Below are 288,358 nucleotides of genomic sequence, written 5' to 3' on the forward strand. Positions count from 1 at the left end.
GCCCTGGACAAAGATGATACTCCCTGTCTAAGTATTCATCAACTGTCTGTCGTTCCTTTTCCTGGGTCCTGGTTCTTGTGAGCCATTCCATCATCCTTGCTAGAATTTTGACCAATTTGATCAGGTGCACATCTTGGACAAGTAACCACAACTGCTGTAGTTTCTTGGAGAAATTTCCAGGTCTTATTCAGAAGACAATGTTTGCAGCATTCCTAGATATCTTTAGGCTATTATATGTTTCTCATTCTTTTTTCTGTGATGTTCCTTGAAGCTTGGGGTTTCAGGGAGTAGTTGATATTAGATATACTATTAAGACAGCAGCCATTTAGTTTCAGCACTTTGATCAATTAGGAGTCTTTGCATTAATCAGGTCTCACTGTGAAAAGAAGATTCTCTGACCAAGCTTGAGAACATCACAAATACATTGCTATAACATAAATGTTTAGGAGGCAGTTTGACAACATGATCATTTAGCAAAGCACTACTAGTAGCTGCTTCTCCTTCCCCTATTGTATATGACCTCCCCAGTCAGAGACTTTTAATCAGTTTCATATTAACACATATTTTAAGAAGCATGGATTCTCTCTTATGAACTAGATCTCAAGTTAAATCAGAAAGCATTTGGTTACCCCAGAAAGTTATACCAGTATTGCACCAGTGGGAATATCATACCTGGCAGATTTGTATTGTAGCTTGCAGAGTCGAGTATTTGGCAATACAGGGGATATCTTTCTTTCCCTCAACAGCCCACCTAGAACCTTGTGACACTATGAAAAAGTCAACAAGTGTGATGTTTTTAGCAACATGGTCTTATTGTCTAGTTCTTGTGAGAAACCAAGAGCAATGAAATTATCCTCTGTTGTTCTGGTAGTCTTATAGGGCCTCTTTGACCAAAATATTGCAAGGAGGTATTTCTTATCTGGCATTGAAATTTTCATGTAATAGCCCATGTCTTCTGGGAGAAGCATTGTTTAATTATTCTGAGAATTACTGGTCAAATAACTTTATATTAAAATGATTGTATTTTGAAATTTATTTACAACCTTGTAGTTTTCCATAGTTTTTTTTTTTCAAAAATCTATAGCTTTGGTTAGCTAACTGGCTTTCTACCTCCCACTGCCCTCACCATAATCACCACTTAAACCTTTAACTTCTAATATATGCCCCATTTTATCATATCACATGGCTCTTTTATATACCATTCATTTTGGCTGGATTCAAATCACCCCATTCAGTGTAAGGTTTTCGACTTCTATCCACTTGCCTGTGAGCTTTATGAATTCACTTTTTCCTTTCGGCCAAATAAAATTTATTGTATATACATATTAGTTTTTCTTATCAATTCATCAGTTAATGAATATCTAGGTTGATTTTATTTTCTAGCTATTATGAATGGATTGGCAATAAACATGGATAAGCAAGTGTCTATGTTAGAGAATATAATGTCCTTTGGGTATATGCCCAGGATACTTAGATATATGCTAGTTCTATTTATAGTTTATTTTTTTTTTTAAGAAAAAAAAGCAGATTGATTTCCAAAAGTGCTGCTCAAGATTACACTTCCACCAACACTGGGTAAGAGTTCTCCTCCCACCATATCTATGCCAGCATTTGGTTAGTATCATTTGTTTTCCTGATGACGGCCATTCTGACTAGAAGTTCTAATATATTTTTAATCTGCATTTCCTTGATGGCTAAGGATGTTGAACACTTTTTAATGTGTTCACTAGCCATTTGTATTTCTTATTTTGATAACTTTCTGTTCAATTCCATAGCCCATTTTATTTATTTTTTTTTTTTTTGCCCTCTTAGTGTTTAGGTTTTGGAGCTCTTTTTATATTGTAGGCACTAATTCTCTATCAGATATGTAGCTGGAAAATATTTTCTCACGTCTATGATCTGCCTTTTTATTCAGTTGACAATAACACTTGTGATGAAGCGTTTTAGTTTCCTATGATCCCATGTGCCTATTGTTGGTCTTATTTCTTGTGCTAGCCAGGACCTATACAGGACATCTTTATATATGCTTATAAGTTGAAGCAAATTTCCTATTTTCTCCAGCAGTTTTAAGATATCAGTTCTTACGTGAGGTCCTAAATCCCTTTGGAATTTTATGCGAGCACCCTTACCTACTGAGCCACCATTAATTTTTTTCAGATTTATTTATTTATTTGTTTGTTTGTTTGTTTGTTTGTTTAATATGTATAGGTGTTTATTTAATATGTATAGATGTCTGTGTACCACATTTGTGCCTAATCATTAGAACTGGAGTACAGACCATTGTAAGCTTCTGTCCTGTGTGTGAACTGAAACCATGAGAGATAAGGATATAGTGTCATTTGTCTGCATGTAGAGATCCAGTTTCCTTAACACCATCTGCTGGAGATGTCATGTTTTCTCCATTGTATGTTTTTGACATCTTCATCAAGAGCCAGATAATTGTAGTTATGTGGACTCATACCTGGATCCTTGGTTCTATTCCATTGATCTATGTATGTTTTTATGTCAGTATCATGCTGTTTTTCATACTCTGTGTGAATTCAGGTATGGTGGAACCTGCATAAGTACTCCTTTAGTTCAAGATTGCTTTAGCTACCCTGTTCTTTTGTACTTCCATATTACTTTGCAATTTTTTTCTATGTCTGTGAAGAATGTCCCTGGAATCTTGATTCAGATTATATGGAATATATAGATTGTTTTTGGTAGGAAAAAGTTACCACAGAATTAACTCTTCTGGTCCATTAGCATGTGAAGTTTGTCTATATTCTACTGTTTTTCTCACTTTCTTACTTCAATATCTTAAAGTTTCCATTGCTGTGGTCCTTTCTTTCTATGGTTACATTTCTTTCTAGGCAAATTTTGTGCTTATTGTGAATGTGTTTTTCCCTTCTTTATTTTTCCAATATATTTGCCATTAGTAGATAGCACAGACATTAGGAATACTTGCTTAACAAACATGATGACCAAAATGTAGATCCAAACACCCATGTAATGCCTGTAATTCCAGCTCTGGGGTATTTTCTCTGTGTGGGCACAGTCTCATGTACCTACACACTCACACACGTGTGCATAAACTCAGACATACACACAGAGACAACTAAATAAACTTAAATATGTCTTAAGCATTAAAAAGTTAGCTATTTCATTTCTAATATACTTGAACATGATTCTGTAGATGTGAGAAATCATACAACGATTTTAGGCCTCCCAACTAGTTTCTTCCAGTGACAGCATCATATAAGTCTTTGCTCAACATCACAACCACCATGCTAGTATTGATACAGTAAAGAAACAGAATACTTCCATCATTGTAATGATCTACTTGTTCTCCTTTAAAAGCCAGAGCCACTTTCTCCCATGCTTACACACTCATTAACCCAAATCTACAGTTCTCCATGTCCAAATCTACATTTGCTGTTCTTATACAGAGCATGGCACTGTGCTACTGACTTTTCACTCATCATCATTCTCTGGAGGATCTTGCAGTTTGTTGAATGTGCCACTGGTTTGTGCTGTTTGTTGTATAACAACACCCATGGTTGGGGTGTTAAACAGCTGATTCAATCATTCACTCACTGAAGGACTGTTAGGTTGCGTCCAGATTTGAGTAATCAAGAATAAATTCGTGACAAGCATTCATGTTCAGGAATTGTGTAAAATTTTTTATTTCTGGAATAAAAGTCTAGGAGTGAAATTTTTGAATCACATGGTACTTGTGATTTCAGTTTTCAAAGAAGTTTAAGAATTATGTAGTAATTATTCCAATAATGATAAAGAATGTAGAAACTGTCATAAACTTTCTCAAATCTTGTGAATTTGCACTGCATTGCATAAGAAGGTCTGCTTAATCTTAATTTTTGTACTATTTTTTCCAACACATTCTTAAGTTTAGACAATTATCAAAACAATAAATCATGCCCTGACTTATGCAATTTTCATGGCACAAACACTTCCCATGTCCTATCTCAACTTACCAATTTGATGTAAATGGAAAGGAATTGGAAGTGATGCCTAGTACTATACTATGATCTGTTAACATTCATTCTAATACAACAGACATGATCTCAGGAACAAAGATAGTAATGAAACTTGAAAGTGGTGATTTTGAGTTTTTAACAATAGGATTGCAATAATTTAGTTTTTAATGAAAGCTATACTCTGCACCTGACTCAAAAGCAATCAGTCCTTAAAGACTGGTGAGAATTAGCTTCAGAAAAAAAATTCATGTTTCTCTAATTTTAAGGTTTTCAAATTTCTCCTATAATTTTCTATACTTTCATACAATTGTGTAGATACACTACACGTATGTATCCATCAACTAAACATTTAAAACAGCCTATTTATCTTCCTTGCACAAATATTTAATTGGAAACAACTTTTCAAAACAAAATTGCAAACTTTGCCTCTTCTTGATTTTGTTATTAGTACTGACACACCATAAATAATGTGTAAATATGAGGAGGGAGGATCCTAGAGATCAAAAATAGGATTATAAGCCCTATTCTAAAGTTCATCAGCATTTTATTTATGTTTTGCCTTATCTACAGAGAGTTAAATAATAATTTCATGTTTGATTATTTCTTTCTCAACCTCCAGTAGTACACACTTTAGTCCCACCCCTGTGTGTGTGTGCCTGTGCATCTTGTTTGATTTCTCACAAAGGCAGATATTTATACTTCCCATATACTTCTTTCTAACAGCATCATTGAAGTGAAATTTGCAGCTGCAACCTGTTTATCTCCAAGTGCTGTCATACCTAGACTCTTTTCTCCATTTAAACTGGGGATGACCAAGGGACCACATTAGATCAGAATAAACAGTGTAGGGAATGAGATGTTTCCAAACTGAAAAGGTTCTTGTTTGTCTGTTTTTCCTGATAAAACTTGGTAGCTATATAAATAAGCCCAAATTCTATATCTTCTTTTCTTAAGCTTGGGTGTCTGGAGTTGCCTCAGACAGCTGGTGAGGATGGGGTGACAGTGGCTGGGATGAAGTTTAAGAATTGATGATCTTGGGGTTTCCAGCTGATGAGTCAACATCAGGTCTTCCAACCCCCTTATTTTTTTTAAGAGAGAAAACAAAATCTTATATGTTTAACTCACTGTGAGTCATGTATGTCTTTCTGATCCAGCTACTTCCCTGGTGGCTTGTTTTTGCTGCTACAGTCTGAATTCAAGTTGCACTGAGTAAGTTCCCATTGAACTTCCAAGACTACTTACACAGTGCTCCTGAGTAGAACATTTTCCCCTTTACTATCTAGCTTTCAGCATGAGGCAAATGTGGTTTTCTATGTCACAATGTTGATTCTTCACTTAATCTTTTGTCTCTATAAGGTTGAACTTGCTTTCTTTCTGATTTTATATGTAGTGTGTATGTGTGTGTGTGTGTGTGTGTGTGTGTGTGTGTGTGTGTGTGTGTGTGTATGTGCATAGTGCCTGCAGTACTCAAATTTGCTTCTATCTGGGTCCTCCAAGCTTTCTTTAGCACACGTAGTATTTCCTAATCTTTCATTTTACTGTTCTTCCCTTAAAGCATTTTTATAGTTTATCACCCATCAATTTCCATCTTTTCCCTTATACATTTTAATATCATATATACCTTCTATCTGTTTATGTACCATACTCACATCTATATTTTACATATAAAAATATAATTTTTCACACTCAGAAGTTCTAACTTTTGCCCACATTGGGCTGTATTACCCCTGTTGAGAATGCATGCTATGTCAATGTTTTTATTTAATAGATGTCTGGTGAATTAATAAAATAATTTTCATTCTAAACACTTGACAACAAAGCTCAATCTTCATGGGAGAAACTATTGACAGCATCAGGCCATTTCCATTACTTATTCTTAAAGAACATTCCAAGCTTGCCCTGTTTCTTTCGACCATGTAAGTCTTTGTCCTGGCTAGGATCCTTTGTGTTAAAAATCATAGAGTTAGTTTCTACAAGTCTAAAGCCAAAATAATATTAATGGTTCAATTGATGGGAAATATATTGGGATGTTTTGACCTTAGTTATAGCTTGATCCAGTAACTCTAAAAGCACTACCCTAATTTTATAATATATTCACCCCATCCCTGTGTGTGTGTGTGTGTGTGTGTGTGTGTGTGTGTGTGTGTGTGTGTGTTTCTGCTTTCCTTTTCAGCTTGACTTATTCTCAGACTCACATTTCCTGCTTTTAAAACTATCTCTCCACTGACCCCTGGGTTATATCCTTGCAGATGTCTCTTCCACAAATAGAAACATAAAGTATTGCCCTCCCAAGGGAAGGAAATTACACTGCATGTCATCCTATGGCTTGGGACACTTCCTAATCTTTGGACTCAGCCCTGTAGACTGGGGACACAGAGCTACATTGCTTCATCCCATGACTTGGGTTGGGTTAAGAACTGGGGAGGAGGACTACTGAACGATAAAGGCAGGCTATGAGTAAGAGTTAGAATTCACAGCCCCATTGAACTTTAAAAGAAAAAAAAATGTAGCCAAATTGGAGTTATTTTACCTGAGTGGTACTGTGAGATGGGTTTTGTTCCCTTAAACTCATATGCTGGATCTCAAAACCCTGGGGCCTTAGATTGTGATAATAGGTGGGGATAAGTTCTTTAAAGAGCTAACATAGTCAGAGGAGATCATTTCACACCAGTATGATTGCTGCCACAAGAAGAGGCACTTAGGACACAGACACCACAAAACTGAAGAACAGCTCAGGTGAGACATAAGGAGAAGCCAGAGGAGAGTCACGGGGACAGGCTTTGTAGGGAATCAACTCTGCTGATACCTTGATCTTAGACATCTGGCCTCCACCGTCATGAGAAAATCGATTGCTGTTGTTTAAGCCACCTGGTGTGCAGCACTTCGTGATGGCAGTCCAACCCAACTAGCAACAGTTTTGCAGAGGAAAGGCGGCACACTTGCTGACTGTAGAATTAATTTTTCTCTGTAGTGTCTGTGAAATGAGGAGACATTAACGGTGGTTTGGTGGCGAAGGAGGTTATTGCACTGGGATATGTTCTCTCATTTTTTGCTCCAAGGTACTTTCGCTGCAAAGATAAATTGACATTTAAGGCCCTTTCTGAGGTGAATTGTTATGATGAATTTTGACACTTCAATCCACTTAAATTGGGTCCCTTAATGCAGTTAGAGAAGTGGAGATTAGTTTTGGTCAGCTCTCCTTTTATAATCCCTTAAAGGTTGAACCGAGTGCTTTGAAGAGTAGGTACAACTGGCAGGTTTAAGGGCAAGGCCAATAGACCTATAGCTAAGAAGGATGAAGGGATTCTCTCCTCTATAAAGCGTGTAGCACACGGAGAATACAGAGCCTATTCTGGATGTAGAAACTCTTCCATGAAGACTTTGTTTATTGCACATTTTTCAGTTGAAATCTGCATGTTTAAGCTTCTCAGAATGTCTGCTCTAGGGAATATGGCTGTTCATAAAGGTACTGCCTTGGCCTGAGAAAGAAGCTGGCTTATGACCTCTCTTGGCATTGCTCAGTTGTTCATTTAGTCAACTAATCTGTTTAAGCACTGCATTCCTCTTTATTCATCTGTAAAATTGAGATCCTAATATGGATCACCTCACAGAACTTCCCTGAGGATTAAATTTGATAATGCTCTCAAAATATTCAGTGTGATTCTTGGTTTATCAGAAGAGTATACTATTCTCGGAGGCTGTGTTATCATTAAACAGCAGTTAAACCAGCATAAAATTTCACAGACCATTCTGAGTATGTGGTGACAGACATGGCTAGTTAATTTAGCAAGCTCCATTCAAGGGGGACCAGGGAGAAGGATGCTCATCAGGCATCATTTACTGCTAGAAGTATGTCTAATTGCCTTAAGTGTGAAACAGTCAACTGTTGCCATTTCAAAGACTGCAGAATGATGTTAAAACAGCCCTGCACTTGACATATTCTTGGCTGGTTTTGGTGTGTTTGCTTGTTTGATTTGTCATTGCCTTTAAAAAAATCCAGTTTCTTAATTACTTCCCTTGAATTTCAGGAGGGATTCCTTCCAGGCACTCTAACTGCCCACCATCCCCCCCCCGCCCCCCCCCCCCCCGACACATCTTATTTCAAAGGTCTCAGCATTTTTCCAGTACTGAGGCCTAAAATGATTTTCTGTTATATTTTCCAGGTATTTTCTTTCTTTCCATTGTTTACAAGGAACCAAAGTTTTAATGTTAGTCTTTGGGCCTTAGATATTTTTAAAAAAAATCACAGGATAAAAAAATAAAACAAGGAATTATATTTTATCTCATAAAAATGATCTTGGTACTAAAGAATAAAAGGGTGATCATGTCTGAACAGTTAGTAACACTTCAGAGAATGTATTAAAAATTATCCTCTTGGTCAATTTTTTCTATAATCTTACATCAGTATAAATATTTTGTGTTGGGTATTTCATTTAGATTTCTGACATATCAATTTTATATGAGAATTTTAAATAGAGGAATCACCCATTATGACACAGATTTCTACAGAGTGCCATATTTATTAATTTTATTTTATATAGATACCAAAAATCTCTCTATTTGTATTATATATAAACTTATAAATTAAATATTTATAAATTTTATATATTTATATCTAAATTAATATAATACAAGTGAAAATTTATATTATATACTTACAGTTATATTTGTAAGTGTTTATAATTTATATATCAATATGTAATATATATATGTATATTTGTATATATATGTACCAAATACTCAGCAAGTTCTCAACAGAGGTTTAGTAAATGTGATATACATTATGTGTTCTTACCTTTGTGTGGCAGGAGGTTCTTACCTTTGTGTGGCAGGAGGTTAATAGGTTTTGAATGATAGATTATAAGAACTTAAAGAGAATTTGTCCAGTACCGATAGTTCTAATGAAGAGTAATCTTGATAATAGAGAGTCAAAAGGTGGCTATAGTAGAATGGAAATGACAGTGAGTTGGGAGTCTATTTCTGGGCTTCATGGCATTGAATTAGAAATACAATGATAATAAATTACTCATATAATTCATTTTATAAATCAGTTTGAATATTTGATGTGAAACTGAGGTGAGAGATTATAAAAGATACCATGCTGTCCATACCATGAGTAATGACTGACATTCTACATATAGAAATGTGAGTCTGGGATGGTATGGAGAAATGATCCTCTGTTAAATGAATAGAAATGAATTTGTGAAGTATTCATTTCTAGATTATAACCTCCTTGTCTATATTAGCTATGGTAGTTTGAAAGTAATACATAATCTCATAAGGAGTGGCATTATTAGGAGCGGTAGCTTTGTTGGAGTGAGTATGGCCTTATTGGAGGAAGTGTGTCACTGTGGAGGTGGGCTTTGAGGTTTCATATGCTCCAGATACCACTATTGTTTCAGTCAACTTCCTGTTGCTTTCAAGATGTAGACTCTATGTCTGCCTGCACGCCATCATGCTCCCTGCCATCATCAAAATGGACTGAAACTCTGAAACTGTGAGCGAGCCACCCCAATTAAATGTTTTCATTTATAAGAGTTGTTGTGGTCATGTTGCTGTCTCCTCAGAGCAATAAATACCCTAACTAAGATGCCAGCTAAACCTGGGAACAGAAGTCTTTTGTGTCATTGTGATGGATCTAATACTATAGTGCTCAATGACTCTGTCTGCATATTATGACATCTGCAAGGACAGTTAATGGGAACTTTGAGGCAGAAAGGATGGAGCAGACAAAGGAGGCCTTGTGTTTAGATGTGTGAGGCAATTGTTACACAGGAAGCCCAGAGTACTGTAATGGTCTTGCATAACTGGGTCTGAATCTTAAGTTCCCAAATTCAAAGGAATCACCTGATTTCTTCAGTTTCACTTTTTTACCTCAGAGTAGCTTTCATGATCATGACATCCATCTCCCCAGAGTTGAGTCTACTTAGGTACAAGATAAACATGTACAATCCCTAAGATAGTCTGGAAGGCATAACTAGAAATATAACCAACTATGTAATTAACTTCATGGTATTTTTCCAGCCACTATATGGATCCTAGCAACATTTTCCCTGAGGGAGATGAAGGATGTAGACTTATACCTTCCATCACTCTCTTTTTTTTTTTTTTGGTGGGGGCGGGGATACAACACTTCTGATAGATTCCATTCCATTTGGCCTTATGAACTTCTATGAAACATGTTATTCAATATTATCTGCTTTCCTATTAAAGTACAGAAGTTCAGGTATATTCCTTATTCATCCAATTTTCATAAAACTATGGATACCTCTGTGTAAATAAAGATGCCCCCAAAACATCCAATGACTAATGCATTTACCTGATAAAAATCGGGTAAAGCATGAATGAATCCCTGCTTACTCATGTATTCTTAAACCAGATTAAGAATAGCTTGTTTCCCATTTGTATTTCCGCAGTGTCAAACATTAATGAAGTCTTAAGTGGAATTTTTCATTTTTTGCATTCCACGTAATAAACATGATGGTTTCAAGCTTCTGGTTTCTACACAGAAATTTTCAAAGTATTCTAATAATAAATCCTGTGAAAGGTTTTGACCATAATGGCTTTTCACAGCTTCCACACAAAGAAACTCAGTTAAGACCAGGCCATAAATAAGACCTCAGTGCTAAGGCAGGGGAAGGCCCTGTATATCTAAGCCTATTAAATGCATCATTTATTTTGCTACTCATCTGTCATGTTCTGAAGGTCACAAAACAATGCCTATTTCTTACGGCCCATCGGCAAACTGTAGAATCAGAGGCTGAAGCAAGTCCTTGAGTCAAATACTTGAGGTAGGTAATTGTATTTCCAGCATTAATTCCTGCAGTTCTGTTCACTGAATACAATCGAATCCTGTGCCCTGGGAAGGCACAGCATGCCTATGGGGGCAAGAAAAGGATTTCTGCACATCCCATGCAGCTTCTGAATTGAATGATTATATCATATTGAAATATTTCTGGAACATGTTGGATATTTTTTGTCTCCCCAATTACAGTACAGGAGGTTTATCTATCTATCTCTTTGTTCATTTAATAAGTTGAGAAGCCATGCATAATACTGAGGAAAGGATGTATCTGTGAGGCAAATGAATTTGAGTTTGAAATTCCACTTGATTACTTATATTTTGTCATTAGAATGAAACATCTCTGAATTTCCTTTTCCTTGTCTGTAGATAAAGCCCAGTGACAGCTCTTGTGAAAGGCCAAGATGTAGATGTCATGATTTAACACATGTGAAGCAGTTTCTTCGGTGTCTAATACAGAGTAGATACTTAGTGTGTGTTTAATATTCACCTCCCCACTTCTTTGGAGTCATAGAGACTCATTATTCTTTGTATTCCATTTTATGAGCATATTCTTCTACTGCAGGGTAGTTAGAATCTTTCATCTATGCAGAAGAGGCTCTGGAAATTCAGGTGAGACCCACCTGAATTTATTCTTTTACAGTTTGTTCAACAGTAATTTATTAAATTATAAGTTACATGCAGTAAAATGAATAAATCATGTATGTATAGCTCAATGAAGTTTATCATATACATACATATGGAATATTCCCAAACTCTTGGAGGTTCCCATGTGACTGTTCCTGTCTCTTACACACCCAGAACCACTGGCATAATTTTTAGGTAGTGGTAAAAATGAAGACATTGACTCTTGTTTAAATGATATTAAGAATCACATGACAGAGCAGAGCTTTTAGGCAAGCACAGAGATTTTGTGAGTGTCTACCCACCATGAAGCCTACTCTGATTATATTTCCATACCACTGGAGCTAGCTACTAGTTCAATTTCTTTCGGCATCTACTATTCTTGTTCTGCGTATTCCATTCGAAGTGTGTGTGTGTGTGTGTGTGTGTGTGTGTGTGTGTGTGTGTGTGTAAATATATATTATCTATCTTTCTATGACATATATATATATATATATATATATAATTTCATTGGACATATGCTATATTTCTCTTGGATATATGTTTTACAATGGAAATAATGAGTCAGGGACAAAAATTCTTTTTAAAAATTATTTATTTATTTATTTACCATTTATTTCTAAAAAGTTATTTTTTTTCATTTTACATACCAATCCTGGGTCCCCCTCTATAGCAGGAATCTTAACAAGTGTTATTAATAAAAACAAACCTGGAGCCAGGTATTGGGGTGAATGCTGAAAGATCAGAGAAGCAGAACAAGACACAGCTTCCTCACCTCACCAATTCCTCAGCTGATCCTGTTTCCTCAGACTGGAACTCTCTGAGTCCCCATCCAAATGGATCTCAGCTGAACTGCTGCTCAAAAGCCTAAAAGCTTAACCAGGCTTCCTGGTTTTCACACCTTATATACCTTTCTGCTTTCTGCCATCACTTCCTGGGATTAAAGGCTCACTTCGTGGGATTAAAGGTATGAGTCACCATGCCTGGCTGTTTCCAGTGTGGCTTTAAACTCACAGAGATCCAGATGGATCTCTGCCTCCCAAGTGATAGGATTAAAGGCGTGTGCACCACCATTTTCTGACCTCTATATCTAGTGGCCGTTCTGTTCTCTGACCCCAGATATATTTATTAGGGTACACAATATTTTAGGGAACACAATACCACTACCCCCCCTCTTCTACTTCCTCCTATCCCACCTCCCACCCACTCCTCAGAGAGGGCAATGCCTTCTTTAGGAAATCAACAAAGTCTGACATACTAAGTTGAGGCAGAATCCAGCCCCTCCCCTCTGTGTCAAGACTGAGCAAGGTATCCCATCTTAGGGAATGTGTTCAACTGAAGTCTAGGAGCTCAGCCCAGTGCTTGGTCATGCATCACTGCATTTGCTTCCAGGAGTTACTGGATGTAGGTTCTATGATGACAACTAGGGTAGTCAAGAAGTTCAGGAAAATATTCTATTATGCACTTCATATAAATTGTTTACTCACTGGGGAATTTAAACTAAAATCATAATGAGATCTCTATGGCTCAAAGTAAAGGCATATGATTCCATATATTGGTATGGCGTGAAAGAATAGCACCTCTCTCACACACAGGAAAAGTGAAATTTTGGTTCTGCTGTGTTCAGTATATGCCTACTTTTGAAGAACCATACGAAAGAAGCATCTAACATATATCTGAACCTGATTCTTGATTGGCTGACATACTACCTTGGCTATTTGCAATAAGAATCAAGAATCAGCCTTGGAGGAGGTGGGAATGGGGGGGTCGATTGGGGAGGGGAACCTGGGAGGTTGGAGGAGGGAGGACAGGGGAATCTGTGGCTGATATGTAAAATTTAATTATAAAATAAAAATATTAAAATCAATATTAAAAAAAATCAAGAATCATACCTAAGTTTCTGTTTGGATTGTTCAGCTTTCTGTCATTAAAACAGACCATGAAGGGTTGGGGATTTAACCCAGTGGTAGAGAACTTTCGATCCTCAGCTTCAAAACACACACACACACACACACACACACACACACACACACACACACACACACACACCAAACAAACAAACAAAAAAACATGAGATAATCAACTTATATGTAGAAAAGGTGATGTTAGTCTACAATTTTACAAATTTCAGTCCAGTATACGTTGGTCCCCAGTTTTGGACCTGTTGGCATCAGATCATGAAAGAATCAGACCAAAAAACTGCTTATTTCATGGTCAAGGAGCAAAGAAGAAAGAAGTAAAAGGATAGGGTGGACCAGATCCTCCAGTGTCACAGGACTGATGACTGGAATATCCTCTATTAACTTCCATATACTACCTAGTCCTACTGCCTCCTAATAGTGGCATGCTAGGAATAGACTTTGAACACGTGGATACAAACTTCACTACCAGAGATGGTAGCTAGGTACTAGCACTCCAGGCTACCTCCTTACAAGCTCCTGCTACATACTGTTGTTCTGCTTGTAGGCCAGAGATGAGTGGAGATAACAGAGGCTTGATGAACTGGAAACGAGCAAGAGTTCTCTTTCACATCCCATTTTCTTCTGGCTTCTTATAAAAGTCAGGGATCCCCTTTGTTTGGGGGTATTTCTCTGAAGGTTCTCTGGGCCTTCTCCTGTCACTCCATCCATGACAGCTCTTTTCTCACTCTTACATAAAGCTCTCTTGCCTAATGAAACTCCTTTCCAGGATTTTAAAGGAACCCTCTCCTTCCCCTTAAGGCCCCATTTATATTATCACTTGATGTTATGGTACTCTACCTTTATAATGCTTTCCCTCTCATGGCTCTCAGGGTCTTGAAACCTTTCTCCTAATAAACATTCCTGAAGGGTGATTATATGCCAGCTCCTTTCCCAACCAACATGCTGTGCTTCTCCTTTGTTTGTTTAAAATTAAGTACTCTTAGGGTTGATTTCACTACTGTTCCAGCTAGAGTATCAGCCACGACTTAGGCTTTTTTTTTTTTTTTTTTTTTTTTTTTTAGCACAATCTTTTTGTTTGATAGATCTTTCTTGAATACTAAACAACCAAACTCTTAAGCTAATCACAATGACCTTGGCCTTCCTCTCATGCTTTTGTTAGAACCTACTTCTGGATCTGGGCCAGGTAACAATTAAGAATGTGTTCTGAGTGTTTACTTCAAGACAGTCTCTTCACATGTATGTAATTGCATTTAACCCTTAGAATAACATTTATGAGCTTGATTCTTCAATTATATATATATATATATATATATATATACATACATACATACATATATATATATATATATATATATATATTAAAAGTAAAAAAGCAAAGACTTAGAATAGTTATGTGGTCTGTGTAAATAAAATTTTGATAAATAGTGAATATGCTGGTCCTGGTGGATGGTGGTAATGTCAACTACAGCCTAGGCTAGCATGAGATCTGATCTTAAAAGTAATAGGAGCTATAACATTGATACATACTTTTAGCCTAGGAAAAGTGTGTTAGGGAATACTAGGGAGTAACCAGGATTTGAACTTAAGTCACTTTCTCTTGGTAATGGCTACGGTTCATTCCCAAGCTCTTTTCCCTCATTCTCCAAACACAATGCCTAAGAAGTATACTTTGGTAGAAAGTGGCTTTTATTTTTCATGAGCTAGATGACTTGACTTGACTTGAGAATTTTATGATGCAAATGAAAATCTTTGCTCCCTGCTACAGAGCAGAGCTGCCTGTCACTAGGCATGTAGAAGCACAGTGTGTCACAGTGAGGCTGCAGGGTGTACATAGATTGCTTTCTCCTTAGATATGTTTTCCTGATGCTCACAACTGGTTGACCTAAATAAATATATAATTGCTCAGACTGTTACTAACCAACCAATCCATTTGGTGATCCCTTTATTAAATGGAAGAGTTCCTTATTCCTTCTCTCGATCTGCCTGTTAATAGAATAATCTCAAAGCTATTAGCATTTAAAGAGGAATTAAACAAAGATGTCCTGAATTGTCCCTTCTCTTGGCTCTTGGTGCTTATGGGACCCCAGATTCAGCTAATTAGCCTGAAATGAATATTAAATGCACTGATCTCTATCAACCACACCATGAGAAGAGTGCTTTTGTGAAAGTCATTTTGTTTGTAAACTTTGGTTTCCAATGTATCCAACCTTTTTTTTTAAATAATCAGAAAGGTACTGAAAATTTTTTCGAAATTAAAATACATACAGAAGTGGCATGAGAAGAGTTCTTAGTTTCTTAAAATATGCCTGCTTAAATACCAGATTTCTGTGGGTTAGCTATATTTCCATGGGAACCAACCAGAGAAAAACAAAACATCTCTTTCCTTCCCAGTGTGTCCAAATAATTTGCAATCCCCTAGGTACATGGTGTAGCAAGCACTGGGAAGAAGTACCTTCTCTGGAAACACAACCTTGCTCAAATTTGAAGACTTTGATGAATGATAAGGAGGTTAGATGAAGGCATCAGATCCACCAGAACTGGAGTTTCAGTCAGTTGTTACCTACCATGTCAGTGCTGGGAATTTAACCTGCATTATCTGGAAGAGTGACCAGTGATTTTAATCACTAAGACATCTTTCTAGACCTGCATTTAGTTAGTATCAATGAATATTTAGCATATCCCTTATGTTAGAGGGCACAAATAACATAGTAAAATAATTCAACAAAATTTGTTTATTATTAATAATGAATACTGGCACAAGAACTATGAAATATGGCATTTAAAAGACATATTTCTTTCTTGTCAATTAAGTGCCAAATTACAGGAAGTAGAAAGAAACTGTTTTGAGGTTGTGGTAGTTTGAATGAAAATGGTTCATAGGTTCCACTGGTTCATAGGTAGTGACACTATTAGGGGGTATGGCCTTGCTGGAGTAAGTGTGGCCTTGTTGGAGTGTGTCACTGGATGTGGGCTTTGGGGTTTCAGGTGCTCAAGCTAGGCCCCATGTCACTCTCTCTTCCTGCTGCCTGTAGATCCAGATGTAGAACTCTCAGCTACCTCTCCAGAATCATGCCTGCCTGCATGCAAGCATGCTTCCAGTCATGATGATAATGAACTAAACATCTGAACTCTAAGTCAGCCACAATTAAATGTTTTTCTTCATAAGAGTTGCCATGGTCATGGAGTCTTTTCATAGCAATAAAACCCTAAGACAAAGGTACTTTTTATTTTTGTTTTTCTTTAAGAGACAGCAAAAAGCAGCATACAGTAGGAAAAAAAACTTGGTTTTGTGATAATGAAACATGAATTTGAATTCATATTCTATCTCAGATTTAGGATGTGTTCCTTAAGCTCTTTGGAGTTCAATACTTTCCTCTTCTATTACCTGTTTACCTATCATGTTTATATATTTTCTATTATCTATGTATCATCCACATAATTTTCTTCTATTAGTCATCTACATAGGTATCATCTGCCTATGATCTCTATACTAGCAAACAGTCATCTATTCTATAATTTATCTCTAGTCTATGATATATCTATGTCCCCATTCCTTCTCATCATCATCCATCTTCAATCTAAAGGAGATGGCCACATTTACCTCTAAGTACTGTCTTGATTTGATGAGATGAGAAAAAGGTTTCAAATGAACAGTAATGGTTTTCGGTATTTCATGATTCATTCAGTTTCCTTTCTTTCTTTTTCTTTTTTTTCTCCCTTCCTTCCTTCCTTCCTTCCTTCCTTCCTTCCTTCCTTCCTTCCTTCCTTCCTTCCTTCCTTCCTGTTTGTCTTTCTTTCTTGTTCTTTCGGTTTTTTTTTTCTGTACCAAATATTAATGACCTGACAAAATGGGGGAAAGAAGTAATAATGTGATGAAGGAAGCAAACAGGAAGCCTTGTGTTAGACAGCCTAGTAAAGCTATGTTTTACTTCACAATTCTTCTTTATCTTCCTCTGACATTGCAATGAGAAGTACTACTTAGATAACTCTTCCATACTCAGGAAGCTCTAAACTACTTCTCGGGGAGAGTCATCTTTCACACACTCCAAAACATGGATACCATTTGGAGTCTTTCTCTAATTCTTTGCAGTTCACATGAATTCAAGGAGTAAGCCTCCCTGAATTCCTTTCAGACTTTGAACCCATATGTAGTCTTTCCTGCAAATTGAAAAAAGTTTGCAGTAGAATAAGAACGAGATTGGATATACACATACTTTTCTGAGGTTGAGGAGATTTTTTTTTTCTAATCACCAATGACAAATTTGAGCTAGGCACCTACATGCAGTCTCTTTAAGCTTCCCACCGGGCAAACCAACATGCGGTCTCTCTCTAGACATTCTGACTCAGATTCCTGTACTTCCCAGACCCTCTCAATTCTCTGAACACTGCTTAGGGCACTGCAGGATCCAGAGCCCTCCTGCTGGCTCTGCAGAGTCAGCTGCAGGTCCTCTTTAATTCCCCTCATCATTAGAGTCACACATGTCTCAGTCACAATAAGGTACCTGTAACAACAGTGCCCTTGTCACCATGACAACCAGCACATGCTGGGGACTAGGCAGGCTGCACAGAAGGAGGTCCATGCTTCCACTTTCCTGCTGGTGGTGCTGCTCACATAGTTCTTCCTGTGGGTACAGCAGCTGCTTTGGTGGCCTTTCAGCTCCATTCCAGGGGTGGAAGTGCAGCTGGTGCTAAAACTAAATTTCAAGAGGAGAACCTCAGATATTCCAGGGAAAGTTTCGGGACACTTCAGGGAACCTGAGGGTAGCATTTCTTTTTCCTTTTAGCACTGTCTGAGCTGTAGACTTTTAACACCCAAGATGTGTTCTTTCTGAGCAAGTAAAGGAAAGAAATTGAATCAGTTGCTTAATTGATGCTTCCTGATGTTTAACAGGCACCAATCTCATGGAGCCTCCACTCCCGACCCCCTGTCAGTACTATCAAATGAACACACTTGAGTAGCTGAGTACAGAGCAGAATGCAGGACTTCTGGAATAACAGACAGACTCAAATCCAAGCTTAGCTCTTCCACAAGTTCTGCCAATGGATGAATTCTCTGACAGGTTTTTGAATTAGACACTGGTTACTGATCAACAGACTCACCACTGATTTGCCGTGAAGATGAAAAGATGAAAACAAGTGTAAAATGTCACTAATGCATTACCAGATAACGAATGTGATACAATTATCAGTGACCTGGATAGACATTTCAGCTTTTTATTATATTACCATGGACACAGAAATACCAGTAAGTCAAGATTTACCTGTGAACATCTTTGATGGGGAAGCAGTGAGAACTGAAAGAAAATATTTTATTAAGATTTGGAAAGAGCTAGGATTCTTAGCACTCTGATTGTCATTGTCTTAAATTTTGCTACTGGGACACAGTATGGGCTTGCCTAGGAGTTTCCTGAAAATATAAATTACTTGACCCCAGGTAAGATTTACTGACTCAAACGTTAGAGATTGAGGCCAGGTATCTATGTGTGTTGTTATCTTTTAATTTATCCTCATTTATTTACTTATTTATTTACTTGGATCTCCCATCTATGTCAAATACCTACACAAAAGCTCCAGAAAATACATTTTCCCACTTGATTTAACACATCACATTACCACAGTACTCCTTATCTCTAAATCCATCTCTAATTTTTCCATATGTGTTCATCAACTTCTAACAGACCATATATTCATGTTTTTGTTTATGTTATCTTTTCCTTTAGGAATGAATGCTTTACAAAGCTATCAGTTAAAATTACCTTGTTTTTGCAACTTTGTTTCAATTCACTAGACTACCTGAAACATGGTAGACATTCAATATATGTTGAGTGAGTGAGTGAGAAAATAAATGAATGAATGATGCACAGGGTAAGAATTCAATGGATTTCATCTAGATATATTTTTTGGAATGCTGTCAAAAGTTAGTTTATACAAGTCTGTATATAGTTTTAGGGGAAAAATCCTTTTTTGGAGATATATCGCTCAGATCTAGGGCAAAGGTAGGATTCCAGCTCTAAAAATGTCATGTAGTTGCTATCAGTTGTCATTAGCTAGGTTAGGATTCTTTTTGTGAGTTCATATTCACATCTGAAAATTCCTAGTTAGTTTCTTCTAGAATCAACCAGGTATACTTCCAGATGCTTTCATGTGAGCTGAAACAAGATATTAATGATGTGCCCGTTCCTTTCTAACATATGGAGTATAACTATATGCTTAATACAGACTATAAAATATTCCTATCTCTCCCGAACTAAACTTGGAATTTCAAGAAATACCAAAGCAGAAGCATCCACAAAATGAGGAAAGAATGTAAAAGATCATAACTAGAGCAACACAGACATCACATGTCCCCAAAACATGACTGACCACTTGACCAAGACCAAGCTTCTTAACATTGTTCCCCTTCCCCTCTGTTATTGAAAATTTGGGCAAGTCACAGAAAAGTTGCTACATGTTTTTGGGAAAATAGAGACATCTCCTTGGGGTTCTTAGTATTGTTAATAAAAGAATTTATGAACAGACCCAAAAGAATCTGGAGGGTAATATTATTTGCATGAAAAAAGCCCAGAGCAGCAAGCTGTGAATCTTTGCAGCTGCATTAAAGAGGAAGGTGGAGAAAAGAGAGAGAACAACCCATGCCATTTTAGTGAAGCTGGCATGGAGGTGAGACACATGATGAACAAGATGCCACATGGTAGGAAGGGAAGCTTCTCTCAAAGTGCCAGAGGAGGCGTAGTTAGGTTCTAGCCAACATCTGAAAGAGAAAGACAGAAGAGAAGGGAGATTTTTCCTAATCAAGACTCAGCAGAGTCCAAGAACCCTACAGAAACTCATCAAAGCCCTGGACTGATTGGCTTAGGGGGAGAATTCTGATAGTAAAAGTACATTATCTTAGTTAAGAGATAATTATTTCTCCTGTCTTGTTAGCTTCACTTCCCGGAAGTGTTGTCCACTAGCAGGTGACTGACCTTCCCAACTGAATTAAATCTAAAGAGAGGAGAAAATAGCCAGTAGATTCCATTCTTCACTGTGACACTTATATCTATACACCCTGATACCTAGAGATGAGATATAAAACAAATTTTAAGATGTTACACTGCTGTCCTTTCAGAGTGATGCCTCCCTGAATACAGTACAACCTAAGTTTTCAATTGTTATTCCTCTGCCCACTGGGATATATAAGGAGCAAGCAGCAGTGAATTCCCATTTTAGCTATGTCTTAGAGGTCCTTAAGAGGATGGATGTATGTTCTGCCTCATATGAGACTTAGTTTTTTGATGATATAATGAAATATCTGAGGACATGTAATTGATAATGACAACAGATATGTTGAGCTAGGGTTTTGATAACTGAAAGTCCAAATGTCATAGCCCCAACTCATAAGGTCCTCACATAAGTTGTAGGAAGGCATGTCAAAGTGATCACATGATGACACAGGAGACTAGAGAGACTCATTCTTTTGGAACAATTAATTCTCATGTTAACTAACCAAGGTCTCATGACAGCAATCTCTTCAAATGGCAGCAACCCTCCATCACTTACCACTCAATACTCAGCCCTACCTAAAGAATGCCTTTTTCAACACGGTCACCCCAAGGATCAAGCCTCCAGTGATTGAAACCTTGTTCTTCAACTTTGGGACCTGGGAGAAAAAACATAACCAAGACATTCAACTTTCCCATTCTAGCCAGGCTTGGAGAAAGCGACTATTATTTCTTGCTTTATTGACCAATATACACTTAAAATATAAAGAGATCATGACATGATTTTAGTGAGTATAGAGATCTAAGCCTTAATATATGGACTCTGATCATTGTCATAAATATCACTTTCTTCATTGTCATTAATACTAACACTACCACTATAATAATCATCATCAATATTATTATATTCAGCATCATCATTACCATAATCTTTTCATCTGATGTCTGTGGTTGATATATTGTACACCCCAATAAACTTATCTGGGGGTCAGAAAACAGAACAGCCACTATATTAAACATTGAGGTTAGGAAGTGGTAGCACACACCTTTCATCCTAGCATTCCTGAGGCAGAGATCCATCCAGATCTCTGAGTTCAAGGCCACACTGGAAACAGCCGGGCATGGTGACACACACCTTTAATCCCAGGAAGTGATGGCAGGAAGCAGAAAGGTATATAAAGTGTGAAAACCAGGGCTTTTAGGCTTTTTAAGCTTTTAGGCTTTTGAGCAGTAGTTCAGCTGAGATTCATTTGGATGAGGACTCAGAGGCTTTCAGTCTTAGGAAATAGGATCAGCTGAGAAGTTGGTGAGGTGAGATTAGCTGTGACTTGTTCTGCTTCTCTGATATTTCAGCATTTACTCCAGTATCTGGCTTTGGGGTTTTTTATTAATAAGACCTTTAAGCAATTTGTGCTACAAATGTCAGCATCATACTTACAAAACAAAGTAAAATTTCTTGTAGTAGTACATATCAGTACAAGGTATCTGTTGGCCAACAATACTTTAGGATAACAAACTGAAAGAAATACAAGTGGGAAAATTAACAGACCCTTTATATGCCACCTTGAATTAGGGTTTTGTGACCCAGATGTCATTTTCTTTTTTTTTTTTCAGATGTCATTTTCAATAAAACACAACATGCCTGAATCTCCCATCTATGTCAAATACAGATTCAAAAACTCAAGTTTAGAGTATACATTTTCTCACTTTATTTAACACATCACATTACTATAATACTTCCTTATCTCTAGTACCAGCTCTAATTTTTCCACATATATTCATCAACTTCTAACAGATCATACATTTATATTTTTGTTTGTGTTATCTTTTCCTTTAGGAATGGATACTTTACAAAGCTATCAGTTAATATTACCTTGTTTGTGCAATCTTGTTTGAATTCACTAGATTACCTGCAACATGGTAGACATTCAATATAAGTTGAGTGAATGAGTGAGAAAATGAATGAATGATGCACATAGTAAGAATTCAGTGGATTTCATCTACATATATATTTGGAATGCTGTCAGTAATTAGTTCATACAAGTTTATAAATAGTTTTAGGGAAAAAATCCTTCTTTTTCAAAAGAAACTACAGTGGCTCCTCTCATATGGAGACTTTCTGAGATGTGAATACTGAGGACTTTGGGTCCTTGGATAAAAAAAAATCCTTCAGATCTAGGGCAAAGGTGGAATTCCAGCTTTGAAAACGTCATGTAGTTGCTATCAGTAGTCACTGGCTAGAGTAGAATTCTTCATGTGAGTTCATATTCATATCTGAAAATTCCTGCAGACCTTCACTGGGATTTGGGTGGAAATTTGTCCATAAAATTTATCGAATAAAGAAATTCCCTAAAGAGCTGCTAGCTGGAGACCACAAAATCTCATTAAGCTACTCTATATGCAATATGTTTCTTAACTGCTTGGGTCAAGTGGCCACTGAGGGACATCATGAAGGGAAAAAAATGAATATCAGCTTTTTCATTTCTGTCTCACCCGAGGTCTTTAGTTAGAAAGATTGTCTTCCATACAACACTGATCCAGATGGGCAGAGAGGCAATGATGGGATGTTCAAAAGAAACTACAGTGGCTCCTCTCATATGGAGACTTTCTGAGATGTGAATACTGAGGACTTTGGGTCCTTGGATAAAGGAACTGAATTCCTTTCAAGTATGGTTATATTGAAAAGAGGAACAACATCGAGGAGCTATTGTTATGCCCTCCTAGACCAAATGTGCACACCTTTCAAGTTAAAACTCTATATTTGAGAATCTAAAGGCTGTCTCTGTGGATCTTTGTATTAGATACCCTCTATAGACCATGGAGCAGCAGGAAGCTTTGGATCTTGTGTGGACTCACACACATGAAATAGGCCAGACCCCACCAGGGGAAAACTGAAGAGTAAACTGCTCTGTATTTGATGGAGCTAGGTAAGGATGGGGAGAAGAAGGGTTAACACTTTCAGAAGACAATGTCTGAATGCAAACATGGGGATAGAAGACAGCAAGTGATAAAGAGATCATTTGTAAGATGTTTTGTCTTCTAGAAATGCCTGCTTGACGTAATTTTTCAGTGTTACTTTTTCAGATATAAACACAGTTTGGCATCTAATTTTATAAATGCATTTGTGTTGCAACACCTTGCTGTGTTGCAAAATGCAAAGCTCCTGGAGTAGATGTAAAAACAAAATTGGACTCACAAATATATGTTATCTCGGTAAAGCCTCAGGTGGAAACATTTTCATCAGATATATGCTTCACAGCTTTTGTCTTTGCTTTTCACTTTTTATTTAGGCATTCTGACATTAAAAACACATTCTATGTAGTGTTTTTGTGACCTAAAGTTACTGCTGCCAAAATATGGGAGAAAAAATAGATTTTTTTCTTAAACACTTACTGTGTGTCAGAAGCTTTGCTAAGTGATAAAGACTTTATTTCATGAACTCTCCACACTTATTGAAAGGATTATGTCAATATTTTACAAGAGGAAACTAATATAACAAGCATAACATTATTTGCTCACATGCACCATGAAGGTAGCAGCCATGAATTCAACTCCTTACCTTTGACATACACAAGCTCTCCATTGAGAAAATAAATTTCTGGCAAACAGCTCTGCTAACTAGAAAAGTAGGAAAAAATAAAATTAAACATATTCTTGACTTTATCTATAATCCATGTTTACAACTAAGAGAGGAACAATGAAAATTATGTCAAGTAGGCTTTTTCAGTAATAACTAAAATGTCTGAATACATGGCATGACACAATTCTTTCTCCTCTCAATTACCTTTCATCTTATGTCTGATGATTGAACTTTGAATTCATCTTTTGTAAAAGTTCATCTTTCCTGTTTGCTTGCAATGTTGAACAAATGTTGTGGAATATTAGCTTAAGATGTGTTACATTTGTTTATGCTGTGAAATATTTGCTTAACGATGCAAAGATGTGTTACATTCTTTGATGTTGCATTTGTTTAACTCTGTAAAGCTGTGTTACTTTGCCTATCTAAAATACCTGATTGGTCTAACAAAGATCTGAAAAGCCAATAGCTAGACAGGAGAGAGAAATAGGCAGAGCTGGTAGGCAGAGAGAATAAACAGAAGAAGAGGGATGAATGAGAAAAGGAGAAGGAGAGAGGACGCTAGGGGCCAGATATCCAGCCACACAACCAATCACAGAGTAAGAAGGAAAGAAAAGTATATAAAATTGAGAAAGGTAAAAGCCCAGAGGCAAAAGGTAGATGGGATAATTTAAGTTGAGAAAAGCTTACTAGAAATAAGCAAAGCTAAGGCTGGGCATTCAAAGGTAAGACTAAATCTCTGTCTATTTATTTGAGAGCTAGGTCGTGGGTCCCCAAAGTGCAAAGAGTAAAAACAAAAAACAAAAAACAAAAACAAAACCATTTACAGGCAATTGTATTTTCTTTCAGGTGTTTTCCATAGGAATGTGAGGTTTTATAATCTGATTTTTAAATAATAGTGTTCCATATTTATTTACGCAGAATTGCAACATTTAAAATTTTTATTGTGTGTGTGCATGTGTGTGCGTGCGTGCCTGTGTGTGTGTGTGTGTGTGTGTGTGTGTGTGTGTGTGTGTGTGTGTTTGTGTATGAGATACCCATGTGCCATGGAACATGTGGTCAGAGAACAACTTTCAGTAGTTGGTTCTCTCCTGGCATATGGGTTCCTGGGATCTCAGGTCACCAGTCTTGGTGGAAAGCCACGATAAATGATGATCCACCTCTTTGGTCCTTGTTACAACATAAAAAAAAAAAAACCCAAAAACCAAAAAACAAAAAACAAAAACAAAACAAAACAAAAAACAAAAAAAAACAAACAAAAACCTTCTTATTTTCTCTTTTTTTCTTCTTATTTTCAACACTCTGTGTTCTGTTAGTGCTGCCAATGTGTTCAATCAACCACTGGGTCATGAGCAACTACCAGTGACAACTCCCCGAAGATAAAGTGACTTTCCTTTCTCCAGGAGCCAGAAAGTTTTAGCCTATCTATACCAATGAGCAGTCTTATCACAATGTGTCATTCCTGTTCTGTTAGTATAGCTAAATGCTTGAGTTTAGACAAAGAAAAGAGTCCTATATAGTTCATGATTTTAGAAGTAAAAATTCCAAACACAAGAGGACTGCCTCTGTCAAGGGTCCCCATGGCTCTGCTGTGGGATGTCTTTCTGTACACTGTGAATATGTGTTGCTCTGATTGGCTGATAAATAAAGCTGTATTGACCTGTGTCAGGGCAGGATAGTTTAGGTGGGACATTAGAACTGAACAGACAGGAGAAGAAAGGAGAGTGAGGGGAGATGCCAGGTTGCTGCCCAAGGAGCAAGAAGATGCCTGTAGACCAATAATGCCACGGCCATTAAGAGATAGCTAGAGACAAGTCTGAGCCATTAGGCCATACAGTTTGTAAATAATAAAAGTCTTTGTTTGTTTACTTGGAACTAAGAGGCTGCAGGATGTGAATGGGAGAGATTTGTCCTGACTGCAGGGCTGGGCAGGACCAGAGAAACTTCTGGCTACATTTCTCAGTCAGTAGAGCATGAGACTCTTAATCTTTGGGTTGTGGCTTTGTGCCCCACATTGGGTGCCAAAATGTAGCCATATGTTTCTCAGTTCCATCCAGCACTGGGGTCCCAGAGCCAATTATAAAATAATCACTCAGAGGCTTAATATTAATTGCAAATTATATGGCCTATGGGTCAGGCTTCTTGTTAGCTAGCTTTTATAACAACTTGACCCATTTCTATTAATCTATATGTTGTCACATGGCCGTGGCATTACTGGTCTGCAGGCATCTTGTTGCTCCTTGTGCCTGGGACTGGCATCTCCTCTCACTCTTCTTTCTTCTCCTGTCTGTTCAGTTCTAATGTCCCACCTAACCTATCCTATCCTGACATAGGCCAATACAGCTTTATTTATCACCCAATCAGAGCAACACATATTCACAACATACAGAGAGATATCCCACAGCATGACTCAGTCACTTCCAGATTGAAGACTGATAGATAGTGGCAATATCTATAAGATGAAGAGATTATGGAAGACAGGAAACAGATGATTAGGAGAAGTTCACTGGTTACAAGGTAGTCTCACAGGAACTAATTCAAGATCTCCTGAAAAGCACCATATTCCCATAATCTTAAGGACCCAGCCATCTCTTTGTTTTTAATTGTTTCTTTTATTTTTGAAAGTATAATATAATAATATTAATTCCCCCCTTCTTTTCCTTCCTCCAAACACTTCCATAGATCTCTCCTGCTCTCTTTCAATTTCATGGCCTCTTTTTTCATTGTTATACACACACACACACACACACACACACACAATATATGTATGTATATACTTGCATATTCCTAAATACACAAAAATAACCTGCTCAGTCTACACAAAGAACTACAATTAGCTAAGGAATGCTGAGAGTGAGAGAACTGTCTTCCCCAGGGAAGAGCACACTGGCTGGTTGTCTAATACCAAATGGTCAAAACATACATGCAAGTAACATTCTGCCATCTTTTAACATGGTCACACCAAGGGCTATGCTTCTAAAATAGGAACCTTTAAGAACACACTAAAACTGCATCAAACAATAACACATGTTGAACATTTTAGTAATTTTGCAACTTTAGTCATTATATTTAAGAATGTAATCAGTGTTTTAATTGAAAGAAAAATAGGAGTCGGAGCAAATGTCTTCTTTCAGAGGCTGGCTTAGTGAACTCTCTGTACTTCTCTACTACATTGATCTCTTGCTTTTAAAATGGATCAGTCTAAACTGGAATCACACCAGACACTCCTTTCATAAGTTGCACTGGTACCTCATTGGCATTGGCAACTATGATTTATTCTTAAAACAGTTTTTCTGTGTGATAGCAATGGAATGTAACCTCATTGTTTTAATTTGCATCTATTTGATTATTTGCAAGACTGAACAATTCCCCATGTATTCATTTAGAACTTTCATTTTCTCTTTTACCATGCAAATAAGCAGTATTGCTTAAACAAACTTTTTTAAAAATCATTTCTAGTATTCACAAAGGGTATATGCAGATATTTACATATGCCTAATTTACTCCTATTTATATACACATATACACATATTTTCAAATGTGTGTGTATGTTTCATTTTCATGGCACATACAAATTTAAATGTTTGTTCTTTTTCCCCCAGAAAGGATACTGAAAAGCATAATATACAAGGGAGAACTCTAATTTTTGCATTCATATAAATAAGACGCCCTATCTACCTGCTTCCTTAAACTCTTGAACATACAAGAATTAAATGGAACAGTCATTCTAGTCTACTTTCAAGGATTTGTAATTAGAATTCTGCTGTCTTCAGGTTGCTGATTTTCTTAGACACAAAGCATGTGGTTCTAGAACACAAATGCCAGATGTTGCATCTCGTTTACCCAAAGTGCCATTGCCTTGCACCATGCTTCAGGCCCTGAAAGATAAAGCTAGGATCAAATTCAAAATTTTAGTGCTGACTTTTGGCCCAACCCATAACATGTAGAATAAATTCTCAGGTACTAGGAAAATTGCTCAGTGGGTAAGAGTACACACTGTTTTTTCAATGTGTACTACAGTTTGGTTTCCAGAACCCATATTGGGTAGATCACAACCACCTGCAACTCCAGCTCCAAGTGACAAAAACAAAAACAAAAACAAAAACAAAAACAAAACAAAACAAAAACAAAGCAAAACAAAAACAAAACAAACCCCCCCCCCCAAAAAAAAAACTCTTATGGTATCCACAGGCAACTGCACTCATGTGGACATGCCCTGTGACAGACACACAAACATTAAAAATTAAAATGAAAACTTAAAAGGTAATAAATTTCAACTCTGACAGCAACTGTCATCGATTTAGCTATAGTCATTTAAAAGATTTATACATTTATATGAAAGTGTGGGCAGAGAAAGAATTTATACTTATAAACTGACCTTTGGAACAAAAATGACATTTTATTTGTTTTAGTGTTTTGGACATAGAAAACAGAATGGGTAACACCAAAACGAGCCTGTAGTAACACCGACTGAACTCAGCTGCTTAAGGTACATGGTTCCTCAGGAGTGGTGGCACTTAAGAGACTTCTTGACTCTGATGTTGGCAATTGTGTTTGATGAAGTACAGAGATTGAGGAAGTACTGAGAACATGTGGTTCATGTGTATCATTTTATCCCCATGGTTAAACACTGACATTAATCAGAATTCTTTACTACCACCTATGTGGCACTACATCTCTCCCTAGAAGTTAGAAAGTTTTAGAACTGGTATCATTCATTTAGAAAATAATAATTAGTGTGCTAAATTACTGGAGAAAATGTACAAAGAAAGCAGGTTGGAGATAAATAGAAATGGGTGATGTCATGGCAAGAGGCTAGTTTAGGAAACTGGAGAATTCTTATCTTTGAATATAAGTTGAATAAAGACATTACTTAAATGTGATCTATTTATGTGATGATAAATCCCAGTGGGCTGAAGAAAAAAATTCTTACATAATCATTGTGATTGCTTTATAAGTTTGGTGTACAATGGGAACATATTGTAAGAGGACTTAGTTTAACCTGGTATGTTAGAAGGTGGTTCTCTAAAGATACAATTTCTGCTAAAATCAGAAAGATCCTAAGTTGAAACAAAAGCACACACAAGTCCAAGCAGGAAGAAGAATGGTGTATTTGAGCAAGAAGGGAGCAAGACAGGAACAAGAATGAGGCCTGGGGTTTAGAGAAGTGGGCAGTCTTCTGCAGAGCTTCACAGGTCTGGGAAGTGTTCGGCTTTTTCCTAAGATTGATGGGAAGAAATGTTTGGTTTTAACATGATTCGAAGTTTTATATGAGATTATCTGATGAGATGAGAAATAACTGAATAATGTCTTTAGTGACACAGCCGTTACTTTTTTTTTTGTCAAGGTGCAATTCCTTCTAAGTTGGGTTATTCTATTATTACCATACTTCATTAAGTTCAAAATAACCTCTGTGGAGGGGTTTCCATGAAGGGTGTGTGTCAAACCTTTAAGGATAGTGAAGCCATCACGTTTAAGGGGCTCAGACTTAGATGGGTGTTTGCCTGTCAGATACGTTCTTTCCATTAGTAGGTGTGACTGTGTGCCATCTTTCCAAGAAATATGTTTATAATAAGCCAGCAATGTGTACTGTGAAGCTAGAGACAGAGCTATGAAGAAATGAAAGACAAAAGAAAGGTCTTGTTCTACCTTAAAGGTGCTCCTCCTCTTTTGTTCTTCAGAATGTGGAGCCTTTCGCTGTTTGTGAAGTTCCTGTCTGTACTGATAGGCTTTCGTTTGTATTTTTATTTATTTATCCAATTTGTTGGACTTGTTTGATGGATCTGTGAAAGCAGAGACGAAAGAAGGCGGAGACTGAGACCTGAGGTTTTTCTGCTGGGTTTGGACCTGACTTTGCCACTTAGTAACACTTTTCCACTAAATATTTGATATAGCTCCTTTTTAATTAAACAACAATGACAAAAACACTGACTCATTGGAAAGATGAGGCATAACCAAATGCCTGTGGAAGGAAAGTTCACATTTAACAGACTAATACTTGCTTAAATGCTAAGTCCTTTAAACTTAGAATGTCAGTATTCTCAAGTTTCTCTCTCTTCTCTCTCTCTCTTTCTCTCTCTCTCTCTCTCTCATACACACACACACACACACACACACACACACCACAAAGATACGCACACACCACACACAGACACACAGACACACACAGACACACCACATACACACACAGACACACACACAGACACACACACAGACACACACACAGACACACACACACACATACACACACACCACAGATATGCACACACCACACACAGACACACAGACACACACAGACACACCACAGACACACACAGACACAGACACACAGACACAGACACACACAGAGACATACACACACACAAACAGACACACACAGACACACACACACACCACACAGATATGCACACACCACAGACACACACAGACACAGACACACACAGAGACATACACACACACAAACACACACACACACACACACACACACACACACACACACACACCACACAGATATGCACACACCACACACAGACACACAGACACACACAGACACACCATGGACACACACAGACACACACAGACACAGCCACACACAGACAGACACACAGACAGACACACACAGACACACAGACACACAGACACACAGACACACACACACACACACACACACACCAGTCACATGAAAACTCTTTCAGAGCTGTATGAGATTTTGAACGTAGCCTGTGCTATTAAAGGTCAAGGAGGCAGCAGCCCCCCCCCCCCCCCCCCCCCCCCCCGCCAGGTCACACAGCCAGCTTTCAAAGAGGAGACACAGTAACTGACAGAGGTCAGTAACTTTCGTAAGTAATTATCAAAACTGCTTTCCTTTTTCCTGACTCAGAAATTCTGCAAACCTCTAGAGATGGGGCAACTGCTCGGCCTCCAAATACTTTACCTTATTGAAATCCAGCAAAGGCTCCTGTTGAAAGAGTTGTCTGGCCAGAGAAAACATTTTCTCTTGTTTCTTAATGGAAAAGCAAGCCTGCTGATTAAAACCCAGTAATAGATTCCAAAGCTTCCTCTTGACAGAACATTTGCTTTCTCATTTCCTAATGAATTACTCCCCAAAGAAATTGATTGGATTTCAAGGCACAAGGCTCCCTAGAGACCTCCCCACCTCCATCATTCCCTTCCTAAAGTGTTCATCATTTTGATGCCTATCGGCCTTGCCAAATGCTCTAAGCTGATCCCTTGGAATCCTTCACTCACCAACAATTCCTTGTTCTCTGTGATGATCAAGGGCAGCTTTGCTGCAGAGGAATAGAGAGGAAAGCCTTCCATTCCCTACAGATAAGGAACACTTTGCTGATGAAACAGAAAGATACAATACTTCTTATTATACTATCATTGTTATTGCTATTTTAATTATCGTTTACTTTGAGGCCATGACTTACTGGATTATAAACACAAAAAGTTTTATTCTTCCTGCTAAGAAAAATAGTATACAATTGATTTCTTTTTCCTTCAGGGGAGCTGGCTCCTTTCATAATAACTCCATCTCCACAGCACTTCTTAATCTCTTCAGGTTATGGTAATTGTTTTATTTTAACTTTTAAGGCTTGGCCTTTTAACTTGAAAACCTCAAATGTCTATCTGAAATAAATTGAGAGATTTATTTCCTTTCCCTCTCTATCCCATAGTAGCTTCACCACCCTTTTACCAGTCACACGATTCTGATACACTTTACACATCCCTCCTTCACTGCTGTTAAGATGAAAGTATCTGGGTGAAAGGAAAGAGCAACAAGAATACATAAGATTTTCAACTCCTGGGCTGGCCTGGGTCTGCTTGCTTACCTTGCTGATTATAGGTTTGATAGAGACTGGTAGTTATCTTTTATTAAATGGTCTCCAATCAACCCTAATAGACAATGTGTGCCGTGTGAGTCCCAACCTTTTAATCTTTCTGATGGTGTTACGGCATTTTCCTCTGCTATATTTCAGAGTCTTCTGGAAGCCTACAGTTTCAGGCTCACACATCCCCATGGACTCACTCCTGGTAACTGGGGAATGGCAGGAACCATGTTCTCTATCTATCTATTCTCCTGTGTTCTCTATCTATCTATTCTCCAAGGCTTTTCTCTCTGCTCTAGGAAAAAGTCATGCAGACTAGCCAGATGTGTAGCTTCCTAGGATAGATATGAGTGTCCCTGGGCTGTCCTCACAAAGTGATGTGCACGTGGCAGTTTAAGAGCAACTTCTCTCACAGTTCCCAAAGGTATATGTTCATAGTCCAGGTCTTGATAGGGCAGTCCTCTCTCTCCCTGACACTTCTTTCTCTGTCCATTCTTAGATTCTGATGGTGGCTATTGATCTTTGGCACTCCCCAGGAGCTGCAAATCTTCAGTCCCTGTTTGCTCTTCTCCATGCATGTCTCTCTCTGTCTTGTAAGGGCATACTATACTCAGCCCATCTGGCTTTGGCATCACCTACTATACCCACTACAGCAATGGCTCTCATTACTGAATATTATCACATTCTCAGGTTCTAGAGGATGGGATATTAGCAAATATTTTAGATGAAACATCTAACTTTCTTTTGAGGTACTCCCACACTTGATAATTGGGTCCAGTGGCTTTCAGAAGTAGAACTAGTTACATAATTCCATTCTCCTCCAAATGGAATATATGGAGAAATAGAATTTCTTTATAAGTATTTGATTATCAAACGTGATGCTTTTTAAATCTCTCAGTTCATCTAATATTTATTTATTTATTTAATTTGTATATATCTGAATAATATGTCTGTGTTTGTACGTTTGCTTAAATGTAGGTGTATATGTATGGTAGGCACATGTGTGTGGAGGCCTGATGCTTACATATAGCATCTTTCTGTCTCTCCCCACCTTATTCATTGAGGAAGGATCTCTCAGTTGAACTCAGATTTCCCTGACACAGCTATTTTAGCCAGCTTAATCCAGAGATTTGCTGTCTCTGCCTTTTGAGTGCTGGAATTATAGGTGGACTACCATGTCTCCCCAGCCAGAAGATGGTGTCAGATCCCCAGATGCTGTAGTTATAGCAGTTATCAGCCTTTGAACCTGGATTCTAGGTACAGAATTTTGGTTCTGTGGAAGAACAGCAGTTGCTCATAGCCACTGAGCTATCTTTCAAACCATGCTAATTTTAAAATAGATTTATATTTAGTTTAAAAGTTCTACTTTGGGGATAGAGATATGGCTTAGTGGGTAGCCTTTGTAAGCCTACTATGGGAGGGGAGAAACAAATCTTGAAAGTTGTCCTCTGATTTACAGAGGGTTTCCATGGCACACATACACTAGCCACTCCCAGTTAATGGTAGGATGACAAAATAATTAAAAAGGGTGCTGTTTTTATGTTTTAACAATGGTCAAGGCGATTCTTGCTGTTTTTGTTCTATCTTGGGAGAAAATATGAGAGGGATTTAAAAGAAAGGGTTACTGTTTCTGTTTCCTCCAAGCTAGACTTTTGAAACCCTGAATGTGGGCTAATCTGAGTGCAGATGTATATGAAGGTAATCATAACCTTTCCAGGACTGAGCCTTGGAGTTCATATTCCAGTTTAACAAGTGGGAAACTGAAATGTTGAAAAGAAAAAAGAAGAAATTGATAGTTAGAGAATACATGAGTTGAAAGAAATATGTAGTTAGCTATCCAGACAGATACATTTTTGTGATATTTACCAGAGCTGAGGAAATGATAGTTTTTCCTGTTTCCCTTGACTAAACAGAAGCAGATTAAATAGGAACTGAGGGAGGGAGGTGGGGAGGAGAGAGGCCGGAAGGGAGAGAAAGAGAGACAGAGACAGAGAGAGACACAGAGAGAGAGATCCCTTGTTCTTCTGTCTCTACATGCTCTAATGAATTTGTAGACTGCCAGTGTGTTGCTGACACTCTTAGTCCTACACATTACAATAAAAGGATCAAACACTAGGTGGTTTAAACAACATAATTTTGTTCTTCACAGTCCAAGCTATTGATGCAAATGATATCTGAAGAGATACTGCTTACTGGGCTGTATATATGAGTGAAATAGTAGATAAGACCTGCCCCCCACACTGGAGGAGACATATATCCCATCAGTAGCTAGCTAATCAGATAGGATAATTTGCAGTGAGATAAAAGAGAAAGGGGACAGTGAAGCTGATAACAAGTTTGTCAAAGAGTCTGAATAGTCACCATGAAGACCAGATATTGTTGATATTGTCTACCCTGGGAGGGTTCAAATGTTCAAGGCTATCTCCTGCCTTTTCTAACATCCCACCCACCACTGGCAAGACTTTCTAGAAGTTTGGCAATGGACAGTTGGTTGACATGTGGTTAATAACAACAAGAATAACAATAACAACAGAAAAAAAAAAAACAAAATCCACAGCTGACTGAATAGCTACCCCAAGTGAGACTACTTTAAGAAAAAAAGGGAAAGGTTTGAGGGTGCCATTGGTTGAAAGATTGGCATATGATTAGTTGCTTCTTTCTCCTCTTATCTGCCCAGATAATTTGCACAGAGTGAAAGTATATATAAATATATATACATAGTTATAATCAAAATTGAAAGTTATTATGGCAATTATATTTCAACTGTTCATTTCTTATGATGAAGATTGAAATCCTGTCAACAGAGAATCTTTGGATCTTTGATTGTAGAAGTGACTGAAGGTTGTTCTGTCATCACATGCTTCCTGTGAAAGATGAAAAATTTTTATGACAATAGAAAAAAATAAATAAAAATAATTACATTTATGTCAAATAGTAATGATTTGATAAGAATGAATTATGTTCCACAATCACCTCTTAAATTCTGAGTTTAGGGAGGCCACTTGCAGACTCCTGTTAGACTCTCTTTTCTGTTTTAGCCCATCTGATTCTAACTGCTAAGTGAACTGTTGAAAAAGCCTCAACACAGCCACTCGGCAGCAGCACATGCACGCCTTTAATCCCAGCACTCAGGAGGCAGAGCCAGACAAATCTCTGTGAGTTCAAGGCCAGCCTGGTCTACAGAGTGAGTTCCAGGACAAGCATCAAAACTACACAGAGAAACCCTGTCTCAAAAAACCAAAAAAAAAAAAAAAAAAAAAAAAAAAAAAAAGGGAGGAAATGTAAGTTAAATAATAATAGATACAGGTAAAGGTGTATTTTTAGCATCCCTCCCCCACCAAAAAAAGAAAAAAAAAACCTTAAAAACAGTAGATAGAGTCTGTGAGCTCCCATGAGCTCAAGTCAGCTGTGAATGTGGGTCCCTCCCCCACATTGGCCCTCTGCATGTGTGTGACTGCTGGGTAGCTTAGTCTCTTTGTAAGGTTCCTAGCAATGAGTTCAGGACCTGTCCCTAGCGCTGCTGGATTACCTTGCCTAGCCTTGATGCTGGTGAGGGGGGCGAGCTTGGTCCTGGTTCAACTTGATATGCCATGCTTTGTACAAGTCCATAGATCTGCCCCTTTCTAAATGGAGACAGAGGAGGAGTGGATGGGAAGTGGGTAGGGAGGGGGAACCAGGAGAAGAGGAGAGAGAAGAAACTGTGGTCAGTATGTAAAATAAATTGAAAAAAAATGTTATTTAAATAAAATTTTTAAAAATGAATTGATTTACTGATCAGTTTAATCAACCTATTTAATCAACCCAGCAAGAAATAATGTCTGTATTACCAGACTGTTGCTCTAACTCATACTAAAACCAGCTTTCCTATTTGTATTGGGCATTTTAATTTGATGGTATAAGGTCCTTAAACCTCTTTGTTATGATAATACATGTTTATGGTGTGTGTGTGTGTGTGTGTGTGTGTGTGTGTGTGTGTGTGTGTGTGTGTTTACTATATGTTAAATACTGTCTGAGAATGTTTGGTGTGTTGCACTGTTTTAATGTCCACATTGACTCTATGAGGCAGGCATAATTACTTTTCAGCCATAATGAAGAGCTATTGAGATGTAGGAGAATTAAATAATTCGCTAATCCTGTCTTATCTCCAAGAGGTTAAGCAGTAGGGAAGAAATTCAACTTCAGACCATTATTTGATTATTCACTTAAACTGGTTGTGTGTGTGTGTGTGTGTGTGTGTGTGTGTGTGTGTGTGTGTGAGATCTGCCCTCGTGTTTCCAGGAGGAGGCATTTGTAAATCATCCAATTTGGGTGTGATAACTGATTGTTTATAAAACAAACTTGGATATTTGCTCTTACTTTCCTAATTTATACACACACGCACACACACACACACACACACACACACACACACACTTCTCTTACACACACAGTTATGCAGCTGCACAATTGTCTTCTAACTTTAAATTTTCAATTTTTTTTTGAGAATTTCATACATGAGTACACTACAATTAATTTACACATGATTTTTACTCCTGTAAATCCTCATGTCTCTTCCCCACTTCTTCTCAAACTTCTTTTTAGTTATTAGTGCTGTGAACATGTGCATATACATGTATTACCTATTGAATCCATTTAGTCTTGCTCATATATACATGTGTTTAGGACTGACTACTTGAAATAAGCTAATATCAGGGGCTTGTTCCTAGAAAAACAAATATTTTCCCACATCAGCAGTCATTGAATAAACCTGACCAAAGAGGTGAAAAACCTCTACAGTGCAAACTTCAAATCTCTGAAGAGGAAATTGAAGAAGACATCAGAACATGGAAAGATCTTCTAAGCTCCTGGATTTGTAAAATTAATATATTGAAAATCACTACCCTCCCAATTGCAATTTGCAAATTCAGTGTGATCTCAATGAAAATTTGCATGGCACTGTATACAGAAATAGTTAAGGCAATCTTGAATGAAGAGATTAATGCTGGCTTGATTGCCAGACCAGGTTTCAATCTATATTACAGAGCTATAATAATTAAAACAGCATGGAACTGACATAAAAGCAGATACAGAGGTCAATGAAACAAAGAAATCTCTAGCATGAATGCACATAATAACATTCATCTGATATTGACAAAGATGACAAAATTATCAATTGTAATAAAAAATGTCTTCATCAAACGATGCTGGGAAAACTAAATGTCCACATGTAGAAGAATGAAATTAGACCCATATCTTTCACCTTGTAAAAAGAACCAGCTCCAGATTGATGAAAAACATCAATATAAAAGCTGAGGTGTGGAAACTGCAGAGATAAACATAGATAGTACCCTATGAGACACAGGTGTAGTGAAGGGCTTTCTCAACAGGGGTCCATTCCCTCAGGAATTAAGGCCAACAATTTACAAATGTGACCTTATAAAACCACAATTTGGACTATAAAGGAAATAATTGAGTAAAGAGGAAGCTCATGTAGTGGGGGAGGTTCTTTGCCAGCTATATTCAGATAGAAAAATGATATCCAGAATATCAAAACTCAAAACACAATCAAGAAAATAAGTGGCCCGATAAACCTATGTCTGTAGCCAGAATGTTTCTCTGGTCCAGTAGCCACTTATAAAATAATCACTCAGAGGCTTATATTAATTACAAACTGTATAGCCATTAGCTCAGGCTTATTACTGACTAACTCTTACACTTAAATTAACCCATAATTCTTATCTGTGTTTAGCCACATGGCTTGGTATCTTTTCCCAGTTCTCCCTTGTCATCTTGCTTCCTCTGTATCTGGCTGGTGACTTCTGATTCTGCCCTTCCTCTTCCGATCTCTCTGCCTGGATTTTCCACCTCTCTCTAAGCTACCTTGCCATAGACCAATGCAGCTTTCTTTGTCAACCAATCAGAACAACATATATTCACAGCATACAGAAAGACACCTCCCAGCATATGTCTTTTGTCATTTTGAAGATATTAATATTTAAAATTACTATTGAAAGGCATATGTTGATAGCTGCCATTTTGATGCATTTTTGCCCTTTGCACTTTTGCTTATATTCTGTATTTCAGTAATGATAGATTCATGTATTTTCTTTCCATACTCTTTTGAGTCTGGTTATCTCTCTTTTTAGTCTGATATATCCTTTCCAGTGTTTCTTGTAGGGCTGGTTTAATGGACATGAATTATTTTAACTTAATTTGTATCATGAAAAGTTTTCTTTCAACTAAGGCAGATAGTTTTGCTGGGTAAAGAAGTCCCAGTTGTCATCTTCAGTCTTTAGAGGTTGGATTACAATGCTTCAGACTCTTCTGGCCTTAAATATTTTTATTAAAAACTCGGCTTTTGTAATTAAGGAGTACTGAGAATGGAAGAAAATAATCTTTCCCAGGGAAGAGCTTCCTATTTGTTATTCAATATCAAGTGCTCAGCCCTGAAATCGTATACATACAAGTAACATTTTATATATATATATATATATATATATATATATATATATATAGTATGCATGTATGTGTCTATCAACCTATCTATCATCTATATATCTAGATATATAGCAACAATTTTTAAGAAAAGAAGCCAGAGGGAATGAATTTGTGAGTAAGTAAATGGGAAGGTGCATGGAAGGGTTGCAGAGAGGAAAGGAGAAAATGATGTAACTATGTTTCGATTTCAAAATAAAATAAAAAATAAATTAATAATTTAAAAAAGAAATTAGCTATTATTCTAATGGGTTTTCCTTTAGATGTGAGGACAGTGAGGTTAGGGGTTTTGGGAAACTTACTCAGGTAGTATGTGTTCAGCAGGACTCGAGCTGGGCCTGGGTGTGTGATGGTGACAACATTTTTTTTTTAATTTTGGAAAGATAAACCACACATGTGAGCAATAAATTATATATCTCTGGGCTTGTTTTATCCTTTGGAACAGAACGGCTTAAAGGTTCTGGTTGTCATTCATCTAGGAGCACAGGAGTGGGGATTCTACTCAAGGCCACCATTTATTAACTCTGTGTGTCCTTGGTTGAGTCTCCTAAAGTTCCTGCACTTCAATTACATTTTTCTTATGGAAAATTAATTCTACTCACTGAAAGTCATTGAAGAGACTCAGTTGTCTGTGAGTGCTGAGGATCTTTGCAAAGGAATGGTCCTGCTGATAGAGAATTTGTCTTCAGTTCTGTACATCATCTCTTCATCTCCCCTTGAAAAATGAGTGTTCCCTTGGTCTCCCTTCCCTGCCAATACTCTAGAATTTAAGAAAATAAACTAAGTTTCTCACAAAGCAACTTCATCAAAGCAGGAAGAAATATGTATTTGAAAGAGGAGAAAAATGAGGCCAAGGATTTGCACAGGGGAATCAGAGCTCTGAGCAGTTCCACCTCATAGTCTAAATCCATTTTCTTTAGATTAGAGGGTCACTCTATCTTTCCTCTGTGTTCTCCCCTTCATTTCATTACTATAGCATTTTCACTTCAATACAAGGCTATAGAAGGAAAAAAAAGGAAAACAAAAACTAATTTAAATCTCAATTCAAACAGGCCTTTTCCCATCAGTTTTCAAGTTCCTTGTTCTATGTTTATATAAGAAGATTACAAATTGACAAAAGAATAAGCTTCTGTTGGTCTCTGTTGTTTTCAAACACATGATGTTCACTATTCAATATAATTTAAGGTAGGTCAAGTAGATGAGTCATTTCTCTTTTACAGATAAGGAAATGGGCTGGGAAAAAAAGCCTTTGAATGATAAACCACTGGTTTAAGGTTTGAAGCTGCTTAAGGGAGTGGGAGAGTGAAAAAGCTGTCTTGACGATACTTCAGAATGCAGTTTCTTTTTCCTTGTCAAAAATCACTGATCAGAACTATTCAATAGCTTCCAAACTTCAACTAGGAACATGACAGCACACGAAGCTCATCTGTCTTTTTCTCACAGCAGAATGCATCATACTCATTTTGTACACTGTTGAGGATGTCATGGCCAATTTGGAATATTTTCTACTCGGTAGGTGTTAGGTGTGAGTCCTAAACACTTGCTGAAAATGGCCCCAGAAAAGAAGAAATGCTGTAGAAATCGGGATGTTTTCAGGACTTCCACTTTGTGATAAGTAACCTTCACCCATGCATTTGAATACTTTCATGTATTATGCTTATAAATACCATACACAACTGCTATTGATACTAATTGTTTTTTTCATTTGCTCTGTGTCTTTTTTTCAGTGTGCACTATAATGACAATGCATCTGGTTTTTGATTGATCCAGGGAGACTGATTTATAGTGAAAAAACTCACACGAAAGTAAAATATGTACAAAAGAATGAAAACAATTATTTTTTTAATAAATAAGACTTGGTCTTATCCCTCTATTGGAAAATAACCCAAGTATGGCTGGTGAGTATTGATTTATAGTAATGTACACAGAATTAAAACATTTAATGTTAAAACCATTTTGTATGATGTGCTTTTTTGATGGATAGAATATAAATTAATATGGGACTCTTATAAAATCACAGGTCAAATATGTATTTTGTACACATGACCATCATGTAGCTGTTTCCTCCAGGCTGCAACATTCCCTTTGCAGGGAAGACAGAAATTTCTAAAACTCAGAAAGGTACCACTCCCAAGGTTCAGGAAGTCCAGTAAACTTACAAAATTCACAAGCTGCTTCCACAAAGTCATAGGAGCAGGAAGTAATCTCTGGGTAGGAGACTTTGTGGGACTGCCAGCAATTTGTTCTTATAACTCATGCAGGAGTGGGATTTAAAATCATATACTTTTCTTTGGGTCATTAATTCTCCACAAAATAACCCCTCAAATCAACCATGTTCCTGTAAGTAACTTCAGTAACCTTATTGGTTTACCAGGCTGAACATGAATGAGAGTATTCTTTGATCTGTAATGGACAGCCTGTCTAAGTGATTAGACATTTGTTTATATCTACCCAGGAAAAGTTACAGAACAAAAGTTATAAAATAATAATCTAAATCTCATACTTCTTGGATGCTTAGCCCCTTTAATTTTTTTTTCTTTTTTTTTTTTTTTTTCTTTTTTTTTTTTTTTTTTTTTTTTTTTTGGTTTTTCGAGACAGGGTTTCTCTGTGTAGCTTTGCGCCTTTCCTGGAACTCGCTTTGGAGACCAGGCTGGCCTCGAACTCACAGAGATCCGCCTGGCTCTGCCTCCCGAGTGCTGGGATTAAAGGCGTGCGCCACCACCGCCCGGCTCTAATTTTTTTTTCAAGACAGGGTTTCTCTGTGTAGTTTTGGTGCTTGTCCTGGATCTCGCTCTGTAGACCAGGCTGGCCTCTAACTCATAGAGATCTGCCTGGCTCTGCCTCCTGAGTGTTGGGATTAAAGGTGTATGCCACCACTGCCCTGATTTAAAATTTTATTTAACATTATTGCTTGACTTGGTCTGGAAAATTATCTTTCCACTTAAGTTATATCACTGCTATGATGTAACTTGGATTGATTTTATAGTCATTTTTTGCTAAATTGTATTTCTTTCCATTTGAAAACCAAACATTGTAGAGACATCTCATTCTTTCTGTGCAAAAAAAAAATATAAAGAGCTGGAATCAGTAGAAGTAGCCGATAAATTAGGACCATTTCCAGTTTCTCAACAACTCTAATTGTAGCTCTAGAGGCAGAAAAGAGCACTTATGGTAATGATGAAGAATTTAAAGAGACTGGCTTAACCTGAGCCAGTATAAACAAGTGTTGGGAAGTTCCACTGGATAGATATGCTAGATGATGAATTGAGGGTACATGGTTGCATATACATTGGAATAAAACACTACCATGAGATTCAATCTGGAAAACAGAGGCTGTGAACAAAGGTAACAATAAGGAAGTGTTATGTCTTTCAGGGGAAACATACTATTTTTAGTTTCCTTCCAGCTACTAGGGTAATGAATTAGATTATAAAAAAAAAAAGGTTCTTTTCATATAGTCTAGAAGGGAAGAAGGACATCAAACAGTAACACACTCTGACACATACACATACATGAAAATGCATGCATGAATGTGCTTGTTTGCATGTGTACACACACACACACACACACACACACACACACACACACACACACACACACACTGGGGCACTGAGTTTGCTCAGCAGGTACAGGCACTTGCTGACAAGCCTTAAAACCTCAGTTCAGTCTCTCATCCCCACATGATGGAAAGGGAGAACTGACTCCTGCAAACTGTTCACTGATCTCCATATACTATACCCACTTGACCAAACTGACATGAAATATTCATCTAGTAATCACAAGATTTAAAACACTATAAAATAGAAATTCAGGATTCCATAGGAAAGTCTTATAGTAGAATCTTATGGTATATAGGAGATTGGATTAAGAAAGTCCTTTCTGGATCAATAAAATGATAGTTTCATTAGTTTATAATTATGAATCTTCAATGATCAGCAGGGAAAATGAAAATACCTAAAATACCCTATTGCTTAATGTGTACACAAAGGATCTGAGACACCACCTTCTTGTTTTATGTTTTAATAACAGTAGCATAAACTGATTTCTTGGGCAAACATTTCTGATACTCACTGAATGTTCAGAGTGATAAGGGGTCTTTCTGGGATTCCAAATTTATGTAATTTTTAGTGCATTTACTCAATGACCCTGTGCATGTGATAAATTCCAATATTTTTACCCAGATAGATTTCTCTACTTTTAGGTGCAGGTATGTGCCCTAGACAGGAATATGAGAGACTGAATACTAGTGAATTATATTCAGAAATAGTAAAGTCAAAGAAAACCATACATCAGGATTGGCTCTCATTCATTTATTCTGCAAATTGTCCTTCAAAAATGTACAGCTAGTTTTAAAGTGGGATTCTTGGGAGAGTGATAAAAAACAATGTCCTCTCTCTTTCCTCCTGGGAAAATGTTACTTGGTGCATAATAGAGGTCTTTAATGTATATTCAGGTGTATGATTTTTTCTGTTATCATCATTATTATCATTATTCACATCTTATTAGCTCTTCACCTTGAGCTAATGTGACATTTCAGTGCTATAGAAAATCAATGAGGCGGAAGTTTCCCATGTGACCACAAACAATTCCTGTTGATTTAAGTACAAAGGATAAACACCACGTGGACAGTATAGATAAAGAGATGAAAATGCACACACATACATACCATTCATTGTTGAGAATCTTTTAAGTGGTTTTGAAAATTAGTGTTTTCTGCTGGGAAGAAAAGATTCCCTTATTGAATGACCATAACCTGAACTGAAGCTTGCTTTCTGCGTAATTAGCTATGTCCTCACTTCTGATAATGATCCCAAACTTTGGATTTAATTAGACTCTAATTGCTGTTTTAAATTGTCTCCTGACTCAGACTTTGCTTGCTTTGCCATCTCATTCTATTTTTTTCCCCATTTTCTATTTTCATTCTGGTATTGAGACCATAATACCTAACAAGTTAGTTACAAAACTTTTTAACAAACACTGTGGTCCTAACAAGAAAACATGTTTTCCAGGAGGTTACTTTTAACACTAACTTAATGGTCTACAGAATGGCTATTTTCAAGCACATTTGCAGTTTCTTCTGTGAAAAAAAATACCCATGATTCCTTGTAGTTAGGTATAGCAATGTGACTGAGTCCTAAACAGTGGAATTATGGGTAGAAGTGTTGTTAAACCATAAAACCTCTCCCATAATCCTCTACCTTTGTTCTTGACTTTCTGATGCTTGAATGTCATTGTCCAAGTAATTTCAAAAGTCATCTAATTTGTCAGTCTTCTGTGAAGCTGCATCTATTCCTCATGCCCTTACTTAAAAGATTCCCATATTTGAGTGATCCAAATCTCCTAGCAGATTGAGCTGCAGAGATTCAAGTTTAATTTATCATAAAATCTGGTGTTATCTCACCCCACATGCTTGGCAATATCTTCCATGAATATTTGCATGTGTTGTACCCATGTTTTTCAGGAAAGAGTTGTAAGTTCCATTAGTGTGTGTGTGTGTGTGTGTGTGTGTGTGTGTGTGTGTGTGTGTGTGTGTGTGTGTATGTGTGTGGAGAGAGAGAGAGAGAGAGAGAGAGAGAGAGAGAGAGAGAGAGAGAGAGAGAGAGAAAGAAAGAAAGAGGGAGGAAAGAGAGGGAGGGATGGAGGGAGGAGAACAGGGAAAGAGAAGGAAGAAAGGAAGGAGGGAGGGAAAGAAGAAAGGAGGGAAGGAAGGAAGGAGAGAGGGAAGGAAGGGGGAAGGAAGGAAGAAGGAGGAAGGAAGAACACAATCCTGTCTGCAGTACAGGCTGGAGATTCATGAATATTGTGAGATCTCAGTTTTGACAGAACTTCCCTTCAAGTTCCTCCTCAAAGAACTGGCTTTCTTCTGTAATCAGATTGGTAACTACCCTAATTGTCATCAGAGATACTCTATCCAGTAACTGATGGAAGCAGATGCAGAGATCCACAGTCAAGCACTGGCCTGAGCTCTGGGCGTCTTACTGAAGAAAAGGAGGAGGGATTGTAGGAGCCAGGGGAGTCATGACAGGGGAACCCACAGAAACATCTGACCTGAGCTCCTGGGAGTTCATGGTCTCTGGACTGACAGCTGGGAGCTTGCATGGGGCTGACCTAGGCCCTCTGCTTTTGTGTGACAATTGTGTAGCTTGGTTTCTAGTGTAGCTGATCTCTCCTAGCAGTGAGATCAGGACCTGTCCCTTGTTCTTAGTTGGCTTTTGGGAACCTGTTCCCCATGATGGATTATCTTGGTCAGCCTTGATGCAGAGGGAGGAGCTGGGTCCTGCCTCAACTTGATGTGCTATGCTTTGTTCAAGCCCATGGGATGCCTACCCCTTTCTGATGAAGACAGAGGAGGAGTGGAAGGGGAAGAGGGGAGAAGGGAATTGAGGGGGGTGAAAGGAGGAGAGGAGGGAAGACAAACTGTGTTTGGTATGTAAAATAAATGAAAGAAGTGTTATTTAAATAAAATAAATTTTTAAAAAGTTCTGAATATTAGCATGTTTTAATTTGTTCCCAAAGTATTTACTACTATAATCTAGAAGTTCTACTCGAACTGGAGGCTCAGGAGATCTAAAAAAGCCATTGTTTTGGAAACAATGAAAACATGGAAAGTAGAAGTCAGAGGTTGTTCTCCATATTCAAACTGGTTTTTGTTGGAGTAAAATGCAGTGTGGGGCCTTGGTAAATGAGGAGCTGGATTTTCCACCGTCTGACTCGCATTGTTAACAGATGACAGTGCATTCACAATAAGTAAGCTAAGCAATCGGCTCTTGGAACTAGGTCAGAAGCTTTCTAGAACCTGAAATATGAAGAAATCATAAAGCATTTTGGACTTCAGACTCCATTTGTAAGTTGAAAGGCTGGGTTTCCTGATTTCTAAAGTGGGATCATATTATAATCTGATCATTTACTTTCAACACTTCTTGATTCTATGATGTATGTTTACTGGGGACTGGGTGGAGGTGTACCATCCTACTGTCTTCTTACTTACTGTAAAGTGTTTAAGATTCCTTTGGCGTTTAGTCATCCCTTAATCATAAACTGGGAATGGTAACAGCTTCTGCTGTTACAAGCAGGAGCCACCTAAGTGCTTGGCAATTTACATTCAATTTCACACTGTCAACACCATAACCCAATCAGACCTGGAATATTAAACCCAAGATGCCGTGTTACACTAATTTTTGATGTTCTACAATTAAAATGAGGCAGTGACAGCATTGACAGCCAGGTGTCGTGACACTGGGACACTGATGCTGTCCCAAGTGTCTTGTCAGCTTTTACCCTTGGAACCATGTGCAGCACAGTGACTTCAACTTTTATCTATCCATCACAGCTCCCTGTTTGGCTATGCCCACCCCAGCTCCACTTGTCTCATTATTTCACTGCCCATCCCCATGCACATATCTCATCAGTTTTTGTCATCCCTTAATAATGACAGCTGAAATGCTTCCCTTGGCAAATCGCCTTTCACTTTGGCCTCTTCTCAATGGCCAGTGTGAAGCTTAACATTTGTAATATCAGCAAAAGGGGCAGCACACGGGCACAAGCTATTCTCCCCTTTCCGGAGACTTTGTAATTGGTTAGGCAATTTAGAGAACAGAAGAGGAGTTGAAATGAAACATGTGAAACACAGTAAAATAGAGAAGCAGAGAGATTGCTTCTGAAGGGTGGTTAAATTGCCTGGGTCAGTGTCCTCCATGGAAAAGCTAATGACATCTTCCCTGAGAAAGGCTGCTTCTTTCTTTGCAATAAAAAAAGCTCTCTCAGGACCATAAACAAGCCTCTTCTGCCCCACCAGAGTCATCCTTCCTGTGGCCTAGCCTCACCCACTGTAAGATGCTTTCTCTACTAGGGCTCATATACCTGCCATGCTACACAGATGGAATGATGCTCTCATTAACTTCCTGTTAGCAAATGTTCTCACAAATGGACTTCTCAGGCAAGTTCTTTATTACTGCTAAGCCTCTCTACCTCAGAAATCTAGTGCTTTTTCTACTGCAAACTTTTGTTTGCTTTGTGATTTCAGATATAAAAGATTATAAATAAAAGCCAAACTTAGGGTTTTCACAAGCTTTTATGGAAATTCCCATTTTCCACAAAGTCAGACTAATCTGAGCCTACAGATCACTTCATTGCAAGCCATTAGCTATTTTTACCTTTATAGGCAAACACCTCTAAGCATTCCAGAGCATGTCTTTTTGTTGCAGAGATCTGTCCTGACTATCACCATCCACCTAGGCCTAGGTGCATCTCACTAAGACTTCTTGTTATGGTTTCAATAGCAAATGTCACTTGTAGGTTTACATACTGAAAACTTAGTTCCCATCGGTGGTGCTATCTTTGAGTGTGGGTTTGGGGTAAGGAAGTATCTCACCAGAGGAATAACTTTGAAGGCTCCATACCTACTTTCTGGTCCTTTTTTCTCTACTTATTGTTAGTGATAGTTAGTCTCTCTTCTGACACATACTCCCACCACCACCATGTGTACTTTCAACACAGACCCAGAATTAATGGAGCTAAGGAATCTAGACTGAAATGATTAAAATCATAAGAAGACTAACTAACTAAGTACATGTTATTAATTAAGCCCTTCCTCTCCCTTAAGTTCCTATTATTAGATATTTTTTCACAGAAATGCAAAAATAACTAGTGTAAAAATGTTGGTGCCAGAAGTGGGGACATTATAATAACAACTTAATCATGTGGCTTCTAAATTGTTTGACTAGTTTGCAGAAGCAATTGGAAAATACTGGAGAGGTGGCCTAGAGAATGCTTCAGACATGTATATATTAAAGGTCAAAGTCATAGAATTTCAGATGGGATCAACTACTCCACTGGTAATTATACTAAAATACATGTATGTTAAACATTTAAAAATCTCATTCATTTCTTAAGTCTGTGGGAGGATGGTTTTAATGAAATGGTCTAATATTTTTATAGAGGAATTTTCAAGGGAGCACATCACTTAGACATGGATCCATTTAGCATGGATTTTTATGGCTAATTTTAGAAAAGTTTAGTGAGATTTGTGATCAAACAGAAAAACATAAAGTTTAGAAAAGGAAATGAAACGTAGTTTGGCTAGAAAAGATTACAGTTTAACGTTGTAGAAAAAGAATATGTGGCTACTGAAGAGGTTAGTACCTTACAAAGAATTGACAGTTAATGGTGGCTGGGGCATGGAGGTCCCTTTTTTTTCAATGCTAGAGTCACTGATAAGTTCCCCATGTTCTAGTAAGTGACTTCACACCCAAGTTCATGCAACAATCATGATTAAACTCAGCAAGTCTCTTTGTCCTTCTATCTGTTTGTTTCTTTGTCTCTGTCTGTCTTTCTGTCTGTGTGTCTGTGGGTCTGTGTGTCTGTCTGTCTGTCTGTCTGTCTGTCTCTCTCTCATTCTCTCTCTCTCTCACACACACACACACACACAAACAGAGAGAGACGTAAAAGTAGGAGGGGAACGCTTTGGGAAGAGGAAATGTTTCTGTGGGATAAGGGTGTTGAAAGAAGGTTTCTTGAGGTAAAATTGATTAAAATGTGTCACATATGTATATGAAACCATCCAAGAACTGAAAAAGACAAATGTCATTAATACGAACAAAAGGAATGAGGTGCTGTACATTGGGATAATAGGAAAGATGCCTCGGATCATCTCAGTAAATGAACAGATCTTACTGTCACAGGAGGGCTAAAGGGTCTGAATGAGTAAATTCATTAAAAAACAAACAAACAAAACAAAAAAAAAAAACTCTTGAGAACACTTCTGAGGCACACTGCTTTCACACAGGCTTGCCTAGAAAGCTGTTCCCCACGATTTATTTCATCATGCTCAACTACCTAGACAGTTAAAGGGGGACTTGTTTGCTGCTTAAATGGGCAACAGACTTTGCATCATCCATGAAATGATGGCTTTGTAGGTATACAGAATGCAAGAGTTATTCAGTCACTGAAGCTACTATCCAGAAAGTAAAGCAATATGTAGCAAGTCAGTATAATGACACTTGTTCCTGTATCTCAAGTTAGTCCTTGAGAGAGCAATGTGTTAGAGTGTGAGGATAAAAACTAAGGTAGAGGAGAGACCCCAGGATGTTCACCATGCCAAGAGAATAGAATATCTGCTGAAGAAAGCCACAGGAAACGAATGGAGCCAGCCCAGGTGTGTGGGCTTATTGCTACAAACAAGGAGACAATAAAGTCAGGATTTTGTAAGCACATTAGATGTTTCATCTCAGTACTAGATATTCTGGATGCTGGGAATGAAGCTATGGAATTTAATGTTTGTTCTGGTGGGCTTTAGTGTTGTTTTTGTTGTAATTCTCCTATTTCTTCTTTTTGGAACTTGAAATTTTACTCTATGCTACTGTATCTTGGAAGTATGTAGATTTCTTTGTAACTTTATAGACTTGCCAGCCAGGAGTTTGCCTTCATCTCAGAAGAGACTCTGAACTTGGGCTTTTGAACAATTTTGGAACTATTAAGGCTGGGGAGAAGATATAATGAAACCACTGTGCATTATGAGAAGAAATTGATCCAGTTTGAAGACCAGGATGGAATACATGGTTTAGGGACATGTGTTTGGGTACAAAGGTGATAATGGGTGGGCTTGCAATGATTAATTTTGACTGTCAGTTTGATTTAATTAATAAAGGCTTAGAAGATGAGTAATACTCAGTGATGGGTGTATTTGTTTCAATAGGTGATTATGTCATGAGAGATCTGACACCATGAATCATTTAAGCTATCAATAAGTCCAAAATCTGAATTGATTACTAAATGGTGGCATGACTTCCTGCCTGGTTAGAAGACATAAATCATGAGGGGATGCTTTGAGGAATTATGTTTTTCCATGACCCTATCTTATAATTGCTCTACCCTACTTCTGTCTGCTGTAAGATGAGAATATATTCCATCTGATTGATGTTCTGTCCAAGGACCTTCAGCCAAATGACCATGAACTGAACCCTGATATTATGAGCCAAATGAATCATAAACTTTTACATCATGGTCTTGGGTAATTTGGTAACATCTATTAAAATCAATTGATATACTTGTGCATCTTAACTTAAAAACACCTTAAATTTGGGTTCCTAAGAAAATTATTCACTCTGTTATCATTTGGATATACTATACTCTTTCAAATCATCATAACTTTAAGTCATTTTAACTATAAAAATAATTAAATATATTAGAAAAAAGAGCCAGAAGAAAGAAATATTGCTGGACACTTTCATGAGTCCTTGAGTTCAGCAAACCACAGGAATATTGTGAACAATGTGAAAATGAAGTCTTATGACCATCTCAGAAGAGGGATGACTTACATCTCGAATATTGTGTGATTGCCACCTCACTTTAACCCTCAGAAATACATTGTTTATTCGTCAATTCTTCAGTTTAATATTTATCAGGAATGTTGATATCTAAAGACACACAGTCTCAACTTTCACTTATACAATCAGTTTCACTGCTCTAATTAGACTCTGCAGGCTTGCTGTTTATTTGCATTTGGCTGATTTATTGAATAATCATGACACTTGTTCCTTTATCTTTTTTTTTTACTTTCTTTGCTATCATAAGAAAGAAATAGGAAATTCAAAACTCTCTATTATGTTTAAAGAAACAAAAAGCAGCCTATAAAAACAAGTTCCCCAATCTCTTTTGGATAGGCCTTGAATGATGATGCAATAGCTTGAGGAGTCATATACATTTGAGAGTTGAAGTGACATCAAGATTTATTCAGTACTGCATCTTCTTTCTTGTGAATTCCAGCATTCTTTGAATCTTTTTATGGCATGATTGCAAATAATTTATGCTCAATGGAGTAATGATAAAATGGTCACTAGAAAAATGAGATAGTAAAATGTATCCAGATAGGAAAAATAAGCATCATTGGAATCTAACACTATACCTTAGATTTATCAGCATCCAGTGGATCCATAGCACAATTTCAAGATTATATGAGCTTATTCATTTACTCTCTTTCCTCCTTAGATTACTTCAAAGAATCTATTGTTTGAATAAATTCCTGGATAAGCAATATTGACTCAGTCTTTATGCCTGTGTTAATATAACTGCATTTTCTATGGGGAGACTTGACAGAGAGAAGAGATGATTAAGTTTACTGGACTCCAGTGTCCAGAAAAAGGCTTTTTCATAGACTGTACATTTGCATTCATATCAAAAGAACTCATTCTGAACCCTGATATTAAATTGTCTGTTTGAAACTCTCCCATCAAATGCCTTTCAAGAACCATAACTTCTTCTTTATTCGAATGATTGATCAAGAATTCAGGATTCCCTTCCTTCTATTTAAATGAGGTGGTTAGATCTACGTTTCATAGTGACCATGAGGTATTAATTAGGGAAAGCAATTATTTATTTTTCTTTATTAAAATGTACATATGCTTCTGAAAATTTCATTGATGACTAGAGATTTTTAGGAATCTTTATATATGAATAAAAGAGGTAGAGTTTAATTCGTTAGAGTGGCTATTCTATATTGGTTTTTTGTTTAATGGAATGAACTGATTGACAGCAAGTGAATTGTCTCTAGCCTAACAGTCAGGATGGACCTATTGGAATAAGAGACCTTAGCAAATTGGATATAAGGTCAAATGCAAGATTAAAATGAATTGCAGTCACACCTAACATATAAAGGATACTCATATTGGACCAGGAATTGTGTAGCTGAAAGTTTTCTTTGATTCCACCAGGCCCTACGGTCATGCTGCCACTTATAAAATAATCACTTAGAAGCTTATATTAATTACCAATTGCATGGCATATGGAAGGCTTCTTGTTAGCTAGCCCTTAGAAGTTAACCCATTTCTATTAATCTATATTTTGCCACATGGCTGTGGATTTACTGGTCTGCTGACATCTTGCTTCCTTTTGGTGGCAGCTAGCTTCTCCCTCCATACTGCACCTTTCTCTTTCCTGTCTCTCTCCATGGATTTCCTGCCTGTCTCTAAGCTGCCTTGCCATAGGCCAAAGCATCTTATTTATTAACCAATGGGAAAAACACATGTTCACAGCATACAGAAAGATATCCCTCAGCACTTCCCCTTTTCTGTCTAATCAAAAAGGAAGGATTTAACTTTAACATAGTAAAATTACATATAATAGAACAATTATCAAGCAGGAGTTACAGTTATAATATCTCATCTATTTGTATATTTGGCAAAATTAAAGAAAATATTTTATCATTTATCCTATATTTGTGAGTCTAAGGTTTCATATCTAATTTATCTTTTATCATGACTAAGGAAAACTATAATTATAACTATCTAGTCTCTAACTCCTTCAAAGACCTCAGAAGGATATAATATTACCTAAGTAAACAGAAAGTGCGTTGTAAGCAACTTCCAAAACTCTGGAAATTACAGAGACAGATGGCTGCCTGGACAGTCACCCAAAGATCCTCTGTAACATCGGGGCATCCATCATCAGCCTATAGGCCTAGAGTCTCTCAGTTGCTTCTCCCTGTATTCTGCAGAATGTATGGCAATCTCCTCTGTGAAGCAGGAACCTGAAGGACCATACTACCTTGTTTTGACAAAATTTAGTGCTCATTTTTCCATAGGTCCTGCATGTCCAGTTGATAGAACATTTTGTCAAATAGTCTAGGCAAGAGCAGTTTCTTGCCCAAAGGGTTAACTTTTGACATAAGGAAAGCAAACTCCGTATGGAGTTTCTTCAATGCCATTTATCTTCTTTGAAGTAAACTGTTGCTGCCAGGAACAGACTTGTCTCACTGTCCAGAAAGTCTAAGTTTTTAAATCATTTTAAATGCTATATTCTGTAGGTCGTTGATGTGTTTGAAGATTACCTACACAATTGAAATATATCTTTGTATACCTAGAAAACTTAACTAACATGATTATAAGTTGGATTATCATAAATGACTAATTATAAATCTTTATTTCTTAATTATACATTAAAATTTCAAGTGAGCTGTACAAACATAATACCTTAAACAAGAGTAGAAATATACATATAGTATAGTAAAATTAATTTTAAATTTGTATCAATTATCTAAAATCCATAACAATGTAAAACATTTTAAACAAGTTGTTACTCTTTAAAAGTAGATTAAATAATCTACCCTTTTATCCTATCATATCTATATTACCCCCTTTTCTTTTTTAGAAAGAGATCATATTTATAAACAACCCTTTTTAAATAAAAATAAATATTCATGAACAATATTTTGAGAATTTGGGCATAACTTCTCATACTACTTCCTGCTGATTAGGGGCACTGGGAATCTTATGGGGATCCTGAGAAAATTAGGAATTGTGGTCTATGAGGCTGCATTATATGAGTCAGTTGCCTTGAAGCTGATTTTGGATGTTAGATCATCTGGGCCGTGGTGTCATCAGAAACCTTTCAGAGGGTCTTCCTTGGTCAAACCATATTAACCTGGAAACAATCCACAGGTTCTCATCTTCCGTGGAAACAAAAGCAAAACTACTTTTCCAAAGCAAAGTGTCCTTAGATACAAATTTTGAAGTCAACAGCCTTTAAAATATATATATTTAACTCAGTAGCCTTTTACAATCAAATGTCTTTCTGCAGTTAAAAATCCCAAAGACAATATAATCCAGATTCTTTGTGTGATTTCCATTTTTATGTGGCTTATTTTTTGCATTACTTTTATTGTCTCTTTAAAGTCTTTATTTTTAAAATTATTGATTACTTTATATAACTGCTTTCATCCCTTTTTCTCTCTCTTCCAAGCCTATATACACTTGTACATACACTGTGAACCATTTAGAGTTTTATTCCATCTGAATATGTCTTATTTTGAATCTATGATCCTTCTTTTACCAGGAGAGATTTTAAACTGTTAAACTGCATGGCTAGGACCAACACGGCAGCCTTCGCTGCTGACTCTGCCCATATCAGCTTTTCAACATGGCAGAGGTACCCAGGAGAATCATGGGGTCCCTGCTGCCATCAGGTAATGTGCAACTGGCCCAAAAACCCTTTTTTTCTGTATGAGTAATGGCTAAATCCACCACACAGTGTGCTGCACAGCTTGGAGACAACTCTGTGTATTGAGGCAGGAATCTACCATGCTGTAGGACAAGCCCACATGCCACACACCTGTCATGGTCAGGGGACAAATCATTGTATAGTAGCCTGTCATGAGTGACATGAAGTAGGAAGGTGCTCTTAGCTACATTCATAATCTTTTCTTGAACTCTCTCAGGTTTTAGTTGGAAACTCTTGCCACCATGTCTGAGCTCCATTTGTAGTTGGAATGTTTCTCAGGTCCTGCCCAGCTCCTTGCAGTCCCACAGTTGCTCAGACCCAAGTAAACACACAGAGGCTTCTATTATTTACAAACTGTATGATCTATGGGCAGGCTTCTTGCTAGCTAGCTCTTATAAGTTAACCCATTTATATTAATCTGTATTTTGCAACATGGCTATGGCTTTACTGGCCTGCTGGCATCTTGCTTCTCCTTTGGTGGCTGCTGGCTTCTCCCTCCATACTCTGTCTTTCTCTTTCCTGTCCCTCTCCTTGGATTCCCTACCTGCCTCCAAGCTGCCTTGCCATAGGCCAAAGCAGATTATTTATTCACCAATGGAAACAACATATATTCAGAGTGTACAGAAAAATATCCCCCAGCAGAATTACTTCTGAGATAATCATGGAACAGAAACCTCTTTTCTTAATGGGTACCTTCCTACTGGAGAAATTTGACATTTATGAAAGTAAAATTGCAATAATGTGAGAGTGGTTGATATTTGAACAAACTCTATATCACCTTAATATTTAAATAAATAAACTTATGTCAATCAAGCATAGTTCAGAAAGGAGTTTGTATTTATTTGGGGAACACTGAGCACAGGAATGCATTTGATGACAGGCTCAAAACAATTATATACATATAGTCAGTGGAGGGACAAAATGTGTTGAAATACACCATGGATTTGAGGAGCAGGGTGGGACCTCTGGGATGTATATAGCACGAGATATGTATAACAGGGACTACTGGGTTTAGTGCATCTGGTTCTGTATCCATGTCCATATGCCAAATGATCTTCACCAGTTGATTTTGGGAAACATGCAGATGACCAAATGATAGATATTATTCTGTTCTAGGGGGCAGAGCTCCTTAACAGCATCCAAATGGCACTCAATCCATTACTTACAAAGAAACTTGGTTACATTTTAGAGTTCCTGCTGTGTCACACACAAAAAAATGTTAGAAGCCATTCTAAAATGTTTTGTACTAATCAGATGCCTAACATACTAATGCAAAAAGACTTCTTAGGTAAGCTCCATGCTTTGTAAAATTTTCATAGGAATCTTGAATAAGCAGAGTCATACCAGGTACCAAATTGCTCATGCAAAACTGTGGGGCTAATATGGACAGTATAACATAGGAAATATTGCCTCAACAAAACTTGTCTTGTAAGTAGAGCAATGAAGATGAAACACAGTTTTTTTCCCAGCTCATGGGGGTAGCAACTGTATTTGTAGCAGGAAGGGATGTAGATAAAACTACTGAATGAAGCTTAGGACTTTGAATTTTGGTTGGCTGTAAGGGATTTTCTTTCTGGTCAATAATTTTTGACAACTAGAGAATTTGACAACTAGCTGAAGGTTAGTATGACCATCTTCTTCATTTTTAGTTGTTGTGAACACTGTTGTCTGATATACATCAAGTACCCAATTCTTTCCCAATACAATGTTGTTGAATGAATAAGAAAATAGTATAGCACATACGGCAATTGTTATACTACATCACATGTTCTATATTTAAATAATCTGGGACAACAAATTATAAGGCACAATTATGGCTTCTCTCCAACACAAGATGTAGGCCCCATCCCTCAGTATGATTTTCATGCTTCTGGGAAAGGATAGAATCCCTTTCTTTGGCTGCTTGAATTTAAGCTAGTTTACTTGCTTGCAGTGGGTCCAGCCTTCAGCAGATCAGAGAGACTTGGAACAAGATGCAGAGTCAGTGAGGAAAAAAACATACAGACGTCTTTTTCTGAGGAACAAAATTTTCTCTTTAATTTTTTTTTTTTTTTTTTTATAAATAGCTGTATGTATTTGGGAACAAGTTTCAAAGTGAATCCAGTAATGTTAATATGAAGTTGACCACAGATTCCCCTGTTCTCCCTCCTCCCACCTCCCAGCCTTCCCCCCAGGACACCCCCCCCATTCCCACCTCCTCCAAGGCAAAGTCTCCTCTGGGGAGTCAGGAGAGCCTGGTACATTCAGTTGAGGCAGGTCCAAACCCCTCCTCCCTGCACCAAGCCTGAGGAAAGTGTCTCAGCATAGGCACTAGGTTCCAAAAAGCCAGCTCATACACTAAGGACAGTTCCCAGTCTCACTGCCTGGGGGCACCCTAAACAGTACAAACTAAACAACTGTCTCACTTATCCAGAGGGCCTAGTCCAGTACTGTGGGACTCCTCAGCTATTGGATCCACTAGTTTGGCTAATTGTCTCTGTACTTTTTCCAATCATGGTCTCCATATCTCTTGCTCATATAATCCCTCCTCTCTCTTGTTGATTGGACTCCTGGAGCTCTGCTGGGGTTGGCCGTGGATCTCTGCATCTGCTTCTATCAGTCACTGGATGAGGGTCCTATCATGACAGTTAGGATGTTCGGCCATCCAATCACCAGAGTAGGTCAGCTAAGGCATCCTCTCCACCATTGCCAATATTCTATAGTGGGGTCATCTTTGTGGATTCCTGGCGATCTCTCTAGCACTCTGTTTTTTCCTATTCCCGTGGTATCTTCATTTATCATGGTATCCCTTTCACTGTTCTTCCACTCTGTTCCTGATACAGCCAGGACCTGCCACTCCCCTAAGCTTCCTTTCCCCTGACCCTTGCCCTCCATTATGCCCCCACCCCCAGTTTGCTCATGTAGATCTCATCCATTTCTCCCTCACTGGGTGAATCCTGTGTCTTTGCTAGGGTCCTCTTTACTAGGTAGCCTCCCTGGAGTTGTGAGTTGCAGTCTGGTTATCCTTTGCTTTACATCTAGTATCCACTTATGAGTGAGTACATACCATGTTTGTCTTTCTGAGTCTGGGTTACCTCACTCAGGATGATATTTTCTAATTCTATCCATTTGCCTGCAAACCTCCTGTTTTTCTCTGCTGAGTGGTACTCCCTTGTGTATATATACCACATTTTTTTTATCCATTCTTTAGTTGAAGGGCATTTAGGTTGTTCCACGTTCTGGCTATTAAAAATAATGCTGCCATGAACATAGTTGAGCATGTGTCCTCGTGGTATGATTGAGCATTCCTTGGATATATGCCCAAGAGTGGTATAGCTGGGTCTTGAGGAAGATTGATTCCCAATTTTCTGAGAAAGCACCATACTGATTTCCAAAGTGACTGGACAAGTTTGCATTCTCACCAACAGTGTAGGAGTATTCCCCTTGCTCTACATCCTCTCCAACATAAGCTGTCTTCAGTGTTTTTGATCTTAGCCATTCTGACAGGTGTAAGATGGTATCTCAGAGTTATTTTGATTTGCATTTCCCTATGACTAAGGATGGTGAGCAATTCCATTTGAGATTCTTCTGTTGAGAATTCTCTATTTAGCTCTATAGCCCATTTTTTAAATTAGACTGTTAAGTATTTTGATGTCTAGTTTCTTGAGTTCTTTATATATTCTGGATATCAGCCCTCTGTCAGCTGTGGGGTTGGTGAAGACCTTTTCCCATTCTGTAGGCTGTCGTTTTGTCTTGTTGACCATGTCCTTTGCTCTACAAAAGCTTCTCAGTTTCAAGAGGTCCCATTTATTGTCCTTCTCAGTGTCTGTGCTACTGGTGTTATATTTAGGAAGTGATCTCCAGTGCCAATGCATTCAAGACTACTTCCTACTTTCTCTTTTATCAGGTTCAGAGTAACTGGATTTATGTTGAGGTCTTTGATCCACTTGGACTTAAGTTTTGTGCATGGTAACAGATATGGATCTATTTGTAATCTTCTACATGTTGATATCCAGTTATGCCAGTACCATAGATGCTACCTTTTTTCCATTGTACAGTTTTGGCTTCTTTGTCAAAAATTAGGTGTTCATACATGTGCAGATTAATGTCAGTGTCTTCAGTTCGATTCTATTGGTCTACATGTTGGTTTTTATGCCAGTACCAAGCTGTTTTGATTACTGTAGCTCTATAATAGAGATTGAAGTCAGAGGTTGTGATGCCTCCAGAGGTTGTTTTATTGTACGGGATTCTTTTGGCTATCCTAGGTTTTTTTTTTTTTTTTCTGTATGAAGTTGAGTATTGTTCTTTCCAGGTATTTTAAGAATTGTGTTGTGATATTGATGGGGATTGCATTGACTCTGTTGATAGCTTTTGGTAAGATTGCCATTTTTACTATGTTAATCCTATCTTTCCATGAGCATGGGAGATCTTTCCATTTTCTGATATCTTCTTCAATTTCTTTCTTCAGGAACTTAAAATTCTTGTCATACATGTCCTTTGCTTGCTTAGTTAGAGTTACCCCAAGTATTTTATATTACTTGTGGCTATTGTAAAGGATGATGTTTCTCTGATTTCTTTCTCAGCCCATTTGTCATTTGTATATTGACTTTTTTTTAGTTAATCTTGTATCCTGCCACACTACTGAAGGTGTTTATCAGCTGTAAGAGTTCCTTGGTCAAATTTTTGGAGTCACTTATTTGTACTATCATGTCATCTGCAAATAGTGAAATTTTGACTTCTTCCTTTCCAATCTATATCCCCTTGATCTCCTTTTGTTGTCTTATTGCTCTATCTAGAACTTCAAGTACTATGCTGAATAAGTATGGGGAGAGTGGACAGCCTTGTCTTGTTCCTGATTTTAGTGGAATCACTTTGAGTTTCTCTCAATTTAATTTGATGGTGGCTGTTGGCTTGCTATAAATTGCCTTTATTATGTTTAGATATGTTCCCTTTATTCCTGATCTCTCCAAGAACTTCATGAAGAGGTGTTGGCTTTTGTCAAAGGCCTTTTCAGCATCTAATGCAATAATCATGTTTTTTTTTTTCTTTCAGGTTGTTTATATGGTGTATTACATTGACAGACTTTTGTATGTTGAACCAACCTTGCATCTCTGGGATGAAGCCTTCTTGATCATGTTGGATAATTGTTTTGATGTGTTCTTGGAGACTGTTTGCCAATATTTTGTTGAGTATTCTTGCATTAATGTTCATGAGGGAGATTGGTCTGTAATTCTCTTTCTTTGTTGCATCTTTGTTTAGCTTGGGAATCAGAGTAACTGTAGCCTTATAGAAGGAGTTTCCCTTCAATTTTTTATTCTTAATGTTGCTTGTTCTACTCTAACTTTGACTTCCTTCTATGCTACTTCCTGATGTCTTCCTTCTCCTCTACTTCTTAATATCTTCCTTCTACATCTTTCCTGGTGATTTCCTTCTCTTTCTTTATTTTTTTCCTTGCAGGTTATATACTCCAGCAAAATCTTTCAAGCAATATAAAAATTATAAATGTCATTAAATTATATTTTAAGTGAATGATTACAATAAATACAAGTTAAAACCAAGTTTTCCATATCCCTTACATGATTAAACATTTTATGTATGACAGGTGAAAAATAAATTATTCCCAAGAACATTTATTTTTTTAGATTTCTCATCGATCAGGAGCCTTTCAGCCATAACCATTTACATAGGCAGTAGTTTTTATAATTGCCAGAAAAACAAATTACTAGTTTCACTTTTCATATTTTAGAGCCCAGTCCAATTATCTTAACTAACCATCTAATTCTTTGTTTTCTAGTTACATGAAGTCAATTGTTCAAAGATTTGTTTGAGCTATGATACACACTGAAACTCATGAAGACATTTTCCAATATTAAAAGGAACTTGAGCTAACTCCTGGGACTAAATAGTTTTCCTTAATCATTAACCTAAACTGTATTTTATACAGCTCCTTAAGAGAAACTCATAGGTCCTAACTGTGTGACACTTCCTTGTTCCTATTTTCTATCTTCTGCAGCTCTTCCTTTATCAGGGGCAACACTTTAAACAATACAACATAAGAAGATTATTATTCAGGTTCTGGCTATTACAAATAATGCTGCTATGAACATAACTGAGCATGCTGAATCCCCAGGGGAGTCCTTGCCCTGGAGGAGATGGGAATGGGGCGTGGGCTGGGCGGAGGACAGGGGAATCCGTGACCGATATATAATATTGATCAATCGATCCAATGATCTATCTCTCTATCTCTCTATCTCTCTATCTATTTATTTTCTGGACTATGGCTTGATTTCTTAAGAGAACTACTTGAGGGAAATATTATTTTCATTATCCCATTATGTATGAAGAATTAAGTTTGGAGAGAGAAAGTAACTGGTCTATATCAGAATGCCAACAGAAAGCAGATGGCATGCACAGATTAGGTTAAATCAAGGATTAGTACAAGGGCTACTTCCAAAGATGTGGAGAGACAGTCTGTAATATGGAATCTTGTTTCTATCTACAGGTCTGAGAAGCCAAGAAAGATAAACAACAACAACACACACAGTATGGGGTATTGACAGGGTTGCCTGTTTGATTAAATGGCAGTAATTGCTACCATGGCACTCACAGGAAGAGAGATGCAGAAAATAAATGACATAGTCTTATTTTCCTTGTCTCTTTTAATTTCTTGCTAATTTTTCTTGGACACACTTGTAGAAAAATCTTAAAGCATAAAAATATGCCTATGAATTGGATGCCTTTCTCATCTTTACAAAAATCTACCACCCTCTTGGAGAACCTGTTTAGAAATTACCCATATGGACTTTCTTCTAGGCTCACAGTGGGACTGAGAAGTCCAGAGAGGGTTTCCAGAGGAGTGGCAAGTATACAGCATGTATGTAACTACTTGGGACTACTGACCAGGCTCCTACAATATTGGAACCGAGTTCTAACTCTCCCACCGATGTTTCACAAGAATAAATGCCTAAAATCAACTTATGGTACTAAAGTAGTCCCTTGTACATTAGCAATTTAATTCATCCCAGAGTGGGGCAGGAGTGTGGGGGATGTTTCTGAAGGTGAGAAAAACATCTGATTCACACACACACACACACACACACACACACACACACACACACAGTCACACAGACAGACAGACAGACAGACACACACACACACACACACACACACACACACACACACACACACACACACACACACCCCTTATGATACTTGCATGTTCAGTGCCTAAGGTAGCCTGGTCCTTCAGGTTACAGAGTAGTTTCCTTGATGACTGATCATGTTTTGAGTAAGGTGAATGCTATTTCTTTTCATTCTCATGAAAGAAGAAAGGGAAGTTGTTCTGAGAGCACAGAGATAAGGTTTTGAAACTACTTACTCCCTTCTAAATGGTCGATTTTATTTCACAAAGTGAAAGTGGAAGCAGAGTGAATTTCTACTGAAGGACAACAACTTGGTCATGAAAACAAACAGAAACCCCGCATTTCTGGTTGGTAGCATGGACTAGATGGCTCAAAAGGAAAAGGCCTGGTGTGGGGATCTAGTCCTAACAACTCTGCTGAGAGGTGTGCCGCTATCATCCAATGATTTAAACTGTCAATGATTCCATTTTCCCATCTATCAAAATAGCAAAATTCGCCGGGCGGTGGTGGCGCACGCCTTTAATCCCAGCACTCGGGAGGCAGAGCCAGGTGGATCTCTGTGAGTTCGAGGCCAGCCTGGGCTACCAAGTGAGTTCCAGGAAAGGCGCAAAGCTACACAGAGAAACCCTGTCTCGAAAAACCAAAAAAAAAAAAAAAAAAAAAAAAAAAAAAAAAAAAAAAAAGCAAAATTCTGTCATTTCTTTTTATCTCAGATCTCAGGGTCATATTAGAACAACTTCATGATACGTGTATGCATTGCACATCGAAGAGCACAGATCTCTCTTTTTTGTTGTTTGTAAGCTATTTTCATTTTCAGCAAGTTCAAATATTATGCACACATACAGAGTGGGAGAGAGAGGGAGGTAGGGAGGTAGGGAGGTAGGGAGAGGGAGAGGGAGAGAGAGGGGAGGGGAGAGGGAGAGGGAGAGAGAGAGAGAGAGAGAGAGAGAGAGAGAGAGAGAGAGAGAGAGAGAGAGAGAGAGAGAGAGAGAACATCAAATAACCTAACATGTGGCTTGCTTCTTTGAACAAATACTGTTCTACTTGACAGCTTCCACTCTGAACTCTTTGAACACTGCGCTATGCAGAAAAATTGCACAAGCTAGTCACAAAGAGCCTTCACCTTGTACAGTATTCTTTTGTGTCTTCTGCCTAGAAAGCAAAGGCTTTCATTGTATGTAGCCCCGAGAGACCGAACCCAGAGCAAGTCATATTCGATTCACAAAATCCTGGGCTTGAATAATCACTAGGGTCAGGAGGAACCTGGCCTGGGTTATAAGATTTATAAAATACAAACTTGACTGCCTCTCCTTCACTGCAGTGGGCTAAGAACTTCGGTTAGAGAAAATGGATCAAAGGACACATGGAAAGGAATGACGACCTGACGGTACACTGACCTGAATGTGGATGGTCATTCATGTACCTCTGTGTTCACAGGAGGATGACGAGCACATGGGAGTGAGGAATAAAGGAAACAAAGTCATCAAACTGAGGGATTTGGAATCAAATATATTGAGGGAATTATTTATTTTTTTAATATTTACTTTTATTTTGTGTACTAGTTTGCCTTATATGTCTATGCACCAGGTACGAGCTGTACCCTTGGAGGCTAGAGAAAGGTGTTAGATCCCCTGGAATTGGAGTTAAAGATGGTTGTGAGCTGCCCAGTGTGTGCTGAAAATTGAACCTGGGTCCTCTGGAAGAGCAGCTAGTGCTATTAACGGCTAAGTCATCTCTCTCAAGTCCCCATTGAAGGATTCTTTGGTTTACTTTTACTCTGGCTAAATATGCTGCTTAAAGGGACTTTGAAAAGCCAGAGCCCTTGCTTTGTTTTCCAGGCACATACTGCTTCTCTCAGATTGTTGTTTGTTTTTGCCATACCTTGCCCACACCTATGCTAATTACATGGTGTGTGTGTGTGTGTGTGTGTGATGGGATAGTTCATGTTTTCTGGTGTTTGAAAGCTAGATTCTTTTTTTTTTAAATTCAGGACTATTATTATTCATTTTACATACCAATCACAGATGCCCCTCTTCCCTCCTCCCACCTTTCCAACCTCCAAGCCTCCCCATGCCCATTCCCTCCTACAAGAAGGTAAGCCCTCCAATGGGGAGTCAGCAGAGGCTGGTATATTCAGTAGAGGCAAATCCAAGCCCCCCCCCCCCTTGACATTAGGGCTGTGCAAGGTGTCCCACCATACGTGGTGGACTCTATAAAGCCAACTCATGAATCAGGGATGGATTCTGATCCCACTGCCAGGGCCTACCTTAAGCAGATCAAGCTACACAACTGTCTCACTTATACAGAGGGCCTAGTCCAGTCCCATGGAGGCTCCACAGGTGTTGGTATAAATTTCATGAGTTTCTACTAGTTTGGTTTGGTTGTCCTTGTAGGTTTCCCCATCATGATCTTGATGCCCCTTTCTCATATAATCCCTCTTCACTCTCTTCAACTAGACTCCTGGAACTCGCCCTGGTGTTTGGTTGTGGATCTCTGCATCTGCTTTTATAAGTTACTGGAGAAAGGCTCTATGATGACAGTTCGGCTATTCACTGATCTGATTACTGGGGGTAAGTCAGTTCAGACACTTTCCCTACTATTACTAGTAGTCTAAGCTGGGGTCATCCTTGTGGATTTCTGGGAACTTCCCTAGCACCCAGTTTCTCTCTATCCCCATGATGCCTCCTTCTATCATGGTATCTCTTTCATTGGAAGACAGATTCTTTATGGAACCTAGAATTATATCTTCTTCCCTTTTTCTGTCTTCTTTGTAATTTCAGAGAGTAAATGCTTCTCTTTAGCCCTTGTTTGTGGATGCCATCCATAAACATGACTAATTGAATAGACTGTCACAATTCTGATTCTTATTAGAAGGGACATATAACATATTTAACTTCTGAGAAAATGGTGTGTTTTTGTGAATGGTTTATATTCAGTTACATTATTTAGGAAACCCACTAAGAGCATATGTCTTAATGGTTTAGATTGCTATAATTGGAAAGTGTGGGCTTGATGTTTTAGTCATATTAGAGTATTTCTTACAATTTTAGTGTCTGGGTGTCTAATAAAGTTTCCATAATATTTGTTGTGTGTTGAGGATCTATTTTGCATTATCCTCTGAGCATCTTCTATTACCACCTGGAAGAGAGCACAAAGGTAGGAAACATGCCTTCCTGAGTATTTTTATTAAGACACAAATTCACTCATAACAGGACCACCATTATGAACTGATCTTCTAAAGATTTGAGTTTCCAGTACCATCACAGTGGGATGATGATGATGATGATGATGATGATGATGATGATGTGTGTGTGTGTGTGTGTGTGTGTGTGTGTGTGTGTGTGTTTATGTTGTATATAGGAATTAGATCTTCTAAATACAAATGCGAACAGAATTCAAGATTTTAACTTATAGCAGGATATAGCCTTCATATCTTAATTTTACTTCTTTAGTAGTCATTTATACATTTTATTTACAAGATAGCTTTATATCCAGAAGAATGTACATGAACATAGTTTATCAGAACATAAAGCACTATGTTTCATTACAGCATTTTTGAAACAATTGCTTTTTGTTACTTCTCCCCCTATTTTCCTCAATGCTCCCTTCCATGACCCTAAACTCTTACACTTCCAAGTCCCTTGTTTCTGCTTTCACATCATTCAAGTCCTTTAGTCTATTTCCTATCTTCAGTACGTCTCATTCACCTGTCATGGTTTTCTACTGCTTTCATAACCTACAGTCAGTTTCAGAATTATTTCCACATGCACAAACATTATAACTAAGATCTGAAACTGAGATTAAGCGTCAGATTTTTTTCGTCTCTTTTGAGTCTGGCTATCTTATATACTTTGAATATCCATCTATTTTCTAATAGTTTCAGTTTTCTTTTCAGCTGAGTGAGAGCCCATTGGGTATATATGCCACACGTCATGGGTAAAGGGAACAACTAATGTCTGCTGGAAAAAGTAAGGTCTTTTCAGAATCCCTTTACAACTGCACAGTGCATAGATGCCACTAACTTCTAGATGTCTAGACGTGTACTTGCCTATTTTTCGTACTTCTAATGATTTCTGTTTATTGGAGCATGTGATTATAGTTTTGCTATAATGCTGATTTTCCTTTTCACTATACATTTATTTAAATTCGGTGTCATCATCTGAAGGAAACAAGATTGAGAAAAATGGATGAAGATATTATTACAGGAAGAACTAAAGCTTTCCAGAGGCTGAGTGAATCTCAGTGCAGGTTAGGATCCCAATGTGATAAGGGCTTTATTGTGTAAAGTGTGTGTGTGTGTGTGTGTGTGTGTGTGTGTATCTAAGCCAAGCAAGATCCTGGGTTGCCAAGCCATTCCTATACTTTCCTGCCTCACACACATACCTATGTATGCTTTTAATTCAGTTTAATTTTCTTGTGTGTCAGGGATCAGGCTATATTAAGATTTTTTATGCAATTCAGTTCTCTCTTTATGATTTGAAATAAGTTACACAAAATATAGAAATAAGTGAATATATTTATCATCGATAAAACTATTTTTAAAATAAATACAATTTTATATTTTTAATTTAATATTTAATTATAGTATTTATCCTCTTACTTTTCCTTGATATATTATCAACAAAGACTGGGAGTCAGATATTGGGGTGGAAACCTGATAGATCAAAGAAGTGACAGAGGAGTGACCAGCTAACTTTCTCTCCCCATTTCCTAGGTTGAAGAGACCATGAAATCTCCAAGTCTTTCCCTATCCCTTCCTGTGCATCTTCTCTATATTCCTGGTTTCTCTAATTCTGGTCAGCTAGTCACCGCCCCCTCCCCATTCAAGGTAAACTTTATTAATAGTTTCAGGATGTCACAGTGCAATCAAGTATCCTGCAATGTGACTTAGTATGCAGGTTCACAAACCAGTTCACACTTTATTAGTCCAATGCCTCTTGTGTCTGAACACATTCTAGGATGCATTTGGCTACAAAAGAGGAGTTACAATGGATTTATAGAGAGCCACAGAGAGAAGTGATTGGTGGCTTCCTTTGGAGAAGTCTACATGAATCTCAATACAGGTTATGCTCTCAATGGTTCGTAAGGGCTTAAGGGCTTTATTGTGCAAGGGGTGTGTGTGTGTGTGTGTGTGTGTGTGTGTGTGTGTGTGTGTGTCCATGCCAAGCAAGATCCCAGGTTACCAACCTGTCCCTTTACTTTTCTGCCTTGCACACACACAGACATACACACACACACAGACACACAGACACACACACACCAACGTATGCCTATAATTTAGTCTAATTTTTCTGTGCGAGTCAGGGGTCAGGCTAGATTTAGATTTTTTAGGCAATTTGATTCCCTTTTATAGCTTGAAAAAAGTTACACAAAACAGAGAAATAAGTAAATGTGTTGATGATCTGACAAAACTTTCTTAAAAAAATTTTTTTAAAAAAATTAAAATTTAATTACAGAGTTTATCCTCCTCTTTCTTCCCTCTAACCACTTCCACGTTCCCATCCTTCACACTCTCTCAAATTCATGACATCTTTTCCTTTAATTGTTATTGTTAGATATGTTTAAATGCATAACTAAAATTATGTAAAATGTTGTGTCTGCCTAGTGATGCTTGTATATTTTAAGTGGCTGGGCACTTCAAATTAGATAACAAGTTAGGGGAACTCATTTCTGGGAAAAACTCTTAGTCTTCCTCTCAGACAAAAGTCTTAAGTTGCCTATAGCTCTTCATCGATGGCTTGGACTCCACGAGATTGGCCCCTTTTGCAATAGTGTGTCTGTTGGTGTTGCCATTGTTTATGACCTGTTAGGGCAACCATAGATTTGAGGAATCGTGGATATAGCTTCCCTGTCATTTTCTATGAGATGAGATCTCACAGCAGACTTACTGGTCCTCTGGCTGTTACAGTAATCTTTCAGGGCCCTCTTTCCCAATATTCACTGAAGCTTAGGCATAGGTACTGTGTTGTAGATGTTTCAATTGGAACTGGGCTTTCTGCAAACATTTGTTCTCTGTATTCCAACCAACTGTGGCTTTCTGTAGTGTTCTACATCTACTTCAAAGAGAAACTTCTTTCATGAGGGGTGAGCTACAGTTATCTGTGGGTAAAAGGATAAATATTTAGATTGCAGTTAGGAATTGGAATGGTTTAACAAACTGGCAGTAGAAGGTTCTCTAAGATCCATAATTACACTAGCCCCGGGAAGTTGGGCAGGTTTCTAATACCGGGCTTGATTTCTCTCTCATTGAGTGTATTTTAAATCCAAATTGGTAACTGTTGGTTACCACCAAGATATGAGAACCACTATTATACCTTTGAGAATATCTTGTCACTCTGGTCATTATTGTAGTTCAGAGGCATACAGCTGAATAGGACTCTTTGTTGCTTCCCTCCTTTGGCAGCTTACATAGCAACCCTTCATGAAAGCAAGTCCCCCAAAAGGCTTTCAGATCAGATCCTGCTTGAGTCCTCCAAATCTTATGTCTCAAGTATGTGGTGTCTTCAGCAATATGAACTTACCTTCAACCTCATGGAGGTAACAAAAGTCCACAACAATAGCCTATAGTATTTTGAAAGTCTGTTGCATTCCCCTGATGAATACTCAAAGATGAAGTTCTCATGCCTAGTACTTTGGTAAAAAAGTTTTTGCACATACAAGGAAGGAATCAGTCACAAAAAGAAGCCCACAAAGATAAATCTTTACTAGTTATACACTTTACAGAGGATTAATATCTAGAATATATGCAGAAAAACAAAATGCCAAGAAAACAAATGACCCCATTGAAAGGCAGGCTCTGGATATGAACAAAAAGTTCTCAAAAGAAGGAATAAAATCTGCCAAGAATTGTTTCAAAAAATGCTAATCATCCTTACTAATTAGAAAAAATATAAATCAAAGCAGCTCTGAGATTTCATCTGACCCAGTCAGTGTCATGAAGATCAAGAAAATAATGGTCAACAGATGCTAGGATGCTAAAAGAGTTGTTGGGAAAAGGGAACTATCATCCACTGTTGCTAAAATTTCAAACTGGAACAACCACGAAGGAAATCAGCACAGAGAATTCTCAAAAAGCTAAAAGGTGAATCTACCATATGACCCAATTATACCATTCCTTGGCATATGCAAAAAGGATTCAGCATCCTACTACATGATACTTAGCCATGTTCATTGCTGCTCTATTTACAGTATCTAGGAAATGAAAACAAATGTCTTTCAACCAATGAGTGGATAATAAAAATGCGGTACATCAGGTAATTCAGACTCCAAAAGACAAACATAGCATATTCCTTCTCATCTGTGGATTCTAGCTTCCTGTCCTTAGATGTGAATCCATAACAGGGAACAACCACAGAAACCAAGAGAGTAAAAATATCTGTGGGGAGGGGGAGTGCTAGAGAGGGGACTAGCAGACCACAGGTGATATAAATGAGTAAAGAGCAAAAATAGGGTGAATAACTAGGGAGCAAGATCAATACAAAAGGGGAAAGAGGGAGGAGTGGGAAATTACCCTAAGGTAATTTGAAAATATTAGCAAGAACTCATTTTTTATTTACCTTGATTTATGTATGATCATGTAATACACACACCTATACATATATATGTGTACGTACACACACACACACATACACACACAATCTCTTATAATCCTCTCTTCTGTTGAGACTACAGAATGCTGTCCTGTGGACATGTAATGGCAATTGCCCTCTTGAACTATACACACGCGCACACACACACACACACACACACACACACACACACACACACACACAATCTACTCCACACAAGCCATAGAATATTTAATGAAGCTTAATTTAAAAACTGAGTGACTGGATTCTTTGTCCTACAGGCCATTATTTGATGATTCCTGTTCTACATGAGGGATTTGACCATATTTCAAGATTCTACCTCTGGGGAATTATTTGTCTAGTGTGAGAAATCAAGCCACTGCAGCTCTATTTATTGGCTACACTGCGAAGAAACAGAAAGTAAAGAGACTGATCTTGCAAATAAAGTTGGCCAGATTTTCTTTCATTCTCCCCACCCCCTCTCTGAAGCAGAGACTCACTGTGTAGCCCTGGATGGCTGAGAACTCACTATGTAGACCAGGCTAGCTTCATGTTCACACTGATCTGCCTGCCTTTGCCTCCTGAATGCTGGGAATAATGTCATGACCCACCATTTCTAGCTTTGTCCTACTATTTCAATAGTACTTCCTTTCTTAGAATAGAAGGTCTACCATAAAGTCCTTGAATGGTTTTTGAAATCTGCTGTAAGACACAGCTGAGTAGTTAACACTGCTAATGCACAAGCAGATAAATGTAAACCATAGCATGAATGTTAAAGAGTCTTATTAATAAAATCAAACCTGAGGCCAGTTATTGGGGTGAACTGGAAGATCAGAGAACTAGAACAAGCCACAGCTACCTCACCTCGCCAGATCCTCAGCTTGTCTTGTTTCTTCAGATTGGAAGCCTCTGTGTTCTCATATCCGAATGGCTCTCAGCTGAACTGTGCTGATAGAAGTCAGAAAGCTTAACTAGCTAAATGCTTAACCAGCCAAATGCTTCTAGTTTCTGGTCTTCACGCCTTATATATCTTTCCTTTCTACCATCACTTCCTGGGATTAAAGGCTCGCTTTCTGGGATTAAAGGCGTGAGTCACCATGCTTGGCTGCATCCTTTAACACATGGATTTCTGCCTCTGGAATGCTAGGATTAAAGGCGTGAGTGCCCACATTTTCTAGCCTAAGTATCTAGTGACTTTTCTGTTCTATGATCCCAGATAAGTTTATTAGGGTACACAATATTTCGGGGAACACAATACCACCACAGTAAACTTTTGGCATTTCCAGTTGTATGATTGCTGTTTATAATCCTCTCTTCTGTTGAGACTACAGAATGCTGTCCTCTGGACATGTAATGGCAATTGCCCTCTTGAACTACCAGCATGTATGATTATCTGGAAATGATGGACAAAAACTGGGCCTGGTAGCTTTTCATCATTGAAAGAGGAGTGTCAAGAGGCCACACCCATCCGCAAGGATTTATAGACAATTAACAGTAGTTATTGGGACACAGAAAGAAGTTTCCTTAAGTAGTATAGCCTTCAATAAGTCACCCAAGTTCCTGTGAGCCTTACCTTATCTACACTCCTGTAATTGACTCTAATTAAACTCATTGTTTCATCAAGTTGTATTTGCCTGACAATGTTTCTCTGGTCTGTGATTGGTGCCATACCTCTGGGAGACAGACTTTTATTTGTCTCTAAAGTAAAACTTCAGGAAACACTGAGATAAAAAGTTAATTCATTAGTCAGTTCCCATCCCCACAGTGTAGGTAGAGTTTTCCTGCCTGGCCCACAGTCAGGGCAAATCTCTCTCACCTGCCAGTCCCACAGCCGTCAGACCCGACCAAGTAAACACAGAGACTTGTATTGGTTTCAAACTGTATGGCCATGGCAGGCTTCTTGCTAACTGTTCTTTCAGCTTAAATTAATCCATTTTTATAAATCTATACCTTGCCACATGGCTCGTGGCTTACCGGCATCTTCACATGCTGTTTCTCATCGTGGCGACTGGCAGTGTCTCTCTGACTCAGCCTTCCACTTCCCAGCTTTATTCTCCTCCTTGTCCTGCCTACACTTCCTGCCTAGCCAATGGCCAATCAGTGTTTTAATTATTGACTAATCAGCAACACATTTGCCATACAGAACATCCCACAGCACCACAGTTAGTCTTGTCTCTCATATGCTCTGTTAAAATACCATATCCAGGAGAATAGATATGATTGGGGACACCATTTAGTCATTTTCATATGCTTGGTGGCCTTAACCTACCATATTCATTTAATTCTTGTCAGAGGACACCCTGGTGAATGGAAAGAGGGAGAGACTGTGGGAATTCCTAACCCTTATTTGAATACTTTAGGATAGCCTTAACTCTTGCATGTCCACTTGGCTGCATATTGTTTCAAGCTTTATCAGTTGATTGGCAGAGCAGTTTCAGAGGCTTCCACTGTATTCTGCCAACTCACTCATGAAGCAATTTGTGAGGTACAAAATTGGAAGATCTGTGGGTCTCTTGGGCCCACTGTAACATAGACCTGAGGTCATCTACACATCTGCACTCTAAAAGAGATAACTGAGCTGTTAGCACAGATCTTGTGTTTGTCACTTGCCAGACCAGCTCTGTCTCTGACAAATATAACAGGGTAAAGTTATTCCATTCAATCTGAAGACATTTTATTGAAATCAATAGGAATGCTTGGCCGAGGTATAAGAGAAAATTTAAAATGTATACTTACGGTGATTTTGTAAAAGTCCTCTAGCCAAGAAAGTCATCACTCCTAACAGCTAGGCTCTAAGCTTCCAAATAGCACAGATTTGGAAGCAGGGTGCAATACCATGATTCCCCATTGCTCTGATGGATATCAAACTTCTATTAACTCTCTCTTGATAGAAACCTAGAAGTTCTGTGTTGCCTACCCATGTTCATCTGGAAGAACATCACAGACTATTAGCTATGGGAACAACCTCTTGAGTCTAGAGAGTCCCTTATTTCCATGCCAACCTCACTGCCCATCACAGTATAATTATATCCATTTGCCTCAGAAAATTCAGTACCATCATCTTGGCTCTGCTCTTCTGGTAACCCGCCATTGCCACAGACACTAGTATATGCAGATCTATAGCAGCATCTTCTATTCATTCACAGAGGAAAGATGCCATCTCACTTTTCAATGAAGCTCTTATCTGGCTCTCTTATATTGTATTATGAGTATTTTAATAAATTAAGTTATTACTGAACCCTCGTGAGAAACATGATCAGCTGAAAGTTCTTTTGTTTCACATAAAGTATCTATTATTTCTAATAATTTTATTCATTATTTTTACATTTTTAATTAGCATAACAAAATAATGCATTCAATTATGACTGCTCCATTCATATATGACACTGTACTTTGCTCACATTTACCCCCAGCCTCCTCTTTCCCTCTTCCCTCCTCTCACTAGTCCCTTTCGTTCCCCCCAAATAGTCCTGGTTTTGCTTTCATGTTATAAATACATATCACAATGTGTGTATATATTTATGAAGCATTATCTGATGCTCTGACTTATGTGTCTATTAGGTAGTGATCAATTTCAAGGCAATTAAAATGTCCATCACCTGAATGCTTTGTCACTTATTTATGGGTTGTATATTTAAAGTCCTTTTTGTTCCTAAATATTTTGCGATGTAGCTACATAATGAACTACTGTTAACTATATTCCCTCCACTCCTTTGTTAAACATCAGAACCTATTTCTCTTATTAAACTACAACAATACACAAATTGGCCAATCTACACAGTAAATTTACTGTGATTCTCATTATCTAATCCTTTTCGACATTTAGTTTTAAGTCATCTCTGGCCCTTACATCTTGTTCACTATAGATCACTATCCTATTGAAGTGATGAGAGCCATTATTTTTTAATATCTGAATCTGCTCCAGGAGTTATTGCCAAGATAATGTATTATGATCACACCGAGTACTCCTGTGTCACTAAACTCCTGTTTCCTGCCTTGTATTCCACACCGCATGGACACATAGCTTTAAGACCCAATCAAATAAATTTCTTTCTAGCTGTGGTTGCCAGGTACTACAAATCCTGTATTCTCTGAGTAAGGAAGAATTTTTACTACCAAATCAAGACTTTAATTCTCTGTTTGGGTTATTCTGAGACCTGGTTCTTGTTACTAGTCTGGGGTCAATGAGGGGTAGAGTAGAGGGCTGCCATGAGTCCAGCATCATTTTATCACACATGGTTTGTAAAAGGAGGCTATTACATGTTTTAGTAGGACTTCGCTTCAGAGCAGACAATCTGCTACTGCACCGAATTCTGTTTAGTACTAATACCCCAGCTTTTAACTTCTGACATGATGCCTTTGTTTTTCAAAGTGTACCTGGAGTTAAAAGGTTAAAAGTTGACTGATCTGCCAATCTGATTATCAGGGTAAGTCAGCTCAGACACCCTCACCACTATTAATAGTAGTCTAAGCTGGGGTCATCCTTGTGGATTCCTGGGAACTTCCCTAGCACAAAGTTTCTCCCTATCCCCATGATGTCTTCCTCTATCAAGGTATCGCTTTCACTGCTCTTCCACTCCGTCCCTGTTCCAGCTCGACCATCCCATTTCCTTATATTCTCATCCAGTAACTGATGGAAGCAGATGCAGAGATCCAGAGACAAGCACCAGGCCAAGCTCCAGGGTCCATCTGAAGAAGAAGGATTCTATAAGCAAGGGGCATCAAGATCATAATGGGAAAACCTGCAGAGACAACCAAACCAAGCTAGTGGGAACTCATGAACTTTAGACCAACAGCTGCAGAGCCTCCATGGGACTGGACTAGGCCATCTGCATAAGCGAGACAGTAGTGTAGCTTTGTCTGTTTAAGGGGCCTCTGGCAGTGGAATCAGGATCTATCCCTGCTGCATGAGCTGGCTTTTTGGAGCCCATTACCTATGATGGGACACCTTACATAGCCTTGATGCAGGGGGAGAGGCTTGGACCTGCATCAGTTGAATGTACCAGGCTCTGCTGACTCCCCATGAAAGAACTTACCTTTTCAGAGGAGGGAATGAGAGTTGGGCTGGGTGGGGGGGTGGGAGAGGAAGGAAGAGAGGGAGATCTGTGGTTGGTATGTAAAATTAATAAAAAATGTCTTAATTAAAAAAAGAGTTGATTAATCTGTTTTTCTCCCATGTGCCGCGATAAGAGCTGGCCCACCTCTCAGATATATTGATTGAGACTTAAAGAATGACCTATAGGTTGCACTCATTCCCTTCTAGAGATTTATAGCTGGCACCACATTCATTTATGTAATCGCCAATAGGATGATACCCCTCGAGGTATTTTCTTTCCCATAAAGGCCTCATTTGTAGATCCTTCCTGATCATCTCAGTTCCTCTTCCTGGGAATTTAGATTCATCTACTGTACTGTGACTGATAGATTGCTACCCCAGGACAAAGGATTACTCTTGCTTCAGGGCAAGCTGAACTCAAACATGGGCTTCTGCTCTGGGGAGATTTCTGCTCTCTGCTCTATTCTTTTCTTGATCATTAAACAGCAGCTGCTCTCTGTGGCAAAGCTTCCCATTTTCACACACCCTAATGTACCTGTATTAGTTTAAGCAAGTGCTGTTTTATTATGCCAAGGTTTATGACACACCAAAAGTATTTCTTTTTAATGATGTAGCTCTATTAGCAGATACTGTGTTAAGGAAGCTCTCTGTGTAATAGATGCAGTTAATTTTAGATACAAACTTGCCCTGAGCTCTGTGAGTAGTTTCTATCTTCCATCTATATTTCATCTTACTACTTCTCTTAACCTTTTGTGCTTCTGTGTTCTGGGAGAATATCCAGACTTACCAAAGGGAAAACAAATCAGGACAAGTTGCATTTTCATGCCACCCACATACATGCCAAACATTGTAGGAAATGATAATAAATCAGATGGGAAAATTATTAGTGCAGTCATTTACAAGAGCACAAAAGCTTAGTAAATTATGTGTCAGTCCATATGAAGCAATAAGCCCAGATGGGCTAAAATTTTGATACTTTATTTTTTTCATTTGTGTGTAGGTATGTATGCAGTTTTCTCATTGTTTTAGATTTTGTATTTCATACTGAGATACTTGACTCATGTTTACAGGTGAATTTTGAAGCATCTATCAAGATTCTTTTTTATAATTTTAATTTTACATGTCAGCCACGGATTCCCTTGCTCTCCCCCCTCCCCCCTTCCCCCCCAGCCCATCCCCCATTCCCATCTCCTCCAGGGCAAAGACTCCCCTGAGGATTGAGTTCAACCTGGTAGATTCAGTCCAGGCAGGTCCAGTCCCCTCCTCCCAGGCTGAGCCAAGTGTCCCTGTATAAGCCCCAGGTTCCAAACAGCCAGCTAAAGCACTGAGGACAGGACCTGGTCCCACTGCCTGGATGCCTCCCAAACAGATCAAGCTAATCAACTGTCTCACTTATCCAGAGGGCCTGATCCAGTTGGGGGTTCCTCAGCTATTGGTTCATAGTTCATGTGTTTCCATTCGTTTGTTGGTTAGAATGTGGTGCTATTAAGGCCATCAAGATTCTTATTGAAAACTAATAAAAGTGTTGAGTAAAATTGATTTCTAGAAGCTCAGCTATAAAAGGATGTTATGATTTTACCTTTAATTGTAAAAGGGTGGAAAACTAAGTTTAGATACATTAAAGAATCTGTAGAATGCCACCTGACAAAGCTAGGATGGAAAACATGCTTTTAATTTCAGTCAATTTATTGTTCAGCTGTTTTATTTTTAAATGGAGTGAGAAATAAAAAAGGAAAGGAGAAAGAGGGTCAGAAGAAGAGGTAGGCACACACAGAGAGAAAGAGAGAAACAGAGACACAGAAACAGAAAGAGACAGAGTAAGACATGCAGACATACAGTCTGACTGACAGACAACAGACAAACTATGTTTCCATGCTTACATTCTATGCCATCTCTGTGAAATTCACACTGGGAAAATTTTTGTCCACTCACAAATATGGACTGCCCAACCTGGAGATTCCACAGAGTGCTGCTAGTTTTTCTCCAGGTTTTCCTAGACATCTTATCTGATGACACACATCACTTTTGATAATGGTTTGCTTAGTCTGTGCAGTATGTCAAATATGTATTAGTGTTCTGAATATCATCCACATTCCTATATTATGCCAAGCATTAGCTGTGGCTATCAAAGAATTAAGCTTAATTGTTTTAGGAAAAGGGCAAGACAGACATCAGTGAATAACAACATAAATAAGTATTAGCAAAGGTGACTAAAATGCATTTGGAGGAGAACAATGTATAAGATTTGTATGAAAAATTGTGGTTGACCTAGTCTGATATATCCAGGCTGTCCTGAAGAAATAGCACTTGATTTCAGAACGAAGGTGAATGAATTAAGTAGGTGGAAAATGGCCATAAGAGGTGGATTTAAAAATAGGGCAGAGTACATAAAGCCCTTTCTTTGATAATGGTGAGTGTGTTGTGTTTGAAGATTAAAAAGAGGGTCAGTGTAGGCAGAGCTTAGAAGAGCTGGGGTAGCAAGGAGTGTTATAGTGTGAGATGAGACTGAAACAGCTGTTAGGAGCCAAAATTTGCTGAGCTATATTAATTATTTTAATTGTATCATAAGAACAATTGCAAAGAGAAGCAAATGAAAATGAAGGACTTGAAGCAGAAGTGATGCATCACCGTTTAGCATGTATACAAAATGAGAATGAAAATTGGGATGCAATGCTGTGGGATGTTCTGTATGGCAAATGTGTTGCTGATTAGTCAATAAATAAAACACTGATTGGCCATTGGCTAGGCAGGAAGTATAGGTGGGACAAGGAGGAGAATAAAGCTGGGAAGTGGAGGCTGAGTCAGAGAGACACTGCCAGCCGCCATGATGAGAAACAGCATGTGAAGATGCCGGTAAGCCACCAGCCACGTGGCAAGGTATAGATTAATAGAAATGGATTAATTTAAGCTGTAAGAACAGTTAGCAAGAAGCCTGCCACGGCCATACAGTTTGTAACCAATATAAGTCTCTGTGTTTACTTGGTCAGGTCTGAGCGGCTGTGGGACTGGCAGGTGAGAGAGTTTTGTCCTGACTGTGGGCCAGGCAGGAAAACTCTAGCTACAATGCAGGGAAGAGAATAGGCTAAAGGGTAAGTGAGAAGGCTGAAACCCCTGGACATAGGATAATCCACAGAGATGGAAGACTGTTGAGATCAGGCTGCCACTACTGGGGGGAATAGAAGTGAATACATTCAAGGTGGATTAAGGAATATGACATTCAGGATTTCTTAATGGTGATGGGAAAAGAAGTTGTCAAACAGGACTGACAGCCATCAAGCAAGCAGCAAAAGATTAAAAGAAGTGTCATTCATTGAAAACAGGGAACACAGAAAAATATTTTAGATTGTGAAATGACCAACAATTCTCCTTCTGGATGCATTCAATTGAAACAACCTGTTAATGTTGAAGAAAATGTCTGGAGATATGCTTAGGGCATGCTCAGAGGAGAACTGATAATGATCAATGTAAGCACAGATATTGAAGCTCTGGATGCAAATGAGCTTCAAATTATTTACATAAATTTTAAGATGAGACAGGCTCATCTAAAAAAAATATATTGTGTACAAGTTGAAAATGCTAGGAGGCGACAAAACCTCCATGAAATCAGAAGAGAGTGGGGAACACAGCATAGTTGAGTGCCTTGAAGAGTGGGAAGGATGGCTACATGGTTATAAGCAGAAGGAGGGGAGAAGACTGGCAGAAAAAGGAAAGTAAACTTGTGAGGAGAGGCTGGACCTTCAGGAGATGGAGGTGACATGCAGGGTGAGCTGTGCGGCACCAAGATTAGTTACACAGAGGAAAAAAAAAATGTCTAGTCCTGGAATGTTTAGAACCTTTGACTTTGAAATCAGAAGTTGTAGCATTCATTTGCTTATTTACATGGGTTTCCTGGGCATTATTTAGCTTTTGTGATTAAAGTATAAGGCAAGAACAGTTGGCTATATTTAAGGTAAGTGTTTTGTCAAAATGCATTTAATAAAAATAATAGGGAAGGAAGTACTTGGCAAGAAGTTTTGAAAAAGTGATGAGCTGAAGAAATAGGTGATAAAATTAGTGGAAGGGAAGGTTCCTGTAACTGGGAAATACAGATTAGAAGTCCAAAGTGGGCAAAGAACTGCAGTGAAAAGGGATGGGCAAAGCAACCTGAACTAATAGAGGAAGATTACTATAGAGTTTAAATGATGAAGAAGGAAGGCATGCTTCAGTATTAACATGAAAGGATAATAGGATTCGAATCTGTGTTGGCTGGAGTAGAGGGCAGCAAGAAAGGCATTTTGACCATGGAGGTTTTGGGTTATGACAAATCTTGAGGAAGTCACAATTCATAAATGCTACCTAGAAATACAGGATTGGTTATAGTTATAGAGCTGTAACCTAATAAGAAAGAGCAATGAAAAGTTAAATGTAGTGAAAGTGTAGCAGAAATGTCTTTCACCAAAAACAAGGCAAGTAGAAAAAATATTGTAGAATGTGGAATGGTCAGTACGACTCCTCTTAGACACATCCAGGTGAAACTGTTTGTTAATGTGTGATAAAACTAGCTGAAGATATAATTATCCAGGTTGGCATCCTGGATCTGAGTTTTCATGTACAATGACAGTCATCATCTGCTGTTCACTCTCTATGCCATCTTTGTCAACAGTAGAGAGTCAGTTTCAAAGATCAACATTGAATATTGATTTGAACGTACTGTTGTATCTACCTGGCAAAGAGGCACACATGTATCGGCTGCAGAAGACTGGGAGTCACAAAGACAATTTTGAGCTAGAAGTGGTGGCCATATGGGAATTTGTGATATTTTTTTTTCTAAGAAGAGTGTGTCCCAATTAAGAAGAGGTAAAATGATTATTTGTAGACTGGGGCATTAATGTTCCCTCTACCTGGAATCTTGGATTTCAAACTTGTGTTCCATGATGACCACAGTTTGTTTATCATTGTTTTAAGTCTCACATTCTCTTCTCAGAACATTTGTTTATGTTTCCAAAATGTTACTTTACATTAAGGTTGCATAATTGTGTGTGTGGTGGGGCAGGCATACTTAATTGTCTAGACTTACTGCAAAGTCAACGTTCTCTGTTCTTAAAACTGTGATCTATAGAGCATCATTATGAAACCAAATCTTCAGGAGAAAGTGTTTCCATCAAGGCAAAGAATTAAAAAAAACAATTCAAGAAGCTAAAATGAAGCTGAAAATAAATGGAGCCTATTTTAGATCACTGTTTTAAGATAGACAGGTTAACCGGGTATTGTTACACATGCCTGAAACCAACTTAGGGGGCTGAGTTGGGGGATTGTTGTGAGTTCAAGACCACCCTGGTTTACATTAACCTTTTTTTGACAATACTAAAAAAATGGAAAAAAAAGAGTCAAGATAAAAGGGTGAAAAGTTTGGGGAAACAAACATAGTCCACAGCAAGTTAAACCCAAGGACATGCTAATAAACCCTGATGCCAAACACACTGAGGACTACAGAGCTCTAGGGCTTAGAGGGATGTAGCTGGAGTTTCCTGTGTCCCAGCCTGTTAGTGGTCAGGACAAATCTCTCTCACCTGCTGCTCAGACTCAAGTAAACACACAAAGGCTTATATTATTTACAAACTGTGTGGCCATTTGTTCAAGCTTATTACTGACTAGATCTTACACTTAAATTACCAATAATTCTTATTTATGTTTAGCCATGTGCCTTGGTACCTTTTTCCAGTTCTGCCTTCATATCTTGCTTCTCATGGCAGCAGCTGGCAGCGTCTCCTGACACAGTCATCCTGTTCCCAAAATTCTCCTCTCTCTTTGTTCCACCTATACTTTCTGCCTGGCTACTGGCCAATCAACGTTTTATTTATTAACCAATCAGAGCAACACATTTACAGCATTTAGATATCCACAACAGAGGAACTTCACAGAAGAATGGCCTGGGAAGTCCAGGCTTTAAGTTGACCTAATTAAATAGGGTGGTTACTAGGCCTTATTGCTAGAGGAATTGTATTGTTCCATGTAGGATGGGTGACTTCTGGCTCTTTCTCTCCAGTGTCCCTGAAGTCCACAGTGGTAGTAGTCCCAGTAGCAGTCATGCGTGGGTAGCAGTTGATGACAGTGACAATGATTTTGATTCTTCAGTCTTGTTTTTTTTTCCCCTGTAGGACTGACTGTTCCTAACCCTTTTCCTCAGGCCTTTCAAAGACGCTGTCATGAAGGTGGTCTCTTGATTCTTGAAGCATCTTCAGGCCAGTTACAAATTTCTTTATAATGCCATTAGAAAATCCTGGTTCTGACAGCTGTTTCCTGAAGATACTGTCTGTGATATTCTCAAGCTGCAGAATTGCTTCCTAACGCAACATAATTCCTTTCAGCCTTGTTTCACTCTGAAGGCATTAATTGTATTTTCCTTTAGCCAAAAACATCTTCCATTTCTTTAGGCAGCTTTTGAATGGCAGTGATTACTATACCAGTCAGAGCTCTTTGTTTGAAGGAATAATGTTGAAAGTCTCTCTGATCTTGGTATCAACAAAACATCCTTTTCCTGGGAGAGAGGATAGTTATACTACTATAGATAATGCAAACTACACAACTCCACTGTGTTGGTGGCTAGAGAGTTTTAATGAAAAACTCTGTCTTATTTTTGCATGAGGAAAAAAATCTTGATACTAGCTCTGCTTCAGTAGTACAGTTTCAAAAACTTTCATTTTTTTTCATGTTAAAGATGTCTCTTGATTAGTTTATGGCCAAAATGTTCCTTGCCTATCTCAACATAAATTTCAAAGTGTTAAGTAGTCTTCTGTTAAAAAGAATGAAGGAGAGATACAGAAAACAAAAGCAGAAAATAAGGACTTTAAAAGAAAGGAAAGAAGGGATCTTTTATGTCAGTTTTCTAGTGGCATTCCCCCAACATGTTGAGGTTTGATTGGATCTCACTCTCTTTCAGCCACCAATGTGCACGTGCTACAGTCACTGTATGTGGAGAAAGTCTTGGTGCATGTATGCATGGGAGCAAAACTTAAGAAAATTAACTTCTCTTGAGAGTATTTGTTAGTAACTCCCAGGATTTGAAAAAAAATATTTTTCAAGGACTAGTGTACATGTCTGTAATCCCAGATATCAGGAATCTAGGGGAAGAGAGTCACAAGTTCAAGGCAAGGCTGGGGAACTTTGAGAGTTGATCTCAAATTAAAAAATAAAAGGACTGACTGGGAGATGAGTCAGTCAAGGAAGTGCTTGCTGCACAAGTAGGAAGATCTAAGTTCAAATCCCCAGAGCCCACGTATAAAATTGACTGTAGCAGCTGGTGCTTTTAATTCAAGTGCTAAGGAGGTGGAGTCAGGAGGATCCCTGTAGCTTCTTGCCAAGCAAAGAGCTCCAGGTTTAGTTTTTTGAGATCCTATCTCAAAAAAAAAATATATGAGGTGGAAAGCAAAATCATAAAGCTGGGTGAGTAGGGAGGCTCATGGAGGACTTGGCTGAGGAGAATGAATATAATCATGAAAAATTTAATATACAGTAAAAATTTTAATCAAAAACTAAAGATGAGAATAATTGAGAAAGACACACAGTATCAAACTCTGACCTCTTCTCTCTCTCTCTCTCTCTCTCTCTCTCTCTCTCTCTCTCTCTCTCTCTCTCTCTCTCACACACACACACACACACACACACACACACACACACACACATAGCACACACCAGTAGACAAACAACAGTGAAATGGGGTTGAGGTTATAGCTTAGTAGTGAAGTATAAGGATTAGATTCCAGCTTCCTCAGCCTTTGTTGGAGTGATTCTAAGAACTTTGCTTTCTGGGCTCTGAGTCAATGAGATGCCTTTGCTTCCATGTGTCATTAATCACTTGTCAGTGTCCTTGTCACTTGCTGACCGTGTCCTTCCAAGTGTGTTTTGTCCTCAGATCTGCTTTCAGTGATTCCCACTCTAAGGCTACAGAAAATCATGTAAATTATGTAAAGATCAGATTTATTTTACTGTTTGCTACTCCTCTTTTCTCAAATGCTTTAAAAAACTGATTATATATTGCATATTTGAAAGTGATCAGAAAAGAAGATTCTTTTGAGTGCTCCCAACTCAAATAAATTATATATCTTCAAGATAATGTATAGACCAACTGTCCCTGTATGGTTATTGTACACTCTATTCATCCACTGACATATCAAGCACTTTATCCCATGGACAGGGAAAACTATCAAGAATTAATAAGAATTTATTTATAAATCTTTCTGTTTCTGAATACTGATTGAATTATTCTTGTGCATACTCTTTATTAGAGCTTTAGCTGTATTTATCTTGATACTCTGCTCTTCTCTGTATTTCGGTAAGTGATTGGTCAGCTTTTGGTGTTCATTAAAAAATGTCATTTGTGCTTAACTTTGTATGGGATCCAGGAACAATTAGAATTCTATTTTGATGGCTTATGTCATTCTGTATGTTGTGAAAATGTGTTGCTCTGATTGGTTGATACATAAAGCTGTTTGGCCAATGGTGAGGCAGAATAAGGTTAGGCAGGACATTCTAAAGAGAGAGAGAGGAAGGAAGAAGATGGAGCAGGGGAGACACTGCTAACTGCTGCCAGAAGAATCAAGATGTAATGGTACCTGTAAACCACGAACCACGTGGCAAAGTATAGATTTACAGAAATGGGTTAATTTAGTGAGAAACCTGAGCCATTAGGCCATATCATTTGTAAATAATATAAGCCTCTGTGTGTTTACTTGGGGGACATGAGTGGGAGAGATTTGTTCTGGCTGGCGGTTGGGACACAGGAAAATTTTCAACTACACTGTTCCTTCAGCATTTTGAGTATCCACCTCTGAAATGTCAGGAGAAACAACATCTAATTTCATTTTCATTCACATTCCTTTTCACGGAAAAAAGCTGATTCCTGAGGATATTTTGCCAAATTTAGAATGAATTTAAGAAAAAAAATCATATAGTTTTTTTTTCTCAAATAACATGGCAGGGAATTGCATGCTATGGGAATCATAAACCACATGGTACTATGTGATCACTGAAAATGCATTGCACTTTTGTTACCTAATAACTTAACTGAAAGAAAGTGCTATTTATGACATCCCAGAATTGGACACAAGCCTTATGTGCATCTACAGAAAGCTGGGTTACACAGAGCATGCCCATGCAATAACACATAACACAAAGAAATATTAAGTAAAATACAAGTGCATGAAATATTATGAACAAGACCCCACTAATCTTATAAGAGCCAAAGAATCCAAACAAATAGCACATCCTTTTGTTTCCATTTATATAAAGTTTACAAATGGGCAGAGCTATAAATACATTTTCTTGAAGGAATAATGACTGAAACCTGAAAATACAGGAACTAACTTTTCCATATCTGGTAATTTCCCCTCCTCCTTTTTCTCCTCCTCTTTAGCTATTTCCTCTCTTTCTTTTCCTTACAGTACTCAGATTGAATGTTGGATGGCATGCTGACTAGGCCAGTGTTTACCCTGGCCCATTATCCAGCCATAATTTATTTTTCTCTTGATCTGCAAGTTTGCTACACAGGAGTGTGATTATCATGAATGTTTACTCATCAAGATGTGCACATCAGATGTATGCAACTTTCCATACATAGGTTTATTTAAATTTAATAATAGCTTCTTTTGCTATCAATCTGACATTTGTGAAATTCAAAGAACTATCACATTTGCTAAGAAAGGTGTGGCGTATTATCACATAACTTTGGTTTCATTTAAAATTATTAAGAACTATAAATGTGATAAAAGTAAATGGCCCTAGGGAAACAATGGCATCAATGATGGTTGAGTTGATCAAACATCAGCATGACAAATAAACAATAAGCCTGACCTCACCTCTTCATAATTTCACATTTAATGTACAGAAGTAAAGACAGATTAGTTATAGAAATGTAACTAAAGATGCATATAGGAATATCATCATCAGCATTATCCTGTGTAAATTCCTCATGGAATGGAGATGTCTTGTTGGTGGTTGTATCTCTCATCTCTATAAAATTACTGGCACATAGAATGAATTTGCCAGTTGAATTTTTTAATTAATAAGGTCATTTTATCTTCTATTTAATTAAAGTTAAAATATAACTACATAACTTCCTTGTTTTCTCTCCAAGCTCTACCACTGTCTCCTCACTCTAACACCTCTTATGCTTCCTGTCACTCTCTCTCAACTTTATGGCCTTTTGATTATTACTGTCACATATATATGCATATATATGCATATCTATATAAATGCAACTTGTGGAGTCTTTCATGTGACTGGTGTGCATAGGATTTCAGAGCTTACCATTTTTGTTTTAGGTAACTAATTAGAGGACTCATCTCTGGAAGGGGTTAATTCTCCCTCTCTCTCCATAGTCATTAGTTGTCTGTAGTTCTTTGTCTAGGGATGGGACCCTGTAAGATGCCCTCATTATGCATCAGCATGTCTAGTTACATAGCAAACACTTTAATTCCCAGAATTATTTCCCTGGTCACTCAGAATTTTAAACTTGCATATAATATATTATTTTTCAATATAGTTAGAAGGAATATTCTTTTCATCAGATACTTTGCTATAGTTACTAATCCACCTCCCTTCACTCATTCTGGATCTAGCACTAGTCTGATTTATAGAGGTCATTATTGGGGAATCCTTAAAAGAAAAGAGGAAAAACTGGCTTCATTTTCGATTTGAAAGTCTAAAAATTCTAAAGTTTAGAGAGTATACATTTGTTCATTTTACAGATCAGCGTCTTTCATAAATCATCTCATGTTCAGTTTGCACCTATGACTGTAATGAAGAATTTGCATGTGGTCGGAGAATTCAGTATTTTTCCCCACAAAAGTAGTTGTAATTATGTAAATTTCATGAGAATATTATGAGGAGTCAATAGAATGATTCTTATCAAAATGAAATGCAAACTGTAAGCACCCAGGGGAGATGATTCAAATGCCAGCTTTCTCAGCACCACTGATAAGTCCACCAGTCACCCCAGGGACAGCAGGGAATGATGTCTAAGACTATCCTGACAGATGAAGGTTTTGTCACCTCATGAATATCAGGTTTTAAGTTAAATACAGATCTAGGGTTAAAACAGTTCTCCAACCTCCTAGCAGCTGGGATACACAGAGTAGATCATTAGCATGCTTTTATGAGAAAAATGAGACATAATAACTGAACAGAAGTCTTTTCTCAGTGCCAACCCAGCAGCCTGAGTTTTGATAACATTTGAGATTTGATACTGGAAATATGCAATAAACACTGATCATGTCTAATTTATTACAGCTATTAAAGCAATATTATTTTATCCTATTTTTAAGTTACTAAAATAAGTTTTAATTATCTACCTTTATAATCTCTTTTCATTACAACATGTAAGTGCAGTAATTGTCATGGGGCTTAATTCTAATTTCTGCATTCTTCCAGTCAAACTGAAATGAAAGCAGTGAGGATACCACCTTGATGTTGTGAATTATGTACATGTCTCCTGTTTGTTCATTTTATAATTTCCTAACTATCCCCAGAGGTTTATTACTTACAGGTTGACTTCTACTAGTTCTTCTCTTTTCCTGTACATTTATTAATACAGAATAAATATATCAATTGAATAGTAACATAGATAAGAGATAGGTAGAAAGGTAGATGCATTCATATGTATATACATACATCTATATATATGATGGCAAAAACAGGGGCAAATACATTCCTGTGAATTACAGTACAATTTGTGAGAAGTATGTTCATAGTTTTCAAAACAAAAATACTTAGTATATAGAATTAGATATACTATATAGAATATCATTTATAGAAACAAAGTCAATATTTATCCTATATTGGGCTATAGATTTCATCAGATTTATAGGACATATTGTGTTACTCAAAACTATCAGGTGGAGAGCTGAGGTTATAGGATCTTAGTGCCTTGCTGAAGTCTGTGTTGTAATAAAATGCTAATATTTCATCTATTCAGCTATTTGGTGTTGCAGACAAAATCCACCTAAGGGGGAAACTGAATTTGTAATACAGATTTCAAGAAATGATGGAGCAGCTAAAGTATTAAACCAACAACCTCACTGAAACTAAGTATCATTCCAACACAGTAGATGACTCTCAGAACAAATAATTTCTTCATGTTTCAAATCTTCTTTTTTTATTTTGAATATTCAGAACCTAAGAAAGAATTCAGATTTGTTCTTTTTTTTTTTTTTTTTTTTTTTTTTTTTTTTTGGTTTTTCGAGACAGGGTTTCTCTGTGTAGCTTTGCGCCTTTCCTGGGACTCACTTGGTAGCCCAGGCTGGCCTCGAACTCACAGAGATCCGCCTGGCTCTGCCTCCCGAGTGCTGGGATTAAAGGCGTGAGCCACCACCGCCCGGCTCAGATTTGTTCTTATTTAGAATATATGTGTATTTTTCCCCGAGGAGTGTGATTGACATGTTGATAACAGTCCCACAAGACTATAGGAAATTAGAGGAGAGCATAGAAATGGGTAGCATTGGTAGATGGAAAGTCACTACTGACCCAGTGTTCCTACAACCTATGTGATGGTTTTCTGTTTTTAATTCACATGACTCTTCCATGATGGGAATGAAGTTTTGCCTCCACAGTCAGCAGTGGTGAGAGCTCAAGATAGTGACAACCAGGTCAAAATTTCTCTTATACATGCTATAGGATTAGAACCCTTTTATGAATATGTTAGAATGAATATATTTTCAATTGTCTTTACCAACAGTCTCTTATGACTTTTATGTTTATGATAGTCAATCAGTTACTTTTCTGGGGTCTTATTTTAGATGCAATGAAATACAAGGCAATTGATAAAAGTAACAGTACCACTGTTGTAGTTATGACTAATTTATGTAAGATAGTAAGCTATTGTGTCTATTTATCTCAGAATTTATATTATATTCTCATTGTGAGGGAGAGCTATTAAATTCTCTGAAGAAAGGGATGAAACAATCTGATGGTTTTTAACATATATTGACAGTATTCATCCACATTGAAAAAAAGTAAAGCTCATGATATAAACACAAGAAGCATAGTGATCTTGACTTTTGCAACAAGAACAGAAGACAAATGGTAACAGTAAATGAAATAGAAGAATTGAAAAGTAGAGGAAATAGAGAAGGTTTGGTAGTTGAATTTTCTGGTAGTGGTCTGTATAATATATTGCTTAAATTTCTTGTAATAGTCAACATTTTCTCCAAACCACAGTAGATAAATGATCAAGTCATAGCATAATTATAACACTATCTGGATTGTCTTACATACTGTATTCATTTGTTTCCCAGATTGGTGGTTAACCTAAATATACCATATTTATTTATTGTCAACACATTTGCCTAGACTCATAAAAGTTATTAAGGGTTGGCAAATAGCATGGAGGTAGAATAACATACTTGAGTCCATATTTGGATTCTGACACTTAAATAAGCTTGGTAAATTTGATTATCTCTAAGCTTTAATAAAATCCTCAGTACAATGATGAAGATACTTGTCTCCTAGTCTTATTGAAGAATGAAACAAAAACGTGACATTTCTCATATACACTGGCAAATTGGAAACATTTGTTCAAATTTAATCATAGTGCCATGGGGAGTACAAAAAAAAATTAAGACTCTAACAGTAATTTCTAACTAGAAAGCAACGTACACAGAGAAACAAACAATATTTGTAAAAATTAGAAATCATATCAACATAAGACTCCACAAATCATCTCAAGAATAGAATTAATCACAAAGCGAAAATAAAACCTTGAGATCCCTAAGGCACTCAACATAGTTTTCAAAATTCTTGCTTTCTCATCAGAGTCCATGCTGCTCAGATTAACATGAGAGTCATATGAATTACAAAATCATGGCAAGTAGCTTGTTTTACCCAGAGAAGAGTAATCTCAGATATGGAATGCTTTCACACTATATCTGTAAGTAGCTTATATAATATATTCTAGGGCTACAAACCCCATAGTCCATACATTGCAGAATTGATAGCTAGCTAGCTGTAATTCAGGTATACAGGGCCAGATATATCCAGCTGTAAAAATCTACAGTGCTTTTTCTAGAAAGACCTTTGTTATGAACAATATATAATCAAAGAAATAAATTTCTTTTTTTTTGGTGAGATCAGATTGGAGACTTATTTATGAACCTTATATTTTCTCAAATATGTTGGTAAATAAAATGTAAGGCAAGGCATACAACGCACATGTGTTTAGACATAATGTGACCTTGCACCCCTTAGCTTATCCATGGTGAATTTACTCTCCAAAATACCAAGTTCTTTCAGAATATATTATGTGCTCCTCATTGTTTCCTCCTGCCTGTAGCAGTATCTGACACTAAAGGAATGCCACTTCCAGCAGTCAGAGATTCTTAAAGATAATAGACTAGGCTTCTCTTTAGAGCAGTTAGCAATAGTGAACACACAGTAGGCAAGTAATAAGTGTTGCTGACACAAATTAAGGAACTGGATGTAACACAGTCAGAAGACACAATATGGACTTTGAGAAATGCTAATGGGTGGCTTTTGTATGCTTTCATTAAAATATAATTGCATTTTATTGAATATTAGATTATCAATTTAAAAAAAAATCCCTATTTAGAAATGTATGTGAGACATCTTTAATGTTGGGTTTTAGAAATATAGGAAAGCAAGACCAGTTTCAATATTTATTTGTTTACTTATCCTACATCTAGAGACATACAAAAGATCTCTAATAAAGTCATGTATTTAAATTGCAGAGAACCAAGAATTTGGCATTCATTTTTTTAGGGCTTTTTAAATGAGTACAACAGATTGAGGACAATGGATGATAGCCTTTCACAGTTCTAAATAGTAGATATCTGAAATCAATTAGCTGTCCGAACACTGTTTTCTATAAAGTCATTAAAAGGGTGCCTTTCATTTCTTTTTCTGTTTTAGTGGCACCATACATATCTCCATTTGTAATTAATTAACTCTAATCTCCATGGACTCTGTCATATTATGATTTTATCATCCTTTGTTTCCCCATAACAGCTTCTTTCATTATATATTTTTTTCTCAAGGCACAAATTTCTGCTTATATTCACTCTAGTCACTTGCATGTAGCCTTATTTTAATTTTTTCCCAACTGTAAAAAGCATATTTCCAAACAAGGTCATTTTTACAGCACCAAGAGTTAGGTCTGTGAAATCTTTATTTTTTTTGACAATTAAACTACTAACAAGGATTGTTCACACACCTTATTTTTTTTATATTTTGAGATTATAATATAATCATATTATTTACTCATCCCCTTTCCTTCTTCCACACCCTCCTGCATACCCTTCCTTTTTCTTTTCAAATTAGGACCTCTTTTATCACTAATTGTTGTTGAATACAGCTTGAATTATTCTAAGATATTACTTTTTCAACTGCTTTCTTTCTGTTTCTCACAAAGTAATGACAAAATCAGAGTTCAGATTATTTGGCTGGAATGGGTATTAAAGCCTATATCCAACATAACAATATAGTTATTAAAAAATCACGAGAGTATTCACCAGTTTCCACATTCTGGACCATAATACACACCTTAGCTAAATTTTAGAATATTCATAGGAACTGTGGTCTCAGATTACATAGGAATTTAAATATGATGTGTAAAATATAATAATTAGAATTCAAAACATATTTGGATACTAAGTGATACATCTCCTAGTAACAAATACAACTACCCTGCAAACACACCAAAGAAATGTAAAAATTGGAAAATTAAATACAGAATTTCCAAGTTGATGGACTCAAATGAAAGCTGTGTAGGGTGAAAGTAGTTGCATGAATGTCTACTAATGCAAATAAAGATTTAGATTCAACAATCTCAGCACCTACAGGCTGGTGGTATTTTGTCGTTTCTCTTAAGCTAGCTCTGGTATTTTGCTATGGTTTCCCTTTATTTTATGTATTATTTTTTATTTATTTAAGTTTTCATTCTACATACCATCCCCAGTTCTCCCTCCCTCCCCTTCTCCCACTCCCCTACCTCCCCCCATCCCACCCCCATCCACTCCTCAGAGACGGTATGGCCTCTCTTGGGTAGTCAACAAAGTCTGGCACACCAATTTGAGGCAGGGCCTAGTCCTTCTCCTGCATCAGGCTGAATAAGGTACCCACTGTATGGAATGGGCTCCAAAAAGCCAATTCATGCACTTGGGATAAGTCCTGGTCCCACTGCCAGGGGCCCAACAAATAGATCAAGTCTCACAACTGTCACTCACATTCATGTACTCACTCATAAGTGACTATTAGATGCAAAGCAAAGGATAACAAGAACACTAGAGAAGTAGGTAAAAGGAGGACCCTAAGAGGGACACATATGGACCCCAGGAAAAGGAAATAGTTAAGATCTCCTGAGTAAACTGAGAAGGGGGTCTAGAAGGAAGGGGATGGGGGCGGGGAACATGAGGTATTGAGATGGCTGAGTTGGGGGAAGGATGGAGAGGGAGAGCAATGAAAGATATACCTTGATAGAGGGAGCCATTATAGGTAAGGGAAAAACCTGGTGCTAGGGAAATTCCCAGGATTCCATAAGGATGACCCCAGCTAAGACGTCTAGCAACAGTGGAGAGGCTACCTGAACTGGCCTTTCCCTGTAATCAGATTAGTGACTACCTTAATTGTCATCATAGAGCCTACACCCAGTAACTGATGGAAGCAGATGCAGTGATCCACGGCCAAGAACTTGACTGAGCTCCTGGAGAGCAGTTAAAGAGAGGGAAGAGGAATCATATGAGCAAGGTGGGGGGGGTTCATGATCGTGACCCCACAGAGAATGGCTGGACCAAGCTACGGGGAGCTAGTGGGCTCTGGACTGACAGCTGGAAAACCTGCATGGGACCGAACTAGACTCTCTGCTTATTACGGTTTCCTAAATGGATGAATACGTAAAATAAACAAGGCTATTGTAGTGTTTGAAAGCTGATTAGTGCAACAGGGCATATTCACAGGTTACCATGCCAACTGTCACGTGAGAAGTGCCTGATAAAATTCACACCTAGTCATTAGAAATCTCTCTGAAAGCTTGGAATATAGGGAATCATTCTCAATTTAATGAAGAATATCTGGAGGTAAACCAACAGCTATTACTTAAGAGTTGGGCAGAGGAATGCTTCCCTTCCACCATCAAGAAGAGGAACAATGTGCCTACTAGGTCTTTCCAACATTGTAATAAATTATGAATAAAAGAACCAGCCAAGAAAAAGAAATCAAAATTATTTTTTTTCTATATGGAAAAAAATAAAACTGTGTTTGTAGGTGACATGATTATCCATCTTCAAATTCTAAATGCATTGACAAAAGACTCTAAGGTGTTAAGCAATAAAGTAGTATTATTAGATCCAAAGTCAATATACCAAGTCAAATTGACTTTTCTATGTAACCATGAAAATATGGAGAGTATAATGAAGAAAGCATATACTTTATCAGATAATCGAAATAATTATATACTTAAAGGCCCAGCTCTTTTGGTCTTTTACTGAATATAACATTAAAAGCACATGCTGAAAAGGATACTTTCTAAAGATTTTAGCAGCACTATTTTAACACTGTCTTCCTTCTCCCTGCTCTTCTCTTACATTTTGCATTTTACTAGAAACATCATTTTGCCAATTAAGAGGATTGTTCCCCCTCACTAGTGAAAAGCAAGTCTGTGAGTTCATGGATCTCTTCTTACCATTTCTGCTGCTATAACTATTACTGTGGGCAGTAAGTACATATCAAGGGCTAGATGCTAAACCAACATTGATAAATGGGAACATCAATATATTTTCTGCATTTGCATTTGCATTTATTTTTCCAGCTACTTGGAAAGATACTAATTAAAGTCATGGGAATTAACACAGACTCTAGAAATATAAGGTTTTAAAATCAGATGAGATGTTAACAAAGTGATGAGGGAAAGCTCAACTAAGTTAGCATCAAGGGGGTCTCAAAAATTCAAGATGGGATTTTAGTAATAAACATTGGGGAGTAATGAAGATTGAGCTGCTAGATTTGCTGGTCAGAGAATCATGGTAAGTGTAGAGAGAGAATTTGAACAGGGAGAATAAACTACATGGGTTCTAACACACCAGCAAATAAGAATGATTGGTAAAAAATTAAGCCCGAGAATGCAAAATTTTTCTTATTGTCTTATGATTAACTATATATCTAGAAAGCTATGATGTGTATATGATGCATTTAAGGATGTTATCGCCCACAACAAATGGTTTTGTTTTTCTTTATGCATTATAGTAATTGCATTGTAATGTGTACAGTTTGACTTTAAGTGAGAAAACCTATGCATTCTATAATGTTCAAGTAGCCTTGGGGCCCTATCTAAACTTAAGCATAAAGCTGAGCACAAATCAATAGTTTCTTTTAAATGAGGATCTGAGGACTGAACCTAAGAAGGCCTTGGGCTTGCTAAGCAAGGGCACTATGAATAAGCTACATCCTCAATTCACAGAAAAAAAACAAAAACAAAAACAAAAACAAAAACAAAAACAAAAATGTTTAATACATGGCAGTCCCTTCACTTGTTATAGTGATGAGTTGATTTTTCCATTTAGTTTCCCAGAATTCCTTTCTAATAGCCTTCCTTTTCTAAAACAAAACAAAACGAAACAAAGCCCAAAACAAAATGAATACTTATACTTAAAATATATACAAATAACACAGCTTTACAATAGTGTGTGTGTGTGTGTGTGTGTGTGTGTGTGTGTGTGTGTGTGTGTGTGTGTGTGTGTGTTATGTGTTTGTGCCACATGGGTGCATGTAGCTGAGGAGGTCAGAAGAAAATAGTAGATCCCCAGGGTCTGGGTGCAGGTGCTTTTGATCTGATACAAGAGCTGGGGACTAAATTCAGCTCCTGGAAGTATAGTAACCATTCTAACTTGTGAGGCCATCTCCCCGGCTCTTGAAAGTTGATGTGCCTAGACAAGACATGACTTTTTAAATCCTGCAGTGGTTTGGAAAGAGTAAACAATAACACTAGACCAATGTTGAAGCCCTGAATAGTTTGAAAAGCACTTTAACTTTATTTGTTTTGAAGAGATTCAAAGCCACTCGACTAAGAAACAGGGTATGCTATTAATCTCAGAAGGGAAAATAAATTTTTAATACCAGGCTTTATTTGGACAAACATTTATGACATTTGTATGTGTGTGACTTTAGTCAACTTACTTAGCCAGTTCTTTATCTCACATACTTGTCAGTTCTTTGTATTACCATGTCAGGCACGAGCAGTTGCATCCACCGACACCATTTATTAATTTAAAGCAAATCTGGAAACTATACACAAGACAACTGGTTCATATCATGTTTGAGACCAAGCTCTTTTCACTGTACCTTTGATATAAAACAAAAGCTATTTTATCTTCCCCTTTGGTATAAAACAAATTCTAATATCAGGTGGATTTTTTTTTATTAATTACATGCTATGCTTCATTTTGAAATAACTAAATTTACTCAAGAATATTTTAATAATGATATGCTGGAGATGTGATATGCAGTTTAAGTTTCTCTAAAGGTAGAACTCTACTCCCTTAATAATAGCATAGAAGAATTACTCAGAAGTTCATTTTATTTGAAAATCTCAGAAAATTGAGGAAAGATAATGAGAATGTGTTCTCAGCCTTAATGTAGTAATTCCCAGCAGAGATATTCACATTTTTAATTATTTAACGATGTCATTTAAATATTATCTGTCCTCTATGAATATTTCATGTTCATTAAAAATTCCCTGAAAAAGTAAAAATAACCTGCACATTTGTTAAAAAAGACAGTATCAGTAATAGTATACAAAGGGCATTTCACTATTTTTGAACACGGATTTGTTTTTAAACCAATGCTTCCAGGTAATCATCTGATTTCCCAAAGTACAACAACCCAGAGCACATTACAAAGAACCTTACAAATATGGCTGAGTAAGGAAATCTAAGTAAAAGTATTCTCAATCTCCAGATCAGATGTTCTTGAGGGATATGTAGAAGACTCTCTGAGGATGACACATGAGTCATTTTCATCACTATCAACATGCATCATCATTTTTTTTACCAAGTAATGAATTAATGTATTTTTTCTAAATCCCTGCAGTAAGCCTTTAACTTCCAATGTGATACCTAGAGATGGAAGCCTTAAAGATACCATGAAAGATTATGTAAGAGACTAACTTGGTATGTTGGACTTGGTCTTCCTGTTAGAAGGAGACACCAGAGGTATCACAGGGAGGAGTCAATGTCATTGGCTTCTCGATTGTGTGCTTTCTGAACTGAAATGTGTAAGAATTCATAGACTTGTGCTTATTCACAGATGTCTACTACACTGATGGATGGTTATTCCACTAGCTGATACTTTGCTTTTATGAAGCTGTTAAATTTCTGATTTTGAACATGGACAGTCTTCTTTGGAAACTGGATAATATTGTTTTGTATCATTCAAAAGTGTACTCTAATAATACCATACTGTGTTGCTTTTATTGCAATATGCTTTTATTTTCAAATTCACATTGTGTTTCAGAGAATTATCCAGCTTGAGTCCTATAATTTTACTTTAGTGCTTTTAACTCAAAAGTATCCCATTGTGTAACCAAATGGTAATTATTTATCCATTTATCTACCGTTAAAGCTACAAGTTGTTTATATTTAATGCTTGTCAAATAATGCTGCATTAACCATTATTTCATATAGTTCCCTGAGCTGGTGTATGTTTCTGTGTAATAACAGTTGTTGCTTACTTAAGGGTTTAACAAACCTCATAGGTTTTGATGTGGATTGGCTCTTAGTGTATCTAGGGTTTTCCTGGTCTTGCTTGGCCCAAGGTCAGGACAAATCTTTTGCACCTGCCAGTCCCGCAGCTGCTCAGACCCAACCAAATAAACACACAGAGACTTACATTGCTTACAAACTGTATGGCCATGGCAGGCTTCTTGCTATCTAGTTTTCTATCTTAAATTAACCCATTTCTGTTAATCTATATGTTGGCACATGTTTCGTGGCTTTACCTGCTGCCTTTACATGCTGCTCCCTGAATGGCAGGCTGGCGTCTCCTCTCACTCTGTCTTCCTGATCTCCCCATTCTCCTCTCTGGTAGTCCCGCCTATACTTTCTGTCTGGCTACTGGCCAATCAGTGTTTTATTTATCAATCAATCATCCATAGCACTTCCTCTTTTTCTTTTTTTTTCAAAAAGGAAAGTTTTAACTTTAACATAGTAAAATTACATATAATAAAACAATTATCAAGCAAGAATTACAATTACAATACTAGAGAAGATATCCTATCTCTCCTATATTTGTGAGTCTAAGGTTTTGTATCTTTTATCATAACTGAGGAAATTATAACTATCTAGTCTTTATCTACATCAAAGACCCCAGAAGGATATAATATTACCTGAGAAACAGGAGAAGGACACAAGCAACTTTCAGGAGTCTTGCGACAGTAGACAGAGACAACTGGCAGCCTGGAGAGTCATCTAAAGTTCCTTTGTAAAGTTGGGGCATCTGTCTTCAGTCCACAGGCCTAGAGTCTCTCAGTCACTTCTCTCTGTGTCCTGTAGAACACTTGACAGTTTCCTCTGCAAAGCAGGAACCTGAAGGACCATTTTGCCAAGAAAAGTTCAGTGGTCACCTTCCCATGGGTCCTGCATGTCCAGTCAATCAAGTAGTCCAGGCAAGAACAGTTTCTTGCCCAAATGGCTATTTTTGCCAAGGTGAAGATAAACTCTATATAGAGTGTCTTCGATCCTCCTCTCTGAAGTAAATCTGATGCTGCCAGGAGCAGACATGTCTCATTGTCCAGAAAGTCTAAATTTTTAAAACATTTTAAATGCCATATTTTGTAGGTCTTTGAAGTGTTTGAAGATTACCTATCTATCTGAAATATATCTATGCATACCAAAAGACTTAACTAACATGGCTACAAGTATGATTATCATAGATGACTAATTATCAATCTATTTCTTAATTATCCATTACAATTTTAAATGAGCTGTACAAACATAATACCTTAAACAAGAGTAGAAATATATACACACAGTATAACAAAATTAACTTTAAATTTGTATCAATAATCTAAAATCTATTCCAATGTAAAACGTTTTCAAACAAGTCACTGCTCTTTAAAAGTAGGTTCAACAATATACCCTTTTATCCTATCATTATCTATAATATCCCTTTTTTTCTTTAGAAAGAGATTGCATTTATAAAAATATTGGTTTTTCTCTATCCCACACCAGAGGGCTCTTCTGATATGGGACACAAGAATCTCTTAACCTTTTCTTTTAGGAACATGCTTGGGTTTAGAGAAGGAGTGAGCCAATTCTATCTCCAAAGCCAACTTGGTATATTTGGGAATTTGGGTGTAACTTCTCTTACTACTTCCTGCTTGATGGGAGTGCTGTATCTTATGGGGACACAAAGAAATTTTTAGGCTTATGGATTAGTCCATAAGGCTGTATTGTCTGAGCCAGTTGCCTTGAAACTGTTCTGGATGTTTGATCATCTGAGCCATGGTGTCATTGGAGACCTTTCCTGGGGTCTTGTCTGGTTAAACCTGATGTATCTTAATCTGGAACAAATCCATTGCCTCTGGATTTCTGTGGAAACAAAAGCAGAGCCTCCTTTCCAAAACATCATATCCTTAGATCCAAAGTTTGAAGTAAAGATATCTTTAAAATATACATATTGGCTTAACTCAACAGCTTTTACAATCAAATGTTTTTCTACAGTTAAGAATCCCAAAGACAACACAATCCAGATTCTCTGCATAATATCCATCTTTCATTTCTTAGGTATCATTATATTCCTTCTCAGGTCTTTGATGGGATTAAAGAGTATCAGTTATAGTTACAACTTAGTATATTATATATATATATATATATATTATATATTAATATATATAATCTTAGATAGAACTTATTAAGTATTAGATTTAGGTTCTTTATGATAGGACACCTTTTGGAATGATCTTTGCAACATGCCATTTACCTATGCTCCAGACTTCTCTGGATTTTAGTATGGGTCTCTTGTTTGATATTGTTTGTGTTGGTTATTGTTCCATCTTATCTAGGTCATTATCCCTTATTACTCCTGGACAATATTTGATAATCATTCCTATTGTATATTGTCTTGTATTATGTTAGAATCTTCTTATTTAGACAAAAGGGGGAGATATAGTGGGTAGCCATTCCAGCTTTGACCTGGAAGTTCCAACCCCCGTTGAGGCTTTGGTAACTGTCATGCTTACAAGGTGGAGCCAAGAGAGGACCCCTGAAGACCCAAGATTCAGATGCGCCGGCTCTCTTGGTTCCTGGATCCCAGATGCTGGAGTTTGACCGAGCAGAGTTCTCCAGAGAACACTACTGGACTGCACTACACCTTTCCCAGACCCTGTAACCTATCCCTTCACTTGTAAGCTACCCCACAAAATAAACCTCCCTTTTAACTACATTGAATTGCCTTAATATTTAAACCAATAATAAGACTCTTTAAGATTCATGCTATACTCTAACAAATAAAGCTTGCCTGGGGATCAGAGGACAGATCCAGCCACTATATTAAACATAGAGGTCAGACATAGGTGGCACACTACCTTAATCCTATCACTCAGGAGGCAGAGATCCATCCTGACCTCTGTGAGTTCAAGGCCACACTGGAAACAGAGCCAGGCAGTGGTGACACATGCCATTAATCCCAGGACTTAAGATAGAGTATCTTTGCTTGGGAAGGACACACGCCTTTAGCCCTGAGAAGTGACATGGCTGAGTAGAGAATGATATATAAGGTGTGAGGAGACAGGAACTAAGCAGCAGTTCAACTGAGACCCTCATGCTGAAAACTCAGAGGCTTTCAGTTTGAACAAACAGGATCGACTGAGGAATTGGCAAGGTAAAGTTGTCTGGCTTGTTCTGTTTCTCTGATCTTTCAGCTTTCACTCCAAGGTCTTGCTCTGAGTTTTCTGTTAATAAGACCTTTTAAGAGTCATATTACAAGCTAGGTACTCATATCATTGACTATTTTGATAAATATTTACAACTATATTGTTATAAAACATATAGGTTTTATAAATACAGATTTTGGGGGCACATGTTTCATGTGTTTTGATAACTTCATGATGTGTATAATGTGCTAGTCAAAATTTCTTTGATTACTACCATCAGCTCAGGAGAGTCCTTCATGACCATCATCCTCGTATAAAGAAAACAATGGTTCTGATTTTTCTGAACTACAGGCTATTTTCTGTTCAAAATGCTTCTGTCTAACAGAACTCTCTTCAATGATAGGTATGAGTCTATGTATGTTTTAAGGTATAGTACCCTCAAACAACTTGTGGGTGTTGTGCACATGAAATATGGCTGTCAGTTTGGGTGAACCATATTTCAAATTCAATCTTATTTAGGTTCATTTGAATAAACTATCAGGACCACCTTATTTACTATCAGGAACATCTTAATTGTATTAAATATGTTTAACTTGTCCCCAAATGTGCAGAAATTCAAAAGACCCAATAGGCAACAGTGCTTTAGTTTTGTAACATCAATGTGAATGGGCTTGGATATCTTTAATAAAATGTTCTTCCATTCAGCATTATATTATTAAATTGATCCACAGTATTCTATGAATGAGTCTAATGGTCCCTCTTCCTGGTAAAGCTTAGTATCATTTTATCATGTGAGTCTACTGTCCATTAAATAATACTTTTGCACATATATAGATGCTTAGATTACTTAAAATTTTGGCTTACTGAGTTAAACTTTAAGCATTTTTATAGGCCTTTAAAAATTTACACTTTTATTTATCTCTACTTCAAAATGATCTAGAAATGCCGGGCCACAGGAATTTAAAATGTACAGAGTTATAGGAACATGCTCAGTATTTTCTTCCATAGTTTGGTCATTGTACTTGCACCAATAATTCCATAAGACTTGCAGCTGCTCCACACCTTGGCAAGCTTTCACCTTTGTTTGTCCTTTCCTTTTTTTTTGTAGTTCTTGTAATGAAATCATCTTCTAGTATGAATTATATTTCCCAGGTTCTCATAATACTGAGATTTTAAAATTTATTTTTGATTCTCTTATGGAGTTATCATTCAAATACACTATTTCTCATAGGGTAACTTGTGTTTATAGTTTGAGTTGTAGGCAGTCTCTGTCCCAGATAGCACATACATCTTGCAACTCTTTTCTCCCAGCATGTGCCTTCTCTTTTCATTTTCTTAATGATGCCTTAAATGGAAAGTGTTTAATTTTGATGAAGTCTTATTTATCAATTTGTCGTTTTATGGTTATTGCTTCAAGTGACCTATTTTTGCCTACTTCCACATTGTGAAGACATTCTCTTTTGTTTTCTTTCTGTATCTTTATGTTATTTATTTCACTTGTGGATCCTTGAACCACGTGAAATATTTTTTTACATCACCTGAGGCATTAATAAGATTAATTTTTACAATAAGTGTTCAGTTCATTTTATATTATATGATGTTTTGGATGCCTTGTTTAAAATAAATGGTTGTGTGGATTTAGGTCTGTATCTAGAATTTATGTTCGTTACACTGATTTAGGTCCATTTTCTTCATAAGTGCTGTATTATATTGATTATACTAAATCAGTAGAGCATCTTCAAGTTATGTGATTATACCTTCAATTTTTCAAATGTTTCTCAACATTGTATTAGATCCTTTTTGGCCTTTTTATATTAATATACCTTTTAGATATATCTGTAGATATAATTGGGGATATTTAACTTGTAATAATATTAATATTAAGTGTTATGACCTGTCAATGTTGTGTATAGTGTCATTTAATTTACTCTTTTATTTTTCCTTAGCAAACATTTTAGCTTTGAGGATAGAGGTCTTAATATTTTAGAGAGGTTTTAAATACATTCATTTTGTAAGATTATTATATGTGTAATCAATTTTTCATTATTTTTTACTTATTTATTGTTAAAATAAAAATGACAATTTTGTACATTAACCTTCTGTTTTATAAACTTGATAAATTAGACTCTTAGTTCTATTAATTTGTGGGATATTTAGGATTTTCTGCATAAAACTTTTGTTAACTGCAAGAAGTTTCAATTCTCACTTTTATCTATATTCAATTATTGATTTTGATTTTTGTTATATTACAAAGGCAAGATTACCAATATGATGTTGCATACATGTTCTTAATATAGAAAAAATGATTTTATATTTTCACCATTACCTTGATACTACATAGGTTTTTCATAGATGGATTTTATCAAAGAAATAACATTATTTTCTTTATGGAGGGAAGATTATTTGAGTAATTCAATTATATTTACTTATTCTTTTGTTACTTCCTACATATATACTATTACTTAATCAAAATCTCCCCCTACTATTATTTCTTATTCTCTTTCCTGTCCAACCAAATCACCTCTGATCAAGTCTCCCTTCTTACTTTCGTGTGTGTGTGTGTGTGTGTGTGTGTGTGTGTGTGTGTGTGTGTGTGTCTGTCTGTCTGTCTGTCTGTTTGTGACTCTGAATTTGATTAGGTTTGTCTGCATGAGTATGGTTGGAGGGTTATGGACCTGTGTGTGGAAAATACCAATGGCTACCTCATTGAGGAGTATGAACTCCCCTTGTCACTGAAACTTTCAATAGCCTCTAACTTCTTTGGGATCGGTGATGGCTTATGGGACATGAGGACACAATAGAATGTTGAAGATAGCTATTGTTTCTGCGAATTCATAGGTGTATCATCCAAGCCATATTCTGAAGACAGACTTTTACAGCACCTATTCCCATCTTCACTTCTTACAGTCTTTCTACAGCACAGGAGAGGGTGCTATAGAGGTTCCATTAGAGTACAGCACATCTACTACCTAAAAGCTCACTATTCAATCCCATTGTAGAAACTGACCAAAAGAGAAAAGCAAACGTGGCACACTTCCACAAAGAATAAATGTTATATTCACTGCATGCAGATAACATCTCTTAAGTGTCAGATGTTGATGGAGGTTATGAACGGGCACTGACATTTATCCTCACTTCACAGAGTGTAGATTTCTACAGAATGAGAAAATATGTGAATTTAAGTATTCTGCTTGTTTAACTATTCTCCACAAATGATGTCAAATACATGCAGCTAAAGTAATCATACATTAATTTACAGTCTTCAATCCACATAATCACAGAGAATCATCAGGTAAATGGAGAAATATTAATGTTTAATGTTAGTGATATTTGTTCCGCCCATGCCTTTCGGCTTTATGGCCTGAAGTAGGTGGTGATTTTTGCTGTCATACATGAGCACTTGAAAGGAAAGGAGAGAGGAGTCATGTCTTTCTTTCTTCCTTTATCCTGGCATGATAGGACACCAGACAGCCTAACAATTGAACCCAGGTCCTCTGGAGCATCATTCAGTGCTCCTAACCACTGAGCAATCTCTCTTCACTTTATTGGGGCATCCAGTTTGGTTACAGGCATAGAATATTTGATGGTCCATTTTCAGAAGCAGGAATTGTTTTGAAAGACCATCTTACCTAGTCTTGGCAAAGTTCAGTAGTAATTGTAAAGGCTGCTGAGTTATATATATATATATATATATATATATATATATATATATATATATATATAATATTGACTTCAAAATTGTGTCTAAGGATATGTTGCTTTTGAAAAGATGTTCTGCTTTTGTTTCCACAGAAGATGAGAACCTATTGATTGTTTCCAAGCTAATATGATTTGATCAAGGAAGACCCCCTGAGAGTTCTCCAGATGTTCCAACATCCAAACAGCTCCAAGGCAACTGGCTCAGAAAATAAAGCCTCACAGACTACTCCAGTCAGGACTTGACCACAATTCTTAATTTTTCTCAGGATCCCCATAAGATTGCCAGAGCCCCAAAGCAGCAGGAAGTAGTATGAGAAGCTACATCCAAATGCCCAAAATATTGTTTATAAATATTCATTTTATTTGAAGGGGTTGATTATAAATGCAATCACTTCTAAAAAAAAAGAGGATAGTCTAGATATGATAGGGTAAAAGGATAGATTATTGAATATCCTTTTTAAAGAACAACAACTTGTTTAAAATGTTTTCCATTGTTATAGATTTTAGTTAATTGATACAAATTTAAAGTTAATTTTATTATACTGTATGTATATTTCTATGATGGTTTAAAGTATTATGTTTGTGCAGCTCATTTGAAATTGTGATGTATGATTAAGAAATATAGATTAATAATTAGTCATCTATGATAATCAAACTTATAGTCATGTTAGTTAAGTTTTCTAGGTGTATATATAGAGATATTTCAATTAAGTAGGTAATCTTCAAATGCTTCAAAGACCTGCAGAACATAGCATTTAAAATGTTTTAAAAACTTAGACTTTCCTGGACAGTGAGACATGGCTGCTCCTGGCAGGACTGATTTACTTCAGAGAGGAGGATGGGCACCAAGGATATTCCATATGGAGTTTATGTTCTTCTTGGCAAAGACAGCCATTTGTGTGAGAAACTATTCTTGCCTGGACTGATTGACAAAATGTTGTATAGACTGGACATGCAGGACCCATGGAAAAATGACCACTAAATTTTGCCAAAACAAGGCAAGATGATCCTTCAGTTTCCTGCTTTGCAGAGGAGATTGCCAGATATTCTACAAGACCCAGGGAGAAGTGACTAAAAAACTCTATGCCTATAGGCTGAAGATGGATGCCCCAATGTTGCAGGGGAACTTTGGGACTAGGCAGCCAGCTGTCTCTGTCATTCTAGATTTTGGAAGTTGCTTACAATGCATTTCCTGTTTACTTAGGTAATATTATATCCTTCTGGGATCTTTGATGTAACTGAAGACTAAATAGTTATAGTTATAATTCTCCTTGGTTATGATAAAAGATAAATTAGATATAAAGCTTTAGACTTACAAAGTAGGATAGATGGTAGAACATTTTCTAATTTTGCCAAATACAAATAGACTAGATATTTTAACTGTAATTCTTGCTTGATAACTGTTTGTTGTATATAAGTTTACTATATTAAAACTAAAACTTTCCTTTTTGATTAGATAGAAAAGGGGAAGACTTGGAGGTGTCTTTCTGTATGCTGTGAATGTATATTGTTCCCATTGGTTAATAAATAAGCTGCTTTGGCTCATGGCAAGGCAGATTAGAGGCAGGGGCAAAATCCAAGGAGAGAGACAGGAAAGAAGAAAGACAGAGGCAGAGAGATGTCATCCCACCTCTGAAGGAACAACAAGATGTCAGCAGATTGGTAATGCCATGGCCATGTGACTACATACAGATTTAGAGAAATAGGTTGATTTAAGATGAAAGAGCTAGCTAGGGAGAAGCCTGAGCCAATAGTCAACACAGTTCATAATTAATATAAGCCTCTGTGTGTTTACTTGGGTCCGAGGTGCTGGGAGACCATGTGTGAGAGAGATTTGTCTGGTCTGTGGGTGGATGGGCAGGACCCGAGAAACTTCTGGATATAATCTTTAATTAGTATATCATTTAAATAAGGGTTGAATATTGTAGCTATTAAATTACTACTTATTACAGATGAATTTTAGTAGCTAAATCAAATGCAGTTGAATGCTGTTGGATATTTTAATGTGCTATATTATTATTTTTATTAATGAAAATTAATTAAAACTTGGAATGTATAATTTACTTGTGTATACAAAGTTAAATTTATGATTGTTATAAACACCAGCTCAAGAAGCATCACAAATACAAAATTTTAAATGAGTTTCATTTACATATTCAGCAAATGAAACACATATGTTAAAGGGTATAAATATTCCTACTATTATGATCTGTTTTATGTGAAGATAATTCAGTTTTAACTTCAGCTATTGATATTAGTTTCTTTAGAAGTTTTTTTTCTAATACAAGAGTGTATGAATTTCTGCCCAAGACTTACAAAGCCTATAAATCTTGATTAGACTTTTTTTGAGTTCTAAAATTGTAGTGTGTTTTTCTCCTACAGAACATTTCATTGAAAGCATTGTCAGCTCATATGTGTTTACAAATATAAATGGTTGTATATATCTAATTCATATTTTATGCAATATATTTGTTTGCCACCTACAGAAGATGTAGCTGAAAGATGTATTAATAAGAATTACTACTTTACTTAGGAATTAGGAAATTCTGTCTTTGACCTTGAATTTTTCTAAATTCTGTGTCTTCACACAGCAAAAGCAGTATTTGAAAAATCTTAATTCTTCTGATTAGGTAAAATATATTTAAAAATCTCATTGGGAAGAGTCTAAATCTGTGGGATAAAAGCTCAGTTAATTAAGAGCTGAATTAAAAACACAGCATGATGTCTCTTAGCAAACTAACTTTAATACTCAAATACAACTGCTGTGTATTTTTCCTGTTGCCAAAATACTTTTCTTGGAATCCTGAAGCAAATATTTCATCCTGAAATGGCTTTTGATGATAAATTTCTCTGCTCTTGATCTCTTAGTTTTATTTTTTTCTGAAGTATGGCCTGATTCTAAGTCCTTCATTTGTTGCTCTTTTGGTGGACTTTCCATTCTTCACATATAATAAGTACTTACAATAATGTTAATATGTAAATTTCACCTTTTTAAAAAAAAATTATAACTATTCAAGGTTCAGATGGTCTGTCCAGGAATCACTGACAACGTTTGTGTCTGTTGTTTTGCTGTTTTTATTCTCCTTTTCTACTACATTGATTTGTGTGCATTTTAAAAGAACATAGTAATAAACATTTGTTTCCTGGAGATTTGTTGTGACTCAGGGAGTCCCCATCTCTCTGAGATGCTGAAACAAATGGCCACCATATTGCAGACACTCCTTTATGGAAAAAAAAATTATAATCTGAATGCTCATAAAAGTTTTAATACTTAGAGGTCATATTTGGATATTTTGTTGTGCATCAAATTACATTGATCCCTAGAGTTGACATCTGGATTGAACTCCTGTTCAAACTACCTTGCTGAGTCTTATAATACCACCATTTCAAATGTATTTATGCATATTTGCAAGCCAACACCTCTCAGGTGGCCATTGGCCTAATTACTTGGGGTGGAAAGGGTTTATTTGGCTTATAGGTTCTTCACCTTTTGGCATGCTCATGGGAGAAAACATCTTCCCAGATTCCATGATATCTGCTGATCACACTAGACACACCAAACCAATAAGTCATGTCTGTTTCAACTGGAGGAGGAACATTGGTATGCCTCGTAGGGCAAAGATTGACAAGGGAGAAGCCTGCTTCCCAGATCCATGCTGTAAAACTTTAATTCCTGCAGTATCAGCAGCCCAGAATGTTCTGATTAATCCATCATTAAAATTTGGCATAAAATATTCTTATTATCATTGATATGCTCCCATAAATACAGCCAATGGGTCAGCAAAGGCACTGGGGAAGCGAAGATAATGAGAGCAATGATGATGATGACGATGATGATACTATGATGATTTGTAAACTGGCTTTAATGAATGCTACATGTACTTGCTCTTGGATCCACCATACTGCAATTAGCCGAGTATGTTGAATATTTTCATTTTTTAATATGGTTACTATAGTTTCCAAAGGAAAAGTTCTAAAAGCATGTTTAGTAACACTAGAAATCAAACCCTCATGAGCACATGACAAATACTCTGCTGAATTATACCCCGAGTCATTGAGTTTTTTTTTTTTTTTTTTTTTTTTTTTTTTTTAAGAATCAGTAATGGAGCCGGGCGGTGGTGGCGCACGCCTTTAATCCCAGCACTCGGGAGGCAGAGCCAGGCGGATCTCTGTGAGTTCGAGGCCAGCCTGGTCTCCAAAGCGAGTTCCAGGAAAGGCGCAAAGCTGCACAGAGAAACCCTGTCTCGAAAAACAAAAAAACAAAACAACAAAAAAAAAAGAATCAGTAATGGTATTTCATCATCAACCTTTAGGTATATTTTAAAAATCTGCCATTTGTCAATTTTGAAAAAAAATAGTGAAGAAAGAATGATCCCAGGTATTCTGAAGTTCTGGCTTGGAAAGTACCCCTTAGAATTTATTCCAACTCCAGAAGAGTCTGTGCTTCACAGATCTACTCTCTTCATTATGGCTTAAGGGTCCCCTCATGGGTTCATCATGCCCCAGCCCTTTTGGCAAAAGATGCCCAAAGTGCAAGAGAAGACTTCTGTTCCAGAGTCTTGCACAGCTTCTCAGGTACAATCATACCCCAAAGAGAAACCTGTCAAGGGAATCAGAGACTCAGTGAAAAGGATCTGAGGGCATCTCCATAGGCTTACAGATGTTCCTCTGTTATCTGTACATAGGAGTAGAGAGCAGATCATCATATCCAAGAGACACTAATATATTGTAAATTAAAGTTCAACACTAGGGTGGATTCTGGGCTCTAGGTTTTTTCATTACCAAAAGGCATTGGCTTAGTTATTATCATGGCTAAAATGATGCTGGGGAAACAGAATATTTTGTCTCAGTAGTTGCTAGAAAGGTACATTTAGCTCAACAACTTTCCTGCAAAAATATCTTTGAAATCAGCTCCAGCATATGGTTCTCTTTCTTTATGCAATCTTTGCAAGCTTTATTTTTGTAATAAATGAACAATTTGGTTTGCTTGCTTATGTGCACTGAGTGTCTTCAGAAGAAATCACACAAAGAGAAAGCATGCTTAAGAAAATGACTGTCTCTATTCTCTGTGTAAAGTTCTTTCTTTTTATTTTCATTGAGCAAATAACCATTGCTTGCTGTTTGTGCCAGGATCAATGCTCAGAACAGAGATGGCAAAAGATGAATAAGAATTGGTCTTTTGTCTAAGGGAACCTATCAGAAAGTAAATATTTCAATAAACTGCTACAATAGAGCTTCCTTAGTCCCAGTAAGGGGACATTAGTTATGTGATTTGTTAATTGACTAAGTGTCTATTTTTTGCATTAGAATTGCTCCAAAAATACTCTCATAATGTCCATGAGTTGGGAATTTGGACAAGGCACAGCAGTAGTGCTCATGACATCACCAGTCTGTGGTTTCCAGGACCAAAGCTAGAAGAGCCCCAAGGTAAGGGTCTAATATCTTCTGAAAGATAAAAAGTTGATATGGTATGCTTGTTGGGGTCTTAACTAGAATATTTACTGGTATATTCGCATATGACCTCCATGTGTAGTTTAGGTTTCTTTACATTACAGTGGCTGATTACTAAAAGGAAGCAAACCAAGTAACAAAGAACTACTTTTTGTGGGAAATAAACCAACCAATCAGTTACTGAGATCACTGTTTAGTAGTGTTCAGGAGGGCCAGTCATTTTCAGTAGCATTATGAATAACAAATGTGTATACTGTGCATGTTAGTAATAATACTTTATACTCCAAACTAATCTCATTAAATTGCATCACAAGAGAGGGGTGTTCAATACCCTCTTCAGACACCAGTAAAGCTAACTGATTGTTTGAAACCATTCTCTGATAGCAGTCTCTGGGCTTGGTGAACAATTTTGACTGACATTGAAGGAATTGAGCAATACAACCCCAAAAGGGTATATGATAAGTTTGAATTCCAGTAAATGAACAGCTTTAGGAAGGATATCCATATCACCACCATACCACAGAAATAGATAACTTGGCAACCCTTAGACTTGCCTGTCCAATGTCATTGTAGTACCCATGGTATGGTAGGCTTTGTGAGATATAAATTGATATTTTCACTGATCAGCACTTTCACTTTAAATGACCATTCCATTATGCTTTGAAATAAATTTTATCCTGGTACATACACATCTGTACAAATATTATTTTCTCTTTTTTTTCCAGTTTATATGTAAAGAGATGAGAAAGAAATATTGGTAAGGAAACCATTTGCTGTATGATGTAGAGTTGTTTTCATCTAATAATCATTAGTTCCATGTTCTAACTGAAGTTGAATGATTGATCCCTTGTCGAAGACCCTTATGATGATGATTTATATCTTCTTTATAGCTCATTGAATAAGACATTGTAGCATATAGTGATGATGACTGAACAAATGCTTTTCTTATTCTCCTATAAAAATCGGAAGCTGTCAAAATTGTCCTCTACCATTGAACTCAGTGATTGTCTTCTTCCAGAAAGCAGTTTTCTATCAGGATCCCTTTAAATTGTCATCTGCAAAATCCTCCACCCTTTGTTCCTCCCCTCTTTTTTCTCCTCCAAGTTTCTCCTCTCCACTTCCCTACCCACCCTTCCTCCCCTATTTCTGTTCAGATAGGGGCAGGCCTCCCCTGGATGTCAGCCAGCCATGGTATATCAAATTGCAGCGAGACCAGGCACCTTATCTTCTATTAAGGCTGGATGAGGCAATTAGGTGGGAGAAATAGGTCCCAAAAGCAGGCAGCAGAGTCTGAGACAGCCCCTGCTCTCACACCGCTCTTGTTGAGCAACTGTCACAGTATTTGTGTTTCTCAGAATATAACTTTTATTAATTCTTATTGTCTGGCCTTCTACCAGTTACACAAAATATCTAGACAGAGAATTACTTGCATTTACAATGTCCTATATGCCAGTTTGGCATCACATTTGTGTAATGCATCACACTTCTGTGATGCAGCCTTCCCTCTAGACTGGAGTTTTGTCTTGGTTTTCCATTTATCTCCTATTATCTAACAGAATGCCTCCAACTTCAGGGAAGCCAAGCAACAACAATCATGTCTTTATTTATCTCTCATGGTTCTGGGGTTTACTGAGCTCAGCCAGGTGGTTCTTAATCTGTTTTATGCAGCTAGTAACAGATGATGGCTTGGGTAGAAATCATCAAGAACACTTCTTCACTTACCTATTTAGCAATGTTTGCTGGCTGTCAGCTGAGACCCCAGCTGGGGCTGTTGCTAGGACACCTACATACAATTATTTTTATATAAAGTGTGGAGAGGTATGAAAAATTAGATAAAATTACTTCCTCACGCTTAAATTATGCTCATGTATGCCTATGGGAATGTAATCACTCTGCTCCTTCAAATGTAATGTAATTCTAAATTCTTCTCTGTCTTCCCAAATGGAATACACCCATTCTTTAATTTTAGCTTTCCTGGCTAATCCAGCCATCAAGTAGCTTCATTGTCTCTTATCACTCACGACTCTCATTATCTACTTGTCTTATTTATGAAAAAAGCTTTCTTTGTAACCAATGCTTTAACAAAAATTCTCTGTAAACTAAAGACAGGAAATAAACCCTCTCAATTCAATAAACGATGATGCTGCTAAAACAAAAGCTACCACAGTACTCATGTTGAAAGACTGGAAACACCCCTTACATTAGAACAACAACAAAGAAAAATCAACTTACAACTTTAGTTTAGCAGTGAACTGGAAATTCTAAGCAGAAAAATGAGTTAAATATTAATGAATTGATAAATTGAAAATAAATTACATTCATATTAAAAAGAAATAAATAAGATTTACTCGAATAGCCGGGCAGTGGTGGCGCACGCCTTTAATCCCAGCACTCGGGAGGCAGAGCCAGGCGGATCCCTGTGAGTTCGAGGCCAGCCTGGGCTACCAAGTGAGTTCCAGGAAAAGGCGCAAAGCTAACCCTGTCTTGAAAAACAAAAAAAAAAAAAAAAAAAAAGATTTACTCGAATAAAGTGTTCTGGAAAAAAAATGTATAATGAGTAACATTGTATACGGAGTAGAAAGGCTTTGGTTTTTAAATAAAATGTAAAACAACCATTGGTGAGTTTAGAGTGAAATTGGAAATGCTGTACAAGATTTCTGGGATTATAAGCATTGTATCCATCTTAGAATGTAGTTTAACAATATCTCAAACATTTAAATCCAGAATATATGTTCAAGAAATTCTGCTGGATGTTTGTACTCTTCCCAAGCTTAAAACAAATATTCAAATGCTGGTAGCAGTACAATTTACAAAAGTATAAAAGCCCGAATTTATTTATATTTATATTATAAATTTATAACTATAAATTATATTTATAAAAGTTTAAATTCCTGTTATGGAAAAATGAATAAACAGTGTTATAGACACACAAGAAAATAATATTCTTCACAAAAACAAAAAAGATAGTATAAGAAAATCAAGAAGGTGTCATGAAATATCATGTGTTGTGTGATTCCATTTATACGAAATACTTAGAGAGAGGAAGGGTTTAATAGCAACAAGGCATGGTTGTCAGAAGGTATAGCTTTACATTTGTTGGTTAACTTTTCTGGGTCACAAGATATACCTGGTTAAGCCTCATTCTGAGTGTGTCTGTGATGATGTTTGTAGTACTATGAACATTTGAATCAATAAGTGGAGTAAAGCAGGTTGTGGATTCACCACACCCATCCCCACAAGTGTAGAGCATAGCTTATCCAGTTTGTTAAGGTCCCAGTAGAACAGAAAAGAATAGAAACACATGCTAATTTTCTGTTGGCCTGGCTGCCATTAAGTCAGGACAAAAATCTTCTCTAGACTTCAAGACCAAGACTCAGACTAGAATTGCTCCCTCCTTTCCTCTGGCTCTCAGGTACACAGCTCTCTTGACCCTCCAGTTGTTAGACTATATATTAGAGGACCTTTCAACTGCAACTGGCATGGGGACCAGTTGCTTCTTATAATCGTACTGGTGTTGTGTCTCTGGAAAACACAGAGTAAAAAGTGATTGACTAATTGAGAAAGATTCTCCTCTGTAGAAGTAGAAATGTGTTTTGACTATGTAAGCAAAGTGGTTGTGAAGCATTTTAGAAGAACAAATGACTTCTGAATTACAAACTATTGTAGAATAATCTTTTTTTTGTACACTGAGAAGATGTGTCTTTGCCAAGGCACCTTCTGATTGATTTAATATAATGAAGAATGGCAAATACCTAGGCAGGAAGAGGTTAGGTGGAACTTCCAGGCAGAGAGAAAAGAGGAGATGAATCTAGACACAAGAGAGATGCCAGAGGACATGGAGAGGAAACAGGAGGTACAAGATGGAAAAGAGGTAAAAAGCCATGAAGTAAAATGTAGATTAAAACAAATAGGATAATTTCAGTTATAGGAGCTAGTGGGATAATCCTAAGTTATAGGTGGAGCTTTCATAATTAATAATAAATCTCTGTGCCATTTTTTTTTGTGAGCTGGAGGCCAAAGGAAAAGTCTTATTACAAATGGTTCCCAATGTGGGGCTCAAATATCTAAACACAGGGCTTGAGATAGCTAATAAAAGTTGTGGATAAGGAGCCAGATGTGGCTTCCTAGTCCTATAATCTCTCAGGCAGGCTGGTGCTCTGTGGTATACAGGGGCACAGCTAGCAGCTGCTGCCTGCAATCTGGAGTCAGCCACCACTACCATCTGCCAGTGCTATGAACCAATGCCATTCACCAATGCCATGAGCTAAGGTGAGTTGAGTAGCAGCTGACATGACAGTTTAAGATTTGTCTCATGCAGTCAGAGAATGCTACAGGCAAAGTAAAGACAGATCTAAACATGTTACAGTGAATTTATAAAAGGTGCTTAGGCCTAAGGAAGAGAAGAAAATGGGTATAGACAGTAATAGAAAAAAAATAGTTTATAAATAATAAAATAAAGTCTTTAAAGGGAAATTAAAATAACATAAAAAGGATAAGCCACATAAAGATGAAAAATACACATAGAGTCTAGATTCTGATGGTGTTGTTAATTTTGAATTTTTTGAATGCAGATGAGTACACAACAGCTGCTGAAAGACATGGGATTGTAAGAGGGAGTGCTGAATTAAACCAGCTTAGATACTTTAGGAATGCCTTAACTTTAAAATGGAATCCAAAAAATGCATTGCGTTGGGGAAGAGGTTGCTTCCAAAGGAAATGAAGGGCTGTGGATTCATTCAAGGTTAAATAAGATCAGGTTTGATCAGGGGAGATCTGAAAAATCTTGACTACACATATAAAGAAATAAACCTAGAAAAACTATAAGACAGGTGACATATATTTTACCTTCTCAAACACAAAGCAAAAAGTAATCTTTGGCTAGTTTGTGTACAACCTAGAGTCTATACTTATGTTAATGCTGGTATATATGTTACCTTTGAAAATTTGAGTGTTTTTAGAACAAGGGGAGCAGGCACTAATGAAAATGGTGGCCCAGCTGATCCAGTCTCTCAGAATGCTTTGTTACAGTTTTGTCAAAGTTCTACATCCAGAACAGTTTCAGGGCTACTGGCTGAGATGGATCAGCCTCACAGACTATTTTAGCCAGGACTACAGAGAAGCCTTGCACTTTCCCATTGCACAGAGACTGGATAACAAATACTGTGGCTAGTTTTTCCAGAACTTGACCATTGTCTCATTTTTCAGGGTTCCCTAAAGATGCTGTTGCCCACAGAAAACAGGAGCACTCTAGAGAACACAATGCTCACATTTCCAAGAGGCAGGGTGGGTGGTTTTCAGTCATTTGGTGGGCTGTTGTTTGTTATCACTTAGTCGAGTTGGTCACAAGTTATTATCTGTCATGGTCAGAGAGGATACTCAGTAAAGGAAATTAGTTTCAGGAAACTCATTCTGAAAAAAGTGGGGATATAGAAATGATCATATAAAAGGGTAGATTATTGAATCTACTTTCAAAACTAAAATACACATACTAGTCTCAAATATTTTACATTGGTATGGATTTTTATATATTGATACAAATTTAGGGTTTTTTTTACAGTATATGTTTCTACTACTCTTGTTCAGATATTTTAATATATTGAAACAAATTTGTTTATTCTTGTTATACTGTATATATGTTTCTATTCTTGTTTAAGATATTGTACCTATGTAGCTCATTTGAAAACATAATTTAAAGTTCTAGTCCTTGAAAGCTATTAAGGATAATAAAGAAAGACAGGTTAACAGTTTGTCATCTATGACAACCAAACTTGTAGTCACATTAGGTATGTTTTCATGGTCAAAGCAATATATTGCAGATAGACAGATGTCTTCAAACTCTTTAGAGACCTACAGAATATGGCATTTAAGATGTTTTAATAACATAAAAATTTTCATGACAGTGAGACAAGTCTGTTCCTGGCAGCACCGAGTTACTTCAAAAGAAGATGATGGGAGCTTGCTTTCATTTGTGGCAATATTAGCCACTGGGGCGGGGACAACTGCTCTTGACTCAACTGCTAACAGAATGCTGTCCAAATTGGGACAAGCAAGACACAAATGAATAAGACTACTGAACTTTACCAAGACAAGGTAGGAAAGTCATTCAAAATTCCTGCTTCATAGAAAATTCTGTTAGATATTCTAGGCCTATAGGCCAAAGATAGATGCCCCAATGTTGCAGAGGAACATTGGGTGACTGTCTGGGAAGCCAAATATTTATGTCATTTTTTATAGTTTTGGAAGTTGCTTGTTCTATACTTCCTATTTACTCAGGTAATATATCTTTCTCAGGTCTTTTTTTTTTAATTTTATAATTTGATTTAATTTTATATATCAGCCACGGATTCCCCTGTCCTCCCTCCTCCTGTCCCCTCTGCCCTCCCCCCAGCCCATCCCCCATTCCCATCTCCTCCAGGGCAAGGACTCCCCTGGGGATTCAGCTCAACCTGGCAGATCTAGTCCAGGTAGGTCCAGTAGCCTCCTCCCAGGCTGAGCAAAGTGTCCCTGCATAGGCCCCAGGTTCCAAACAGCCAGCTCATGCACTAAGGACAGGTCCTGGTCCCACTGCCTGGATGCTTCCCAAACAGTTCAAGCTAATCAACTGTCTCACTTAACCAGAGGTCCTGATTCAGTTGGGGGCTCCTCAGCTATCGGTTCATAGTTCATGTGTTTCCACTAGTTTGGCTATTTGTCCCTGTGCTTTTTCCAATCTTGGTCTCAACAATTCTCACTCACACAATCCCTCCTGTTTCTTGCCGATTGGATTCCTGGAGCTCCACCTGGGGCCTGGCCATGGATCTCTGCATCCACTTCCACCAGTCATTGGATGAGATTTCTAGCACGACAGTTAGGGTGTTTGGCCATCCTATCACCAGAGTAGGTCAGTTCAGGCTTTCTCTCAACCATTGCCAGTAGTCTATTGTAGAGGTAACTTTGTGGATTTCTGGGGACCTCTCTAGCACTTTCTCAGGTCTTTGATGGGTTTAAAGACTAGATAGTTATAGTTAGAATTTCTCTTAGTCATGGTAGAAAGTAAATTAGGTATAAAACTTTGGACTCATCAAGAGAGGATAGATAATGTAGTATTTTCTGTGAATTTGCCAAATACAAATGGATCAGATATTGTGAATATAATTCTTATTTGATAATTGTTCTTATTATATATCATTTCACTTTTTCAAGTTAATGCCTTTCCTTTTCATTTAGACAATACCTGATAATTATTCTTACTGTATGTAGTTTTACTGTGTTAAATTTAAAACATTTCTTTTTTATTTAGAAAAATGGGGGAAATGTTGTAGAATAATCTTTTTGTACACTGTGAAGATGTGCTTTTGCCAAGGCACCTTCTGATTGGTTTAATAAAGAGTTAAATGGCCAATAGCTAGGCAGGAAGAGGTTGGATGGAACAACTGAGCAGACAGAGAAGAGGAAATAAATCTAGGCAAGAAAGAGATGCCAGAGGATACAGAGAGGAAACAGGAGGAACAAGACAGAAGTAAAAAGCCATGAAGCAAAGCATAGATTAATATGAATGGGTTAATTTAAGTTATAAGAGCTAGTGGGACAATCCTAAACTGTGGGCCAAGCTTTCATGACTAAACATCTCTGTGTTGTTTTTTGTGAGCTGACAGCCCAAAGGAAAATCTGACTGCAATACACTTTAAAATGACTGATTTTATGTTATGTGACTTTCACTTAAAAAAAATTACACATAGAGTGCAAAGTGGAAAACTATTTTCTTTATTGCTATAAATCAGTTTTCCATCTCCTGAATATGATGGCATTCTAGATAAAGCAAAGTTTTTGGGAGAAGAGCAGATATGCAGAATTCTGAGCATATATAAATATATTCAAGACAGGGTTTCTCTGTGTAGTTTTGGTGCCTGCCTAGATCTCACTCTGTAGACCAGTCTGGCCTTGAACTCATAAAGATCTGCCTGGCTCTGCCTCCTTTGTGCTTGGATTAAAGGCATGTGCCACCATTGCCCGGCCCTTTGAGCTTAATTATAAGATCAGCCAAGCTCTATTTACGATGAATTGAGAAACAGACCACTTCTTTGTCTCCGAGATACATGTCCATGAAAAAAATTAGATCTGTCATCACTGGTTCTTTACTTTAGACAAGAACTGCAAACTTGTTTCTATGATATATACTCTTCTACTATGTCACAATGGTCACTTTGACTGGAAAAATAATCCCAAAGATTAGAACTTCCCTTTCTAAGGAAATAGTTCTATACATGATCACAAAAAATGTGATGGTAGCTTTTTAAATGTTCTTCCTCTCTGTGAGGCTAAAATTCTGTAACTGCATTGGGAGAAGCTAAATCAAAAGTGGCATTAAAAAGCAAGAGAAAGACTAAGCAGTCAAGATTTATTTCTTAATTTATAGCTTACTTCAATAAGAACAGTAATAGCCTTATTTCTTTTACCTGTAGAAAAAAAAGACTGCTCTTCTTAATTGCATGTCCATATTAGAATTGTTCTATCATTTCTGGATAGCAAAAGGTGGGCTACATTAAAGCCTATATTGTACCCATGTATTTGTTAGCATGTGATGCTATAACAGAATACCACAGACTGGGTGATTTAAAAAGAACATAAATTTAAGAGGCTATGAATTTGAAGGGAAGGATATTATGGGAAGATTTGGAGGAAAGATAGAAGAAAAAGGAAGAAATCTTGTAATTAAAATATGATTTCAAAAACAAGAAACAAACAAAGCAAGAACTGATGTTTATTTTCTCATAGTTCTCTGGGCTATTAAGTGCAAGACTAAGGGGGCCAGCAGGTTTGCTTGTCTGATAAGGTTGCTGTAGCTGCCAAGATGGCACTTTCTTCTGTAGCCAGAGTTTTCCTACCTGGCCCACAGTCAGGACAAATCTCTCTCACCTGCCAGTCCCACAGCCGATCAGACCCAACCAAGTAAACACAGAGAGACTTATATTGCTTACAAACTGTATGGCCATACCAGGCTTCTTGCTAACTGTTCTTATATCTTAAATTAATCCATTTCTATAAATCTATACCTTGCCTCGTGGCTCGTGGCTTACTGGCATCTTCACATGCTGTTTGTTATTGCGGCGGCTGGCAGTGTCTCTCACTCAGCCTTCCACTTCCCAGAATTATTCTCCTCCTTGTCCCGCCTATACTTCCTCCTGCCTGACTACTGGCCAATCAGTGTTTTATTTACTAACCAATCAGAACAACATATTTGCCATACAGAACATCCCACAGCACTTCTATGTCCTGTGGAGGAAAGAACACTGTATTCTCACACGGCAAAAAGTGGAAAGGGAAGTGAAAGCTGAATGCTGTATGAACCTTTGTTCTTATGGATGTTAATCATATTAATGGGGAAGGAACCTCATAGCTGAGTTATTAGAGTTGTTACATAAAAAACTGTGGCATGTTAAAAAATGTTTTGTGAAAACATTATTTTCCTGTCTTATTTTGTTTTCCTTTTCCTAGGAAATGTTGGCCATTCAAGATATTTTGTGGAAAAGCAGTTCTGTCTGTTTAGCTTGGGGAAACCTCTAATATTGTTCCTAATTTTTTCTACTGAAGATTCACATTGTTTTATGGAATCTGAAAGAAACAGACTTTTTTTGTAATAGTGACGTTCTACGAGATGCTCTTTGGAAGCAATCCTGTGCTGTGTAGGGGGGACTGGGTTTCAGTGAGAGAAAATGGCTTAGAGACCTTGGTGAAGGCTATTAATAGAAAACTTAATTTTTTTTCACACACTAATAGTGCATTTTTTTTTGTCTCAGAGGAGTGGTTTAGAAGGATTTGGTATTCATTCATAAAATAAAACCTTCATCATTTTGCTCTTTCCTATCTTGCAATTGCCCCCCAAAACACAGTAACTGAAAGAACTGGAGACAGCTGCATCATTAATGAAGGGAACTTGCCTTGTGGTCAGGTGACAGAGCCCTGACAGCAACTTTTGTGACCGCTGTACTTTTTCAAATAGAACTGAGTTTCAGTGAGTCATTTGGCAATCTTAGAGAGAGTGAGAGGGACTCTTCAGGCACAACCTTCTCTTTTGTGTGCCTGGAGCATTTACTTTCTAAAAAGCCAATCAAGCACTATTGGAAGGAAGAAGTAGTGTGATCAGGCTTCAGGCTTTTGTGATGATGGATAAAGAAGAAAGGCTGCAAGGAGAAGGCAGGATAAAGGGAAGCTGCAAACTTAAAAACAAAGTGGTACTTTGGTCAAGACTTTTCTGTCCCACTAAAAGCGACCAAGCTTTCCTTCCTGAGAAAGGGTGTGGGATGCCATGCTTTGTTTGGAAATGAGTTAAAGCAGGAGCTCTCTCAGGTAGCATTCCTAGACAGACCTAAGGCAATGAAAGGCTTGAGAACTTAACAAGAATCAGCTTGTGCACCAGATTTGAATGATCTAAGTTACTTTTTCCCAATGCCCACAGTTGGTCTAATATCAAAAGAGCAGCTTTTACAAGCAATCTTGGGAAGTCTTTTAAATAGAGAAACAATTCTTCATTACAGAAGCAGAATTGTTTGTGGTTATTTGCATAGGTGTGTTTGTACTTGTTTCCCAACAATGATGGGGAGAGTCCAATCCTCTCCAAAAGAAAAGCACAGCTATGCTATTGAAGAGAAGGATAGACAGACACTGGCTAGGCAGTTTAGAATAACAAGATTCTATCAACATGACCAGAGGCTGGAGACTCCAGGAAGAGTCTGTTTTCCCCTTATTTCTTTTCCCCAAAGAAATACCCTTTCCTGGAAATCTTACTGAGTACAGAACTCAACACCAGAAATAAATTTTGGCCTGACCAGTTCACCCCAGCCCCTTCCTCCATCCACTAAAGCATCATTAACTCCAAGGCAGCCAGGCTCAATGGTACCCAAATCTGGACACCCCTCCTGTGCACAGGAGCCTCATATTCTTTTTTTCCCTTAAGCTCCTATAATAAAATCCTGTTTTCTAAATCTCTGCCTCTGTGGTCCGTGAATTTCATTCTTTGAATTTATGAATCAAGAACTGGAAAGCCTCTGGATTGGAGTGGCTTTGATGTCATTTGAGTCCCTGGAAAGCAAGTCTCTCAACCTGAGCACAACAGAATTGAGAAATATTCTCATCTCAAACAAACCCCAGCATCTTGTCAGTTTAGGGACTTTTAATGATTCCTAAGTTTAGCAAGAAGAAAGATGACATTATAAATGCGTTTTGCCTATCGTGGGGAAATTTATACTGAAGGTAGTTTCCATACTGATTATAGACTGAAGTGACTTCAAAAAAAGTTTTAAATTACAGAGGCCTCAGTTTTATGATTTTAGTATTTGCTCAATAATTGGGAGATGGATGAAACAGGTAAGGAAGGAAAATACAGGAAGGAACAGGGAACACTAAGGGTAATTTGAGGGATCATATGGAAACCTACTATAGTAGAAACTTCTTAAATATATATGAACTATATATTAAATATTATTCATATTATTAATTATATATTTATATAATACAAAATATTATATTAATACATACAACTAAATGCACACAAACACACACACACACACACACATATATATATATATATATATATATATATATATATATACACACACACACACACACACATACATATGAAATCTGAATGGAATCACCAAAAAACAAAGGAAACAAAGCCCCCACTAGATTTCTATCACCATCAAATGGAACCTCCAGTGCCAGGAATTGGTTACATCTAAAATATTTGTTGGTCAAAAGTGTCCATCTGATGGAAATTTCCAAATAACTCAAACTATTACTAAGATTATTCATTTTTCGCCACAAACAGATGGTAAGGCACTATTTCTAAAGACAACACCTACATATCTCATTGAAAATGGAGAGGTCCTTTAGCCCTATTGACCCCTAATGTTCATGGTATTGTAAGATAATCTGCATGCTACAAAAGAAGAAAGATAAACACTAACTAGCTACAAGCCTTTCTATTACAGCGGTGACATGTCTTAATAATAGCTGGTGCAATAATGGCAAAAATCTTGTGAGAGTAAGCAAGAACTACCTGATTGGATTTAAGGCTCACTCCTTGAGATAGAACTCATGCCTAACACTGTGTGGCCAAGAACTTGAGACTAGATATAGACCTTGAACCTAGTATAGAAAACCAGATACTATTGTTCTGCTAATGCTATTATTCTGCTAACGAAATGTAGCAATACATCAACTCCTAATGACATTCTGCTATACCCATAGATCAGGTCTCAGTCAGCCATCATGAAAGAAACTTCCTCCTGCAATAGATGGAAAGCAATACAGAGTCCCACAACTGGACAATACGCAGAGAGTGAAATACTCAGCCATAAATGGGTATCTTCATCAAGCTCATTTCCTCAGAGTTCAGGGAACACTTTGGAAGGGAGACAAAAATATTTTAAGAGCCAGTGGGGATGGATGGTAGACAACAAGGAAACCAGGTCTTCTGGATATACTAATACTGACAGCACATACGAATTCAGAGACTGTAGCAGCACGCAGAGGGCCTGCACAGGCACGAGCCATTTTGTATCCCAGCACTGAGAGGGGAAATGTGCACAAACGTCCATCCCTAACCCAGAAGCTATCTCTAATTGACACTGCTCACAAAGGGAAAGGAAAAATCAGTTTTCTTCAGTGAAATCTCACTGGTACACAAACCACACTTAAGGGCAGATCCCGTGCCCAGAAGTAGATGGCCAACTCAAAATGAATTCAATGGTATTTTAGAGATGTTTTTATGTCATAATGCTTCGTTTGGGCATTTTTAAAATAATTTATGGAACTTTTGAGTATCTATTGTGGTTTCTGATTTTGTGGTTTTGTTAGTTTTGTGTGTATGAGTTCCCCCTCCCCCCCCCACTGTGTGTGTGTCTGAATGTTTTTTTATGCTTTTTATTTGTTGTTCTTTGTATTTATTTGTTTTGTTTTATTCTGCTTTCACTGTTTGTTTGCCTGTTGGTTTTTAAAAAAAAGAGAGGAAGAAGAAATGGATGAGGGAGATAAAAAGGATATCAGAGGAGATTATGGAAGGGAAACCATAATCAGAATATATTGTCTGAAAAACATTTTCAACAAATAAATAAAAATGAAAACAAGTTTAGTGACTCAATTGTTTGTGGATTTTTTGTGTAGTTACCAAATCTCTGGTCAGTGGAATAGGAGCTGATCTGAGGACTGGAATTTTGAATAGAAAGTTATGGATCATTTATCCTTGGAAATGGGAATGTGGGTAAAAAATTCTCCCTTTCCTTCTAATTACCTCTATCAACTTAATGACAATAGGACTAAGTATTGTTCTGAAAATTAAAATAAAATCTTAGAGGCCCATGGTTTCCCAAATGAGTGATTCTCATTGTCTTAGGTAAGTCTAGAACTCATGCATGCAAAGTAAAAACATCATCATTTGTTTACCAGAACATAAAGTTACCTATGAAATCAAGATACATTGAAAAAGCCCTGAGGAGGCACTAACTAAGTAATTAGTTCTAATTTTGATCATGCTTGGGTTTGCATCCAGGGTGATAAAAAGGATTAAATCTTGTCGGAGTTTGCATTTTAAGAGATGAGAGTTTGACTACCTTGACTTATTTTACCTCTCTGAAAAGAGGTCCCCATTCTTGTGATGCAGAGTCTAGAGAAGCGACAGTGAGCCTTGTACAGAGCCAAAACAATGCTGTAAATTCCAATAGGGATCTAGCCTGAAATAGAAAAAATGGCTTTCTTCTCCAAGAGGGTGGGCAATTAATTTCTACTTAACAAACATTTAATTGCTTATTTTCTGCCAAGTAACTGACTTTAGAGTTTGAGTCAGTCTGATATTACCACCTTACTGCTCTCTCTCTCTCTCTCTCTCTCTCTCTCTCTCTCTCTCTCTCTCTCTCTCTTTCTCTCTCTTTCTCTCTCTCTCTCTCTCTCTCTATATATATATATATATATATATAAAGCTTAAGTCATATATATATATGTTTATATATATAGTTTTAGTTTTGCTTAAATATATTTTGAGAATATCATACATGAGTACTGGGTTTAGATAATTTCCACTCTTCTTTTGCTCCCATCAATTCCTCCCATGCCCCTACCACACACCCATTGCAAATCCATGACCTGTTTTCTCCTTAATTATTATTGTTGCATACACACCCACATAAAGATAAATATAAAGAGCCTGCTGAGTCCATTCAGTGTTGCTTCTATGTGCATGCATTTAGGAGTGAACGCTGGGGGCTGGATTACATATCAAGGAGCTCATCTCTGGAGAAAACTGAAACAGCCTTTTCAGAGTACATTTATTGCCTCTAGCTCTTCATCTAGAGGTGGGGACCTTGTGAGATTGTCCCTTTCCACATTGTCATGCCAACAGGTATCCTAATTATATAGATCTTTAAGCAATCACATTTTTGAAATTTTATGGGTGATGTGTCCCTGACATATTGAGAAGACACTATCTAATCACAGAAGTCCAGGGACTTTCACTTTTAATCTTACCATCACCACCCCTCTCCATGATGTCCCCTGAGCCTTGGATGTAGGGGTAGTGCTGTAGATATACAAGCTGGGGTTAGGCCCTTGTTTTCCATTGTTTGAAAGTGTCTGCTGATGTATCCTACACCAAATGCTCAGGGAAATTTAAAATAATTAGGAAAACATAATGTTGGTCAACTATCAAACAGTGTGAATGACTAACTTATGTCATTTGTGTTTGAGTCTCTTGATGTTCCTTTTCAATGCTGTTCTGCCTTAGTGAGCAGCTACCAAATACGAAGAACACAAACACTTCTTAAGTTGTTTGGACCTGTTTACCTGCCAATGACTCTATATTAGTTACTATGTAATAACTCTTCAAGTATGATTTCGGACCCGCTTGGAACAGAATCTCTTGGGAGATTGCTCATGAATACTTCGGTGTGTTGGCTAGTTTTATGTCAACCTCAATTAATAAAATGCCCCCACTAGACTGGCCTGTGAGCAAGTCTGGAGTATATTTTCTTGAAAAATGTGGTGGCGCCAAGCTCAGGTGCTACCAATTGGCTGGTGGTCTTAGGTGTTGTAAGAAAGCAGGCTGAGCAAGCTATGGGGGAGCCAGCCAGTGAGCCACAGTCATCCATGGATTCTGCACCAATTCTTGATTCCTGATTCCTGCCATACAGACTACAATTATGGACTGTGATGTGGAAGTATGTTTCCAAGTTGCTTATGGTCATGGTGTTTTATCACAGCATTAGAAACTCTAAGTCATTAAGTTATGCTGTTCTGTCCTGAACTCACTTAATATTGTTGTATGAATGTTTTGGAGATTGAATTTCTGGAATATACATCTACTAATAAGTTCTCAGCTTTATTCAAGTATGTGAAATCTTAAAAATACTCATCTGAATTCACAATTTTGTCCAACATTGCAGGTTACAATATATTTACTTTTTTTATTAAAGACCATTTCCCTTGAAACATCTGCTTGTTTCTTCAGCATTCACTACCACCTACAGCTAAAGAAAAATCACTCTCCACTTTTTCACCTCTCTATAGCTATACGGAAATAACCAGGCAGCCAAGGGCTGGATGCCTCATTCTCCCTGTTATCATTGTTTATGAGAATAGCCAGGTAGTATTGATTTGTCACCTGGTGATGTTAATTACCAGTGAAGCATGCAGGTTGTTTCTTTTTCCCCCTTAGCTCTCAGCTTGATCCCTGAAGTTTCAGCATGGAATCAGGAAGCATTTAATGGAAAGTTAATCAACCAAATCCTCCCAGTTCAGAAGTTACTCCCTGATCATGGCCCATGTACAGAACACCAGGGTATCCGTGTGAAATGGGGAAGTAATTATTTACGAAATACTTCCCAGAGGGCCTGAAAGAGGTAATAACCCTCATAAGGAACCTTCTGGAGCTCCTGGGAGCCACTTATACACCACAGAGAGAACGTCCTGATGCATAATGTTTTTAAACATTTGCTTATTCTTGTCAATGAAGAAAGCTAATAAGCAGAACAGGGCTTGCTTTTGAGAAGCCAACAAGGCGGCCTTTCCCCCATTTTTAAAGTAGCAGTCTTCTGTCTATAGTCATAGAAAATTATGTTGCCACAGCAGACACCAGCAATCTAGATTTGATTTGCAAGTTAACTTTTCTGCTTTTAATCAATAACTGCTTAACAGCATCTCTGGCTAAGCATTCTGAAATTGATTTTGGAAGATAATTTGCATTTGATAATTTGAAATGTTTGGCACTACAGCCTTCACTTGGAGGAGGAAATAGAAGGAAGTATGATTGCAGTATGAAGAAGACTCAAGTGACTTCTAAGAGAATGGTAATGTTCCTCAGAAATCACAGTATTCTAATTTCTAGGTATCATTTGATACAAAGAATCAAGCTTTAAGGTCCCTTTGACCTTGAGTTCTTACTTTGATCTTTAAAATAAGTTTCTTCTATTAAGGTTGGAATCCACTATTGAGAAATTAGACAAAATGTTACTCACTGTATCAAATATTATTTATTGAATATTCAACAATGTGTCTCTGTCCCCGTTCCTGCTTGTCACTGGCCACTTATTACCCCTTACTACCAAGTGCTTTCTTGGGTCTTCACTTAATTCATCAAGTTTGGCCCTTCCTCACTCACTTTTTTATACTACCACTGAATTTCGAATTTTGTGAAAATCAATAAAACAACTTTTCAGCTCTCCATGATCAAAGAGCTTGTGACAGTTTATGGAGCAATTGCTGTTCTGGTGCCTGCATCGTCCCTCACAAATTGCATTAGCTGTCTTCCACCCACAACAAATGTCCTTGCTTTTCTCAGGTATGCCAGGCAAATGGCTAAGACATGCCTTCCATTGGCTGCTTCTAGAACTCTTATCTCACTGTTGTCGTTTTCTTTTTTTTTTTTTTTTTTTTTTTTTTTTTGTCAGCATCAGAATAAAATCACTTATCTATAAGCTTTTTCCCATCTGGAACTTTTTGTTATGACTTCTGTTTTGGAATTTTAGTCTGTAGTCTTGTAACTGCATGTCATACATGTTGTGATGTTTTATACCAGCTCTGAGCTATGCTTAATAAAGATAGATTCAGTCAACAAGCACTGTTATATGTAAGTAGGAGACATTTGATATGTTAAATAATAGGTTATTAAATGAAAACAATACTCAATGAAGTTATTTTTCATACATTCTTGCAAGAGGGGTTATAGCTTATTCCTTAGAAACTCAGTTATTCATTCATTCAAAAATATGACTTATTTCTGTGTGTTATACACTACTTCAGGTATGGTAGACACAGAAAGAATGAAGCACAGCTCAATTCAAAAGGTTCATAGAGTTACAGAACTTTTATTCCTTAGGAAGACATCCTTTTAAGGGTAATTTGGTCAAAATATGTGAAGTACCATTTGTTATTAAAGAAACAAAACTTTCTGTTAAATGTGGACTTGAACCTCAAATACCCACATTAGAAAAATTTTATATCATCATATATGTTGAATTTTCCCAGAACCTTTTAAAATTGTGCCTTATCAAATCAATAAATCCAATAAAAAAAATCGACTTGAGAAAATATGCTCTGTCCGGAGTCTAGCCTACAGCATACCCTTATGATCTCTGTAGGTCATAAACCCCTGTGCTGCTAACATGGTCTCAGCTTTGCCACCCCGCTCCCTGCTCTGTGGGATGGCATACAACTTTTGAAACTGTAACTCCCAGTATGATCATATGTGAAGGGGAGGCTTTCAGAGATGATTTGACCGTGAAGACGAAACTCCCACAAACAGGATAATTGCCTTATAAAAAGACAAGAGAGCTCTCTCTCTGTCCCTTTCCTATACGACACAAACAAAGGACAACCATGTATCAGCCAAGACACAGACACTCCCCAGACCCTGGATCTACTACTGGTTTTGTCTCTGAGTTCCAGCCTCCACAGCTTAAGCCACCAGACTCTAACAGTGTGTTGTAGTAACTGAAGCTAAATCCATACATTAGGAATATGGAAAATGGAAAAAGACAGCAAGGAACCAGTTCTGTTTGGGGGAGGCTATAACCATTTACCTGTATCCAGATTTTCATTCTTGTTTTCTGTACAGATGCTGTTCCACCTAGGTATATGATACTCACTCATTTAATTCCCATGAATCATGTACCAGGGACGTGGCTATCATTGAATCCACAGGACTGAGTGTCTTATGAGTACTGGTTACTGTAACAAGGGGTTAGAGGTTATTGGTGAATTAGATAGGTTCTTTTTTTTAAATTGTCAGTTATATATTTTTCAGTTCTTTACAAGAGGTACTTAAAAAGACAATTCATAAGATATGCCCAGAAGCTACTAACGTAAATGGAGTGTCAGAAACTAGAGTATATATGGGTATGAACAGAAACTCTCTCTCTCTCTTTCTCTCTCTCTCTCTCTCTCTCTCTCTCTCTCTCTCTCTCTCTCTCTCTCTCTCTCACACACACACACACACACACACACACACACACACACACAGGAGAGAAAGAGAGGGGGTGGAGTCGTCTCACTAGTTTTGTGATTAAGGAAAATGTGCTTATTTGAAGAATCCTATTTAAACGTGAAAACTAAATGATAGATGCCATTCCTAGACAAGAGATGTGTTGGGGACTGGATATGAGACAGAAATGCATAACCAGCAACTGTCTAAAGTCAGGGAGTCCGTTGGGAGGATTTAGAAAGAAAAAGAAATAAGGCCTGAGTGTCATAAGGTGAAGACAGAGCAGGAACAGAAAGTGAATGAGGCAACTCAATGCTGAGTGAAGTCTTCTTCCTTTTTATTGGTACCGTGATAGGTGTGTTACAAACACTATCCAAGCTGATTGTGCTAGTACTATTCACACACTGATACTATTCCATGGCTACTGAAGAAACCAAAATGGGAGCAACTAAGTAATTTCTAAGAAACTTTTCAATGAGGGAATATGACTAAAATTCAAATCAAAGTCTAGTTAATCGTAATTATTATTTTGTGACAATGGTAATTATTATTATTAAACTATGTTACAACTTGATCATGTATATCATAAGTTAATGATTTTGGCTAGTTCACAGATGCTGGCAATCTATTTGTCCATCCCATAGTCTCTCCTTTCTCTTCTTTAGCCTTTGAGGCTTTTGAGGATGGGGCTACACAGGAAATACACTGATAAAGAGATGCCTGAACAATCAGGATGGGTTGTCACCCCCTACAAATGGTAGGTTCCACCCAATCTCCCATAAACTGTGTGTTTATCTTGTGGTTGTGGATTTGTCTGCTATACCTCCCTGATGTGTAAGAACTGTGTTTTAAAGCCTCACTCAGAACATTCCATGCACATTTCTTCTCTATATTCAAGTACAGTTCCCTTCTTCAGTGCCCAAGACTTCAGCAGGAAAAAAAATCCAATTAAAGAAAATGTGTGCCTTATTCTCAATACTCTAAGGTACAACCATCTCCCTGCTCCCGGCTCTTTCCCCTTTCCTTCACTAAGAACAGGATCTAAAATTTACACAAATGAAAAAGAAAAAAGAAGAAGCTGTATCTAGAATAGTAATTTCTATAGGTGTAGCAGACCTATTCTTCACTGCATTTGTGTTTGAAGTTACAGTCAAACTGAGTGAACTCCCCCTACTCTGACATAGCCATTGCAGATAGTGAATTACGGCTAAATACCAAAGTGTTATTTAATACAGCCAGGAAGGAATGGTGTGAATGATAGCCCATTACCACTTTATACTCAGAGATCTGTCTCCAAGTTCAAGGCTATTCTCTTAGCAGTGCCAGAAAAATTACACAGGCCACTACTAGTTTTTATAACCCCCTTAGGCAATGCTGCGGCAATAAACATGATGAGAATGAAATCTTTCCATGTGTATCTAACAGCACCAAGGAGAGTGGCTAGCTCGGTGCTGACACAGCATTCTGCTCATGTTAAAGATTTAACACAGCACCTAGTTTTTCTTCAGGTACTGCTCTCTGTGCAAGAGCTGACTGTGTGCATGACTGTTAGCTCCCAGGATGCTATGTTATGTAACAGCTTCTGTTGCCAGTCTAAGATGGAAGAAAAGCTTTATATTAAGTTCAGATTGCAGTGATACGGTACTAAGCAAGTAGGTATTTCTACCAGGTTGTGACTTAAATACCTGCTAGGCCCAATCCACTGTCCGAATATTCTATTTCAGACTCTGTACTAATTGTCTTTAACCATCTATGATGCTTGGATAGTTGTCTGTGAACTTATCATCCAAGTGGGCTAGTGGAAACATATCTCAAAATAAGTTAGCTTGCAGGTCTGGGGTTGAGTCTGCCTAAGAGGTACAATAGACAGATGCTCTTTGAGAGGGAATTATGAGATTCACAGCTGTGGACTTGGTATTAGGTATCCTAATATATGCAAGATACATCTTAAAGGACAGTGCAGGGAATAGCACTTCTGTGAAGGTGTCCAACAGTAACTGAGATCAAGAGATAATGTACATTAAATATAGACTGATCTTCAAGTGACTAATCAAGGATGGTACGTATGTAAATTATGACTGTCTGACTTTCCCCTCATTTTGTACTTTGTATTGTGTATCTTGGGATATATCTATTTATCTCTTTATATACCTATATATCTCTAGATATATCTATATATTTTTATATGTATATCTATATGTCTATATATAGATATATAATGTAAATTATACTCAAGTGGTCATTTTTAGTTTTTAATGAAGTTTGAAAACATAGATAAGACAAAACATTAATTGGTTTTGCTGATGCCTGCAGCTAGTTTGTTGAAAAGTATTTGTCATTATTTAGTAAATAACTGATTTTTTAATAAACTTAGCAGCTTCTGATTTTATAACCAAACAACTTAATTAAGCCAAGAAAAAATTATGGAGGATGATGCTGGCAAGTACAACCCATAATGATATGTTCAGATGACATCATTTTATGTGTGAGCAGAGAAAGTAAATGATGGTATCAAGTCTGTATTTCTGGGCATTTCTGATAAGCTGATGGACTCAAGGTCTGTATGAAAGGGAGAATCACATCTGCAAGATAGTCATTACTCATGACAGGAGATTACAGTGGTTTCCCCTCAACTCTATACACTGCAAGAACCCTACAGGATATCTGAAACTACAGAGAAGTACCAAATTCTGTCTGTACAATGCTGGTTTCCATTCACACTTGTAGTGAGTTTAGTTTTGTACAGTAAGATGTTCAAAACAATACTACCATGAAAGACCTTTGAAGATGCCACACAGAAGCCTATCACTATGGAAACTTCCTAAATATGTATGCATAACCATATACAGATGTAAAAGGGATTTAAATACTTTATAATAGGGAATAATGCCTTTCCCAGACATCACTGACTATTAGAAAATCCTAGGGACTGGTATGGGTCATTATTGTTTAGATTGCTACCCAATAGGATCCCATAGCTCTCTCTTCCTAAACATTACAAACTATTGCCATTGTTATTGGTCACCCTCTAGAACTTAATGTTAAGACCCTATTGCTGAAGATAACGCATATTTGAATCAAAGGACATGGAGAAACCAAGGAGCTGCCAATCTTGAAGCACTATTCTTAGCGGCTAGCTTTTATAGTACTGGAAGGTGGGCTATAGGCCTTAGGCCCTACTAGAGAACCCAGTGCTAATACTGTGCTCAATGGGCATAGTAATAAACTGTCTCCTAATACTTTTTTTTCCTATAAATTTATAGATTTTGGCTTTAGGTCTATGAGGTTTTTTTTTTTTTTTTTTCTTTTCTTTTTAATGCAAGTATGTTTTTGCATCAAGTGCATGGCTGATGGGGGCCAGAAGAGGGCATCAGATGGCATCAGACCCCTAAAATGGAGCTACAGACAGTTGTGATCTGCCTTGTAGTACTGGGAACTGAACTTGGGTTCTCTAAAAAAACAGAAACTTGTCTTAACCACCAAGTCATCTCTCCTCTAACACTTTCTCCAAGTTCTTATCTTTACACTCATAGAGTTGAAGATCTTTTAGCCTTTATCAGATAAACTACTTTTTGTGCTATATGACAAAACAGAGATCAACCATCGGTCAATGTGCAGTGAATATGATACTTTGGAGTGCTCAACTATAATTGGGATATCTATTATAACCTACTTTATTTTACTTGCTAGAATAAAGGATCATCATGGAATTAAAGAGGAGAGGAAAGATTATAAGAGCCAGAGGGAATGAACATCTGTGGTAAAACAGTATTTGTTGCATATCACAGCACAGTGGCATACATGACCTCACAATGGCTGAGAGTTCATGAACACAGCTTACACACACTTATATTATCCCAAAATTCTAGCATGGAGAGGGGAGGGAACTCATTACATTCCAATCCTAACTAAGGAGCTTTACTTTAGGAGTGCATATCCAGACAGGCTACTCAAACTCCAGTAGGTGTTCCCATACTCATGCACATATAGGCAGAAATAAATGAGCTAAGTGGGTATTAAATTTAGAAAGTGTATATGTAGATAAATAGATCGATAGATAGATAGACAGACAGATGGATAAATAGATAAGGTTCATAAAGTTAAAAGGAGGAAGCAGAGAAATAAGGGAGGAATTAGTGGAGAGGGAATGGGGAGGTGGACTGGTTCAAAACCCATTATATGCACATATGAATATTAATTAAAATACTTAAGAAAATATGTTTTCAAACATATGAATTGTTCATTTCTGGAAGTTTCCACTCAATGTTTTCACACCACAGTTGACTTCAGTCAGTAAAATAACAGGTAACAGAAATTGTGTATAAGTGGAGATGACTATTGTACAATATGATCTGTGCTACTAAAAGCTTGTCTTACAGCTCAGGCCATGGTAGGTTGAAAGCCCAAGAAGATAACTTATTACTGATGTTTAACTAAATTGATGAAGTAGCAAAATATCTTCTAAATGTGTTTCTTCTCATAGACAAAAGTAACTCCAGTCTTAATGAGAGAATCTTCTTCCTACAAAGACAACTGTGAATGTGAAGACCCATGTCTATCCAAAGTCCAGAGGATAAACAATGGGTGAGACTGGACCCTACTATAAAACAAACATTTATATACCCCCTATTAGTCTCATGGAGCTCTATGAAAGAGAGGCTTAGAAATATATAAAATCCAGAAGATTGAGTGAAGGGCTGCAAAGTACCACTCTCTAGACTCAATCTAAACCATTGCCATCATTAATTCATCACAGCCATAGTTACCTTCATGGGGCTCATATAAGACTGGATCTATCAACAATAAGTCAAGGGACAGGGAAGGACTTATGGGACCGTACCCTTTCCATCTGAGGGGGAACCAATCTCTTTATTTGTAAACTTGCTACTGAGCCTTCAGGCTCCAAATGATAGCTTCAAACTCATGCCACATAGATGAGCCTGGTTAGTCTCAGTGGGTCCCCAATCAAATGAAGATTTATGAATGAATATGTGAGAGAGATTTGCATGGGGGGGTGATAGGAGTAGCAAGGAAGTCGGGGGTCACAGTGGTTTGGTACATATCATGTTCATGTACAAAATTAACCAAAAGAGATTGGGGAGTGAGGGTATGTCTATTTAAGCTTCCAGACTCAGAGCATTTACTCCAAGACCAGGCTGTAGAAAGTGGAGTCGAGATTCCATAACCCTAGAGAAGATGGAGAAAGGTGTATTCAGTTTTGGCAAGCCTGCCTTTTTGAGTCAAGGTCTCTCTGTGAAGCTGGGGCTCATTGTCTTGGCTAGATTGGCTGAGCAATGAGTTCTGAGGATCTTTCTGTCTCTACTACATCAGTGCTGGGATTGCAGATACATGCCATCACATTTGGTTTTTAATTAGATACTGGAAATCTAAACTCACAGTCTCATGCTTGCCTATAGAGTGGTCCCCAAACACCAATTAATCGTTTTCTAATGCTCCTTGTATATACCTGTTCTACTGTCAATTTGGGTCCTTTTCTGTATGACACAGTAATTTTAACTTATAATATGCCCACTGTTTCTAATTACTTAATCTACGTTTGTTTGAATACTCTTGTACCTTTCTAAGGACTAAATGTGAAGTTCACCAATGTCAGCTCAACTGCTTTGTTGACCATTGGTTCTTTCTGTTGTTTTTTCAGTAGTGTTAGCCTTCCCATGACAGTGAGTAGAGTTGTAATAAACATTCCTTTCTGTGTTGAAATGAATGAAAACCCTTGTTCACCTGCTGAAAGTATGTGGTTTTAGTAGTTAGAAGCTTTCAATAAATTAGGGTGGGTGAGGGAAAAGATCTGCTTCAAATAGCATCACCTAATTTCCCTTCCAGGGTTCGCTGGGCAATAGCTGTGCTTGCAACTTTAACCAGAAGTCAAAAGCCTGCATCAGCTTCCCTTTGGCTTTTGCCTCCCTGTGCTACCCTGTGGTGTTTGACGCTTCAGATCCTTCAGCAGCCCAGCGGTCATGCTGTGAGTCCTCCCTAGGCAGATACTTTACTGTTTTCCAGACCATTTGGAAAAACCCACAGAGGGAAAAAGGAAATATACCAGGGGAGGAGAGGGTGAAAAATCATTTTTTAGACTCTGTAGTTCAGGCTAAGCTATTATTATGAATTTCATTTAATCATTTTCTGATAATTACTATTTAACCCATTTTGCAGATTGAAGAATATCAGGTCCTTTAGGTTGATACAAATCTACCATAAACTTGGTACTTATGAACACCAGATGTTTCTATTGTTTCTCAAGTTATCTGTAAACTGACTAGCCTACAGTAAAAGCTTTTGTCAATACACCATGCAATGACAGCTCACTTCCTGGTTGATGAGGATGTCATCTCTGAGTTGTCATATGGTAGGACAACCAAATGAGCACCTTCAAGTCTCTTTTATACAGGGTCATGATCCCAATCATGAAGATGAAGACTTTCCAAATTGCCTCCTGGAGGTGCTACCTCCAAATTCCATCACATAAATTTTGTGCAGAGGGCATAAACATTCAAGTCATTGTAGGCATATGGTTAAAGGGACTGATAAATTCAAAAGGGAAAAAATATACTTTTTTTTTTTTTTGTATTTTCAAGACAGAGTTTCTCTGTGTAGCCCTGGCTGTCCCAGAACTTGTTCTGTAGACCAGGCTGGCCTCAAACTCAGAGATTCTCCTGCCTCTGTCTTCCAAGTGCTTCAATTAAAGGTGTGTACCATCACTGACCTGCAAAAATGATAATTTTAATGTATTCTATTGTCCTTATCTAGGAAGCAGCAATATGATTTATTTCAACTGTGTTCAGGCAAAAATAATGTAGAGAGCTACAGAGGAAGACACCCGTCATTAACACTGGAATCTTAACAGCCACATGCATGCTAAAAATAGAGACAATGATAAATTGCAGAGAATATCTCTAGAAGAATGCTTACAACATAGAAAACAGAAGAAATCAAGACAATAGAGAAAGCAATGTAGAGCAATTCATTTGATACAATATGGAAGACTAGAAGGAAAAAAAAAACAACAAGTGTTTCCTGGGTGCCCTTTGAAGCTTGGAGGCAGTGAACCTCGAGTTTAGAAAAAAACACTGGCTTCATAACCAGGTCACTCCTAGAAGAAGTATTCAGACTACAACCAAGAAGGGTGCGACATAAGATACCCTTCTCGATACTCAAATTCAAACCAGTAAATGATGGAAAATGAGAAGGGAAAAATCTTACTCTAGTTTGCCTTGCTTAAATGTTTGTAAATTGAGATATCTAGCCAAATTCAGGTTACATTTAGGTAGAAAAATTTCAAGTACTAAACTGACTGAAGTCAATACATTAATTCATTTTTATGAATTTTTTACTTGAAATAATTGAGTGTCAACAGACCACATATGGAAACAAATATAAATGCAATGCAAATAATCCCAAAGCCATATTTTCTCACTAAAAATTTTATTTTAAAAATTCCAAAATAATTACCAATTCAGTAAATTGTTGCTACATTCATTGCTGAGAGAAGTATAGAGGAGTAAGATATTTATTTTTTCCAATTGACCAAACAAATACAAAATCACAGATTGCAGTGGTTTGAAAGAAAATGGCCCCATAGGTTCATAGGGAATGCCATTATTTGGAGGTGTAGCCTTGTTGGAGTAGGTGCAGCCTTACTGGAGGAATTATGTCATTGATGGTGGGCTTTGAGGTTTCAGATGTTTAATCAGGTCTTTTCCTGATGCCTGCAGATCAAGTTGTAAAACTCTCAACACCTTATCCAGCACCATGTCTTGCTACCATGTTTCTAGCCTTGATCATAGTGGACTAAACCTCTGAAGTGTAACCCAGCCCCAATTACATTTTTTTTTCCTTTATAACAGTTGCCTTGGTCATGCTGTCTCTTCATGGTGATAGAAACCCTAACTAAGACATAGATACATAGAAAATACATGATCTATAGTAATTCGAAAGTTATTTCAATGCAGTCTATTGACCATCAATAAAGAATCAAGGTGTGTAAAGATACATTCTCAAGAGGAGTAGTGTTTCCATTCTTTTCAGGACTGTGGAGGCATGTCTGTGTAGTTAGCTCAGGTATATTGATCAGGGAATGATATTCTTTATTTTCTCCTTCTCTCCCACATCAAAGTGTAAAGGTTACCTCTTTCCATTTGGAGGATGGGAGCACCAAGCCTCTGGAGTCTCTCTCATAGGCACAAAATTATATGCCATTCACAGTTCATTTTGTTTCTATCCATTCAAACTTTTAACTCTTGTTCCTGGGTCTCTGGACTCTTGGATGCTTTACTCAAGTAATGAAATAAAAAGAAGACATATGGCTCCCAAGTTACCATGGAAGCATCAAAAAGGAGAAGATATACTGCAGATGAACACATCAATATTTCAAAATAGAGCTCAGCCATCATACAACATAGGAATAGTCATTGTCCATTTTGTTTTCCCGAGTGTGTATGCCTGCATCTACAGTTACCACTGAAATTTATATATATATATATATATATATATATATATATATATATATAGATATATAGATATATAGATATATAGATATATAGATATATAGATATAGATATAGATATAGATATAGATATAGATATAGATATAGATATAGCCATTTAAATGAATTGCTGTAAGTTGGGAATATCTCAGATCTGAGAGCAACAAACATTTTGATCTCCAGCACAGCTTCATCTTCTTCTTTCTTTCCAATGTCCCTTAAAATGGTTTATTATTCATCAGTATATGTTCAAATTCCTGACAGGTCTACCACCCAATATATTATTTTTTCTTTCTTATGCTAATTTTTCCTTTTCCAAAGCGTTCACAGACTTCCTGCCTCCTTGTTCTCAGCTTGAATTCCCTTCTTACTACTTTGAGAAAACAGAGACCGCTTGTCATTATTCTTTATTTCATTTTTTCCCATCTACAAATATGTCAACCTCCATGCCTATAAAGCAATAAAGCCCTGATCTTTGCCACAGGCCTATATTCCAGTATATACAGGATTCAATATGTTTTAAATGTTTAAACTAAAAGGTTTTGGACGGATTGTTTGCTTTGGGTAAATTGATTATCTGCTCTATGCACTCCTTAAACAGTTTTCTCTTTTGAAGCCTTCCTGCCATGTTTACTCTTCTGTCCATTCCATTATGGAACCTTATCTCAACCAGCATAGTGGAATTCTTCCTGACATGGTTACCAGTCACCTTGAGGTGATCAAAACCAACTTTACTATTATGGAACTCGTTCCACTCACATATTCAGTGTGGTTGACCTTTATTAAACAATTCAATTTTTATTTAAATAACCTTTTATTTCCAACTGCTTGGTTCACTCCATGTAACATATAAGTATAATCTCACTCCCTATAACAATGACACAAAATAGTATAAATTTGTGACAGTTATTGAATTAATAAATATAATGAAATTTAATATACTGTTAAAATGTTACACTATCTATTCCTTTGTGTATGTGCTTTGCTCACACAGAAAATTTGAACTTTAACAAGTACTTCTCTAGAAAGAACTAAGGTACAAAGTTCTTTTATTCTTATTTGATTTACTGAGTAAATTCTCTTTCACAGATTTGTTGCTTTCAACTAGACTTTTTCATCATTATGTACATTACTTGTTTAGATTATGTTAATATCTGAATGCTTGGTAAATTCTATTTGCTGATAAGTTTACTTAAGATTTTCATATTTACAGAGAACAGCTTGTTTTCTTTGCAGTTCATTGAATCAGCTCTTTAAATTTTGCTGACTAGACAGTTTCTTTTCTATAAAGACTAGTTATTCTCTATTGGATGGGACTTGTTTTCCAGGGAACATTTTTGTTATGTGTCAAACCCAGGACAAAAGGCTAACTGAGGTGCTTAGTAACACATCAAAGTGGTTGCTGGTTGTCACTCTCTGAGCATCTCCACCCTCTCAGCACTGCCTGTACCCGGCACATCCTGCCCTTTACCCAGAACTCCCTAGCTGGAACTGTGCTGGGCTGCCCTTCCCCAAGCAGATCTTCCCTATATAACTCAGCTGCCCTTTGCCCTTTTGGCTTCTTGGTCTCCTGGTCTCCTGGCCCTCCTTTCCCCTCTTTCCTCTCTCCACTCCCCTCCCTCCTCACATGACCCAGTCCAGTCTCCCTTATATCTGCAATAAAAACTTTCCCATACTTTAGGAGGAGTCATGTCCTCCTTCTTTTATTTACTTGTTTTTTTCACTCAATTGGGATATCTGAAGAAACTTTTTGTTCTTTTAACTGAAGAGAGAGAAGCTACTATTTATTGTCTTCTGAGAAGAGGCAAGATATGCTAATTATCTTATAATATGGAGGGCTAGAAACCCATAGTAAACAATTATCTGACTCTAAATTTCATTAGTGCTACAGCTGTGCAATGTTACTTTGGGGTTAATCATAATTTCAACCTTTTTTCTCCTGAATCTGCAGGGTATAAAGGCTCCTAGTCCTGGTGTACACCCTGGCTCAGCACACAAAGTAGCTGCTTATAGAGTTCATGACAGAAATGTGACTGGGACAGATAACAATGAAATAAACCAGAAGACTGTGAGACGGGGGACAGGACTTCAAGCCTGGTCTTTACTTGTGCTGCATGAATGTAGTTTGCATGTCTATATCCTGAATAGGCATTTCCTTTTACTACTTGGTAGATGCATTTAAAGTATCCTAGGTTTGGATACCACTGTAGGTTATGGTCTCTGGTGGCATTTTCCTCTTTATGACATAAAATGTTAATTTTACTTGTAGAATTGTACAGGGTAAATAGTCCTAAAACAATTCAGCATATTAAATCTGTCATGTCATTCATTTGGTTTAGCTATTTGTTACGAATAGTCATTGTAAAATTTTTTAGAATGTTGACCAAACTACTTATAGTCAAATTGCTGTGAAGACACAGGGCCACAATCTTCAGTTTTCATGTGAAAAATTTGAGTTAGTGAAAGGTTGGGCAACTAGCCTACCTTCTTAATGTACTTCATAGTAGCTTGGCTCACTATCCCATACTTAATGCCACTCTACTCATTCACCTTTCCTAGAAATACATAATTTAACTGAATAAGATCTAAATCCATTAAATGAGTATTCAGGCAAAGCAATCATTTAGATAATAGTTGCTTTGTCTGTGGATTTTTATATTCAAATATATCTATAAAGAACAATAGCAGTAAATACTCAGAATTCCACTAAAAAATGAGCAAAACAATCAGGAATAAATTGTGTAAAAACTTAGAATGTCTATATATTTGAATTATTATTTTCTTTTTTTAAGTGGAATTTTAATTGGAATTACAGAAAGGGATTTTTAACATCAATCTTAAGCACAAGGGTTGACAGAAGGGGGCATTGGGGAAGAAAGTGAGATGCACTGGAGAGCTTGGGTGTGGGTTTATCTAACAAGAGTCACAATTACATCACAACAGTCCTGTAGGATTTTAGCCTTTTCTGGGGGTATCTTCAAAGGTTATGAAGGAATTTAAATAAGGTAGTTTCTGAGGTGTGCTTGACAGCATGGCAGTTGAAAAGGTAACACTCTAGATCCCATGGAATAGGAGAAATTCCAATATCTCCACTGTCAACAAAGACTAAGTTTTGTCTGTGAGAGTCCCAGAAAATGTATGTAAATAAATTCAGTCTTTTCCTTCTAGCCACTGTCACTGCTCTAGAGGCAATGGGACCTGGGAGAATGGCGCCATTAAATGAGGTGGACTAAAGTCTCATGCAATAGCCGACTTTATTTATAGCCTCAGACAATTTATACTCCGAGGGTTAAGAAACGTAAAGTTCTCATGAATTCAAGCTGTATACAATCACAAGGACAAGTTGCATACTGCAAGAGCATGTTTTTTCCATAGAGGAATATAACTGAATAACAACAGCAAGCAATAATGAGTAATTTGAAGCAAACTATTTTACTACTGGGGTACCTGAAGTCCTCCTATCCGCTGCACCTGGGAGAAGCACGAAAACACATGTGAAACACAGTTCTGTGCTTTGAAGAAACTGAGGCCAGAAGACTCCTGTCTTGTTTTCTTGGAGTGTTCTTAAAAGCTCTTGGAATTCTCCTTGAATACCTCCATTCCTGGACTGTGTTCCAACAAGCCAGAAAGCACCTTACCTGCAAAGTCCCTGCTATCAGTCATAAGGATGACAGCAATAGCTACTGTTTTATCACTTCAAAAGCACTAATTTTGAATCAGCTTTTATCCAACATTCAATATATTCAATAGGCTGGGCAGTGGTGGCACATGCCTTTAATCCCAGCACTTGGGAGCCAGTGGCAGGTGGATCTCTGTGAGTTCGAGGCCAGTCTTGTCTACAGAACAAGTTCTAGGACAAGCTCCAAAGCTACACAGAGAAACCCTGTTTTGAAAAACCAAAAGAAACAACAACAAAAAAGAGCTCAATAAATTGATACATCATTTGTTCCTAAACATTTCATAAACCATTATCCTATCCATTTTGGAGATGTGGCATCTGAGATTAAAAGATGCACATTGATTTGCCTAATGGTCTAAAGAAGAATTTAGTATAGTTATAGACTTCTTCCTACTTTCCATAGTAGAAGCTTTAACTAAAGCTTTGCATTCTGAACATGTTCAGTGGTAGCTAAACTTAGCTCTGTTAAGGTAAGAATACTTTTCCTTCAACTCTAAATTAATGAAAGGAAATACCTAGAGTACAGGTAATTCTTAGTGGAAGTACTCACAGTCAGTAATTTAAAGAAACTCGAGTCAGTTGTAGGTTTTATTGAGGGACACTCTGCTGAAGGCTTCTTTTCCTGGAGTAATTACATTCTTGTTATTTATTTCATGATATGTTTCTGGGATTGAATGGAACATGTGTGAAATCTCAATTTTATGTCATTGCTTTAAGGAAAGGAAAGGTAAGTCATTGTCAAATACTCACAGGACTACTAATAAGGACGACAAATAGGGCACTCATTTGATGCTAATCATACCTGTCAGTTTATTGATTCTTGTTTCTGTATCTAATCTCTTGATTTCTGTTAATGATCACTGTAATTTTCAGGTTTTTATCTTTTTTTATTTAGTATTTTTTGCAGACAAAGTCTTACTCTGCAGCCAAGTGTAGCTAGAGTTTTCCTGCCTGGCCCACAGTCAGGACAAATCTCTCTCACCTGCCAGTCCCACAGCCATCAGACTCGACCAAGTAAACACAGAGACTTATATTGGTTACAAACTGTATGGCCGTGGCAGGCTTCTTGCTAACTGTTCTTACAGCTTAAATTAATCCATCTCCATTAATCTCTACCTTGCCACATGGCTCGTGGCTTACCGGCATCTTCACATGCTCTTTCTCATCATGGCGGCTGGCAGTGTCTCTCTCCCCCAGCTTCCTGTTCTCTCAATTCTCCTCTCTGTTAGTCCCACCTATACTTCCTGCCTGGCCACTGACCATTCAGTGATTTATTCATTGACCAATCATCAACACATTTGACATACAGACCATCCCACAGCACTTCCCCTTTTCTTTTCTTAAAAAGGAAGGTTTTAACCTTTACACATCTCCAAAGTCAGCTTGGTATATTTGGGAATTTGGGCGTAGCTTCTCTTACTACTTCCTGCTGGAGGGGGGCGCTGTATCTTATGGGGACACAAAGAATATTTTAGGGTTATGGAGTAGTCCATGAGGGTGTATCGTCTGAGCCAGTTGCCTTGAAATGGTTCTGGATGTTGGATCATCTGGGCCATGGTGTCATCGGAGACCTTGGTCTTGGCTGGTCAAACCTGATGTGTCTTAATCTGGAACAAATCCATAGCCTCTGGCTTTCTGTGGAAACAAAAGCAGAGCCTCCTTTCCAAAGCAACATATCCTTACATCCAAATTTTGAAGTCAAGGTACCTTTAAAATATACATTTTGGCATAACTCAACAGCTTTTGTAATCAAATGTTTTTCTTTAGTTACGAATATCAAAGAGAACATAATCCAGATTCTTTGTGTGGTAGCCATCTTTACGTGGCTTATTTTTTTATATTAGCTTGAGCCTATTGCTTTGAACTGCAGCCTTCTAAGCCTGAAATGGTGCTGGCGCTGCTGGCTCCGCCCACTTCAGCTTCCCAACATGGCGGTGATACGTTTTCCGCCAGCTCTGGGAGCCATCAACTCTCAGAAATAGTGGGTCTATGCTTCTATCAAAGCAGCATGTAGCCCAGAAACCTCTTTTTTTTTTTTTTTTTTTTTTTTTGTACTAGCAAAGGCTAAATCCACCACACAGCTTAATGTGCCATTTGCAGAGGCCTCATTCCCACCATACTGCAGGTTGAGCATGCACGCCAGGAACCCGCCATACTAGCTCAAACATGCAGGCTGCTGCTAGCTTAAAAGAGACAACTAGGAGCTGTTTTTAGCTCTGTTTTAGAATCTTTTTACTCAGGTTTTAGGTGGAAACTCTTGCCACCACGTTGGACGCCATTTGTTGCTAGAGTTTTCCTGCCTGGCCCACAGTCAGGACAAATCTCTCTCACCTGCCAGTCCCACAGCCATCAGACTCGACCAAGTAAACACAGAGACTTATATTGGTTACAAACTGTATGGCCGTGGCAGGCTTCTTGCTAACTGTTCTTACAGTTTAAATTAATCCATCTCCATTAATCTATACCTTGCCACATGGCTCGTGGCTTACTGGCATCTTCACATGCTCTTTCTCATCATGGCGGCTGGCAGTGTCTCTCTCCCCCAGCTTCCTGTTCTCTCAATTCTCCTCTCTGTTAGTCCCGCCTATACTTCCTGCCTGGCCACTGACCATTCAGTGATTTATTCATTGACCAATCAGCAACACATTTGACATACAGACCATCCCACAGCAGCCAAGGAGGTTGGCCTTGAACTGGATATCCCAGACTGGCCTTCAGCTCATGACTCCCCTGTCTCACCTCTTTTGGAGTGCCAATTACTGATTTTCTTAAAATGCCAGGGGGCTCTTGTGCATGTGTGAATCCTGACCCTTTAAGATGCTTGGGCTTGCTCTACTGTAGGTGAGTTGAAAAAAATCTGTTGTCACTTTTCTAGACAAGTGTAATTCCTAACCACATTCTAAATCTTATCCTTACACCCACCCATAGTTGTATCTACCACCCATCATCAAAGAAGCCTCTCTTTACAGAAAATGAAGACCATTATAGAAAACCACAACTGGACACATTGTGGAGATCAGTGAATCATGAGGAGCCCAGCCCCAACAGATAAAGTGACATCACAGCTTCTGCATCTTCTCAGGCAATACTGAGAAAGAGAGTTTGGAGTGATTGTAAGAGCCAGAATACCAGCAAGTATGCTATACAGTCTCTTGTGGTGATATTGTGTTTCCCAATATATTGTGCACCCTAATAAACTTATCTGGGGTCAGAGAACAGAACAGCCACTATATAGACACAGAGGCCAGAAAATGGTGGTAAACATGCCTTTAATCCCAGCACTTGAGATCTCACGTCTTGCTTGGGAAAGACATATGTCTTTAATCCCAGGAAGGAATGGCAGGAAGCAGAAAGGTATGTAAGGCATGAGGAATAGGAACTAGAGGTTTGTTAATCTTTTAGGCTTTTGAACAGCAGTTCAGCTGAAATCCATTCAGATGAGGACACAGAGGCTTCCAGTTTGAGGAAACAAGATCAGCTGAGGAACTGGCAAGACCCTTTAAGATTCGTATTACAGTCTCTCACAGAAACGGCTGCATACACAAGATCTAAATAATTCCTGCATCTGTAGATATGCAAACTTTAATGGGAGAAAAATCTCCTGGGGTCCCACTCTTGAACAAGGAACTACATGAAACTGATTCATGTTAAGAGAGGGAGAGTGAGCATCTTCCAGGTACGAGCACCCTAGTTTGTTGCCTAAGACAAAGTGGTAACCCCTGAAACCATACACACAAAGATTCACCAAGTTGTATTTAAATATTTGTGAAAACACACATACACACACACACACACACACACACACACATAATGTATGTTGGGAAAGCAAAGTTTATCAAATTTAGAAGGAGCGGCATAGAAGGAGTTAAGGGGAGGAGACTTGGGGTGGGTGGGGGAGGAAGGAGACTTGGGAGGAGTTGGAAGAAGGAAAGGGAAGGGGGAAAATGATGTAATAATATTTTAACTAAACTGTTTAAAAGTTTTCAGTAACAGAATGGGTTCTTGAACTGGATATGCACAGCTTTGCTGGTTGTTCTGCTCTCAATATCATAGAATTTCAAGTAAGATGCATGTGGGAGAACAAGGAAAGAGATACCATGATAAATGAAGACCCCGTAGGAATAGGAAGAAGCAGAGTACTAGAGAGGTCCCCAGAAATCCACAGAGATACATCTGCTGTGGGATGTTCTGTATGTCAAATGTGTTGCTGATTAGTCAATAATTAAAACACTGATTGGCCATTGGCTAGGCAGGAAGTGTAGGCGGGACAAGGAGGAGAATAAAGCTGGGAAGTGGAAGGCTGAGTCAGAGAGACACTGCCAGCCGCCATGATGAGAAACAGCATGTGAAGATGACGGTAAGCCACGAGCCATGTGGCAAGGTATAGATTTATAAAAATGGATTAATTTAAGCTGAAAGAACAGTTAGCAAGAAGCCTGCCATGGCCATACAGTTTGAAACCAATACAAGTCTCTGTGTTTACTTGGTTGGGTCTGACGGCTGTGGGACTGGCAGGTGAGAGAGATTTGCCCTGACTGTGGGTCAGGCAGGAAAACTCTACCTACATACATCCACTAGAGTCTACTGGCAATGGTCGAGAGAGTGCCTGAGATGACCTACTCTGGTGATCGGATGGCCAAACACCTTAACTGTCATGATAGAACTCTCATCCAATGACTGATGGAAGCAGATGCAGAGATCCATGGCCAAACCCCAGGTGGAGCTCCAGGAGTCCAACTGCCAAGAGAGAGGAGGGATTATATGAGCAAGAGATATTGAGACCAAGATTGGAAAAAGCACAGGGACAAATAGCCAAACTAGCAGAAACACATGAACTGTGAACCAATAGCTGAGGAGCCCCCATGGAACTGGACCAGGCCCTCTGGATAAGTGAGACAGTTGAGAAGCTTGAACTGTTTAGGAGCCCCCAGGCAGTGTGACCAGGACCTGTCCTTGGTGCATGAGCTGGCTTTTTAGACCCTAGGGCAGATGCTGAGACACTTTGCTGGGCCTTGGTGCAGGGAGGAGGGCACTGGACCTGCCTTAACTGAATCTACCAGACTGGGCTGACTCCCCAGGGGAGACCTTGCCTTGGAGGAGGTGGAAATGGGGGTGGATTGGGGGGAAGCTGGGGGTGGGAGGAGGGAGGACAAGGGAATCTGTGGATGATATGTAAAATTAAATTAATTATAAAATAAAAGTATTTATTTAAAAAAAAAAAGATGCACACCCAGAGAGAAGCTTTGGGAATTCAACACAGATAGAACTAACAGACCGACTTCAAATGGTGAGAGAGCCTGTGACAGAAAAACAAAAGGGGTGAGGAAAAAACCTCATTGTAAAATATGAAGAGACAACAGAACAGAACATGCGGGTGACCTCACTTAATTGCTATGAAGGTACAAAGCTGAGGCAGGTACTTGCTTAAAGTGTGTGTATGGTGGGAAGTCTTCATGAAGAATACTATTTTCAACCTCCTCCTGATCAAACACAATGGTAATTAAAACACCTCCAGTTCACCTTTCCCCAAAAGAAAAAAAATGTCTTTCCTGAAGAAACATTAGCTGTTTGTGGGTGGTGGTAGTGGTGGTGGTGGTGGTGGTGGGAGGCAAGGGTACTAAGCTTGCTGATGAGAATAATAAGTTATTCACTGTGAGCAGACACTAAGCATCTTCTATTCCCTCACATTATACATATCTGGTATAAGATGTCACTTTCTCATTGTTCAGCATGTATTTTGTGCTCCTGCAAGCAGCTGAGCTTTGGGTTTTCCTAATTTTAATGCTTTATATTTGAAACTTTAACTTGCAATTAAAGGAAGATTTTCATTTAATTAAGAAATGCATTCTGGATCTTGACTACTAATTAAAATCTCCTCATTGCTTAATGTGTATAGGCTAACAGTTACCGGGAGGGCTTATCATTTTTTACTTCGTAATTTTGTGGCCGTTTGACTTTGTAGTCTAATATTTTAATTAATAAATGTGTCTGGTTGTGATTGTCTATTTAATTTTCTAAAAACACTTCTCTGTTTTCAAGGAAATTTTATCAACCACATCTCCTTTAGCACTGACCATGGAGCAGGGGCTTCAGTCAACCAGTCTTTGCTGAAACATCAGTTGCTCTATTTCTAAGCTGTCACATACCACTGTTTTTGCCAATGTTAGATTTATTTGTTTGACCTATCTTCTGCGTGTGTGTGTGTGTGTGTGCGCATGTGTAGTGTGTTAATAATAATGCATATGCTACATTATGGCACATATAAGGTTAGGCAGAAAAAAATGAGCCTGAAATATCATGTGTGAAAACCCATATGAATGGCTTCCAAGGAGGTCTGTTGGGAAAATGGATGAACAAAGTGACTTTTTGGAAAATCACATAAAGTGCAACAATGTCGGCATGAATCACAGTCCTGAAGAGAAGAGGACCACAGGATTAGCACATGTCTGAAAAAAATTGCACAATGACTAAATTTTCAGAGTTTGAATTATATTCCTCCATACGCCTCACAGGTCTATTGATTTCCATTTATAATGTAATTTCTACAACACTTATTACTGGGTTTTCTGTGACAATCAACTACATTATTAAAGGAAAATGGAATGATAGATAGATGTATCTGTAACTTTTAAGCCGTTTGGTATATAGCTATTATGTTAAACTTTGAACACCAAGTTGACAATCAAGATTATCACATACTGTATCTCAGTCTCCACTTTAGTCTTTTATAAGTAATACCCAAGCCACTTGCTCACTTCCCTGACTCCTACTTATTGGCATGAGTACTTCCTGCCTAGAAACAACATATCCCCCAGGGAATAGTCCCAGCTCCACTTGAGATAATGGTCTGTAAATATCTGGTCTCATTGGACAAATAACATCTTAGAACACCATTAACCATCTTCAGTAACTGCCAGCCATCCTCTATTCTGTGTGTGTTCAGATATCAGACTTTGTATTCTTCATCCTTCCATTTTTTCATGTTTAAGAGTCAGTTTTCTTCATTCTGCAATTCACAGACTTCGATCTTAAGTCTCAAATTCTAATACCCATCCTGTAAAACCTTATGCTGTTGGGAGTTTCTGGGGTTCCAGTCTCTATCTTCTCCTAGAACTTTTCACATGTCACCCCCCTTTTCATGGACAGTTTTGTCTGCTTGTATGTTTGCTTTGGTAAACACCTTTGTTCAATTACAAAAAATGACAAGAAGGTGTTCATAGTATTTTATGTCTTCTCAATGTTGAATGGTCCTTCCTATCCAGTCTAGCCCCTTCTGCATGTGGAGGTGGGTATTTGACAATGCAGGGGGTGGGGAAAGTACCAGGCTTGTCATCTGTTTTCATAGTAAGTTTTGTATCTGAAGGTATGTGTTTCTAAATTGTGTAATTTTCTGAAATTTCCTGGGTTAATTGTATTTTTCATCTCAATATCATATTTATGATCTGATTATCACTTCTGAAAATAGAAAAGGCCAGCCTTCTGATACCAACTATCCTGATATGTAGATTAATTTAAGACACATTTAATTCAACAATATTGAGTCACCTGAGACCTGAAAATGAAATCTTATTCATTTATGTAATAGTTTCTTTAACTTTTCTTAGTTTTCTAATGATAATTAATTTTTTATTTTGTGTAATGGATTTTTTTTTCAGGTAAGTATGTGCACTACATGTATGTCTGGTGCCTACAGAGGCTGGGAGAGGGCACTGGATCTCTGGGACTGGAGTTACAGGTGGTTCTGAGTTGCCATGTAGGTGCTGGAAATAGAAATAAAGATCCTCTTTAAGAATAGCCAGTGTTCATAAATGTTGATCCATTTCTTCAGCCTCAATATATATATATATATATATATATATATATATATATATATATATATATATATGTGTGTGTGTGTGTGTGTGTGTGTGTGTGTGTGTGTGTGTGTGTGTATACACACACAAATATGCTATAAGTCTCACCTTTTCTTATATCAGATAGATGTCTAAGTATTTTATTCTGTTTAATAATATTGGATTTTGTTAATTTCCACTTTTAATTGCTTACTACCAGTGTATAAAATGGGATTTACTTTTATATAATGATTTGTGTAGTATGAATTGGATGTACTTGTTTGTTTGGATATGTATGCCCATTTGTGTATTAGTATCCTCTTAAGATTTTTTGTTTTTATAGTAGTGCCATATGTCAACAAAACTAGCTTTATTTTTTCCATTCAACGGTTAATGCTTTCTATTTATTTTGATTACCTGGGTGCACACGACAAGGCTGACAGTCTTTGGTGAGTAGAGAAGAGTTGACTTTCTTCTTTCTTCTTAAGAAGTCTTCACCATCATCAAGTGTGTTACTTTCTGCAGATCTTGTTGTTGTTGATGTTTTCAACATATTCTCAGACAGATGGTGTACTTTTCTATTCAACATTAGTTTTTTTAAAAAAGCTTACCAGGGAGAAGTGCTGGACTTTTTGACATTAGTTTTTCTGCATCTGAAATACGTTTGTGGTTTTAAGCCATCAACTCCTATGGTGTAGGACATCACTAGATCTTTAGATTTAGTGTTAAATGGATTGTATCCTTAAGAATGGGTTAGTCTCTCCCCATCTACTATGAGAATCAGATTATTGATACATTTTAGATTAGTTTTCAGCTATACCCATTAACACCATTAGACTGCATGCAATCTGATACTTTTGTCTAGTTTGGAACCTCATAGAATAAGTTTGGAGGTATGATTTCAATTTACTTTTCTACAAGATTAAAAATGTTATTTTTTAAAAAAAAAAACACTCTTCCACAAAATGATTTATATCTAGTTGTAAGCCATCTGACATGGGTGCTAGGAATCAAACTTTGGTGCCCTGAAAGAGCAGTGTGGGCTCTGAACCACTGAGACATGTCTTTAGCCCCTTAAAAATTTCTTTAAACTTACCATTAAATCCACTTTTGGTTCGTGTGTGTGTGTGTGTGTGTGTGTGTGTGTGTGTGTGTGTGTGTGTAAATGCTTTTCATTATGAATATCTTTACCTTTAACGATTATAGTTCTACTACATTTTTCTAGACAAGGACTTTGAGCTCTTCACCCAGAAAGCAATGCCAAGAGTTTGTCAATGGGATTTCATGAAAGGAAAAAGCTTCTGCATGCCAAAGCAAACAACTGAGTGAAAGGACAGTCCACAGAATGGAGGAAGTTTTTGCTGATTACACAACTAACTGGATTAATGTCTTTAATATACAAAGAACTTACAAAAATAAGTACCTAAATGTTTAAACCACCAAATCAATAACTGGGATGATGAAATGAACAGACAGTTCTCAAAAGTTGAAGTACAAATGGCCTGTAAACATGGACAAGTAATTATGTCATTAGCCACCTGGAAGGAATAAATTAAAACTCTCTTGGGATTGTGTTTCACACTGGTTAAAATGTTAATATTAAAAAAAGACAACAATGCTGGTGAGGATGAGGAGAAAATAAAATCTTTATATACTGCCTGCCGTTGGGAGAGTCAGCAAGTCCAACCACTATGGAAGTCAATACAGAGGTTTCTCAGAAAACTAAAAGTAGATCTTTGGTGTGACTCAGCTATATCACTGAGTATTTACTCTAAGGAATCTTTTTTTCTTAAGTTGGGGCAAAAATATAAATTTTATAGGAGATATCAAGTTGTGTTATTGTAGTTTTGCTAGGTAGAGCATGCACTGACAAAAAGGTCAAGTTTGGCATGCCAAACTAAGGTGGATATAATGTTCCTTTTCACCACTCATTCGAAATGCCTGATTTCTTTCTTTCTTTCTTTCTTTCTTTCTTTCTTTCTTTCTTTCTTTCTTTCTTTCTTTCTTTTTTAAATTATAGATGCCCAACCTTAGCTTGGCTCATTTCTTGCTAGCTTTTCTTAACTTAAATTAACATGTCTTTCTTTTGCCTCTGGGCTTTTACCTTTCTTTTACTTCTGTAAATCTTACTTTCACGGTTACTCTAAGGCTGGCTGTGTGGCTGAGTGGCTGGCCCCTAGCATCCCCCTCTCTTTGTTCTCTTGTTTTTATTTCTTTTCCTCCCAGATTACTCCTTCTATATATTCTCTCTGCATACCAGCCCTGCCTATCCTTTCTCCTGCCTTGCTATTAGACCATCAGGTGTTTTAGACAAGCACAGTAACAGCTTCACAGAGTTAAACAAATGCAACTAAAAAGAATGCAACATATATTTGCATCATTAAATAAATGTTCCATAGCACAAACAAATGTAACACATCTTAAAATAATATTCTATAACATTTCTCCCTTTTTGTCTAAATAAAAAGGTTTTAACTTAAACATAGTAGTACTATATACAATAACAATTATTAAGTAAGGATTATATTCACAATGTCCTATTCATTTGTGTCTGGCAAATTTAAAGAAAATATTCCTATCTATCTATCCTATCTTAGTGAATCCAAAGTTTATATATAATAAACTTTCTATCATAACTAAGGAAAACTACAACTATAACTATCTAGTCTTCAACTCCATCAAAAGATATAATATTATTTGAGTAAACAAAAAGTGCATTGCAACAACTTCCAAAACTCTAGTAATGACAGAGACATCTGACTGCCTGGACAGTCACCCAAAGTTCCTCTGCAACGTAGGGGCATCCATCTTCAGCCTACATGTCCATAGTATCTGACAGACTTTTCAGTGAAGCAGGAAATTTGAAAGACTGTCCCACCTATATTGGCAAAGTTTGTCAATCACTTTCCTCTATATCTGGAAGAATGCCTGGCAGTTTCTTCTGTGAAGCAGGAGCCCCAAAGGACCATCTTGCCTTGTTTTGGGAAAGTTCAGTGGTCACTTTCCTGTGGTCCTGCATGTCCACTTTATACAACATACCATGAAGCAGTCCAGGCAAAGAGCAGCTTCTTACCCAAATGGATAGCCTTGCCACATTGAAAGCAAACTTCATAATGAGTTTCTTTGATGCCCATCATCTCTGAAGTAAATTAGTACTGCCAGGAGCAGATGTGTCTCATTGCCATGAAAAGCCCCAAGTTAACAAAACATTTTAAATGTCACATTCTGTAGGTCTTTGAAAGGGTTGAAGACCATCTACCTATCTAAAATATATCTCTGTCATTTGGGCGAAATGACAGAGAAATGGAAGAGATCTATATGAACAGCCTGGACATGAGTGGGGGTAGTGAAGGGCGAGGGTCGAGGGAAAGAGAGCTTGGGGGAGCAGGAGATCCCAGCTGGATCAAGAACAGAGAGGGAGAACAAGGAATAGGAGACCATGGTAAATGAAGACCACATGAGAATAGGAAGAAGCAAAGTGCTAGAGAGGCCCACAGAAATCCACAAAGATACCCCCACAACAGACTGCTGGCAATGGTCGAGAGACAGCCCGAACTGACCTACTCTGGTGATGGGATGGCCAAATACCCTAATTGTCGTGCTAGAAACCCCATCCAACTACTAAGGGATCTGGAGGCAGAGATCCATGGCTAGGCCCCGGGTGGATCTCTGGGAGTCCAATTAGCGAGAATGAAGAGGGTTTATATGAGCGAGAATTGTTGAGACCAAGGTTGGATAAAGCACAGGGACAAATAGCCAAACGAATGGAAACACATGAACTATGAACCAATGGCTGAGGGGTCACCAACTGGATCAGGCCCTCTGAATGGGTAAGACAGTTGATTGGCTTGATCTGTTTGGGAGGCATCCAGGCATTGGGACCGGGTTCTGTGCTCATTGCATGAGTTGGCTGTTTGAAACCTGGGGCCTATGCAGGATCGCTTGGCTTGGCCTGGGAGGAGAGGACTGGACCTACCTGGACTGAGTCTACCAGGTTGATATCAGTCCACGGGGGAGGCTTTACCCTTGAGGAGGTGGGAATGGGGGGTGGTCTGGGGGGAAGATGAGGGGGGCGGGAGGGGGAGAACAAGGGAATCTGTGGCTGATATGTAGAACTGAATTGTATTGCAAAATAAAAATAAAAAAAATTAAAAAAAGTAAGAAAATAAAAATAAAATTAAAAAGTTAAAGAAATAAAAAAAATATATCTCTATATTATCTGGAAAGCCTACCTAACATATCTACAAATTTGATTGTTATTAATGAATAATCACTAACCTATGTTTTCTGCTTATCCTATATAATTTATAATGATAGCTGTCAAAAACTAGAATTTCACCCTACATTTACAAATAAACTGAATAGGCAAAACACTTCAAACCAAAAAAATATGTACAATATATTGTAACAAAAATAACCTTAAATTTTTATCAATATGCAAAAATCTCCCAAACAAGAACAGAAACATACATAGAGTATATTGTAACAAAAATTACCTTAAATTTGTGTCAATATACAAGTCCTTACAAATACAAAATATTTGAGATCAATAGTCCCTTAGTTTATAGTAGATTCAATAATCTACCCTATTATCATTTCTATAATCTCCTAAATACAACAAACATCCATAACCCACCAAACAACAACAACAAAAAACTCTTGGGAAATGTGGCCATCATTTTCTCCAAACTGTTTCTTCTTGTCTGTGGGCAAAGCGTCTTTCAGATCCCTGAGAAAATTTGGGATAATGGCCAAGTCCTGGGAAGATCAGCTATAACCTTTGTTGATAGATATCACCTGTCAAGATTCACGAGGTTTCACTTGATCAAACCTGATCCAGATTTCCATTGACAAACATATTTTTTCACTTTCATTTCAAAGTTAAGATAGCCCTAAAGTACCTAGGTTGGCTTAATCTTGCATTCTTGCTCACAATCCTATGTCTCCCAGCATCTGTCTCTTACCCATCAGCCATAAAAAAAAAATTCAAAATCAACACAATGTTATACATGATCTAGACTCCTGGTGTTTTATCCCATCTCTACATGGCTTTTTCCTTTTACCATCTCTTTAAAAAATTTATTATTTTGAATGGATTTCTTCCTTTTTATACCCATTTTCCTTTGTTTCTTAGGCCCATGCACATTGTTAAACACATTGGAACTTACTTAGAAGTTTTTCCATCTGGATATCTTATACTGTGTATCTTTTAACCTTTTTTTGTGTCATGAGCAAAAAACTGCTAAGTGGTGGAACTAGGACCTCCATGCAGCTTTGGTGGCTTGCCTGCCTGTTTTTCAGGTTGAGAAAGTCAGGCCTAAAGCTCACAACCTGGTTGGAGTTTCATGACAGAGAACTGCACTAAACCTTCCTAGCTATGGAAGCTGGTACTGCATTGCCACAAATGGCTTTTACTTAACTTGCAGTACCCTAAGGAGTCTTAATCAAAATATCACCAAGATGGTGTTGTATCATATCTAAGTTATGGAATCACCTTTAATGTCTAGTAATAGAGAATTGGATAAGGAAAAAATACCATTGTTATGATAAAAAACAATAGAATTTTATTCTGACCAAAAGGACAAAAATCATATTCAGAGAAGTGGTTGTGACTGAAGGTTATCACATTAAGTAAGTTAGGGCATATCTAGACAATTTTCACATTTTTCTCATTAGTCGATCCTAAATTTTATGTACATTCATAAAATTATATGCATACATACATATGTAAATATGTGGCATGAAATTAGAAACCAAGGTATCTGGAGGAGTGTATGGGAGTAATGGGAGGTGGAGGCTGCAGAGAGAAAAGAGGACTGGAAGACCTGAGGGGCATGACTACAGTGTGTTACATATGTTTATAAATGTCTGTGTACAGGAAAAATCTGTTTATAAAATATTTTTGTTTATTCTTAAATTATCATTTTGGTACATCATAAACTTGTGAATTTCCTCATCTTCTTTAAGTTGCTAAATAAATCCAATAAAGTTCTTTATACTATTCCTATATAACCTATTTAACTTCTGGTTGGTCAGTGATCATATCTCTTTCATTCTGATTTCTTATTTTTTTCTGACTGTATAGCTGTCTGTTGATCTATTTTTTTAATCTCTCTATCTTTCTATGATGCTGTCTCAGTTTCTGTCCTTGTCATTTTCTCCATCATTTTGTTTCATATTTACTCACTTGCTGTAATTGTTTCAAATAAGTTCATTTTGGTTTTGCTGGCTTTTTGTATCATTTTCTTTTTCATATATTTTGCTTTCTTTATGAATTTAAAGAAAGTACATGGTTAATTAATACTTGGATCAAGGTGGTTAAGTATGCTTTTACCATAATGGCTGCAACATTGAGGGGTGATCAGAGTCTGTAGATTTTGGAATCAGAGGAAATATAGTCTGGAGAAGTGAGAAGCATGGCAATCTGGAAACTGGCAATGAGTGGGCAGCCTTGACGCTGGGACTTGAACGCTAAAGGGAGATTGCATGTGGCAAGTGCTAAGCTCATGACTGTCCCACCTTGTCAAATTTATCAGATTTCATACAATTTAGATGGTTGAGAAATACTTCCTGACACCAAGCCTAGAAAGATCTGAAAACAGAAGGTCTTTGGCATATGTCGCACTTTCAGCTAGATGTTTTTCTGCCTCCCAATTCCATCTATTGGAATCCTACATATCATGTAATAGTGCTTTGGGAGTTAATATGCCTTATGATGGAGTCTTAATGAAAGACCCTTACAGGAGGGACCCCAGTATTCTCTATCCCCTTTTCATCTGTGAGGCTACAAAGGGAAATCAAAACTGAAACCTGTAAGAGGAACTTCACCAGCACCCTGCCACACTAGAAATCCAGGCTTGCCTTTTTAGTCCCCAGAACTCTGAGAAGTAAAATGTCTGTTTCTTCTTTAAAGGAGCCAATCTGTGTTGTTTTGTGATAGCATACTAATATACAAATGATTAGATCATTTGCCTCCACTCACGAATGAAATCCTGGATGGTGTCTAGTGTTGATGCCATATTGAGCTTTGTTACAGACTGAAAATTATTGTGTGCTACATTTTTAATAAACTTTCACTAAATTATCTCAGTCTTTTGATTCTGGGTATTGTGAGATGGCTGCCTGATCCACACATTGCAATGCTGGACATGAAAGCTGTTTCCCAATTGGTGCTGTGCCAATTCCACAGTATACACCACTCTAGACTAAGCCATCTTGCCTGGACTTTAATTAAATAACTTCAAGGATGAAGAACCACAGGGGCAAGGTCGTAGAAACAGCTACAATTATTTCCTGCAGCTATTGATTTTACACTAATGATCTTAAATGATGCATGGCTCTGGATTCAGCAATCACACTCAGAATGGCAGGTGGGGACTTGAGTGTCGATTCCCACAAGGGACCAGAGCTATTTGGACAGATTTAAACTTGTTGATGCTGTTTTTGAAGTGTGAAGGAGGGTGAAAGTCCGAATTCTGGTGGGTACATGAACTTAGGAGAAGCTATAATATCAAGATAAAAAGGTTTGGATCCAAGAAGAATGTAGTTTAAATAATTGGATTTAGTGCCTATAAGACTTTGTTTCTTTACCTGTAAAACATACATAATACTGTGTTTTTGGTTTCTTTTTAAAGTGATGATTATTGTAAATCATAAGGCATGAGAAAACAATGCTTCTTTTTTGTTTTTATTCAATTTATTGGATATATTTCATTCTTCATTTGATTTTCAGAGCTACAAAACCTGTAAATAACAAATAAACACATTTCTAACCATCAATATTAAAGGTAACACGGCTAGATTCCCATTCCAGCTATAGTAAAATAGGAAGGTTGTTTGGCTTAAATTTCAAAGTACTGGTTGTGTAACCACATTCTACCCAACTGCATGGCCATAAGCAACATTTTACCCATTTTTTGCCCAAATAAGGAATTCCTTGTTCCTTATTTGGAAAATGTAGACAGTCATAGTCACACTGAACTATCTTACTGATAAAGAGGATTAAATATTTGAGTACATTTTGCTAAAAGATAAATGCTATGAAATATTGTTAAACATAATCTTGTAAATTAACCTTCGTATTTGAAGTAGGAGGAAGGAAAGCATGTTAACAGCTTTGCAAAGAAAATTGATTAATGTCTACATACTGTCTACATCCAGAAGGTTTTTGATATTTTTGTTTTGACTTTTGAAGTCAAAGAGATTCCCCTAATACTTACAGAATAGTCAAAACAGATCTCAAGTTTGAAGAAAGAAGAAACAAAGTTGTATAAAGAATCACCAGTTATGGAGAGTTTCAGGGCCCAGCATCCATCCCTACCAAGGTTCTGCTAAAGATGCTGTACCCTTCTAGTTTATGTATTTTATGATGAAATGAGTTTTGTCAAGCTGATGTATTCATTTTTCTTTCTTTTCACTTGTCAGAATGAGTTCTCTAGCCTTTGGGAGGGAGACACTTACATGTCATTCTGATTTATTCTCTGAAATTCAAACATCCAATGATTTGTTTTCCTTTTTAAACAAATATACATTGGTATTTTCCCTCTTTAACTCATGTGCTAGACATTGGATGCCAATGAAATACTTTCAGCTTATTTACATTTATAATGGTATGGTGAATGAAGCAAGAATGATTGGCTCCACAGAGTAAGCACTGGATTAGAATCTTAGCCCATAGTCATGATGTTCTGCAAGACATCCAGAAAGAAAGTTATCTAATTGAGATCATTGTGATAGTAGGTTAGAGAGGCAGTACTAGGGATAGTTAGAAAATACATTTTTTAGTAAGTAATTTCATAGAAGTGGGAAGGGAGGGGAGGGCAGCACATAAATAGACATGACAAGATCTGACTAACCATAGTTAAGAGTATTCAAACATTGTTATATTCCATCTCACCAAGAATCCCATCCCTGCTGGAGAGAGTACTATGGCCACGAGCCTCCATTACTAACCCATTTAGTGAATGTATCATCTTTCAAGACATCTTCGAAGTTATTCTTCTTTCTAAGATGATCGAGATTTTGTCACTGGGAGTATAGCACTGGTTATGACTATCCTATGTGGATCCAAAATGAAATGCCATTTTATAGTTCTAGGACTTCCAACAGAATTTTCTAAGACCTCCTATAACCTTATACCAAAACTCAAATGTAATCTCCACCCATTATTATGTCTTTTACCTTACTTTAAAAGATTTTGGTCCAGTGCGCATACTTTAAAATTATACCATCTCAAATTATAACAGGCTACAAATAGTTTACTACATGATATTTAATATAGTTATATATAATATTATAGCCTAGCAATCCTTATTAATAGATAGTAGGAGCTGTAGTTTGAATGTAAAATATCCTACATAGGCTCATGTATTTGGATACTCAGTCTTCAGTTAGTGGTGTTGTTTACAAAGGTTATGAAACTTTTAAAATGTAAATCCTTGCTTGACAGAGATGTATTTTAAGAACTTACAGTCTTGACTCACTTCTAGTTTTCTTTCTTTGTTTCTTCTTTGAGGATAAGATCTGATCTTTCAGCTTCCTAGGCCTGTAGCTTGACACTATGTCTCTCTACCATGAGAAACCCTTATCCCTCTAGAAACATAAACTAAAATAAACTCTCTGTAAGTTGCTGTTGGTCATGGTATTTTATCACAGCAACAAACAATTAACTAATATAGAAGTTGATAATCAGAGTTAATGTGTTGCTATGAGGAACCCAACAATGTTGTCTTTGGAAACATATGGAAGACTGTGGACTTAGACAAGAAAAGCAGTCATACTCAGTAAGTAGAGCTTAATTGATATTCTAGTAGAAGCCTGGCTGGAAAACAGTGGTGCAGTCAGTAATGTGAACTGTGGAGGTCTAGCTCATGAGGTTTAAGAGTGAAGTAAGGTCTCTGTTACCAACTGTATTAAGATCCATTTGTGTGCTGGTTTGTCAAAGAATCAGGCTAGTTTTTGATCATGTCCTGAGAAGTTATATAGGCTAAATTAAAAAGTAGTGAATGAATATAATTGGTGTAGAAAAAATTCAAGGCAAACAGGGCATTGACTCTGTGGCATGATTGTTATTGACTACCCCTATGCAGACCTATATCTAAAAAGAACAAGTGAGGCAAAAAGAAACAGAAAATGTACAGTTTGGAGAAGAAAAGAGTAACAGGAAGCTCAATGTTACAGCCAAGGGCTGTGTGTAAGAGAGGCATTAATTGTTAAAGAGATTAGCACTGTTAACTCTGTAACTGTTAACTCAAGCTCTACATAAAAACAATGGAAAGCGCATCCTGAGGGCAACACATAACCCAGATAACTTTTCAATTTATGAAAGAGAATCTGGCAAGGTTTTTGTTCCTAGAAAACAACTACACAGAAAAGCTGCTATTATTTTGATTCAAGTAGATGAGGGTCCACCCCAAGTTGACAGCCAAACTGGATGGTGTCATCTAAGTAGGACTGGATTTAGAGACATGAAAGACTTAAAAGTGAAGTGTTACATAGTTTTTCTCCATGTTGATAACTCAGAGAGTTATCAAAGCAAGGCAATATGTGGCAATCAGGAAGGCTCTGAAAGGCCATTGTGTGAAGCTGTGAAGGGGAAGCCTAGTTTATGATAAAGACCCCAAGATGCTGGAAGTTTAAGAGCTGTGAGATATCTGCCAAGGAGAGCTGTTTACATAGAGGGAAAAAAAACAGTCTGAGAGATGTATGCTGTAGGCAGTAATACTGGAGGGCTTAAGCTATCTAAGTCCTTTGACACTAGACATGGAGCTATAGGATTTGTTGTTTACCCTCCTGGGTTCTGGTCTTGCTTTGGTCCAGAATTTTATAACTATGGCTTATTCCTTCCTTTTGAAATGATATATTTCTTTCTTTCATTATATTTTAGAAGTATATAAAAGGCTTTAATTTGATTTTGATTCTATAATTACAAATTATAATTTGATTTTTGATCATAATTAAGACGTTAAATCTTTGATAAAATTTTGGACTTTCAGAATTATGAACAGTACTGAGATTGCTAAAAATTATAGGGACTTCTGAAGTTGGACTAAAGGCATATTGCATTATGAAATGGCCATGAGCCTTTGAGGCAAGGATGTGGAATATTGTGGTTTGAATGAGGGCTGTCCCACATAATTTCATGCATTTGAATATGTGTTCCCTAGTGCTGTTTAGGGGAGATTACAAAATATTTAGGAGACAAAGACTTGCTGGATGAAGCATGTCACTCACGGTAGCCTTTGAGAATTTTTAGTCTTTTCCTATTTTCAGTTTGCTTTTTTGTTTTTGTGTGATGTGGATCTGTCAGATTCATGTCCCTGCCACTTGCTGCCAGGGTTCCCTGCCATGATAGAATTGATAGAATCATATCCCTGTGGAACATAAACCCAAGAACACTCACCTCTCTAAGATGCTTTTTGGTCACAGTGTTTAAGAATAGCAAGACAAAGGAATTAATTCAGGAACAAAGAACATCAGAGTGCTTTTTAAAACAATCCTCATCAGTCCTTGTATCTCTAAGTTCTAGAATCCAAGTATCTTGATGCGTAGTTCACTCTTCTATTTGGCGCAAATATAGCTGTTTGTCTGCAGCCTCTAAGAAGTATAAGGAGGAAACTTTATGAATTGACTCCTTACAACTTGGCCTCTACCATCTCTCATCATCTTCATTCCTACCCTATGTATTTAGCCACAATAAACTATTTTCAGAAGTTGAAGTGTGGCTGATGGGTGATTTTAGTCTTCATTGTCTGTGTGAAGATCACATTCACCTGCCCTCTGCCTGCCTGACTGCATATCTGGCGTGAGAATTTTTTTATTCAGGGGATGTTCTCATTTTCCCTCTTGGACAGAATTAGGCAGTTGTTAGCGTTATTGTATCTTCATTCTATTCAAAACTCCTACAGAGCATATTTTATCTTTCTTCTCTGGCTTACTTCCATTTTAAATTTAGGGCTTCTAAAGCCTTAAAAGTCCTTTTCTCATTTCTACGTGAACAACTTAGAAAAATGAGTAAGAAAATGATACACTTACCAACGTTTCTCAGGATGTAAACCCATCAAAACAAAGATTGTTTTGAAAAAATAGTCGCAATTATACTAATAATAACTATGTGGGAAACTTTGATCAATGTTTGTACAATTAAAGATTTTATCTGAAACTGAGAACAAATGGACAATAAGATGACTCTATATATTTCCAAAGTTATTTTGTAACAGCATCTGCCAGGTCTGCCTAAAAGTTATTTGGTTCCCTATGTAAATCTACTTTTGATTGGCATACTATTTACTATTTATTAGAATCAGGACTCTGCAAAATTATATGTTCTGAGATGGATTTTTCCAGTAGACAAGAAAATTATTTGCCCAGTGGAAAGGATAACTGTAAAGGATTTGCAGTAACCTCACTCGTGCAGTTTTTCTTTGATTTCCTGACCTTATTCAGTTTCTTTATCTTTGAAAGAGCTTAACCATTTGCTATTTTCCTTTTTAATGAAATAAATCATCAGTGTCTCACTATGGTTGTTTATATGGGAGGCATGATTTCATTAAAAATATTTGTTGTGCAATAGACAAAAATCAATGTATCTTATCTAGTGTTACAAATGAAGAATGAATGCTTAAGGGGTTGATTTAATTTGGTGAAAGTCCATCCTTGGTATGTCATGGTGGCAGGTTGATTGATATTAATTAATCTTGGCTATCATTGGGGATTTTTCAAATGTAGCAAAGTAAGTACCTACAAAGTATATGTGAGTGTGTTGGAAGTTCACATAGATTAAAAATTGTTTTTTTTAATAGGATATTGGTACAAACATAATGGTTTCTTTGGGACAATTTTCCTTTTTATTTGTTTTTATTTTAAAATATGGGAAGATAGTATATGCACATGTGTGCAAGAAGGTATCAAATCATTAGAGCTGGAGTTTCAGGTGTTTGCTATCTGATATAATTGACAGAAATTAACTTGGGTTCTCTGCAAGAGAAGTACACACTTTTAAATTCTGAGTAGTGTTCTCAAACCTCTCATTGTGAATATTTTCAACATTTTAATGAGACCCACCTGTATGCCTTCTTATCCCTGCTTACACTCCCCACTTTCTCCTTCTGTCACCAGGAGTCCTTTAACTTTCATGTCATTCTTTCTTCCACATATGAGAAGACACATGCTGTACTTGTCTGTTGGAATCCAGCTCACCTCACTTACCAAGATGATCTTTAGTTCATCTACTTCCTTACAAACAACACAATTGAGTGCTTCTTTACAACTGAGTAAAAACTCCACTCTGTGTGTGTGTGTGTGTGTGTGTGTGTGTGTGTGTGTGTGTGTGTATATATATATATGTCACATTGTCACATTTTCTTAGTGTGCTCATGAATGTATGGGCTAGCTCTATAACTTACTATTGTATGTGATGCCATAATAAAAATGTGTGTGTGTGTGTGTGTGTGTGTGTGTGTGTGTGTGTGTATTGCAGAACAACTTTCATTCTTTGAGGTAGATGTTTTTGCCAGTTCTTAACCCTGATATATGTTCTGTCACTCTATTGTATTAGAGATGTTTGTTGTAGGATGTCTTTCTGTGTGCTGTGAATATGTGTTTCTCCCATTGGCTAATAAATAAAACCACATTGGCCTATGGCAGAGCAGGATGGAGCCAGGCAGGGAAATCCAAGAGAGATAGTGAAAAGAGAAAGGAGAGTGGGGAGATGTCATCCCATAGCCCAAGGAGCAACAAGATGCCAGCAGACCTGTATCACGATGGCTACGTGGCAACATATAGATTAATAGAAATGGGTTGAGTTAAGAGCTAGCTAACAAGAAGCCTGACCCATAGGCTATATAGTTTGTAAATAATATAAGCCTACCAAACAGCTGCAGAACATGGGTAGGAGAGATTCCTCCCCATCACTGGCCGGTTGGGACTCGAGAAACTTTTGGCTACAGATGTTTTATACCCATGCTTTCTCTGTTTTCCTAAAAATTTATTATAACGATATATCAGCAATTATTCTAACCAGTAGTTTTTGCATGAATGTGTGCTAATAAGAAAGTACAAAGACTTTCCAGCTCTGAGCCAGTGGAGGACAGGGATGGCTCTCCCCAAGACCTCTCGGTTTTGGGGTAGGCACAATCAACCAAGAGTGTCCTCTGGCACAGAGCAGTCAGGTACCATCGAACCAAGTGCCATCCTGGTTTCTAGACCTGGGCATGTGAGAGAAGACAAGCAACATCTCTGCACCGTGCTTTGCAGCTTGGCCAGGCAAGACTCAAACAGGCACCACCCATGCCTCAACCAAGAGCTTGCCTGACGACAGGAGCCATTGTGGTGAGCAAGTGCAGGATGAGGAAATGGAAGAGAGAGAGAGGCAGAATGGTTCATGGGCTGGGGAGAGGGCTGGATCCGAAGTGATGAAGGTGGTCAGGAACAGCCTGAACTGAATGGCCTGCTAACTACCGGAGAGCACATTTATGTCTTAGCCTAGACTAATACCAAGGGCCAGGTCTTGGCCAGAGGCCCTGAAGTGGCCGAGGGTGTCTGCGTTGATGTCTGTGGCTCCTGTTGCCACTGAGGGCCCTGCAGAGGCTTGTAGTCTGGGTGGGCACCTGGGGCCATGTTTGTAGCTGAGGGCTATGCTGCTACAGGGGCCATGCTGATCTGAGTGACCTGTACTGTCACCTGGCGCCATAGTGATATCCTGCCTGTGCAGCTGCTGAATACCATGTCTGAGTCTGTTGTCTGTGTTGACGTCTGTGGCCTATGTTGCTACCAAAGGCCACACAGTTGCCCCGGGGTCTCCGCTTTGCATCTGCCTACCCAGAACCTGGGCAATGAGTCGGCTCACCTCAACATTCACCAAATCTATGAACTGTTGGAGCAGGTGAGGGAGAAGAACCTATAGATCCAAAACTGCAGGATCTCAAATCCACAGGACAACAACAGGGTATACAAGAGGAGCCCCAGTGAGAGCCCACTATTGGTGATGTAGCAAAACCAGAGGCCAAAGCCAGACCAATGACTCATGGCAATGAACACTTGCAAGTAAAGATGAGTGGACTAAAGGGTAAACTGTGTGACTCAACAAGCCACAGTACAGCTTTCACGATGAGATTCTTCTCCTTTATTTCTTTAATTTGTTTTGTTGGTTTTGGTTTTTATATTAAATTGTGTTTTGTTTTCTGGGGGAGGTTTAAAGTGCAGAGGATTGGACAGATGTGAGGGGATGGGGAGATGAGTGGGATCAGGAGGCATGATGGGAAATCCACAAGGAATCAATAAAAATTAAAAGAATTTTAAAAAAAAGAAAATACCAAAGGGAAGTGAGATTAGAGGGGAAGGGAGAAATCTATGTTCTATCACTTACAATAATATTGAACATCTGATTTCTTCCGTTTTCTCATTGTAGGATATTTCTGTGACTATACGGAAGGCAAGCTATTATACTATAAGAAAAATGATTCAAAGGATGGGCTAACAGAGATTCCTAGCCAATTTAATATTTTATTTCTTTGACAAATGATGTCTTAATGAGACTATCCTTACCATTTGAGAAGGGAAACAAACCAACAATGTGACTTTTTATCTGTCGGCCAAGATTTATACTTACTGAAGTTTTTCTGGGAGGATGAAGGTTAAACAAGGAAATGAGACTAACTTGCTAGTATAATTAATATTAGATAAATTTTGTATGCTTCTACATATGTAGACATAGCTTCTCTGTACAAGTGGCCAAAGATAACATCATCATATTCACATACCCTTAATTAGTACCCAGTGCTTAGAAGGTGTTACTGAAACTATCAACCTAACGCCATACCTTGTGCTTTACAAGACTTTCTAGGCACAATGGGGACTGCATTCTATTTTATCTATAGAGAAATATTGTCAATTACATGGAAACAACTGCATTTGGATGATGATGATGAACTGAGCCTCAGATGTTCTCATTGATTTGCATGTATCCACTACCAAGTTCTGGAAATTTGGTAACATCCTCTGCTAAGAACTTTAATTTGAAGAGAAGCAAACAGTACATAAAGGAGAATAGTCATCACTTTAACAAATTGTCCTGGCAGAAGTGACCAGTGATTCAAGATGCAGGAAGCTATAGTAGTGTCACATTCTGAATGGCCTCCAACCCAAACTAGGTTCCTTACTGTGCATAATAGACACATAGACACTCACATTATTTATGTTGACATCACAAATAGACTAAATCTCAGTATATGTCAACCAATATGAAATTGCAAATTAGGCTGATTAACCTTTAAGAAAAAAATAGAGTAATTTGTAGAACGCATGGAAGACAATGTAACCCAAATACATTGGAAGAAAAAGTTATAAAGAAATACACCAGAAAAAAATGTAACCAAAATAATTATGCCACAGTAATACTGAAATAAGCATAGCTGAAAGGAGATTTGCTATACACAAAGGAGGATAAATAGAATGCATTGACCACTATCAAAATAATCATGCATAAAGACATAAGTAATATGATATCAAATAAATATAAATAGAAATACTATTCATATTAAAATAAATTGACAGATATAATGAAAGATTAAACATACACTCTGCAACAGCCTGCTTCAATAGATGGCATTTCTTTTAAATCTGTTCATAATTTAAATTTTATACTTAGCTTGATAGAAGACAGTAGAACAAACTCTTAAACCCTCCTCCATAAAAATCAGATGTATATGAATTACTGAAAAACAGTATTGATGTAATAATAGCCTATTTGTGGCATAGAAGAGATTCTTGATAGATGTTTAAATTTTCCTGTACATTAAAAGTGGCACATGGGGATGTAAGGATGACTTAGTCAGTAAAAGGCTTTCTTTGCAAACATGAGGCCATAAGTTTGAACCCATGTAAAGAAGACAGACATTGTGGTATGACATTTCATCTCAGTAATGGACAGGGGGATATTGATGGATACCACCTGAGACTCACTGGCCAGGCAGCCTAGCCTATGAGGTAAACACCAGGCCAATAAGAGATCCTGTCTCAAAAATAATGGTGAATAGTTCCCAAGGAATGGCACTTAAGATTGTTGTCTGGTTACCACATCCGCACATGTAAACAAAAATGTACACCCCTTCACATACAGACATACACATACACACACACACATATATATGTACCACATCCACACATGTAAACAAAAATGTACACCCCCTCACATACAGACACACACACACACACACACACATATATATATATAACATGTACAACACTGTGGTTATATAAACAGTTAGTGGGAACAAGTATATTTATATTTTAATACGGACACATTTTTATTAAAAAACACAAAATAAATAGACTGTTACTTTCTAAATTAGACAAATATATATTCTAGATAGATTCAAAATCAAGGCATGGAAAGTAGAGTGAACAAGAAAGCCAAGCATCAAAAACTTTCAGAAAGATTCTGAACATCTGTTTGACCTCAGATATGGAAACATTCACAAAGTACCAGATTGAAAGCATGAAGCATGAAGAGAGGATTTGTGAAGTCGATAACCTGATTTTTGAAGATGCATTTGCAATGCTTTAATAAACAAAAAATTTGCATTTAATACATGGAAGGGAATTAAATGGTAGCAACCAATCCACCAGAAGAGTGCAAGGTATTTAAACAAGAAATTCATGGGAGGAATGAACAATTTAAACTGCCAGCTTTGCTAGCAGAGAAAAACACGGGATGTGAATTTTCAATCTTCAGTTTGACAAATACGTAGATGACTATTTGACTGTTGATGGAAATGTTGAAAACAGCGATTTGTTCCTGGGGAAGGGACAGGCTGTGGAGAAAGTAAGTTATGTTAGCTGACCACTTATGGGGCACGCATCCTATCTCCCAGTGCCTGCCAGTGTTACCTTGTGTGACACAAGGGGCTTTGGGGTTGATTAATTAGTGGAGTTTGAGAGCAGGGAGCCTCCTGCAGGGAGGGGTGTCTAGAGCAGGATGGGCTTTGTGGTCACTTAGTCTTTCCTAACTCTTCTGGCTTCCACTGCTGCATCTCCAACTTCCTGCTTTTTCTGTCTTCACACTCTTGCCTCTCATACACCAAGTGTTGTGTGTGTGTGTGTGTGTGTTTGAGAGAAATCCAAGAAAATTATTGTCACTTATTGAATTGCTTTAATATATTACCTTAAGCTGGGTATTATAAAAAAATAAAAGCTTATTGTGCATAATTCTGGAAGCTAGAATGTTCTAGAACAGGACACTGGATTTGTCATCTGAAGAGAGCCTGGCCCTCACACAGATATCTCCAGCTTTTTGACAATGCAACTCAGTATTGCCATCTATAAAGTTCATGCTCTAGAACTGTAAAACTGAGTTACAAAAATAAGCACAAGTACTTTGTCCAGTTTGTGCTATGCTGCATGTATAAAAGTTCTCAGCCATGTGCAGCCATGTGTAGCCTGCAGGCCACAGGTAGGACACAACTATGTTATGACTTCTATGTGCCATCATTGGTGGGGGATGGGGCAATCTCTACAAGGACCTTTTCAAAAGGAGGAAAATCTCATTGAATGAAGTTGTGTCCTCATGGCCTATTAAACTCCTAAAAGCTCCAGGTCTTAATGGCTGGAGATGTCTTTCTGTATGCTGTGAATGTGTTGCTCTAATTTGGTTGATAAGTAAAATGCTGATTGGCCAGTAGCCAGGTGGGAAGTATAGTATAGGCAGGACAAGCAGAGAGGAGAATTCTGGGAATAGGAAGGCTGAGTCAGGAATCACCAGCCAGACACAGAGGAAGCAAGATGTGAAGTCAGAACTGAGAAAAGGTACTAAACCACGTGGCTGAACATAAATAAGAATTATGGGTTAGTTTAAATGTAAAAGCTAGTCATTGGTAAGCCTGGGCTGGCTAATGGCCAAACAGTTTCAAATAATATAAGCCTCTGTGTGTTTACTTGGGTTTGAGTGGCTGCAGACCAGGTGGGACACAGGAAAACTTCAGCTACACTTAATACAGGTAAACTGGGCCTTACATTTGAACACATGCATTTTTCTTTTGAGAGATGTAAATAATACATCGCAGCAGGGATGTATATACAGCTGTGTTGCCTCATGACTGGGACATAAGAAAATGATAAATGTTTCTATCAGTATTGCTATACTTACAGATTTTCAGTGTGACAAAGGAACAAATAGAAACATCTGTTTCTTCATATATCAAAAATGATAGAAGGGGAGGATTAAAATGCTACATAGAGAGTATTCAAATGAATATTTTAGGTACACATTAGAATAAGTGAAAAGGATAGGGACTTTTGAACATGCCTCACATCCCTTTTTGTTAGTCCCAAGGAAAAAAGAGGATCCAAGCAGGGTATGGGAGACATTTATTAGTCATAAGGTGGCTGCCTACCTTCACACCTCCCCTGGTCTTTCTTCTTTTTCTATTCAAAGTAAGGAGATGGTCTATGAATTTGATCTCTGTGTACATTATCATCTAAACCAAGACATCTTTTAAAATATTTTTATGCTTGAAAATTTCATACATTTTTAGAATGTATTTTAGTCATTTTCACTTTTTATCCTCAATTCATCTCTCTCATGCCCTCCCTCTCCCAATAAAACCCTGCATCCAAGCAGGTTTTCTTGCTACTGTCATATCTTATTTTTGTGTGGAGCCTAGTGTATTTAATTAGAGTCTCTTTATGAGCATGGATAGAAACTACCGATGAGTTTCTCAAAACACCATTTTAAAAGTCAAAGAAGCACTCTTGAAAATTGTAGTGTGAGGTAATTGAAAGAAGTATTTCTCAAATTTGTGTCCACAGGTGGAGGTATGTGTTTTCCAACATAGACCCAAATTATTCTCCACTCATCTTCACAGAAGTTACTGAAGTGCTGGAGGAAAGTGCTCCAGGCACTCTCACAGGGCTGCTGTTTTGCGATGATCACAGTTGGAAACAAGCCTGGCCCACTTCTCCTTCTGACTTCCATTCATTTACTTGAGCTAGAGAAATATCTTGAGACCTGGGTGTACACACAGAGGAAAGGATGGAATTCTTGCAGCAGGAGTTCTGAATAGGCTAGTCTACTTAATGACACAATCCTCTTCCTTTCACTTTGCATATTCTTACGTGCCATAGACAAAGAGTTGATTCTGGTCTATGTAGCGTATGTAGATACATTAGTCACTTAGCTGTCCATGGATACCACCTTCATCTCCAGCAGTCAGCATATGTGTTGAGCTTCCCTAGTGTGTATACTAGCACTATTATATAACATCATATATATTATGAATATATTATATCACTATTTATTGTGCTTCTCTTCTGTTTTTATGGCTACCAAAACTTTAACTGGTTTCTTTATCCATCTACCCACCCATCCACTTTTGTATTGTATGTCTTTCTTTTCCCCCTCTAAAATGTCAGGGACTATATTTGAAAGCATCTTTCATGTTTCTTTTTTTAAAATTCCTACTGGAGGGTAGGCCCTAGCCTTGTGGACTTTCTCACTTACAAAGATGTAGTTACATTTCACCTTAGGGAGATACTTTGACAAAGACAATGAAGCTGAGATGTTTAATCTATCTGACTGAGAGCCTAAGGTCTCAGAATCAGGTCTGTGGTCTGAATCCCTTCCGAAGATAATAACTGATTCTCACTGACATGGTCTTGACTAAAACAGTTTGGTTCATAGGGAAACAGTGTCTAACACTATCTTCTACTCTGAGTAGTAACACAGTCAATTCACATTTTCAGGATATCAAAGATTTCAAAGTTTGAGCTTCTTTTCAGCAGATTTTGACCAGTTTTTAATTTTTCCTGAATGATTATTGAATGTTTTATCTATATTGGCAGTGTTTGGCACTCTGGCATTTACTCTACTTGTATCTCAGTGATAGAGTAACCTATTATTTTAAAAAAAATGTCAGTTTGATGGGATAGTAAAGGATTGGCTAACCCAGTATAGCTTGGGGAGGTGAGTGATCAAAACAGCTCTCTCAAGTATTTGCTAACTGTTCCTATATGAACAGAACACAGGATATATTCCATGGGCCTTGTTCTTGATAGCCCATACCAGAGTGCTATGAAAGCAGCTCACACATAAGTTCTTTATATAATACCTCTTTGTTAGGATGAAATTCTACTTATGAAAATAAGTGTAGATTACTAATCCTAGAGAGATAGCCATAATCTTTGTCATGGTTACAATTGACTGTGAACATGACAGGATCTAGCATCATCTAGAAGACAAATCTCTGGCTATGTCTGTGAGGCAGGTTCTAGACAGGATTAATTGGAGTGAGAAGATCCATGCCAACAGTGGGCAGTACTAGGCATGGCTATATCACTGATTTAATGAAAATGAAAGAGACCTAAGCACCAGGACCTTTCCCCTGACTTCAGGTGTAATGTTACCAACTGCTGCAAGCTCCAACAGCTGTGCCTCCTTTCTCTGTTCAATGGTACACTTTAACCATGAGCCAGAAAAAACAAAGACAAACAAAGTACGTCATCCTTTAAGTTAGCTTTGTCATAAAACAAGAAACATGGCTAATGAACTACCCAAATACACCCAACTCGTGGAATGCCCTCTGAGAATCAGAGCACACTGGAGATGAACAGAAGGTGGAGATGCCTTTGACCTACTTTCTGTTGTTTTCAAGGCCTTGAACTCTAAAGACAACCCACAGCTCGACTTTCCTGTTACGGCTGTGACCTCCTGGCCTAAACTCCATGGCACTCTTCTAGAGCAAGGTTTCCAGTTAGGGGCTTAAAACTTTTTATGAGCTCTAAATACAAAACACCGTGGAAAAACATGTTTCTCTATCTGCGGAAGCATTCAAAATAGCTGTTGGTTTTCTGATCCCATTACTTTAGTAAAAATTTTTTCTCCTTTTATTTATTAAGAGATTTTCTATTCATTTTACATACCAACTACACATTCCCCTGTCCTCCCTCCTCCTATCTCCCAGCCTTCTCCCCAACCTACCCCCCTTTCCCACCTCCTCCAAGGCAAAGTCTCCCATGGGGAGTCAGCAGAGCCTAGTACATTCAGTTGAGGCAGGTCCAAACTCCTCCTCCCTGTACCAAGGTTGCACAAAGTGTCTCACCATAGGCACTAGGTTCCAAAAAGCCAGCTTGTGCACTAGGGACAGGTCTTGGACCCACTGCCTGGGGGTCCCCTAAACATTTCAAGCTAAATAACTGTCTCACTTATCCAGAGGGTCTAGTCCAATACCATGGCGGCTCCTCAGCTATTGGTCCACAGTTCATGTGTTTCTGGTAGTTTGGCTTTCATTTATCATGGTTGTCTCTGTACTTTTTCCAATCATGGTCTCGATATCTCTTGTTCATAGAATCCTTCCTCTCTCTTGTCGATTGGACTCCCAGGGCTCCGCCTGGGACCCGACCTTGGATCTCTGCATCTGCTTCCATCAGTCACTGGATGAGGGTTCTATGATGACAGTTAGGGTATTCAGTCATCTGATCACCAGAGTAGGTCAGCTCAGGCACCTTCTCGACTATTGCCAGTAGTCTATGGTGAAGTCATCTTTGTGGATTCCTGGGGACCTCCCTAGCACTCTGATTCTCCCTATTCCCATGAGGCTTTCATTTATCATGGTATCTCTTTCCCACTCTGTTCCTGATCCAGCTCGAACTTCCCACTCCCCTAAGCTCTCATTCCCCTGTCCCTTGTCCTCTATTACCCCCCTTCACCCCCAGTTTACTCTTTTGTAGGGCAAAGGATATGGTCAATAAGACAAAATGACAGCCTACAGAATGGGAAAAGATCTTCAACAACCCCACATCTGACAGAGGGCTGATATCCAGAACATATAAAGAACTCAAGAAACTAGACATCAAAATACATAGCAGTACAGTTAAAAAATGGGCTATAGAGCTAAACAGAGAATTCTCAAGAGAAGAATCTCAAATGGCTGAAAGACATATAAGGAATTGCTCAACATCCTTAGTCATCAGGAAAATGCAAATCAAAATGACTCTGAGATACCATCTTATACCTGTCAGAATGGCTAAGATCAAAAACACTGAAGACAGCTTATGTTGGAGAGGAAGTGGAGAATTCTACACTGTTGGTGGGAGTGCAAACTTATACAGCCAATTTGGAAATCAGTATGGTGGTTTCTCAGAAAACTGGGAATCAATCTCCTTCAAGACCCAGCTATACCACTCTTGGGCATATACCCAAGGAATGCTCAATCATACCACAAGGACACATGCTCAACTATGTCTATAGCAGCATTATTTGTAATAGCCAGAATCTGGAAACAATCTAGATGCTCCTCAACTGAAGAATGGATAAAGAAAATGTGGTACATATACGCAATGGAATACTCACTCAGCAGAGAAAAACAATGACATCATGAGATTTGCAGGCAAATGGATGGAACTAGAAAATATCATCCTGAGTGAGGTAACCCATACTCAGAAAGAAAAACATGGTATGTACTAACTCATAAGTGGAAACTAGATGTAAAGCAAAGGATAACCAGACTGCAACCCACAGCTCCAGGGAGGCTAGCTAATAAGGAGGACCCTAGGAAAGACACAGGGATGGCCCAGTGATGGAGAAATTGATGAGATCTTCATGGACTATCGTATAATTCAACACAAAACAAAATAGTACTTTGCCTTCTAAATCATGACGGACATAGACAATCACCTTAACATTCTTGTGTCAAAGTTGTAGCAACTTCTAAACAAGTATTTTCCACTTCTTCTTACAAATGAGACACTGGAACTCAGTGGATAAGCAGCCAGCTCTATTCTACCAAGCAACTTTGTGTTTACCATCCTGAACCTAGAACCCAGGTCCATTTACGGCTCCATTCCTCTTATGTCATGTCATTTTTTAAAAAAACATTTTATTATTTTTTGAGATTTGTTTATTCTTCTTTCATATATTACATCCCAAATGCAGTTTCATCCTCTTCTCTCCTCCTAGTCCCTCCACCTCACTTCCCCTCTCCCCCAGATCTACTCCTCTTCCATTTCCCTTCAGAAAAGGACAGGCCTCCAATGGATACCAACCAAACATAGCATATGAAGTTGCAATAACATGATGCACATCATCTTACATTAAGGCTGGATGAAGCAACCCAGTGGGAAGAAAAAGGACCAAAGGAAGACAAAAGAGTCAGAGACTGTCCATGCTTCTACTGTTAGGTGTCCCACAAGAAGACAAAGCTATACAACTGTAACATACATGCAGTGGGCCTAGGTCAGACCCACACAGGCTTCCAGATTGTCAGTTCAATCTCTGTTAGTCCGTAAGAGCCCTGGTTAGTTGATTCTGTGGGTTTTCTTGTGGTTTTCTTGACCCCTCTGACTTCTACAATCCTTCCTCCTTCCCTTCTGCCGGACATCCCCATCTTTGCCTAATGTTTGGCTGTGTGTCACTGCATCTGTTCCCATTGGTTGCTGAATAAAGCCTCTTTGATGACTTATGTTAGGCTAGACTCTGGTCTATGAGTATAGCAAAGTATCATTAGGAATCATTTCATTGCCTTTTTTTCCCTGTTGTGTTTGGTTCTATCTTAGTTATTTGGGTTATCCAACTCCTAGTTCCTGGCCCTCCACACTGTGTCATGTTTGGGCTGCCTCTCATGGCATGGGTCTCAAACTGGATCATTCATTGGTTGGCCAATTCCACAAGTTCTACATCACCTTTACTCCAGCACATCTTGCAAGAAGGACAAATTTTAGGTCTGAGGTTTTCTGGCTAGTTTGATGTCCCAATCCCTCTACTGGAAGCCTTGCCTGGTTAGAGAGGATGGCTGGTTCAGGCTTCATATCACCTATTACTAGGCATCTTAGCTAGGGTCACCCTTGCAGATACCAGGGAGTTTCCATTGCACTAGGTTTCTATCTCACCTGTGAAATGTCCCCCCAATATGGAAAGTATTTTGCTCATATCCATTCTTGACTCTTCCTTCTAGATACTCTAAGATCTAGTACTCAGTTAACCACCACTCTCAACTTCCTGTTTTTTTCTCTTTCGTTTTAATAACCCATTTACTCCATTTTGTGCTGAGACTATGCTTCTAGATTTGTCATTCACTGAAACATGCCAACCTTCCAAGGGCCGTATCTTTAAAGAAAATTGCCTACTCTTTCCCTAGAATCCACCAACTGTCTATAGCTCCCCATTCAGGGGTAGGAGCTCATGAGATCCTCCCCATCCATGCTAGAAGACTGATTGACTTGAATTGTTCAGGTCTTATGCAGTCAACCACAACCACTATGAGTTCATGAGTACAACTGTCCTGTTGTGTTTAGAAGATACCTTTTTCTCTGGTTCCTTTCTGGTTTCCTGTATTATATAGATGCTCTAAAGTAAACACATATATGTAAAAATTTGGTGCCAAGATCAACATATGAATGAGAACATGGCTGTTCCTCTGGGTCTGAATTACATCCCATAATAGCCTCACTCTGAATGATTGTTTCCAGCTCCATACATTTATCTGAAAATTTAACTGCATTTTTCTTTACAGAATCAAGTGCATGTATTTCTTTAGAATAGTACATAAGAAGCCACATAATAATGTTGCCATTGTTAGATAATTTCAATTATCTTTGAAAGATGTTCAAATACATTCCAGAAAAATTGTAATTCTGTTTTATTCTCATGACTTCTACTTTGTAAACATCATAGCTGATAGCACATCTTCAGTATTTCCATGTGACTCTTTGGAAAGTGTGAGCTGTTTTCCTTTATTATTTCAGTGAATCTTGTCCCAGCACCAAAGCTTTGGTACAGTTTGTATATAGACACACAGACAGTGATGTTATTGTTTGTGTGTCAGTAAGAGCAGCAACGAGAGAGGAAATTAAAAAGCAACAAGTGATGAAAACAGAGTGATTACATCTTCTCTCAGGATAAACACACCTGAGAATCCCAAAAGGCATTTATTTATGTCCAATAAATATTTGTTTCTGTACAATAGAATCATTTTTCATTGTTGCCAAAGAAGACTTAACCAGATTTTATGAGCACATGAGTTTGATATTTGTTAAGAAAATGAATTAGCAAGCTCTAAAAACTTTCACAAAGTTCTTCTAACTGTCTTCATTTAGGTTCTTCTGGAAGCTAAAGGTAGACTTTGGCAGGCTCCGTCAGAAAATGTGGCCTCTGCATTATTGACTCTCCTCTTTTGTTGTGCTGAAGAGACACCAGATACTTGGCTCTGAGAATGTGATTGGGCACATTTATCTGATCATTGGAGAGATGGCTATTATGGGATGTTAACAGACTCTATTATAGAGAGGCCCTATTTTCTATTTCTCAAAAGTGGATACTCCAAGCTCTTCTGTGCTCTGCCATTTTCTAGACATGTAGGGCATCTGGTGCCAGAACTAATGGTCTCATGAATGCATGGAATTCTACCTCTACTTATAGGCATGACCCTTTGATTCAAGTTCATAAAGCAGAAGCTCGCAAGTGTGACATTTGCTATATAAGCAGACACTCAATGCTTATTTACTCTGCTGTGGAAAATTAAAAACAAAACTATATTCAAAACTCTTTCTGTGACTGGTTCTATTCAGCAGTCACAGCAAGGCTGAGGTGGGCTTTGGTGTTTCTGTTTTGGAGCTAAAGACAGTTAGACTGAGAGAGATTGTGGTTATGAGAATAGCATCACTGGCCTGGAGTTTGAACTTTCTAATTCTTACACCCATGGTTTTTTCTGAGTACAGAAAGTAATTGTAGTTAAATTGAGGCTTAGATCAGGCCAAGTTCAATGATTTATTATGGAAAATATGCACTTAAATGTAGTAAAGAAGAATAGTACTGAAAGTCTTTCTTAGATTTCATGAGGCTCTGAAACATAACGTTTGAATGCTCAAATAGAATTTATTTCTTCATGCATAGAGCCAGAAAAGTCAGAGAATTTTCAAAACAAAAAATAAAATGGGAAGGCTTGAGTTCTCTGTGTGTATCATCATAGTATAAAAGGTGCAAACAAGTTTTTACTTTATTTTCCTGAAGAGTAAAAAGTCAGTTACTGGGCAAAGTGAAAGAAAGCATCAAGAAAGAGCAAGAAGAGGACCCCTGGTGATTTCTGTTTTCCACTTCAAATGCTCATCACTCTTCTCCCCACTAACTGAAGCTTTGAACTCTTTGATCCATATCTTCATTTTCCAAAATACACTGTCTGCGGTAAGAATTTTGAATTATATTTTAAATGCTGTGAGCAAGCAGTAGTTATTTTAAGCAGAAAATGTGTGTCAATTCTGACAGTTATTCAGAGAATAAAATGCCAGCTAGCTCAAAGAAGAGCCACCTCCTCCTAAGCCACACACAGGGAACTTATTTGTGTTCAGGTGAGTGATGATGACCTCATGACTATGTAGAGACAGATGAGGTTGAAGAGAACTAGTTGGGTTTGGAATGGGTTGAAACAAACAGAAATTTTGAAATGACTTAAACCCTTTAGCTACAGTGATTGTATGAAATATAGTTTATGAGAAGAATGTATTTTGGGGGTAGTCAGCAATTTGTTGAAGCTTTTGTTAGATATTTTTGGGCCATTACCAATATACCACCTTTATTAAGAGTGAGTTGAGCACTACAGGTATATATAGAGGTTTTCAAAGCATATTGGACCATTCTATATTGAGTTTTTTCATTCTGCATTAAGCTTTTTACTTGTTTTATTATACTTTCTTGTTTTTTTTGGGGGGGTAGTCTAATGTTATCTTTGTAGGCAGTCTTCCCTATCTCTATGATCCCCAGAGAGTCTTCTAGCTCCTCTATCTCATAGTGCCTTGCTTGTGCTTTTTTAAAACCTCCCTCTCAAATATGTATCACTTTCGTCACTTCACTTCTATAATTGTGGATTTACCTTCATAGTAAATGATGCACATCGCCATGAGTTCGAAGTGCTTTAGCAGTTGGGTTCCCAGTTTATCATCTAAACTCCCATAAAAACTAACTTCCCTCAGTTCACAAATCATACCCACTGTACTCATCATTGCGTACCAAGTACGCAATGAGTAATTATTTAGTATGTGGAAATTTTTACAGCATAGAGTTGTTTTTCTCTTTAGTTCTGACTCCTACTTATGATCAGATCCTGAGCAGATTCAGAAAGACAGGCCTTAGCTATGCAAAATTCATTTGCTGGAAGTTGGAAGTAGTCCATTTATTCTGAGCCTGGAATCCTCATAGTTAGTTTGGCAAAGCCATCTCTGTGAAAACCTCCATTTCTCGTTAAGCTAATAATCATCTTCTTTGCCTTGGCTCACTCATATCCTCTGCATTCTGACTATCAGACAGTGACATAAAAATACAGTTATAACACAATGTGATAATGGCCAATAGTGTTTTCTCTTCAGTATTCTCTTAAAGGATTTCTTTATTAGTTCTTTGGAAATTTCACACAACATGTTTTGATCCTATTTATTACCTCTCCCAACTCCTCCCAGACTTATTCCCTTTCTCTATCCATCCAACTTCATATTTTCCTTTTCTTTTTGTTTTGTTTTTCCACCTAGTAAGTCCAATTTTTGTTGCCCATATATTCTTTGATGTGTGGCCTTCCACTACAGTGCGGTTCACTTACTAGAAACATTCTGCCAACGCTGATTCTCCATCTCTCAGCAGCTATCACTTGCCAGCAGTTTATCAGTTAGAGGAGTGACTTCAGGTCCACCTCCCCTCTTCCTACTGGGATTTAGTCTGCTTTAAGTATACATACTGCCACAATTCTTGTGACTACAAATGTATATGTCTCCTGCTGTGTCCAGAGGACAATGTTTCCTTGTATCCGTCCACCAGTATTCTTTGGGAATTCGAGAGAGATCTCCCCTATCTTTAACTAGAGGTGTCAACTGTGCTTTACAGGACAAGCATCATTTTTGATGAGACTATGATATTGAGAAGATAAGTAGATTGAAATAGTCTAATATAGCTCAACATTTGTAGATTCTGTAGGGAAAATATACATTAATTCACTTCAGGCATCTTTTTATAACTCATAGCAGTTTGATTTATTTCAATTCTTTGAATTTCCGTTTCTTAGGTAACATGATGGTAAGAAATATTTGTTTTTCTAGATTTCAGTGGGAATTAAAGTGATAACCATAAGTAATATAACACTAGCTGGGGTTAAAGTCCTAAATAGATTGACACATTATGGTCCTAAACAATAGAAAACGATACTGACAAAAGATATATGAAATATTTTTGTGTGAACAATGTTTTTATTCCATCATTACAAGTACATCAGGAGAGAACTTCAGAATCCTTTTCTAACACAGAAAGTGTGTCCAATTGTTTTTGTTCATGTCTCCATGTAGTTCACATTAGAAATAATCTATCCATGAAATAAGATTGAACTATGTGTGAACAAAATATCCATAACTTATTTGTGGGATCTTAAGAAAATACTAAATTTCTGAAATTCAAACTTCTTTCTAAGTTGGCTATAATGATACATTGATCATAGAGTGGTTTACAGAGTTAGATATTATATATGAGCCACTATCAGCACTTAGTGTATAGTACATTCTGTGCTCCAGCATATTCCTACTATATAATAATAATACCAATAGCATGTCAACTAGTTTCAATTTGCTGTGTAATTTAGTGCTGCCAATCTATATTCTTTTCTGTTCAGTGTGAAGTGTGTACATCATAACTGAAGTAGAGACATTTAGTGATCACCCAACTTTTCCCTATTTATTTCTCAGGAATTGTATCACATTTTCACTTGACCTTGGAAATAGAGAAGAGAATGATGTTAAGTCTATTGCTGACTTTAGATTATGCATATACTCTATATGTTTTCATCTATGGGCAAAAGTATCAAAAGACCAATAGGCTGCCTTCAAATTCTCTTATTTCCCATAGTGACGGGCCACTGAGGCTCATCTGAGGATGGGTTGACAACAGGACAATAGACTCTCTCTCACCCTTGATTATGAGTATAATAGAACTCTAGTTATCCTGTGACAGTCATACATGAGGAAAAATGATTTCTCAATATGTTAAACAAATCTTTGTAGATGGAAAGAACAAGAATTCAAAACTAGTCTCAGCTAAATACTAAGTTCTAGATTAGCCTGGATGTGAGAACTTGTTAAAAAAAATCAAGAAATTTTGGAGTGTTTATCATATTTAACTAATAGGGCTAATTGTCACAAAGCAAACATTTGTATTCATTTATTCCCTTAGAAGGCTTTTATGGATAATTATTCCCTAGCCACTAACAGAGATGTAGTCAATTCACTTTAATAGCAGTGATATAATATTTCTTGCTGTATGAACTCAGAAGTAAGTGAAAGGCAAGGCAGTTTTAATATTGATAAAGAGTTCAGCTGTTAGGAACCATTTTTAACAGAGAAAATTGAGTTCTGATTTTTTTTTCCTCTTATCCAGAATCAATCTCTGGTGCATGAGAGTGCTTTTTGGAGCCTACTACCTATGATGGGACACCTCATGCAGCCTTGAGGCAGGGGAAGGGCTTGGACTTGCCTCTACTGGATGTGCCTCCCCATGGGAGGCCTTGCCTTCTTGTGGGTGGGAATTGGGGGGGGTGAGTTAGGAGGGGGAGGCTGGGGAAGGGAGAGAGGAGGGAAGAGGGGGATTTTTGATTGGTGTGTAAAATGAATGAAAAAATTCTTAATTAAAAAAAAAGAAAATACTATATACAAAATAAAATTACCATTGTATTTTATTTGAAGCCTGATTATTAGTGTAGAAACCTAATAAACCAAAAGCTAATAATCCTTTGTGGAGGTTAGTATTGAGATCGTCTTTTTTTTTTTTTAATTTTTAGCAATCCCCAAACAGTCCCTTAGTTTTCTTCAAGGTATCTCAAATATTGATACAAAGATTAGCTTTATTTTTTTATTTAAAAAATTTTTATTAATTGATTTTTCGATTCATTTTACATACCAACCACAGATTCATTCCCTGTCCTCTCTTCTTCTGCCCCCCCCCAGCCTCCCCCCCCCAGCTCCCACCCCATTCTCACCTCCTCCAAGGCAAGGTCTCCCATAAGGAGTCAGCAGAGCCAGGTAAATTCAATTGAGGCAGGTCCAAGCCCCTACTTCCAGTGACTGATGGAAGCTGATGTAGAGATCCACAGCTGGGTCCCAGGCAGAGCTCCAGGAGATTGTCTTTTTTTTTAAGAGGCATTTAAAAACAGAATAGGGAGACTGAGATGAGGTGGTCACTTCCATGTAAGACACCCTTATATCTAGATCCTTACTCTTCTGCTGACTGTCCTTAAAAACATCCTTCATCTGCAAAGCAGTACCTTAAGGACTAAAAGACATATAAATTAGTGGTTTACAGCTTGGATCATGGGAGAGAGAATGTAATTCAAATTTTATAACTTCTGTGTATTATCTATATGACTCTAGTCACTGTTACTAAGGTTTTTTTTAAATATTACATTTATTTGCTTTTTGTTTATTTATCCTTTTGTTTATTTGTGTGTATATTTTTTATTTTAATTTTATTTGATTAATTAATCAGAGAATGGGTCTCCCTATGTAGGCCTGGCTGGCCTGGAACTTGCTTGCTATGCATACCTGGCTAGCCTCAACTTCGCAGAGACCCACCTGTATTTGACTCCCCGGGTGTGGGATTAAAAGAACACTTTATGTTATTCTTGTTTCTTATATACTATTGCTGAATTAGTTTTAGATAAAGGGGAAAATATACCCTTGTCTGAGTTGGCATGGGCATTCAGTCTAGTTTTTCAATCTACCATCATCTTGGAACACTCATAACTTGTGAGAATCAATGTGCTTCTTTGATTTTGTAGGACTGCTATGCCCGAGTATCTGCGATGACAAATGATTAAGGATGGATAAATAATTTAGGATACCTTCCAAAAGATACTTACAGATCCAGAGAAATGGCTCAATAGGTAAAAGTGTTTGCCATGTAAGTATGACAACCAAGTCTGATCTACAGAGTAGAACAGATAAGCCTGCATTCACACACTCAAAAAAAAAAAAAAAAAAACATGCACTTTATCATGCAACCATACAGAATAATACTATGTAATATCACTTTTTATATTGAAAAAAAAAACCCATGTTTTCTTATCAGGTAAGTGAGTGGCACCACTGACCTTGGTTGCTGTGCCTGTTAGTTTTAATTATTGCTAGTGTTGACAAAATATCCAACAGAGACAGATTAAGGGAGGAAAAGTATATTTCAGTCCATCATGTTGGGGAAAGTTCAGTGATGGAATAGGCTCAGTTCCTGACAGTAGTCTGTTGCGGGTGTTTTACATGTAAATATATGTGTGCTCCACATTCATATGCTAACATTTCAGATCAACAGGATGATAACTGACAGTAGTTCAATATATCACTGCTATTGTCAGCTTATTATAAATTAAATGGATCAATGCTTTGATTAAAGACTGGAGGTGCCATCCAGTTATGGTGGCCAACGTGTTTGTTCCTATTGGCATTTTCTTGTTAACCATTGAACCATTTGGTCAGCATGCCAGGCTTCAGGATTAGAGGACAATAATTATAGCTGGTCAATTGATAAGAATTCTCTCAACCATCTTCCAGCAAGCCTGTTGAAATATCTGAAAGTGGTGCAATTGGAAATCTCCACCTGAGTGCCTCTGAAAATCATTCTTGGAGTGTGAAACAATTTAGCTTAACATCTATCAGAAATGGCACATCAATGTGGAACCATTTTCCTGGCACTCCTGGAAAAAATTGACAAACTGGTTTTAAGAAGAGATTTCCAGGTCCACAGATGAGTAGCAAGAGAGGTCCTACATCATCTCATCCCTAACCAATCGTCAGAGTAATTAATAGTTTCATTGTAAAACAGATTCTTCAAAACCTTGCCTGCTTTTTGATCTATTAAGAGAAAACAGAACTTCTATTTCTCAGGACTACATTTTTGAACAAATAAGCATTTGATTTATGTATAAAACTAGGAAATGAAACTGAGAGCCTGTTCTGTTGGTTTGGTCACATTTCAATGGGATTCTGAGCTCTTTACTTTGTTTCCTATTTGGTGCCAGTAAGGATATTTTTTTCTGAGCTGGATGCTATGTCTTACATACCAATCACAGATCCCCCTCTCTTCCTTCCTCCTGTGTTTCCTCTAGCCTACCCTACTAACCCACCCCCATTCCCTCCTCAGAAAAGGTAAGGCATCCCGTTAGGAGTCAGCAGAACCTGGTATATTCAGCTGAGGCAAGTCTAAGCCCCTAAACCAAGCTAGTGGGATCTCATGAGCTTTAGACCAACAGCTGTGGAGCCTCCATGGGACTGGACTCTGCATAATCAGGACAGTTGTGTAGCTTGATCTGCTTAAGGGGCCCCCTGGCAGTAGGATCAGAATCTATCTCTGGTGCATGAGCTATGTCTTTAAATATATATAATTTAAGGTATCTCCAAAACAGACTTCCTTTGACCTTTCTGAACTTTTCAAAAATAGGAAGATATTACTTAGCTTCTGGAAGTGTGCATTTCCTTACAGCAATTTTCCTTCAGTGGATTTTAAGGCAGAGTAGAGATTCCCAGAATAAGTCAGAATAAACAAGAGTAAATCAAAGTTCAGAAACATCGTAGGGTACAGAAGGACTGGAAATTTTCATACTGATTTGTACATTTCTGAAAGATAATTAGAACTTTCTATTTTAATTTGGCTCAAATTTGCTGTGAGTTGGCTACAAAACATAAAGTTAAAAGATCTTAAACTAAAAATTTTCAGAGCAACTGAAATAAAGAATGATAAAATGAAATGCTGATAATTTTTGGATCATCATTAGAGTGATATACATTTAGTGGCACAGCCTTATCTAAATGGAATGGCAGAAGTCATAAAGCTATCACAGCTGCTTGACAAAGATCCAGTAGAGCTGAGCCACTTGACGGCCACCACACCACCTTTGGTTTTAATCTACACCTGTTACATACTTGGGGCACTTTTAATATTTGTCCAATTTCAGGATATTAGATTGATAGAAAGTTCCGTATGAATCATTTATGCCTTCTCCCAGGAGTACTGCTTCTAAGCTTCCCCAGGACAGTCCTGAACACACTATGCCCCCTGCTTTTAGGGATATATCAGTATCTACTTGAAGGTCTTCCTTATGCCTTGGAGGTTGTAACACATAAAGAAGGACAGGGTTTCTTCATGGGGCTATGAGACATTCTTGAAATATCTGACCCTGTACTTACTCAGGAACAAGATCATCAAAACAAAGCAAACTCAAAAAGGTCAACAAGATTCAGTGGGCTAGAGGAATTGTCCACAGTTCAGATTACAAGCTTCTTTCCACTGTACACTCAGACAATTACATGGCATAAAACTCTGTGCTACATAGAGACATATTGATGAGCAAAGTATGGAGAGGAAAGATGATAAAAGTATGAGGTGTCAGAAACTCTCTCTCTTAAAAATGTTAGCTCATGCAGAGCCACTATAATGTCATATGACCAAGGAACAAGAAAATGCTAGGATTAGACATATAGACAAATTTTATAAAGATATAAATGTGAATATTGATTGTATTATGCCAGAATTTGAATAATAACTGTAGCAGCTTTGGCCTGAGGATTTTTCCTGGGAACTCTGACCACTGAGAGTTAATAATACACTGCTTGGGACATGGCAAAATGCCCAGGGTGGTTGAAGATTTTTGTTTTGGTCTAGTGTCCTTGAAGCAACCAAAGCTATCAGCCTGAGAACAGGCTGTCATATGCCTCTAGATTCTCAAAAATTTGGTTATGGGGTTAATGATTAAGAATGGTAACTGTGTTTATTAATGATGCCAAAACTTGAGGGAAAATGATTGGAAATGATATTTCTGTTCTGTCATAGTTTATTAATGATGACTAAAAGATGAGCAAAATGAAGTGAAACACATGTCCCAAAACAAAAATGATATGATGTATGTTTTGGAACATCATGAATGTATCTCTGCTAACTAAATTCTGTGTAAATAAAGAAACACTCTGACTGCTAGTTAGTCAGACTGCAAGATTCTCCCAACCACCATGGCCTGGCTCACTTCCTTCCCCTGCTGACTCTTTACATCCTCAGCAGGACCCATCCACTGCTGGGGATGGCTTCTGGCAATTTAGGAAAACTCTATTAGAGAACAGTGGCTGAGATACTTTTTGGGAGCAGGCTGTTCACACAGTACCAAAGTATCTACCAGAGATCACCCAGCAATTTCAAAGAACAATTTCTTTTGACATGGAATGGTTTCTAAGACATGTTAAGGAAGACATTCAATGTAACATCATCAATAGTGGTGATAGCTTACTGTATATGCTCTCATGTGATAGAAAACTAAGTTATATCTTTGCATACTATACCTATCACAACTGTTGCAACTTGAATCTGATGATAAGGAAAAAATTTCAGATTGTGCTTGATTGCATTTCCTAATGGTTAAATACCTTCCTGTTGAGGAGAACAACTTCTGTTAATATGTTCATCCCATGCACAAGTTGTCTCTGCAATTCACTGATTTGAGTGTTCAAATTATTTTGACATTAGCTTTATTCTTAGTTGACTTTTCCTTCCTTAGGCTAAACAAACTACTCATCTATCTGTCTTCTCAGTCAAAGCAACACAGACTGCTATAAAAGCAACAAGTAGTGTTGATTTAGAATTATCTTAGTAATTATTTTAATTGTCTTTAGCATGACTTTTAAAATTGACATGGGAACTCCCAGTATGTAAGTTGCATGAATCAAGAAAAACTTGTATCTTGCTGGGTTTGTTAAGAGTATGTTCTTTGGATAGCTCCCACAATCATTTAATGAACATGAGAAAATTATAAATCTTGTTTGAATATGGGTGATGCCAATCTATTCCAAACTTCCTAGAGCTAAATGTTGCTTATAGTGCCCAGTCACATGACCTGACCTGTTGTCCCCAAGTGGTTAATTATTTATAGTCAAACATTTTCCAGAATTTGTGTGATTCTATTACCAAATACAAAGGTGGTCAAATAGTCTTACTATGTTAATAGATCAAAGGAGAGTGGAACTATGAACATGACTAGTGTATTCCCCAGTTTTCTCAACACAATATGTTGAAAACTTTCCACGACCTTTTTCAGTCTGTGGGGATCATTCACAACAGATACCCAAGAGGAAATCTTAGACATTAGATTTGCCTCGGGGAGACAATTTTGGAAATTGTAATTTTCCACCCTAAATATGAAGAGTTTCTCCATGAAAAGAAGCCTTGACAAGGATAATGATAATATTACAACTTAATCTTTAAGACACTCAGCCTGAAGGCCTCTTAAATGGGGAACAGATGTCTTATGTATCTTCATATTTTTTCCTCTAAGATGTAGCCAATTTATATACGGGGCAGAAGGAAAACTCTTGCCTGATGATTTGAGTCTCTATCTAGCAAAAGAAAATCAATGTACTGATGTTTATTGAACTCTTAAGATGCATCAGGCACCTTGGTACTTTGGAAAACTCCATGGGTTTGAGAATATTGCTACCTTTATCCTGCTAATCAGAAGACTGTGATTTAAAAAGCCTGAGAGTTTCCTTAAGTGTGTTCCATTTTTTAAAAAAGGTGGCACAAAGGCTAAACAAAATATCAAGCAATCTAGATACCATGGAAAATCAAGGAAAACTACCAAATTATCCATGGATTGATTGTGTTTTATTATTAAATTGGTTTATATTCAGTGTACAAAAGAAAGAGATAGGATTTTGAATACTTCATCCATGGTTATTCTCTTGTTAATTAAGTAATGGTTATACTTCTGAGGATCCATGGAAACTGTTCTTTAGAGTATATCTATTATTTGACCTCTTTCTTTTTTTTTTTACATTTTTTTATTTTATAATTTAATTTAATTTTACATATCAGCCACGGATTCCCCTGTCCTCCCCACTTCCCACCCCCACCTTCCCTCCAGCCCACCCCCCATTCCCATCTCCTCCAGGGCAAAGACTCCCCTGGGGATTAAGTTCAACCTGGTAGATTCAGTCCAGGCAGGTCCAGTCCCCTCCTCCCAAGCTGAGCGAAGTGTCCCTGCATAAGCCCCAGATTCCAGACAGCCAGCTCATGCACTAAGGAGCACAGGGACAAATAGCCAAACTAATGGAAACACATGAAATATGAACCAATAGCTGAGGAGCCCCCAACTGGATCAGGCCCTCTGGATAAGTGAGACAGTTGATTAGCTTGAACTGTTTGGGAGGCACCCAGGCAGTGGGACCGGGACCTGTCCTTATTTGACCTCTTTCACTTACAACGTTTCTATTTTATTGTGTGTTGATTTTTGTATAGCATTAAATTGTACAAAATATTTTGCACTTAAATTTCTACTGCAGGCAGTCTTAGAATAATCAGGACATATTACCAGTTTGGATGGAATTAATGTCAAACTTGAAATGGAAACTAATCTTCTTCCACTGATAGAGAAGACTGAGCATTTAAATGTAAACATTATACAAATTGCAGAGCCCATGTCATACATGCTTCTTTTCCTGAAATAATCTTGTATTTTGGATATCTTTACAAATGCAATGAATTTAAGGAAGATTAAAGGAAGATTAAGCTTCCCCAACACCCTTCCTTGTGACAGTGATCACTTGCACATCAACATCTGGTCTTGTCTTTTTCCTTCTATTAATGAAACTCCCTCATTGTCACAAATGTCTTTAGTCACATGAGAGGTCAGATGATTGCACCATGCAGGGACTGTGTTTCTAGGTTTCTTGAGCACATATCTCAGTCATACCAGTAAGTGAATTACAGGAAAACGTGAGAAGATGAAAGGCCTTTATTACAAGACTGTGTCCTGGAAAGAAGACTATTTTCTTCTTCTCTTCTAGTCTTTGTTCTGAAACTCGGTGTTCTAGAAGGGCAGAGTAAATCATGTAAATGAGAAGAAATCACGAAAGTGAACAGTCGAAGAATGGGGGCGGTAGAAACTGGAGTCCCGCATATCCTGGAAAAGAAGCACTGCCTATCTACTGTGGATTATTCACAAGATTTTGGATTGAGAGACATATTTTACCTTCTTTGTATTACCGTATTTGAGGACTTTTTGTATCTGAGGCTAGTATATATTATATCAGGGTTTGCCAAATATATATATTTATTTGGCAATATAAGCCATACAAACCATTAATATTGTAGATTGTGTGTGTGCATACACATATGCATATACACATGCACATAAAGGTCAGATAACAAGCTCAGCTCTTGTGCCTGTGATGGCACTCACCTTGCCTTTTGTAATGGTCTTTCACTGACCATGAGAACCCCAAGTAGCCTGGCCAGTGAGTTCAAAAGATCTACTTGTCTCACTGGAATTACAAGCACATTCTAAAATCCATGGCTTTTTAATATGGATTCTGGGGATGAAACTCAGATGCATATGCTTGTGATGTCTCCATGCCTTCAGTTTACTGTTGAGATATTGTCCAGCCTATAAATTATTTTGTGTCATAAACTCTGATTACCAAGCAGATTTTTAGTGTCATTTAATGTGGTGTTATAAGCTTAATCATCACTTCATAATAAGAATATTTGGAGTGGCAAGAGAAATGACTCATTTGTTAATTGCTTACTATGTAAGCATGAGGACTTGAATTCAGATCCCCAATACCTAAATAAAAATGAGTGGTGTGGCACTCATATGTAACCCTAGTGCTGAGATGAAGTCAGAGAGGTTGATCTCCAAAGTTTAATGGCCAGCCAGTCTTTTTAACTGCTGATCTAAACAAACAAACAAAAAAAAACTAAAGCAGAGAGTCTCTGAGAAAGACGCCCAATGTACAACCATTTCCTCTACCTCTATGTACTTGTATATACACAGGCTTACTGCAAAACACAGAGTCAGAGTCACACAGAGACTACGTAAACACAAATTTCTATGGAGAATGAGTTTAGAGACTGGATAACTAAGGCTATTGAGACATTACGATGGGACTTAATCAATTACAATTGGTGTCATATGTAAAACTGAGATTGTTAGATTAAGCAACAAATATACACAAAGAAAGTGCAGAAAAGGCTGCCATCTATAAGTCTAGGAGGCCTTGTGTCAACCAAATGTTCTGAAACCTTGAACTTAGATCTGTTTCAGAATTGTAAGACAACAAATTGTTGCTTTAGCTGTTTCATCTGTGGTACTAAGTAACAGAAGTCCCATAAAGTCAACAAGCCTGGGAAAAGAACTCTGAAGTCTCTTAAAGGCTCATTAAAGGAAAAGAAATGCCTTCATAGGAGTCCCATTATCTAAACAACATTTCAGGAATGACAGGTGAAAGCAATATTAGGAGGAAATATAAAGGACACCTTTGTATTAGCATTTTTTTTCCTATGATTTGGGGACAAAGCAGTGCCTAAGGTAGATTGAGTTTATGGATGTGTTATTTTTAATGCTTGGACTCTTATTTAAAACAAACAAAAAGTGAAAATAAGAGATTATGTTGTGGAAGAATAGTCGTCATTAATATTGGATAACAAGGAAGAGTCATTCTGAAAATCAGTTTGTGTGGTGAACTTAATGTCAAAATTATATAAGCCATGCAATTGAAGGGAGGGGCCTGGAGCTGAGAGTCTCGGGCAGAACAAAAGAAAGAAATAGCACCAATAAATGGACTACAATAAGACTGAACTTGAATAGTTCAACAAACAGGAAAATAGCCTTATTTCTTGAAGTTTGTGAATAACAAAGGAATTCAATGTAATTAAATATTGAGAGCTTATCACATACAAGGATAAGTAATAGTATAGAGTTTTAGATTTTATTCTAACAGAAAGCAGGTAGTTGGTTCAATCCATTTATCTCTATAGATGATCATTTGGACAGCTGGGCAGGTAACTGATAAAGTGCCGAAGAATTGAGGCTGGGATATGATGAAGAGGTGATAGCTGAAATGTTCCCTACTAATCCACCTATATTTCAGAATTCAGCTAAACATCAGCCTCGGCATGATCCCTTCATTTGATGTCAATACATATCTGCAGGCCTCTGATTTCTCTCAGAGTGTTTTCATCCATTTAATGTGGTACCTGCTGCATTGACATTATGTTTTTCTGTCATGGATGAACCTCTTCCAAAAATGTAGGGACATTCATCAAGTTAGGGACTTGATCTTATTAATCCACGTAATCTTCAGACCCATTGTAAGCACTGGCATCTAGCATGGTACATATTTGGTAAGTTATTAGCCGTGAGAATTGGAGGTTTATGTTATGGGCCAATTACTGCCTTCCTTTCTATACTAGTCATGAAAGTACTTCTGTCAGACCACCAGGGCACATGCTCCCCTCTCACCAATGTGGAAGTGGCTGTAAGGAAATTATGATCGCAGAAAGTCTGGTAGAAATGTTTTGAACCTGCGCTGACTGGGTTTGAGCCTTCAGAGCTAAGGCAAATCACTTTCAGTCTTTGCGTAGTTGTCTCAGTGTTTCTGAGGAGGGGTTAAGATGGCCAGCATTATTAGCACATGATGTAGTCTAGCCATCTTTTTTTAAAAATGTTTTTGTATATGGGTGATTTGTCTGCATTTATTTCTGTGTGCTGTATGCATGCCTGGCACCTGCGGAGCCCAGAAGAGTGTATAAGATGCCCTGGGACTAGAGTTACATGTAGTTTTGAGCAGCCAAGTGGGTGTTAGTAATTGGTCCTCTGAAAAGTGACCAATGCTCTTAAATATTGAAGTAATTCTCTATCCTTAGTGTAGCTGGTTTTGAAAGTGACAGCCTTTTTGCTTAAGGCAAGTGTCAAAGGAGCCTAATGGCTGCTACTAAAGAAGTCAAGTTGCCTCATGTCCAATGTCTCTGCTTATTTAAAGGAAAATGAACATCAGAACAAGTTCCTTTTGCATAAACATGACAGCCAGGCAGACAATGTAGGAATACAGTTACTGAATTGTCTCTTGAGTAGAAGCAGTGAGTCAGTTAAGGCACTCTGATCATAATGGATATAAATGTCTCTAGGGATACAAACAAAAATGAGAATTTCTAAAGACATGCAAAAGAGGAGTAGGGTGAGCTAAGTTAGAGGACAATATCATCTGTTTTCCTTGGCTCAGACATCATGGACAAAAGTAGGAGCTGCGATCTTGTGTAAGTATTCATAATTTTGCTTCTGCAAATAGTACCTAAAAGTTTCTCTTGGGATCCATCTTTCTCCCACTCTCATTTTCAGGGCCATGGCTAGTGTTGATTCCACTTCACTCTCCTGGTTGTACAGTGGAATAGTTTACCAATTAATTATAATGCTCATTGTTTTTCTGGACTCCAAAATGGAAGACTATAAGTACTACATTATTAATAACTTAGTAACTACAAGGCAGAGACTGAAAATAAGTCAATATGAGTAAAGGAAAAAGAAAGAGTAGGTCTTAGTAAGTCTGTGCCAAAGACTAACAGCCTCTCATATGCACATTATTTTGAGCCCAGTAAGAAGCAAGGCCATTCTCCACAGTTTTTTTTGTTTTAAAATTGTAATGGATCAATGTTTGGGAAAAGAATGTGAAAAATGAAGTGAAAAGATAAACATGAAGCAAGAAACATTGAAGGAAAATCACAAGGTGTTTCTCTTTGTAACTGAAACGCTATGGTTTGAGGTTAGAATAGCAACAGAGTCGTAAGAGTCCTCTCAGGGTCTAAGTCAGAGAAAAGTAAAAACTGGATCTTGAAGGAGCAGAAAGTGCTCTGAAATTTTTCTGTCTTTCCTTTCATTTTTGGGTGTTGAATAAGAGTTTCTTCCTAATTGAGATATTCCCTCAAGGAAGGAGGAGTGGGGTGAGGAGACCCAGAAAGTAAGGTTACCCAGCTGCAAGAGCTGAAATTTTCAAGATTTACAAGGGACCATCTCCAAGGCTACAGAAACAATAAACTAGTGCTGACTTGTAGATTTTGACGAGCCACGATGTTGAGGAGAGCATCTAGGGCCTGTTGAGCTGTCCCTAAGTCATGCAGAAAGTTCCAGAATTGAATCATTCTGTCATGGTCATCCCTGTTGGGCTAGGATTTCTAAGTGATACAACTCTTTAAACCATCCTTGATCCTGGAAGCAATCCTGATAAGGGCATTGGTTCACCAAGTGGAATTTGGTGTGATCACCAAAGGATCTATTGTGGTTTCACTGTCTGGGGTAAGTTGATCTGTGTGTTCCTTTTGTCCCTGGGATGGTCTCACACAAAACATCCAGAATCATAGAGGACACTAAAAGAAGGGGAGAAACTCACAAGAAATGTGACAAAAGGTATATGATGGGTGAGGTCACTCTGTATGCTGTAAATCTGTTGCTCTGATTGGTTGACAAATAAAATGCTGATTGGCCAGTAGCCAGGCAGGAAGGATAGGCTGGAAAAGCAGACAAGGAGAATTCTGGGAAGGCAGAGTGAGGAGATGCCAGCCCACTGATCAGGGAGCAGCATGTAATGACACAGGTAAAGCAACAGAACATGTGGCAACATGTAGATTAACAGCATGAGCTGAGTTTAAGTGAAAGAGCTAATCAGTAGTAAGCCTGAGATAATGGCCAAGCAGTTATAAATAATATTAAACTTCTGTGTGATTATTTTATAAGCAGGTCACGGGACTGCAGGGCCCGGCAGGACCAGAGAAAATTCTAGTTACAGGTATAAGTAGCAGTGTTAAACCTAATCTCATGTATCTTTGCTTATATTTTAGTTATAAAATGCTCTTAGCTGGGCTGTGGCACATGCCTTTAATCCCAGCAGAGCCAGACAAATCTCTATGAGTTCAAGGCCAGTCAGGTCTGCAGAGCAAGATCCAGGAAAGGCACCAAAACCACATGGAGAGACCCTGTCTTGAAAAACAAAAAATAAATAAATAAATAAAATAAAAATAAAATAAAATGCTCTTAAATCATTATTCTAGGTTGTAAAGCAATTGGAAATTGCCATTATATATGTTTCAATTAAAAAGACTCTAATGAATAAACCCTTAGATAATAACAAATTAGCATAGCCTGTTCACCACAGAAATCTTTTTTATAGTCTATCTTTCCTGTAGAGGATCCAAGAGATCTTGAATCACCCAGTAATTCAATTATCAGTGAAACTGTATGTACACACTGTTCCTGTTCTTTCTGTAGAGACCAGCTGGGAAGGAGACCACAATTTAGTGATTGCTCCAAAGCCATTAGGCAGAAATATTAATAGAATGAGTAGTAGCTGGAATATTTTCATGTCTAGTTTAATGTGGATGGGTAAATATTCACTTGGTGGCCATTTCTTTTAACACAGGGCTCAGTGGGAACACTCCTTCAAATTAAACAAGTCCAGTGGGGTATTTAATGTTGAAAAAAGCTATAGGCATGCTTCTGCAAGAAATCAATGAGTGGCTGTATTGCCTTAGTTCTCAACATACAGGAAAATCTCTGCATATTCAAAATTAGATTCTATATGACAAGGTTAGAAAATGTGGGACATTACTGTTAAACTTTGCCACCTAGAAGGGGAGTTACAAAGTCAGTCTCGTTCATTTCACAGATGAGGATACGAAAGCTGGAGAGATGAAAAGACTTGATAAGTGAGACAGAGGTAGTCAAAGGCAGAGATAGAATTAGAGCCTGAATTTCCTAAATCTTAGTCTTATGAATTTCATTCTCTATATAATGTGATGTATATGCAAATGAGCTCTAGTTTCAGGGTTTTATTCCTGAAATGATAAGCAAGGCGAGCCCTTATTCTAAGACAAAATATGTGTAGCAGATTATGGTACACTCTGACTATTAATCATTGATTTCTCTCTGGAAATTAAAGTATATTCTATTGATAAATATACGTACTTCCCCACACATATTATATATACTCTTGTCTAATTGTGTGATGTTTTATATACTCACAGAATGTCAGTCAAAACACATTTTATTCCTGGTGTTAACAATTGAACTCAGGGCTCAGTGCACACTATGCACATGCCCTGCATCTGAACTCCTTGCCCGGCCCTTCTTAAGGACATTATAACCATCAAAAGGATGGAACGGCAGCAGAACCACTGTTAGTCGGATTACTGTCCAGGTGAACTGACCACACTTTCCTTTGTTGTCTGGAGATGTTGGCAGGTGGAGAGTTATCCAGCCTGACACTGACGACTTCTGTTTATCATTTACTTTCGTGGCTAGGGAGGCTAGACTTTGAATTTTATGACAAACACTTGGAAACTTCTTCCTATAGAGTTAATAAAGAGACATTGATTTTTTTCCCCTTGATAATGAACTACAAACTGTCTTGGGTAACACAGTTGAGAAACTGGCAGTATTTTGGGCTGCCCGTCTTTAAGAACTTGCAAAATGGCTCTGTTTAGTCATTCTACCCCATCCCCCTTATCCCAAAACTATAACAGGCAGGATTTGGATGGATTTTCCATTTTTAGTGATTTGTTCCCTAATGATGAGCCATCAACTCTGGACCAGCAGGTCAGATTTCATTTACTCTGTAATGAGGCTTTGGGGACAGTTTTTTTTTTTGCTACTGATCCTACACTGCTTCAAAAGTGGCAACCGTGGCTTATGAATGTGACCATGCTGTAACTCTCAGAAAAAGTTGCTGATTATGGGAAGCATCAATGTCATTGCTATTTCCTTGAACTCGAGTCATTTTAGTCTTGTACCTCAATCCCCAAATGAAGTTCACAAACCATAAATAAATGTAGTAATTGCCCAAACCACAATGACACTAGCAAGTCTTTGATACATTTCTAAACAGTCACATGCTTCTCTTAGAATCAAAACACTTCAGAGTGACATAAAGCCTTAGAGGTCATTTTCTCCTGCTCTGTATCTCACCATTTAGTTATATTGTAACTGCAATATCAAAGGTCACTCTGTCTTTTGACATTTAAAGAAAATTGGTTTGAACTGACTTATTTGCACCCTGTGAAAGTACAGTCATATCAAAATGTTTGCAAACTTTCCATGTATTTACATATTCCCCTGTCAGGCCTTCTCACTGAGATTCCTAATTCCAATTTTACTTTTCTGTCAAGCATGTAGCAAGGATAGAGAGGATGTCTGCACTTCCCCTTGAATTAGTGCATATGCTGCCTGAGTAGGCTATTCATGGATATACGAGTGTTTATAAGACCATTTAAAATGGAAAGCAAAAGTTGTCCTAAGTTTAAAATTCTTTTTGCTATTCCTACAAGGGACAATTTTTCCTTGAGTTTCAATGACAAAATCTAATGTACCAAAAATGCTTTGAATTCTGTTGTACTTGCACACAATTATTCAGTATTTTTCAATGTGATTAAATAACTTCTTACCCATTTCCAAAAGCATGTTGAAGCAAGGATTCCTGTGAATGAATAAGCACATGCTGGAGGAGAGGAAGTTCTTTCTCCCGGGAACAATTCTGCTAGGAATGGATCCTCTCCTCTGTTTCTCTTTTTTGCTTTATCTTGTGTGTTACCCTCTTTTCCATTCCCTCATTGTTCCCTTTCTTCCTTTTATGATTCTCTCTCTTCTTTCTTTTCATTTTTTAACTTTCATCTTTTCAGAGAGGGCTAGAAAGTATAGTCTCTCATCTGTGCTACTCAATAGTGTGCTCAGTATTACTCTTCAGATAACACAATTGATACGAGTGATTTTTTTTAAATACCATTCCAGACCTTGCTCATATATTTCTTTAGTTATGTTTTTAGCTGCCGAACGTCAACTGACACTTACTTAGACTGTGCTTAAGATGGCTCATTCCACAGAAAGAAGTTCACAACTGGTATTGCAAGCCAGGACAAATACTCATGGGTTAGGTCATAGACTTCAGTGGAGAGGCTACTCTTAAGTTTGCTAAAACAGTGGTGGATGTGCTAACCAAATTGCCTTCAAACATGTGTGTTTATTTCCATAGTGTAGCATAGCAGCAGCTCAATACTCCACTACTTACAGAAGAAAAAACAAGCAAACACCTATATATATACCTTTAAGAAATAAAACACAGAAAAAATATAAGAGGGTGGAGTGTTGTGTAGCTATTCCCTCTAAATTGAAACATTTCCCTCAAGCGAGGTTCCTTAAGACTCAGGAAATTGCTAAAACCTGAAAAATTTATGAAGCATCCCAAAGGTTACACAAGCAGTAGCAACTACCTGAGAGACAAGACAGTTCCTGGAAATAGAAAGCATTTGGAGATACGTTTCAGTAATACCTTCTGTGAGTTTCTTATATACATACATATATATATATATATATATATATATATATATATAATTTATGTTTTTGATAAATAAATACACATACTGTGGAATTGCTGAAATAAGTCACTGATTTACTCAGCACCTCAAATAATGATTAAAAAATGAAGCATTATACTCTTAAGCCTGCATATTCTGTTTTCTGTACACTCCTGTCTCTAGTTGCCACTATTCCTGTGTCTGCTTCTATGAGTTATTTTGTTTTAGATAATACCTATAAATTAGAATATATAGATTCTGTGCCTGACTTGTGTTATGTAGCAAATAGCTTCCAGTTCATTCATGCTGGTAAAAACAAACAAACAAACAAACAAACAAGCAAAAACTTTTTAAGGTTTGAATAATATTCTCTTATGAATGTGACATATTTTCTATATCCATTCATCCACTGATGGTCTCTTGACTAACTGACAATAAAGTTGGGATTACAGAGGTCTCTTCAACATACTGTGATAGCTTTCTTTAGATATGTACCTATTATTAGAATTGCTGTTTTCTAATGATACCTTTGTTTTTAGATTTTGTTGAATCTTTATGTTGCTTCCCATAAAAGATGTCAATATATAAGCCTATCAACAGTGTGTAAACAGTCCCACATTGTCACTTACATTTATCTTTCATGTGTTTAATAATATCGTTTCTGACAGGTGTGAGCTGGTAGCTCACTATGAACTTAATTTGCATCCCCCTAATAATATATTGTATTAAATATATATATATATATATACATATATATATATATATATATATATGTATATATATATATATATAATCAAATACATATGATTCTGGTGTTTATTTAATGCTTGTTTCTACACCATCTATCTCTTTTTCAGAGGCTGTAATTATATGCAAATTTAATTACTTAGACTTTTTCTACATCTATACACAGATCTGTTATATTTTATTTCTGATTATCTTCATTTTGTGGATGCTAGGCAAATATTGCTCCTGGCTGCATATCTAGCCCTCCCAAATATTTTGTGCCATATAAAGAAGTTCTGACCTTTAGACTTTTGACATGTTGCTTTATTAGGCAGTAGCTGTGGCTGTTTTGAGACACATGCAGGCAGTGAGCTACTGGCTAGACATACCTGGGAGATATAACTTCTGAGAGAAAACTTGTCATTTGTTTGGGGATGCTACAAAACTGTGACCGTTCATTTCAACAGTTTTCTTTTCAATTTACAAATGTGGCCTTACACCAGAATCATTGGCTTTCTTACATCTATTATATATTAAGGCATAATTTTTTTTCCTGACTATACAAAACCCCAAATAATTCAGCCTTTCTTCCTTGCTCTGGAAGACTTTTTTCTCTTAGTTTTAAGTGAGAACATAAACTTTGATCTACACTAAATTTTTTGCATAGTCCTGCTGTTTTCTCATTTTAATGATTCTTTTGTGTCCCCTGACTGTGATAATAAATCTTTAAACCAAAGCATTTGATGATTGTCAAATGTCACAAAGTATCAGAAAAGCTTAATTTTAGCACTCACGTATGAATAACTCTGTGTCTTCTAGTCTGTTTGATTTGTATAACTTCATAATGCATTTTATTGTTTGTGCTTAATATTTCTTAACATTTGCAATAAGACAGTTTTAGGAAACCTGAAAAAGAAGTGCATAGGTGAAATCATGTTTTGACAGCTTTCTAAATCCTGCCCTTAGGGATTTTCCAATGGGATCCTTTCTACTGTCAATTTTAAAGGATATTAACTATAGTTAAGTAATTATTAAATGTAAGATCAATAACAAATAAGCAATTAAACTCAGTATTCTTTGATGAAATGACTATTGAAATTAAGATGACAGCACAGAATAGTTGTCAACTAATAAAAAGAAAAATATAATTTACACAACAGGAGATGTCATGTTTTGGGGTGTGAAAGCAAACTGAATTTATTCAAAGTACAATTTACCATTTGCTAGCGAGTACTAGTAGTGGCTTTATAAATCAATGCAGACAAAATAAAGAAAAATGAAAAGTGTAAAATAATTCAATGCCTCCATACAAAAACTAAGCAAAGGCAATTATTTTATAAATACATTCATGGCAATCTTCTGAGGAGATGTTAAATATGCTTTCTTGTTAGACTTTGGAATGTAGAATGTTATCAGTTAATATTTACTTCTGTGACTTCAATGTGCTCTGGTTGATTTTTTATTTAAGTCTGAATATCGTGTGTCTCAGATTGACCTTGTACTCACTATTCCCCTTGAAATGACTTTGAACTTGTGGTGCTCCTCTATCCACCTCCTGAGTTCTAGGGTTACAAGTGTCCTCTCCCTGCTATTTAGAATGCTTTTAACTAGTTCTAATTGGGTTTTCATATCTAAGTACAATTTGGTAAAATACTAGCCATTGTTATCACTATTTTCTAAATCACAGATAGAGACAGCTGTTATCATAAGCTGTTGGGTCTAATTCTATGTAATATATTTTATATTAGTTTGATATCATACCGGAAAAAAGTAGAATTGACAGGAGCTATTTGTTTTCATTCCTTACTTCCCTTTAGTGTTTCGTGATATTACAAAACAGGAATCAACTGATGAGGAGTTAGAGTTTGGTAGTGGATGTTTGGACAGATGCCAATGAGTAATTGTGAGATGAAACAAGTAGGGATGGCCTTGCATCCATGTGGTATTTCATTCAGAAAGAGTCACAAATATTCATGTGAAAATCGATTACAATGTGTGTCTATAAGTAGAGAGAGGATCCTGGCATTTGTCTTGTAATGTTGTATGGGGTGCTGTGAACATGACAAGCTCTTTATGACAGAATTTCCCCCACAGCACTCTTTAGAACACATATTTAAGCAAAGGTTACATAAGGTTCTGTTTTCCTCCACTGGTTTGAATGTCAATAACATAGACATTACCTCATTGTAGTATAATCAAGACTATGTTGTGATTCACAACAAGTCATCACTCAGTGAAAAAGACAACCTCAAGTAGGAAAAACTGGGAAAGACCGACAGATTCATCAGTTTATTCTGTCTATGACGTAATTACTTTCATTACTTCTGGGTTAGAAACAAGTTGTCTTCTGAGAATGAAATGATATAGAATGGAATATATATATATATTTATGTATGTATGTATATATGTATGTATGTATGTATGTATGTATGTATATCACATGTCATGGCAAAAACTGAGAAAAGGGAAATCCAGTTTAGCATTGTTAGCATAAAGGGAATGCAGAAAAGAGCCTGGCTTGAGAATACAACAGACGAGTCTGCTGTGGTGTTGGTGCACATCTGCTTTGTAGGATCTGAGTTTTTTTTTTCTTTTAATCCTTGATGGTATGCCCATTTCTCCTGCAAGTTTTGTAAAAGCCAAACTAAATATGTCTTTTAAATTTTTCACATACTTGTTCACCTGAAAAATGACAATTAAAATGTTCTAATCGATTCTGTGCCAAGCATTTAGGTATTATTTCTTAATGTTTTTTCATTAAATATATGTGTATGAATATTTACAGAACATTACCAACTTCCCAGAATACTCCCTGTGCTCTTGCACAGTAGTTATTGTCCCAGGAGATTGCATCTAATACCGTGAGTTTCCTGTTTATGAACTTCATATAAACGGAGTCAGCTAGAAGTGGCATTTTGCTTTGTTCTAATTAATTTCATTCAATGGAATATTATGCTTTAATTAATTCACACTTATTGCTTCAGGATATTTCTTATACAGATTTCTGCTAATCAGGTCTTGGTGATAAAGAGAGCTGTCAGTCATTTGTTCACTTATTCATTCTCTATGAAATTAGTAGAAGACAAAGCAAAGAATTATATTCACACCATCAGGGAGGTTTGTGGCCACAAAGAAGAAAATAGTCATCACATTTAAGAATGTAACATTTTATAAAATATAAATGCTATTAAAATGTCAGCAAAGTATTTTTGAAAATTAAATAGAACAGCAGGAAGTTAAATGGGGCACAAACATTGAAAGCAACATATTTGACAATATGTTAGTGAATGTCTTTGTGTTTTAACATAATGGTAGTCATCTATTCATGTTTGGTTTTTCAGTGCCTAATGGACTAAAAGCTTGGTATGACCCATATATCCTCACACTGAGCAGTCATGCATTTAGTGCTGGTCACTCAGTTCAACTGGATATGTGACAGCAACTCCATCTTATGTAATGAAACATTAGAATGAGTAGGTTTGTCCCTATGACACACTTGTTTTATGTTACCCACAAATATGGATTTTTTCAAATAGAAATAACTTCTTGTCATCCCAGTCCTTCTACTGTGAGATGAATGGAAGAGACGAGAATCTCTGGAAATTCATGGGCTAGCTACCATGTTGTACACTCTACAATTGTTACCAAGTTATGCTGTCTGACACAAGGTGGAAGGTGAGGACTAATACCCAAGAATGTTCATGTCCTCATACCTAAACACACACATACACACACACACACACACACACACACACACACACACATACACACACACACACACACACACACACACACGCGTGCGCACGCACACGTGCACACACACGCACACAGTGACATGAGTACTCACAACAAAGATGTAAGAAAATAAAACATACCTCTCATTGTGGTGTATGGCTTTAATCTCAGCGTTCAGAAGGCAGACATACCCAAATCTATGTGAGTTAGAGGACAGCTTTGTCTATGCAACAAGCTCAATGTCAGTCAAGGACACACAGTAAGACCTTGTCTAGAAACAACAACAAACAAACAGAATATGTATTCGGAAATATTATCCTCAAATATTTGTTTAAGAATAGCCTTCCAAGGTGGTCTCCTCCTTCAGAAATAATAGTTCCCAAAACTGGCTACAGAGGTAATGATCTTTGAAGAAGCTTGACACTATAATTTAACCCGTCAGCACAAATGGGCTTACAGTTAGATCCCTTTTGACCCCAGATGATTAAAAAGGCATGTTGCTCAATAAAACACTGGAACTATGCCCCAACCCCACTTTGAGTTCATCTTCTATTGTTGTGTATAACACACTAATTGGATTTATGACTGGGATGGAATGATAATGTTTCCTTCCGTCGTTACTTCATTCCTTCTTCCCTCCTTCCCTTCTTCCTTCTTTCCCCCTCCCCTCCCTTCCTTCCTATCTCCCTCCCTTCCCTCTTTTCTTTCTTCTCTTGTTTCTTCTTTTATTTCCCTTGCACCTTCTTCCTCTCCTTCCTTGCCTTCATCTCTCTTTCCCTTCCAACCTGGTCCCTATCAGTAAATTTTGTCTGTTAGAAAGGAAGAATCAACCTGTGTCTTAATTTTTAACATTTCCAATCTTTTATCTGCAATCCCACAGTGAGTATTCTTTATGTTTCTAGGTTAGTCTTAGGAGAGTTTACTCAGGGGATGAGAATATTGGGAAATGGGAGGGTCAAGCTGAAACAGGGACAGAGTAGGAGGGCAGGGAGGAAGATACCATGATAGATGAGGACATCATGGGAATAGGAAGAGGTAGGGTGCTGGGGAGGTTCTCAGGAATCCACAAGGATGACCCCACCTTGGTCTGCTGGCAGTGGTCCAGAGGGTGCCTGGACTGGTCTACTCTGGGGACCAGTCTAGCCAATAACCTAGCTGTCATCATAGAGCATTTGTCCAGTGACTGATGGAGGCCGATGCAGAGATCCATAGCCAGGCACCAGGCTGATCTCCGGAAATCCAGCTGATGAAAGAGAGGAGGGATTCTGCAGGTGAGGGACGTCAAAATCATCATGATGGGAGGTTGTGCAGAGATGACGGACCACACTAGTGGAAGCCCATGAACTGTGGACTGGTGGCTGTGGAGCCCCCATGGGACTGGACTAGGCCCTATGGATACGGAAGACGGTTGTTTGGCTTGAACTCTTTGGGGGGCACTCAAGAAGGGGGATCGGAATCTGTCCCTGATGCATGGGCAGGCTTCTGGGAATCCAGTGCCTGTTGTGTGATGCCTCGTACAGCCTGATGAATCCCATGATGCAGTGGGAAGGGGCTTAGACCTGCCTAAGCTCAGTGTGCTGGGCTCTGATGACTCCCCATGGGAGACCATGATTTGAGGGATGTGGGGATGTGGGGTGGTTGAGGAGAGAGGGTTGGGGGTGGGAGGAGGGAGGAGGGGGGATCTGTGGGTGGTATGTGAAGTGAGTAGAAAATTTCTTAATAAAGAAAAATGAAGAAAAAAAAGGAGAGTTTAGTAGCTTTGTGCAAATTGGGGAGAATTGAAACATTAGCAACCTGTTAGAGGTATTTATCAGACTCTTAAAGTTCGTTCACTAACTCTCTTGCAGTACACATCCCTTAGCTGCCAAAAGCCCATTGATTGATTGTCACATCTCCACTCTTTCCCTAAAGATTGTTCTGGAGTGACTTATGCCAACTCATCCAAGATGCTTGTGGTCACGTGTCACCCTTCTCTTCTTGTTTCAAAGGAAGTAAGTCTGCAATGCTGTTTGGACTCCAGAAGTCATCCTGAGAGTATGATGAATTATATTTTACAGGAACTCCTCCTCCTGTTTTACAAGCCCATCATTCCTGTCAGGTCCTCTTATTCTAACCAGTTTCTTTTGAGAAATTTCCCCTAGTTAACCAAATGAATGAATACCAACATTGGGCTCTACTTCTAGAGAAATGATGTTAAAATGGATAGGTAATAGAAACTGGTATAAAAAGGAGGAGTAAAGGCATGCAGACCCAAAACCTCATCCAAGCCAGGAGCTGGCAAAGATCCAAGATTCTACTTCTAAAAAAATTTAGCATATTGAATGCAATTATCTAAAAAAGCAGTGGGATTAATCAGATACTTGCAAGTCATAAATTAACAAGACTGAATAGACTAAACTAATAACTAGCAGCAAAAAGATATTAATATTAATGAATCTAGCTTGATAAAAATATTGTATGTGTGCTGAACATGTTTGGGCATACCTGCAACCATAGCACTGAGAGGATTATAAGTTTGAGAATAGCCTGAGCTACCTAGTGGGACCCTATGTCAAAAGAAATCGCATACAAAACCATAAAAACTTGAAAAACTTAAAAGTCCATTTAGAAATTTGAGAATTCATTCAGAAAAAAAGTCATATTTAAGTAAGAGAAATTTATCCTTGCTAGAGAGAATTCAGACAAGATGTAGGTGAGAAGAGATGCATTACAAACAGTTTTCCAAGCTCAGGAGAGGCCAAAAGGGGCCTTAAACTATAAGCAAAAGTAGAGGAGTGGGGGAAGTGGGAAGTTGGTCATCAAATGAAAGCCACATCCTCCATTTTATTGTGTCAATGATACATGTACCCAATTTCCTCATGTAGGTTGTCATTAAGACAACGATAAAGAGAGTATTTCTAGAAGTGAAAATAATTTGAACATTCAGAATAGACATACCTCTAGAATGTTATGGAAGCAATGGCTTAACTCAGGTGTCTATAGACTCCAGACAACAGACAAATTGTGCCCCTTGTTCTTTTATATGAAAAGTTTAACTGGGACACAGACGTACCCATTTGTTAGTAAATTGCTTGTGACTGTTTTCAAGCTAAATGGCAGGGCTGAGTGGGTGCAACAAGGAGCATATGGTTTGCAAAGAACAAAGTGTTGAGCGTTTGTATCTTCTTTTTGTATCTTCGCAGAACGGTCCCAGCTGTCCTGTCTCATCTGAATGGAAAGCAAATGACTTAAAACAATCTCAGGTCTCAAGTCAGCATCTTCTTCTGAAACTCCATGGAGCTCCAGTCCTGCTTAAAAAATTTGTCTGTCTCTAAGAAGCACTGAGGATTCTTTTACAAGGACTAGGTCCAAAATTTCCACGAGCAAGGGTGTCAATGCTAAATTGTAAGGCTTAACAAACAAGGGTACAAGGACAGGTAATACTTGACCATAGAAACAGATTACAACCTGGAGGAAATACATACACTGTCATCTGAAGAAGATATTTGAAATAAAATGATTTTATCATTACCATTGTTAGCCAATAATCCATTTTCACTCTTTATAGCAAACATAGTGGGATTATATATCTTACAGTAAAATATCCTTTCTTGTATAACAATGTATTAGACAGCTGTAATTCATCAGATTATATTTACAATGATTAAGATTGGAAACTCTAGTAGATGTGTTCAACACATCTTTAAGAGACAGGGGTGATATTTAATAGTGAATTTAGCAACTGCTTTTAATCTGTACAAGAGTGCAATTTTACTACACAATATTCATGCTTGTGAATGTGTCTTGTACTAACAAAAGACCAAACGCATGCTAAGTATATGCCCTAACCCTGAACGGCCACTCCAGCCCTTTGTTTATTTTTTAAAATATTTTTCTATTCTTTGAGGTTATACTATAATTACAACACTTTCTCTTTCCCTACTGAAAACACTCTAATTAATTGCTCCTCGCCTTACTCTCTTTTCAATTCATTTCCTATATGTGTGCATGTTTATGTATTCCTAAAAGATGAATACAACCTACTCAGTCCATATAATGTCACTTATATGTATATGTAATCAAGGAAATTTCTTTTTGGAACAGATGGTGACCATTAGAAGAAGCCACAACCTATCAAAATGCAGAATTGTGGAGCCCAGTTCAACTGATACATCTGTAAGACACTTCTGTACCTAAAGCCATAATGGTTTGTCAGATCACTGATTTGTAATTTAATCATTATGCTTTTGTTTCCATGTACTTATATAAGCTTAATTTACTTTTTATTGCTAATTTTTAAATATAAGATTAACTATATATTCTGAATTTTTCTTTTGTACTCACATGAAGACATAAGGCTGGTCCTGTCTCTGGAAGCATTTATAAATATTCCAGAACTCATGTTATTCTGTAACATTACCACAAAGACAAAAATATGGTTACTAATTTCATTTTTATTTTTTAACAGTATATGTATTGCATAAATTCTGTTATTTTCAAATATTTGAAGTTTTCTTTGTGTCTATTGACTTATATTTCAATTATATTGTGATCAGAAATATTATTGTGAACTTTTGTAATGATATATAGTGAGATTTTTTGCCAATTGCAATGTATATTGTTGCTATCATTTCAATGTATATGTAGATTACATATTCTTTAATGTCATGCTCTATGTATTTGAACTAAATCAAGTTGAGTGATGGCGTTTTCAAATATTCACTCTCACATTTTGGCTGTATACTCTACTTACCAATTAGAGAAATGTTGAAATTCCCAACTATACTGTGGATTTGCTCTTCGTCTTTATGTTCTCTGTGTAATGCTTTGCAGGTTTTCAAGCCTGATTATTTACATATGTCTTTAGGATTACAGCTTTTTCTAGTGAACCTTTGACATGATGAAATATAGTCATTCTCTAGGAGAGTGTTTTGTGAGTTGACTTCTATGTGAAATTGGGTACATCAATGTTTTTTTAACTCGCTGTGGGGTGGTAGGCATATGTCTCACTCTCATTCTTTTCTTTCACTCCGTCTCTCTGTATTTAGATACCTTCCCTAAATAAGATGGATTCATATCTTTTTTTTTAAATTCAATATTAAATCTCCTCTTATTCATGTTCTGTTTTATTTAATGTGAGTTTTGAAATAACTAGTTTAATATCTAAAATCTTGCAATTAATTTTCAATTATGCTCTTCCCATTTGTTTCACTCACGTTGTGTATTTTTTACAGTGACCGTACACACTTTTTAACTCTGCTCATTTACGTTGTTGAAGCTTTAGTCAGCACTGTAGGATTGTTTGTAGAATCACCATAGCCATTCCACGTTTCATATCACAATCTTCCAGTAATGTCCTGTGTTTCCAATGTGTTATATACATTTTTATCATTCATTTTGCATACACAATTCTGAGACAGGTAAATAAATATTATTTTTCTTTAAAAATTTTATTTGTGTGTGGTATATGTGTATGTGGGGGGTGCATTCCTTTGTGTGTGTGTGTGCACAAGTGTGTGATATGGAGAGAAAAGGGTGATGTCTAGTATTTTCCTTACTTTTTGATTCAGGATCTTTCACTGAACCTGGAGCTCACCAGTATTTCTAGACTTGCTAACAGCAGCCCCCAGGCTCCTCCTGTCTCTGCCTTCGCAGTGTTACTATATCCAGCTTTCAAATGAATGTAGGTGTTCATGCTGTGCAGCAAGCATTTCACCCAGTGAGCCATCTCCCTATTTTCCCATTTTTCTTTAAGCAGTTAGCTCTCTTTTGAAACTCTTGACAGAGAAATGAATAGGTAACTAGGTCCGCTTACTTATAAACTTGCAATTTTGAGTTCTCTTAACTCCCTACAGATGTGACTATTGAAAGATCTATCATTCCCTTCTGTTTACAACATGCATTTCACTCTTTCTTCTTGAGTTCTAAGTTATTGACATCAAATTCATTCAATATGAGTGTATCTAAAGATGTCTCTTATCTACATCATTTTGAGAAAATATTTTTCACAAGTCATAGTATTAGAAGGCTGGCATTTACAGTCTTTCAGCAATTTATAGATGTTATTTCATTGTTTTCTAGTCTACCTACTTCTGATAAAAAGTGGACAACAATTTTTTTTTTATTTTCATGCATACAATGTGTTTGTTATTTACTAATATTTTTAAGACTTTCTCCTTTACTTCAGACATTCAGAATTTTAATTTAGATACAACTCAAATGTGTGTGTGTGTATTTGTGTTTTCTATGTATATGTTTATATAATCAAATAATTTGGTGATTTTTCTAGATTGGTAATTGGACATCAGTGAAATATTTTCTTCTTTTTAATTATTTAAATTTATTGACCTCTCTTCAGCCAACAATTTCTTTATTCTGTTGTCGTCAATCTGATTATTTTTTCCACTAAGTGAGTAATTATTTTATACTATATATTTATCATTTTTAATTTAAAATTATATTTTTCTGGATTATCTATTTGCCTAAGTATCATGAATGTTTTAAAATATCCTAGTTCATATTTATAATACTATTTTAAATATTTTCCTGTTTTGGATGGTTTTACTTAATATATTTATTTGTACCTTAGACATCTTTTATATTTTAGCTAGTATAAATATATGAGGATTTATTTTGACACTGGTGGTTATCTCTTTCCTTTTTCAAAAGAAACTTCTATTTTTTAAGTTTATAACATCTCCCGCTTCCTTTTTCTCTCCCCAAAGTATTCCATCTATTGCCCCCCCCAGCCACTCTCTGTCAAATTCATATCCTCTTTTGCTTTCTTTTTATCCTTTCATTGAAAATAGATTTTATTCTTGTGTCATGTAGTATCTTGATTATGGTTTTCCCTCCTTACACTCCTCACAGTTCCTTCCACTTCTCTTCCCATCCAAATTCACCCCTGTGTGTCTCTCATTAGAAAATATACAGGCTTCTAAGGAACTATAATAAAGATAATTCATATCATACAATGTAACACAACATAATATAATATAATATAATATAATATAATATAATATAATATAATATAATATAGCAAAAAACTAACACATGTAAATAGGGCATAGGAAAAGAGCCTAAAGGAGAAAAAAACACAAGAAACAGATATAGATGCAGAGATGCACTCATTTGCAACAGGAATCTCATAAGAACAATAAACTGGAAGCTAATCTATATACAAGGGACCTTTATAGTAAAAGAAGAGAAAATACATGTAATTAAATAAAATTAAAGGCCTGACATGACATCATGAGACAAGGAACCACCAAAGACCCCATGGAGTTTGTTTTCTGTTGGTCATCTATTGCTGGGCATGCAGCCTATCCTTAGGAAGAATTTGTTTCCCAATTAGATTTCCTTAAAGAAAACTAAATTTTCATTTGCAAGTGGATTATCAGCTGGGCATAGCTTCTGGCTTAGGAATGGGGCGTGTGTCCACTTCTTTCAGTTCCAAGACCCAGTCTAGTGTAGACCTGTGCAGGGCCTGTGCATGTTGTCACAGTCTCTGTGAGTTCATATGTATGTATATCAATCCTGTTGATTTAGAGAACCTTGTTTTCTTCGTGTCTTCCATCCACTTTGGCTCCTACATCCACTTCCTCTTCTGCAGGGTTCCCTATGCCCAAAGGGAGGGGTTTGATGACGATATTCCATTTATTATTGTTCTATATGTATATATACACACCCAGCTAAATGTATTTGTATATTTTTATATCAATACAGTATGTGTGTGTGTGTGTGTGTGTGTGTGTGTGTGTGTGTGTGTGTGTGTGTAAAATTAGTCCTAAACATATAAACTTAATGTTCTCAATCTGGATAACATCACTTGTGTGTGTGTTTTCATGGTTGACCATTTGGTATTGGATAATCATTTGGTGTGTTCTTCCCCGGGGGAGAATATTTCCCTCACTCTGTCTATTTTTTCTGTTCATTGATCACCTAAACACAACTTCATTGCCTCCCTCCATTTTCTCCATCATTGTATCATATTTATTCTTTTTACATTCACTTCTTTGTCATTTGAGAATATACTGCCATATATTCACTGCCACTTTGCTTACTATTGAGCATATAATATGCACAAATATTTGCAATTACATTAAATTTATATTAGTATGTATATATATATATATATATATATATATAATTTCTAAGTAAATAATTGTTATACTAGATACATTGTTTTCTCAATAGTTGTTTAAGGCTTTTAGACTCTTCCCTTATATAGACACCACACCTTTCTTTAGAATTTACATACAAAACTTAGGTAAGTGATTTTGTGATGAGGTTTCTACAAGGCTTTACTCTTTATCAGTTTTCTTTTTCTTTCCTTCAGTATTCCATTGATCTGACCACTTCCTGTGCTCCATAAAAATTGTTCTAGGGAAGACATAAATGTATGAATATGTCCATTCCAGGAAAGACAATACAGTTTATGAACAATAATAAAACAGTTCTTTTCACAATGCATAAGAATCAATGCCACAACTATTCCTACAAATCTGTGATGTAAATTTACGATATCTATCTATATTAATTGAATCCACATTCTCTTAAGGCAATATGTAACTATGAGAGAATAAAGAGAGAATAATGTAGAGATGGATTTCACTAGAAGGTGATAGTCTAGTGGAATCAATATATTAGCACATTAATTGGCAGAGTGTGTGGCTAAGAGAGTTTTGAAATTCTTTCACTTCACAGGTATTTTTAAGTAAGACAAATGTCCTAGCTTTTTATGAAAGGTGACCTCTTTACAGAAATTAAGATGGCATGCTTAATAGGTCTGGCAGTTGCTGAGGTTTATACATCTAATATATTTTAATAAAAAGGTATTCTAGCCAATAGAACTGGTCCTGAATTTCATCTAATGCTTTCACTTGATAATTATTTAATGCCCTTCAAATTAATTTTAATATTGTGAGCCTTTAAAAAATATTGATCTTGCCGGGCGGTGGTGGCGCACACCTTTAATCCCAGCACTCGGGAGGCAGAGCCAGGCGGATCTCTGTGAGTTCGAGGCCAGCCTGGGCTACCACGTGAGTCCCAGGAAAGGCACAAAGCTACACAGAGAAACCCTGTCTCGAAAAACCAAAAAAACAAAACAAAAAAAAAAAATATTGATCTTGTAAGAATGCCTTGATAATAAACTATATATATATATGTCAGTTAACACTCAATATTCAATGCATTTTATTAATATATTCATAATGTAAACAATAAGCTTGCCATCATGCTATGATATATAGCATAAAAAGAAAATGGTATTTTTTAATTTAAAATCTTATTTTTCTTTCTGTTATTACACATACATTATTATTCCTACAACACTACTTTGTCTACCTGTTGGCAAATTTTCAATGTATTACTCAGGACAAAGGGAAATCTGTTTTGCTAAGTTTCAGTGGCATGAGAGAATAATGAAGGGCTTATCCATAAGTCATACATTCAGAGCAGAGATTGGTACCTCATTTTTATGAGGCACACTCATTCATTGTGACAGTCAAGTTACAGTCACTAAATAGCTGCTGCCCAATATTTTCATAACAGACACATTATCCTCTTTTCTATCACATCTCTAAAATGCAGCCTCATCACAGAACTGGCAGGAAAAAATACATGACTTCATGGTGGATTGATATGCCCTCAATAATATCTGAAAGAAAGGAATCAGCATTATATGTTGTTTTCACAGTAAATATTTTACAAGACTAAGAGAAATTTATACTTTAAGGTTGAGTAAATCCTATTATGATCTATGGTCACTCAAAATAGATTCAGTTGAAATTTAGAGAAAAACTGAATATCACAATAAAAATGTATCTGTATTTTAAAGGTTTATCTTTATTTTATATGTATTTTATATGTTTTGCTCACAAACACACACACACACACACACACATACACACACACACACACACACACACACACACACACACACACACACACACGTGCATGTGCATGACTGGTGTCCTCAGAGGCCAGAGGGGGACATGCCAGATCTCCTGGTACTGGAGTTAGAAATGGTTGTAAACTCATGTGTAGGTGCTGCAAATTAAACCCCTTTCCTCTGGAAAAACAGCCAAGGGTCTTAACCACTGAACATCTCTCCAGCCATAACAGACTTTAGTTTTAAATTAACTGAATGCCATCTCCAACATGTTCTTTAAAAAGTTATTGAAAGTAGCACCAAGAAGTGGGCAATGTTCTTTTCTTTGAATCTGAGTAGGCTTATAATCAGTAACACAATGGGAGAGATGCTGTTTGACCCTGATATCTCAGTCATCAAAGATGATGCAAAATTTCCCCTTGACTGATGGATTATCTTCTCAGGAGACTGAACCATGCATGATAGAAGAAGAATAACTATGCAGAGGCCATCATGTTATGAGGGACAGACTGCATTAGGATTTTTAGTCCTCAGCCTCAGTAGAGAGAACCAGGACCACTTGTCAGATGAGATGACAACTTTCAGACATGATAGTTGTTGCCAGGAATGTCAGATACTTCTTTGGGTCTTCCCACATGTGCCTCAGATATCGTGTATCAGAGTTAAGACTCCACTTAAAGAAGTTTCAAAATTGCTGACTAATAGACTATAGATGTACAGCACAATGATTGTTAGGATTGTAGTCTGTATCACAAGACTAATTAGAATAGGATCTGTAGTAATAGATTAATTTCAGAGCTAGAAGTATTTTCTTGACTTTACATAATATTCCTGTCTATCATTCTTATTTTGGCCAGTTTCTTTTCTTTTCTTTTGTCCTTTTACACATTACTGTAGGTTAGGCTCCACTCTAGTGAAGAGGTTATTGGTCTTTTGATTAAAGTACACTGCAGTTTTGGGAGTATCTAGGTGCAATCCAGGCTGTATCTGTTTGATGGAATCATCATGAGTATGTACATTTGCACTGATTATAGCTGTGGGAGAGATCAGGAAAACTGAGTACTAGCTTTACAATGTATATCATTCATTTATTCCTGCTCTATTTATTACATTAGAGATCATAAGCGGATGAGTGCAATTCTGCTATGGGTCCTAAAGAATCCAGCTAGCAAAATGATTGCAAATACCATTGCCATGTGGCAGGAAGAGAATACAGCATGAATATAGAGCAAAGCAATGGACCATGTAGACATCAAGGTCTCAGAAAGCAGCAGGCTTAATCTCTTCATATGCATTAAAAGTCAGTTTACACTGTGTCAAAGATTAATGAGCTAATCGTGTGTTCAAAATATTTTAAAAGTAATTTTATCCCATGAATATTATCATATTCTTTAGTAAAGTAACCAGAGTTTTCTTTAGAGCAAATATGGTTATTTAAATCTGTTCATGAGCTGCGGTTCTTGCTCCTAGTATGTTAAGCTGATACTGGTTCAACACTTGCTCCTAGTATGTTAAGCTGATACTGGTTCAACACTTGCTCCTAGTATGTTAAGCTGATACTGGTTCAACACTTGCTCCTAGTATGTTTAGCTGATACCATCCAACTCCAAATAGGATGAAACTGAAGTAAAACGATGAAAGTCATGCATTTCTTTTCTAATAGGCTAAAGATTTTAAGACTGGTATAAAAGAAGAAAGTTTCCCATCTCCTGTTCCTCTTTCCATTATAACTTAAAGGAAAATGAAATTGAAAACCATAAAAACACAACGAATTCATTAGAATCTGTATTAAAACTAGTCTATTGCTCCTTAAGCCTTTTCTATCAATGTGAGTATACAAGCTTCTTTATGCTGCTCCAGGCCTTGAAAGAATTGAGGCAGGAACATAAATATACATAGAATTATGCCCTCAAGCAAAATTCCAATAATGGTTGGCCCAGACCTATTTTTTCCTTTTGTCTTTAAATAGAAATAAAGGAGCCAATTAACATTGCTCATGGCTGTTTTCATTCTTTTCCTCTACTGTCAGAGATGCATAGAATGCTAAACGATGAAGATATTTCCCATATCATGAAGTCTAATAACCTGAATTTCAGATATGGAAAATAAATTTATGTAAAGAGCAAGGGATTTTATGGGTGATATAGTGCTTGAGGATTCTGCAAATGACAACTGACAGCCCTCCCCAACCAAAGTTTATAATAAAAGATGTATGCAATCAATCTTGTTCTGCTTCCAATGCCATTATCAAGTTAGACATCATGACAAGAAATTTAACATGGTAGACCTCAACAAGTTTATAGATTTATAATATTAGAGTTTTCATTAGATCAGAGTTTCCACAGTTTTTCAGTCTTTATTTTTGTCACAATTACATGGGTTTCTAACATGTATACCTAATATCATGTTTTTATCTAAGCTTGAAGAATTTCCATTGCAATGTAATAGATTAGTACAAATTTGCATCTTAAACAAACATATATAAAAATATGCACATACTCACGCACGACACATACACACACACAGAGAAAGACAGAGAGAGAAAGACTATCACATATTTTCTGTGACTCAAAAGTCTCAGAGCTAAGTTAAACCTTTTTTAGAAATATAATCTAAGTTTTATTTAGGAATTGGATATGTTCATGTCTTAGTTATGGTTTTGTTGCTGTGAGGAGTCATCATGACCATAGCAACTGTTATAAAGAAAAACATTTAATTGGGGCTGACTCACAGTTCCAGAGGTTTAGTCCATTATCATTATGGTGGGGAACATGGCAGCATACAAGCAGATGTGGTGCTGGAGAAGAAGCTGAGAGTTCTACATCTTGATCCATAGACAGCAAAAGTGAGTGTCATGCTAGGACTGACTTGAGCTCCTGAGACTTCAAAGCCTGCCACCACAGTGACACACTTCCTCCAAGAAGGCCATCCCTACTCCAAATGAGGCCACAAGTCCTGATATTGCCACTTCCTAGGGTCAAGCATTCAAACACATGAGTCTATGAGGGCCATTCCTATTCAAACCACCACAGACCTAGAAAACTAATTGGCAATATATGCACTTTGAAACTCAAATGATAGTAATTCATTCTCTGATAGACTGACAATCTTGGCTTCTTAAATACTGACCAGAGAGACTTCAGTTCCTAGTTATTGTTTTTATCCTCCAGAGGGCTCTGCAATTCCGTGAAGAATGAATGTCTCTCTAATGGAACACTCAACAGCTGAGAAATGCTCTTGTTCACAGAGCAGATAGCAAAGGGGAAAGGTATTAGCTATAGTGTTCAAGTCTAGTCTAGACAAAAAGGAATGAACCACTAACTCGGGCTGTGACTCTCACAAACTGTTTTTCACTAATTGACTATCTTTGATAACAGCAAATGGCATATTTAAAATGAAGTTTCCAGGCAAATCTCCAAATCCAGATGAGATTGCAATAAGGAGAAAAATGGACAGCCTGCTTGGCAGCACACCAGCATTCTTTGACCTCAAGTAAGTCTTCTTCACTAAATACTACTTGCTAGCTAGCTTCTGTATCAATCAGCAGAGGGTGACAGTATCTGAGCCCCAACCAGGAAGTCATGACTGGCCCTTATCCCATACCCACTTCTGCACAAACATCTTCATGGAGCAACCCAGTGAAGTGACATGAGTAACCACAACACCTGAAGTAAGGCTGAGAACTCTGCAAGGACCTAGCTATACAGCAGCCAGCTCCATCAGTAGAAGTGGATCTGTTCCCTTGAACTCCAAGGGAGAGGAAGGAGAGCTATAAAATGTTGCTCAGTTTAATTTGAATGAATAGAATGCCAAAGAACAGATGAATCCTGTGGAAATCCTTCTCCTAGTATATCAGGAGGATAGACAACATCTGGTCACCATTGCCTCACTGAAAGCCCTCAGTTCGGCCCAAGGTCACTAAGACATTTGCCCTCCAAATAACGTTTCAACTCCTTGTTGGCTTATATCCTGTGTTCCTAAGCAGCCATCAATGCTGCAAGAATGCAGATTTACCCCGTGCAGAGGAGAGGAGAAAGAAAGGGAGGAAGAAGAGGCAGATGACAAGGTGAGCCATGAGAATTTGGATGTGTCACTAGAAGGAACCACTGTAAAACACATCAGAAGGTCAGCTCCCCAGAAGCAGATTGATCCAGCTAAGAAACAAAAGCTTAAGAAGAGGAGGAGATAGTGAAGCCCAGCCCTCTAGTCAAAAGCCCCAAAGAAGGGAAAACAAAGAATGTGGTGTTTAAGAAATGAAAAGTCCACAATGGCATCTCCTGTGTCCAAGGAAAGGCATCCCCCAGCTCTGCTGTGGCGTAGGTGTCCCAACCCAGCTCCTCCACCTAAGTCTACATGTAACAAGATGTTGTCAGGGCCACACAGAAGCCCCACATCCCAGCTTTCCATTTTCAGCTGGCTCTAAGAGAAAAGCCCAGTGAATATGGGTAGAGCCACAATAGCCACAATAAAATTTCCTAGATCAGAAAACAAAACAAATCAGAAAGTAAGAAACATTAATAAATAGTTTTAAAATCTCACCCTGCATACTGTGACTGTGATGTAAGCAAGGAGGGACAATAAGTGTGTGAGGTTTAGGCTCTGCACTCTGATGTCAGCAGTTGTCTCAGGTAAGACAGTGAATAATCAAGACCGAAGACAATCAAAATGCCCACCAAATTTAAACAGACATTTTCACTGTCTTATATGGGAAATGATGACTACTGAAGTGCCAATGGTGCAGATGTGTTTTATTTTTAATCAAAATGTTCCGAACAACAAAAGGATTAACCAGCTCACAAAAAGATTCAACAGTCCATCCTTAATGCCATTGTTTAACAAGCGATTATTTTTCCAGATTTACAAAATTAAGACAATTAAACATAACTTTAAAAATTTGGAACATAAGACGGCAGCTTCTGGCACATATTAAAATTTTACATTTTTTTTCTATAGAGATGAGAATTAAAGTACTACTATCTACCATATCACCATGAAGTGGATGGAAAGAGAATATAATAATAGCAACCTTGTTCCAATTACCCAGGTGTTTCCCAATTGCCTGGAGACCTAGGGGTGTAATCAGAATGATCTGAACCTTATACATTCCTTCTGTTTAGCTTTGTTCAAGTAATAAGCATAGTCACCTGTCAGTTGGTCTTAAATAGGAAATATCAGGTTTTATCATCATTGCAAGTGTTTATTTTGGAAAATTCCATGGACAGTAGATGAATACTAAGGCTTATAATGCAGAATACTTTTATAACTCCTTGTTTCTTAGTTATTTGGCTGCCTGCATAGAGATATTTTAGTATTTCCTCTATATGAACTCACTATGATGGATTTAACACAATCTTCTTTTGCTATTTGAAAACATTTGCATTTATACATAGGGAACTATTATTTTGTCATTAAAATGTGCTTTAGAACTGCATAATATTAATACTATTTCTCCTTTCAACATATATAAAATCTATACTAATCTGTGCTAGCCATCAACTTATTCATACCTATTGTTTTACTTGTTTTGTTCTAATTTCTCAGAAAGTAACAACTTTAAGGAGAAAAACACATGTCCTTTGTTATTCCCTATAAATAAGCCAAACTCATTCAGTGATTGTAAGGATGTTACACATAAAATACAGGAATCTTCCAACATTTCCATTGGCAAATGATTTAATAAATCAGCTACAATATGATATATTACAATAAAACTGAATATTAAATAATTAAATGTTGTCATTTTGTAGATTAAAATCAATTGACTAATAGACAAATTTCATGTGGTTCTCCAATATTATGCCAAAATTTAATACAAAGAAGATCCACATGTGTTTATGAAGTGGGTTACCCAAATATATTTCATTAGAAGCAAATTATGGCATTTGAACTCTCTGATCCTATTCATTTTATATAGAAAAAAGTATTATGAAAATATATGGAAAAATGTAGTGATAAAAGCAATGCAAGATCTCTGGAAAGAAGTTAGTTAATAGGGAAAATAGAAACCCTGTGTTTGTGGTAATGCTCATTTCCTATTTCATTCTCCAGTGGTGTGATCAATGGGCCATGGATACATTTATGCACTCACACAATTCATTTTTTATGTTTTCAGTTTTATCATTTCAGATTTACAGAAAAATTTAAAAGAAGGTACTTGGTTTTGTTGTGGAATATAACTTTAGGCTAACTGTGTTACATTTGTTTATGCTGCATTTGTTTAATTGTGTAAAGATGTGTTGCTGTTTCCTCTTGCCTGCTGAAGATACCTGATTGGTCTAATAAAAAGCCTAATGGCCAAAAGCTAGGCAAGAATAGGATGGGAGGAGCTGACAGGCAGAAAGAATAAACAGGAGGAGAAACCTAAACTCGAGAGAGGAGAGAAGAAGGAAAGAATGAGGGAGAAAGAGAGGGACACACCTGGAACCAGAAGCTAGGGTGCCACCAGTCAGACATGGAGACAATAAGAAAAAAGAAAGAAAGAAAGAAAGAAAGAAAGAAAGAAAGAAAGAAAGAAAGAAAGAAAGGAAGGAAGGAAGGAAGGAAGGAAGGAAGGAAGGAAGGAAGGAAAGAAGGAAAAAAGCACCAAGACAAAACATAGATTAAAAAGAAGCAAGTCAATTTGAGTTAGAAGAGCTCGTCAGAAATTAGCCTAAGTTAGGCCAGGCATTCATAACTAATAAGCCATCTCTGTGTCATGATTTGGGAGCTTGGTGGCATCCCTTTCCTTGGTACAGGCTTTCCATTTATCCTCTGTACTCCCTAGTGTACAGCCTATCAATTATCAATACTGTCTGGCATGTGATACATGCATTACAATGGTGACCCTTTACAGGAGTATCATAGTTGCCTGAAGTTAACAGTGTGCATTAGAATTTACTCTTCATGTTGTACACTGCGTGGCTTAGAGAAGTGTACACTGTCATGGCCTGCTATTACTGTAGTATCATATTGAATATTTTCTCTGCTCTACTCTGTATTCACTACCTCTTTATTTTTAGCTTGTAGTCCATGAAAGTGCTGCTGTTTTAGCTACCTCCCTGGCTTTGCCTTATCCGAAATGCCAGAGTTTAAATCATGCAGCATGTGCTATATTATACATATCTTTTTTCACTTAGTACTTTGCATTTAAATTTCTCTATTTTTTTCATAACCTGGAATTTCACTTCTTTCACTGCTTACATTTCTATTTATTTATTTATTTATTTATTTGTTTGTTTGTTTATTTGTGTATTTATTTATTCATTACTTATGTATTTATTTATAGAAAAGGTATAATGTAATTCAGCAACTCCAAATGGTCCCGTCTCCACAAAACTCAAGTCCAAGTGTATTAAACACCTCTACATAAAACCAGATATACTGAACCAGATAGAAGAGAAAGTGGGGAACATTCTTGAATGCATTGGCACAGAAGGTGTCTTTCTGAACAGCACACTGAGCTCACAGGCCATAAAATCAACAATTAATAAGTGGGACCTCTCAAACCTGAAAAGTTTCTGTAAGGCAAAGGACACTGTCAATTGGACAGAGTAGCAGCCTACATAATGGGAAAAGATTTTTATCAACTCCATATATGATAGAGAACTAATATCCAAAATATATAAAGAACTCAAAAAACTAGATTTCAATAAACCAAACAATTCAATTTAAAATGGGGTACAGATCTAAACAAAGAATTCTCAATAGAGGAATTTCAAATGGCTGAGAAACACTTGAAGAATTGTTCCACACCCTTATCCATCAGGAAAATGCAAATCAAAACTACTTTAAGATTCCATCTTACACCTGTCAAAATGGCTGAGATTAATCACACAAGTGGCAGCTCATGCTGGTAAGGATATGGAGCAAGGGGAACATCCCTCTATTGCCGGTGGGAGTGCAAACCTGTACAGCCACTTGGGAATCAATCTACCTCATTACCCAGATATACCACTCTTGGGCATAACCCGAAGGACTCTCCATCTTACCACAAGGACACTTGCTATACTGTTTATAGCAGCTTTATTCATAGTAGACAGAACTAGGAACAACCTAGATCTCCCTCAACTGAAGAATAGATAAAGAAAATGTACATTTACACAGTGGAGTATTAAAATGACAGCTGTTAAAAATGACATCATGACATTTGCAAGCAAATGGATGGAAATAGAAAAAAAAAATCCTGAGTGAGGTAACCTAGACCCAGAAAATAAATATGGTGAGTATTCACTTATAAGCGAATAATAGCTGTTAAGTAAATGATAATCCAGCTACAGTCCACAGACCCAGAAATGTTAGGTAAAGAGGGGGGCCTCTGGTTGGGGGAGGGAAAATGCATAGATATTCATGAGAAGGGGAAATAGAATATATTCTGTGGGTGGACTACGGGTAGGTGGGAGCAGGAGTGAGGAGTATCAGAGGACAGGGAAAGGGATGGAGGGGGAAAGGTGGAATTGGGAAGCATTGCAGGGATTGTCTGGAACCTAGTGCAGTGGAAACTTCATGGAATCTATGAGGGTGACCCTAATGAGGACTCCTAACAATGGAAGATACCGAGTCTGAAGTGGCCATTTTTGTAGCCAGGCAAGTCTTCTAGTGATGGAACTGGGTTGCATTTGGTTGAGTTTTTGGCCAAGGGATTGCTGTGGGGATCCCTACACAATCCAGGCTGATGGTAGGACAGAGGGTCATTCTGACAGAGGGGTCTCATTGCTCAGGACAACATCTACACATTTTGTTGAACATAGAGAATTTGAGCTGGTGCCTGCATGGAACCTTCATCTCTACATTCTAATCTCTCTGGCACAGGAAGGTAATCTGCAGATCATAGAAAGAGAAACCTGGCCACCAACATAGCCACAACCCCTTTGTCTACAATCTTTCATGCTTGTAAGTTATGCTGGGACAATGTTGACACAGAACTTGGGAGAGTGGCCAACTGATGTTTCATTTTAACTTAAGGCCCACACCACAAGACAGAGTCCATGCCTAACACTGTCTGGGTGGCCAGGAACCAGAGACTGAATAAACCAGAGACCTGGGTAGTACCAAACACCATGACAGGACACAAAAAAAACAAAACAAAACAAAGCAAAAAAACCACAATGAAATAATTCATAATGATATTCTGCTGTTCTCAGATCTTATCAGTGCCTTGTCAGAAAGGATTCTTCAGGTAGTAGATGGGCACAGATGCAGAGACCCACAGCCAGAATATGAAGATTGAGAAAGCATAAATTTGAGGTCTCCATCAGGTCCCTCCCTTCAGAGATCTTAGAATTCTGAGGAAGAGGAGGAGGAAAGATTGCAGAGTAGGCAGGAATGGAAACACCAGGAGAACATGATCCCACCAAATCAACTAAGTATTGATTAAAAGAGCTCACAGAGTTTAAAAGAGCAAGTTAGGATCCTGCAATAGCCTGCAAGAGGTCTCTGAGTATATCTTAGGGCTGTTAGCTTGACATTTTTGTGGGACTCCTAACAGTGTGAGAAGGTATATGTCTGACTCTTTTGCCTGCTCTTGGGAATTTTTTTCTCCTGTTGAGTTACCTTGTCTAGAATGGGTATGATGGCTTTTACCTTACCTCTTGTTTTGTCCTCTTTGGTGTTGTCTCATGGAGGCTGTTCTTTTCTGAAAAGAAAACAGGAGGAGAATGGATTTGGGTAAGAGGGGAGGTTGGGAGAAAGCTGGGAGGAGTGAAGGGTGGGGAAACTGTGGTTAAGGTATATTATATGAAAGAATAATCTATTTTTGATAACTATAAATAAAATAATATTTTCATAAAATAATATCATGTAATTCAAGAACTCTAGATGGTCCTATCTCCAGCTTCATAGTGTTGGAATTACAGAAATATGATACCACATCAGCACTAGATAATATTTTGCTGTGTGATGCCAGCAATATTTTATTTTATCAATAATTCACTCACCAAGGGACACTTTGGATGCTTCTAAATGTTGGCAGTTTTGAGAAAGATACTTATAAACATCATGTATTGGGTTTTGTGTACACCTAAGGTATCCACTTTAAGGAACTTGTTTGATGGGCCATTTGTTCATTTGATGATCTTATGTTCTGAAGTTGCTAAACCATCTTCCAGAGTGACTGATCAATTTTCTCCCCCATCAACAATGAAAAATGTTTTTGTTTTCCACTACAGCATTTAATACAGGTAGGTGAAGTTGTGGGCATTCCTACAGAGAGCATATATACACATTTTATCATTTATATGCTTAATATACATCTGTGTAAAATCAAACAATTATGCCACCTGTCCTCAGTACATCTCAAGGCACAACCCATGGATTCTATGCTTTGTAAATATTATCAGGGAGTTATAACATATATAGATGTAAATGTAAATTGAAAGAGTCTTAGAAATTTTTGAACAATTTAGTGAGTAATTTCATGCTTTTTCAATTTAAAGATGTAAAAGCTGGAGTTTCTATTTTATGTAACATTTTGCTTTATATCAATTGAAGAATGTATTTTCTTTGTCTTTCTCAATAGACTCTTTGGCACATTAGAATGTTTTCCAATCCATTATTACAGACAGTTTGCAAGCAAATGTTTCATCTTTAACTAAGCATTTTAAGCTGATTCACAGATAAAAGACACAACTGTTTGAGATATAGTAGTAGGTGTTTTGACATAAATGTTTTATTTTGTGATTCCTAGAATTAAGCTTTCATATCCTCATCTCACATAAGATATATGACATAAAATTCACCATATTAATGAATGATTAATAAATAAATGAATTCTTTTGATAAATTTGAAAAACTCTAAGGCAACTGATGACAAATTTGGGGTGTGTTGAATATAACTCATATGAAAAATTCTTATTCCAATCTTGCTCTGATTGGACCTCCAGCAACTAGGGTTCAAGAACATATTTAACTTTTGTCAATTTTATGCTTGATTGGGACATGGTTAATTTTAGACTGTATTACCAAATTAGCAGAAGGTATTAATTACTTCATATAGCATTTTAGACACTGATATTTGTAGCCCAAACTCCAGTACAATAATATATAACACATAAGACAAAAGGAACAGGAGATAATGCTGCCGTGAGGACCAGTCTTCAGCAGCTCAGGGATTGGGGGATCTACAGAGTTGGCAAACTAATCACTCAACATTACTTTTCCATCTCATGGAGTAAAACTTAATTCTCTGGGGTAGTGAGTGGGGCAAAACTTAACTCTCTGGGGCGAGCAAAAAGGGAAACACACATATATGCACACACACACACACACACACACACACACACACACACACACACACACACACACAAAAAAAAAAAAAAAAAAAAAAAAAAAAAAAAAAAAAAAAAAAAAAAAACCCACACTTCTTCAATAGGTCAGGATCTCATCTAGGATGCTGATGAACGTGAAACCTTTAACAGGCCAGAGAAACTGAAACGATACAGAGCAGGTGAACTACTGGACAGACAAACAGACACTCAAAGACTTTTCTGAGGGCCAAACCTTAGTTCTTCATTTAATTATTCTTTCTGTTGCTTGTTCTATTTCTATTCTGTTTTTGTTCTTTTCTTCTGCCCTAAGGTCTCCCTTCTGTCTCTTTTGATATCTTCCTTCTAGCTAACTTTACTTTTTCCCTCAGCTTATATATCCCAGCAAATCTTTAAGCAGTACAAAAATTGCAATGTGGTTACATTCTGCTTATTTATTTATTTATTTATTTATTTATTTAACTTTTTTATTAAGAAATTTTTTATTCATTTTGCATACCAACCACAGATCTCCCTCTCATCCCTACTCGCTACCATCCTAAGTGAGGTAACCCAGACTCAGAAAGAAAAACATGGTAAGTACTCACTCATCAGTGGATACTAGATGTAAAGCAAAGGATATTCAGACAACAACCCACAGCTGCAGAGAAGCTAGCTAACAAGGAGAACCCTAAGAGGGATGCATGGATCGCCCTAGGAAGGAGAAATAGATGAGACCTCCTGAATACATTCTATTTTTAAGTGAATGATTACAATGAATACATGTAAAAAAACAACATGTTTTCCATATTTCTTACATGATTAAACATTTTATGCATTGTAGGTGAAAAACAAGTTGTCCCAAGAACCCAAGGAAGGAACTTGTTACAGATTAACAGAGTATAAGCAAGCAAGGTATTTTTTTTAGCCAATTCTGTTGCTGGCAGGCTGCATTTTGTGGTTATAAAGAAAGAATCAATCACTTTATTATTTCAAAATGTAATCTTATAAGAAATCTTAAAAGAATCACAAATATAAACTTTTATACATGAAAAATTATCAGTTAGCTCTACTTTAAATCCTCGGGGTGCATACCTATTCATCAACAGCTATATTTTATATATATATATATATATATATATATATATATATATATATATATATGAAACTGAGGGCAGAAATGAGTACAAGGAATTAATCATCACCTTTGATCACCAACCCATCCTAGCAAGAAAGGTACCTATGAGCACTGGTTTGTTTGTTTTGTTGTCAATTTTTTGTTCTGTGATCTCAATGAGCCCCTCACTCACCTATTGAAAGTGTGCCTTTCTAAACTTTAAATTGTTCCCCAAGATTTTCTACCTCAAAGTCATTAACAAAAACACCTTAGCCTAACCTTACTAACAATTCTACATGTCTAAATTCTTTCTAAGGGTGGTGGTTGAATCTGCTCCAGCAGCAATGCTTGGAAAAAGTCAATCATTATTATTGTAAGTTCCAGTAACACTGCCCAGTGAGAGGCTAGAAACCCGCTGAGAATTTTCATACAACCCATAGATTGCGAGGAATGTGGTGACCATGATGGCAACAATCAGAGCTGTGCTCAATAACAGCATGAGGTCCTCAGGACACAGTTTCCAAGGCTCACTCAGGTGTAGCTTTGCCAACTGTCCAACCATGTTCCGTGAGTTCCAGTGCTGCCTGCTGATGTGCTTGCATAGCCCCTGACAAGGAGAGATGGGATTAGCACTATCCGAGGCACAACAAACGTAGTCAATAACTGTCTTAGTTTCATTGTCTGTGGCTGTGATAAAAGACCTCGACAAATTCAACTTAAGAGATAGATTGTTTACTTGGCTCAAATTCCTTTTGTAAGTCTGTCATTGCAAGGAATTCAAGTTAGAACTTGAAACGGCTAGTCATATTACTGCAGCCAAGAGCAGAAAGCAGCAAATTAATACATGCATGTTTGTGACTAGTTGGCTTTCTCCATTTTTCTCTATTTAAAAATTATTTCTTTTATATTTAATATAATTATATTATTTACCCTTTCTCTTTCCTCTCTAAGCTCTCCCATAAAGCTCTCATTGCTATTTTTCAAATAGATGGCCTTTTTTCATTAATTATTGTTACATATATACATATTTATATAATTCCTAAATATATAGTATTCATATATATGCATATCATATATATAATTCTTAAATATATAATATATGATATGTGTAGATTGTATGTATTATAATATATTACAATATATATTAATAATACACATTCCGAAATTCCTATATATATATATATATATATATAAAATTCCTAAGTACATAAGTACACAAGTGATATAATACAGCCTGAGCATTCTCCTTTCTAAAAACCCCAGAATACCAAGCCCATGTAATGGTGTTACCCATATCAATTAACTTAATTAAGAAAATCCCTCATAGGCACTCTCAGAAATCTTTCCCAGGTGATTCTAGATTGCATAAAGTTGACAATCAAAACTAATATAACATAACATAACATAATATAACATAACATAACATAACATAGCATAACATAACCACAGCAACTTTACAGGCTATATACCAATGCAACCTAATTTCATATGTATAATTCTGAAAGTGAGAATAGTGATACCACAAAACCCATCAAGAAGATAAATTAGAAAATATCTCTGAAGTAAGAGCTAAGTACATGGATGAAAAGCATACCATTTGGAAAAGAGTGCCCAAGACACCCACATTCTGTTCCTTCTGTAAAAAGGAAACTAAGGAAATTTTTTAAGAGACTGAGGCAGAGTGACTCTGATAGTTGGAACAGTAGGAGCAGCAATGGCCAAGCTATTACAGTTAAACTGAGGTGGTTAAATAAAAAATGAAGGATTGATTCTTTTTCTCCTTTAGGCATCTAGAATAGTAACAAAGATTAAACCTTCAAAGCAATAGAATACATGTTTTTCCCTTGGGAATATTGAATAGCTCAAGAGAAAATGCCTTCACACAGTGACCCCACCCAATAAATAGGTCATCAAAATGTCTGTGAGACAGCGCTCTGTTCACTAGTTCAGGGCACACATAAAACATTTAGGGGCAATGATTTGTGGGTTGTTGGTTTTTTTTTTTTTTCAATTTTTTAAAGTTTTCTTCTTCTCTCATACTTTACATGCAGACCAGTTTCTCCTCGCTTTACTCCTCCTATTCCCTCCCCCACCTCTCTTCTCCGCAGAATCAACTCCCCCATTTCCTTTCATAAAAACAACAAAAAAGAGCAGGCCTCTCAGAGATATTCCTGAACATGGCCTAACAAGATACAGTAAGACTGGGCACAAACTCTCATATCATGGCTGGATGTGCCAATCCAGTAGGAGGAAATGGGTCCCAAGTACAGGCAAAAGAGTCAGAGACAACACCTACTCCCATTGTTGAGAGTCCCACAGGACCATTAAGCTCTGCAACCATAAGGTATATGCAGAGGTCCTAGCTTAGACCCATACAGAGTCCATCACTTCAGTTTCTGTGAGCCTCTATGAGTCCTTAAGCCTTCAGGCTCTGTGGGCCATGTTCTCATGGTGTCCTCAGCCCCTCTGGTCCCTACAATCCTTCCTCCCCATCTTAGGCATGGCTCTCCTGACTCTGCCTAGTGTTTGGCGATGAGTCTCTGCACTTTCTCCCAACAGTTGCTGGATGACATCCCTCTGATAGCAATTGGACTAGGTTCCAGTCTAGGTCTATGAGTATAGCAGGATATCATTAGGAATCATTTTACTGACTTTTTTCCCAGTCATATTTGGTTCTCTCCTGGGTCTCTGGGCTGTCCTGCCTCTGGGACCTGGCCATCCATGCACTATCAGGCATGAACTCCCTCTCATAGCATTTTCTTAAAGTTGAACCAGTCATGGCCTGGTCATTCCCACAAGTTCTGTGCCACCATTGCCCTAGCACACCTTGCAGGCAGGACAATTTGTGGGTTTTTAATGTTTAAGTTTGTATATAAAGTAATAGGAGTTACAGCATTTTCATACATATGTGTCCTTAAGGTATGTCCTAATACATCCTCTTCTCATATGCCCTCTATATTTCTATGTTAGGCTTCTCAAGGGAGAAAATAGAATCTCTTTCCCTCAAAAGCCACTGATTGCCTATCATCTTAGGTTGGGGCCTAGGTGAAATTTTTTCCATCCATAGCAGCATGTCCACTTTGTGTTGTCAATATGCTAGTCTTGTTCAGGAGGCCATGTTGTTGAAATTTTGTGGTCACAGCATGTATTTTGGGTTATTCATCCTATTGAGGGAAGAGGAGGTTCCTTATAAACAAATGGACATGAAATAGTGTGGAAATAATACAGATCATCTCTATTTCTCAAGCTTTATAATACATCTTTTACTATTAAAGGTTAGTAAAAGAATGAAGAAACCAATAGGCAGCATGAAAATACACTAGCCCCCAAAATGACATTGTTGTAACTATAAATTGGTAAACAAATTCTGAATTACTATATTGTGTATTTGAAGGGTAATTGTTCATTCTCCATTTTGAAAAATAATGTATGGTAAGGAGGCTGAATAGACACAAAACATCTATAGAACATACTTGTTCAGGGTAACTAGTTCTGTTATAATGATTTCACTGTCCTTAGCTCTTAGAAGCAATAATAGGGCCATTTGTCCCCCGCCTATATGGTATGCATGGTGTGCTTCAGAAAGAGATAGGCAGGTATTGACACCAGTGTAGTATTCTTGCCATTTCTCTTATATGGCTTGTCAGAAGTCTAAGGCAAAGTGAAAAATGAACCAACTAGCAATGGAGTGAAAAATAAGCTTGCGTGTTTTGAGTCTTAATAGACTGTGGTGATGTCTGTGAGACACTTTCATTATATGTTGATTGTATAGGCAATAGTGGGTGACTTTTCTTTCAGTAAAGGAAAAAGTTTGGGAATGTGTATGCTTGTTGTTCCCCAACCAGGGATATCCAACATTTAGTACACATGGTGGTTGTCAGTATTCCAAGAGAATAAATTGAAGAGAAATCTCAGGGCACTACAGTCCTGGAATCTCATGTTGTGCAAAACTCTCAGCTATAAGTCACCTGTAGCTTTTACGAGGTACAATAAGAAATCCAATAATTCCAAATAAATCATCTAAATATCATCCTTCTAGCAATCCTTCTATATATCCATCTATACAGCCATCAGCCAGCTAGCCAGGCAGCCAGATACTGAAAGATTCTAATGCAAACAGCATTTTATACACCCTTTGAAAATAGGAGAAACAGAACTATAAATCAAACAAAACTCTAAACTATAGTAGGAAATAGATCCATTTTCTCTAACTTTGTCTCTATTGGGTGGAAATTGAGGAACAGTTTCCACCTGACAGGTGAGGAATAGTACATAAAACTGATTTATGATAGAAGCAGGATTTAGTTAAATGGAAAGATGAGCAAATATCCTGTGTACTGGGTCATGGATGCAGAGAGTATTGTATACTAGTAGAAAATTCAGAGGGTGAGTATATTGACCTTACTTATCTATTTTATGTTACTAAGTGTTGTTCTTGAGGCCTTACGTGAGTTATGGAAGCATTTTCCCACTGAGTTGTATCCCCAGCTCATACCGACCTTTCATACTACATAGGAAAGTAAAGGGTAACAACTACTATGAAGTGTGCAATTCTGATTATTGGGTAAAAATTAAGTGAATTTTTACTACCCAGTTTATTTTAGTTGCTAAATTATTTTGCAATCTTTTCATATTTTGCTTATTTGCTCTTCTTTTAGCTTTCAACTTATTATCCAGAGCTATAAGAAAAGTTAAGGTGTTTTTTCCATCATTTAACAACCTTAAGACTATCCATTATAGGGTGTAGTGGTCTCTCAGGGCAGTGCATGAGAAATTCAAACTATAAATATAAAGGAGTCAGTTCTTTAGGCCTTCACAGTTCCTGCCGGTACAATTAGCTGACTCTCATCCAGCATTCTTCACTATGTCTGGGCAAATGTTAACAGCATTTACCCTTGTTGATCGGCATGGCAGACCCCTACCAATTCCTAAACTGCAAATTAAATGCTTGAAGCTGAGCAGAGATCAGATTAGATACTTCACACTTTGCAGGCATCAGCTCAGCAGGAGCAATCATCTTTAAGCCATCTTGAAGAAGTGAGAACAAGCTGCTCTTGTCTAGAAACCCATTACAGAAGAATCTAGAGGAGCTGCGATGTGATCTTAAAACTAATTTCCTGTGGGCTGAGAGGTGCCTTGGACACAACAAATAATAATAATGTACTATCTTTTCAAAAATGCTTTATGCACACACTAATATGACTTACTGCTTTACAGGCAGAGTTCGATGACATCTACTAGAGCTTTCTAAGTCAGAATTAATATCACAGTGCTATCATTTCACAAGAGACTCTTGAATGTTCCCGCCAGAGAGAATGCTCTCTAGAGATACAATTATTCCCAGTACACCTTTGGGCTCATCTTGTGATGAACCTTGTTAAGAAAAGTCATCTCCCTAGGGGAATGTACAATATGTTACTATCGATAATTTAAGAAATCACAAACTTCATGGTTTTTAGATGTATTGATTATATTCTATAAAAATATTTATTTTTCAAAACTGTGTGTGTGTCTGTGTGCAATCTTCCCCATCTACCCCACTTTTCTCCTCCACAATTTTCTCTCTCTCTCTCTCTCTCTCTCTCTCTCTCTCTCTCTCTCTCTCTCTCTCTCTCTCTCTCACACACACACACACACACACACTTTCTTTTATGTGACCCACTATACTTAATTAGGGTTGCTTGCAAGAACATGGGTTGAGAATTATATTTTAAAACGAGGCAAAAGGAATAGAGCTATTTTAATTCAGTATTCATGGGTTTGGGAGCACATTTTATAAGTAGTTAAATGACCAAGTATCTAGTACTATTTTTTCATTATATTATCCAAATTTTCTTTGTGATTTGCTTCCATGGTTGTATTAGAATTCTGTGGCTCTTGAATATAGTTATGACTTCTGCTGAAGAGCCACAAAACTTATGTACTGCTAATGTCCTACACACAGTACTAAAGTCTCTTAATTGACTTGAGTTTTCCCTATAACTAACCATAGTGAAACTGTTGTTTTCTAGCTCTGTAGTTATTTCATTTTGACTGGAGTGAGAATATTGACTGCTTAAGACAGGATTGCACTCAACTTTAAGGGAGACATTATTTTGATTGATCATTTGTGAGTTCTGATCCCTTCACATTGTTATAGGTAAAGGTGGGCTGAAACCTAGTTCTACCTACAGAGGGAGTCATCTAGAAATTTGAAGGAAGAAAATTTGTTGAAAACAGAAGGTCTTAGAGAGTTGATACATGAAGTAAAAGCCAAGGATAAATCACAAGCTTGGCATCCAGTGTCTAATAAGAACAGAAATATTTCAGAATCAGTGATATAATTGGGACAAGGGAAATCATGCAGTGTTTCCAACAAAACTGACATTTCATTATCTGCTATAATCTCTTCTTTATTACACATGAATAAAATGACTATTCATGGTTTTACCTCCTATACATAGACTTCCTCCCTATACCTTGCCTTTGAGCTTTCATCCCTTTTCAAGAGTTTCTTTTCTTGAGTGTTCCATAAATATCAAAAGTAATGATATAACTCCATTATACCAGCTTCTCCTAGATGATATTTTTTTTAAAAAAAATGAGATTATAATATAATTACATAGTTCCCCGTTCCCCTTTCCCCCTCCAAACCCTCTCATATGCTTCTCCTTGCTCGCTCAAATTCAAAGCTTCTTTTTCAATTAACTGCTATTACATGCATATATGTATCTGTATATACATAAATATTCTTAAATACAACTTACCCCATTTGTATAATGCTACCTACATGTATGTTCTCAGGTCTGATCATGTGATATTGGATAATCAATTGATGTTTCTACAATGGGGAAGACTATTGATGCTGCTCTATGAATTCCTTAGTTGCCTATAGTTCTTTGTATACAGTGAGGTCTTGTGAGATTTTGCCCACACACTTTAGCATGTCTATTGGTGTCCTTGTCTAGCTCCTGATTAGGAAGTTATGTTGACCCTATGGGTACAGATTCTGACATTCATTACTAGAACACACAGTGGGGGTCTCACAACAAACTCCCTGATCCTCTAGCTTTCACAATCTTTCTGCCTCCTCTTCCAGAATGTTTCTTGAACCTTATGTGTGGAAGTTGTTTTGAAGATGAGTCCATTGAGACTTGGTTCTATAACTATGTATTTTGATTGGTTATTGTTATCTGTAATGTTCTGAAATGGTTTCCGCCTGTTACAAAGAAGTTTCCTTGATGCAGGGCGAGGACTACACTTACCTGAGTGTAAGAAAAAACACTTAAAATGTACTTAGGGATCATGCTGGTTTAATGAAGTGTGGATTTATGGTCTTGTCCAACATCCATGACATCACTAACCATGAGTAGTTAGCCCCGTTTGTACGATCTGTCTTGTTGAGTGGATGCTAATTTTAACAAAGAGCTGTTGGCTTAGTTGTTCAAATAACAAATGTTTCCTTAATCCTACATCTTTTAATACCTATATTTTGTCTTTCATACCTGGTATTTAATCACATATTGATTACATTTGTTGAATACTTGGCACATCCATTCACTTGCTTTCATTTTTTTTTTCTAAACATGACCCAGGGTTGCTTGGCATTACATCTTTGCTGATCAGCATAATTCTTGGTGACTTGTCTGTCTATCATCTGACTTGTTTTTTGACAAACCACCCCACACTTATTGATGTTGGTGAAAATGTAAATTTAATGTGCATAATTAATTTTGTCAATCTCCACATTAAAATAACTCAAAGGCTTTCCAGTGCTCTTCGAATAATGTCTATTATAAATTTAATTGAAGGCTGCCATAAGTTAAACTTTGCTTATTTTTATGATGTTATTTTACAGTGTTCTTTCCATTTACTTCTAACTCCAGATTTGTTGTCCTTATCTTCTTTTTTCAAGCTTAATAGTAGCCATGTGTTATCTCTTCATATGAGTATCTTTTTTTTTCCCTCCTTCTAATTTTTAGTTATCTAATTTGGTTCCATTGATTCCCAAACTTCTCCAAGAACTCACTCAAAATGTACTGCTCTCAGACTGATTGCTGTTCCTTCTCAATCTGTAAGAGAACAGAAAGTGTCAGGCAGTGGTGGCACACGCCTTTAATCCTAGCACTGGGAGGCAGAGGCAGGCGGATCTCTGTGAGTTTGAGGCCCACCTGGGCTACAGAGTGAGTTCCAGGAAAGGCACAAAGCTATACAGAGAACCCTGTCTTGAAAAAGAGAGAGAGAGAACAGAAAGCATTCTGAACTTGCCACCAGTATATTCTCAGGATCTATAACAACAGTGTTTGCAATAAACAATATCAAATAACCAAGTTACTGAATGATCTCAAACATCACCTTGGACTGTATAAAAGCTTAAAGTTACCTAAATCTATACCTGGCATTTTATTATCACCCTCTAGGTACATATTTCTAGCTGATGATGTCAATCTTCCATTCTGTATCCGAGTAGAACATTGATTGACCTTTATAGACATGAAGCCATTGGCTAAGGCCAGGAGATGACACATAGGGTAAAGCTTATTTTTCTTTCACACTCTTGATATTAGAAGCTAAATTAAAGTAATGAATTAATGTCTATACATCTTTCCTAAATTTATGGGTTTGTTTCTACATCCTTAATTGCCCTTAATGAGCCTCTTTCTTGTCTCTTTTAATTAATCAATTAATTAACTGGCGTGTGTGTGTGTGTGTGTGTGTGTGTGTGTGTGTGTGTGCACTTGTGCACATGTAAGCATGTTCACACCATCAGTGCACATGCAGAAATAAGAGGATAACATTTGGGAATCTGTTCTAGGAGTTTATCTTTTGAGGTAGGGTTCTCAAGGTTTTTGATTCTATCACTGTGCAGCTTACTCCAAGCAAGCTGGTTTGTGAGCTTTGGACAAATACTCCTGTCTCCACTTTTCCATCTTATAATAGGTATTTTGGAGTTATAAACACACACCTGAGGCTGGAACTCAGGACCTGAGGCTTGCATGGTAAACATTTGTATGCATTGAGCCATTTCCCTGGCCCTGTGTCTATACCATTAAATATGTTTTGAAACATAGCAATTCTGCTTCTTATAAAAATATGTGATTCTGGATGGGGAAATCTAGAGACACAACTGAACCAAGCTCATAGGAACTCATGAACTTTAGACCAATAGCTGTGGAACCTGAACAGGACTGGACTAGGCCCTCTGCATGTGGGAGACAGTTATATAGCTTGGTCTGTTTGAGTGGACCCTGGCAGTATAATCAGGATCTGTCCCTGGTGCATGAGCTGGCTTTCTGGAGCCCATTACCTATGGTTGAATGCCTTATTCACCCTTGATGCAGGGGGTAGGCAGCTTGGTCCTGTCTCAACTGAATATACCAGGCTTTGCTGTCTCCCCATGGGAGAACTTATCCTTTTGGATGAGAGGATGAGGGGTGGGTTGAGGTGGTGTTAGGTGGTGGTGGGGGGAGTGGGAGGAGGAATGAGAGGGGGTTCTCTGCTTGATATGTAAAATGAATAAACAAAATTTAAATAAAACAAAAACAAAAAAATGTGTAATTCTGGATTTATATTTTTTTAAAGATTAAATTTTATTTTAAATTATGTGTATGAGTGTGTACATAAGAGTGCAGGTACATGCAGAGGCCAGGGACATCAGATCCTCCTGAAGATGGACTTACATTCACTTATGAGGAATCTCTTTTAGTGCTGGGAACTAAACTCTGGTCTGCTGCAAGAGTCTTATGTGCTCTTAACTAAGCCTCCCAGACTTATACTTTTATTAATGGTTATAAGAAATACTAAAAGGTTTTTAGTGAAGCTGAAATGTGAACTTTAATATCTATATTTGACCTTGGTTTCTGAGAGCCTTGAGCTGGAGAGGGAGAGAAGGAAGGAGAAAAGGAAGGAGGGAGAGAGAGAGAGAGATGAGAAGTCACTGAACTATCAGTTCATCAAACACGTTGACTTACTGAAACACTGACACATTTACTGTGAGTTCAAATTCACGCTGGGTTTACTGTCCCGAGCCAATGGGTCCCCTCAGTTATGAACAGTTTCCATCTTATCCAGAGCAGAAATTCTCTCAGAGATTATTTATAATAGCATGTGGTAAGTGTTGCAACATACTGACACCTAAACAACTGTGTTAGGAAGTAAAAAGATCAAGATGAGAAAGCTTAGACCATGAAATAAAGCTACCCTGAAGAACTAATGTGTAAAAAGGAACCATACCCCTACAAACAAGTTCCTGTCTCTGCTTTTGAATTCTGTGGTATGTCATAGTCATCCCTTTACACACTGGTTTTCTCTTGCTGCTTTCCAAAATCTACCAAACCTCTTTTACTCCCTACTTTCTTTTTTTTTTTTTTTTTTTTTTTTTTGGTTTTTCGAGACAGGGTTTCTCTGTGTAGCTTTGCGCCTTTCCTGGAACTCGCTTTGGAGACCAGGCTGGCCTCGAACTCACAGAGATCTGCCTGGCTCTGCCTCCCGAGTGCTGGGATTAAAGGCGTGCGCCACCACCGCCCGGCTTACTCCCTACTTTCAAATGGTGACACTCATTCTAATTTTTCTGGGAAATAAAGAATTTCAGAGATAAAAGGCCTAAATATTTTCAACACCATCTATTCCACTGAGTGAAGCCGAGACCTGAGATGCTCTGATGCCTGCTTAATTTCATGTGGGGTTCCACTCTTAGGCATGATCATTACACTCTAGGTATGCGCATTTCTGCCTTGGAAACTTCATACTTGTTCATGACTCACCCTAAAATTCTTCCCTGGAATGTCTGGAGCAATGCTTGTTTGTTCCTTTTTCTTTTTTCTACAACATTGAGGTCACATATAAGCAGTTACAGCTGATTTAACGTTAGACACTCTCTATATTAAGGAAACTGCATCTTCTACGATGTTGTGATCTCCCATATTTGTTTTTGTTTTCTTTACAAATTCCCTACCAACCGTAGTTACCCCTTATATTTTGTTTGCTATTTGCCTCTGTGCTCCTCTCAGAACAGAGATGCCAATCATCTTGTTCATTATTGATATTGTCCTACTTCTAGAACAGTAAATAATGTATGAAATCTTGAATAAATAATTTCAAATGAAAAAACAGTTTGAAGGGGTGGAATTTGGAAAGTCATTTATGTTTAATAAATAACATCAGATGAATAAATTAATATTGGGAAAACAATAATTAACAGTGGATAATCCTATGAAGCAGAGAAATAATATTCAAAGCCCATATTATGACTTTGTCGTTTTGTGGCTCTAGTAGCTGGAAAAGTGTAGATTCGACATGAAGGGATGAAATGAAAATAGATACTCGTCCTGCAAATCCTTTCACATCCATTAAATCCCAATTTAAGTCTTAATGATGTGTAGTGGTGCTTTCAATGTTCATTTTATGACAGAGTCATGTGATAGAACTTTCTTCAGAGTTCGAGCCCAATGCAGAAGCAAATGTTTTGGATATCTATAGAAGACACAAATGATGGATTTTAAGTGGTAACAGCAGCTATTTCTAGATGTATGAGTTTCATATTTTCTATCATTTTCATTTGTTAGACCGATGAAGTATAATACTTTAAAAGTCACATTGTAGTCTTAAAAATAGGGACAGGAAAGTTAAGAAAAGGAAATTTAAGAGTGCCTTTAGTTTCATTGCAACTTCACGAGCTGTTTAGAGGCTGTGTATCTGTATGTTAAACACAAAGGCTGAGCTGCCGTCAGCAGCTTTCCTAGTGTGGCTTGAACTCCTGTCAAGCAAGAGGATATGCATTCATCTTCATCAGCTGTAAATTTAGAATCTCAATTCAATTTAAAAATATTTATTGAACCTTTAATGTGTGTCAGGCAGTCAGCCAGGTATTGGAGTCACAGAGACAAACAAGACACAGCCTATGACCCTGCGGCTTTCTGTTTGGAGGGAAGAGCAATGTGTTTGTGAAGGAAAAAGATGAAATGAAAAGAAGCAAATAAAGACAAGCCAATAAAATCAAATTATTTATTCCAGCGAGATCTGGTGTGGGCGCAGCCCACCCCTACCTTGTCTACCACTAGGTCCTCTGGTGCCCAAAGGCAAAAGGCAATCAGTGGTTGTTTGTTCCACTTTAAGTTAATGAAGGACAAGTGGAACTCTGCAAATATTCTCGATGTACGTGGTTTGGGAACCAGAATGCTCCTTCAAATGAAATACAAGTTTCTAACCCTACCTTGAGACATGGATATTGGTAATGAGTTTCATTCATAAGTGGACTCTGCAAATTTAGAAAGTGAACTCATACTAAACAAAGGCTTTATTCCATAGTAACAGAGTTATAAGGCTAGGTAGGCACCTTCAGCACTGGGATATAGTCAAGATATACCCTTTCTTTCCATTATAGTATCTATGAGTTTGAAGGATGAATGTATAGAATAGACAATCTGTAAAAGGAAAACAATACAGGTTGTGAATCAGAACAGCCAACATTTTAACCGTAGCTTCCCAGCCTCTAGATGGGTTGCCCATATAAATTTATTTTTTTTCCTTTTTTATTAACTTTCATATATACATTATATATATATAAATTATTAAGTATGATATATATGAAGGTTAATAAAATAGAATATATATATAAACATATGCATACTTTTTTGAGGATTTCATACATGAGTATTGTATTTATGTTTACCCTTTTCTTTTCTCCCACACTCCTCTCATTTCCACCCAATCCTCAAATGTATGACCTCTTTTTCTTCAGTTTTGTTATGTATTCGAATCAATAGTGCTTAAAGATACCTCAAGTTGGCACCAAAATGTGTCAATGTTACACTAAGGAGTGAAAAAAGACTTCCTCTTGAGGTAGTTTAGAACAAGAGTGAGAGCCCAAATGTGAACTCCCCACTTCTCACCCTATGTATTCCTTCTATCAGTCTGAAGTTGGTGCTCTGTGGCCTGTCTCATTGTCTGTCTGCTGTGTGTGTCTTACCTGTCCCTGTTGCTTGTATGTCTAGAACAAGGGACTGTAGCACGAATCTTAAATGGTTTTATTAATTAAATCAAACCTGAGACCAGTTATTGGGGTGAATGCTGGAAGATCAGAGAAACAGAACAAGCCACAGCTACCTCACCTTGCCAATTCCTCAGCTGACCCTGTTTCCTCAGATTGGGAGGCTCTGAGCCCTCATCCAGAATGAATCTCAGCTGGACTGCTACTGGAAAGCCTGAAAGCTTAACCAGCCAAATGCCTCTAGTTCCTGGTTTTCACGCCTTATATACCTTTCTGCTTTCTGACATGACTTCCTGGGATTAAAGGCGTGAGTGACTATGGTTGGCTGTTTCCAGTGTGCCTTAAACTCACAGAGATCCAGATGGATCCCTGTCTCCCAAGTGATAGGATTAAAGGTGTGTGTGCCACCATTTTCTGGCCTCTATGTCTATCTAGTGGCTGTTCTGTCCTCTGACCCCAGATAAGTTTATTAGGGTGCACAACACTTTGGGGAACACAATACCACCATAAGGGACTTTTCTCTATGTTCACTTAACAGTACAAAATATGTTGTATAGGAAAGGAATGAGGAGGATATATTTTACAGAAATCTTTAATGGAGTTGCTCTATTGACCTCAACTGACTCAAAAGAGTATTTAAAAGAGGGAATAGATGTGAAATACCTATATCCATGTCTTGCTTCCAACACTTACGGGATATTTGTTTTACTTAAGTTTTCTTTCAACCTGTTAGCTATGTGTAGTGGGTAGCTGTTCCAGGTTTAATCTGGAAGTACTACCCCTAGCGAGGCTTCTGATAACTGTCATGCCTAGCTATGACCTGCCCCTGGGGTGGGGCCGAGACAGGAGCCCTTAAGACCCAAGATCTGGACATGCCTGGCTCTTGGTGATCCTGAATGCTGGATGGTAGACCAGAGTTCTCCAGAGATCCCCGCTGGACTGCACCTCACCTCTCCCGGATTCTGTAACCAACCCCTTACTGGCTGTAAGTTACCCCAAAATAAACCTCCTTTTTAACTGTGTGGAGTTGCCTTGTTAAATCCCCACATTAGCTTGGTTCAGAAAATCATTACCACAACAAACACATAAACACAAATTATTCAGGATCAGTGGAATGGAGGGATACATAGTTTAATACTGAGGCCATGCATTTAGCTTGGGATATAAGAGCAGAATACATGGGAAGTGCAAAGAAAAGTAAAATTGGTTACAATATTATCTTAAAGACAGGTTGAACTCAGACTGAATACATAGAGCAGATTGAATGCATGTTTTTAGAATGATCTTGAGGTACAGTATTAATTCAGTTGTAAGGTCTGTTAAAACTTGGACAAAACCAAGGCATAGCTCCAAAAGAAATTATTGCACATACACACAATTTTTAAAGACAACCTTCTGGGTTCATTTAGTGTTGCTTGTATGTGTATGTGTTCAAGGTTGGCCTCTTATCAGGAGGCTTGTGTCCAGAGAAAACTTATTCTCCCTCTTAGAAGCCATTCCTTGCCTGTAGCTCTTTATTAGGGATGGGGTCTTGTAAGATTTGGGTTCATTTTATTTATACCCAAAGATGAAGGTGCATTCCTAGCCTGATGGCAGAAATTAGGTGAGATGATGTAAGAAATTTCCAAATAAATTTGGTGTGATCTGTGTAATGTGTAACTTTCCCTGAGATGCCATAGCAAGCTTCTGCAGGTAGGGAGGCTTGAAAAATGGCAGTCATTTTCTCACAGTCTGGAAGTTCTGAGCTCACTCTGAAGTTGGTGGTGAAGTAGTTTTCTTCAGAGGGATCTCTTTGGCTTAAAACTGTCCATCCATAGTACCAGACATGAGAAAATGGAGTTTTTGGTGAGGAGAGTCCAAAAGAAGCCCAAAACAATATAGGCTATTGGTATTCCTCTCGATTGCCACCAATAAGTTGAAGGTAAGTCTTTAGTACTGAAGAAACCCATGCAGTTTGACATGGGACTCAAAGGAACTGAGCTGGAACTGACCTGAAAGTCTTGTCCCTGATGACTAGCTTTCATAGTATGTAAGGTAATATGCAACCTGCCAAGGGAGGGAAAGAATCAATAGTCCTACCCAGCTGTAAAGTATCAATAGCATGGTTGCCTAAACAATACCTGAACAATTCCAACAGCTGCAACCCCAAATGTAGAACAGGGCATGCTCATGGGGCCCCTCCTTTAGATAAAGATTTGCAGGCAATTAACAACATCTGAGAGAGGGAAAATTAATCTTTCCCAGGGATGAGCCCTATAATTGAGTATACAATGCCAGGTCATGGAGAGCCCTAGAAACACACACATAGGTAACAGTTAATGGACTCAATAGGATATATATATGTATATGAGGGGATTTGTGGATTTGGGAGGGAGTGGAGGGACAGAGATGGATAAGAGGGAGGAGATGGAAGAAGAAAATTATATAATTATGTCTTAATTAACAATTTTTGTTTCCTCATTCTTTCCCAACTTGTTTTCACATGGTTGCTCTACTGTGCATACCTACAGTCACTCATCTCATAAAGACGCTTGCCATATTGGATTATGAATCCCAATGACCTCATTTTAACTTAATTACCCCTTTAAGGAACACAGTTCAACAGAGTCACATACTGAGAACCCGAGTATTGGAATTTCAGCATGTAAACTGAGGGGGTGCAGACTTAGCTCTTAAAAATATGTGCCTCGAGAGGCCGGCCCCCAGCTCCCATCTTGCTCCGGACGTCCCTTTTGGAATACTGGTGAGTACCCTTCCTTGCCCCAGGCCCCATCCCTGGGCACCAGCCACTCCAGGGAAGACCTGCCCAACTCGGCCCCAGGTTCTGGCCACCGGGCAGGTTCCCTGCTAGCCCCACCGGGAAGGATCCCCTTCTCCAAGACCCCTGGCAGACCCTGCAGTCTCCACGCCCTGCCCCCACGCCCATCCGCCTGAGCCCCAAGCCTCTTCCTGAGACTTAGAGGCCGGCCCCCAGCTCCCATCTTGCTCCAGACTTCCCTTTTGGAACACTGACTTCCCTTTTGGAACACTGGTCTGTCTGAACCAAGTGTGCGGATAAGGCCAAGAACGAACCACAAGGAGATGGGCAGACGTCAAGGCAGAAACATATACAACAAAATGAATAGCAATACAGCATCACCAGGCCCTAGCCCTCCTCCAACACCTAGACCTGAACATCAGAAATTGGAAGAAGCAGAAGAAAACAGCCTTATGAATGACATCATGAAGAAGCTAGAGGCTTGCGTAGAGGAAAAGACAAAAAAATGTGAAGAACGCTGTAAACAACTAGAGGAAAGGGCAAACAAATTAGAAGAAATCAATAAAGTCCTGGAAGAAAACAATAAAATACTGAGAGAAAATCAAGAAAAATCAATGAAACAAATGAAGGAAACAGTCCAAGACCTGAAAAGGGAAATAGAAAAAATGAAGAAGACACAAACAGAGGGAATGCTGGAAATAGAAAATCTGAGAAAACGATTGGGAACTTCAGATGCAAGTATAATCAACAGAATGCAAGAGATGGAAGAGAGGATCTCTAGCGTTGAAGATACAGTAGAAGAAATACATTCATCAGTCAAAGAAAACACTAAAACCAACAAAGTCATGAACCAAAATGTCCAAGAAATTTGGGACACCATGAAAAGACCAAACCTAAGAATAATAGGGGTCGAAGAAGGAGAAGAATACCAACTCAAGGGCACAGAAAATATATTCAACAAGATCATAGAAGAAAACTTTCCCAACTTAAAGAAGGAAATGCCTATGAAGATACAAGAAGCTTATAGAACACCAAACAGACTAGACCCCCAAAAAAAGTCCCCTCGCCACATAATAGTTAAACAACTAAACGTACAGAATAAAGAAAGAATATTAAGAGCAGCAAAGGAAAAAGGCCAAGTGACATATAAAGGCAAACCCATCAGAATAACACCCGATTTCTCAATGGAGACTTTGAAAGCCAGAAGAACCTGGACAGATGTAATGCAGACACTAAGAGACCATGGATGTCAACCTAGACTAATATACCCAGCAAAACTTTCAATCACCATAGATGGAGTAAACAAGACATTCCATGACAAAGCCAGATTTAAACAATACTTATCCACAAACCCAGCCCTACAGAAAGCACTAGAAGGAAAATTCCAACCTAAGGAAGTCAGATACACCCTCGAAAACACAGGCAACAGATAAAGCCACAGCAGTAAACCCCAACGTATAGAAGTACCCACACATCACCACCAAAAAATAACAGGAATGAACAATCACTGGTCATTAATTTCCCTCAATATCAATGGACTTAATTCACCTATAAAAAGACATAGGCTTACAGAATGGATACGAAAGCAGGACCCATCTTTCTGCTGCATACAAGAAACACATCTCAAATTCGAAGATAGACACTACCTAAAAATAAAAGGCTGGGAAAAGACTTTCCAATCAAACGGTCTTAAGAAACAAGCGGGTGTAGCCATCCTGATATCCAGCAAAATAGACTTCAAACTAAAATCAATCAAAAGAGATCAAGAAGGGCATTACATACTCATCACAGGAAAGATCCACCAAGATGAAGTCTCAATTCTGAATATTTATGCCCCAAACACAAGGGCACCCACATATGTAAAAGAAACATTACTAAAGCTTAAATCACATATAAAACCCCACACGTTAATAGTGGGAGACCTCAACACCCCACTTTCACCACTGGACAGATCTCCCAAATTGAAACTTAACAGAGAAATAAAGGACTTAACTGATGTCATGACTCAAATGGACTTAATCGATATATACAGAACATTCCATCCTAACAAAAAAGAATATACCTTCTTCTCAGCACCCCATGGAACCTTCTCTAAAATTGACCACATACTTGGCCACAAAACAAATCTAAACAGATACAAAACAATTGGAATAACCTCCTGTGTTCTATCAGACCACCATGGTCTAAAGTTGGATTTCAACAACAACAAAAACTACAGAAAACCTGCAATCTCATGGAAACTGAATAATACCCTACTGAATCACCAATGGGTTAAGGAAGAAATAAAGAAAGAAATTAAAGACTTCCTAGAGATCAATGAAAATGAAGACACCACATATCCAAATTTATGGGACACTATGAAAGCAGTACTAAGAGGGAAATTCATAGCACTAAATGCCCACATAAATAAGTTGGAGAAATCTCACACTAGAGACTTAACAGCATACCTGAAAGCTCTAGAACAAGAAGAAGCACAGTCTCCCAGGAAAAATAGACGCCAGGAAATTATCAAAGTGAGAGCTGAAATCAATAAAATAGAAACAAAGAGAACAATACAAAAAATTAATGAAACAAAGAGTTGGTTCTTTGAGAAAATCAACAAGATAGACAAGCCCTTATCCAAACTAACCAAAAGACAGAGAGAGAGCATCCAAATCAACAAAATCAGAAATGAAAAGGGGGACATAACAACAGACATTGAGGAAATCCAGAGAATCATCAGGTCATACTTCAAAAACCTCTATTCGACAAAACTGGAAAACCTAAAAGAAATGGATAACTTTCTGGATAGGTACCACATACCTAAGTTAAATCAAGACCAGATAAACTATTTAAATAGTCCAATAACCCCTAACGAAATAGAAACAGTCATTAAAAGTCTCCCAACCAAAAAAAGCCCAGGACCAGATGGTTTCAGCGCAGAATTCTACCAGATCTTCAAAGAAGAGTTAATACCAATACTCTCTAAATTGTTCCACACAATAGAAACAGAAGGAACATTACCAAACTCCTTCTACGAGGCTACAATTACCCTAATTCCTAAACCAAACAAGGATACAACAAAGAAAGAGAACTACAGACCGATCTCCCTCATGAACATTGATGCAAAAATACTCAATAAAATACTGGCAAACAGACTCCAAGAACACATCAAAGCAATTATCCACCATGATCAAGTAGGATTCATTCCAGGGATGCAAGGGTGGTTCAACATACGAAAGTCCGTCAATGTAATACACCATATAAACAAACTCAAAGAAAAAAACCATATGATCATCTCACTGGATGCAGAAAAGGCATTTGACAAAATCCAACACCCCTTCATGATAAAGGTATTGGAGCGATCAGGAATACAGGGAACATACCTAAACATAATAAAGGCAATTTACAGCAAGCCAACAGCCAACATCAAATTAAATGGAGAGAAACTCAAAGCAATTCCACTAAAATCAGGAACGAGGCAAGGCTGTCCACTCTCCCCATACTTATTCAATATAGTACTTGAAGTTCTAGCCAGAGCAATAAGACAACATAAGGAGATTAAGGGGATACAAATTGGAAAGGAAGAAGTCAAGCTTTCCCTATTTGCAGATGACATGATAGTATACTTGAGCGACCCCAAAGATTCCACCAAGGAACTGATACAGCTTATAAACACCTTCAGCAACATAGCAGGATACAAGATCAACTCAAAAAAATCAGTAGCCCTCCTATATACAATGGACAAAGAAGCGGAGAAGGAAATCAGAGATACATCACCCTTTACTATAGCCACAAACGACATAAAATACCTTGGGGTAACACTAACCAAGCAAGTGAAGGACCTATATGACAAGAACTTTAAGTCCCTGAAAAAAGAAATTGAAGAAGATGTCAGAAAATGGAAAGATCTCCCATGCTCATGGATAGGCAGGACTAACATAGTAAAAATGGCAATCTTACCAAAAGCAATCTACAGATTCAATGCAATCCCCATCAAAATACCAACACAATTCTTCACAGACCTGGAAAAAATAATACTCAACTTCATATGGAAAAACAAAAAACCCAGGATAGCCAAAGGAATCCTGTACAATAACACAACTTCTGGAGGCATCACGATCCCTGACTTCAAGCTCTACTATAGAGCTACAGTAATAAAAACAGCTTGGTACTGGCATAAAAACCGACATGTGGACCAATGGAATCGAATTGAAGACCCTGACATTAATCCGCACACCTATGAACATATAATTTTTGACAAAGAAGCCAAAAGCGCACAATGGAAAAAAGAAAGCATCTTCAACAAATGGTGCTGGCAAAACTGGATATCAACATGTAGAAGGCTGCAAATAGATCCATATCTATCACCGTGCACAAAACTTAAGTCCAAGTGGATCAAGGACCTCAACATAAATCCAGCTACTCTGAACCTGCTAGAAGAGAAAGTAGGAAGTAGTCTTGAACGCATTGGCATAGGAGACTACTTCCTAAATAGAACACCAGTAGCACAGACTCTGAGACAAACAATCAATCAATGGGACCTCTTGAAACTGAGAAGCTTTTGTAGAGCAAAGGATACGGTCAACAAGGCAAAGCGACAGCCTACAGAATGGGAAAAGATCTTCACCAACCCCACATCTGACAGAGGACTGATATCCAGAATATATAGGGAACTCAAGAAATTAGACATCAAAATGCCCAACAGTCCAATTAAGAAATGGGCTATAGAACTAAACAGAGAATTCTCAACAGAGGAAACTCAAATGGCCGAAAGACATTTAAGGAACTGCTCAACATCCCTAATCATCAGGGAAATGCAAATCAAAACAACTCTGAGATACCACCTTACGCCTGTCAGAATGGCTAAGATCAAAAACACTGAAGACACCTTATGCTGGAGAGGATGTGGAGCTAGGGGAACTCTCCTCCACTGCTGGTGGGAATGCAAGCTTGTACAACCACTTTGGAAATCAATATGGCGCTTTCTTAGAAAATTGGGAATCAATCTCCCCCAAGATCCAGCTATACCACTCTTGGGCATATACCCAAGAAATGCTCAACCACACCATAAGAGCACTTGTTCAGTTATGTTCATATCAGCATTGTTTGTAATAGCCAGAACATGGAAACAACCCAGATGCCCTTCAACTGAAGAATGGATAAACAAAATGTGGTACATATACACAATGGAATACTACTCAGCAGAGAAAAACAATGGCATCATGAGGTTTGCAGACAAATGGATGGATCTAGAAAAAATCATCCTGAGTGAGGTAACCCAGACTCAGAAAGACAAACATGGTATGTACTCACTCATAGCAGGATACTAGACATGAAACAAGGATGACTTGTCTGCTACTCACATCACCAGGGAGGCTACCTGGAAAACAGGACCCCAAGAAAGACACAGGGATCACCCAATGACAGAGAAATGGAATGAGATCTACATGAACAGCCTGGACATGAGTGGGGGTAATGAAAGGCGAGGGTTGAGGGAAAGAGAGCTTGGGGGAGCGGGAGATCCCAGCTGGATCAACAACAGAGAGGGAGAACAAGGAATAGGAGACCATGGTAAATAAAGACCACATGAGAATAGGAAGAAGCAAAGTGCTAGAGAGGCCCACAGAAATCCACAAAGATACCCACACAACAGACTGCTGGCAGAGGTCGAGAGACAGCCTGAACTGACCTACTCTGGTGATGGGATGGCCAAACACCCTAATTGTTGTGCTAGAAACCCCATCCAACTACTGAGGGATCTGGATGCAGAGATCCATGACTAGGCCCCGGGTGGATCTCTGGGAGTCCAATTAGCGAGAATGAGGAGGGTTTATATGAGCGAGAGTTGTTGAGACCAAGGTTGGATAAAGCACAGGGACAAATGGCCAAATGAATGGAAACCCATGAACTATGAACCAATGGCTGAGGGGTCCCCACTGGATCAAGCCCTCTGAATGGATGAGACAGTTGATTGGCTTGATCTGTTTGGGAGGCACCCAGGCAGTGGGACCAGATCTTGTGCTCATTGCATGAGTTGGCTGTTTGAAACCTGGGGCCTATGCAGGATTGTTTGGCTCGGCCTGGGAGGAGGGGACTAGACCTACCTGGACTGAGTCTACCAGGTTGACCTCAGTCTGTGGGGAAGGCTTTGCCCTGGAGGAGATGGGAATGGGGGGGGTGTTGAGGGGAAGGTGAGGGGGACGGGAGGGGGGAGAACAAGGGAATCCGTGGCTGATATGTAGAACTGAATTGTATTGCAAAATAAATTAATAAAAAAAAAAAAAAAAAGAAATGAAAGTTAGTAGTTAGACATTACAATAGAAGTTGTAGTCATATTAGATATGTTTTAAAAATTGAGCAGATATATTTTAGACAGGTCATCTTCAAACCCTTCAGAGATCTACAGAATATGGCATTTAAAATGTTTTAATAACTTAGAAAATTTTTCTTTTTTGTTATGATTATGAGACATGTCGGCTCCTGGCAGTACCAATCTACTTCAGAGAAAATATGGGCATTGAAGAAACTGCATATGGAGTTAACTTTCATTGTGGCAAAAGTTAGCCACTGGACAACAAAGTATCCTTGAATCAACTGCTGACAAAATGGACAGACAGGACATGAAACAAAGGACTACTGATTCTTGCCAAAACGAGTGTGGTTATGGCTTTATCAAAAGGCATCTTCTGAGGCCAGGACAATATGGCACCATCCCTGAAGTGGCCTTCGCAATTTGGAAAAGGTACAGTGCCCTTTTCTTCGAAGGCAGCTGAATAGGCAGTGGGCCGATGGCTTCTGATGTGCAATGGAACAGCAGCTGAAACAGTTATTCTTGAAGAGTAACTAAGCTCACGCCTCGCAATAGTAAACTGGCATTTGACAGAGGGATGTGGAGAAGAACGGGATGTTAAGATGAAGCCATATATACACAGCCAAGAATGGACAGCTGAATTAAAAAATCAACAACAATTTCCAGAATTTAAAATCCTGAATCATGACATGACACTAGTGGAATTCAGGTGTTTCTGGTACATGGACTGCTCTCACCCAATGTGAGGTTGAACTGTCGACCTTGTGTACATCCTACTTCACAAATGAGTCTGTCAGATATGCTAAGCCTATAGGCTGAAGATGATGCCCCAACACTGTGGAGAAACCTCAGGTGACTGTCCAGGCAGCTGGCTGTTTCTGTCAACTCACAAATTTTTTGGAAGTTGCTTGCATGCACTTTCTGTTTTTATTTTTGTTAGCTAATATTATTTCCTTCTTGGGTCTCTGAGGGAGTTGAAGATTAGTTAGTTATAGTTGAAGGTTAGTTAGTTATAGTTGAAGATTAATTAGGATAGAAAGTGAATTAGATACATTTTGGACTTAACAAAATAGGATAGATAATGAAATTATTTTCTCTGAATTTGTCAAATACAAATGGACTAGACATTGTTTAGACATTTATTACTTGTATATATTGTATATAGTCATTGTACTTTTGTATATAGTTTTTCTTTTGTTAGTTATAACCTTTTTCTTTTTTTTCCTTTTTATTAAAATAGAAAAGGGGAAAAAAAAAAAAGAAACAACACAAATGGGGGGGGCGTTGGGGGGAAGGTGAGGGGGACGGGAGGGGGGAGAACAAGGGAATCCGTGACCAATATGTAGAACTGAATTGTATTGCAAAATAAATTAAAATAAATTAAAAAAAAAAAAAAAAAAAAAAAAAAAAAAAAGTGAGCACAGGACTTTAGCTTAGTATTCTCTGTGCAAATGGGAAGTTTGAAGCCTGAAACACACACACACACACACACACACACACACACACACACACACACACACACACTGTGGGGAGTGTAATAGAATTTGGAATATTTTTTTTTTTAAATCCCGCTCCAGCTAAGCAAAATGGTTATACAGCTTTCAAAAGCTTTCATTTTGGAGGGGAGCTACATGTCTTGACAGTTTCTGAGGGTGTCAAGTCTAAAGTCAACACTACATTTTTTGTGTGTTTTGAACATTATATCACTTTTAAGTAGAAATTTTTGAGATTAAGAAAAAGTATTAGCACAGGCGAAACAGGTTTCTGCATAGACAATAATAATGGAATAATTCGAATTACACTTAAGCACAGTAGTGTGACCTTTACAGCTGTAAAATAAAGAGCAAACCTGTCAATGAGCAAAGCGATGATTCATATAGTTTTCGAAACTTCATTCCTGAATTGAATTTTCTTGAAGCCAGGAGTTTGCCTTCCTTGTAAGGATAATCTTGCTGAGATTAGGATCTGCTGCACAAAGATGAAAAGCCTACATAAGAAAAAAGTGTTCTTGAAAATGCTTCCCAAATCTATCGTCTGAGAGTACTAGTCAGTTGACCTCCAATGTCATAGCTCATTCATGGGTGGGGTGTTTAATAAAGTGAATTTGCTGTCTTTAGTTACTATAGACTCTCCATATGTTCTCTTGGTCTGTATAGCTAATGCTTTACCAACGTAATTACTGATGTACTTTCATGGAATAAGTCAGATGCAAAAAGAATCAGAGTCTTAACTAAAATTTTGGTGATGTTAGAGAATTGCAGAAATAAATGTTGAAAACATGGTAGCTGATCTATTGGAAGGGGACAGAGATTGGTACTCATTGTGTTAAGTAACAGAGAAGCACATAATCAGTAATTGCTTAGAAGGAAAATTGTATCAGGCAGAAACTTTATATATCTTATTGTTTATGTATTCATCTACTATATCGATGAAAGCTGTTTTGACTGATATTAGATATGAAAAAGTATCACTGACATTTATCCATTCTCAGAGCTGGGGCTTTATCTATGGATTTAAAAGAGCTGCATGCTTGGCTATATCTGATAAGTCAAATCAGATAAGATGCTTAATATGGGATTCTCCATTGTGTGTTTGAAGAGATTCTCCCATCGCTATGTTTCTCTCTGTGGCTTCCATGGGAAATTAAAAGTTAATTTTGTCTTTGCAAAAAAAAAAAAAAAAAATATGTGCCTCTTTTCTCATTTCTTCAGTTGCTATTTTTGTAGCACTTTAATAAATAACTTAAAATCTACTAATAAATGAAAGATTTTTCCAGCTCCCTAAGCTAAGGAACAGTATAGACATGGCTTGGCATCATGAATATTTTCCTTCAAGATCAGCATTTACTCTTATCCGTAAATTTGGTCTAATACATATATATTATAAAATTTTATACCTGGTAAGAAATGGGTGACTTTATCAGCTATTTTTAAATGCTTTGTTTGTTTATAGATAGACAAACTTTAAAGTGGAACAAAATTGGGGTTCATGGGCTACTTTCAATTCATTTTACTACCCTCAAAACTCAATTCCGTCTAACACGCTGTATAAACCAGAAACAGGTGTAATAAAACTAAGTATATAGACGTGCCATGCTGAAGAACTTACTGATTGTCCCAGGCAAGCTCAGACAGGTGCAATATTACCACCATCATGTTCTGTGCATAGGAAAATTGACATAAAGAACAGCTCAATGGAAGAGATACAGTCTGCAGAGAAGAGTTTATAACACTTGTCATAATGGATCTGTCAGGAGAAAAAATGTTTACAGTTCATTGCAGAATATAAAATGTTTGCTAAATCAGCAGTAAAAGTCTGAGCTCAGATAAATTTGTAGCAAGGGTGGCAACACAACATGATATAAATACACTTGGCAGGAGAGCGGGCTTTGGGGGGAGGGCAGGGGCAGCAACTACTTAGTTCAGAGAAGGATTTGATTTATGTCATAAATAAAAATAAGAAGTATTAGGAAGATTAGTGCATTAGAATGTTAACACAAATCAAGACGCCCCATGCTGAGCCAGAATGCATGTACAACAAACTGTGCCGAACCCAGGTGAGTTGCTGTTGCATCTTGTCGTCTTGTCTCCCTGAAGCTGGCTTTAAGCCATGGAGATTCTGTATATGGGCCAGCAACGTTATTCTAGTCTGTGGCAAATACAGGTCCAGTTGGAGGTGGATTGCTAGGAATCATTGCTTACTTGGCTTTTGACTTGGCTTCTTTTAAATTAGCAGGGACTTCTGGTTATGAGGTTTAGGAAAAAATGGCTGTGTTTCCAAAAAAATTGTTAATGATTCTTTAAGAAGTGACTGTGGGTGACGAGTTTCAAAATATGTTTAAGGATCTACAAGATATTGAAGTGAATATTCTGGCAGTTATGTGTTCTTAGGTGACTTGCTCTTCTTACCAGTAGTATTTAAGACAAGGCAATCTACACACTGAAATGAGATAAATCGGGCTCATTCTGCCCGTCTTTAGAATTGCTCGTGAAGTATATAGACTCTATGTTATTTCATTTCCTGTGTGTTTGTTCACCTGGGAAACTGCTTGCCTTGCAGGCAAGCACATACTCCCAGGTGAACACAAGGACTCTGCCACATACCTTTACAAAAATGCCCACTCCCTGGCTTGGTTGTCCTCACCTGTGTACTCTGAGGACACTTCCCACTCTCTAAAGGTTTAAATCTTTGGTTCACTGCTTCTTTCCAACGTTATCACTTCCCAAATGACTAATGATGTTAATACCCATGTGGCTGTTGCATTTGTTACCATGGACTCTGATTATTTGTCTTCTCTGATCTAATAACAATGGCCTCCACCCGTCATTGCCCAGTTGTACTACAAGACCTGTTATACTCAAATGCAATTCCTCCACAATCCATATTTTATGAATGACTTAAGTTTTTAGATTATCATCTCCTATTTTCTCAATTCACTCCATTAATAAAACACCCAACTCTAACAAACTTTTCACCCAGCCTCGGCCTCAAGTCACTTGACACCATCTCCTTCTATGTCCCATCTCCTCTTCTTTTCACATTCTTAGCTCTTTGTATTGTTCTATTGGTCTGAAAATATAGAAAATGTGGAAAGGTTTGCTATACATTGCCACCCAGCACTCTGCTTTCTCACCCACATATTTTTCCTTGCTTCCTGTCGAAACAGGAAAACAGTTTATACTGCTCTCAGGTGTTGTCAACTACATGAGTACAGTATTGGACTCATTTTGTGTTACCTGCCTAAGAGCTGTTAATTCTCCATTTTCCCCTTTATTATTAATTTACATTTTCTCATGATTCCACGTTTCATGAAATCTCCCATTTTCACCAGCAATAACAGAATCCTCTTTGTTGAATGCAATCAGACTCTCCAGCCATTGTTAGACTATTTTTACATTACACCACAAATCTTCCATTATAAAGTGTTACCATTAACCTGTGACTAAATCCAGCAGTTCTCATTCTAGTCCTATGCTAGTCATTCTTTGTCAAATTTTATTGCAATTGATTGCTACTTACTTAAATGTTAATCTGCCCTTCCATTTTCCTGTAGGGCATTAGAGACTCAAGTCTCTTGGAAATTATGCTAGTCTTTTTGTTTCAGTGTCCATTGCAATTTCTCTCTTTTTCTCTGCAACAACTACAATTCTCCATTTCATAGCATTGTTTTTACATATTCCCTCTCACTATAATTGTTCTCAGGGAGGCTACTGCCTATTTGTTCTTGACTATAAAATATATGTGTTTCTTTTTCAGAACTGTCCGTCTTGAAATTCAGATGCTTGTATCAAATATAATACACAGCTTTTCACATGGATGCATAAAATGTAAATTTCGTGTACCCCCAAAACCTAATTCCATATATCTATATCTATATCTATATCTATCTATCTATCTATATCTATCTATCTATATCTATATCTATCTATCTATCTATCTATCTATATATATATATATATATATATATTCATTAGGTTAAAAACCTCATCCTTTTAGATACTGTGAAAACACAGGAAAATCAAGTATTAATGAACTTGATTTGTTCATTAATTGATATGTAGGCTTTTCTAGTACTCATTCATAAGTGGATGCTAGATATAAAGAACTTGGTTTGTTCATTAGTTGATATGTAGGCTTTTCTAGTACTCACTCATAAGTGGATACTAGATATAAAGCTGACTACAACCCACAGCTCCAGAGAAGCTAGCTAACAAGGGGAACCCTAAGAGGGACACATGGATTGCCCTGAGAAGGGGAAATAGAGGAGATCTCCCTGAGCAACATTTTTTGAGATTGTTATCAAGAATTAACTCACCAATATTTATAGAATACAGTGACAGAAAGTGTAAAAGTTATGGGGTCCCCAGAGCTGATGGCTTTCCTCAGCTGATATCAACCTTTTCTATTCTTCTGTGTCTCTTATGAACTTATATGTTGTAAATAAGAGTGATTAAGCAATTTTCAGAATTGCTAATATCAATTACTAAACCTCCTATGTGCTGTTGAATGAATTATACATCAATTCATATACCATACTTTATTAAAGTTGAGTAAACAGTGGAAATTATTATAGATGATGGATTTCACAATCTCTCTGAAACCAAACCCAATGCTGTTGATCAATTTTTGTTGTAACCCAGAATCTTATGTAGACATGTAATGTATAAACTTGTACATCTTCCATCACACATATTCAATCAGCCAATACTATACATCAGTTGTATCTTCAGAATAAATTCCTAAGAAGTTAAAATATTACTCATTTGCTCTGCTCTTATCCTACTTTTAGTCATTGAAAGATGATGCTAAAGAGCTTTCTGTTACTTCTTTGTCCACCTATGTTATTTCAAGACTCCAATGAAATGCAGAAGCAGCTGTCTGTGAAACAATTCAATGAACATCTATTAAGAGCAACATTATATCAGTGGTGGTATTTTTGACACATGGGAATGATGAAGAAACTTCTCCTAGAATTCTAACATAGTTATTTAATTTATTACATTACTTGGGTTTTGAGGGAAAAGTAAATTGTAGATTTAGAAGAATTGAAAAATTAAAAACTTTACAGTTTTAAAAGTCATTCATATGTATGTTGTGTGCTTGGGTGTATGTATTTGAACAAGGTATGTGTTACATTTGTAGAGACAGACTATGGAGTCAGACCCTCTGTAACTGGAATTGCAGGTACTTGTGAGATGCCCAATTCGGGTGCTGTGAATTGAACCAGGTCTGTTACAGCCAACACTACTACTAACTGATGAGCTCTCTCCTAAGCTTCAAGAGTTTGGAGGTATTTTTTAGAATTTTCAACCACATAAAATCTTCTGAACTGAAACAAAAGCCTTACTTTGCGGTGATAAAGAAGAATTATATGAGACACATGTAGGTGAAACTGTCCTATAATTCTCTAAGCAGCACAATATTCTCATCAGAGAACTAAGGGTAAAATCGTGTTACTTTTGCTACATGTGAATTTCTCCAAATGTGGTATGGGTTGATTTTCTCGGGAAATAGATGCTAAGATAAAAGCTAGAAATTAGTTTTCTTTGTATAAATCATGTGAGACATACACACATAGACAAGCAGGCACACACACACACACACACACACACACACACACACACACACACACACAAAGACAGATCCATACACAGGCAGACACAGATACATACACAGAGACACAGACACATACACAAACAGACAGACACAGAAACACAGGGACAAACACAATTATGCACATACACACACACAAACATATAAACACAGACACACACACAGACAGGTACACACACAGGCAGAAAAACACACACATACACACACAGAGACACACACATCTACTCACCACCAGAAATGGAATACAGGAGAGATCAGAACAATTATTGCATTGACGTCCAACTTGTTGAACTAATGGTTTTTTACTGGTGTTATATGTAAGAGTAATCGATAAGAGGTTACTTAATGGAAGAGGAAAAGTGCAGTTTGAATGCAGTTGCGTCATTGTTAAGCCTACTCCAAGACAGGTAAGTACTCAAGCTTCTTCAGGCCTCGCAGAAAGCTTCACATGTCTGGAAAGTTTTGTCCCATATATGCCTAGAGTCTCATCTTAACTGTTTCCTGCTTCTAGCAGGCTGAGAAGGGATTTTCATGAAACTTGCAAGTTTCAGTCTTCCCAGACCTGAGGAACTTGTCTACTTCCCATGTCTTATGTTTGCTCCCTCCCTCCTGAAGAAAAATTTCAATTTGGAAGAAACTACTACAGAACAGTGTGTGGCAAGACATATCCTCTTTCAGCTTAACATTCATAGAAGTGTGAAGAACAACAGGACTGAACAAAAGGTAAAGTTATTTTCACCCGTACAAGTCTATGGGAACTCTGGTTCTTAAGCAGTCCTTGATATTATTCCTTGTGAAAGTGTCAAGGTCCTGTAGTCTCTCACCTGTCAGTTGTATGGCCTCCTTTGGAAGTGGATCTGACATTACTTTAACCAGAGTTTTGCAGATGAGACAATCCCTGAAGATAATGACCACTAAGGTTGGATGTTGCTGACTACACTTCCAAACGCTGGGGCAAAAATCAGACAGGGAATCTGGATGTCACATTACATTGATTTCCATAACTCCTAATCTACTCAGAGAAAGCAGAGACCTCTATTCTTTTGTTCAGTCAGTCAAGAGAAAGGTGCTGAGTTCTTGTTCAGGATCACATTATGGTCAGCATTGATGATATAATGAGGAATGGGACTTGGTCCTTAAACTTGCTTAGTTGTTAGAAATGGCAGAATATTTGTGTATAAACAAGTAAGGATGTTCTTCTAAGTGTCAATTGAGAAATAAAAAAGTGCTGTAGATGCACAAAGAACAGAATGAACACCTCTTCTTTGGAATTTAGGGAACAATTTACCTTGTCTGCCCCATTCATTTATGTCTAAGTAGCTGAGCTGTTTCTAGAGACAACAGAAAAGACGTTTCTTGTCAAATACATCATTCTGAATGGATGCACATTACACCATTTTAAATTGTTGGTTAGGGAAAGGCTTTGTCTCTAGATGAGTGTGTATCCCAAAATATCCATTTAGCTTATAGCACATAGCAAATGAAGTCTCTGGTACAATAATTGTGAGTCTTTAGGTGTGCATGTTGAGGTATGAGGATTCCTTGAGTTGCAAAAAGTTTGTGTCTGAAGAAGTCATTGAAAATATATTAAGGAAATAATAAAGAACTAAGGAAATTTACTGTGCAACTAGTTCAACAGGGTGCCCACATAAAAATAATCAACAAAATTCTTTCTGATATTTAGTAGTAAAAGGCACATACTCTCAAAGAAAAGCTAATGTATATGGGGACCTACCACATCTGTGATAATTAAGTTTATTTATTTTTAATCATGTTAGAAACATGAATAAACAAATGTAAATATGTTTCAGAATAATCTTTTGTACACTGTGAAGATGTTTCACTCTGATTAGTTTAATAAAGACCTGAACAGCCAATAGCTAGGCAGGATTTCCAGGCACAGAGGATGTTGCGAAGAAAAAGGGTAGAGTCATGAGGAGACATGGAAGAAGCATGACATGTAGGACATGAGGTAACAAGCCAGGAGCCATGTGACAACACATAAATTAATAGAAATGGGTTAATTTAAGTTATTAGAGCTAGTTAGAAACAAGTGTAAGCTATTAGCTGAGCTTTCATAATTAATAATAAATCTCCATGTGGCTATTTGTGAGCTGACTGACAGAACAGAGAAAGACTTGCTACAAATGGTGTCTAATGTGGGGGCACATATTTCCACATAAGAGCTGAAAAAGTTAAAAAAAGGTTTCAATCACATAAAACTGAGCCAAACTCATGAGCCCTGCAGTCTCTCATGCAGGCCATGATACAGAGACTGGTCTTTCGGCCACTGCCTGTGGGTTTCAGCTGCCAGCATGGCATGAGCTAAGCTGTGCAGTGGTTTAAGATTTTGTTCATGCAGATAGAAATTGTTATAGATACACAGTAAAGCAGGTTCAGATGGAATAAAACCTCTAAATAGGTTATAGTGTGTTAAAAATATGTATAGGCTTAAGAAAGAAAATAAAATGGGTATAGACCATCATAAAAAAGTAAATAGTTTATAAATAATATAAAAAGAATAAACCATGTTGAAATGGGAAGTACACAGGGAGTCTGGATCCTGTATAATGTTGTATTCACTTTAAATTTTTTGATTGCTGATGAGCAAGCAATAACTGCTGCAAGACACTGAATTATTAAAACTACTAAATTAAACTAACCTATATATTTAAAAAATGTCTTAACTTTGAAAGGGACGTAAAAATATTTTATGTTGGGGAAGAAGTTATGCTTTTGTTTCCACAGAAAACAAAATGCTGTGAATTCTTTTAAGGTTGATAGAGATCAGACTTGATCATGGGAGACCCCCTGAAAATCCTGGCCACAGACATAAAGAAATAAATCTAGGAAAACTATAAGACAGTTAATGTATATTTTACCTGCTCAAACATACAGAAAAAAATCATCTTTGACTGGCTTGTGTACAATGCACAGTCCATATTTGTGTTAATGTAGATATGTATGCTAACTTTGAAAGTTTATGTGTTTTCAGAGCAAGGGGACCAGACACCAATGATAATGGGTGGCCTAGGTGATCCAGCCTCTTAGAGTGTCTCTGTTGCAGTTTCCTAAGAGTTCTGTATCCAGAAGAGCTTCAAGGCTACTGGCTGGGATAGCCCAGCCTCACAGACTATTCTAGTCAGGACTTGACTATTACCTTAATTTTCCCAGGGTACCTAAAAAATGTCAGTGTCCCCAGATAACCAGAAGCAGTCTAGAGAATATATCACCCACATTCCCAAGAGATGAGGTGGGTGGTTTTTGGTCATTCAGTGGGTAATGAATGTTTGTCATTATTTAGGTGGTTTGGTTACAAATTGTTATTGGTCATGGTTAAAAAAAAATGAAAAAAAGAGATTAGATTCAGGAATCTCATTCTAAAATGCAAAAAGGAGGATATGGAAATGATAGGATAAAAGAGAAGATTATTGAATCTACCTTTAAACTAAAAAAAGCAACTACTAGCCTTAAATATTTTACATTGGTATAAATCTTTATATACTGACACAAATTTAAGGTTGTTTTTGTTATTATGTATATATGTTTCTACTTTTATTTAAGATATTTTTTATGTATTGATACAAATTTAAGGTATTTATGTTATACTGTGTTATATGTTTCTATTTATTTTCTAAGGTATTGTACCTATACAGTTCATTAAAATATGTAAAGTAAAGTTCTAGTATTTGAAACCTATTTAGGATAATGAAGAAATACAGATAAGTAGTTAGTCATCTATAACAATCAAGCTTATAGTTATGTTAAGTATATTTTTAAGGTCAATCAGAGACATATTTTAAATAGATAGATGGTCTTCAAACACTTCACAGACCTACAGAATATGGCATTTTAATTTTTTAATCACATAGGATTTTTTGTGACACTGAGACACCTGGCAGCACCAGTCTACTTCATAAAAGGATGATGTGCACTGAAGAACCTCCATATGGAGTTTGCCTTCATTGTGGCAAAAGTTAGACAATTGGGCAAGAAACTGCCCTTTCCTCTACTGGTGGCAGTATGCTGTCCAAACTGTACACAAAAGAAAGGCACTGCTAAACTTTGCCAAGACAGGGTAAGACAGTCCTTCACAAATTCTTACTTCACAGAAAAGCATGTTAGATATTCTAGGCCCATAGGCTGAAGACAGATGTCCTAACATTACGGAGGAACCCTGGGGTGACTGTCCAGGCAGCCAGATGTCTGACATTTCATACTTTTAGAAGTTGCTTGCTCTGCACTTCATGTTTACTCGGGTAGTATTATATTCTTCCCAGCTCTCTTATGGGATTGAACTAACTATTAAATAGTTATAATTATAGTTTTTCTTAGTCATAATAGAAAATAAATTAGGTACAGAACATTGAACTCCTCAAAAGAGGATAGATCGTGGAATATTTTCTCTAAATTTGCCAAATGTTAATGGATCAGACACTGTAAATGTAATTATTACCTGATAATTGTTCTAATTGAATATAGTTTTTCTATGTTAGAGTTAAAACTTTTCTTTTTTATTTAGACAAAAAGAGGGAAATGTTGTAGAATAATCTTTTTATACATTGTGAAGATGTGTCACTCTGATTGGTTTAATAAATTGCTGAATGACCAATAGCTAGGCAGGATTTCCAGGCTTCCAGGAAGAAGGGCAGAGTCACAGAGACACAGAAGAAGCGTGACAGGTAGGAGATGAGGCAACAAGCCATGAGACACATGGCAGCACCTAAATTAACAAAAATAGGGTAATTTAACTAATAAAAGCTAGTCAGAAACAAGCCTAAGCTAATAGCCAAGCTTTCATAATTAATAACAAGTCTCTATGTGGTTATTTGAGAGCTGGCTGGCAGGACAGAAAAAGAATTGCTATATGAATCACTTCTCTGTATTAATCACTGATGTCAATAAATAGCTTAAAACTTCTGGGATACCGTGCTTGCTTTGGCAGCACATATACTAAAACTTCTGGGATACCTTGAAATACAAGGCTAAAGAGTAGGAAATACTAAAATTTATATAAAACATACAAAAATAAAGCTTGATTCTACCTTAGACTCTGGGAAGTAATACCGTAGAAAACCAGATTTTGATCACAGGCATCTGTAATCATTCTTGAAACTCTGTAAGCCTTAGCTTTCTTCCACTGATGTAGAGGGGAATGGGAGGTCTGGATCAAGAACTCAGTTGGTACAGTACTACTATGCAAGTGCAATGACCTGAGTTCAGATACCCAGCATGCACATACAAAGTAAAAAGTACTGACATACATCTATAATTCTGGTTCTGGAGAGACACAGATAAGGCGGTCCATGGGGCTTGCTGGTCAGCAAATAGCCTAATTGGTAAGCTCCCCATTCAGTGTGAAACTTTGTGTCTGATAATAAGGTAAAGAGTGATTGACAACACAGCTTATGCCAATGTCTGCCTTCCACATTCATATTCACACATGTGTACATGCAACTGTACACACATACATGAACATGATATATATATATATATATATATATATATATATATATATATATATATGCATGCATGAGCCTATACACACAAAAGAAAGAGCAATTATGCTAACCCAAAATGTTGCAACGTTTAGATAAACCAACTCATACCAAGTGGATGGCTCCATAATTTCCAACAAATGTTAGACTCTTTGCTCTTCCATACCCCAAAAACACTTTATATGAAAATTACAACTGGATATCACAATGTTTAATAGAGTCAGCTCCACCAGTGAAAGAAAATAGCACTTTCATGCTAAGAAAAGTTAATGTCAATTCTGATTATTATATAGCTGCATAAATATCTATCATAAATATCATTAATAATGACCCATGCTGTCATATTCACAGGAGAATAGAGTTTCTTGTATAAACCAAAAACTTATGAGGCTTTGTTAAAGAGCAGGAAGATAAAAGACTTGGCCACATGAAGGCTAGCACTTTACTTTTACTAGAATCCCTGAAGTATGACCCCCAAACAACATTGTAAGGGAATGGTGATTACTTAACCTCTCTGAAGTTCTATCCATATAAAATTGGGCATTAAATATCTCAAATCCACAGAGACTTTATAAGGTTTAAACAAAATAATATCCATTAAGTCCTAGGCATAATAGGTGTTTCAATCTGTCCTTAAATTCATGTAGAGTCTATGGGTCTTCTTTTCTTTTTTTTTTTTTATTTTGCAATACAATTCAGTTCTACATATCAGCCACGGATTCCTTTTTTCTCCCCCCTCCCGCCCCCCTCACCTTCCCCCCAGCCCACCCCCCATTCCCACCTCCTCCCTGGCAACGCCTCCCCCACAGACTGAGATCAACCTGGTAGACTCAGTCCAGGCAGGTCCAGTCCCCTCTTCCCAGGCCGAGCCAAGGGACCCTGCATAGGTACCAGGTTTCAAACAGCTATGGGTCTTCTTACACTGTGCTCTGGAGATTTCACAATTTAATCTCTAAACTCAGTGACTGTGTAGCTCATTTTCATCTTCTGTCATGAAACTTCGAAAATGATTTCTCTAATGGCACCATTTTCCTAAAGAGCCAGTTGCAAAATTAACTGGTAAAATTTATACCTATTTACCAAATAGTATCAGTGTTATAGTAATAATAATAATAATAATAATAATAATAATAATAATAACAATAATAAAGTTTCAAACATAAACATAGGATTTCAGATATTGTACCAAATCCTAGAAGTACTCCCCTTGTTCATTCTAAGTTACAGATGAGAATAATGTGCTCAGGAAATGGACTTAACTCTCAGTACTTAGGCACTCATTCCACACATGGTATTTACTGGCCCTGTACAAGGTATGCCTGACATCAGGTCATGGTAAATTTAAGATCCACTTCAGTCTACAATGTAATAGCTTTTATTGCTAATTATTCTACTGTGATAAGAAAGAGTTTCATGTAATCTGTGATTTTGAAATACTTGCATGTAAGACTATAAATTTAACCTTGTGACTTTGACAAGTTCATTATTCTGAAATGTTGATAGTACTTACAATTGCCAACTGATGCATAATGTGAACTCAAGAGTTAGCCATCTCTGTGTCTCCTTCCTTCCTTTGAAGTGCTGGAGATCAAAGCAAGAGCTCTGTTTTCATTTTTAAACAGAGCCTTATGTAGCTCAGGCTGGACTCAAATGCCCCTGCTATCCTGAACTTTCTTTGTACTGGAACCCTAGGGATCATAGGCAATGTGCCACCCTGCTGACACCTCTTTCCTTGATTTCTAATCTATCTGCTAATAACCTATTTGTTGTCAGAAGTAGAGTTTCTTGTCTTTGGTATCTGACATACCTTCATAAATGTTGATAATTTTTAATATTTTTAAGTTGATAGAGTTTAGTAAATAGCTGTTCCAGCACAGACTACTGAGAACTGAATCTTGCCTAACATGAATTTTTGCTCTGCGTATGTATGAACTCTTGATTTGTTCTTATCAATCTTTTTAGTAGACATTATCATTATAGCCACTACACAAATAACAGTCCAGAATTCTAGACATAAATAATTTGCCATAATTTACACCCATAAAAAAAATACAAGTATGAGGCTTTTAAACCAGGTGAACTGGATGCTCAAAAATCTTGTATGTTATGTATAAGAGAAGATCAGATGTGAAAAACACTTAGGTGCATGCTCTTTATTAATATTTTTTCATTTCTTCCTTATTCTCAGGTCTCCGTTTATTATACTACATTATTAAACGCTGTGGTGCTGTGCATAGATCGCTATTATAGAGCCCTGTGTGATGATCAAGTAAAATGTCACTACCCTGAGTAAAATAGGTCCCACTGCAGCCTCTTCAAAGTCCTTCTTGCCCTTGTCAGCAGCAGAATCAGCAGCTGCAGCGAGGGGTATTGGTAAATATGTCTGTGGCATCATATTTAAAGCAGACTTTTGAGGTCACTGCTGTAGGGAATAGAAAATAATTTTGGATTTTCATTCAGGATACATTTCTAAATAAGTGAAGCTGGAAAGTAGACTATGTGACACCTATAGATATCTTGAATCTTAAGACAGAGGAAACAAAATACATTAAGAAACGTTTTTAAAACTCACCCTTATATTTTTGGTTGTGAGCCTAGCCTTTAACGGCTGAGCCATCTCTCCAGCCCAAGAGATGGCTCAGAGGTTAAGAGCACTGGCTGCTCTTCCAGAGGTCCTGAGTTCAAATCCCAGCACCCACATGGTGGTTCACAACCATCTGTAATGAGATCTGATATTCTCTTCTAAATAAATAAATAATCTTTAAAAAAAAAAAAAAGAATCATTTTAGCCGGGCGGTGGTGGCGCACGCCTTTAATCCCAGCACTCAGGAGGCAGAGGCAGGCGGATCTCTGTGAGTTCAAGGCCAGCCTGGTCTCCAAAGCGAGTTCCAGGAACGGCGCAAAGCTATACAGAGAAACCCTGTCTCGAAAAACCAAAAAAAAAAAAAAAAAAAAAAAAAAAAAAAAAAAAAACCTCACCCTGCAAAGCATGCTGAAATACCTTTAACTTTCCCTCATTAAAAAAAAAAAAAAAAGCTAGGAAGACGTTAAGTGAAACCCACACAAAAATTTGCTTTATTCATATCACTTAAAATCAAACAGGAATTTCTGCTTTCACTTACCTAACTCTAGCCATAGAAGAAAATGAACACTATAAATAGAAGTTAAACATTAAACTCATTGGAATTTACAATGGAACTTTCGCATAAATCTTCCTTTAAGTCTGATTGGGGGACTTATACTTCTGGTCTACATGAAGCAGCACCTTCTTAGCATGTCCAGTCCCACCGGACATAACCCAGATGCTGCAAAAGTGAGAAGAGTGGGAGGCTGATAAAGAAGCAGATCCACTAGGATCTTGGAATTCAAGGGATGAATTATTAGTGAGCTTCTACAAGGCAGATGCCATTGTCAGTGTGCTATAGAAAGTTCCCATCAGGAACTGGCAGCAGAGGAAAACAGCTGTGGAAAAGCCTGTCACCCACAAGTGACAAAATGACTTGGGAATGGGTGACTTAAGAAAGCAGAAAGCAGTTTACCCTAGGTGGGGAGAAGAAACCACAGGCCCATTTGTGGCCCACTTGAGGCATTGTGCAGTTGGGTGCTACTATGGTGAGCAAATATATGGTGAGGTATGAGACAGAGGGAGAGGCAGAGTGATTCACGGCCTGTAGAGAGAGACAGATCTGAAGAGGTGCAGGTGGTGAGGAATGGGCTGATGTAAGAGGCCTGCTTGCCAGCCTGGGCCATGAACATCTACAAACTGCAACATATCTAGCCTAGCTAAATAATTGCTTGATAATATTCTAAACATATAAATTACTGTGACCTCCACAACATATTTGAGAACTGGGGTGCAGTGTCCTCACATAAAGAATGATGTCTGATGTCACTGACTATCCGTGTGATTATCCTACACTAATCTTTCCACCCTGTTTATTGGGGAGAACAGGGGTGCTGATAATTTTTACCTTTCTTTGTTTCCTTTAAATGCACAGCTTCCTGTTCTTCAGTCACTTAAACCAGATTGTCATTGAGGCCTATGTCAAGAACAGGAAATGAATAACCCTGATTTCTTAATGACTTTCAGTGAATAAACAGATTAGTTTTCTGCCATCCTATACAAATTATCACCACAGAGAAAAGGTGCAGGAAGGAGGCATTTGAGGAGCAAGAGTCTCTCATGCTTGCTACTTGAAGAGTCCTTACTTAGCAGCATTCTTAACACTGCAAAGCTTTTGAGTGTATTTTACAGTACATATCTTTTAGCCGAGGTATGAATGTATTTTCATTTAGCAAAAGGCAGCTTGTAATGTAGAAGAAAGAGGCCCTTGCTTGAAAAAGTACTAGAATCAAGAGTGTTACATTCCATACAAGTGCTCAAAATATTTATAAAAGTGGATAACACAGTAAGTTTAAGCCCTAAAAACTACATGAAGATATAGCTCAGTAAAAGGTTTTCCGTGAAAAGCTTCCCATTTAACAACAACGCAAGCAGCAAGTGCAGTGAGGGATGGGAGTATGTTCATTTCTTTACCCTCACTGTGTGTAAGCAAGAACATCAATGTAATACACCATAGTTTGAGATTAATACAAAAAAAGTTGTTCCTTGGGGCTGTAGCTAGAGTTTTCCTGCCTGGCCCACAGTCAGGACAAATCTCTGACACCCGCCAGTCCCACAGCCATTCAGACCCAACCAAATAAACACAGAGACTTATATTAGTTACAAACTGGATGGCCGTGGCAGGCTTCTTGCTAACTGTTCTTACAGCTTAAATTAATCCATTTCTATTAATCTATACCTTGCCACGTGGCTTGTGGCTTACCGGTACTTTACATCTTCCTTGTCCTGATGGCGGCTGGCAGTGTCTCCCTCACCCAGCTTCCTGTTCTCTCAATTCTCCTCTCTGTTAGTCCCGCCTATACTTCCTGCCTGGCCACTGACCAATCAGTGATTTATTCATTGACCAATCAGCAGCACATTTGACATACAGACCATCCCACAGCACTTCCCCTTTTCTTTTCTTAAAAAGGAAGGTCTTTTTGTAGCTGGAGTCCTGCTGCCAAGTCCTGCCAGTCCCAGAGCCCACTTATAAAATAAACACACAGACTCTTACATTATTTAAACTGCTTGGCCATTAGCTCAGGCCTATCATTGTCTAGCTCTCACTCTTATATTCAGCCCATTTCTATTAATCTATACCTTGCCACGTGGCTTGTGGCTTACCGGTACTTTACATCTTCCTTGTCCTGATGGCGGCTGGCAGTGTCTCCCTCACCCAGCTTCCTGTTCTCTCAATTCTCCTCTCTGTTAGTCCCGCCTATACTTCCTGCCTGGCCAGTGACCAATCAGTGATTTATTCATTGACCAATCAGCAACACATTTGACATACAGACCATCCCACAGCATGGGGCAAGGCAATGTGTCAGAGCTTCATGGCCACCATGACCTGGTTGTAGCAGGTATTTTGAGGGAATTTACTGGGTAGAAGGAATCTAGGGGAAAAAAATCAAAAGCGGAGCTAAAGAGGAGCACTCTGAATCACACCCTCTCCATTCAAATATTCATGAACTGATGAGGCAGAGAAATTGTTCTGCTCCATTACAGTATCTGTCCCTGTTACCTCTTCCACACATGTAAGCAGCAAGCACTCACTGACAGACTGTGACCCTGGGGAAGTCATTCATTTCCACTTGAACCAGCTGTTTCAACTAACTTGTGCATGTTGCATTTACCAAAGGAAAATTATACCTTTTTTTCTTTGATTCACCGAGGAATTTTTATTTGGAAAACATTTACTTGAATCTTTCAGCTGCTATGATAGACTTCACAGCAAGCTTCTCATTATGAGAGGGGAACCCCTGCAAAGTCCTAACCTTCTTCAAGGTCTCTTGTGGTGTCAGGCAAGGGGGAGTAAGAAGGGAGGTGGATGGGCAAGAACATTCTTCTCTACTTAAAATTCACCAGGGGCCACTGCTGAGAAGGAGTGAAAAGCAGTCTGTGGGGGGTAAATTGGTGAGAAGCAGAGCCATCTCAAAAGTGTTCCAATCTTGACCTCAAAATTGTTTAAAATTATTTCTTCTTGTTTGGGGGTTATGATATAATTACAACATTTACCCTCTCTCTTTCCTCCCTCAAAAACTTCCCCTATAGCTCTCCTTGCTCTCTTTCAAATTCATGGCCTCTGTTTTCATTAATTGTTGTTACACACAGTGCACACATACACACACACACACACACACACACTCATGAGTGTGTGTGTGTGTGGGGAGGGTGGATGGGTGGGTGTGTGTGTGTGCATGTGTGTTCCTAAATAAATAAATGCAGCCTACTCAGTCTCTATAATGTTACTTGTATGTATGTTTCAGGGCTGTTTATTTGGTATTGGATAAAAGACTCAAATATGATTTTCCCCCAGGAAGACTATTTCTGCTTCTATGAAATGAGCATGGATGTAGGGTAGAGTTCTATGACATTCTAATGAACAAGAAGTGACAACCCTCTGTGCCAAACAAAACCTACTCTTTTAAACATTTAGGAAAAGAAAAGAACTTTTTCACTTTTTAGTGAGGCAGTGACAAGGTTTATGCACTATTAGTAGGACAATTTGGGAACACTCAGGTTTACCTTTCAGTAAATGTGAGAGATTCACACCAATACAGGCAGCCATATACCCCTTCTCACATCCTTTTTTATAAACTATAACAAACTAATCCAAACTACAATAAGGGATTTATATTTCCAGTAGAGAAACTGTTGATGGCATTCAAAAATTGTCCTGCTGTGGGATATCATTCTGTATCCTGTGAACATGTGTTGCTCTGATTGGTTGATAAATAAAATGCTGATTGGCCAGTAGCCAGACAGGAAGTATAGGTGGGATAAGCAGACAAGGAGAATTCTGGGAAGAGGAAGGCTGAGTCAGGACTCACCAGCCAGATACAGAGGAAGCAAGACATCGAGGCAGAACTGAGAAAAAGTACCAAGCCATCTAGCTAAATATAGATAAGAATTATGATTTAATTTAAGCATAAGAGCTAGTCAGAAATAAGCCTGAGCTAATGGCTGAGCAGTTATAATTAATATAAGCCTCTGCATTGGGGGGACATGAGTGAAAGAGATTTGTCCTGACTGCCAGCCAGCTAGGACACAGGAAAACTTCCAACTACATCATCCTGGTATTAAATGGGCATTCAGTAAACATATTCTTCCTGATAAAGTATGTGGATTAATTTACAGACTGTGATGTGACCATGCAGTGGCATCATATTTATTTGGCAGCAACTGAGTAGGTTTAGAATTTTGGGTGCAATGGAGGGTGAAATGAGTGAAGGCAACACTGTGTGTACCTTCTGCTATGTTTTGCTTGTCAGGGCACGTAGAACACATTCTAAGAAGAGTGAGTCCTCTCATGACTTAGAATCAGATTTGGGGAGATTCAGGGTTTAATGTTAAATGTATTTGGAAATGTGGCATGATATGAAGCAAAAAATTACTTTGAATTCTCAGAACCCATCAAGAAAGTTTGATCCAGAGGAAATGCATATCAGATTGAAGCAGGTCGGAGGGTATTAAAATGGTCTGGTTTGCTAGTTCACTACTGTTAGCAACAGGACTCAAGGGAATGAGTCGCAGGACCTTGAGATCCGTATCTTTGCTTTGCATGGAGTTGCTCTACCCTTAAATGGGCTCTATATTGAAAATCAATGATGTTAGCAAGCAGAGGAGAAGCTGTCAGAGAAATCACATCTTCAAATTTGGCATTTATTAAGCAATCATATTTTATTAAATTAAAATGCTGGCATTGAGATAGAAATGAAATTGACCACGGTTAAATACTAATCTGCCAAGGAATATGTAAACCTAGCTACTCTAAAGAAGAGGTTTTGAAAAAGTTCATAGTTCTCATTGATTTCACTAGCAATCTACAATGCAGGCAAATGTGGCATCTGTATGAGTTACATGACTTGTCCTTGTCCTCCACTCCTGGAAGACACTTGTCCACTTTATGTTTCATTCCACCATTTCCTCCTCACAGTTTTTCCCCTCTTCATTGCCAGTGATAGAAGGGATAAATTGTGCCTGAATGGAGCTAGTTTGCTTAATCTCATCTTTTCAGGTAAATGTCCATTTTCCTTCATGAAATGCCTCCTCTTGGAGACCCTTAATGTTTGGTGAAGCCAAATCAAAATAATGAATTTCTTCTGGCAGATAAAAAATATAAATGGAATTGTAAAGTATAATATTGTCATTTAACATTAGTGCATGGTCTAAATATCTCATTTAAAGAAATTGACAATATCAAAGTTTCTGATTTGGCTTCTTGAAAAAAAAAATCCTTCTTTTGAATTAGTAGAATTTTCTACCTTTGTGCCCCAAACACTAAGAGCATTTCATGTACTTCATAAATACGTACAAACAGTTCCCACCTTACAGTGGTTGGATTTATAATTTCTTCATTAGTTATGATTGTGAAAAAGAGATATACATGCACCAGAACAATAATCTGAAATTTGATCTTTTACTAGAATGGCAATATGCAGCATGACACTGTTTTGATACTGATCAGAACAACGAAGCAAAGCTTCTAGTTACCCACAATCAGAAGAAGGGTCAATGGCCTGTACTCTATACTGCTTTATGTGCTTTATGTGGCCAAGGTATGATGTTTGACAGTAGGTATAATTAGCTTATGGTATTTTTTGATGAATTTATTGTTAGATAGCCTCATCAGAGGCTGAAGAGCATGTCTACTGATATCATGAGTTGTACTTTATTATGCATGATTGCATGATGCTTCTCTCTCTGTCTCTGTCTCTCCTTATCTCTCTCTCTCTCTCACACACACACACAAATTATGAGTGATGGTTGTGTTCTAGACAATAAAATGTCAAGATTCATCATCTGTAAAATCATAGCTTTACTAAACTAAGCCATCTTCTTTGTTTTTATTGTACAGTTAAAATTTTAAAAAAGAAACTCTAACAGAGGTATGATGAGAGACTCCTTACTTCTTTACCATGTTCAGAGGAACTTTCCTTATTTTCAGGTCTTTACTTAATAGAACAATATTGAAATTTCAAGGTTGCATTTTTTCCCCACCAAAGTGTATGTGAAGTTTTGCTAGTGGCTTTTTTGACACTACTACTTGGACCACTCGAAGGACGATTGGGCAGTTTCATACTGCAGGAGGAAGAAAAGGCATGAGATAAATGGTACAAGAGGAATTGTAATGAGTGAGAAGTATCTAAGTCTTTACCCCAAATATGGAACAATTGAATAAATACTATTAAATATCAATATTAATATTTCAATTCCAAAAATGCAGCAGTATTCCCAACTTACAAAATGCCACACAAACTTTAATCTCACCTAATCCTCACAGGAACAATGATGTAATTGACTAACTGATAATAGTGTAATGAAGATATAAGTGAGAAAATTGAGTTACCAACGATTGAGCAAGGGCATTTGGGCTGATTTTCTTTTCTTCCATTTGGAAGCACAGTTACTTTCTCACTGATTACATTTGAAAATCAACATAGGGAAAAGGCAGAATGGGTCCTTGGCCACTGTTTCTTTGTACTGAGGAAGGAGTACCTTGAAGAAGAATCTGGGTGGTGATGTGACAAGAAACTGTGCTCTTCCACTGCAAACAAGTCCAGCTGAGCGAATACCTGACTCCAGGCACCTCTATTTTGTCTTTTATCTTGACGAAGACAAAGCACAGAACATTTTCAATCTGCTTCAGTGGCTTTAGGTTCCCTAATAGCCAATTCAATTAAAAGCCTATTCACTGCCACCATTTCTATTAGATTAGATAGCTCTTTGAAAGTAAAAGTGAGTTGAGCAGGGCAAATCCCTTCCCGAAGATGGACAATTCAGTATGGTGATTGACATCATTGTGGTCTTCTGTGGAATGGCTTGACATTCATTTCCTAGGTTTATAGGAGTGATTGGTTGCTAAGAGAATAGAAAAAAAAACTAAACCTAAGTAGACAGCTTTAATGATTACCTAACCTAGACTTTCCCAGCAAAGGCTAAGATCATAGAGTAAGCTAATAGCTGAGATGTAGGGAAAAATTAATCATGAGATGTAGCAGGAAATGTTTGGGTCTCCAGGGTTTCATACATACTTTTATTCCTTTTGAAATAATTAAGAATTTTGACTTCAGTTTATAACACTCTGGATAAAATAGAAGAGAAAGAAAGTGTAGGCTCTGCACATAGCCAACTGAATTTGTGCCTAGCAACATGAAGTGCTTTTTAAGCCAGCATGGAATAGTGTGTAAGCCATAGAAATGGGATTAGGCCATGAGTTCTAGATTCCCCAGTAACTACCACTGTGATTACTACAAATCATTTAAGCTTTGCAGGGTTTATATAGATTAACAAGGCAAAGGGATTGTTCTGTGTTCAGTAAAACCTAGAAATAGATGTCTAAAATCCTTAAGTAACACTTTAATATGTGAATATACCTAAATCTGGTACAGCTTCATATATTGGCATTATCCTTCTAACCTTAGTCATAAACCACAGACTTTACTGCTAAACTTTCTGTCCTGTGAATTTCTAGATCAAGACAACTCCTAATTGAGAGATAAACTTCAATTTCAATTAACACAAAGACTGACAACACATAGAACTTGGAATGCCATACAGGTCAGGAATAGCATAAAGTCCAATATCTAAAACCCCAGGCTGGAAATATAGGCTGTGGTAGAACACCAGGTCCTGGGTATGACTCTAGCACTGCAAAATAAGAGAAAGAGGGAGGAAGAGAGAGAAAGATTGAGGCAGAGACAGAGATAAGACAGAGAATTTAAGATCACCTTAATGACTTTAAGGTATGTATATCAAACTATTCATGAGTTATCAGTAGTCTCTGTTCTCAAATGACTCACTATAAACTTTGAATCTATACGGTCACAACAAGGGATGAGCATTTTTTGATAATCTAGAGCTCGTGATCATAAAAACAAGAGATGGTATTGTTCTACAGAAAACTATGAGACAATAGTACATAGCTTTCCATCTTGACTGTAACTTGATCCTGCCCATTCAGCCTTTCAAAAACATAAACTTAATGCTTGCAAATATCTAATGGAAATAGTAGGAGATAGGTGCTTCTGACCACCCTCATGTCCGATATTGTTAAAAACATCCTTCCCCACCCACATCCCTATAATCAACATGTAGTCTTCATGCAGTCTTGCAGTGGGGCAGGTAAATGCCACTTAAACTACTCGGTTGGGACTATGAATATTAAGAGTTCCAAATTAAACCCATATATGTTCAGCCAAACTGGATGGATGAAGAAGGTGATAAAGATAAGTTATTGAAAAATCTATATTGTCCCTCATCCATGCAACTGAGTCTCCTTCTGTTGGAGGCTCTTCTAGTACTTCTGTTGGAGTACTCTTTCTAGTAATGCTATTCCTAACTGCAACTTTACAAAGAAGTCTACTATGTCACAATTTTGCAGCTGAGCATCTCCCAATAATGGAGAGTTAGTTTCTGTGCTTTTTCTAGCGATGTCTCATACCACCAATCAGCAAAACCACTGCTAGAAGTAATCTGTGAACAATTGAGTTTTATTTTAACAACAAGTTAGAGAATTCCTTTGCCCTTTAAAAATTTTTTCACAGCTTCTTTTGGCATTTGTATGGTCCATCTTGGTATGAATTTCTCAGATTATAATTTCATATGTAATCTCAAAGAATTTCATTTTTATTTAAAGATTCTGTATTAGTAATAGAGAAAGATACAATAAAGAGATCAGATTAAACTAATTTTCCTCAAACTATCCCTTCAGCAAGATTAGGCTCAATCATAAACCACACTAGTTTCTCTATGGCTGCCAGTCACATAAGACACATCAGTGATATTGTCTTTGTTGGCCCTATAAATCATATAGTTTCCTGCATCAGTGGATGGCAACAAGGCCAAACAAAACAAACACATTTCCTTGCAGAGAAACCATGTGGACTCTGTGTGTAGATGTCAAATATTAATGAGCCTTCTTTCTAAACATGTGTTGACTGTATTTACAGTGATCAGAGACCTTCAAGTATTTAAGAAAACAACAACAATAAGGCATGTAGCCATGATCTTGGTCAAATAAGACAACCTTTTGTTACTTGGGTTGCTTCTTGGAGGAAATTCTAGTGCATTATTTTCATATATTGTGCAAATACATATTTTATTAATAATGGACATCATTTAACTATAAAAACCAGGCAAATTTTCTTCTAGAAATGTACTGAGGCAATTACTAGTGACACCTCACCCCTGAAACACATGTACCTTGTGCACACAGGACAGAACTTTTATGGATGACCACATTTCCTTACATTTGCTGTTTCATGCATTCCCACACCTGGAATCATATCATGGGCTAGTGAGAAAATCAATGAATCTTGAGAATGAAGTCCCCCAGGTTTCTAACCTATACCTGGTTATTTAAACTTGTTGAAGTTGTGTCTAGGACCCTAGTGAACATGGATACAGTCAACACTAATAATTAACTCCTTTTTGTCCCATGAGTCCTGTTGATAAAAGTTTCATACAATACTATATGAGGCAAGTTGAACTGATTCATTTCAGGCCTGGATTGGCTAACTTAATCACAGTGGATTATGGGAAATTTTTGCTGAGTACAGAGAGAGTGTCAATGTGAGGAATGTATATGTGGCAATTCTCCCCATAACCCTGACATGTCTGTGTATTTTACAAGCAAAGACAGTGACACTTTTGCTGTGCTCCATCATTTCACAGATGATCATCAAACAGATGGTCTGAGAAGACAGAGATGATGATGCTAGCCTCCAGAAAAATGTATGGGTGTATCCTCTAAAATATAATGAAAACATTATCTCCAACCTGGGCAAAATCAGTACATTTTACTATTATTCATTTTTCTAACCACACACTACATGTTTAGGTATTAAACAGACTTTTGTTGAATATTTTTATATTGGAATTTAGGTGTCTGAGAACTTCATAAATAATAATGATCTAGATGTTTCTAATGAACATTAGAACTGCACAATTTCTTCTTGAAAGAGGATTCTTGCATATTCTGCCACTTTGTGGCAGTAAAAGTTTTAGTCTGAGTAAAATTTCAGGTCTTTTGACATTCTTTTATTTGTTTTTCATTTTATTTTATGCATAAATTTTTATTTTAAAATATTTTTATTTGATAATTTCAAACACTCATACAATGTATTTTGATTATGTTTACATTTCAGTCTTCCCCTTATTGTCTACTGTGTTTATGTCTTATGCCTCCAAATTCATATCTTGTTTATTTTTTTAACATCCTACTGAAACTGAGTTATGCTTCATATTGTGTGTGTGTGTGTGTGTGTGTGTGTGTGTGTGTGTGTGTGTGTGTGAACCCATCCACTATAGCATGGTTGACCTACCAAGGAAAACATCCCTATTGAACATTAGCTGTTGAAAGTTGCTTGGTTAGGGATGGAGACTTAAGTCTGTCACTGCTCAAAGTTCTTGATGAAGAATGTGCAATATGATAGAATTATGTTAACAGATAACTTCAGTTTTTCTACCTTGTGTTTTGTTGCTGTTCTTGATGGCTTATGTATTTCTCATGGCTGGAAATCCCCATTATTCTCCTCATATTTGTTCCTGAGCATGGAAACTCTTTCCTTGAGAGGAAGATGTAGAGTTCTTTTTATTTTTTCAATCTTACACATAAAGAAGTTGAATGAACAAATTTGACTCTTCTTTACTGATATTAAAAGAATTAGAAGATCATATACCACATCATTAGGTGTAGATTCTTAAGGTAATATGTAATATATGTAAATATTTAACCAAAGCATTTTTTAAATAAAATTCAATGTGGAAGGATGGATTAAGCTTCCTCTGAAACAACACATAAGCTAAACCCCAGGGTCAAAGTATAGAAAGTGTAGTTCTAGGTCAACAGATTCAGATGATCATTCCCAAGGCATATTCATTCACATCATTCAGGTTGCAAGATTTGGCCTTTGGATTTTTTTGTTTAGTTTTGTTTTTGTTTTGGGTTTTTTGTTTTGTTTTGATTTTTTAAGACAGAGTTTCTCTGTGTAGCTTTGTGCCTTTCCTGGAACTCACTTTGTAGACCTTGTTCCCACATGTAATTCAGTACTAGAATTCAGAAGAGTTTTGTTTTCTTATTTGATCATTTAATATCATACCATGAAAGTGGCATGTGAAAATGCCTCCCATATTCCACCAAACAGATTTGGTTTCATCACTGTACCAAATTTGAAGGGACCTAAGAACCGTAGTTTTCTATGTGTGTAAGGAAGATAGCACTTACATATTTGTCAGATAAAAGTTAGAAAATGGATCCCTGGGCACCAGCCACTCCAGGGAAGACCTGCCCAACTCGGCCCCAGGTTCTGGCCACCGGGCAGGTTCCCTGCTAGCCCCACCGGGAAGGATCCCCTTCTCCAAGACCCCTGGCAGACCCTGCAGTCTCCACGCCCTGCCCCCACGCCCATCCGCCTGAGCCCCAAGCCTCTTCCTGAGACTCAGAGGCCGGCCCCCAGCTCCCATCTTGCTCCGGACTTCCCTTTTGGAACACTGACTTCCCTTTTGGAACACTGGTCTGTCTGAACCAAGTGTGCGGATAAGGCCAAGAACGAACCACAAGGAGATGGGCAGACGTCAAGGCAGAAATATATACAACAAAATGAATAGCAATACAGCATCACCTGGCCCTAGCCCTCCTCCAACACCTAAACCTGAACATCAGAAATTGGAAGAAGCAGAAGAAAACAGCCTTATGAATGACATCATGAAGAAGCTAGAGGCTTGCGTAGAGGAAAAGACAAAAAAATGTGAAGAACGCTGTAAACAACTAGAGGAAAGGGCAAACAAATTAGAAGAAATCAATAAAGTCCTGGAAGAAAACAATAAAATACTGAGAGAAAATCAAGAAAAATCAATGAAACAAATGAAGGAAACAGTCCAAGACCTGAAAAGGGAAATAGAAAAAATGAAGAAGACACAAACAGAGGGAATGCTGGAAATAGAAAATCTGAGAAAACGATTGGGAACTTCAGATGCAAGTATAATCAACAGAATGCAAGAGATGGAAGAGAGGATCTCTAGCGTTGAAGATACAGTAGAAGAAATACATTCATCAGTCAAAGAAAACACTAAAGCCAACAAAGTCATGAACCAAAATGTCCAAGAAATTTGGGACACCATGAAAAGACCAAACCTAAGAATAATAGGGGTCGAAGAAGGAGAAGAATACCAACTCAAGGGCACAGAAAATATATTCAACAAGATCATAGAAGAAAACTTTCCCAACTTAAAGAAGGAAATGCCTATGAAGATACAAGAAGCTTATAGAACACCAAACAGACTAGACCCCCAAAAAAAGTCCCCTCGCCACATAATAGTTAAACAACTAAACGTACAGAATAAAGAAAGAATATTAAGAGCAGCAAAGGAAAAAGGCCAAGTGACATATAAAGGCAAACCCATCAGAATAACACCCGATTTCTCAATGGAGACTTTGAAAGCCAGAAGAACCTGGACAGATGTAATGCAGACACTAAGAGACCATGGATGTCAACCTAGACTAATATACCCAGCAAAACTTTCAATCACCATAGATGGAGTGAACAAGACATTCCATGACAAAGCCAGATTTAAACAATACTTATCCACAAACCCAGCCCTACAGAAAGCACTAGAAGGAAAATTCCAACCTAAGGAAGTCAGATACACCCTCGAAAACACAGGCAACAGATAAAGCCACAGCAGTAAACCCCAACGTATAGAAGTACCCACACATCACCACCAAAAAATAACAGGAATGAACAATCACTGGTCATTAATTTCCCTCAATATCAATGGACTTAATTCACCTATAAAAAGACATAGGCTTACAGAATGGATACGAAAGCAGGACCCATCTTTCTGCTGCATACAAGAAACACATCTCAAATTCAAAGATAGACACTACCTAAAAATAAAAGGCTGGGAAAAGACTTTCCAATCAAACGGTCTTAAGAAACAAGCGGGTGTAGCCATCCTGATATCCAGCAAAATAGACTTCAAACTAAAATCAATCAAAAGAGATCAAGAAGGGCATTACATACTCATCACAGGAAAGATCCACCAAGATGAAGTCTCAATTCTGAATATTTATGCCCCAAACACAAGGGCACCCACATATGTAAAAGAAACATTACTAAAGCTTAAATCACATATAAAACCCCACACACTAATAGTGGGAGACCTCAACACCCCACTTTCACCACTGGACAGATCTCCCAAATTGAAACTTAACAGAGAAATAAAGGACTTAACTGATGTCATGACTCAAATGGACTTAATCGATATCTACAGAACATTCCATCCTAACAAAAAAGAATATACCTTCTTCTCAGCACCCCATGGAACCTTCTCTAAAATTGACCACATACTTGGCCACAAAACAAATCTAAACAGATACAAAAGAATTGGAATAACCTCCTGTGTTCTATCAGACCACCATGGTCTAAAGTTGGATTTCAACAACAACAAAAACTACAGAAAACCTGCAATCTCATGGAAACTGAATAATACCCAACTGAATCACCAATGGGTTAAGGAAGAAATAAAGAAAGAAATTAAAGACTTCCTAGAGATCAATGAAAATGAAGACACCACATATCCAAATTTATGGGACACTCTGAAAGCAGTACTAAGAGGGAAATTCATAGCACTAAATGCCCACATAAATAAGTTGGAGAAATCTCACACTAGAGACTTAACAGCATACCTGAAAGCTCTAGAACAAGAAGAAGCACAGTCTCCCAGGAAAAATAGACGCCAGGAAATTATCAAAGTGAGAGCTGAAATCAATAAAATAGAAACAAAGAGAACAATACAAAAAATTAATGAAACAAAGAGTTGGTTCTTTGAGAAAATCAACAAGATAGACAAGCCCTTATCCAAACTAACCAAAAGACAGAGAGAGAGCATCCAAATCAACAAAATCAGAAATGAAAAGGGGGACATAACAACAGACATTGAGGAAATCCAGAGAATTATCAGGTCATACTTCAAAAACCTCTATTCGACAAAACTGGAAAACCTAAAAGAAATGGATAACTTTCTGGATAGGTACCACATACCTAAGTTAAATCAAGACCAGATAAACTATTTAAATAGTCCAATAACCCCTAACGAAATAGAAACAGTCATTAAAAGTCTCCCAACCAAAAAAAGCCCAGGACCAGATGGTTTCAGCGCAGAATTCTACCAGATCTTCAAAGAAGAGTTAATACCAATACTCTCTAAATTGTTCCACACAATAGAAACAGAAGGAACATTACCAAACTCCTTCTACGAGGCTACAATTACCCTAATTCCTAAACCAAACAAGGATACAACAAAGAAAGAGAACTACAGACCGATCTCCCTCATGAACATTGATGCAAAAATACTCAATAAAATACTGGCAAACAGACTCCAAGAACACATCAAAACAATTATCCACCATGATCAAGTAGGATTCATTCCAGGGATGCAAGGGTGGTTCAACATACGAAAGTCCGTCAATGTAATACACCATATAAACAAACTCAAAGAAAAAAACCATATGATCATCTCACTGGATGCAGAAAAGGCATTTGACAAAATCCAACACCCCTTCATGATAAAGGTATTGGAGTGATCAGGAATACAGGGAACATACCTAAACATAATAAAGGCAATTTACAGCAAGCCAACAGCCAACATCAAATTAAATGGAGAGAAACTCAAAGCAATTCCACTAAAATCAGGAACGAGGCAAGGCTGTCCACTCTCCCCATACTTATTCAATATAGTACTTGAAGTTCTAGCCAGAGCAATAAGACAACATAAGGAGATTAAGGGGATACAAATTGGAAAGGAAGAAGTCAAGCTTTCCCTATTTGCAGATGACATGATAGTATACTTGAGCGACCCCAAAGATTCCACCAAGGAACTGATACAGCTTATAAACACCTTCAGCAACATAGCAGGATACAAGATCAACTCAAAAAAATCAGTAGCCCTCCTATATACAATGGACAAAGAAGCGGAGAAGGAAATCAGAGATACATCACCCTTTACTATAGCCACAAATGACATAAAATACCTTGGGGTAACACTAACCAAGCAAGTGAAGGACCTATATGACAAGAACTTTAAGTCCCTGAAAAAAGAAATTGAAGAAGATGTCAGAAAATGGAAAGATCTCCCATGCTCATGGATAGGCAGGACTAACATAGTAAAAATGGCAATCCTACCAAAAGCAATCTACAGATTCAATGCAATCCCCATCAAAATACCAACACAATTCTTCACAGACCTGGAAAAAATAATACTCAACTTCATATGGAAAAACAAAAAACCCAGGATAGCCAAAGGAATCCTGTACAATAACACAACTTCTGGAGGCATCACGATCCCTGACTTCAAGCTCTACTATAGAGCTACAGTAATAAAAACAGCTTGGTACTGGCATAAAAACCGACATGTGGACCAATGGAATCGAATTGAAGACCCTGACATTAATCCACACACCTATGAACATATAATTTTTGACAAAGAAGCCAAAAGTGCACAATGGAAAAAAGAAAGCATCTTCAACAAATGGTGCTGGCAAAACTGGATATCAACATGTAGAAGGCTGCAAATAGATCCATATCTATCACCGTGCACAAAACTTAAGTCCAAGTGGATCAAGGACCTCAACATAAATCCAGCTACTCTGAACCTGCTAGAAGAGAAAGTAGGAAGTAGTCTTGAACGCATTGGCATAGGAGACTACTTCCTAAATAGAACACCAGTAGCACAGACTCTGAGACAAACAATCAATCAATGGGACCTCTTGAAACTGAGAAGCTTTTGTAGAGCAAAGGATACGGTCAACAAGGCAAAGCGACAGCCTACAGAACTGGAAAAGATCTTCACCAACCCCACATCTGACAGAGGACTGATATCCAGAATATATAAGAAATTCAAGAAATTAGACATCAAAATGCCCAACAGTCCAATTAAGAAATGGGCTATAGAGCTAAACAGAGAATTCTCAACAGAGGAAACTCAAATGGCCGAAAGACATTTAAGGAACTGCTCAACATCCCTAATCATCAGGGAAATGCAAATCAAAACAACTCTGAGATACCACCTTACGCCTGTCAGAATGGCTAAGTTCAAAAACACTGAAGACACCTTATGCTGGAGAGGATGTGGAGCTAGGGGAACTCCCCTCCACTGCTGGTGGGAATGCAAGCTTGTACAACCACTTTGGAAATCAATATGGCACTTTCTTAGAAAATTGGGAATCAATCTCCCCCAAGATCCAGCTATACCACTCTTGGGCATATACCCAAGAAATGCTCAACCACACCATAAGAGCACTTGTTCAGTTATGTTCATATCAGCATTGTTTTTAATAGCCAGAACATGGAAACAACCCAGATGCCCTTCAACTGAAGAATGGATAAACAAAATGTGGTACATATACACAATGGAATACTACTCAGCAGAGAAAAACAATGGCATCATGAGGTTTACAGACAAATGGATGGATCTAGAAAAAATCATCCTGAGTGAGGTAACCCAGACTCAGAAAGACAAACATGGTATGTACTCACTCATAGCAAGATACTAGACATGAAACAAGGATGACTTGTCTGCTACTCACATCACCAGGGAGGCTACCTGGAAAACAGGACCCCAAGAAAGACACAGGGATCACCCAATGACAGAGAAATGGAATGAGATCTACATGAACAGCCTGGACATGAGTGGCGGTAATGAAAGGCGAGGGTTGAGGGAAAGAGAGCTTGGGGGAGCGGGAGATCCCAGCTGGATCAACAACAGAGAGGGAGAACAAGGAATAGGAGACCATGGTAAATAAAAACCACATGAGAATAGGAAGAAGCAAAGTGCTAGAGAGGCCCACAGAAATCCACAAAGATACCCACACAACAGACTGCTGGCAGTGGTCGAGAGACAGCCCGAACTGACCTACTCTGGTGATGGGATGGCCAAACACCCTAATTGTTGTGCTAGAAACCTCATCCAACTACTGAGGGATCTGGATGCAGAGATCCATGACTAGGCCCCGGGTGGATCTCTGGGAGTCCAATTAGCGAGAATGAGGAGGGTTTATATGAGCGAGAATTGTTGAGACCAAGGTTGGATAAAGCACAGGGACAAATAGCCAAATGAATGGAAACACATGAACTATGAACCAATGGCTGAGGGGTCCCCACTGGATCAGGCCCTCTGAATGGATGAGACAGTTGATTGGCTTGATCTGTTTGGGAGGCATCCAGGCAGTGGGACCAGATCTTGTGCTCATTGCATGAGTTGGCTGTTTGAAACCTGGGGCCTATGCAGGATTGTTTGGCTCGGCCTGGGAGGAGGGGACTAGACCTACCTGGACTGAGTCTACCAGGTTGACCTCAGTCTGTGGGGAAGGCTTTGCCCTGGAGGAGATGGGAATGGGGGGGGGGTTGGGGGGAAGGTGAGGGGGACGGGAGGGGGGAGAACAAGGGAATCCGTGGCTGATATGTAGAACTGAATTGTATTGCAAAATAAATTAATAAAAAAAAAAAGTTAGAAAATGTTTTATCTTATCATAAGAGTGTAATGGTTAAGTCATTCTTGGTTCTCAACATCTGGATGGCAAAATAAACAAATCCGAATAGAAAACACATTTCCCTTAGCCAGAATGGTCAGCTCTCTGTGGAGAGTTTGTGAAGAGACTGAACTACAAACAAGATAAGAGAATACTCACACCTTCCTTTAGATGATCTAACAGCAGCAATACTCAGCCTCATTGTTTTTCAATGACATTATTTTCAAGGTGATTTTAACAATATTTCACATTAATTCTTTCATTTGATAATTACAAACTATTCTAAGTTAAGTTGTATTATTATTCACACTTGTGGAATAAGGAAAAATAGTTAAGAGAAAAATAACCCATAAATGAATTAAAATAATACTGACTTAAACTGCAAAATACTATATTTCATGAATAATTTTTATAAGAAACAAAACATTGCATGCTTTCTGTCATATCATTCCTCGCTTCTAATTGTTATGCTTGTGGCTTTGGTTGGGACTGAATATGTGGATGTAAAGAAACCAAAAATGGGCCAATTAGAAAGAAAAATAAAAAGAGGTTTTAAAGAGAGAGGCATGGAAAGTACTGTAGAACACATGTGACATGAAAGTGGAACAGAGAATTCTATAGGAGATAAGGGATAATCAAGGCTGGAGGGACAGGAGAATGAAGGAAAAAGAAAATTTTCTATTACCCTGTTAAGATTTCAAATATCTGATTAGAAAGGAAAAGTGTCTATTTTCACCACCATAAAACAGATAGCCTATGGCAACAGTAAAAACTGTGCTATTTAATTTTAGTCAAGTTAATTATATGACCTTTTACACCAGGTTTGGTGCCAAAACGTTAAATAAGGTATTGGCTGTGTGGTGTTGGGGTTGAAGTTAACATCCCCTAAAAGACAGGGTGTTCAGTGCCTGGTCTACAGCTGGGGGTGCTGTTGTCAAAGACAGATATTTTAGGGGGTAGGGCTTAGTTCGACAAAGTGAGTCACTGCAGTGTGGCTTTGAAGCGCATACCTGGTCCCAGTGTTTTCCCTTCTGTCTTCCTCTCTCTTTCTGAGGTGAGAAACCTCAGAGAAGTGGACTTGCCTCCATGATACTCTGCCTCACAGGGGACCAGAAGTAACAAGCCAAGAATGGTGACATGAACTCTCCAAGACCACAAGCTAAAAAAAGTCTCTTCTCTTTAGGTTGTTCTGTCAAGTGTATTGTCTCAGTGACAAAAAAAATCTGTTTAATCCATCAAAAAATGTGCTATCACCACATGATGGAATGATGATTCAGCAATGGAGGTCAACTCATCTAAGTATAATTTGATTTGATGGAGTTAGTATTTTGATGCTGTGTTTCTGAACTGTTCAGTTAGTTATGCGCACTGAGACAACTAGCAGTCCATGTTGCTTTGGCTCATGCTTTTACTCCTAGTTAATATTTTGAGACAACTAACTACATTTACATGGAATCAAGGCTTAGTTATTGAAAAAAAGTTGCTAGTCAAATTAAAGCATATTTAGGAATGTAATTGAATAGTATAGCTAACATTAGAGGTTACATGAATGCTTCAACTCATTAAATCATTACAACCCTGAAATACCTGTCACCATCAACACTTAATAGACAGATAAGAAAATTTATGTTATTATCTTGATAAAACAATCTTCGTATACTTAGCTAATTAGAAGTAAAACCTAAGATTTGCACTAGTTTGATGAGCTTGATTTCTACATGTCTTTGCTATGTAGAAATCTTCCACATATTGTATAAAATAGTGGGACCATCTTAAACTATCAATTATTTCTGTTAAACTGTCTGCTTTTTAAAAAATAGTTAATGACATATCCTTTGTGTTAAACTTCATTATTTTCTACCCAAAAAAAGGAGAGTGAAATCTTTATGAAAAAGCCTCCTTAAACATGTACTTTACTTTACTGTTTTAACAATACACTGGGCTATTTTCTGTAACAATGTTCACATCTGCACACCCTGGTAAAATTCATTTTAATCCTATCTGTTTGCTGTGGTATATGTATAGCTCAGATTATAGGAAAATACCTAAAGACCCTAGGGGAAGCTAGTTCAAATTCACAGAAGAGTGATTTAGAATAAGAAAGGAGGGCAAGATTCCTAATTCTACATGGATTCAGAAGAATTACCATTTAGATTCGCTGCTGACCTGGCTCAGGAGATTTGTTTTGATATTAAGGAAATTTTTTTTTTATATCAACATCATCCCTTCAAGCTATGCTGTTATTGCATATTTCAAAAAATTGCAAACTAATAAAAATCTAAGGGAATCCTTCAGGTTTTAGAGAGTTTAAATTCCACATGTGCAGGCTGTCAGCTTTAAGTAAGTCATGCAAAACTCTATTTAAATGATTCCGCCTTTCCCTGAATATAGGAAATGGGAAATGTTATTTGGTAGTTAGAATAAAATGCTTTGAATGTTGAGGAATAGATTAAACTTGCTCACAGTCACTGAGCAGAGATAATAAGAGATGATTTGAAAGTGGAAATAGTCATTTGTGATGGGCTTTGCTGTTAACACGCTAGCATGTGTGATCGCATTAGAGAGCATGGGTGAATCCAGTGAGCAATCTTGCGTTTTTGTAAATGAGTCAGTCACCAGGAGCTTTCTTCCTGCTGAATTTCTCCCAGCTTGCCCTTGACTCTCACTACCCAACCAGCCCAACAGGGACACAGAGTAGAAACACATCCATGAATGCAAATCAGGAAGCCTGTTGAAGGAGTCCATTGAGCAGAGATTTAGCCTGGTGATTTCTAACTGGCAATCAAGAACCATGCTAAAAGAAGGTACAGAATGTATTGCTTCAAGAATATGCAGTTAAGAGTTTCAGGAGATAGTTTGGGGTTATACAAATCTGACTTCCTGGCCAGCTCTGTCTCAGTTTATCTGTATCAGGACAGGTAATAATTTCTTTGACTCTCAGTTTTCTTGTTAATAAAAGAGAAATTGCTTGTTTGATATGCATCTCATCATCATTTGAAATATGCCATGCAAGCCAACATTTATAAGATACATAGTTCCATAACAAACTTTCAAAAATTCTGCTTAAAAGTCAAGACTAAAATAATAATAAAAAAACCTGTCCAATTTAAGGGCTTTGAGTATCTTTTGAATAATACAATCAATATGTTAAACATTCTAAATATTTTTGGATTGCTGATGAATTACCTGTGTACCCAGCTATGCGTTTTTACTGTTGAAGCCTGAAGTGCCCACACATGAAGATGTCTAGAGACATTTCTCTAAAACACATATAATTGTTCCTATTATATATAATTACCATGTCTCCATACCTCTTGGCTTTTTAGCAGCCTACCATTTCTAGAATATGTAACTCCCTGTATCACGTATTTCCCTGGTCTCTATTCCAGGGTTTGGGGAATTCTGCCAGCAACTGCCTTTTTCTTTCTTTCTTTCTTTCTTTCTTTCTTTCTTTCTTTCTTTCTTTCTTTCTTTCTTTCTTTCTTTCTTTCTTTTAAATCACTTTTTGACTACCTTTTCCTGTGAAATGTTTTCTATGGCTAATATATATCCTGTATATATATATATATATATGACTTACTTTCCAAAAATATCTGTTGCTTCCTGGACAAACATGCTATACATTTTCATAAAACATTAGAGGTGGGGTTGTAGGGATAAAAGTAGAGGGTAGAATAGCAGGGTACAAATGATCTGAAGGGAGAAATAGGAACAATTGGCCAGATCTTTAATTAGGGAGGAGTGGGGACAGAAACATAGAAGAAATTATCTACCTAAAAATATCTATGATACACATAAATTGGTGTATAAAATATATAGTTTAAATGAAAATTTCCCATCTGGCCTAATAATATTCTCTCAAGTAGGGATAGACCACCTAACAAAACTCCAACACCATGAAAAATCCTGTTTTGAGTTGTTAATCAGGTCAGTCAAAGAGACTCTCAAAATATTATAGGTTATTACTATTGCCCTTGGCTCTCCTCCAGAGATGGAAAGTAAGTGTGTATTGCTGATGACATCCTGTACTTCAGACACAGAGCCAAGAGGCCTTTGAGCTAGAACTGACCTGATACCTCCTTCCTGAGGTATTTCATGCAACCAGAAAACACTCTTTACCATTCAAACATCCAAAGGAGGGAAGCAACTAAAAGCGCTCCCCAGCTATGGTGCCTCCAAATCACAAGAATGACCAGCATGGCCAAAGGGTGCAGTAGTGGCACATATAGCTGTGTGGTAACCAACAGCTCTCTAATTGGACTTAAGACACGGTCAACAAAGAGGGAATTCATGCCTGGTACTGGAAACCTAGCCAACTACCTGGGTTAGTGAAGTCAATGATCTTGGAAAATAGTCTATACTTGCCACTATACTAAACCAGCATAATCCTTAACTACATTCTTAATATTTATCCCAATACCCACAGATGTGTTTAGTCTTCAATCTTCTTCAAAGAAGTTCTCCTGGCAACAGATAGAGACCATTAAAAAAACTACAATCAATCCAAATGCAGAATTGTGGAGCCCAGTCCTAACTGATGCATCTACACTATAACTTCTGCACCTAAGCCTAGGGAATCAGGGACAGAAAGATTCTAAGAGCTGGAAGACAAAAGAGTGTATTGTGAGACTGTATCTTCTTGGGATGTCAAAAGTAACACCCATAAAGTCTTACCAACATGACTGCTTAAGTATGAAGTGAGGAAGAATGAAAATTGACATTCTAATGTTGAAGGGGGAAGCTCGTGAAGAGACCACAACCCAACACAAAGAATTATAGGCAAGTAAGGAATGCTGAGCATGAAAGAAATAGTGTTTCCTAGGGAAGAGCATACCGATTGGTTATCCAACACCAAATGGTCATCTGTGAAATAATATAATACAATAACAATATACAGAATTAATAGGTTGCATTTATGAATATATATATATATAACAATAATTAATAAAAACAAGAGTCCATAAGTATAAAAGAGAGAAAAGAGGTTTATATGGGAGGATTCAAAGTGAAGAAAAGGAAAGTGGGAGTGATGTAATTATACTATAAATTTAAATAAGAAAATATTTTTTTTCTAGAAATTGAATTAAAATCTAAGAGAATAGGAATTTTATTTTCTAAAATTTAGTACCTACCAGGTAGCTCTCTAATAGTTTCTGCTAATCTTCTGAATTAATTATTGGACTTATTTAAGTTATCAATTAAGGGTAGTTAGAGAAGTTAAGTAATTATCTGTATAACTTAAATTTACATCCAAGTCTAGAGTGTTTTAAATTTCTTGGGAGAAATATTTCCATATTTTGCATTCAGATTATGGGAACCAACAAGGAAGAATTTTTAAAAGTGAAATAGTCACATTTATAGATGTGACTAACTCCACCATCATGACCACCATCCCCTAAAATCTACAGTCATATTATACAACTTTATTCTCCAGAAAATTTTTATTTATGTAGTCAGTATAGGGGTCAATATAAATGTTATGGGCAAACTTTAAGATGATCTCTATGATTCTTACCCATCTTGTATATATCCTGTATAGTCCCCTTTCGTAGTGTGTGAGTGGAACTTATTAATATTGTATTTTATGATTATTATGTTGTACTTGTGTTATTTGGTCAAAGACATAGTTTAAATGTAATTAGTATCCTAAATAAGATGAATTTGAGTTAATTCAAAGGGGGGGATTGCTCTGGATGAGCCTGACCTAAATGAAATAAATTCTTCAAAGAAATCACCTAGAAAGTGTAAGACAAATTGCTAAATGGTCTTATAAAAAACCCAGAGCCAGATATTGAGATAAAATTTGAGAAACCAGGAAAGTAGAAAGAAGCCAGCCACATTCTTATTACTTGGAAATCCTCAGCCAAAGAGAACTACTTCCTGTATACCCACACCTATATGTCTTTCTGTTCTGCATCTCATTTCCTCTCTCTGCCCAACTACATCACTTCCTGTCTATCTGTACAGACCTCCAGACCTCTATGGTTAGTGCTGGGATTAAAGGCATGTGTCACCACGCTTGGCTCTGTTCCCCAGTGTGGCCTTGAACTCACAGAAAGCTTGATGAATCTCTGCTTCCCAAATGCTAGGATTAAAGGCATGTGTTACCATTGTTTGACTTCTATGTTTAATACAGTGGTTGGCTTTTTACTCTGATCCATAGATAAGCTTTATTAGGGTGCACAATACATTGGAGGACACAATATATCACCACAAGGAAGTGAAAAAATTACTCCTGCTTACAAGGAAGAAGACTGATATGAACTTAAAGTGAGTGAACCATGTATTAAGGAACCAAGATCAGCCTTTATCAAGGCATTGCATGGGAAATAGCCAACAAAGCAAAAAATTCCTTCCAATTGCAAGAAATGACTTGTATGACAGACAGTCATCTGGACAGAGAGATTGAGTCTCCAGGGAAATCACAGTACTACAAGGTGCTTTGATTTCAATCTGATAGGACCAAGACCTGGTCATCAATCAAGCTTCACTTAGACTCCTAAACTACACATGCTGTGGAACAATTCTTTTCTATACTATGAATACATATTACTTACATTGATTAATAAAAAGCTGATAGGCCAGTAGCTGGGCAGGAAGTTAGGTGGGAAGGCCAAACTGAGAATGATGGGAAGAAGGAGAGCACAGACAGAAGTCCCCAGCCAGTCACAGAGGAAGAAAGATGAGAATGCTGTACCGAGAAAAGGTACCAAGCCATGCATCTAAACACAAATAATAATTATGGGTTAATTTTAATGTAAGAGCTAGTTAATACCAAGCCTGAGGTACTGGCTGAGCATTTATAACTAATATAAACTTCTGAGTGATTATTTGGAAGCCTGCTGCATGATGGGGCATGACACAGTAAAGCCTCTCATTACAAGTGGCACCCAACTTTTGGCAACTATACCCACATAAAAGCTGAGAGAGTTAGCCAGAGGGTGGTGGCACACACCCTTAATCCCAGCACTGTGGAGGCAGAGCCAGGTGTATCTCTGTAAGTTCGAGGCCAGCCTGGTCTACAGGGCGAGATCCAGGACAGGCATCAAAAACTACACAGAGAAACCTTGTCTTGAGAAAAAACAAAAAGCTAAGAGATCTCAGGAAAGGATTCTAAACACAAAAAACGGGAGTGATGTATCTTCTTGGTAACCACCTTTTCTCTAGTAGACTCTGTTTTCGAGCAGCAAGCTGAGGCGTGGCTCCTTTAAGAGATGGCTTCCTGACTCAGTGTAAACAGTAAAAAAACACATGGCTTTTTTTCAAAGGTACTGCTGCCATACACTTAATTGGACTTTATGAGCAGCAAGTAGCACACTACTCCATGGCAGCATGGACCCAGAAACTTCCCAGAGTTGGAGCAGTAAACATGGCTTTCAGAGCTGGTGGTAAACGAGCCTCCACCATGAGACTCGCTTCTCAAGGAACCAAGGAATGGGGCAGAGCCAGGCATCAAAGCTATTGCTTTAGTCCTAAACACAGTTTCTTAGCAGTTTAAATGCTCATGTGGTCAGAAAAAGATAAACATATGTGGTAAAGACAGATTTAAATGGGGAAAAACATACTAACAAATCTCTAGTCAGATTACAATTAGTTTAAAAATATACAGAGACTTGGGAGAGAAAAAGAGAAGGTATAGACAGTAATTAAAAAAGAGATGTACAGTTTTGAAATAATTATGTAAAGTCCTTAAGAAGGGAGTAAAGTAATATAAGAAAAGCCACATAAAGATGGAAAATGCAGAGTCTGGATACTGTGTGTTATTGTGTTGTCTTTGAATTGTTTGACTGCCAAGGAAGGAGCAATGGGTGCTAAGAGTCATTTGATTATAAATGTTGCTGGATTAACCCAACCTATATATTTTGAAAATGCCTTGACTTCAAAATTTAAGTCAAAAGACATGTTACTTTGGAAAAGAGGTTCTCCTTTTGCTTCCACATAAAAAAGGAGGCTGTGCATTCATTCTGTGTTAAGAAAACTCAGATTTGATCCAGGAAGACGCCACTGAAAAATCTCCAATGGGATTGTATGTCCCAGATGATTCAATGTTTCAAAGTGCCTTTTTTGCAGTTTCCTCTGAGTTCTCCATCTAGAACAGCTTCAAGGCTGCTGGCTGAAATGAACCATCCTCACAGAATACTCCAGTCAATATTTGACCATAATCTTAATTTTTTTTAAGATCCCCAAAAGATAACCAGCACCCCCAGTCAACAGAATGTAGTCTAGAGAACTAGGCCCACATTCACAAATTATTGGTTATAAATGTTTTTTTTTTTCATTTAAGGGGGGTTGGTTACAAATTGTCATTTGTCATAGTCAATTTCTTTCTAAAAGAAGAAAGGGGAATATGATATAGAAATGATTGGAAAAAAGGGTAGATTATTATGATTGGGAAAAGTGTAGATTATTGAATCTACTTTAATCTAAAAAACAACTATTAATCATATGCATTTTACATTGGTATGTATTTTGTTTTATTGATACAAATTTAAATATAATTTTGTTATACTCTACGTATATTTCTACTCTTGTTTAGGGTATTATGTTAATGCAGGTCATTTAAAAATGTCATATATATAATTAAGAAACAGAATAATAGTCATCTATAATAGCAAACTTATAGTCATGTTAGGTTTGCTTTCAAGGTCATACAGAGATATATTTTAGATAGATAGGCAATCTTCAAACACTTCAAAGACTTACAAAATATGGCATTTAAAAGATTTTAAGAACTTAGGCTTTTTATGACAGTGAGACACACAGGTCGGCTCCTGGCAGTACCAATCTACTTCAGAGAAGATGATGGACATTGATGAAACTCCATATAGAGCTTACTTTGTTTGTGGCAAAAGTTTACCACTGGGCAAGAAAGTGCCCTTGCTTCCGCTGCTGACAGTATGCTGTCCAAATTGCACAAGCCAAACACAAAAGAAAGTGACTGCCGAACTTTGCCAAGACAAGGTGGGACAGTCTCTCAGAATACCCTGCTTCACAGAAAAGTCTGTCAGATATTCTTGGTCTGTAGGCCAGAGTTGGATGCCCTAACATTGCAGAGGAACTTTGGGTGACTATCCAGGCAGCTTGAGGTCTCTGTCATTAGGTAATATTTCACCCTTCTAGGGTCTTTGATAGAGTTGAAGACTAAATAGTTACAATTATAGCTTTCCTTACTTATAATAGAAAGTAAATTAGATATAAAACTTTAGACTCACCAAGATAAGATAGAACATTAAGTATTTTCTCTAATTTTGCTGAATGCTAATGGGTTAGTTAGTGTTATTGTAAATCTTAATAACTGTTTTCCCCAAAGGGGGGAAATGCTGTGGAACATTCCTTTTCCACACTATGAATATGTATTACTCTCATTGGTAAATAAAAAGCTGACAGATGAGTAGCTGGGCAGGAAGTTAGGTAGGGAAAGCCAAACTGAGAATGATGGGAAAGAGTGCAGAGTCAGCAGTCCCCAGTCAGACACAGAGGAAAAAAGATGAGAATGTTGTACCAAGAAAAGGTATCAAGCCATGCAGCTAAACATAAATAAGAATTATGGGTTAATTTAAGTGTAGGACCTAGTTAGTAATAAGTCTGAGTTACTGGCCAAGCATTTATAATTAATATAAGCCTTTTAGTGATTATTTGGAAGCCTGCTGTGGGTCAGGTGGGACACAGAAAAACCTCTTGTTACACACACTCTACCTATGGTAATTTATTTCAAAGTCATAGAAAGTGAGTTTAAATTAAATACCAAATAATTATGCAAAATAGTAATTTAATCAATGAAACATAAGTTTACTTGGATGGGAGGGAAGGTAATATTACTGTGAAAGAGTCTTAAATTCCATAAAGATTGGTACTTTATACCAGTGTTTTACTCCAACCTACTCAGCTGTGTCATACGTAATTTTTCTGCATTTTTCCCCAAAAGCAGACTCTGAAACATGAGTTCATATACAAAAGATTCACTATGACAGTGCTGTAAAATATAGGACAAAACAGAAGAATTCAAAGAAGACAGAAATTCCAAGCAAAATCTCAGAATTGGCTGAATCTCATTCATGCTATTTATAATACAATTAATCTTAAACTTCATGTGCACTTAGGACAGGAGTTCAGGTCCTGGTAACAGTGCATTCAAGAACAGAATCTAAGCTATTTTTGTGAAGTTAAGGACAGTCAGTAGAATAGAGACACAGATGCAGATGTTTCTTTTTAAAAAGTGACAATTCCCTTCAGATTAGTAAAAGGATGTAAGAGAATCTAGATTATATGTATGCTCATGATGTATACCATGAATATGAGCCATTGAAAGTATTATATATTATATTTTATATATATATTATAATAAACAGCTTAATATACCTTATAAAAATAAATATCATAAATTTTCTATGGTTATCAGTCTTAAAAGGACACTAGTGTTGAAGCCACCATTTTATTTGCAACCTATAGATTGAGTTCTAGCAAAGAAAAAGCTAAGAAAAGGAACATGGTGGAGTCCTAAGCTGTGGGCTATAATACCAAGTAAAGATGTTTAACCTTGCTCAAAAGTTCCAAGTCTCAGTTTCTAAAACCCAGTTAGAGAATTTTGAACAATGCCAAAATAAATAGTTGTTGCTTGTACAGTCTTTATGAAGATGCACATTTCAGATGGTTAACATTTCATTAGGCTAGCACGAGCAGAGATCATTTCTTCTTCAGAACAAATTTATTTGTTTTCCTTTTCCCCTCAGGTTTCTAGTCAAGAAAGAGCAAAAAGTATTTATTTCCCAAGTTTTGACTAATGACCTGAAATACCGCAGAAACTGTGAGCATTTTCCCTCTTGTGTTTATTTAGATACCAACTCAGTGGCTATATAGGCACATGAAATCAAACATTAAAGTAATAGGAAAGGACTACTTGTAGCCTCACTATAAATAGCCGCTATAAAATCTCAAGTTGAATCTCATCATAGGAAGCTATCATACTCAGATGGGTGGATACTGGACTGCTTTCCAAACTACAGTGGAATAGTTTAAAGCATAGTTGCAGCACTAACAGCTGCTACCCATTCACATTTTGAAGTGCTCATTAGTAAAGTATGAGACTTATGGTCCCTAGAGGAATGTTTTGACAACATAGAGGACTGTTTCATTAAAATGGAGGACACCAGAATGCACACCAACTTCCCCAGATAGTGAGACAAGCTGCTACCCTTAACATGGGAATCCAAACAAACTGAGGATCAAATGTGCTGCCCTGACTCATCAGCAGCTTAAGTAGTGGGTGCTGCTTCCAACTTCTGCAAATTCCCAAATTCCTGGAAGAGAAAGCTGAGCAAGGACTGTAAGCATCTTTGGCATAATTCTCAAGTTTGGAGAAGTTCAAATTCCATGTATATATAACTGTTACTTGAAATTGAAATGATAGCAATATATTCTTGCTGCAGAGGATAGACTTTCCATATTCCACACCTGAGGTACTTAATTGAAGAATCATGTTTTGACTTATTTGATTTTTCTACTTCAAGAATGAAAGACTCAGGTTAAAGATATTACCCCCACTTGCTTCTCATACTTATAAGAACATTTATTTCTTCATGATATTGTAACACTCTTTATTGGTGTTTGGTGATTACTCTGTTGAGCAAAGTACATGGATCAACTCCCTTTGCCCCAACAAGCCCTTGACAGTAGACAGTACTATTCTGGAATGATAAAATGGTTTACTAGCCAAACTCTGTCCATTGTTTAATGTTTTCTTTTCTAAATTCTATAGTGTTTCATTTATATATTTTTATTCTCAACTACTGTGCAATTTCTAGGAATAGAAATTGTGTCACTTTAAGTCACAGCAGACACTGACAACATGCAATGCTTAATAAATATTTACTAAATTAAAGAGTGAGTACATGCATCCTAAAATGTTAGTAAAGATAATGACCGTATTCAATACTGGGATTAGCAGTTAAACATGAGCAGTCTGATCCTGCTAACTAGGTGTTTGCATGTCTATTGACACTATCTTCAAGTGCAGTTATTGTAAATGGGATGAGAAACTTATTCTAGTAGAAACTCAATCAATGTGAATTCTCCTTCCTTTCTTCTTCTCAGATCTGTGGACCTTCCTTCTATCAAGAGAACAAACTTCAGCAAATAGAGACACACTGCCTTGCCTCATCCTCTAGGTGCTTCTTCATACTAGAGGGCTCATTTAATGATTTACTGTGAATGAATATCATTTCCCTTGGTAGGAAATCCATTTGAAAAAAAACAAATTAAGATCAGTTGCTTGATGCATTTGTGGGAACTGATCCAGGAAAGCTCATCAAGGAATTACTTTGTCACGGTTTCTTTTTAACAATCCAAACTACCTTTTTTCTTTTCAGTTTCTGATTGGAGTAGACCTTTGCTGACTACTATTAATACCATTATCACTAATGAAAATAGCATTAAGCCTCATAAAGCATACAAATAAATAATGATAATGATATTTGTGTGAACATATACATATATCTGAAATATGTATTTCATTTTTACAGTGGAAATCTGAATTCATAATATTTCTAGGGTACAGATTTGAATCATGCATGAAAAAGTCTGATCTTGATGGTAAGATTTAAAGCTATTAAAACATTAGCAGTCTGAAGATGTAAAAAAAAAATAGGAACTCTCATGCATTGCTGGTAAATATGACAAAAATGCAAGTGCTGTGAAAAAAATAACTTGGCCCCTCCTGGAAATGCTAAACACAGAATTATCATCTAATCTATAGATCCCAATCCTCAGTTTTGTAACCACTAGAATCAAAATCTGAGACTCAAACAGATAAATTTATGTAGATGGATTTTTAGATAATAATCACAAACCACAAACTGTAGCAACCTCAATGTCTATCAGCAGATGAAATGTTGAACAGTGTGGCAAATACAGGTAGTCGAATGTTGCTCATTTGAGAAGTGGTGAAGGTCAGAGGCATATTATAATAAAGACCAATCTTAAAATGTCTTGCTAAATGTCAAAAGCTAGCGACATTGCATCAAATATTACACAATTTCACTTCTTGTTGTGTGATATTTTGTTTGTGTTCTGACAAATAAAGCTTATCTGGAGAGGGTGGAGCTAGCTACTAGTTAACCATAGAAGCCAGGCAGTGATGGCTCAAACCTTTAATCCCAGCATGTGGAAGGATCATGTCTTTAATCCCAGGATTTAGGAGACTCAAGCCTTTGATCCCAACACTTGGGAGGCTCATGTCTTTAATTCCAGCACTAGGGAGGTGGAAACAGGAATATAAGGCAGGTTGAGACAGGATCATGGTCCCCAATTTAGTCTGATGATTGGTAGAGTTAAGAAGTCTCTAGTGGGTGTTGCTCTGCTTCTCTGATCTTTCAACTTTCACCCTTAATACTGGCTTCAGGTTTTTATTATTAAGACTAATTATGAGTGGGACTATGGATTTTTATTGTTAAAACATTCATAGAAACAACGTTTTTTTTTTCTAGTAATAATCCCAACAGAAAACCCCTCCATTCTGGCGTATGCAGAAGGTGTGGCAAAGGCTGACATTGGACCAATGAATACAATCAACAGGAGACAGATAGGGTAACACTTTGCTGTTGGAAAACACCTAGGAGGGGTCTCTCACAGGCCCCCATGTCAAACTTGGTTCAGTCATTCCCTGTCACCATGGAGAAATTCCTTCCCAGAGCAATTAAAGGATTAATGCCTGTTGTAAAAAATCTTACTGCTCTGGATGATAGAACAGCTTTAGAAAATAAAACAAAAATTTCAGAAGAAACCATAAATCAAAATTGATAAAGATTAGATTTGAAAAAGAGAGACCTCTTGACTAGAAGAGGTGATAGTTCAACAATGAGTGTGACCATTCAATCTAAACTAATTTATAAAACTAACAAATACTTTTCATTTCATCAAGATAACTTGCTGAAAGGGAAATTTCCCAAAGTTAGGCTTGGGGAAGGTTTTGTTTTTGTCTTTCCAGAAATATAAAAACAACAACCATCTTGAGGAATTTAAATGCCTTTGGACAAATAAGCATTAAAAGAAGGGAGAACCACCCAGAAAAAAATTACCAAGAAAAGGAACAATCTAACCTAATGTGATCTCTGAAGTCTCCCTAAAGATGCTGGGGCCCCACAATGATGATTCCACCTGGACTATGGTAATGTTACTAGGTAGACAAACACCACCTAAAGATTTGCTTTGGACTACAAACTGCTCAGGAAAATTTCAAAGTGGCTGACTGAGATGATCCAGGCCCATAGACTACTCTAGCCAGGACTTGAGACAAGTCCTGCACTTTCCCATTACACAGAGAATGGACAACAAAAGATACATCTAGCTCTCCCAGGACTTGAAAATTATCCCAATTTTTAGGGTCCCTTAAAAATGCTGTTGACCCTAGACAGCAGGAAGTAATTTTAAGAACGTGATGCCCATATGCCTAATATGTGGAGTGGGTGGGTTTTTGGTTATTTAGTGGGTTATGGATATTTGTCATTGTTTAGGGTGGTTGGTTACAAGCTGTTATCAGTAGGGTCAGGAAAAAAATCTGAGCAAAGGAGATTAGATTTAGGGATCTTTTCTAAAATGAAAATAGAGGGAAATAGATATAGGATAAAAGGGTAGATTATTGAATCTACTTTTAAACCAAAAGCTCTACTAGTTTTAAATATTTTACACTGGATTGGATTTTTGTATACTGATACAAATTTGAGGTGATTTTTGTTATACTGTACATATGTTATACAAATGATAGGATTAAAAGGTAGATTATTGAATCTGCTTTTAAACCAAAAAAGCAACTGCTAGCTTTAAATATTTCACATTGGTATAAATTTCTTGCATGAAATTTAAGATTATTTAATACAAATTTAAGGTTATTTTTGTTAGAACATACTGTACAAATATTTCTACTCTTGTTCAAGGTATTGTACTTATACAGCTCATCTAACAATGTAATGTAAATTTCTAGTCCTTGAACATTATTATTACAGACTATTTAGGTTAATTAAAAAATGAAGGTTAGTAGTCACCTATTACAATCAAACTTGTAGTCATGTCAGGTGTGTTTTCAAGGTCCAACATATATTTTAGATAGGCAAGTGGTCTTCAATCACTTCAAAGATCTACAGTGGCATTTAAGATGTTTTCAGACATGAGTTTTTTTAATTTTTTTTATGACAATGAGACATGCCTGCTCCTGGTAGCACTAATCTACTTCAGAGAAGATGATGGGCATTGAAGAAACTTCATATGGAGTTTACTTTCTTTGTTGCAAAAGTTAGCCACTGGACAAGAAACTTTCCTTTCCTTGACTTCCCTTGTCTCAACAGTGTGTTGTTCTAATTTGGCAAGCAAGACAGAAAAGAAAGTGACTAACAAACTTTTCCAAGACAAGATGGGACAGTCTTTCAAAAATCCTGCTTCACAGATAAGTCTGTCAGATATTCTAGCCCTGTAGGCTGAAGATGGATGCCCCAACATTACAGAGGAATCTAGGGTGACTATCCAAGCTACCAGCTGCTTCTGTCATTTCTTATTTTTTTAAGTTGTTTGCTCTCCAATTCTTATTTACTAAGGTAATATTATATTGTTCTCAGGTCTCTGGTGGAGTTGAAGACTAGATAGTTATAGTTTTCCTTGTTACCAGATTCACATAAGACACTCATAAAAGAAGTGTAAAATGTATAAGGTTGAAAGACATAAAAAGATAGTTTGGGGTTGGTAATGCAAGTTAGGATAGAAAATGAATTAGGTACAAAATTTCAGACTCACCAAGATAGGATAGATAATGGAGTATTGTATTGGAATTTTTCAAATGCTAATGGACTACACATTGTTAATAAAATTATTGCCTGTACATATTTGTATATAGTTATTGTACTTATTGTAT

The sequence above is a fragment of the Peromyscus californicus genome, unplaced genomic scaffold (assembly GCF_007827085.1).
Source record: "Peromyscus californicus insignis strain IS unplaced genomic scaffold, ASM782708v3 Scaffold_7__1_contigs__length_154581171, whole genome shotgun sequence".
In the NCBI taxonomy this organism is placed as follows: Eukaryota; Metazoa; Chordata; class Mammalia; order Rodentia; family Cricetidae; genus Peromyscus; species Peromyscus californicus.